Below are 225,757 nucleotides of genomic sequence, written 5' to 3'. Positions count from 1 at the left end.
TGCCCATCAGGAAAATTATTTCCTTTCACACATCCATATACATTTACTGTATACATTTAAGCCTAACTGCAGTCTACCTTAAAGCTACAGCAAGATATTTTGACATGGAGACAACATTTAGTATTTGATATCCATGGAGATCTGGATGGATCGCAAAGGAGCACACCGGAGATATAGCCTGGGTCAGCGATGTCCCCTGGTATGGGACTGATGCCAAGTGCCACCAGGAGAAGAGAGTCCTAAAACTTTTCCCACTGCTCTGGCAGAGCAGAGGTGAAAGAGTATTTCACGTTGAAATCTGACACTTGTCGTGCAGAATACCTAGGAATTACAGAGAGATGGTTTAATCTATCTGCCATAATACATCCTTCCTCTGTGCCCATACAATTTTAGGTATACATATAAATGCATGGAAATTTATATGCATATTTTACATGCTTCTCACTGTCTGGCTGAGAATTTCAAAACCAGTAGCTGATCCTCCTTAGAAATCACAGCACGAAGGTCCTCATGAGGAAATTAACCACATGAGCAGCTGAGATGAATGGCAAAGAGTTGGTGTGACATGGCTTAACTTGGTTTCTGCACCTTGGCATACCCACTGGCATGCTGACCAGAGCAGGAGACTTCTCAACTCAACCGGTTTCTTCTTGTTTCTGCTGACCATCCTCAGTGACAGGGTGTCACGCTGACTTGCTGTATCCTCACATCTCCTGGCTTGTGAGTAACTGCACCTTCTCACAGACTTAAAGTTGGCGCACTGTTTGCAAAAGCTTTTGGGTTACTCCAAATGTTTTTATTTCCTCTAAATGTAATTTTCAAAATCTGCAGGACAAATATGTGGCAATTCGAGGTGGAAATTCTCTTGCATAAATAAGTTTGAGAGTATACCTTGTGAGCAAAATGCATAATGCAAATTGCTGTCTGGGAATGTTTTATATGATTTGAAACCTTTGCTTCAAAAACCCAAAAATTATCTCTGTTGCAAACTTAATTTCTCCTTCTGAGCCTCAGAAAAGAAGTTATTTGGTAACGTATCCAGGAAACAATTCTTACATTCATTTCTGCTCTACAATCCAGTCATTGTTATAGAAAATAAGACTGTACAGGAAAATGTTACTTCAGAAAAGCAGAGACCTTACAGACTTAGCCCCACACAAGCAGGCAGCAGATTAATGAAGTCTGGAGGTAGGAAAAAAATTGTTGTAATTTCACTTTGGACTTGCAAGCATCTCATAGTAAAAAGTACGCTTGCCATCAGATACTACCTCAACAAAAAAAACTCCCCAGCCTAAACTGGACATCACCCACACTTGTCAAATACTGCAATTTTCCTTCTTGTTGGATAGTCTTTGGGTTTGGGTTCTTGGGCTGTTGGACCACAACATGTGTCTTCAGGAGGGATGTATTTTCCCACAGGCACAACTATACAAGGATTAACATCTCTGATAACAGGCATTGCCATTTGTTCTCCCATTTTCCTTACTGGGTCATCTCTTTTCTTGTTGCTGATGTGTGCATGCCTGCGGAACAGTATTTAATAACAAATGTTGGTTGGGGTGAGATGTGGAGATCGTTTGGGGGCATTAAGGCACAGAGACCACATAGCTTGCCAGCACACTAACTCAATGTTCTCCTTCCAAAACAGAAAGTCTCTCATTAGGGCCAAAGTCTTGCAATATTCAAAACGGAGCCCACATCCACCTTTTGGATGTGCAAGACATGGTGTCTGTTTGCTTGCCTGTATCATTAATTTCATCTGACAGAAATACCTCATTAAGGGTTGAAAGTCATTGCAATGTAAAGCACTGAGAATTACAGTATTCTGAGGATTTATTTTAAACCCAAATATTTTCCTGTGTATGTGTATGCAAGTCATTACTTACTTCTCTGAGTTTACTCAGCTGTTCAGATAGATGAGGAGACTGTCTGGGTAAGACTTTTTAGGAGTTTTGTTATTGAGTATCTGGGATTGGTCACATAAGTGTAATGTTTTCTGTGAGAGAGCTGATTTACAAGGAAAACAACACAGAAAAAGCAGGGATAAAGTTTCTGGCAGCTTTCTCCGGAGGAAGCCATTCCCCAATGTATATATCACAGTAGGAGCTCCATGGCTAAAAATACTCCAGCTTGCCTTGTCCATGGAGATGTTTGCCCCCTTGTCTTCAGGGACAAAACTGCCTGTGTGCTTTTGATGAGTGATTGATGAGTAATTATCTTTCCAGGAGCATTGACTGGCTGCTTGTTCACTGACAGGCTATATCAGTACACGGGGTTGTCCCACAGGATCATATTTCATCAAGCGCCATGACTTAAGCTTGTGTAGTTTATTACTCAGTTTGCTTCTCGCTGAGCTGGGTTACGGCCAGCTGGATGCCTGTGAGATGTCCTCACTGTGCTCCCCTGCTGTTGTGGCCACAGGTCAGCATCAGGCAGTGGGGGGCTGCAAAGTCCCACAACCAGCTGAGACCATCCCAAATTTGCAATTTTCTGAATAAGAAGTGATTAGAAAGCAGGGACACCAACTAAAATGCAGGGACACCCGAGCATAAAAACGGATTATGATAAAAGAAGATACTGAAGTACACTGGAAGTAGAGAATCTCAAAGTATACTTGTTAATACTTATTAAGCATTGATTTAAATATGCCTCTACCGATAGCAAAAATACCTTTGCACAACATCGTTATTCAGCCCGTGTAGCTCATTGAGTGGTGCTAGTGTGCCTACTGATAAGAGCATAGCCTTGTGCTCTGGAAGTGAAACTTGTTTGCCAGCTGAACTGTCTGGAGGTGTTTGGGAGGTTGTGATTTTATTTCTTGCAATATAAGTTTAGCTACGACAAAACTGCTGAAAGAAGCGTGTTATGTGAAAACACATTGCTATGTTGAAAATAAGAAGCATCTTCTTTATTAAGTCAAGTATCCTACCTTTCCTAGTTCTCCTTGGCTCTGTATCAAAGCTGTAGGAGGCAGAATTACTTAACATCCATTTTAGATGACCCACAGAATAAGATAATGAGTTGTGTCATCTCCCTACCAGCTGCAGAGTGATTAAAAAACAAAAGAAAAAACTGCACAAATGTGTGTGCAAATGGTACACACAATTATATAAATTTAGTAAATAGGAATAGTGCAATGAAGTGCTTGAAGTATGCGTTGCATAGCTAGGAATATGAAAAAGAACCCTAATTGCAGAAATTTTCTTTTTTTTAGAAATTGATCATAATGGTGTCTTTTTAGCATTTATGCTCCAAAAACTTTTTTCTTCTATAGTATCTTACAATCACTAGACCATGTTACTTAAAACATATTTATAAGAAGATCCTTGTGCAAACACCTATTACATGTAGCCTGCTCCATGGTGCTAAAGCTACTGCAGGTCAGCAATTAGCTTGAGAAGTTGCCAGTAGAAAATGGCAAAGAATATATTTTAGGTTCATCTTCTTGCTCAGGCCATGTATTTATACACCACCTATTGTACACCTGCAGCTCTTGAAGTTGTGCTTGAAGAAGGAGGAAATTTCAATTTTTAGTTCATATTTCTATGCTTTTTTAGAGCTTCTTGTTCCCTGAAGTTAATGAGCACTTTGCATCCCCTTCTGAGGTGATGTGGGAAAGTTAAAGAACATTGCAACCAAACGGTGGTCATGGGAATGGTGTCCAGTTCAGCTCTGGGCCCCTCACCACAAGAAGGATGTTGAGGCTCTGGAGTGTGTCCAGAGAAGAGCAACGAAGCTGGTGAGGGGGCTGGAGAACAAGTCTTACGAGGAGCGGCTAAGAGAGCTGGGGTTGTTTAGCCTGGAGAAGAGGAGGCTGAGGGGAGACCTTATTGCTCTCTACAACTACCTGAAAGGAGGTTGTGGAGAGGAGGGAGCTGGGCTCTTCTCCCAAGTGACTGAGGACAGGACAAGGGGGAATGGCCTCAAGCTCTGCCAGGGGAGGTTCACGCTGGATATCAGAAAAAAATTCTTCATGGAAAGAGTCATTGGGCACTGGCAGAGGCTGCCCAGGGAGGTGGTTGAGTCGCCTTCCCTGGAGGTGTTTAAGGAACGGTTTGATGAAGTGCTTAGGGACATGGTTTAAGGGAGTGTTAGGAATGGTTGGACTCGATGATCCAGTGGGTCCTTTCCAACCTGGTGATTCTATGATTCAATATGAACTTGGACTAATCAGAAGGTTACCTGATAATGATGTCTGAAAGAAAGGTCCCTCAGTAATCATTATAACAAATTGCAGTATATAACTGTGACCAGGGAGTTAAAAGAAAAAGAACATATCCTGGAGAGAAATCCGATTTTATAACTGGGTTGTACTCTGAAAACATGTAACTGCAGAAGACGGCAGGGAAATAGGCTGGAGATGGACGTGAGCAATGATCTAGGGGAAAAATGATGTGGAAAGGGCAATGTTCTTCCCCATGGATAAATAACAGGCTGGACGCACAGTGCAGCCACCTGAGGACTGCCCAGCCAGGGGAGCTGGATGCACTGCTCTCAATGACAATAACGCAGTATATTTTTAATAACCCCTTCAATGACAGTGGTGTGGTCTTCAACTGCATTGCAGGGATGGTAGGGAAAATGGAATTACCTCGTATTCTACACTGCTGATACGTACAGAAATAAACCAATGCTCAAAGATTATATCCACATAAGTTCTTCATGACTAATGTTGTTACAATGAATACCAGAGGAATTACTAATGAATACCCACTTACTGTAAGGTGTCACCAAATATATACTTAACTTGCAATGCTACTGGGAGCACATAGATAATTTTTGTGTTTGTTATTATATAAAAATTTAGCTTTGAGGGCTCAATGGTCTAAGTGTAATTATGTAATGGCATAAATTAAACTGTATGAAAGATCTATAATTATGGGCTGGCTGTTCTATCTAATACTATTAGTTGGTGTTACAAACCCAACATTTTACTTCTATTTGTTTTAGTTTTGAGAGGTTTCACTTGCTGTGTTTGTGACCCAAAGCAAATGAAAGTTTTGCAACAGCATCTAACAGTCAGAAAATGCCTATAACAAAAAAAGTTCTGTTTCACTCTTCCTTTTGTAAATAATATGACATTAAGACCTAATTGATTTATTTCTCCCATTATATGTACCACAGTACTTTTTAATTATTTGTCTCAAATGTCCCAGTAGGAATATTTACTTTGCTTTAAAAACACCCAAAAATATGCTGTCCTCCTAATTTACTGTCTCAACATTTATGATGATGGATGTTGCATTATTTTGTGGTTTGCAGAGGGCTAGGCAGGAATGTAAAAAATATATGACTCTGTAATTTTCGGTCTCAGTTGAATACTGTCTTCTTGTAAGACATGTAAAAATGTGTGGGTTTTTTTTCTTTTTTTTTGTTTACAGGGAGACACTGAAATTTTTAGCAACCCATCAAAGTGCTTATTCTCAATGTCTTGTCTGAAGTAAAGAAAACCCCATATTTAATGGGATATTGTCATATTTAGAAGAATTTTAGCACAAGAAACCTTCCTGCCCTACACTCAAAAACTTTGTCTGATATAAGGATCCTGGTGTGGAATCGTCACTTCTCAGAATAAGTACTGATATTAATAAGAAAGCTCGAAATGAGGTTTCTTCCAGCTTGGAAAAATAAGGATCTATTCAGTTGGTGTGAAAAATAAGGAGATATTCAGGTCCTCAGGGAGCAGATATAGGATGTTCAGAACAGAAGCCTAAATTACTCTGGTTTGTCCCCGCTGTGCACTGCAACGGAGAGAGGGGCTCATCCCGTACTGCAGTAGGTTTGAGTAAGAAAACAGCAGCACCAGAATGAAAAGTAGAGCTTTAGGGCTGTGCAGGCATACGGAAGAAAAGTTTGTTTTGTTTGTTTATTTTAATTTTTTATTATTTACTATTATAAGTATTCGGCCATGTGTTATTACAACCGAAGAAAGTTTAAGTGGCGTGGCTTTTTCTGGAGAAAGTCTGGAAGAGGAAAATGTCAGTGGCTAATTTAGTGCGGAGCGGAGCTGGGAGCTAAGGCTGTTGAGGGCAGGGTGCTGCGGGCTCGAGGGGTGCCTGTGGAAAGGGAGGGTGCCCCAAGGTGGAGAGGGTGCCCCAAAGGGGTCTCAGCCGCTGGTGGTGGATGTACTTGTGGAGAGCTCTGTGTTTGCATGACCGAGGGCTTATGCTACAGGAAAAGAATGTAACTAGGGACCATGTGAGGTTTGGTTTTTTTGTGTTTTAACTGCTGAAGAATTTAGGGGGTTGCTGTTGTTGTTACGGTCCTGTATGGTTGGAGTGGTGGGTTTCTTTCTTTGCTCTTGCTTGAACTCCTCTTGGCTTTTTCACCCTTGGCCCTGTTACAGCAGCCCGCAACAGTCTCTCTGTAGTTTCCCTATAAAGTAGTATATAGAGCTTAATCAGCATGAAAGCAGAGCTTACTCCCCTGCTTTATTAGAGGTGAAGGGCTCTTCTCCCAAACATTGTTGCAGTGCAGTGGCAGGGTGAACTGGACAGAGCAGATAGAAGGAGAGGAGTACGATGAGCACGTATGACTCGCCATCAGCCCGACTGTCTCCCTTCCGTGTAGAAATGAAAATGATTGTCCAAACATGGCTTAATGGAATGGGCTTGCTCCTTCTGATTATGTTTTATCCCAGAGACAGATTAAAAATACTGCATCTCATTTATTGACTATACAAATAACTTGAGGATGGCTGTTTTTCTTATATTTGAATATAATGTTAAAATGCTGCATCATTCAAACAAGGTAGGGGTTGGTTTAGTTTCTCCCCTATCAGGAAAAAAGGTATCTAGAAATATTTCAGTTTGGGGGTTCTGTGATCATAATAAAATTGGTCCAGAATTATGTCCTATCAATGAGCTGTAGCAGTTCGCAGTTCACAATTCTTGACAGCTACAAAGGATGGTGTTTACTTCAAACAGCTCACAGGCACATCTCAGAAGGAAATAGCCTACACTCAACAAATCCCCAACTTCATAAAAATGTCCCTTGCATGTGTGAAATGAGGGAGAAACTGAGGTAAACTCTTGGAGTCAGGAGAAGACCATCCCTGTAATTAAGCTGAGCTCTGTTGAATCTTGCAGGGCATCATCTGGGCACTGGGAGTCCATTGACTCAAACAGGCAGGTCATGGTGTTGTGGTGAGGTCTGGCTGGTTTGCCCTCCGCCTGCTGCTCTCATTGGTGAATTCAAAGCTTTGGGGAAGAAATGTCTGATGAATTCAATGTGATAGTACCTTTAAGACAGGAAGAGAAAAAGGTCATAACCAAAGGAGGGAGCTGTGAAATGGAAAGGTAGGAATACATTCATTGATTACAGAAAGGTAAGATTGCTGACCTTGTGTTGGATTTCATGGACTTAACTTGGTTCCTGCTCAGGACATTTCACAATACGGAGGTTGGAAACTTGTCCTCGCAGACTAGGAAAATCTATAGAACGCAACTGCTCTCGAGTATGTGCAGTAAACAATATTTACAGCCAGTATTTTATTTCAGCGTGCAGAGCTGATGGATGCTATTCTTGGGAGCATGCTATTTTATGTCTGAATGTTGTGACAGAGGTCTATAGTAAAACTCTGTGGCTAAAGGTCATGCTGTATTGTGCTCTATCTACAGCTGTTAATTATAGAGGACTGTAATCTGCCACTGCAGTCACAATTCAGCTAGATCTTGATTTTGCAGAGAGTTAATGAAGTGAGGGAGGACTGGAGACACAGAGTCTCAGCAGCTGGCTGGGGGACACACAGATTTCAAAGGGAAAAGCTTTTTTGTTTTGTTTTGTTTGTTCTAAGAGGCAAAAACTTCAGCCTGGAGGCCCCAAAACTGTAGATCCCTGTAGCTAAGCCCAGACAAGTCTTCATGGTTTTGGCATATGGGAATAAAAGAACTTGCATAGCTGGGTAATACTCAATGCTGTGATTATAGTGAGGTTTCCTGGATATCCAAAAGATCACGACTAATCTAGGAAGATGCCAGAGCAGTATTACAGAGGTGCTTGCTCCCCACAAGAACCTCTTCTCTTGAAATTGTTGAACTATCTGAGGTGGTTTGTCCTCTCTTCCTTCAAGTCAGGCTGTGATGTGGGGCTGCAATTCCTGCTCTGGCAAAGATAGCTGGCAAAAATAAATTTCTTCCCCCCCCCTCCCCTTCTCTTTTATACTCCATGCCCTATAGCATACCATAATCCACCTCACAAGTGCCGTAGAGTTTGTTACAGTGCCTTCCATCTAGTGTCATGAAAGCACACAGTATCGTAGTCTGGACGTTTTAGACTTAATATGTGTTCTTTCCACTCCTCTTTTTTTAAATGTTGCTTCCATCAGTAACTAATTCCTTTTCAAAACTCCTTTAACCGAGGGGAAACTAATGGAAATTGATGTTTCCCCCAGAGCATCCTCCTCCTTTCTTGTGTCTATACTAACCCATGTGTTATGCGTGTTTCCAGGTGGGCTATTCCACACCGTTCTCTTCCATATTGCTCTTTTCTGAATTGACCTTTTCAGTTCTATGTGAAATAAAGCTCCTGCATGAATTAGTAATTTGGTAACCAGAGTCCATGCCGACTTGCCTGTATTGTCCTACAGTCAAATATTAACTGCTAAAACTCACGAGTGCTCTTTGCATCAAATTATTTTCACATCTCAAAGCACAGAGATGCTACAGCAGCGCTCTTCAGTTCGTAGGCAGTGGCTGAGGCTTAAAGCTAAGTGTAAAGCAAAGTACCAGCCTATGCCCCGCTCTGACTATAGTAACACAGAAGAAATAGCAATGTTAGGCTTCCCTTTCCCAAGGAGATATTAAAAATGAGAGCAAAAAGGCTACTTAGCTGTTGATATACTGTTGCGGGATAGCGCTCAACTCATATGGAGCAGAGTGCATGCTTTGGAAGGAAAAGCTGCTTCTGGTTGAAGTAAAGAAAGCTAAACACATAGAGCAGGGAAGATAAGGAAGACAAAAAAATGGAGAGTGGAGGAAAGCATAAAGAGGCTGTAGCAAAAGACACAAAGGTAAACAAAACCCCAGAGGCAGCGAGGCACCTCCATCCCCCTTTCCTCCGCCCCAGGTCCTCTTCCCCTGACAGTGCGAAAGAACAAAGCTGGGAAGGATGGATGGAGAGTCATTGCCCGCAGGAATAACCTGGAGAATCCGGATTGTGGTCCCCTTTGAAGCAGCCACGCAACCTGGATGCAATTTTCATTTCCTGCAGGGAAGCTCAGCCTTGTTCTTCTGAAGTGGATAAACCAAGCCTCGTAAAACTAATTGTGGGAGGTGGTTTGACATGAGAAATTAGAAGTTAAGGTTTGGCCTCTCTTATGCGCAATAGCAGTGAAGTAGGGGCACTTCAGCTTAATTTCCCTCTTCTTTGAGGGTTTTCTTCTTCCAGAAGAGTTTTGAAACTACTGTGAAATTGCACTGTTGTTCTCCAGAGCCAGAGAAAACTAATTCAGTAGCATTCCTACGTGCATGTCGTTAATAAAATATTTGGGGCTCTTTTGTGACAAACAAACAATTTATCAACTTCAAGCCCATAAAATAAGTGTGGTAAAATGCAAGTGCCCTTTTCTGGTGAAGTTTGGGGGGAGGAGGAGGAACTCTGATAATACCTACTTCATTCGAGCTAGTGAATGACTGAGATAAAATTGGCTCCACACTCTCCATTAGCCAAGACTGTTACTCAAAATAAAAATACTATCATTTAAGTGAGAAGCCATGTAGGATTAACAAAACTCTGTTTGAAAGTCTTTAGTTCCCTTTGACTTATTTTTTTTAGCAGGGAAAATACCTTCCAAGAATAAAAACGTCTACATGGATTTTATTGTGGCCTTTCACAAACATCTGTTTGAATTTCAATATTTTTAGCCAATGTGCTGCATGGAGCATCCATGTCCTTAATGAAATAGTTGATAGAGTTCATTAGTTTATATTTTAAGGGCTGAAATTTTGCTGACTATAGCTGTTAAAATGTAATTCATAATGCGTGAGTAGGGAGAATTTAGCATTTGGTTATTTAAAGCAACATACACAATAATCCCTGACTGCTCACCAAGACAGGGGTTTCCTTGGAAGGAGTATGATGAAGGAAATGTGTGCGCCTGAAGGAAGACTTGAGGGGTAAATGTATATAGAGTTCAAAAAATCCAGAGCAACTGGAGCTGAGCCCATGGGTCTAGTTTGGGGCAGAGGGGTACGACCTGAAAATGTACTTTTTAACCGTAAAGAAAAGCAGCCAATTAGAGGCCTTCATGGCTATGCTTCACCTTTCCAGCTCTTTTCCATGTTTATTTGTGCTGAGATGACCTGATATTACCACTGTTATCCCGGGGATGTGTCTGTAGCCGGGGTGGTTCAGAGATGCTCTCCACAGCACGAAGCTGGTACAGTGCGGGGCTGTGGCCTGGGAAGCACAGCCAGCTCTGGTACCGCACCATTTCGCATCCACAGAGTTTCTGCTAATTCAGCCTCTGAGCTGGGGAAACGCAAATAACTACCAGCCTCTGCTCTGCAACAGACCCAAATCTGTGGTTCCAAAATCAAATGTTTAAAGTTGGATTTCATGGCTCTTGCTCTTTCTGGTGTACAGACACACATTAGGTCAGTTTTGGCAGCTTTTTCATGCACAAGGAACATGGGTCAATCTGCTCAAGTAAGTACCAACATCCAAACAGTGAGACTTGGGAAGGTCAAGTTGGATGAGTCTTGGAGCCTTTGATCCAGTGGAAGGTATCCCTTCCTGTGGTAGGGAGCTTGGAACTGGATGATCTTTAACGTCTCTTCTGATCCAAACCATTCTATAATTTTATGAATATTAATAAATTAAAATTAAAACTACACAATAAAATTCTGTGAGGATTTACAGGATTAGGATCTTTCTTTCTACTGCTCTGCAGCTTTCTGTGCAACATGTGGGCACTCTATGTATTTTGGTGGTGTGCTACATTAAGGAATAGATAATCTGTATTTTGTTATTCTCCCAGACAGTTAGTAAGAGTAATTTGAATGAAGAAGATTTTAAAAATGCATCTGGCAACTCTGTGGGTGTGTTCCGTTTGTTTTTGTTTTGGTTTTTTTTTCTTCTTTAAAAAACCCACACAATATAAAATAAGTCGGAGGCACCAGAAACAACTCCAAAATAATTATGAAACCAATAAATATTCCCCAGGCTCTAACGTATGCAGATGACTTTCCAGAGGAAGCAGCCAGGGCTCTGTGTGTTCAACAGAAATGGGGGAACCTTGGCAGCCGGGGGGGGACCCCAGAGCCCTGCAATGCTTACAGGGAAGGGGGCACCCTGCAGAGGGGCTCATTTGTTCCGTGGTAAAGGAGCATGGTGAGCACAAACCAGCACTGACAGGCTGCTCCTTTATTACCACGGTCAACAGCATTTTGCTTGCCAAGAGAGAAAAAAAAAAAAAAAAAAAAAGCAACGCAACCCTCTTTTAAATGTAAAAAAAAAAAAAAATAAAAAAAAAGGAAAAAAGAAGGGAAAAAAAAGAAGGGGAAAAAAAGAAGGGAAAAAAAAGAAGGGAAAAAAAAGAAGGGAAAAAAAAGAAGGGGAAAAAAAGAAGGGGAAAAAAAGAAGGTGAAAAAAGAAGGGGAAAAGAAAAAAGAAGGGGAAAAGAAAAAAGAAGGGGAAAAGAAAAAAGAAGGGGAAAAGGAAGGGAAAAAAGATGGAAAAAAGAAAGGAAAAAAGAAGGGAAAAAAAGAAGGGAAAAAAGATGGAAAAAGAAAGGAAAAAAGAAGGGGGAAAAAAAGAAGGGGAAAAAAGAAGGGAAAAAAAGAAGGGGAAAAAAGAAGGGGAAAAGAAAAAAGAAGGGGAAAAGAAAAAAGAAGGGGAAAAGGAAGGGAAAAAAGATGGAAAAAAGAAAGGAAAAAAGAAGAGGAAAAAAAAACAACCCAGAAAACAACTCCTTTTTTTTTTTTTTCCCTAAGTAAGCCGAGCCCAACTCATCAGCAGCTCAGGCAGGAGCAGGAGGGGTTTTGGAGTTAACTGCATGCAGGAAATCTCTCACATCCTGAGTCCCAGCTCGCTCCTCTCTGTAGCGGTATACGATGGTGCTGCTCTGCAGCCGCAGCTGATGAAAGTTTGTCTCCCTCAGTCTGGGCTGAGATGTCAAAGCGTCTCGAGGCAGAGCCGCGGCGCTCCCCTCCTCCGCACCCCCCAGCGCAGATTCCCATGCTGCTGCTCAGCTTCAGCTGGCTCCTGTTAGCATCACCCACAGCCCAAGGTAAGCGAACGCTACGCACAGCTCTGTTTTCCCTCAAATGCTTTTCCCCCCTTACGCTCCGTTTCAAGGGGAGAAGCAGCACACAAATGACTTTCCCAAAGCCGCCGCTGCCCTCCCGCCCTTCCCGCGGGGAGGCTGCCGGGGGGACCCCGGCTCGGGGCGTGCGGAGACGCGGAAATACCGCTCTTCTGCGCAGCCTTTTCCAGGTAAACACGTCTTGGCAACCCTTGGGAACCCGCAGCTCTGCCGGCATCCCCGAGCCGGGGGGGGTTTCCCGGGAGGAAGGAGGGGAGCAGCTCTGCCCCCGGGGCCCCCTCGCCGGCAGCCACCCGGGCGGGGGCTGAGCTCGGGGCGGGGGGTCAATTCCCGGAGACACTCTTGTGTCCCGCTGGGAAGAACGGTGTGAAAAAAACCCAAAAAATAAAAACCACGCCGAATGCTGATGGTAAAAGAGTCCTCCTCGAGGAGTAAAAGTTTACTCGCCCGCTACGTTCATTCAAAGTCAGCACAAAGTGAGGGAGCGGTGCCTCCAGTTTTACAGCTGCTTTGCAGTGCCGCGATATCCGCGATACGGATGGGGAAACGGTCTTGAAAAAGTGGCTCTGCTCTTTGTCCGGCAAACCAGGGGCATTTTCGGGAATGGCTGGGGGGGCCCAGCCCTGTCCTTTGCGTTAAGCTGACAATGCATATTTTACACGGGAGAGGAAGGGGGATTCTCTGGTATAAATACGTGTCACAGCGCTGAGGAGCGCGCGCGTCATTATGTGTTACTGCAAACTCTTGTCTTGGATAGCTTTCTTTTTTTTTTTTTTATTCCCTTGTAACTTTAAACTCTGTAAATGTTTCCTTGCCTCCAAATTTATGCACAGTGACTTTCACTGGGACTTTGACTCTGGACTTGCTAAGAGGAAGACGGAGATAAGCTTTATCCCATGTTAGCCAGGGTGTTGAAACCCTGGGGTGGGCAGAGCGAGTTGTTGCATTTAATTGAGCACCCAGAATTTCTGTTAATAGATCAACAGGGGCTGAACCTTTGCTTTACCTTTGTAAGGGGGTCTTAATTTCTCTTGGTCAACATTTCTGTTTATCCCCAACATTTCTGTTTATCCCCAACATTTCTGTTTATCCCCAACATGCATCCCCAAAGGCTGCAGAAACTCTCAGTAGATGGGGAGATATAGGTCTCCTGTTCCCCTGTGACTGCTCCCTTTGCATGGATTGAGAGTGGATTTGTTTGCATTGAGCATGGGAGACACTGTGGCTGCCCAGACCCCTCTGTGTTTTGGAGGTGCCTTAGGACACAGCGTAACCTTGACTATGCATCCAGGAAAGTTTAAAAGTAAGATGCTTTGGGCACTCGCATATGCCAGAAATGAAGAGATGAGCATAGTTCAAAGTAGTTGTACCTACAATAAAATTAGGTGGCAAACTGTAGGTGACAAATCTAGCATACAGATGGAGAATAGAGTGGTAAGTGGAGGTGGAAATCCTATTACCTGTGTTTTGGGATCCCCTAAAAGCCAAACTGAAGCTTTAAGGTTATGTTTGCACTGATGAATTAAGCTCTGTGTAAAGTTCACATCAGCTGCTCATCTTTATGGTGCCCATCTTTAGATCTCTAAGCTTGAGCAGCAGTGGTTCTTGCTGAACTTTGCAGCTCAGCTGGGGTTTAGGTTTGCGTTGCTATGTTTTTTCTACTTGTCTTCTTCCCATAACATGTCTATAACTTGCTTTTTTGCATCAGCACCAGTGTGCTCAATAAGCATCCTCTCCTTTAATTCCTCTTTTTTGACTTGTGGAAGTAGAGAACAGCTTTAGCTTTGCCAGAGCTTGTGCTGCTTTCTTGGTCGCAGAGGTGCTGAAAGTTACAGCTGCGTGGTTCTACACACAGCAAAGCTGCCCAGAGATGAAACGTCCTCTTGGCTCTGCTGGCACACATCTCCACTGGGCGTTTTGAAGCTTTGCATCTTCTACCTCAGCTGGTTTTACTGCTGTGCCTGCTCTCTGGGCCCGGTGTTAGCGATTTGAGGTGCTGCCAGGACATTGTAATTATGCATAAATATATGCTTAGTGAGAGAAGTTTAAGTTATGATATGCCTTGAAAACCAGTTTTGAAATGTGATAAGAGGCATGCATAATGTGGGACTGCCCTAGTAACAACTCTAATATTAAACGGAAATGATCAGGTTGTGAGCTAGACAACTTAAAAGTAGCCTTGCCGCTTGCTTTTAGCATGTTTCCTTTCCAGTTTTTATGGTTTTAAGGTTATCTTTTCGAGTCTTCAGTACTGCTAGCTATTAGTTATTACAGTTATTAGCTAAAGGACTTCATGAACAAAGAGGAAAACTTACTGAGGTACGAGCCTCAACAAAGCAAAAGTAACTTTGCTATACTGATAGAGGATATGTAGCAGGATAAGGCCTAATCTTGTAGATCAATGCCTTAAAATTTCTGTTTCTATAAGCTTTCTGCATAGTCAAGGCCTTTCTGTATCTTCGGAGCAGACAATGAAAGTGATGGTGTGTAAACTCCAAATCAGTGTCTGTTGGCGGCAACTCTTTAATCTGTTCTAGATCTTAGGGATTAGCTGGAAGAGCAGCAGAAAAATGAAAATCCGAAAACTTCAGTCCAAAGTTCTTTACCTTCAATTAAAATAACTTTTCTGTCAGATTTCATTTTTGTTACTGATTGCTACTGCATTGGCTGTAATGGAAATAAATCATAGAAGAACAAATCTTTCCTTGTCTCTCGCTTTAAACCTCATCTCTCCAAACACTGTGTTTTAGAGCTCGCTTTCAAATACTGTCTGCTTTCAAAGTGTTCCAACGTTTGTGGCAGATATTTACGGTCTCTGTATAATCACCTTCTTGTCTGACAATTATCCCTATCAGGTCCCCTGCAGGTAGCCTGGCATGAGCTGTCACTGTCCATGGGGCTCCACAGATCCATGCCAAAATACACCAGCTGAGGATATTATGCCCGCTCTTCAAATCATGTTCACATCATTAACTCCTCTGCTCTCTGGGGAGCTGCTGGGTTGTTCACTGGTGTTTTGTCAGGCGTCTCATCTCTTGCTTTCCTTGACGTTTTTGGAAAGGTCTCCATCCAGCAGCAAAGAGCATCCTTGAACTAAAGACTGATGGGGTGCGTTGTGGGCTGCTTTTCACGCTGCTCACAGAGCAGAGGCTGCCTCAGTGGCACTTTTCTAACATGCGAGTGGCTGCGGTGGATCAGGGCTGTGTTTATCTGTTACTTACACTCAGGTTGTCAGCTGCCACCGATGCTATTGATCATGAAATTCTGTTCTAAAAAGGCTGAATTCATGTAAAGGCTTATTTGGTCCTCCACCAGCCTTGTTCAGACCTTACATATCTTATTCCTGACAGATTTATCACTAGCAGTTCCTATGCTTCTAACATATCTCACGTTGCCAGTGCAAATTGTCTAAGGAGTCCAGCTGGGCTTTGTTTTATCAGTATTCGTGTGCATCCTTTTGGGCAGTACCGTTTGTGCTCCAAGGCTGTGGTGTTGCATTCGAATGGCAAGCAGCAAGCTCTGTTTGCCAGGCAGGCAGCAGGATCCGGGCAGCGCGGGGTGGCAGAGCAGCCCACACGTGCATGTCCAGTGTGGTTTTACAGCCCAGCTTCTATTTGGGGTGCTGCCAAGTCTCCTGTTCTAGCATGACTTCCAGAGACTGCATCTTTGAGGGCTGATGGGCTGAGGTTTGTGTTGACAAACCTTTGCTGTGAGAGTTGTAAACCAGTAAGTGACATTTCTAGGGTGTTTGCAGTTAGATCTGAAATACTGTTACGTTTATACAGCCGGTCTGTGCTACACCAGCAGGCTTTCCCCAGCCCTGCATCTCGCGCAGCATCCAGTCCTGCTCAGGATACCCCAAGTGCCTCCACAGCTTAGGTAGCCGTTCATTCTTGATAAAACAGTGCAGTCTGAAAGGACAGTCCTATTGTTTCTTACTAACACAAAGCAAAGTGCTTCAATTGCGTTAAATTTGTGTCTTTCTAATGGAAGGATCATATTAACTGAGAAAAAGCATCATTTTTTAGGAGACCCCTGCTCCTGGATGTTGACCATTCTCTTTTTAGTGTCACATAAGAGCTTGAGACTACGTTGATATTGAGTGTTGATGTTGGCATTGGGGTTTCAGAAAGTGACTCGATGAACCAAATCATCTAATCAGAAATGCTGACTCCGCTGTTAAATCATTTCAATTTGTATCATTATTTTTTACACCCCGTAGAAATGTGGTTGCTGCTTGCCATGACTTGGACCTAGAATATGAAATATTTGGTTAGCTTGGGGGTGGAGGGCTGTACATTCACGAGGTTAACATGACAAAATGGTTGATTATATGGACACATTCTTTCTTGTCCAAAATGTATGATCTAATAAGGCACGAAGTGAAGGGTTTCATGGCCTGTTAACCATGCTGGATAATACACAGCAAGGGATAAAAAGCTGGATGCAGAATTTGGCACAAAAGAATCTTTAACTAGTTTATTTTGAGATCTCTATTAGGAGGAATTGGACTGGTTCCTTTAAATTTAGTTTAATAGTATATATTGTGCATCAAGTGAAAAGCCTTCTGACAATGCTGAAGGTTTGCTGTTTTCATGCTTCTGTTTAATATTTTCTCATTCTGAAAACAGTGGGTTAAGCAAGAGCAATAAACCATATATGTGACTGCTTAACTGTCAAAGAATATATTAAATTACGAACATCACTGAATCCAAGTGTTTGTGGGAATTTGTTTCAGTATAGGCATGTAAACAAAAAATCTGGGTTTTGTCATAATACTGCATTAGACAAGGTGAACATATGGGCCTGATGATGTGTAGAACTGAGCATCACCAATATTTTTATTCAGCAGCACTATCTGTACAGCAGTGATAGTGTGCTGAAGATCCTCTTCCTCATATCTTTTATCTAGATTATTTAAGTCTATATTGCTTTCCTTTTCTGCCAGAGCACGCTGTGGTCATAGAGCTATAACTGAGAATAAAAAGTGGCCTCTGCAGCCTATAGGGAAGGATACAACATCTCACCTCTGATCTGTGTTCCTTTCTGAATCGGAGGTCATAAAACTATCCAGGTTAAAAACTGCTCTTGCATTTTGACACAGATTTTAAAGCGTGAGGTAAGCGTTCCAAGTGAAATAGTATTTATGTATTTATCTGTTGTCTCTTATGTGAGGCAAATACACCCCACTGAAGAGACATGGAGTAAACGCTTGTGGCTGAGGGGAAAGTGCAGGGTCGTTGCAGAAGAAATCTTCACACATTAGAAAGAAGCTTGTCTATTTATTTTGTGTCATGTATTTTCCTTGTTTGTGGGTCTGATCATCAGTTGGGGTAAAATGTCTCGCCTCCATGGGTCTGGCTCATTTGTACAACCTGGTGTTTGTGTTCTGTGTTATTCATTTAAAATATGCTTGATAGGATCAGAGGATGTGTAGGTTAGATGAGCAAAGATGCACTAGTGATCCGGGAATATATCCTGAGTGTTCTTCCTGCCTGGAGGAAACAACGAACATGAATATTCATTACACCTGTTACTCATCTCCTAATGAAGTCTGTGGAAGTCAGGAGTTAAGGATTAATCCAGTGCTTACGGTGGCACTTGTTGTAAGGTTGCCCACATAAACCTGAGCAGGTGAGATGGCTTCAAGAATATTATGTAACTCTAAGTTTTATGTTCATTCATGTTTCAAGAAACGAGAAGATTGACATCAGTGACAGCTTGCATTAGTACAGCGGTTCATTTCTCTTTTTCTGCTGTTGTGTAATGTGAGTAGCAGGTATTCCCCATCCAAACAAAAACACATGATGGATATTAACTCCCCAGCCCGGTAGCTCATTTGCTAGGCTTGGGAAAGAGCTACAAATCATTTCTCATGCATGTTTACCTAAATTAATACTGAAATTTGCTTCAGCTGGATTTGCTTTGTTTTCAGTGTGATTTCCCAGAGAACATCTGAATATATGATCTGTGTGCATGTGACGAGCACAACTCAAACTCCCACTCAGTAATTCCTTTCACTGATGATTGTATACAGGAAAGAACATCCCTCAATGCAGCTCACTGGGGAAAGCTAGTAAATCATTGCGGAAAAGGACTGTACTGTGCTTTTAAAAGATGGAGAGGAAATGGTATTTTGGGGGGTAGTTTTGAATTCCATTCAGTGGAAAGTAGCTTTTCTTGAGGGTTTGGAGGGGAGGAGCTGGAGAGGAACTCTGGGCCTGGGTTTTCATGTAATTATGTGGACTCATAGCTGAAAAGTAGATATATTCAACTTTCTTCATTGACATTGGAACTCTGTGGATTAGTGGTGTCTGTTCTTGTAAAGCACAGGTTACTTTTTCTTGAGTGTTTTTGTTAGGTGCTGCCTTGCTGATGTCGAAGGGTGCAAGGCTGAGTTTGTAATCAACATGAGAATCTCTGGGACTGAGAGCCGTTGGGGAAGGAGGAGCAGTTTGGGGAAGGAGGAGCAGTTTAGGAAGAATCAGATAGGTCTCACTAGTGACTATGCTGGAAAGATGCTGGTTTGATGCTGAGTTAAGGTAGGACATCCTTCACTATGGCATCCTGGAAATACCTGTGAGGAAAGGCAGTGTGTAGCCCTCGATATTTTCCATCTGTTCTGCTTGTTCTCATGAGAAAGTATGATTGGGACAATTTATGTAGTGCACATCAGGACTTGGAAAAGAAGCACGCTTCAGATGGGATTTGCAGCAAGAGGACAGAAGTTCTCCTAACCCATTATGTCACTTACTTTTCAAAGCTGCTTTGGGTTTGAAGCTTGCATTTACAGCTTGCCCTTTTCTGTGAACTCCAGGCTCTGAGCTCTTCCATAAGGGAAATCTCTTGATATATAACCATCACCCAATGTGCCAAAATGCCCTCTGATTCAATGCTTCACTGCTTTATTTCTCTCATATTTTAAAATGTTCCCTTCCAGGAAAAAAAGAAAAGACAACCTTGTCTTTGGACTGGTCCTGAATAGTAATTCCTCAATCAAACATAAGATGACAAATGAGTCTGGACAGCTGTTTCCCAAATATAGTATATGTATAAATTCTATACACGGTGATAAAGCTTGGTTTTCACTATTGGAAATGTTCTGCAGTCTCCCTGCCCCCTCCTGCAGTCAATGGGAAATGTTATTCTCAAAACTCCGCTTGTCACATTTTGTTCTTGAGAACAGGGAGGATATTGAGATATACTGGCTTCTTTCCTTGAGTGCATTTCAATATGTATTTTGTATAATGAGAGCCCAAATCCTTCTTGCATTACTTATGCTTTAATCACACTGTGCTCTCCCATGATTGTTTTAATCGCATTTGCATCAGCGGGAGTAACTCTGTATGATGAGCAATATTTCATCTGCAAACAGAAGAGACAGATATGGGTGCACGACGAGGAAGGAACTGCCTGTCCTGGATTTGTTACAGCACAGCTCTCTAGTAAAGAATGGTGTAGCATCCTGATTTGAGAAATAGATATTCAAGAATTAGAATGAACAAAAGCTATTTTTACAGTTTTCTTGAGGACCTGTCAAGTGTGATAGTTCCTTTTTAATTTTCCAGTAAATGGCTTTTTGGCATGTGTTAACTCCCAAGAAGCGCAGTGCTGCCTAGTACAGCAGACATCATTTTGTACTTTAGCCATGACATTACCGTATATGAGAACTGAAAAGTTATATAGATATTACACCAATATATAAACCATGTGTGTTAGAAAGACAAGTTCAGTTTTGAAATATTCGACTTAGCTATGCTTTTCACTTTCAATCTGTGCCAAACATGTGCTTGAATGACTGATGGAGTCATATGGTTCCCTGAATAAAGCACTTTATTGTGCGCAGACTTAGAGCCTTCCAACAGTTGTATTACAGAAGCTTGAAGATTAAGATGATCCAACTGCTTAGGGGGTATGTTCCACAATGAACATTTTATTTTTATTTCCCCCCCCCTCATCTTTCGCCTTAAAATATGTCATTAGTTTGTTCAGCTGGTCACACAGTGACACTGCCTGCAGAGCCCTTGGTGGAGAAGAGCAGCAAGTTACCTTCAAATTTAAGCTTTCACTCTCACATCTATATTAAAATGTTGAACACATGACTTTTTCCATGGAGTTTATGGGATTTTGTGGGGGAAGGGTAGAAGGGCTGTTTCCTGTCGCAGATTATTTCATCAGCAGAATTAGATTTAGGAAGGGAATAACTCATGGAAGAACAAGTGATGACAGGAAATAGGTCTTAGAATTATAAAACTGAAATAGTAAAAAGCATGTTTTTAATGCTGTTTAGTTAAAGGGGGTCAGTGTGTCTGAGCTCCCATTTCTCTTACAAACAGTCTGTGATTATGAAGCTGCTTAGTGTGAAAGATCAAGTGGACACACTGCAGAGTCAGACACAGATCAGTCCAAAGATGAAAGACCTATCAAGATGGAGAGAGGATATTTTTCCATCAGAAGCAGAAACAACAGAAAATTAAATACAGAAATGCATGGAGTTGTCTTTCTGCTGCCTGTCCACAGGCTCATCAAAGACTTTTGCTGACTTTTGATGTTTTAAGTTTCGTACACAAGTAGTAATTTTGCAATGTGAAGGAAACGACTAAATTAAAACTTGAGAAGATCCATGGAATTAGTTGCTTTCCAAAAGTTACTTGTGCTTAAAAGCCTGAGATCTTGGGTTTGGGAATGGGGGAGGAGGGAGAAAACAAGTAAAACTTTGTGTTTAGTTAGGTGGCTTGCCTTTTTTTTATAATTATTTTCCAGGCAGGCCATGAAGAGACTAATTTTAGTAGGTTTTTGTGGAGAGAATCCATGTACTGCTTGGATGTGCAAGGGTTAGTTTGAAAAATAATTTATGATTTTGAACTAATAAAAACTTTACCACAAGAGATAACATTTTTATTTTATGCACAGTCAAATCTTGCCCAGACTTTTGTGCTTCCACGCAGATGAGGACAGAGCCTGGTGTGTTATGTACTGTCTGTTTTAAAGCTGTGTAAGTGCTGTTAGTGGGATAAGGGGAAGTACCTTATCGGTGTGGTGGAATTTCTGATTTTTGTCCTTTCTTTTGAGAAAGTGTCTGTGTTTTCAGCTGGTTGTTTGTTAGTGTAAAATTTAAGACAGATGAATGGTTGACTTCAAGGCAAACTATTCATTATTTGACCCTATGCAAATTACTGGGCTTTCATTCTTTAACTGTTATGCACTGGAAACCTTGTACTGGTTTGCTTTTGCTACATTTTTGTATTTATTATCAGATTAATTATAATTTGCGTTTTTTGCCGTAATAATAAGTGACAATTTATTGTCTTTCCTGTCTCAGACAGGATGCGTACCATTCTCAAAGGTGGCTTCAGGAAAATCTGTGCCTAGATCATGTTTATCTTGGGTAATGTTTTGGCTTTTGCTGGAAGATGATGTGAAATAGAGGACTGGAAGCACGTATCCCCACTCCTTGGCCAGATAGTTGGACAGTGGACGTTTTATTTCTAGCATTATACAGTTCTTGTAATTCAGTCTTTCCACTTCCTCGATCACGCTGGCAGCCTTTCCAATCTACCAGCTCCAGGCTGAATTAATCTTTTGTGAATGCAGGTGAGGAGAAATGCCCACAGTATTTAAGATGTTCTTGTGTTGGTAACTAACTTCAGTATCTTAATATTCAGCAGACATCACCCTTTTGATGCATAATTCCCGGACTGTCTTTGCTTTGTGTGGCATCAGTATTATGCTATATAGCATGTATGGGTCTTGTGGCATTTGCCTCTGAAGGTTACTGCTTAGAGCAGACATCTTACTCGTCCCTGAGAGTACAGCCCTCCATTCTGTACTACGTGGTTTCAACCCTCTGCTCCAGCCTGCATGTTGCTGGATTCTCTGTAATATTCCTGTCCTTCTCTGTGCAGATGGACTTGGAGCACTGGATTTCAAGAAGACACTTGTGTACATTGAGTGAAGGTTGCTGATAGAAATACTAAGACTAATCCTAATACATTTTCTTACTGAACTTTGGTAGAAACCTTCCTTTACCTTGTTGTTTCGCCATGCGCTGGGTGGGTAATCTCTGCTCCTTACCCAGTTTCACTCCTATCTTCAGTTTCCTAAGTGCACCCCCGTCTTGAAGAGCAAATGCTTGGTCCTCCTCTCTCAGTGTAATTTTGGATTAAAAAGTTCTGTTTTGATTCTGGAGGCGATAAAAGTATAATCTCAAATCAGACACGAGATAGGTGTGTCTGTTGGGGGGGGATAAAGCTCTTTCCCAGCTGATGGGACTCCCTGCTGGCAGCGGTGGCTCTGTTGGGCTTCCTGCACAGCTCGCTGGAGCTGGTGGCACAGAGGACGCCTGGGGGTCCTGGGCTATAGGGGAAGTCGCAGTAGGGTCTGTGGAGGTGCCTCAGTACCCTGCCACAAAACGGACTGCCAGTGCTCAAGTGAGTGCTGGAGGCAACCATGTATACTCAGCCCTTTCTCCATAGCCAGAAATAATCCATCTGAATCATAGACCCCACTGGCAATGAACTGAGGAAGCTGGAGAAAACAAGGAGGGAAATGGATAAAGTATACCCTTTGTGTCTTCCACAGCATTGTCAAGGCATTGCCGAACAGTGCCAGTAGCTGTTTTCAGTTTGTGGAAAGATTACTCTGTTCCATTAGTCTTTTCTATCTTAAAATTATTCTGGTGCATTGGTGGTTTTTTTTTCAAAGGAAAATGTAGGTAGGCTGCAACTTAAAATTCTGAGCCCGTTTGCAATATGAAAGGCAACACAAGAGTAATATAATTTAATTTAATTTAGCCTTTTTTGATTACCTCAGCCCCAGCTTCTGTTATTTTCATAACTCAGCAGTGATTGAAGTGAGTGACATGAAGGGTGTCTGGGCACAGGGCTGTGGGGAGAGGGCTGTGGTCTGGGCTGGAGCTGGGCATGCTGCAGCATTGCTGGGGCTGATGGTCTCTGGCTACGCTGCGATGGGGTGCTGGGGCTGGAAAAGAATCACATTACTTTGAGTGGGACGAGACGTGCAGATGGGACTCCCAGAGCATGCACATCCACAACGAGAAGTTAACACAGTGTTATACATCGGCTTTGTTGTAAATCTGTATGTTAAAAGACTGATGCTATTTATGAACCACCCCAGGTCTGACTCGTTCTCTCCTGTGCCACGCCAGGAGGGAGGGGAGCAAAACCAGCATCAGCAGGACAGCAGGGGCTTGCAGTTGAGGGGGAGGAGAATTTTATCTTCTTATTTCCACTTCAACCCATTTTTTCCAGACCCACTAGGTACTGAGAGCATTCACCCTTTTGTTTATCATAAGGACAGATAAATTGCACCGCCTGACTAAAAGCTTATTAATTTTAAGTAAACGCAAATCTCATGGGTCTGGGCTTCTTCAGGAGGCAGTGGCCATTAAACAAAGATGTCACGTCGCATGCTTGGAATTTGTTTTGCACAGAGCTTGGAGGAACCGAAATACAAAGCAAAAAGATGAAAACTATTCTTAACTTCTTTGCCAGCAAGTCCTTGTATGATATTGCGCAAAGAAGAAACGTTGTAGGAGTACATGGCAGATGAGAAGTATTTAAGCCGCACAAAAGTCACTGACGGTTAACATCTCGTCATCTCCCTATTTGTACGAAGTATCTTTTATATTAAGGACAAAAAAGAGAAGGAAGGGCACTATATCAGCTTGTGTGCTGCTTGTGGATCAAAAGCATTACCTTCAGTGCAGGCTGAAAATAGAAAACAGATAGACAGGACTGTGAAGTTTTTCATGTGAAAAAGTGGGAGACGAACTTGCGTCGGGAAGAACTGGACAGAATTTCACTGAAATGGAAAATAAGTAGGTGAGTAAGTAGGTGCACGTGACACAAAAGATAGGAAACCTGGGTCTAATAAAAGTTTCTGGTAATACAGATGGCCTGATTTTCTTCCCCTCTCATGACACATTACAGAAATTTAAATTCTCTGATTTCAATTATTGCGCTATTTATATTGCTGTAATACCAAGAGTCCCTGTAGAGAAAAGGCCTCATTATTAATGTAATGCAAACAACTGTAATGGTTCTGGCTTCAAAGAAATCCTAATGAAAATGGGTAAAGGAGATGAAGAGTGGCAGAGGGGAAATACCAGCATGTCTGCGTGCATGAGAAACCGCAGCACTGGGAGCTCAGGGAATGAGATGAAGTTGATGGAAACCCTTTGTTAGCACAGATCTCCAGTCCTGTCCCATCGTGCTCCTCTCCTGGTGCTCCCCAGATGCTCTTTGGGAAGGCTGTGCTCATGCTTGGAGATGGGTGGCCTGAAACCTACAGTGGGGTTGTGTCTTGTTCAGCCAATGTGCAAGAGCCTGGGCAAAGTCTCCTTCACTGAAATAAATTCTTTGGTGTCTGCAACTTTGAGGCAAGGGCTGTGTGTGCCAAAGGCTCTCCGAGGGTGCCAGCAGACATCCCACCTGTATAGCTACTCAGAAGCCCACACTACTGCTCAGACTCAGGGCTGCTCTGGGGCTGCACATCTGTTTGTCCCATTTTTCCCCAAGTTTCCTGCATGCTTCACCTTCAATTTCTATGCTTATGATTTTTTTGGCCTGACTCTCTTCTTATGGCTTTTGTGGGGTTTTTTTGTTTTTTTTTTCTCCTGACTTCAAGTCTTCCTCTACCCATATCTTTCCTGTCTGCATCCCATTGTTCCGTCGGGCTTGGTGGCCCTTTAGGTGCTGTCATCATTCCCATTTCAGACGGATATGTGGGGGTTGCTCTTTGTTGGCTACCATCCCTTCTTTTCTGCAATGTGTCATTTGAAGCTTTGCAATCAGGGTGCAGGATCCTATTTAAAGGATTTATCTTTTAATCTTCCCTCTACTTTTATATTTAAAGACCGATCTAGAGTTTACCTATCAGTTATACAGGTTTATTTTGTAGTCTTTCAGAAATACACCTTATGTAAATATAAGGACCTTAAGTCAGAAAATCACAGTTATTTGATTTACAAAAGAAATTGTAATGTGCATATATCACACTGAGGACAGTTGGGAGTTCAGCAACTGCGTGACGTTCAACATGTGCCCAAGTGCTCTTCAGAATGAGGCCCCGTGATTGGGCTGCAGTTCTTTCTCTGCCTTTTGCAGGAAGCTGAGATTTTTATCACACCCAATAATTTAAATAAAAACATTCAGATAAGCAGCAAAATATTTGGCTGAAGGAAAGCAACTAGACAGAAACTGATCTTGTGTTTTATAAATGCTGTGGCTTCAGAAGAGTTTGCAAACCCTAAAGCTTGTCTGCTTTGTTTCCCCCAAATAAATGATCTTTTCCAATAAAGATATAACTGCTGCCTAAAAACCTGTCTTGATGTCTGTCTCCAGACTATCAATGCTTCTGCACAATATGCATTTTCAGTGTTCAGATAAATAAGCATGTGTGTAAGATTAAATTTGCTCATTTTAACCTTACTGTGTTACACAGCACCAGCATCTCTTTGTCATGATAGAATAGAAATGGTGAAATTGAGCCGCAGTTTGTGAAGGTATTGTCCCTTTTCCCCCTGATATTTTTATAGTGGTTGCACTTTCTGGACCATGCCATATAATGAGGGAACTACACAGTTGGGCACAAATGCTGATCCCTCCTCCTCTCCTTTTTCTTCTGTTTCAGGTAATGTTGTAATGTTAATCCTTTGCAGAATTAGTTAGAAAGGTAACTTGCATATGTAGAGTACCAGAAAGACTTTGATGCTTCCCGATCTCTAGCTGCAGTTCCATGGTATGAGTGTGCGGAAGCAATGCAGAAAGTACATCCGAGGGGTGAAGTGTGCACATAGTTTCTTAAGATTTAGATTTCATGAAACTTTTAGAGTGCAAATCCTACAAAATTATAGTAGGGCCTTACTTGTTCAATTTCTGTAGTTGAGACTGCTCTAGTGAGCCAAGAAAAAAGAACCCCAAAACAATTTATCTGAGTTATGCTTCATAAATTTCTGTTCTGCACAGGGAGCTTCATACCTGATAATCAGAATAAAGAGCTATGAGGTTCTGTCTAGATCCTCCTAGGCAGATGAGATGGTATCTCATCTGTGCAGGGTTTAGAGCATCCCTTCCAAAGGCTGACGCTCCTAGACCCTTGCCACTTGGGCTTAGGCTGCACTGAGGGTGTGGTGGGAACCTTTCGTCTACAGGGACACCCATATAACTAACAACTTTCCTCTCCACAATATGCTTTATCTTTTTATCTCGGTCTTTTTTTGGGGTATTTTAGATAAAGCATATTTTTAAAAGCATGCTGGAAAATACTCTTCCTCGTACTTTAGCTTAACACTAATGACTGCATAGATGTTTTTAAGTTAATTTTAACAGTGAATAAATGGAGTTCATTCCACCCAAAACATAGCTCTTGATCCTCAGAGTGTGTTGGGTGACAAGAAAGGGCAGGGCAGGTTGCTGGGATGGCAATACTGAGCACTGGGCTGTGTGGGCAGGTCTGACCCTACAGCTCTTCTCTCACTCTTGTAAAATGGTTAAGCCCCGAGCTGTTGGCTGAGTTGCTAAAAAGTTTCTCCATCACCTTCCCTCTGGACCTCCTGGTACAAAGGCCATGGGGGGAAGGAGAACAACAGGTAACTCTGACTGTTCTGCATCTTAATGGAGGATGGAAGCGTTTCTAGAAGACCTATAAAAACTCGGGTCTGATCCTTGTGCAGTCCAAGTGCACCAAAGGGCTCAGTGTGATGGTAGGTCAAGAGTGTGGCAAACCCTGCCAGCATCTGGACTGTCCCATGGCACTAGAAGCCTTCCCAGTCTTCTCTTTAAGTTTATTCTCAGTGCTGTTTCCAGCTCTTATACTATGATACGGGTTTTTAGGACTCTCTGTGACAGGCACAATGCTGTTAGTATGTTTAGTGAGAGGAAAAATGCTTGCTAAATGTTGCATGCAAATGGCTTTTTGACACTGTAGTATGAATTGAAAATGGACTGTGTAGGAATAGTGCATTAGTTCAGAGTGAATTTATATTCTCTTCCAGACTTTTTTTTTTTTTCCCACAAATGAGAATGTGCATCCTTGATGTTATGGGATTCACAGTACTTCATGACCTCCGTGCATGTTCATATAGATATGCTGCATCTGCTAAGTAAATATTCAGTCTTCTGTTGCTCACAGTTGAGAGTTGTTGAAACGGGCTACAACTGTACATTTCCACGTTTAGCAGAGTAAGATGGTGCATCGCAAAGCATTTGGGGGATAGTAAAATACAGAGGATTAGACCTGGTAAATCTGCTGTATACGGTAAACCCGGAGCTTTCAGGAACCCCAAACTGGGTTGCTACATCTAGACTGTGACTCTTACTTGCAAAGCATGAGGATCATGACCCCATCGCAGAAATGGGAAGGGTGTAAGGGCAATTTGGGATCACTGTGTGCCTTTAGGGAGCCTGTGTCATGCAGTGGCAGGGTTTGTTCACCCCAGGGCATCCAGGGCTCCAGTTACAGACCCATGGCCACTGTCCCCACTCCTACCACCACTGATTTGAATCTGATCCAGTGTGACTATCTGGGAAGAGGGATGGGGAGTGGAAAGATCAAGGCTAATTTCTTACTTTAATTATGGAAAAACAGTCTTGATAAAATCTCTTACAAATCTCTGCAGCTTGCTTACCATCTTAATGTTGGCACCCAAAAGACTGCATTCCCCCTTGCTAACATCTTCAACAGAAAAAAAAAATGCAAACTCTTGTATGACTGCTAGTGTAACGCTTTAAATTGTGGTTCCAAGACCTCTCCAAATTCTATTTAAGTCTTGCATCCCAACTCTTTATCTTTGTATCCTGGTATCTCTACTCCTGTGCAGTATTTGTCTTCTGCTGCTACAGAAATGCACCGTCTAATCAGCTGTGGAAATCACCTCAGCGCTTCTGTCCCAGAACCCCAGCTCTCTTGGAAATTGGTGTAGGCTTTCACACCGACAGTATGACCCCACAGTGTTTTAATGTTTAATTATTTTCCTGAATTAGTTCCTTTTGCAGTATGCTGCCAGGTCCCTTAAATGACAAGGTTCATGTAGTCAGATGCCGTTTCCAACTAACGTGAAGTGCTTCTCCCTGTCCCTAGGCAAGAATGTGGACAGCAAGCTGGAGTCCTCCAGACAGCAGATGCCAAAGGACCAGTCAAAAGATTATGAGATAACAGTTCCCTTCCTTTTGAATGGAGAACAGTGGAGACCAGTAGATGACATTTATTCGAAGGTTAGTCTTCATTTTGCCTACCATTTTATCGTAAGATGTATAACAATTGGGAAGCTGTAGAGGAAAGTAAACGCACTTTTTCCATTATATCTAAGTGTTATTTTTGTATTTTTGTAGAGAGTCTGCTGTCTAAAACTCATTTTATGAAAATTGAAAAAGGTCTTTGGTTGAAATTAATACTTTTTCATTGTAAAGTGTCATTCTTATTTCTGATGGTGGAAAGAGAAGCTTAAAGCAAAAGTGTATTTTTAAAGAGGTGAACATCCACTGCTTGAGATTGTATCACACAACAGCAAAACAGCTAAAACTGAGGGGCAAATACAAACCCCCCGCATTTGTTTCATTAAATACAGTCTTTAAGGAAAGATGTAAATAATGTTTCTTCCTTGACTGCAGCCTGAGGCATTACCTGGAGCCCATCATGGGATGTGGCCCCATTGCCATCCTATATATTGCTTTGGGAATCTGGGATGAGGCTGCCTACACACTCTGCTTTCCCTCAGCCTAACGAGGGGATAATCTGTCAGTGGCTCTGACTGAGCAGAGATTGGTTCCCCACTCTTGACAGGCCCTGATAAGCTTTCCTCCTTTTTTTCCCCTCAGGCACTCGCTGATAATATGGGTGGCTGTTTTTAGGAGAAAGGGGTTGTTTTCTGTCTCCTTGTTCTCCTGCTTGAAGTATGAAGGCAGGTTGCTGGTTTTTATTTTCACCAAAGATGCCATGGGAATCTCTTACCCAGCCTTTTAAACTCAAGTCCAGTTTTGTTCAGGCTTATTTTTTATATTGTTCTTTTAACTGCCAGAATGAGGAGAAAAAAAGTTAATTTATTTTTTTTTTTTAAAAAAAAAAGGAAGGAGAGAAAAAAGGCAAAAAAGTCACACAAACAATGCAAACAGCCCAGACAGCCCATAAACACCTTCCTTTAGTGCATTGTGAGAGTGTTTCATGGTGAAATCCTACTTGACTACTGCCACCTTTTGTAGGACATGATTTTTAATCACGGTTGTTCTTAACAGAAGTAGGTGTGAAAAGAGATTTCAGAACAAGGGCTCTGACTTTTCAAAAAAATCTTGTCTGAATTAAAACTTTGCTTCCTTTTTCTTTCTCCTTTCCTAAATGGGAAAGAAGGGCCAGTCCTAGTTTTGAATATCTGCAGTGATGAAAGGGATATCAGTGTGGGTGTATAATGGCTTATCGTTGAGAGATAGCACAGATGGCTTGGTCCTAGATGTATGTGCAACTCTATTTTTAGACTATTTAATTAGAAACAGGCATTCTCCTTGTAGAGTTCTTTTAGCTGCTCGCTGCAGCTTTCTGAAAGAGTTAAAACAGAGTATCTGTATGTGACTAATGATAATGTGATTTATATCATTAATTTGTTTCCCAGAATTGCTTTCTGTTTAATATGAACATTAGAAAAGATTTGTGGTTTGGTAGAAAGATCCACGTGCTGCATCAGCACTTTTTTTTCTTTGAATACTTCTTTTCCATGGAAACTGTTATAGATTAAATACACTAAAGTGCAGATCTGGCTGTGGGAAGAACAACAGCACTGAACTGGTAGAGGAGAAGAGTAATAAATAGGTTATCCCATAAATATTGATCAATAGCACGAAAGTTAAGTACTGTTTCATTTGCTGGTTAAATAGGACCTATTGTCCTTCAACTAACTTCAAACTGTTCCTCTGCTTTATTTTAATTTTATGTGAAGTAAAAAAAAAAAAGTATGAAATACTTGTAACCAAGGGAATGGCACTGCAATAGAATATGTAGTGAAATAAATAATGTAGTGGTTATAAAAATGCCAAAGTATTAACGTTATTTGTGTATAGATAATTGCCTTGCAATGATAGCCCCATTCTCCAATCCTTTGATTGTAAATACTCCAGCTTAACAATTAGTCCCTGAGAAACCATGCTAGTCATTTAGTGCAGAGTACTTGTCTTTCCCATCTTGAAGATAAAATTGTCCTTTTATTTACCCCAAGAGTAACTGCAATATCTGTTGGAATATCTCATTCAGAATCTGTCAGGAGTTATTACTGAGCTAATGACTTTCTCGTTGAGGACCATCTATATAGTACACTGTGCAGAGCAGAAGCAAAAAAGCTGAAGCTAGTCACACTAACTAATCACACAAGCACACAGACCTGCTCACAGCAGGAATAAAATTATGTTCGTCGAGAAGAAAAACAAGACAGTTGCTTACCTATAACCTGGTTCTACTTTAGTACAATTAAGGTGTACTTTTTAGGTACTTACTAAGAATGACAGTTCAAATTAAAGGTAGGAAAAATCCAGTTTTAAAATCAGTCATGTAATCAAATTATATTTAAAGAACTTGGGTTTCCCTGACTATAAATGTAGGTTTTGTTTCTCGACAGAGCCTATCATTTCCTGGGCAGATCAATTTTCTCCCTGCTTCTCCAAGTTGAAGTTGTAACAGACCAAGACCAGGTTCTCATTGTGGTAGTATTACTTCAGAAATGCTGTTGCTTCTTTTTTGTTTAAAAAGATGCATATGCTGATGCAAACACTTGATATAGTGAAGCAGATTTCAAAATTAAAATACATATACTTAAGAGAAGTTACTATAGAAATGCACGTCTGTTTTTGCAGCTGTATGATGCTGTTCATCTAGTTAGTGGTTGTTAACATTTCTCCTGGCATCTCTAATAGAATCAGACAGTTATTGTTAAGGTTGGAAAAGACGTCTAAGATCATCAAGCCCAGCCATCAACACAATAGCAACATACCTACTAAACTATGTCCCAAAGCTCTGCATCTACATGTTTTTTCAGCACCTCCAGGAGTGCTGACTCCACCCCTTCTGTGGGCAGCTGCTTCCTATGCTTCACCACTCCTTCAGTAAAGACATTTTTCCTTAGATCCAAACCTCCCCTGGTGCAACTTGAGGCCATTTCCTCTCATCCTACCACTTTTAGCTGGGAAAAGAGACCAGCACCCACCTTGCTCCAACCTACTTTCAGGTATTTGTAGAGAGTAATAAGGTTGCCCCTCAGCCTTCTCCAGGCTAAACAATCCCAGCTCCCTCAGCCGCTCCTCATAAAAAACTGAATTCAGAAAACTTAGATCATTTTCAGTTGGAATATTTTAATGTTGCCCAGTTAAATTCTTTTATTAACTGGATATAATATTCCATTCCTAATCCTGAACATGCTGCTAAAATTAGTGGCTACTATTTTGAGTATCCAGCTGTTGCTAGTCAGGACTACTGATGGATAACCTTATTTGTGGGTGTGTGACAACAAATTCAGGACCCTGAAGTGTTGTGCAATGTTGCTCTGTGCTTTCAAACAATAGCTGTCCATATTCGGTGCAGATGTGATTTCTGTCTTTGTTGAAATTTTGTGTGCATTTTAGTATGTGTTGATAGGTCATTATACGTTATAGCTTCAGTTCTCCTTCCACTTGTCTTTTTCATTTGTTCATCACACTGCTTTCTATGTGATTTTTTTTTTTTCCCCAGTGATTGATTTAAGCCCAAGAATGTTGGGTTCTATTTTTCTTAAATTTTTCTAAGGTTTGAATAAAATAGTTTCATTTTTATATTATTCAAGTTAAGGAAAAAGTCTCTTTCCCTGCATGTTTCCAACTGAATATTTTTCTTCAGACTTGGCTTGAGACTTGCAAATCAAGCCAGGCTTGATGAGAGTTGGGCAAGTGATGTTTTAGTACACAGAACACTTTAGGGAAGGTTTTTTAGAAGACCATCTGTTTGGCTTCAGCTTTTATCCTCACACCGTGTTAGGGACACACGTTGGTTAATGTGTGCCAGATCCCTGCGTCACAGGATCTGTAGGTCAAGGTAATATTGGTTGTGTTAGACCAGAGCCTGAAGCGTGTGCCTTCTCTTGGAGAGACAAGCACTAGGCAGGAAGCATTTCATATGGGCATTAAGGGTTTCTTGGCACCATTTCTATGCTTGAAAGGTCATAAGTGTGGGGAAACGCTGCCTGCCAGAGACCGTCCAGGGTAGACGTGAAATAGTTGTAGTGCTGGGGGGGAACCTACTGTTGGCATTGCCCTGAGCTGACATTCATTCTCCCAGAGTGACATGCTCATTAATGAATTTGGCTTTGTATCTGGGGTTTAGTCCAGATCTTAAAATGCATTAAGTTTCTGGGAAATTGAAAGCATTTTGTGCATATATGATACAGTCAATTAAGCGAGTAAACGCAGAGTCCTCAGGTTGTGGCATCTGTCACTCAGGTGTGGGTTTTTTTTCCTCTTGTCTCGGCTGTACGAGATCTATAATGCCATTGCTGGCACCTGCAAGGACTCAAATAATCATGAGGCTGATCAAATGCTTTAAAAGACTTAATCCTCATGAGTTTTCTAAAAGCATACAAACAAGTTGGGTACAACTCTTCTTCCTGGGCGATGCTTTGCATCTTTTGATGCTCGTGCACATACTTCTGTAATACTGAACTCTGTATCCATCTGAGTCCAACATTAGGCTGCTTGATACATAGGTGTATGCTCCAGTCAGGCTACAATTGTCATTAGTAAAGACAAATTTTAATGTAGCTGAACACAGGCAGGTATTGGAGGCAGCGTGGAGCTAAGCATGGTTTCTGCAGAGATATATGTGAAGCTGGAAAGCCCTGACATGCTTAGGTTCCTTTGAATTTGCAAGTTGATAGTCAAGGTTCCATTCAAATTATGCAGAGAATTTAGTTTTTAATATTAAAATTGGATGACGTATAGAGGACTATGACCAAATTTTGCTGTGTGGCTTCTTAAAAATAATTAACGATGAGAAAGTAGATGTGCACAATATACGTGCCAAAGGATTAGACTTTTTATCTACTTGAATCATCACAAGTCTCAATATATAAAAAGTATATTGGAAAAACAACCTTTCTCCCACCTTGCAGAGAGTTAGACCTCTTGTCCGATGGTGGAAGCTGGAAGGCTTTCCACACACCAGAAGATTCAGATATGTTGCTGTTGGAGTTAGACACAACCAAAGGAAAAGAAAGATGCTCATGGTGGGTAGGGAGGACAGGAAGACCTGCAGAGAGTTTGCTGTTGAAGAATAGCTGTGATTCCAACACTGATGACATTTAAATGCAAATAAATTAGAAATCAGTTTCCCCTTGGGGAGGATGGATTCAGAGAACATTAAAACTGCTTTGCTAAGTTTAAGCTTTCAAGGCCAGATTCTGAGCTAATGTGTAATCAATTTCATTCCTTTGGCTGGGCTGTTATAAATCAGGTTTGCATAGTATTTTTCCCTTTCCCTTTCCTGGTGTTATGCTATACTTTGAATATAAACTCTAGCAATAAAATGCAAAGATAAAGATGAAGGCCAGCTATAAATATATACTTAGATTACATTTCTTCTCATTTTTAAGTGTAAGCTTTTCACAGCTCAAAAGATTCACGGAAGAAGATTATATTTTTTTTACTGCTTAGCATGCTTTGCATCTCATTGAGCTTGCAAAGAAGTGGCTTTTGCATTTCTCCTTGCCTCATTCATGAAGAATTGTGTTATGGATTGTGTTCATAAACAAACATCAGAATCTTGATTATCTGTATGTCAGTCTGGACACTGATTACTTAAATCTCAATGTGAAATTCTCCACTATCTGTAAAAGCGTTGCGCTCTGGCAGTCTTTAGTCATCTTTACAATTCTCTACGTTTGTCAGATGTATCAGATGTCACACTGATTCTTTTCACCTTTTTGCTTTTTTTTTTCATGCTTTTACTATAAGGACCTAATTCAGCACTTAGTGAAATAGAGATTTTTGCCATTGAAACAAAAAATCATTGGAAGGAACAAGAAGTAACTTTGTTTAAAAGTCACAGGAATAATACTGGAGATTCAAGAACATATTTGAATCTGCCAGGCAGGAATAAACCTTAACCATGTGATCCTATCTTTATGCTCTTGCATTTCTATACTTCTCTTGTAAACTGGCAGAACAGGCATAGGCTATCATAGTCCAGTCTATCATCCGGAGTTGTGGTGTGCACACCAGCTTCAGTATTGCTATGAAGTTATCATTTCACCCATTAGAAAGACCCGAATTTAATAAGATCTCTGTGCTGGATCATGTTTGCCCTCTTTGCTGCACCTCTTGGTGTTCTCCCATGACTCTTAACATAGAGTTTGATGCATGGAGTATAGCTGAAAGGCCTGCTATGTCAGATAATTAATTTAGTGCTCAGTGTTTTCAAGAGCAAACCCATTCAAGTTTATTTCATAGCTGGCATAGCCTTCGTGCAAGTGATAATTGTTTATATTCCCTTCAACAGAGCCTCCTGCTGTTCTTTTTTATTTGAAATAATTACCGAAGTTTAGTCTTCCAGACAATTGTATTAAGGGGAATCATACAGTGCTGCTTAAAAAAGTCTTTGAAGACTGAGAGGACAGCTTTCATAGCTCTCTTATATAGCTGTTTTACATATCTTAAGAGAGAGTGGCATAAAACAGAATTTATAGTCCTCTCCATATTTTTATGACTTGTGAGTATCGAATATAAGAGGCAGAGCTGTGCATGCTGCTAAGGCTGTGTCATCAGCTGGGAATGCAGCTTGGCACAGACAGCCTCAGCGATGTGAGAAACTGCACTAATCCCTGATAAAATTCTCTGGGAGATCTGTTCCTTGAGCCTTTAATTGATAACCTAGTAGTCATTAATTTAATAGCCTAGTAAACAATCTGTTGTATTTTTTTTTTTTACTTTTTATTATACCTATACCCCTGCCTTGTAGGGCAGCTGTCAGGGTTAATTAGTCGAAATATGCTCTATTATTTAATAACTCTTCTGCATTTGTTAAATTCAGAAGTAGCATAATTTCCACATGGAAGCTATTAGGACAAGAGACTGTGTATGTCACCTCCTCTGGTACTTGGCTGAATTTCTGTGTCTATGCTAGTAGGGCTGGATTGCTTCACTGGGTGAGCAAAAGCAGCTTAAAGCCATCCCTCTCACCTTATCTTGTGCGTGAGCTGATCCTCACGGAGGAAAACATGTTTGCTGCTTCTCAGCCAGCCCCACAACCATGTTCAACCCATTGATCAATCCGATAATTTAATTTATGATATTTTTTAGAAATGTCAGTAGGTGTATCCTGATTCTGGAGACTTGTTGGATCTTACATAGCTGCTACAGGCTTCAGAAATTCCTGGAGTTTGGACCACCAATAAAATCTTAGTGTTGGTAATTGAGTAGGGGAAATTCTTTTCTCTGTCTGCTCTGAATCAGTGCCCTAGTTTCAACTAGATATACTAGTATTCATTTCCTGCCTGAAACGCTTTGGGCATACTGGGAAGTGTTAAGCAATTGGGATTCATCCCAGAAAACGGTCCATTTCATTTTTAGCTTAAGTGATACAGTGTGTTAAGTTTGTAAAGTTTTGTGGGATAGTTCATGCACAATATAAATAGCAGATATTATTGAGAGAGATTGCTATTTCAATAAACAGAAAATGTAGAGTTTTATAGTAACCATCCACCAGACAGCCCTCCCCCTCCTCTTAGCGTCTTGGAGCCCTCAACAGGGAGAAAGTCCCTTTCATGAGCTTGTATCATGCTGAGTGTTGGGAGGAATTTTGTCATACTTGGCCAGTAAAGATTGCCAGTGATATAATAGTCTTGGGTGAGCTCTGTCTCCCCGTACCACCCGGCCTCCCACTGCCAGCAAACATCTACAATGGGACTCTGCAGAAGTGCTTTGTTGCGTTTGCTGCCTGTGGGCCACAAGCTATGAGGTAGTGTCTCAGATTCGAGCTTGAGGAATCCATTCATATGTTCCTCTGTAAGGTGATGGGCCTGAAGCAATGTTCTTTAACATGAGTTTTTCAGACTGGTACTTTAAAAAAAAAAAAAGAAATAATCAAACAAACAGATCATACTTTCCGTAGTAAAATGGAAAAAACTCTTTTGATCTCAAAGATTCAGTTAATGGTAGAAACCCTTTAACGTGGTACTAAATCGAAAACTAAGTTCTTGCAATTATGTGGCATTTTGCTGGGTTTGTAAAGTGCTTGTACTGAGGCATTTTCATATTGAATTAATTTAGCTTATACTTGGCTATTTCATGTCTCTTGCAACAGATCTTGCGAGCGTGAGGTATGAATTTCAGTGTTGGATTAAAATAATACTCTGCTTTCCAGCTATGAACATGTGATCATTTTTTTACGGGCAAAAGGAGAATCTCCCTTGTTCTTAATTCTTACTATGATTGCCTTGAGCCAAACTGAACTCAGTGCAATTCCTGCAGCACGCAGGGGCTGTCGTTTGAGGGCTTGCAGGTAACAGCAGAACAACTAAAGTCCTCTGAGCAGGGGAGGACCGTGGAAAGTAAGAGCTACTGACTTGTGCTTTGATGAAGACCCTTTTCTCAGGAAGCCATAATAAATTGAGTTGTTTTCAGTGTATATTTTCAAGATGAAGAGATAAATTTAGCAGGTCGATCCATTGAGGGCTGCTGTTAACAGACCTGATGCCTTTGTTGTTCAATTACAATTCAGTTTCAATATGTTTCACTCAAAACCCAGCAGATTTACCACTTCTGTAGGAATATTTCTCATTTCTCAGAATTGTAATGAGAAATCGTAGAGATTATACACAGTTTAAGCGTGATGAGAAAAATAATTAGGTTTGTTAATAAGCCTTTTTAGAATTCAGTAATAATATCTTGATAATATAAGAATTTCAAAATGCTGCTATTTTTCTAGAAATAAAATGTCTGCCAAAAAAAATCTGCCAATTGTTTCTGAAAAGCTTGTGCAGATGAAGTAAAAATGATCTGTATCGTTTTGGTATTGTAGCAGGAAATTTGTGTTCAGTTTCTGTCTTAAGGAAATTGTGCATCCCTTTTGTGCACTGTCTTTCCTCAAGGACACAGTTTTAAAGTATAATCGAGCTTTCGAAGCTTAATTTAACAAAACAGTTGCAATTTATGACGTTGTAGACACTGTGGAGTGATGAAGCTTAGTGAGATTGCAGACAAAATGCATTTGGTGTTAATTTGTGCGATGCATTTGTACGATGTGTGTGTGTGATGAGGGTGTTGCCAGAGTCTGCAGACTTTTTACTGGACTTGATCTCATCCCCGTCCTGCAAGGATGTGATGTGGGTGTGATGTTTCTGGTAAGTGTAATGATAAATCTGCTAGTGATACGACTTGCACTGAAGTCCATGTTTGCTGACCTTGAGACAGCAGTTAGACACACACAGTCGCTTTGACAGGGCCACTGAATCTACGAGAGGTCCCGTCACATCTCTTTGCTCCTCAGCAAATCAGAATGCATTAAGGTCTATTTAGATCTCCTGCACTGACTTTGTCATTGCCTTTTCATCCTCTGCCCCAAGTCCCAGGACGCTAATAATGTTGTTTCCTCTGAAGTTTGACTCATTCTCAGGAAACGAAGTGCTCTCAGGTCCTGCCCTCATTCCTTTGCCCTTACTGTGTCTCCTGCCTTAGGACCAACTTTATTTTGCTTCTTCTGAATGAACTTGTTCCCTCTTCCTCTTCTGGCCATCGCTCTCCACCAGGAGCTACTGGGTGGCTTCTTGGCAGGGTTCATCTCCTTTTTTGCTTCTCTCTCCACTGACCTCATCCTTTGAGGAGCGTTTCAGCTCCTGCACAAAAGCGGTCTTTTGAGGGGCTGAACCCACCAAAATCTTCCCAGGTAGTCATCACTGTCTTGCCTGATTTGCCACCTTCTGCGATGGCAGCATTTTGCATTGAGCGTTTAAAGTGAAGCCCATAGATTGTTTTAATATTCAGAAGAACTGTATTTGTTACCTGAGGCTACTTAAACAGACACAGGAGCAAACTTCTTTAGCCCAAGCAGCTGCCTAGCTAGGGGAGGATCAGATCATCACTGAAATGCCTAATTTTGACACGCTGGTGGATGCTATTTTCCGGCACACTTCATTTGTGTGAGTGTTGGAGATGGCAGGCTCCTTTGGGCACCAAGATTGGATGAAATCCTACACTGGTGTCTCTCAGATGACATTATTTACTTTAGTTTCACCCATTCCATCATCTTTCCCTAGATGTTTTCACAGTAAGTACGTCTTGTACTGAAGAAGAAATGCTGCTGAAGGAGGTCTGCTTCAACTCCTGGCAAGTGGCAACGAGACAGAGTTTTTCGATGTGTTAATCTAAACAGCCATTGTATCCCTGCCCCAAAAAGGACCGTTTCCTTGGCAGATACTGAATCTGCCTTTTTCAAAGGAGAGGGGAGTTTCTGGAAATGAATCTGTTATGGGAAAACCCAATAAGAGGAACTATGTAATTTTGTCCTCAAAGAAACTTCTAGTATATTACTATTTTAATATTGCACACTCCCTTCTGCCTACGCTGACACGGTCAGGGAGGATTTTCAGCAGCACAAGGAAAAGTGGGATCCTTAAATCGAGTATCTCCACCATAAACTGCTTCTCTCTTGGTTTCAACAGACAGAAACATTGTTTAAACCAGACTTTTTTTGGCATTTACTGGCATTACTAAGAAAGAGTTGGCAAGGAAAGCTGGCAGAAGGAGATGAGTTGGATAAGCTTTAAAGATTTTTTTTTTTTCTATAAAATGAATATCCAGAAGCTGTGTAAATGTATTTTTTTTCAGGTTAAAAACTGTACAGAAAGACCACATATACATATTTCTGACTGGAGTAGCACCTAAGCTGGCTGTGCCCTCCAAATTCTTTTCCCTCAATTAAAAAGATGGGGAAAAAACCCAAAACAAAACAACACCTCAGGAAATCCATAGAATGTTTATTCAGGAACAGACCAGCCTGTTACAGTCATTAGCTTGCAAAGGTATTTCTGTTATAGTGAGAGGGCATAGTGAATTTTAACCTTTTATTTCCAAGAGATGCCGTGTTTGTTAGTAAAGTGGCTTTTGAGATACATTGAGGCATGTAAATTACTGTGAATAAGTGATTGGTGCATGTAAGAACACAAAAACAAACCCCAAAAGTATACCCTGCAGATAAAAAATTAAAATCAATTTAAATTCCCGTATTTAAACATAATGTATTATGTTTCATACTTTATTGAGTTTCTATTTATTACTTCAGCGTTTCTGGTTGTAAAAAGCTTCATCTGTAACAAAATGATATTACAAAATATTAACCTTTTTTCATTGCAAGTCTAGCCCAGGTTTGCTTCCTACCATGGTATGTTGATTATAAAGGAAAAAAAAGGGAATAGGGCTGGACTGGTTTAAAATGTGATGTGTGGGAACCCTCCAGACCAAAGTGCTTTCTTCCCAGGATCCCCACATGAGGGAGAGAGGAAAGGAAACTGCTACTCTATGGAAAGCAAGCCTCAAGAGCCTGGGAACACAGCAAGTCACGGAGGGCAAATTTAAGATATGGATGGAAACAGTTCTTTGGGTTTTGTTTGGGTTTTTGGTGGTTTTTTTTTTTCCAAGATGGAAGCCTAAATTGTTTGCTGTGTACAGTCTAACAGCTCCCCTTTTATTACCTTTCCCTTTTCCGTCTCTAAAATAGGAATAAAGTTTAATCCAAGCCTTGGGACATCAATTTGAATTTGGTAATGGCCTTTGCAGATTAAAAATGTTATTTGCATCTGTATTACTGCTGTACAACTTTTAGGGAAGAAGAATTTGGTGTTCTAGAGGAAAGAGGGATGTCTTGCATGTGTGGATAAATCACACGTGTTGTCAGAACAAGGGAACAAATATTTTCAAGATTTTAGTTCTCAAAGAATTAAAGAGGAGGAGTGTACAGGGATTTTCACTGTTACAATCTTGGAGGCAATTGAAAAGCAGCTTGTAAGTACTATAAAGAACATAAATAGAGATTTTTATAGTGTATGGTGATCCATATAAATCAGTCCAAGTTTAGTATGATCACCTTTCTTTGAAGGAGATTAATATTGATGTGAAAACACTTTATTTTAAGGAACATTTTGAGAAATAATATTTTCGTGTATTATGTACTTTTCTTTCATGTTTACATTTTTACTACTCTCAAATATGCAATTTAATCATCAAGTATATATTTATTTTTAAAATTGTAATAATTAGTTTAAACACACTTCCATACATCTTCCGTTAACTAACTTAAAAAGAAACCTCTGTGTAGAATTGAAATCAACTCTAATTTTAACCTTCACAGAATTAGTATTTAGCAGTTTCTTCAAATCTCTGTTTGAAATGAAGAGAATGACAGCTAGGTTTGAGCTGTGTCTTTAAAAGGAATTCCTGAGGCCTCCCCACTGCATTACTGATATTTTTTTTTTGGTATATCAATATACCTATATAGACATAGTAGGTATATTGATATCTATATTGCTATCTATATCTTCTACGTCTATACGTACATACAGATACTCTGTTTCCAATATTCCCTCAGGATACAGCTATTAAATCACAATTTGAATTTATTTCAAGAATATATGAGTAAAAAATGGTTGAATACGGTTACAGCAAGATTGTTTGTTGAAATCAAATCATAAAATGAAGTAGTTGAGAGGGAAGATATATACCATTGAGTGAAATTCCTGTCAACGTTTCTGCTTTGCTAGGACATGTTATTAGGAAGGAATTACATTTAGAAGCAGAGAGCTTATCGGTGTGTCCTTGTAACATTCTTGCCAATGTCATGAATTTCATACATGTAGATAGAGTTGTTCTAATTTTAGGACTTGACAGTGGAAAAAGCCCTACACATATGGTAGAAGAAATAAAACCAGTCATTGAAAGTGTGGCTAGTAGCTGTGTCATCATTAAAGAGCTTAAAAATTGCAGCAGGATCAGCTGCTACAGACGCTTTGGATGATATATATGAAATATGTCTTGTGAGACTCCCCCGTTATTGTGTGTTAGAGCTGAACAGTATTTTCTATAGTTCTAATTACAAAAGGAGATTTTTTTTTTTTCACAGAAATATAAAAAGATTATTCACAGCCTTCATTACCGAACAATTTAGATGAAGAGTCCAGTCTCTGCTTGGAGTTGTTAACAGCAATGTTGGGGTTTTTTCCCCAGCAAAATCTTTCTTTCTTAGTGAGAGATGAGTCAATGTATCGCTGGTGAAATACAAAGCTGTGTCTCACCGAGGTATATTACTTAAGCTGAATGTGAATTCTTATACTAGCCATCACAATCAAACCAAATCAGCAGCCACTATGCCATTTTACCTGATTACGTTCTATATTTTTATATTATATGTGTACATTTCTTGTCATAGCACTGAGAGGTTCGAAAGTTCCTCAAGGGCAATAGTGACATTATTACTCTAATGACCTGATGTTTTGATGTGCTGTCTGGCACCTGGCAGTCTACTATGTGCTAGTAAGAAATTTATTCAGTATAAAATAAATTCATATGGCAATTTGTTGCTGTCTTTACCTATCCTACAAAATCATTCCTCTGCATCTTTCAAAATGGGCAAATTTGCTTCTTCAATTTTAGGGAGCTGTATCTTGTCTGTCGTTGCAATGTTACCGTCACAGCCTTGATATAAGGAAAGGAAATAACTTGTCCTATGTACTTAGCCTAAGGTAAAGTTTGTACGTGCACTGTATTCTTATCTGCGAATTTTTATTTGCGAACTAAAATTTGATTAAGCTGTTTTGGAGGAGCGATTGACATACTTTTTTTATCAAATGTATAATGAAATTTATGTTTTTTTAAAACAGATCTTCTTATTTCCATAAAAGCAAATAACTGCTGTCTGAGGGAATAAGTTGGCATCCCTCAGCTAAGGTGGGTCAGAGTCATTTGCTCCCTCAGAGGATGTGTACACATGTGGTGTGTTTGCTCTTCCTAATTCTTTGTCTAAATGTAACCAATTTATTCAGTCCTCAGATGTTATTTTCTTGTTCACCTTGATGAGTTGTCCATCCGAGTTCCTCTCTGAAACTCTTCAGTCTTCTGGTGAGCAAGACTTCTTGTTTAAGCTTTGTGATATGGCTCTAAAATGCTCCTTCCTCATCATCTCAGGGAATCAGCACAGCAGGGGGAGCTCCCGCAGACCCCTTCTCTATTTATACACTGATAAGCCTGGATGAAAATTTCCGAAAAAGCTATGTATTTTTGAACCTGCCAAAATACTCTGACTTGCTCCTGTGCTTCAAAGTTCTGCTCTTAAACCAGATATGTTTGCTGGCACTTTGCAATACAACACCGTAGTATCCGTATCTGGCAAACACTTGCTATTTATAGAGACACTAATGAACCTTTCCAGAAGCCCTCCTCTTTGCATTCTGCTAACTTGAATAACTCTGGAGTACAAAAACCAGAAGTCATATTTTTAACAGGCAAAGTTTCATACAGTCATGTTGTTTAATTTCATTTAAATATGCAACACGGTACACGCGTTAAGGTGGTTTCTTTAAAGGGGCTATAAAGGAGTGATAATTCAGTAGTTTAGGTGCACACCTCAATGAAAGGTTGTACTTCGTGCTTTCTGGTAAGAAAATAGTAAAAAAAAAAAGAAGAGTGTAGAATGGCTCAAGAGAAACGGTGGGGTGTAGACCTGTTCATTAATGATCTAGTGGTTGGATTACCACTAGAGTAATTATCATCTACTCTTGACTGTTGGTGGGATGCTATGGATCAGACCACTGAGGCACTGAATCTCACAGGAAATCACAGCCCTGGAGACTGTACATGTTTCATGCTAGATCCCCATTGAATAATTACTGAGAAGAACAGTCATTAAAATAGATGAGAGAGAGATGTCACCAGGGGAGAACACAGGAAGGAGTGCAGGGAATGGCTGGAGGTCTGAAACCATTGCGAGAACCAAAGAACTGGGGCTATCAGCCTTGAGAGGAAGAGGCTGGGCAGAGACGTGATAAATCTTCCATATGTAAAAGGCTGCAGGAAAGAAAGTGGGAGTAATTAGTTTCTCTGTCGCAGTTAGATATGTTCCCTGTCTAGCAGGAATAAGAAGAATGGCCTCACAAGGCAGCAAGTAAGAGCTCAGTAATGAAGATAATGAGAAAAGGATGTATTTACATGCATATAGCGAGGAAGAGAAGCTTTGAAGTCTCTCTGAGTGCACTTTATTTTTAGAAAAGCCAGAGAAACAGAGAGAGGTATAGCTGATCCTGACATGGGGCAGGAACCTCTGAGGTCCCATAGGCCATGTTTTCTATGATTTGGTGTAAAGCAGAGACTATCCTTTTTCCTCTATCAAAACCTGCTTTACAAACTTTTGCCATCTCTGCATTTCAAAGAATAAGATCTGGATTTTTTCTGAGTTTTAAAATGCCTGCATTTTTTGCCTAGGATGAAGATTTTGTTGACGCAGAACTTTTTTTTTATATTCTAATTATTAGGTTTTCACAACTTAGAACCAGACTTTAAATAATACATAGGCAACTAAAGCATTAACTGTAATCCTGTCTCGTCTGGGAGAAGAGAAAATGTCCTAGCAGAAGTTGAGCCTTTTTTGTTATCTTAAAATTAATTGTTAATTCAAGAGTGAGCACTGAAATGACACAGACGGATCACGATGCCAGGGAGGTTGGTATATATATAACCTGAAGAGGTTTGGTTTAGGGAGGAAGTAGTTACGGCTCTGGAAGAAGTTCTTAAATTCTGTGTTGTACTGCAAAGTTCCCATGTAATCACAGACAAATCAATTAGCTTCTCCCTGATGTAGTTGCTCATCTACAAGCTGGAGATGGTGGCACATCTGTCTCACAGGTGCTCGGTTGCAGCCGAGATAGAGGTTTTTTGTGAATATGCAGGATAATTTTAGAAAGCAGTAGTAGACAGCCTGAGGAAATGCTTCCTTTGAGGAATTTTGGAAGTTCAAGAAAGAGATGTATAAGCCATTCTGTTCAGACAGGAAAATAGGATGTCCATATGAAACGTTGACTGGTTTTAGTAGTAGCACCTTGTTTATCGGCTCTTTCCAAAGTACATGCTATCAAATGTGTGGTTGGACTTGATGATCTCAAAGGTCTTTTCCATCCAAGTGATTTTTTCAGTGAAACCATTGTAAATAAAACTTGCATGGGGAGACTGACTTTTTGAAATCTGGTGAATTCTCTTCGGTATATCTTTCTGGAGTTTAGGAAAAACTTGTTACACAGAAATAATCTAGCTTCACCAGAGGTTCACCATTCTTCAGTGGTTTTCTAGGAGTATAACGCAAAAAAAAATGTTTGGTAGCAGCAACGGACTTGTATCTGTGTCATCTGTTACTCTGAGAAGCATCAAAGCTTCAAAAGATTTTAATGAAGGGGGAAGGGAGAAGAGGATTTAACTGCAGTGCATCATAAGTAGACCAAATCCTGAGATGACAATTTCAACTGTTCACAATGAGCATGAAGTAATTCAAAACACATTCTGGGACGTTTTGGTTGTAAAGTCCTTCTAGATCACATGCGCTGTGTTGCAGAGCTGTCTTATTTTTAATTAGCAGTGAACAGAGACATGGTGATGGGTTTGGAAGGGCTTTTTTTTCGAAGGAACATCTGAATGAAAACATGTTCAGTCCAGAGCTGGTTGTGAGTCTTTTATCCTTTCAGTATCTTTTCTGCAATTTTGTGTCAGTAGCTATGAAGGAAGTAGACAGGATGCAGAGCGTGGCTTGTTACGGGCAGATAATGCTGTGGTTGGCCTATTGTTAGAAATTTTCAGGTGTTCAACAGATTTTTTCACTCAATGCTCCTCATATCTCTTTTGTGGTTACTGACTTCTCTCTTCCCAGTGCTAAGCTGGAAAATTCAATTTTTCTGTTTTCACTTTATCATTCCTTTTTTTTTTTTCCTACAAAGAGTAGTTGGTTTGTAGTTTTAGATCTAAAAGGAAGGCTCTTCTGTGTCTAGAAGTGAGAATTTTCCCTCGGAAGACAATAAATCTCCAAAGCTGATGGAAACTTAACAACATATAGCACACAATCCATTTATTGCAAATACCTAAATACTTGGTGTATCATAGCCTATCCCTGGGGAAACATTTCTATTTAAATTCCCCTGTGGATTTAAATCGGGGGGAGGAGTATCTCTGAATTTCAAATAAGAGACATTGAATTTGAGATTATCACCAACATTTAAATCAGTGTGTTGTCAATGCTTTACTGGTTTAGCTCTGGCAAAACCACATGCAATAGACGTCTCTCTGATAATCTTATTATTCTCCTTTACCTGTGCTAATACGCTGTCTTCTGATATTGAGGAAAGCAAGCAAAAGTAAAGCAGGATTAGTACAAATAGCGGAGTGACAAGAACCGGGAGAAACATTGTAAGTTAATGCTTGAATGATGTTAGCGTAAAGGTAACTGCAGGCTGTCCAGAAAGGCAGATCAGCAGTCTTCTCTCATGATGGGATCTTCTAAGTAGCCTGGGTTTTGCACAGGCAGTTCTTGGAAAGAGGTCTACTTACATAAAGAACAATTAAATCGGAGTTTGCAGCATATAACTCTACTTGCTTCTCGCCTTTTAACTGCTGGAGTGATTGCTGCTTTCTTGCATTATTTCAAAGCTACTGTCGAGGCTATTTTCTCACAGTCCCTATGGGTATTTGACTCCAGCATCCACTGGCTGAACTGAAAAATATTCTTCCCTGTTCTGTTTTGCTGCATTGGTCCATGAGGCTGAGGCTGGGTAATTGAAACATTTTATGAGCCTTCTGTAGACTTCTCATTTTTCTGTTTTCTAACTCTGTGCAGTCAGTTCAGCACAGAAACAGGAATATTTTTGTTCATTTACAATGTGTGGTGGAGCAGCTGAAGGTGACAGCGGACTTTTCTTTATACTTTTATCACATGTTGCAAATGCCTTTGAGATGTTTCTTTCTTTGTTATCTCAAAATACTGTGCTATATTGATTTTTTTTTTTCTCTAAGGGGCTGAAAGTTTCAGCACTAACCCTGAAGCCAACTGAAATAATTGATTATCTGTTTTTACCTCCTCTTCAGTTATTTACCTCATGCCCTTCAATGGAGAAAGAGTGTGCTATTTCTAGATGATTTAGTGTAAAGTAGATCTTTGCTGAGCTTTAATATCAATTTATATAACGTCGATATAGGGGCTATTTTTTAGACCCACAAATTTATCTAATATGTCGTGAGAGAACTTATTCTAGAAATATAATCTTATACTTTATTTTTATTGAACCTATGGGTAATAAGAAAAAAACAGGTTTTCTGTAAGCAATTAGTTAGCAATTGAAAATACTTAAGTAAATTCTCTACAGGAGGAACTGGATGCATGTTGTCCTGTAATCTAGTTAGATATCTTTTAAAAAATATTTTATAATTAATAGATTTAACATTTCATTTACAGTTTTTTTCCGTATATATCTTAATGGTAATGACCTTTTCATCTGTGTTTTGTCTCTACCTTCTTTGTGGCAAGGAATATGCTGGTCATTAATATTTTAAATCTCTGGGTATCATTCAGAATACAACATATGTTTTTGTTCTAGGGCTGCTTTTTTAGATAAGTTTTCTGAGCTTTCCACGCTACTTAGTGTCATTTATTTTCTACAAAAATGTAAATATATCAATGGGGGTATCTGTAAGTAAAGTGTCTTTCTAATTAGGTAGAAAAATGTGAGACACTGCCCACAGGTTTGCAATATCATTTGCTTTACCAGGAAGTCTTCAGATCCTTCTTTCTCTTAGGGCACATTCCTGGATATAAAAATGATTCATGTGTCTTGGAAGTACAGCTTTGGAAAGTTTGTGAAGTTACCTTGAGTAGCCCAAGACTGGGGTGAAATCACCCCCTCCATTAGTTAAAGAAATATTAATATTTTAGCTGTCTTTGTATAACTCATTCATCATCTTCAAAAGATCATCAGAGACTAATTACAGTTTGAAGGAGTGGAAATTAGATACCAGCTCCTCACTTCTGGTTTGCATTCCAGCATTTGTGATGAAAAAGGGAACTTGAATCCAGAAGCACATCTGCAATTGTAATAACAAATTAGTGAAGAAGATTTAATCTGAGCCACATAATATGTAAAGCTGTTTAGAGAGAATGAAGTCTGAGGTCAGAGATCTTGGCATAGACCTGGTGCAGTGGAGCAATGTGATTGGAGAGGGGTGGGAGGGATCGAAAGGGAAGAATAGCAAGTGAATTAAGCCAAATAATTAAGTGATTTAAGCATTAATCTAGCCAACCTTCTGAGTTCATTCAGAGAAGCAAAACATATATCATTGCTTCTCTGGAGGTTGTTGCATTGTCAATGATTCTGTTTAGCCAAGACATTTAGGTCTAATCTTTACTTGTGTTATTACTTAAATTTCTCATTGTCTGAAAGGGATTGTATCTTTTTGCCTTGCAGTAAGCTTCATTTAGTTGCAATTGCTCTGGCTTCAAAATGTTGAAATCAAATGAATTAATGAAAATAGAAAATCAGAACTCTTTCCTAATTAAGAACTGAGCTTTTCAAGGAATATGAAAGGATCTAATTTAGAGAAAGATGTTTGGAGAGCATGAAATGTGGCTTGAAGGGGATACATGTGCATTTAATATAACTTACTAGGACAAGCTGGATTTGTACTGATGGAAGACAAAAACATCTGAAAACCTGTTTCAGTGATAGGGTAATTTATGGGCTTTCTTGATGCGTGTTATGAGTTGACTTTCAGTTTAGTGAAATGAGTTGCCATCTCAGTTTGTTTCATGGTGGACACAGTTACTGCTGTATTTTGCATTGTTTCTTTCCGTCTTAGTTAGCTGAACCATGGAAATACGGAGGCTGGCTGTGAGTTTTGGTTTTGGTCTTCCATGGCTTTGTAACCCTTCTGTATAAATACAGAGGATCCTCCATCTAGGGACTGTTGCAGTTGCAGGAGGCTCTGAGGATGCAGGTGACATTAAAGGGACTTAATGAGCGAGCAGTTGACTCGGGTAATGTCTATAATGGGCACAGTTCCAAATGCACTTCATTTGCTATTGACCCTGAAACGCGTTACTCTTGATCTGCCACTTCCCCAGCATACACAAATGCATTGTGCATACAGTCCCCATCCAAAATACATGGATCTTCTCTGCTTGCACCCTCTTCAGCATGCCAGACGATTTCCACTGTAGAGAACATTTTCAGATATGATCTAGAGGACGTGTCATTTCTTATCATTGGGACTTAGAAGTAATTATCATCATAATTCTTATCCTTGGCAGTACAGAACAGTCTGTGGATTCCCCACAGTTGTATGCTGAAATAATTACATGCGTAGAAGGAGAGAAGAGATGTTTCTAAAGAGGGTCAGGTTTGCAGTTCAGCTCTGGCTCTGTTAAAAGACAGCTGAAATGTGGGTGGTAAAATGTAGAGCTATGGAAATACTCACAGAAAGTGGGGCAGAACAAAGGGAGTAAGGTGTATAAAATACGATGACAGTGGGTAAGTAGTTGACGTACAGTCTTTGATACAGTCCATGATTTACCTTAGGTTTTTGAGTACCTTGGAAGCATATGATGTTGTAATCAAAATTTTAGTGGAAGAAGGTCACAGTCCCAGGCGTCCTTACAAAGAGGAGGAGTTTTCCTTTTAAAGCTGTGCGTAGTTTTAAATTCAAATGGGATCTACTAAATCTACATAGCGTAGTCCTCAAAGAAATTCACATACATTTTAAATTGGTGAATATGAACAGCTGTTCACTCCCGTTATAATTACCCAAATTGCAAAGGACTGTCTGCAACGAGTTCTGTTTAATAACTAAGGCTACCCAGACCCACTGCAATTGCTTCCTAGCTGCCAGCTCTATTAAGTTTTGTTTTGTAACACTTTACTACAGAACAGACGTGTTTGCTTTCTTTGCACAGCCTTCCACAAAGCATTGTTTAAGCACTACATAATGTATTCCAATGAGGTACTTTTTGCTCCCATCTGTTTGATAGCAAAATGAACAGTGGTGATTCCTACATACAGTGTAAATACTGTACAATGACGATGGGATTGCGTTGAGCAAATACCAGGTTATTTCATTCCTGTGCCAAGTTATAGTTCGTTTTTGAGTCAGGGAAATATTTCTGATGTTAGGCTTGATCTTTTCAGGTGTTAAACAATGCTGTAGCAGAATGACCCATCTGTGCCCAGAGGTGATGGTAAAAGGCTGCCATGAGCAGACCTGACAGAGCAGTGGGTACTGGGAGGAGGAGAAGCTGCCATGACTTTCTCAGCCCTCCAGCACTCTGTGGTATCTAGTTGCTTTTTCTGAACCAAAGGCCATAAAGATACTACCCCAAAGAGATACCTTTGAGTATTTCTGTTTTAACCTTTTGGGCAACGCAGTAAGGAAAAACAATTCTTTTAACTGGGCTATTTAACAAGTCTCTCTTTACTATTGAAAGCACTTTTATACTTGCAGATCTTTCAAAAACCCTAAAATCTGCATTGGTGAAATCAATCTCCTGCCTGACCTCTTCAGCAAGGTCGCAGTGTGTCAAAGAACAGGCAGGGCATGGTCTTTCCAGCTTTAGGGAACTGGTTGTGATAGCAAACAACACACCCCTCCATCAAACTCTGATGAAAAAGCATTACTGCTCTTGACCTGTTTCCAAGCTGGGGACCTACCAGTTGTACTGATGTTCTCAGTTGAAAGTCCTGTGCTCCATGAAGTTGGGTCAGTACCATCCTTCAAAGAGATGGCAGGCAGCACCCAAAGCGAGGTTCTGTTTAGGATACATCACAATAAAAGAAACCTGGCTAAAAATGTACATTTTTTTTTTATGATTTTTATTACCTTTCCTTAATACAAAATTGAGTTCACAGTTTGGTGCAGTCATTTCTATTCAGTCAAAACCATATGTTGTTTCATTTTCCTTTCTTCCTTCCTTTGCGATTCGTGAATATAACGAATCACCCACTCCCAGATGCGGAACAGACTCCTTGCAGGTCATCAGGCACGCAGAGAAGTGTAATAAATACACATAGAAAGTTAGTTTATGTTGGTTTGCATCCATCCTGCTACAAAGATACAGGAAAGGCTTCAATACCTCGCATTGGCTGGTTTCTGTTACAGCATGCATCTTTCTCCCAAACCACATCCTGAAACAGAGGATAGTGGAGCTCACTCCCAATCGGCTTTTTCAAAGTGTTGGCAACACCAGTCCTCTTTTTCATAATTCAGTAGTATTTGTTGTCCAAAATTGGTTTTGTGAATCTTTGGAAGATTTTTGTTTCAAAATTTGGCCTGAAAAGGGAGTATTGATTTTGACCTATTTTTAACCAATATAGTTCAGCAGATAATTGGATAGCTGCATTAAAGTCTGCCTTATTTTCTCTGCCTAGGTTTAATTAAAAAGGAAGAAAGAACACATTTGACTTTTTTTAATGTATAAAAGTTGCGAGTTTTCTGTTAATCCCTGTTTAGCTGGCCAAATGCTTATAAATATATTTTAATGCAATTTCCGTGCCTGATAATTAAAATATGGTGTAAATGTTGAATTCAGCTTTCGTGCCTGACTCTTTACAGACACCAAATAAATTCATAACAACTCAGCCTCAGAAGATGCAGTTTACTTTAAAACATCAAACTGGTTATTTTGGATTTGCTCCTGAAACATTTGATCTATAACGTTATGACATTTTGCACGTATTTTAGCTAGGTTATTCTTTAATTTAAAAAAAAAATAAATCAGAAATACCTCACAAAAAGAATGTAGCTAAATTTTAATCATGTTTTTCCTTTCCCCAGGTAGTCATTATCCTTGTATGCCTGCATGGAAGCCAGGAAACTGTGTGCTAGAGCTGTGTATTTTTATTGATTTTGGTCTGGCACAATTAACTTCTCAGTTTCCTCTTTCTTCAGCGTTATTTTCTTGAATTTTTAACTCTGGATAAGGATCTTGGGACACCAACAGCGAGCAAGGAACCATTAACTTGAAAAGCCCCCTATAGAAGTTTGTAGGAGCTTCAGCAGATGTTGCCAAATAACTTGATGGCCAGAAGCTGGGTCTGCCAGTGTTATAGAGGCAGTGTGCCTAAACAGTTATTTTTTTTTTACGTTTTAATTGAAAATCTTTTTAGCTTATGAAGAGAAGCCTGCTGGATTTGGGTCTATCCCTGGGTTGTCCTGTTGCTCCTATTTTATGCATGTCACGTGTTCTTCGTGGTAGGGCTTTCTATTCTTGTAAGGAACGTGAGGAAGGGACAGCAAGCTGCTGCCTTTGCCCTGTCCCTCTTTTTTGACCTTAGGTGCAGCAGTTTCTGCTGTGTCTTGTGGTAGGCAGGAGGTTAGAGATAGCTGACTGACAGTGTAGAAAGCCGGAAAAGAGGGTGGAAAAGCCTGACTACAGGCAACAGGTTGATTTGCTACACAAGGAGGCAAGAAAAAGGGGTGGGAGAAACTTACATTAGAAATTATGCCTTCCAGGTGGAAGAATCTGTTTGTACAGTCAGCAAAAAAGAGAAGAGTAAGATCATTCCGTTTTCACAGAATAACTTTTAAATAAATTTGAGAACAAATTTGGAAGTTCTTTGGTTTCCTAAATTATTAGAGTGGCTCAGCCAGTTTTTTAAGGGGCAGTGATTCTTTGCTATGCTATAAAAAACCCCAAGCAACTGCAAAACACTCTGTTCTCTTTGTTGCTACTCATTATATATAGCCACAGGGATATATGTTTGTCATTTGACAGCAGGGAAAGCACAGCCTAATTCATTGCCCTTAGGAACTTGCCAAACAATATTAATTAAATGTTTGGTTTTGGAGCTGTTTGCAAGAAACATACCTTCCTATGTTCGCTTCTAAAGTAAATCCAAAAGGAAAGGAAGAAAAATTGATTTAAAAGCGGTGCATGAAATTTGTAGTATTCATTGATGATTGTAATTATCCTAAATGTACATCCTTTATAGAAAGTTTGCATTTGTTGGAATGAATTCCAGTCATCATTGTAAGATTCCCTAGGTGGCTCGCTTTCTTATAGATTTTCCAGGTTTTTCCTCTTTGTGTGTTACAGATAGTAGAGGGATAATTCCAGCCCAAAAATCTGATTCCTATAAACATACCTTTTAGCTTGTGAAGGCACCAACACAGAACATCAATATGTAACAAATAAGGGGAGGAAAAAAGGTGTTTTCATATAAATAGGAGAAAATGGTATAGAATTTCTCTCTACTGGAAATAATGTACTTTTCCCTCAGTTATGTAGTCTCTAATTCCTTATGTTAGCTATTCATGTATAAGAAAAAGCATCTCGATTTTTGTGGAATGTTACTATCTGATATATCTCAAAAGCCCTTAATTTCCAGAGCTATGCTTAGCAGATAGCATAAACTTATAACCCTCACTATTTTGCATTGGAATTTATGTTTTCAGGAGCACAGAGGAGAAAGTAAGGAGGGTCGTAATTTTAGAGGTAGTGCTTTTTTTGCATTTGAAGACTTTGGATTAAAAAAATACCCCAATATCGCCTGATAGATTACTTTGCCATCATTGACTCTGTTTTGATGTGTGTTAGTGCTGGGTGGAAAACAGGTAACCAAAAAACAAACTTTTTTTGTTGGCTGTCTTTGGCCAGTTGTGAGTAGGTAGTTTCTGCATGAGTAAGAATCATAGAATGATTTAGGTTGGAAGCAACATTTAAATGTCTCCAAGTCCAGTACCCCTGCAATGAGCAGGGACATCTTCCACTAGATCTGGTTGCTCAGAGCCCCATCTATCCTGACTTTGAATGTTTCCAGGAATGGGGCATCTACCACCTCTCTGGGCAACCTGTGCCGGTGTTTCACCACCCTCATCGTAAAAAAACTTCCTTATATCTAGTCTGAATCTGCCCTCTTTTAGTTTAAAATCATTACCTGATTATCACAACAGGACCTATTAAAATCCCTGTCCCCATCTTTATTATAAGCTCCATTTTATTGTACAAAGCTGTGTATTTATTTCCATTCTAAATGTACGCTGAAGTTTCAGAAACATATTTTGTTTTCTCCACAACATGGAGATGTCTCTTCCCTAATTCCGCTCATTGTTTTCACAAACAAGACACTGATTTGCTCCTACGTCCAACTGCGTTGTATAACACTATGTTAAGCTACCATCCATGGCCACATAAATGTCAGAGCTCGGCTGGCTTTGCCATAGTTGGTCAAGATAAACGACACTAGCTTCTTGCATCTCTATGTTCCTTATGCGTCCTATGGGAAAATTGTACTTTGTTGCTGTGGTCTGGTACAGTGATGACAAGCTCTGTGCAAGGCTGGAACAGCTTGTGTTTGTCACTGATGATGTGTTTTCTCTTACTTCAAACTTAAAGCCCAGGAAAGTAATTATTAAATGTAGCAGTCTATGAGGTTTTGCTGCATTTTTGGTTTTGCTCCATATTTAATGTCGGAAGCCTTGTTGCATGCAACTAATTGCAATCCATAGTTCGCCTTATGATTATTCTTTTTTTCCTCACCATCTTGCCAATTTGACCCATTTTAGACTAAGGAGTGTCCCAGTGTCAGGACAGTTCATGCAAACTGTGGCCTGGCGTGTGACAGGCACTTTGTGGGTGTAGGTCAACTCGGCTGCACATGCAAAGTCAGCCCTGTTGTTGTAAGGTTGGATTTGGTGAGGTTAATAGCAGTTCTGGAGAAACAGGAAACCATTTTGTTGGCTTAAACAAACCTGCCTATTTCAGTCTACCGTTTGGGATATAATTTTAAAGTTTGAAACCCAAGAAGCATAATCATCATTTTTTGTACTATTTTTTGTGCTGACCTCTATTCTCAACTACTGGATTTGGACACTCAGTACAACTGAAAATGCATTTATCTTTCTGAAAGTATTAATGATACTGTTTTGAGTTTATTTACTCTTTCCTCTGTCTATAGATATTTCCTTTTACTTCTATTATCTAGCGGCTAGAATACTTTTGATTTAGAGTTGTATGTGCTAGTCTAACTTATGTTTCTTAATCCAGTAAAATCCTTTATCTTTTATAGAGAGGAAAATACATTAATTAGGACTGTCCACTTCATCAGTTTCCACTCTCTTCCATGTAATAAGACTCAAAGTTTTCTATCCCCATCTGAATAGGCAGTATCAAGGGGAAAAGCTCATACCACCACAGTACGATAACAGTGGATGCCAACTTCACAGCCCATAGGACGAGGTGATCCACCAGTGATTAAGTTTTTTACTGGATTACTGTGCAGAAAAGTATACTCAGTGACAACTATTTTGTATCCAAATTCCAGAACTCGTGTCCCGCCATAGTGAACAAACCTAGTCCAAATGACAGCTACTAGTGTTTCAGGAATAAAAGCTGATCTATAGTTTTTTTTTGAGGCTGTCGTATATCATTTAAGAAAGTAGTTTCTGCAAGTATAAGTTCAAAATCTGCTACTGAGAATATGTCTTGGTATTCATGGTGATGTGATAAAACATGAGGAACTGAAGGGAAAAAAAAGTGTTATTGCTATTTTTGAGCCACAGTTCTTGTAATGCCTTGATGCCTTCACGAGAAACACCCATTTGCTCACTTTTTTGTTTAGACAGCGTGCCTTCAAATCAGTTTACATGCTAAGTGGACAGGAGGATGAAAACTATTGCCACATCCATTTTGCAGAGGCAAGCTGAAGGAAAGAGGTAGAAAAGGTAATGGAAGCACAAAAATAGATGAAGTGTAACAGGATGTGTTTAACTTGAGGGTTTTGCTGTTTGTTTCCCACAAGGAAACGCAATTGTCCCAGCCGAAACACAAGTCCATGGTTGAGCTGGGCTCCTGACTGCATCTCCAGGTTCACAGGGGAAGCCTTTAATCCCCAAACCATCCTTTCTTCTCTTTCTATGTAAACATATAGAGATCAGTGTAGTTTAATAGAGGGCATAAACTTTAATAATACTTAAAAACATGTACTAGTTGAACGAGTTTTACTCTTGTGTATTGAATTTTCATTCCATTGTAAGAAAACAGGAGAACCTGTCTGACTCAGAAACAGGCTGCTGTCTCACAAGCTTCCAGTTGTTCAAGTAGCGCTTTATTAATTTTTGTTATCTCCTTTATCAGAGAGAATTCTTGCTTAGCCTTACCTTATTGTTTCACTGATTTCCTTCAGAATATTGTTTTGCTAATGCCAATTCAAACCAACATCCCTAAGCAAGCAAGCAAGCCCAGAGCAAATTACTGGGGGAATACTTTTCCTTTCCTGCTAATACAATTTGATGTAGATTTTGAAAGTAAATGCTCCAAATAAGAGGGGTATGTTTCACAAAGTACTGCTTCAATCATCCTGAAGTTGGTTCTGCCTCTTAGGATATCAGGGAACAGTTTGTGTGCATTAATGGAATATCATATTCTGCAAAAAAGGTTGCAGAAAAGAAAGCAGCAAATTGTAGTTTAAGAGTAAAAGCACTAGACACAAGTCTGTAGAGAAAAGGAGGTAGAAACGCACAAAATTATTTACTATGTTTTAAATAATGCTATTCTCCTAAGGTTCACCTTACTTTCATGTTTGATAATTTTAAATTATCCCATTAATCAATGTGGGAAGAGGTTGTGGTATCAGCATGGAAATTACTTTATGTGGTTCTTAAGAAAGGCTTATAACAAGTGGTTCTTTCTGAAATATTCTGAGGAGAAAAGTATGTGCCCTCACAACTGTTTTTTCAATTATTCTAAACAGAAAATGCAAACAAGCCATCTTATATCTGTATTTATGCTAATTCCCATTTCACCTTGCGACTCAGTTTTGAAAATATGGATTGTAAGGGGATTGATTGTGTTATGGTGCTTCATGAGGTTCGAAATGATCTTTTAAAGTCTTGTAGCAGAATGGTGCAAATGCTTTAGGGGAGACTCCACTACCACTGCAAAAAAAGTAAAGTATAACATCTGAGTTCATTTCACAAGTGTACACATATAGAAAAAGGGGACACCCCACCCAAAACCTAAAACATCATTTCTGAATTATGTTTATTTTTCTTTCACATTAAGTATGTATAATTTTAAGTGCTTATATATTTCCAGTCACCATACCACCTGAGCAGTGTGTAATTTTTACAGTATTTATGCTTATGACTGCCAGTCAGAATAAGAAAAAGTATAGTTTCATCACTTCCCTTATGGCAAACAAGGAAATGAGCCATTTGTTTGAAAGAAAAATCTATGGTAAAGCAAAAATCCGAACCTGGGTTTCATGCAAAGCCATCCAGCATCCTAACTGGGGACATCACTGTGCTTAATAAGAAGAAGTTTCAGCTTTAGGAATTCTCTGAGAGATGTTTTTGTCTTGTGACAATCTGTTTTATTCCACAGCTGCTTTTTTAACTTTATAACTTACTAACATCAATTGACTGTCAAATAAGTACCATTGTGAACTCATGAATAAACATAGCTATTATTTACATATTAACAGAGAGCCTTTAGCTGAAAAGAATGCATTTGTGCTACTGCAATATCTTAATTATTTACTGTGTTATTTTGTAATTAATTGTATTTTACTCTCTCAAAACTCTATAGTATGTGTATCTTACAGAGTTTGGAACCAATGCACTAAATTGAAGGTAGTAATCAACGCTGCTTCTAAATATTCATGCCAGTAAATGACTCCCATGTGTTTGCTGAATGCCAAGGATAGTCTGAAGCGTTTATTTAGCATTCTAGTGGGATCTAGTTTCTGCAAAGTTCGCATGGATGCAGAATTTCAATATTGTTGATATTTTGCATGGGGAGAGGGAAAACATGTTTGAATTTGCACGAACGGTGGGACAGGACACAGAAGGAAGCAATGGTATCTTAGTCACAATCTGTGCTTAAAAGTGTCTCAGGACACCGGGGAGTTGTCAGCTATTTTTTATTATAACAAAATGACAGTTTTGTTTAGTCTACAACACCCTCCTCATAATTTTACTTTTTTTTTAATAAACATTTACAATTTTCCAAATAACTGAAAAATCATTGCATTTCATGGGCGGGGTGCTCTGTCACGCAGCTGGGGGTTCCACCAGGGCCAACACGCTAACAAATACAAATTCAGACACATTTCTCAATAAATCAATCAAATGCTATAACCCTACAATTATCCTGCTTCAGGACTGCAATTGGCTGACATAAATCTTCAGAAAAGCATATTGAGTGTACAGAGGAACAACTGATTTATTGAGCTACTGTCGGAATTTCATAACAAGGAAATACTGTCTTGCAATCCAGTAAGTTTGTTTAATGAAATGTAAGTTAAGTGTAAACAGTCTTCAAATATATGTCAGTTCTGTCTTTTGGGTTAAGAGTAAGTAGCATATCGTAAACTGTGCTTTCTTGTTTGAAGCACAATTTCAAGAGCCTGTATTGGGGTACTTTTCGGCAAACAAGCGTTTGAGACTCCAGACCCTCCTGCCTCTGAGGGCAAACGGATCGCCGGAGTTTTCTCATGCTCTTTCACAGTTTCTAAAAAAATAATGTATTTACCTTCAGATGCTTGAGATTAAAAAGGACTTGTTTTATAATCAAGGGAATGGCAATATGAAGATTGCACGCAGTCCTTATGGTGCTGAAAATGCAATCCAGATGTCCTAATCCCTGCTCCATGTTGGAGTGCAACCGGGATTTCCGTGTTCTCTGCTGTTGATGTCTTGTTTAGAGAATTCTCTTAAATACTTGTATACATACAAATACTTTTTCTGTTTTTCTTGCAGAGGTACCTGATAGAATTGTTGACCATAATTTTAATGGCTCCAACACCAATTCTTCTTTTTAAGCTAAAACTTAACTGTGCCCTAAGAAAAGTAAAAAAAAATAAATTATTTAGTTGTTTATAAACAAAAAAAATGGTTCATAATGCCTGTACTTAGTTTCATGTACGTGATGGTCTTAAATCACATATGCAGTTCTATGTGTGAATATCTAGCATGCTCAGCCTTCAGGAAGAAAGCATTTCTGTGGGAGCCACACTGCTGACTGTGATCACTGCACTGCAAGTCTGCTGTTAATGCAGGAGATACTAGCTTTGCACATGGATGTCTTAAACTGAAAATGGACAAGCAGAGCCCAAACCTGATTGCCTGTGCCTCACTTTAAACGATAATACAGCAAGATTAAGCGTTAATAAGAGATTGTATTAGTGTTTGTTGTAGTTATGCTATTGTACAAAGAGGAATCTGTATCAGAAGCCTCTGGAACTGATGTGTACTGCGTCGCTATGCTAATCTTCCCAGACAAGATGCTCTCTGATGTGCAGAGTTGCAAGTGGTGCAATTGCTTAGGGGAGCACCATGGTGTCTATAAGACCTGGGTGTGAAATCCCGCAATGCAGTGCTGCCTTTCCATGTTTGTTTGCGCTTAGCTGCAGCGAAAGGGCTGTGACCACAAACACTTCTCTTTGTAGCTGTTTGCTTCTCCCACGCAGGACCTGATCTTGCAACAACAGATGTTGCAAGGCCAGACCAGATGTGGACTTCAGCAGCCTAGTGTAGTGGGATGTGTCCCAACCCATCACAGGAGGGTTTGGACTGAATGATCTTTAAGGTCCCTTCCAACCCAAACTCTTCTATGATTCTGTGTGTGTCCAGCATCCTGTCAGACCAGGGTGCAAGATGATGGGCTCCGGGTTTAGACTCAGTCAACTTTCTTTTCGTTTTTCAGAATCACCCAGCGCTGCTGCAGTTTGTGATACAGGCTGAAAGTAAACGTCTAGTCATCGACCTGGAGAGGAATGAGTAAGTACCCTTGTTGCATGTCCACTTTGTACTGGAGGTTCTCGGAGAAGGATTATAATTTTGAAATTGATGGTTTAGGTGTAACGTGGGCTCAAGTTTGCTACTGGTCCCTTATGAAACAAGCCCCTAGCCAGAGAGGTTTGTTCCAGCTTGAATTGTGTGTGTTTGCGCTCTGCCTATAGAGCAAGAATCTCTTTGATCGTCTGTATTTACGTGGGACTGAAAGTGGATATGTTGCCTCTCAGTGTTTTCCTGTTGATTTGAGTTTTATTCTCCTTTCCTGTGGTAAGTCCTTTTATTAGCAGTAACATGGAAAATCCTACGGTCCTTAGAACCCTTTTTTTTTTTTTTTTTTGGAGGACTTATCCCTCCCGGTGCTGCCAGTGACCATGTTTGCTTCTGTGCAGTGGCCATCAGCGTCAGCTCAAGGAAGGCGAGATAAGCATTTAGGCTTCATTCCAACTGGACTTGTAAATGGGAGCTCTCTGGGTTTGCTTTCAAGGGGCTTACGATGGAATGTTCGTGTTGTTCACACAGCCCATGACGAAAGCTGAGCTTGAGCCCTTATTTGTGGGCTGTAAATATTGTGTCTTCCTCCATGTGGTCTTGATAACTCCTGTTCATGTCCATAAGCTTTCAGAGGAGGATACCAGGATACCTCTCTGTAGAGGTGGTCCCATGGACAGAATCCCTGCAGAGTTTTTACAAAGAGGTACAGAACCACAGAGAAATAAGGTAATTTCTCTGGAAGTCCATGACATCTGGAATCAAAGTCATGAAAGTCGTAGTCAACCTTCTCAACTGTTGAATCACTCCTCCTCTAATGGCAGCTCAATAATATGTTGTGGGAATCCAGATAAGGACAAATACGTGCTGCTTGTCAAAGGAAAACCAAAGATCACTTTCAGCCTTGGGAAAGGTTTTTAGAAACATTAGGAAGGATCTGTATGTTCTGTAGGTTTCCTCGCTGTGAAATAAAAGGGATAAAGACACTTTTTTACTATAAATAGAGAGACCGTAGATGTAAGTGGCGCTGCTTTTTGCGTTAAGAGGAAGGAATGTGCATGTGAAAGCAAGTGTCCAAGGGTATAGGCTGCCTTGGGCTGGTGATGGACAACTTCAATGTAATATGATGAGGCAACTCTTTAGTCCTCTGTAGTAAAACTACATAAAGCATATTTTATTTCTAGTTATTTGGACGAACCCTTACATTACCCAGCTGTAATAAAATACAGTTCACTTTGTTATTCAACATCAGGCCCAGACCTTGAGCTTTCTTTGTGTTATTTTTAATGCTGCTTAGTTGTTCATTTCCTATCCTTGAAGGTTATGTAGATCCCCAAGCAGAGTTTGCTCTGTTTCAGTAATTAAAGGAGGATTTAATTCCTTTAGTAAACAGGGATTTAACTTTATATTCTCTTAATCTTCGTCAAAGGGTGTGCCTTCCTTCAGGAATGGGAAATATGCAGCAATTGAGGAAACTATTTACGTTCCATGTCAGCGATTAAAAGAACATAAAACTGCTAATACAGGCTTGCTGAACATGCCGAACTCTCTTGTACCTGTGGTAAAGTCAGATATAGAAAATTGTAAGATACAATCTCCATCTTTTTTTAAAAACAATAGAGGAAAGTATAGTAAATTAACCCTTAATAGCGTCTGTTTCACTAACCAAAGCTGGAGATGTTGAGCTCTGCATCTTAAGAAATATAGTATTTATAAATAATTATTTTCTAATTTACCCGTCTCTATGGTGGAGTGTCCACCAGAAGATTTACGTTGTAGAAGGATTGTATATGATGTTAACAACATGACGTTCCTCATCTTAGCAGGAGCTTCTAGATAATATTGTAAAATGCTACAATTAGCCTTGCATATGTTTGGGATTTGTAGCATAAGGCAGCTTATAGATCCCAAACCACAGAAAATGTTGGTCATAGTTTTGCAAAATCATTTCTCCCTTTTTTTTTCCTGGTATTACTGATTTTGATTTTAAGAAGAAACAGTGGTATGAGTATTGCAAGTCAATGCAGAATTTGCTTTGGTGGGTGGATGTGGAGGTCTATTTGTTACCTGTTTCAGTAAATAACAGTGCTCCAATCCGCATGCCTGGCCCATGATCCCCTGGGCACGCAATCTCAAGGCCTTTGTGCTTGTCTGTGGAAATCAGCGGTTCCATTTTTTCTGTCTGTAACGATGGCATTGGGCATGTTGTCAGTGTCACGGAGAGGCAAGTGGCAGCAGAGGTGAGGCTTTGGGCTACAAAGGCTGCTGCTTCTTCTTCCAGAGGGTCCCGCAGGTTCATGAAGTGAAATATAATGTCCAGGCGAGAAGTGAGAGAATGCGTTTCTGCAGAGCAGAGGATGAGGAATAACAGCTGGTGGCAGCAGGCCAGATTGGACGTAAGATAGGTTCTGGGTTCCAGAGGTGTGAGGTCATCGCATACCTGGAGAAGGGAGCAATGTTTCCATGCTGCAACTCCTGTCCCTGAGTCTCCAAGGCTGCAGAGAGGACCAGTAGATGTGCATACAGACTCTATCTCTTCCATCTTCCTCATGTTGGCATGAAACATGCGGCTCAAAGACCTTTAAAGCATTGATGTTGAGCATTGGAACAGCCATTAAATCAGCGTGCTTTAGGTAGCAGCAGAGGACTAAATATAAACATCATTTCTTAATAAGTGACAACACATATAAAACTCTGATGTATGTGTTGTTATTTTAATGTAGTTACATGTAAAGCATGTCCTTCCTTGGAGAATGATGGGGGTGGACATGGATGGGACCCCTAAATTACATAATTTCTGCATTGGGTCATGCAAAAAAAAACCCCAAACCTGGATGTGATTTTCCATGGTTAGTAGAAACAGCTGCTATGAGTAGTCTTGACATTAAATTCCATTTATTGAAAACCTTAGAGATTTTCCAAACCTTGAGTTGTATTTCAAAACATGATTCAGATGTATTAGGCAACCTCAAGTGGGGACTGATGTGTTAAACCATCTGTTATCTATGGAAATATTTAATGTCAATTTGGTGTTTTCTGATATTCAGACTCAGTGAGATACGTTCATATGTATTGGGCAAGATGTTGTAAGTTAATTCTGGAAGAGTTAACTGGTACCTAACTTCACAGCTTAGGGTTTAAAATCTTCTCTGTGGTTTCCAGTGGTTAAGTTTACTTTTGTACATATTCATTAAATACTTTAGTGATTAATTTTCAGTCGTTGCACATTTATAATTACAGACCAAAAATTATTTGCTATGAATTCAATTTGTCAATCGTAGAAAACCTGCTCGCGAGCTTATGCTGCAAGTGTATTTCTTACTATGATTTAGTTGCAAAATATGATTTTACTCTTGAGAACCTTAAGCTTTGTAGTACCTTAAATGTTTTAGAAGCACTTGTCATGTGGAAAGATTTCCAGAATCAGCAAATCATCGATCAGCTGCAAAATAAACTACCCTTCAGAGCAACTGACTGTACTGGTGTGCATTACATCAATAATACTGATGCACTTCTGTTAAGCAAAGGAAAGTAATTTATGCACATCTAAATTCCCTTAAAGTTGATTGCAGCATGTGAGTCTTAGACGAAAGTAGGCTTAGTATTGTGTAAATGAAACAAAAGCCCTCTAAGATTAAATCTGAGTTGGAGAGTGGAACGGTATGTGACTACTGGCTGTTTTTCTGCAACTGGAAACATTTTACACTCTGTCAGAAATAGGTCTGTATACACAGCAAAGTACTCAAGTGTTCTTATAACTTTAGTATATGAGTAATCCAGGTAAAGTCAGTGGAATTACTTATTTTCAAAATTAATTTCATGCTTAAATGATTTGCTGACAAAGGTCATAATTATGAATGTCAAGGAAATATAACTTTGAACAGATGTTAGAGAGATTTTTCAGTGCTAACTCCTGTATATAGTTGAGCCTATGGCAGATAAAGATGAAAAGCTGAGATAGGTGAAGAGCATGCGAAGGCAAGTGTGGAGGTAGGATGGCTTTGCCCTAAGGACACCAACACTGGCAGCATTTCGGACATGTCCTGGACAGTTTCTTTCTGGTGGGAATTTGTTGACCAGCTTTGCAGGGGGAGCAGTGAGAGTATGATCAGTGCCGTTGTGGCTGACGGGCCATTGGCAGTGTCCAGGGGAACGTGGAAACGGGAAGACAAATCTGCAGTGTTTTGGACAGGCAGAGTTCACTATTTATTTCCCCACAACTTTATGCTCCCTTTTTGTCAGGTCTATAACAGCCTCTAACAAAGCAATTTAAAAGAGGGAATACAAGATGTAAGATTCCTGCGTTTTATCCCCTTGCTAAAAATTCTTCCCTTTTATCAGGAGGTGAAATAGTGCCCTGGCCTTGGTAGAAGTCTCCATCTTATCCTTTAAATTCCAGAGATCTCCAGAAGTTTAGAGCATTTCTGACTATCTCTCTTGCATGTTTACCGCTTCTACATGGAGACATGGTACTAGGGATCTGTTGGGATCTAATGGTCTGGTATTGGAGGTCATTCTGAAAGCTTAGCTTCAGGGCAGAGGAGGTTCTAGTAACTACTCCCTCAGTCAAAAAAGCAGGCAATAGGCAAAATCTTCATGTGTAGTGCTAATGCAACCTGTTCCAATGAGGTTTTAGTATTCTTTTTTTGGTCAAAAGAAAAGTAGTAGCTCTCTCTTCTATCTGACCTTTGTGAATAGAAGTGCTGATTGGTGTGCAAGTGACATTTGAGCTGGATTAGTTTTGCAGGGAAACAACCCATTTCTACTGCCAAAGAAAATAGCTGACAAAATTTGTTAATGAATTTACATGCTTTTATGCAATCAAGGGCTTGAAATACAGATAAAGGAAACAAATCTAAACAAACAAATACCAAACAGAGAAACAAGACCTCTCAGAATATACTTTCTATTATAATTCTGTGCTGGCACGTCACCCAAAAACCTGTGACCCATGACTGTTTTATCTGCAAATGTTGGAGCTGGCAGCTGTACGGGAGCATTTCAGCGTGAAGTGACAATTGGGGTTTCACTTTAAATGAAATAAAAGTATTACTTTAATGCAAGTAACATTTCTTTCTCTTCTGTAATGGCAACAATCTACACCACAGTGAAATGTGAAGGTTCAGCTACAGTAACGATGGTATAAATATGTGGCTCTAAGGGTACAGGTATTTACTATAGCGTTGTGGTATAAGGCTGGTATATTTAGTGTGAGCATTGAGATACAAAGATTTTTCTTCCTGTAATTGAGTGAATATTAGCATAGGAGGGTATTAGCAATGGCAGTGAAAGTTGTATGGTTGGGGTTACCTTTGGATGCGTTATTTTGATGCTGTGCATTGAAGTGAAAGGATTCAGCTCCATTAGGAGAGAAACTGCTGCTTTCTGGATCTGTTTTTCCTCTCCTGATATAAATATACCAAAATAAAAGTGAGAGAAGATACTTATACACTGATATAATATACTGGAAATGGAGAGGATAAAAAGATTGGAATTTCTGTTCTGGAGACCTTCTTATGGTCAAATGTCATAATCTCTAGCACAGCCAAGCTTCTTCTCTTCCCATACACCATAAAGCAGTGGGACAATAGCACTGTGCCAAGTCCCCTGGAGGGAAGAGAGGACTGTGTCCTATTCACAGCCCACACTCCAGGTCCAGGGAAGTATGTGGGGTCAGGAGAGTCAGTGCTGCTCTGTCCTTGCCCTACAGCCTTGGAATGTGTGATGAACTGGGAGAATGATTCCCTTTCTCAGATGGGAGAACTGAGATACGGAGAAGCTTGACATTTCTGTATGTACCGCAGAACTACAAACCTTGTTCACATAGCATGCAAAAAAATTAGTCTGATGGGTAGGGCAGGTGCTGTTTTCTCTGCTGTAAATGTTTTCCTGAGAATGGTAGTTGCTAGTGCTGCATCGGTTGACAGCTTTGAACCAAGTTAACACAAGGTTTTGCTTGTTCAGTGTCTGTCAGTGGAGCAGCCCAAGAGCTGTACCTTCCAATTAAATATATAACAATAATGGAGAGGGAAATATACTTGCTGGTGCAATTTAATAAAGAAGTGCCTGCTTTAGATTTCGCTCCCCAGACACATTGCAGCAGTAGAATATTATATTTTCAGACCAGTGTTTTAATCTCCCTTTGTATTGCAGAATGTGAGGTTTTCAGCATTTCATTTTGACATCTCTGGGTAGAGAGAGCAGGGAGGAGAGCTGGCTATCAGAGGACAATAGGAATGCATACTCCCTCCCTCCTGTGGGCAGGCTGGAGTCAGCTTGATCGCAATGATAACGAACACACAGGCAAAATGTAATCATCTGGGACTGCAAAATAAATAATTAGGGGTGAAACAGGAGATAAAAATGGCTTTCTGGAAACCTTGTAATCTCCTACTGATAGTCATCTGCCAGCCCACGTGGCGCAGAAGCTTACATGCCTGAGGAGCAGTGGCCTCACAGCCAACACCATGTCATTTTGCAGGTTGGCAGACAAAGTACGGGTGCATCCAGCTGGACCCATTCTTTGCTCGCAAAGCTCCTCGGTGTTCCTCACATGGTTCTGCTATCTGCTCCTTAGGCAGGTTTCACATTGCTTTTGTTTATTGGTTGGTTGTTTCACTTGTTTCTAACAAGATTTAGGCAGTGTTTCAAAAACAGCGAAGGGGAAGCACCGAATTCTGCTTTGCATCATCAAGTGCCCAGGATATTTGGTCTTTTTTTCACAACACATATAAAGATACTGGTCCAAAACTGAGAGGATTCTCCTGCTTTGCAGAAACATTTGTGGGTTTTGCTTTTTGGCTTCTGAAACAGAGAGGATTGTAAATGAGATTTTGAGTTAAAACTGAGGCTAAACCTGCTTTTAATGAATTTTCTATTGCATGTTTTCACTTTGATGCTCAGTCCCAGGGGTCCGACGTCTTTGAATAAGGGTAGATATGTGACAGTACATCCAGCGTCTCTTTTTGCATCTAGTGGCATTTCTCTGGCACACGCTTGAGTCCTAGGATCTCAACTTCTCCTGGAGGCTTTGCAGAGAGAAGAACAGTGTTGCCTTCATAAAATTCTACGGGGAAAGATGCCAGCACTTTAATTTGCTTGTTGTATTCACTGTTTCATGTATTTATTTTTAGGGGTTAGTAAATTCAGAGTACACTGAAGTACAGTTCCTCAGATGAATTCTTCGTTATTTTGTGTTGCATGTGGAAACAAAGTATTCACAGGGAACAATTCATTTCTGCTCATAATCCCTATCTTGGAGCCTGATTCACATCCCTGCCAAGCCCTAGGCTGGGCACAGCACGTGTCTCCTGAAGCAGGCACTGACTTCCCAGCTTTTGACTGATCTGCCCCAAAACTGGCCATGTACCTTCTTCAGAACTTGCTGGTAGTCTGCAGGGGATCGTTCCTGGAAGCATTAACAATCGTTCTCGTTGTTCATGTGTGTGGTTGCAGGGATCTCCTCCCAAAGCACGCTCTGCACAATTGTCATTGATTCCTTATTGTGGAATGCTGAGTAATGGACTCAGGTTCCATAATGGAGATTTGTGTCTATGAATGTCCGAAGTTATGTAAAACATAAATTAATCTTCAGCATCTGAGTGAAGATCCACTCAGTCTGTCCCCTCTGATCCGCCAGAGCACAAACTGCATGTCTATGAGGAAGAGGTACACTTTATTGTTTCCCTAAACACGCAGATTTTAATATGATAGACTCTCTCTATGTCAGATTGCTGCTGCTGTTGGCACCTCATTGTATCATAGTCCATTCAGGTAATTATCCCTTCCCTGAGTGTTCATTCCTAGGATTTTCGCTGGGTGGTGGATGTATCAGAAAGGAGATAACAGCAGGAGAAGGATGTCTCGTGTCCTGGCAATGTGTCTGTATCAGTGCAAACTGGCAAAAAATGCAAGTATTTGAGGTTCTTTTTAGCCTTCTCTTTTGTTGTGATATTTAAGACTCATATCCTCAAGCTTTTCTGCTCTGTCTTGAATTTAAAAAATCCCCACCAAACCAAAACCCTAATAATATTTTCACAGTCATGTAAAATCCTAAGCTTTGGCAGTATTGCCATGCTGTAGTCATGGCGTTTTAGGTACATGAACATCCAAGAAGACTTTTCCTCTCCAACATCTTCCACCCCAAGTGATCTATGTTTTGAGGTCCTAGGACATGGTTTTACATCCCTGTAGCCATAAAGCAATAGCTGTTAATGAAGAACTTAATGTAGGAATATTTTTGAGTGGCTAAACAGAAATTAACAATCCTGTTCTCGTAAAGATTTCATACCTTAGTTTCCTTTAAGAATCTCAGTCAGGAATTGCGTGCAGGAGCTTCCAAATACATTTTTGTCTAATCTGTCTCTTCTTTTTTCCTTCTTTTTTTCTTTTTTTCTTTTTTTTTTTCCTTTTACTTCTTTCTTTTTCCCCTCCTTTTTTTTTGGTCATCTTTCTTGCCCTTTTTCAAATCCCCTGCATGTATATGAATTTCCATAGAAAAAAATAGGGCAGCCTTCATCATTTCATGCTTTTCTGTTCTGGCAGAAGCGCAGAGAAGGCCAGCGTGCACAGACCCCTCTCTAAAAATACTTGTGTTTTCTTGTCTCACAAAATATAGGGGAAAAGGAGGGTCAGTGGGAAAAAGAAATAAATGCCCCACATTGACAGGAGAAAGGGTATGATGGCTGGATGATTCTTTGGCCATGATCTGATCACTGTTGTTTCTTTTACAATTTTTGAGAGAGGTTTATGTGACTCAGGCAGAAGGCATGTCTGCAGACCTGCTAGCTGCAACAGCTGCTTCTCTGCATCTACTTAGGGCAGGTTTTCCTCTCTAAGAAAAAAAAGCAAAATAAAAGAGAAATAAAAATAAGAAGGAAAAAAAAAATTAAGAAAGAAGAAGCTGAAGAGCCAGGCACAAGGTACTTAAAGACAAGAATCTTCTGTGTAGGGCTGGATTCAGAGAAGCAGATACTTTCCTGGATGCTAAATTTGAGACTCTTTCCAGAAAATATCAGTTCCTGTCCAAGTGACAGAGCAGTTTCTCGGGGCTGCAGAGGATGGCAGAAAGCACTGCCGAAGAAATAAATACCCACTTGCAAAGAATGGTGGGGCAGGATAACGTGGCCAAGGGGTGCTCGCACTGCATCCAGTTCTGGTAGCCCCACGCCAAGTCAGCTCACCTCCCCACCACCGGCTACCAGGATATAGGGCTCGTGGTTTTTATTTATTTCATTTCTTTTGAGCAGAGCCTTGAGAATTAATTTGTTCACATTTTGAAGATGAAAAGCAGCATATGAGTGCTAAGTATTGCAATATCGGCCAAGAGCAATGATTCAAAAAGCAGAGTCTATATGAAGAATCTGAGTGTGGAGGAAATACATATATGAAAACATAAGCTTGGCAATAAGGCATCTTTTTTTCCCCCCTCTTTGATGTCTGACCTCAGTAATCCAGACACATTCCTTCAAGAAATTGGTCCAATTTATTTCTGTGCTTTTATCTTACTACCTGCTACTTGTTCATTTGAAGTAGCTATGAAAAAAATGGAGTACCTGGCTGTGTGTAGAAGTATGCTTTTTGTATGAATAAGGTAATCTGAGTACACTGTAATACTCCCTCTAAATGGGGCTGTTCTTGGCAATTTATGCTTTCCGAGTCCTCTCAGCATGAGAGCAGAGCTTGCCTGTTCCTTCATCTGACCCACATATTTGCACTTTCTCAGTGTTGTGTAGTCCAGCAAAAGCACAGTCCTCTTCCTATCTGATTCTCTTTTCCCCCTAAGGAAAAAAACAGTTATGTTCAGTTACACCTAGTTATGATTCAGTTTTAATGCAGTTGCTATCATGGTACAAATTTTAGCTGACTAGCACTCTAGTGTCGGTGCTTTACTAGTGCTTATGTGTGAAAAGATCATATCTTATTACAGTAAGTTCTTCTGTAAAAAGAATAAGAGGAAGTGTGTATCTTCTGTGCTCCGATCAAAATAAGTAAACTTTTGGATTCATAAAAGTTGCATATGAAATTTAGAAATAAAGCAAGCCTCTTAGTCAAACTTAATCAGAAATACATGTATGCAGCCCGCTCTGACTTCAGGGGATGGTCCCCCATTTACATGAGAAAAGGATTTGATAGATATGAGTGTTATTTTTGTTCTGGATATTAGAAAAAGGGGAAAAAAATTGCCTGAATGGGAATTAAGAAATGAAATTAGAGATATTTTTACAACTTACCCTTTTATATCTCTGAAAACCATGGAAATAATAGTTTTCTTTATGTTATGTGTAACATCTCAAACGTAGCCTAGAGTTTTGGTCTGCTTTCCTCTGTGACTTGTAGAGAGGTGGTTTACAGACATGTTCTGCTTTTCCCCTTAACTTAGGTCCTTGCTTGGCACTTTGTGCTTTCATCTGTTCTCCTTCCAAGTGATAGAAATAAAGCAAACTCCACATTCTCCCCACCATCCCCCAAAATCATTTGTTCTTGTTATAATTTAATACTAAGTCACTAAATGCCTTATCAGTTTTGAAACAGCAGTCTGGATAATTCCAAGCAGATGTCTCTCTTTCTTTAATCACAGCATCAGTTATTTCTTGGTCAGTCTTGATTAGCTGATTCTTACATAATGAGAAAGTATAGTTAATGGCCACTTATATGTGGGTTGAACATGCTGAAAAGAACAGCTTAGCCCCTTGAGAACAAGAGGCTGATGAGCCAGTAAAATCAAGCTAAATGGAATGAGTCTTCATTATGAGTCATTAGAAAAGATGACGCTTTGGCTAAGACATGAAATATCTTTGATGAAGACCAGTTGTAAAAGCACAACTTAATGCTTAATAAATGTATTGGGGTGACTCATAAATTCAACGTACACATTTGTTTCTTTGCCATACGTGTCAAGTCCGGTGCAACACAATTTCCTGTATTAGATGTGTCCCCTGGCTGGATATGGGCTTTAAAAAAGACACTCATACAATCACTGGATGAAAGATGACTGTGCAGTAACTTGGCAGAGGAGTCAAAATGAAAAAAAAGAGTGTTCAGACCTACTGCGTTTTGGCTGGAAAATGTGCATATTTCCCGTTATGCACTGCCTGGTGCCAGTGAGGTGTATCATAATTTGATTAGATTAGAAACTGATCTAATTGGAGATTGGATTGGATTGGATTGGTGGAAGCTACAATAGTTTAACTTGTTCCGCAGACACATTGTATAGCTTACATAGTTTCAGTTGGACAAATAAAAATCTAGTTTATGAAATGGTAGGGATTTTGAATGGTATACAAGAAAAGGGAAATAGTATATATCTCTTATCCTTGCATAAACAGCAACCTGCCCCCTTCCAAATACAAGTAAGACAATGTCATGTTATTAGCTGGGTAATACTGTTGAGGTGGCATAAAAAATGGCAATGATTACAACGTAAACTCCTCTGAAACAGAAATATTTAAGGAGGAGAGGAGGGAATGAGATAGGAAGTTTTTTTTTTGATTTTGTTAAAGAAGTGAGCGGCTATCAGTGGCTTTTGGAAATAAAACAATCTAAAGCAAGTAGCTATTGTTTTCACTTCTGCTTGCATTTGGGTTGAAGAGTAGTACAACCTTTGTTCACAGAGGAGTTGCATCATCTTTAAATGTCTTCATCACTTTTTTTTTGTGGCAAACGAATGACTTTCTAAAACACTGTAGGGATAACGCTCAAATAGGGCATGCGGTTGACTTTCATTGACCTCGAAGGTGCAGTGATTTGGTATAATGATCTTAAGATGTTTTAAATAGTAGCACTTATTTGATCTTTTTAAAAAGTGTTGTTATTTTCAGAAAAAAATATGGATTTTAATACAAATTTAGAGGAGTATCCATCAAAATTGCAAGTGAAAGTTCCTTGAGAGGAGTCATAGACGCCTGAATGTAAAGCCAGGTTTATCTTGACAAAGTCTGCGTGAGCTGTTCTGCAAGAAACAAGCATTTCCCCTTAGCTTAGCAATTCCTGGAAGAAAAATACTCGCCATTGTCTGGGCAGCATCAGAGGGACTGCTTTATTTTGTGTTTTCCAGGGGGTGAATTAATTTGTTTCATTTCCACACCTTTTAATAATTTAATTCAGATCAATGGCACAGTCCCAAAGACTTTCTGTCCTTCTTCCTGCAGCAAGACTGACATTATTACATACCAAAATCCTCGTAATGGTAGGAAGAGGTATACTTGCATCTTCAGTTTTCTGCTGGTGCTTGTGCTGCCAGCGCAGTACCTTCTCCTTCCCCCACGGCTGGACGTCCCCCCACCAGTGAGCTGCAAGGTGTTCGGTCCAGCAGTGAGTCGCTGGAAGCAGGAGGGCCAGCAGCAAATACATATTTTTAATAAGTAATGAATTCACTTAGTAGGAAAGAGCAGGGTAGAGAATGAATTGTTTAACAGATTAATGTGAATGTCGTTTATATTTTATAAACCTCTTAAGTCCCTGGTGTGCTGAGCCAGGTTTTGTTTATGTACATGGAAACATGAAATCTTTTCCAGTCCCTGTGCAAATAACACAGAATTGGACTTCATTACATTGGCTAATTTAACAAGTCCTGGGAGGCTTTTTGTTACTCGGTAATAAGAGGAGAAGCCACTAACTCCAGAACTGCTGCACCAGCACAATCTATTTGAATGAAATAATCTTCCTTGCTTTCTAAGCTCTTCGTGAAGTGTTTGCCTGCAAGGCCTGAGTTCACAATGAACCAAGATTTGAGGTGAGACCCAAATTTCCTCTGGGGCTACCTGAACTGCTGAGGGGCAGGCAAGAGCCCTGGTGGCAAGTTCCAGCCCCAGTTCCTGCTGCAACGTACTCTGTTTAATAATAGTTTCCCCAGCAAATAGTTGGAAGCATCCAATTTTGGTGAAGTTAAGAGCTTTAATGAAGGGTTTGAAGATCTTTTCTTTGTAATGAAAAGCATTACAATTCTAAAACGGGGAACGTATTTATCTCTCATAACTTGAGGATAATCATGGGGTGCTGAGAAGCGAGGCATTTTAAACTGCTGGTATTGTTTCTGCTATGCCCGTTAAATAGAACTAATGCAAGCATTGCATAAATATTTCAGTAGCTTTTTACAGTATTTCTTTAGAAAATGTTTAAAGAGCCATCTAATGTCAGACATAGATACTTCCTATGTAAACTCTTGTTATGATCTTTTAATGGCTTTATTAACATTATTTAATTGACTATTGATAAATTTAGCAGCCCTTTAAGCATCCTATTTTACTGAAGTTTTACACTCACGTATTGATAAGTTGCAAAATGTCAGAGCACTGACTAATTGCATCTTTGCTTAGTTCTATTTGAAGTAGCTCAACATGAAAGATGAAATGTAGGTACAGGAGACCTCTTTTTTTAATGAACTTTATGTACTTTATGTGCATAATTTGTACCACTTCGTTTAGGTTCATTTTGATTCCCAGTATGCCCGGTTAGTATGAGTATGATCACACTTTTGGAGCTAGAGGGGTCTAAATATATTACACTGAAATGTTCTATCTTTTATCTCTTCTTTTATGAATAATTTACTTGTTGGTACAGCTTCAGAAGTGAATCCTGTCCTGCAAAAGCGTATATATTTTACTGGAAAAAAAAATATTACAGCGATATTAGCTTTTTCCTTGGAAACTGTCCTTACATTATTAGAAATCTGCAAAGAGGTGGATATCTTCTCTTGTGTTGCTTAATAGCCAGCTGCTTTTCTTTTATACTTCCACGAGAAGCACTGGCATTACCATACATATTTAATCATAACATGGTTGCTTTTCTCATCTCAAATGTCCTTTGCTTCCTTATACACATTTTTCACAAAGTTCAAACAGGGTGAAAATCACTTCAAGAGCAGAGGGACTGTGGAAGATCATAAAGTGTGTTGAAACCACATCTCTAGGGCTTTTGCCATTGCTGGATATTTGCATAGGCTTTCTGCATTGGGGTGGATTTCATAGATTTTCTGAATATTTACTCATTTATTGTTAAGACAATTAGATATGTAGCAGTTTTATTAAGTTAGGTTTTCATACTTGTATTCATTCACAACATCAGCCGAATATATAGTGTAATATCCCCTGTGCTTGAGCAGTTTTACCAAGTAGGTTTTGAATGTCAATATCTGAGAGGTAAAAGAGAGCCTATTTTCAGTTCAGCAGGATAACATTCTGCTTTTTGGCAGTAGAACAGAAAGGAGAAAATCCCTGTTTTTCTGGCTTTCCCATAATCCACTCATTAAAGGAAAGGTGTGGATTTTCTGTACAGTTGACTATTGGGAGAGTATTCCACCTGCAGCACTACTTGTTTTGCAAGAGACTCAGGTTCTGAGAACTGATCTCACCTCTATGGATTTGCCATGTTTCCTGAAAACCATGCAAGGGTGGGTATGTCTATGAAAATTCAGCAGATGTTAACTGAAATCCCCAAGAGCTACAGATCACATAAAAGTGCAAAATTTTGCATTACACTCTATTTTTTGAGAAATCAGTGTGTTTTGGTGATTGCAATCTACAACCTGAGCCTTTCCTTACCTTAAAAATGATACTAATCCTAATCTTCAGCCAGGTCAATTTTCTGCTCCTCACTTTATCTAAAAGGATCACCTAAAAGACTGTTGGTGCCTGTGAGAGTTGCCTTGAGTGGTACTCTGACACTGCTGTGGGACTGTAAAACACAGTGTAGTGCTCGTGCATTATTAGAAACGTTGGAGTAGGAATGCGAGAGAACTTGTGCATAGTCAGAGTCAGAGCATCAGTTTTTAGGTGAATGTGTGAGACAGGAATGTGGGATATAGGCAGTCTCGTTAGCTGTACTAAACATTCCACCAAAATGAAACCATTGCCACTGGGACTGAGGCTCTTGACTGGTTGTAATTTTTCATGAAGACTATCCTTGACTCATATGTAAAATGTTGTCTTAACAGTGTGATGATACAGAGCAAACTTGTCCTGGTGGTGAAAGAGACAATCTGAAATTTAGCTTTTGGGTAATAAATTATTTGGGTATTTTTACTTACTGGAGTGTAAAGCACCTAGGGAGTAACTGAACAGAAATGTGTCTTCATTTGGATATAAATCAATAATGTACTTTAGACATGGGCTGTGTCATAATCCTGTTAACTCTTCTGGAGCTCTGCATTGTTAGCAGAAATATATTTGACATAAGTTAAACAAATGAGAATATCAGACACAGGGCAGAAACTAATTTAATGACACTCCTGTTTCTTGTTGAACAGTTTTGGTGATGCGAAGGTAGAGGAACAGTGTGGTGGATCAGAGGCAAAAGCAGATGAGGGAGGAACTGGGTGTAGATAGAGAGCAAAATTGGTACAGGCAAGTTTTTTGTGGAAGGAGTAGGACTTTTACCATCACTGATGGTTTAGGGGAGAAGAGAAGAAATGGAGACCCCTTTGGTAAAGATTTAGCACTGAGATGTAAAGAGCCCAGTAGGAAAAGAACCCTTGATAATATTGACATGATGTACAAGAGAGCTAAAGGTAGTAGAGAAGTTGTAATTAATAATCTGGAAAGTCTAATAGACAGCGCTGAGGCTATGAGAGTAGGGAATCTGTGGGGATCCAGTCACACTGAATATGGATGGGTATGCTGATGCCATGAGATCACAGAATTAACTTGCATACCTTTCACACGGGCATGAAATCATGCAGTGAGGTGGTTCCTGAGAGGACATGAAAGGAGGCTGTGATCGCAAGCTGTTTTACTTAACACAGCATCTATACCATCCTGGGCAACACTTCTAGCTGTTCACAGCAGGCTAAGGAGCACTAGAGAGGCAGATGTGTGGTTTGTGTAGGTGATGGCAGAGAAGAGAGGGTCAGGTAAGCTATATAGCATAGGAGTCTTTTAGGGAGAATGTTTCTTGCACAGCAAGGTTGCACAGAAACTGCTGTTAATGAAAATGAATTGCTGTGGTGAGCTCTGGAAGTCAGAAGATCACATATGCACCCAGCTGGACTGCTAAAACTTGTTTTGGTTTTCACTCCCAGAAGGATTCTAAGTACAGAATTTATTGGCAAGGGATTATTGCAATCCAGAGATAAGGAAAAATTAAGATAATACCTCAGTCCAGCTGAAGGAAGAATGTCAAGTACGTGATTGACAGTGCAATCACTGATAGGACTAATATATGCAAATTCCTTTAACACTGGAAGTTGCACACTGGGTACAAGGTAGAGTTCCCAGCTACTATTGGAAGAGGTTGTTGGGAAACTGTCTTTCCCCTTAGGAAATTATGTCAGGAATGAGGTATAAGGAAACCAGCACAACATGATAATTTCTGTCTAAAAATTGTACAGGAAGAATAAGTTAGGTCCAGGGGACACGTGACTCGTTTAAGGTCATCTTAATTTGTAAAGCTGTAATAGCGTCAACCATCAGCAATTCCTGTGTGTTGTCTATATAATTATTTTCAGTTATTATTCAAATGTTTTTAAAGAGAGAAAATGTAGAGAGGATGACAGACAACAGGTAACAATGGAAGAGAGCAAACGTCACAGAATAGTTTCTTTGTTTTACACTTATGCTAAGGAGAAAACTACTAGAAAATATGCCATAGCAGAGAAGTAAAATGAAACCTAGTAACTTAACGGGAATGAAAATGTGTTGATTCTATAATAATATGTAATAATAATTTTTTATTTTCTCTGGGATCTTGAAGAGACAGTTTTATTGATTCCAAAGTTGTCTGACTGATTTTGATTGTTGAAACTTGTGAAGAAGGGGAGGAAACTCATGCTTTCTATACGAAAATAGAAAACCTTATATTTAGAAGGGATGGAAGCATACGATTCAGAGGCACAGGATTTCCTCTAAAGCATAGACAGGCATCTTTGAATCCAATAGCAAATGAAAAAGACTTGGCAATGATGTTGAATTGAGGTCCAGTGAGGGAAAAAAAGGGAGCCTTCAGATTTATGAAGAAGTTTAAGATGTGACTTAAAGTATAAGTACTAGAATTGCCCAGTTTGGAGCTTGGGTACGCTCATATTTTGTACCAGCTGCATGCGTTCCATTCAGAGGAGAATGAGAACTCCACTCAGACACGCTTAGAGAAGAGCTAATGTGCTATTCAGATCTTTTAACGAAAGTCAATTTTAATTTATTTCTGTGTATTGCTAATGTCATTGTATGAATCATTGCAAAAGATATGGAGATGAGAATTAAAAAAAGGTTAAATTGGAAAGGCCTAGTATTTTTCATACCCTGTCAGTTATGACATTTAATCTTAATTGTGTCTGAATTTGACTGATTTTCCAATTGACTGAATTTAGCAAGACTTATGAAGTTGCTAGGACACAGGTCCTTCATGTGTTACACCTATCATCAACATGAAAGAAAGACTTTATTTAAATAGTGATTCTTATGTTTACACTCACAAGTATCTTTTGAGTAGCAGTGTCCTTAATGCTGAAGGACCATTACAGCCTTATTGTGAAATAAAGGCATCAAGTGGTGGTTAAGAAATGTTTCCTGTTTTAATCTCTCCATGGATAAATAGGAAAGAGCAGCAGGCTCTACCCTTGTTCTTGTTTCCTGTGATTCCTTAGTCATGGTTTGTTTATCATTTTCATCTTCTCAGTAGTGCATTCGATTTGCTCTGTTTCTATTGTGTTGCATGGAAAGACATCCTAGTACCATTCATTTTTGCCAATGATTTATTTCCTCCTTTTGAAATTTAATCATTAATTTTTAAGAACAGTGACAGATACTCTGCTGCTTCCGCGTTCCCTTGCAGGGCATCATAGGATCATAGAATGGGTTGGGTTTATGAAGAACTTTACAGATCATCTAGTTCCAGGCTTCCATCTCTGAATTTCTTTATTATTGTCATGACATAGAGGAATTCACTGTGCGTGTTCATATAGACACTTAACCACACATGTAGTAATTCCATACTATATTACAGGTACTAATTACACGTGGTGGCTTCCAAGGTCAACTTCTGTAACATTTTTATGGATAGATTTGAGACTGTAATCTTTCAGTGGGCCTGAATGAATGGAATGCCTGTATCAGCAACAGTGCATCCGTTTCTGATTCTCTTACCTCTGAAAGGCTACAGCAAAATTTCAGTAATGATGTAGAATAAGACCTGTGAGATCCTTGTTTTGTTTGATTCACGTTCTTAAAGCTCACAGAAGCTCTGCTGGGAGGTTGAATGTAGAATTTCTCCCCATAGCCGTACTAAACGAACCTCTATACTATTAATTGGTTTGAACTATTTATATCTGTGACCCAGCTGCTACAGTGTGTCATAGCTCTGGACGCATTTCAAGAACACATACCTTGTCTTTGGTGACAGGGGTTTTTGAATGCTCAAGACACATCGAGTGGAAATGGACTCGTTAAGACTCATCTGGTGGTTTGGAGTCTTACAAATTATGGCCATGCTTGGGTTCCAGTAAGTTCACACCATAGTCTGGCCACATGATTTAGCTCAGTCACAGTTTAATATCGCTACATAGTTAGTAAATATGCAGGATGGCAGCATGGCTATAGGATTGGAACTGGGAAATCCTTGGGCCTCCTGTTTTTCTATTCTGGAGACAGGCATTTTGTAAAAACTCTATAGAACCTTTTTTTTTCTCCTGAGAAAATAATGGAATCGTTTGGGTTGGAAGGGACCTTAAAGATCATCTAGTTCCAAGCCCCCTGCCATGGGCAGGGACACATCCCACTAGATATCCTTAAAAGGAGAACATTTAGCCATTCCATCAGGAAGGCTAGATAGGGTCGTTAGTACAATGAAAATGGGATAGCTGGATGAAACCTACAAGTTAACAAAATAATCAGAGTACAATGTATGTGGCTCCAAAATAATCATGAATTTGAACTGAATGTTGCACACATTTTTACATAGGATATAAGAAGGCCATTTAGAGCACGTGAAAACATATAATTTCCCAACTTCATAGAGAATTTTATTTCAGAACTTCTAAAATTTTTGTTTGATCTCAGCTCTTTTTGTTGGAACTTAATATTTCAGCATGGTAACGCAGAAATATGTGTTGAGAACAGTTAGAATGTCATTCATCTTCAGAGTTCATGAAAAACTGAAAGAAGTTTGAAATTTATGATATTAGAAGACAGTGACTATTTTACTGGGGCCATTTAGGACTGTCATTTGCATGAAATTAAAGATAGTCTCTTATAAATTTATGTATGAAGTTCTGACAATCCACATCATTTTACAGACAAAGATTTAGAATGTGATACTGGAGTAATATTTGGTAGATATATTGCTAGATCAAAGTCTGTTGATATTAATAGGAAATCTCAGTTTTCTTTATCTTTTACAAGGGTCTTTTTTTCTTCTTTTTTGTCCTGGAGCAATCTCCAGTAATCAGTGGTTCATCAGGATTTTAGCATGCCCTATGTAGGGAAAGACAGAACACTTTTAGCACTTTATGTTGCTTGATGTGTTTAAAACATTTCTCCAAATGGGCACTTTTGAGGTGACAATTCAGTGCAGGAAATAGCCAATATGAAAGCTTGACGTGCCAAAAAGAACAGATAGACGTTTAACAATGGAAAGAAAAGTTCTTGTATATTGAGGGTGGAGTAGCATCTAGGACCATAATACAAATTCACATGCCATAAAAGAATGTAAGCAGTAATGTTGCATGCCAGAAAAAAAAGAAATGGATGATGTTCTACTAATAAAATATGCTCATGCTATCACCTTTGGCTCGCATTACTGACTTAGCTTGAGTTTTGTATTAATTATTGAAAATTGTGTTTTATGTACTCCCTAGAAGAGTGCTTTATTACTAAAAATGCAGCTGACATCTTGCAGCTGCCAGCACCTTTTTTTTTTTTTTTTTTTTTTTAACAAATTCCATATTCTTACTTGTTCTGTGTTTTAATGTATGCATCAGCTTGCCAGAATGACACTGTATTGAAGTATTAGGCAGCATGTCAGGGGCAGGCAAAGTAAGTAGCATAAGTTAGGCAAAGTTGAAAAATAAGAGCAAAGAAGCCGATAGAGTAGATCCGTCATTGACATAAAATCAATGGCCCTACACCTATTTATCTGAGTTGTGTTGATTTACAGTAGCTGGTGATCTTGTACAACAGGTAGGAGAAAGAACACATTACAGTAGATGTAATGACCAAGCATTCATCATTAGGTTAATGATTAATTGACCTAGTGCTCATCTTTGGTTAATAAATTTGTAATCATGATCTCCAGAGCTGTCCATAATATTATTCATAGTCTGTAGCCATGATAGGCAGTGCTCTCCTGCTGAGACCTGACAGCATGGTTTCTTTCCTCGAATGCCTATAACTAATAACCTGGTCACATCTGAAGACCTTTGCACCATGGCGTGGAAAGTAGAATGTGCTTTAGACATCGAGGTTCACTCCTATAGCAGTTAAACACACAATAAATCATAGGATGTTTACACAACATAACTAGCTCTATAGTAACAGAATGTAACTTTAATGAATGATTTCCAGGACATCTGGGTGGATAGAGATAATGATATGCAACTGTAATGTATTTGGATGCAACTGTAACTTATCTGGGTTCAACTGTACTGAATTTATTATTAATATCATATCTAGATGGTGATCTGCAGAAATATTGTTTGAGTATAATACTTTTTATTTTAAGAATGTCTATTTTGGTAGTCCGTAACAGAACATTTCCTCTAGAATGTGGAGGCAGATAAGCAAGTATAAATGTCTCCAGATAATTTACCTGTCTGGGTATTTTCAGCTAGCAAATCTGTTGCTGATGGAGGGATCTAAGACAATGGCAATACCTTTGCTCTCTCCCTACTGTCATCCTGTGTCACAGTGGACTTTTACAGCTTCTGGGTCTGTTTTTGGTTTTTTTTTTCTGAAGGTTTTTATTTTATTATGAGATTCTGGGAACTTCTCAATCTGAGATGAGTGGAGCGGATGTTATAGACACCCTTCCAAAGAGAGCATTTATTACCAGGTGATTCCTTCTAGTCCTACGTTCCTGTGATTCTTTTCCAAACTCTTATGTCATGTGATTTTATCGAGCAACAACATAATTTATTCATTTGTAGATGGAAATGTATAGATCAGGAACACAGGATATTGTGTGAACTTTTGTGGCTGGTTAAATTTGAATTAAGCCTAAACGTTTAAATGGTAGACTCCCTGAAAGCAAAACTGCAATCAATTTTTAATACATACTGAGGGGGTCTTTTATACTGAGTGGAAAATATTACTTTATCGGTTACAAATTATCTATAGATGGTGCTTATAAAATAGTCAATATTAACATTTTGGGGTTTATCAGCATGTCTTGAACTTAACTTTTCACAATATAATTTAAAGTCTCAACTTGTATTGCAAAAAAAATATATGGAAGATTTGATTGATATGGATCAATGCTAATGATGTTAACACAGGAAGATAAGTCAGAATAAATATTACATTATTTTTGTGTTTGAGCTTGTGTCTGTGCTAGTCTTGTGTAGTGCAGTGACTGATTTCTTCAGGGGAAAAATATCTTTGAACACAGTGTTGGATCAGTTCCCTGCAATCTGTCGAAGTCAAGCTTTCAATATAATTTGCAAGCATGTTTCTGTGAAGAAAATATTTGACCTAGTAGATCATCATATTTCACTGTCACAATTATCATTCCCTTGATAATTAGCCATGTTTATCCAATTTCAGATGGTCTGTTGTGCTATTGCTCGCTATTGCTATGTGTCTGCCAATCTAAAGCGGTTTGGAACCCAGTATTTTAATTTGTTCCTTTAGCCGAAAAGTTTGTGTGACATAGCTGTAGCTGAACTCTCAAGCATATGAAAAGGCATAGCGTTCAAAAGGCTTGGAAGAAGACCCAGCTGTTTAGCAACCAGTCCGAATCATCAACTGTGAATCCTTTCGCTTAACTACAGAGGAAATAATACCGGATTAAGAAATGAAGCATTGAGAGTCTGGGCTGAGAGGTATGCAGGATCGACTGACACAAATTGTAGGCAAAGGCAAACTCAGACTGTAAATACAGCTAAGAAAACCTCCAAGTCTGAACAGTACTGCTGTGTTATAACCTGATTTGGTCAGAGAAATAAGAATTGACCCTTTCAGGGACTGACACTGAATTGTTGACACTTGTATGTGTCCTCCAGCAGCTTGTATGTCTACATGAGACTTAATACATGGCAGTCTAAAATATCTTAATCTAAAACTCTGTTAAAGTTGGGCTCTTTTTTTAAAGGCAACTTGTTGTAACGAGATAGTCTGAGGGACCGGGACGACAGCAAATATGCATGTGCCACTGATTTGCAAGTGTCACAGTTCAACACTCATGCTGTAAAGGACTTTTCAGCAGATGATGCAAAACCCCAGCTAGGGCAGTAAAACAGACTTCCCTGGTTTGCTCGTGGAGATTCAGAATTATTTCTCTTTCTCTGGGGATCACAAGGAATCAGTGACAGAATATAAAGGCTGTGCATGAGATTTTCCAGTACTGACCTACTTCTTCTCTCATTAAAATCACTTTGAATTTTACCATTGACTTTTCAGGCAGACTCGGGCCAGTATTGTGTGCTAATGAAATTGCTTTCCAAAAACCTTCTCCAGTAGTTGTGTCCAACCGTTCCAAGCCATAGGTCACAATATGATTTCAAAACTACTGAGGAGCCAGTCAGAATTGTGAAACATAGTTCTTGGCCCTGAGTGGCTCAAATTTGCATCTCGTAGGCTGTGGCAGGAAGGAGAAACCACACAGAGGGCGCGTTTCAGAAGAATCTGCTTGTGCATTTGCCTCTGTGGTCTCCCTCTTTGGGTCTGGTGGAGAGAAATCGTCACGTGGAGGAACCTGGCAGGAATACGAAGGTGGCTGCTGTGCTGCAATTAAACTTACAAGCTGCGTAAGGGTTGCATGAGACAGGCAGTCACAAAGTGTTCATTGCTTTATGATTTCTGTTGTGTGAGGATACAGTTAGGAGGACTTTCGCACCCTGCCTTAATTCTTTTCTAATTTGCACCATACCTCAGTGTTTCATGCTATCTCGACGCTTGACAGCCAAGAAAGCTCTGCCAGAAGTGCATAGTCATAACATACTCCAAAAGGATTTTCTTTGGGGGTTTAATACGTATTCTAAAGTATGAGCTTTACCTGGGTCAGGTTTTTCCTCAAGAACCTAGAGGAAATGCTGAATAAGCATAACAGGCTAAATGGATGGAGGATGAATTTTCCTAACATTAAGGGCAGAAAGAGCCAGGGATTTGGTTTTTGGTCTAATTGAACTCCAGGATATATAGTCGAGACTAAAAGAAAAACAGAATTTTAAACTCTGTGCTTTAAAGTTAATGATTAGTTACACTGTCTGGACCGCTACACAGGAAATAAAAACTTTGGGATTTTTCAGTTTTTTATTTTTGCCGGTTTTGTTTTTTTTTCATGTACAGTTTAGCAGTCAGAGATCTGTAAAAGGGAAACTGGTGCATACAGATAATTTGAGGGGATAAAATAGTTTTTTCAAAGGGGAAAATAAAAAAATCTGTCCAAAAATTTTTGTGATGAGCCTGTGAAAGCCTGCGAAAGCAGCAACAGTGTGCCCTCCAGTGACAGGAGCTGCTACAGCAGCAAGAATGTCAGTCTCTTCAAGCTCTCTGAGGACTCCTCTACGTGGGGAAGCTTGGAAAGTGAAGATACATTAATCAAAAATATGAAGTTAATAAAGGCTAAGTGAAAATACCTACATTCCACTCTCACCACCCTCCCTTCAGCACATGCTTTCACTCAGACGTGAAGTGCCCTTGATTTGATGTAATCTTCATACCTTTGGACATTCATAGAATTGGTTTTGGCTTGTAGACTAAAATATACCAGAAAAAGTATGGAGTTTCCACATACATAAGTAGCTGTCTGTTGTAATAATTTTATATACTTTGATGGATAGACTTGTAGGAACAAGGAGCTTTGTCCTGTGTGATACACAAGACCTTGATTTTGCAACTGGATTCCAGAAGGAAACCCACTGGTTTGGGGTGTTTGGTGGACTGCCCTTCATTGCACTGGGATTACTCCAAGGACTGATCCCTGAATGAAAAACAGACTGAGTTGCAAGAAAGGAGAGAGAACCTGGCATTCCCACTGTCTTTGGGGCAAAACGCTTGTGCTGGGGGAAAACACTAGCAAATGCAGGGATTCGAGCCAAGATACACAGTGTTTGCCAGTTAGTCTAGCACTTCCAACCTGGTGTTTCTTGGCGAGGCACAAATGTTTCTTGCACTATACACTGCTGATTTGTTTTTTCTTTTCTGCATTGAAGCATTGTTGTCAACTTGACTGATTTTACAGATTTTCATTATAATCGTGTCTTCATTTAGATTTTCAGTAGTTGTGTGCCCTAAGGGCATCCCTAAGAGGAAGGCGACAAAACGTAAATAGAGGTGTATCGGTGTGAAAATGTAATGACTTCAAAACTGAATCTTGTTCTTCTGCACGGAGGGGACATAACTACTGAGATGACAGGTCAGAACTGGCAATTTTTTCTGAACCAGCTTTTATTATTTGAAGTGTGGGAATTGATGCAAGGCTCCCTCACCTTCCCTTTATCTGTTTCTCATGCACTCACAACTGTATGCAGAGAAAGAAGCAAATCAAAGCACAAATGGGAAACCAAGAAAGGAGAACCAAACCCAGAAAGCATAACAAAAGGCAGTGTTTTTAAGTGTTGTTTTGTTGGTCTGGATGATGTGAGCAGAGATTGATGGGGCTGCTTGACTGAAAGCTCTCTAGGATCCTATTTTTAGTTTGTTTAGCACCAGGGATAAAATTATTTCCCATGTAGCCCAGGTTCCTTGACTTGGTTTTCAAAGTAATAATTTGTAATAGTATACTAATGTAAGCAAATTTCTACAGAGCAGAAAAATGTCAGTATTTTGCTCTCTTCTAGTCAACAATTCCGTGCCCTGGTCCAAGTCTGCAGCTTGTGCAAACCCTGAATATTTGAATAATGTTGATTTCAGTAGTACTTTTCACACACTCATAGTTATGCATGCAAGTATCTAGTTGGAGAAAGCAAGCCTAGTATAAAGATAATTCATGTGCACTCTTCCACAACCAATTTTGTTGATGTCATTTGACTTGCAAACTCAGAGAAGATTAGCTTGTGCGTATCTGGATGCTTAATACACCTTGTATTATTTAATTCCTAATCTGATTTCTTAATTTCTGCAGAAAGAATCATATAGGCAGATCTTTAGTCTGTGCTGTCCCATAGTCTTCACCACATTTTGAGTTGCTGTCAATGTGTATGGATAAGGGCGTGAAGTAGAGGTATTTGCATACACCTATAATAGAAACGGATCTAATATCTTAAAACTTTCTTGGCACTGGTGAACACATTTTGTTGAGGAAAATTAATTCCATTGCAGCGGCACTTTGAAAGCAAAAATATTAATTTCTGTATTTGCTTTAAATGGATCGAGCCACAGTACAGTTTTGACCTTTTATTTAAAAAAAAATATGCAGCTCTGTTTAAATGAATACTAAAAGAAAAACATAAAACTATGAATAAAAAATGTACGAGACATGACAGGGCTAGTAATCCCCTATTAGAATCACTGCTCTGGTTGTTACTGTTGTGGATCAAATTTACAGCTGTCTGAAGGTGTTACATTTAGAGCAGTCTCATTTGAAAGTCATTATCAAACTTTGAATACACTTTAGGGGGTTTGCCTTTATTTTTTTTTTTTAACCTTATTTACAATCAGCATGTTGAAACAGTTCTTATTTCTTTTTTTCTTGTTTACTTTATGTTATTAGGGCTGCAGACTTTAAAAAGCAAATTTATTCATTGCAGGGGAGGACCATGCATAATATAGAATTCATGCTATTTATCAAAGCCTGAAAAATAATTATGGAGTTTGTGCATGAAGGAATAGAATTTACACATGTTAGTAGGATGATATTGTTGTTCATCCACTAGAAAAAATTTGTTTGCCTGAGGCCAAAAAAGTGTAGTATTTTGCAAGGCTTGCTTATCAGAAGCCTCCTGACTTTGTATGAATTCTTATGTGGATTGAGCTGCCAGCCATGGTCTCCTTTGAAAGAAATCAAAATAAAAATAAAATAGCCTTCAGTAACTTTTTTTCAATGGTTTTGAGGTATTCAGTCTCATTCTGACCTTTCAAATAATAGAGATATTTTCAAAGTAGCTTTGTCCTAGTGCAGGTGCAGTTTAGACAATTTGGGACTGTGCTGAGCTGCTATTTTAGGTACGATGACTATCCTGAAGAGAGATTACTCTGTCTTTGAATAGGTGAAATATTTAAATGCATATTATACTTCACTGAGTTTTCAGTGGAGATTCTTGTTACGCAGGTTTAACTACAGTTTAAATTTTATTGTCTCTACGAAAGTTGTAGTTTAGAAACAAGTCATTTTTACTCAGTTGCAGTTCAGCCCTATTTTATTTATATTTGTACGTACTTCAGAAACCTATGGTATTTTTAATTACTTACTTTCTTCATAAATCATAGAGCAGAAGTCTTCAGACTGTATTCCTCTTCTCCCCCCAAAACCCCAAGCATTCCCAAACAATAAAGACAACAGCACAACCTCAACCCATGATTAGCCCAAAAGGGGTGTTACAGACATTGATTTTCCTTTGTAAATTAGAATTTCAGTAGTGTTCATTCAGTAGGAAAAAGCAAAAAGCCATGACAGAATCCCGTATCTGAAAACCCTCTCACCTGAAAAACCTCACCAGAGCCATTTATGTCTGAGTTAAATATCTGTAGACTTTGGTCATGGTGGATATCATTCCAAGCTTATCCCTAAAGGCATGAAAATAAATTACCAAAACCTCTTCCCTCAAATATCGTCACTATCAAGGGACCTTAAAACTTCAATCAAATTGTTTACGTTACTTTGAGACAAAATAGATAGACACAGTCTTCTAGTTGCACAACAACTAAACTGAAATGAATGCAAAATTATATTTTATGACTTATGTAACCTCCAGCTGTTTCACTGAGAAATATATGCTATTTATGCAATAGCAATTTGGAGTGCCATAAAAATAATTACTTTTAAAATCTATACTGCACATATGCAGATGGTTAACAAACTCTGGCTCATTCACCAGATGAAAACGATATTGGGAAAAATCTATGCTCTGGAGATAGTGCCATTCCATTATAAATGTGCAAAGTATGCAAAACATTACATCTATATTGTTTTCCAGAACAGACTGTATTTTAATGCCAGATGTTTTATTCTTTGCATATCTTGTTATAACTTAACAATTACTGGTCTTTTGAGTTTGTCCGGACTAGGAAGGGAAACATTTATTTTACATGTGCTAAGTAAACGCTCGTAGAGCACAGACAGAAGAGATTCTAGCTGCTTAATCTGTCTACCACCTCTCTCCTGGTTATTCATATTACCTAAACAACTCATTTTGTTTTGTCCATGCTTGGGTTTAAAGTGTGGTATTAGTAACACTGAAAATGCAGCTTTTGTGCCAGTCAGGGCAGCCTGGCTCCATTGGAATTAATGGGAGTTTCTGTTGCCTGGAAGGGAATGGCTAAGGTACCAATTAGCTAAGTGAGCCACTTCTGCCACAAACCAGTCTCTTTGACTTGTCTTGTAGATTTTGTCTGGATGAATTGGTGATTGGAATGACCACTTGAAAATTTTCATTCTGTTATAGATCCAAACCTAAATTTTACTGAACTGAAATTTGCAACATTTTAAATTAAATATCTAGATGCATTTTTAGAGAAGATTAGTAGCTACGTGTTCCACAAAACTACTGAAACTTTCCCTTTATATGAGAACATTGCCAAAAGGAGCAATACATTTCACTCTGCCTGTGAATAGCATCAGACATTTACAGCTATCCCAACAGTCACATTTTTCAGTGAAATCGAGATTTAAAAAGCCATTTGTTCAGTTAAGACTGAATGATAAACAGTAAATTTCCCAGTTTTCTTTTCAGAAGACAGCTTTTCCCAGAATTTATAAAGCACAAGTATATTCTGTAGTATACAGAGGGATTTTTATCGTGAATTAAATCTATTTCGGTTGTCATCATTTATCCTTATTACTGAGTTAGTTTAGCAGTAATTTCTGAGGGCAGCCATAATAACTGTCACAGATATTGTAGGAGAGTCATCAACACTCTGCATGTTAATAAAATTTTAGAGTTTTGTTAGTTTTCCAAGTGTTCCTGTTAAGCACCAAATGCTATTGCCAGTGTTTTGCCCACACTATTTCATAATTGAAGGGACTCTTTCTTTAAATAAGTATCTGCTGCAAATGTAGGAGTCTTCTAAACTGCGATACATATTCTGCGTAAGTGTGCATTAGGAAAAGAATCTAAAAGATAGTTTAACGAGCATGTGACAATAAATTAAGAAAATACATTTTGATATGTGAGAAAAATTGGTTTCCACAAAAATACTCATCTCCTCCTAGTCACAGCTGTGACTTTTGAATATGTAATAAGCTCTGCAAGGATAGCTAAGCTAAGAACTTGGCAGTAATTGTGTATATTCATAAATATACATGAAATATGAAAAAATAGTTTACAGAATTGAAAGTGAACATTGGGAAGGGTAAGCATACATACCTTTAGATAAAAATTGCGTTTCATTGACGGCATGCAAAGCCTTTGCTTTTAACTTATAACTGTTAAGAGTGTCATTAGGTTTTCTCGTATATGCTACATTACCTGTAACTGAATAGCATATTAACAACGGAGTGGTTGTTTAAAGGAAGAGAAAGAACTGTCTACCTAGGCACTTTAATATCTACTCTCTAAAAGAAACAACTCATTTAACATTCATCTTGGCTTTTTCTTTTGACTCACTTTACCTCAACAAACCAGATGGCAAATGTCTCACTGAAAGAGCCATTGGAAACACTGTCTGCATCTGCCCAACCTCATGTTTTTCTTGCCAGTAAAGGGGAGATGATGGTAAACTTAGGGCCTTCTATTAAACACTTGTAGCTACGTTGTCTACTCATTTTGCATTCTGACACTTCATTGGGCCAACTTGCTGACAGATTTTACTTACTGTGATGTATAGCGGGGAATGAAATGTATTTATTAACATCATATTTCATGTGGCATCTTCCAACAATGAGCAGATGTGCCTTTGACCAGCATTTGATGTTTTCCTGTAAATTTTTCATTTATTTATGTAGAGATCTGTTCATTTCCAAGGTGATTGTCTGTGATTTGAAGGCAGAGGTATCTTGAAAATAGATGGTTAATATATATATAGATCACCAGCAGCTTTGCATAAGACAGATACTAGCTTGATTTACCAGTTCAAAACATTTAAACTTCCATATTTAAGGTAGCCAGAAAGAATATAAGATATTTCTTAGGTGGTTTTTGTTGCTTATATAGTCATCGAGATCTTTCGTAAAAAGCATTGCACATTGCCTTTTTTTTCCCCCTGCGCCCTGTCAGCTAGGCAGAGTCAAGAAACAGGAAGAATGGAGCATATGGAAATTGTTTTCATATTTCTGCCTATGAAATCTATTTGGCATTAATATTGTCACATTAGGAATTTGATTGCTGGCTGATGAAATGAAAAGCGAGGTCATAAATCATATTGTCACTAAGTTCATGTAGGAGGAGTAGATGTATTTTAAAAAACACATTAAGACAAAACTCACAATAGCTTCACAAAGAAGAGAATTCACAAAGAAACTATTGAGTTGAATTGTGTTTAGTATGATCTAGCAGGTGCATCTTAATTTGTATTGCACGTACAGAAATTTTGTTTGTCTTTTTTATGTAACTTGCTTCTTGGTGAATTTTGCAGTGGAGAGGGATGTACTGCGACATGGTTCAGTGGTTCTAAAATATTTCAAATAGCAGATAAGAAATACATTGTCAAAATAAGCGCACTTGAAAAAATCACAAGTGAACTTAAAGCAACAGTGGTGATTTCATGGACCCCTTCCTGAAAGTACCATCACTATTTTCAGTAAAGGGAGTGGGGGGGAGGGAGAAATGGGAAATCAGATGTTTTTGATGTTTTTAGATTACACTTGAGATAAAAAAATAGATGTTATCAGCTCAGAGAATCAGGGTAGATTTTGCTCGCATAAATTGTAGCTGTTCTACATACTTAACCTTGAAAGATTTCTGCCAGAGAAATGCTGTTTTGTTAAAGAAGTATCAAGTCTCCTGATCTGTAATGTCTCATTATAGTGAAATACCTTGCATTCCTGGCCAGCTAGCGGGCACTCTGCTGATCTGCTACTTGACCATTTGAAAAGCAATGCCCAACTTGTTTATCCTAACCAAAATAAAGATGTTTATGGAAATTTCACATTAATTCTGAGCAAACATCCTTATTGGAAATGTATACATGGACTAAGTGACTGAGTTTTCAGGCCGTAGTATAATTTAAATAAATACATACGTTTTAAAAGAACTATCAACTTTTCCTGCTGCGTATTTTAACTTGTATCACAGTGACTTGATGGATGTTTAGTAATTACAGGCAACAATAGCAGGTGAGAAAGATTCCATTAAATTCAAAGAGGAAGGAAGCCTCTGAGTAGGAGCAGTCATCATATTTATTGCCAGCAATGCTCCTCATGTTTACATTCTCTGCATAGGAAATTAGTGAATTTCTGAAAGTCTAATACGACGCAGAAGTTGAAATCTCACTATCATGACATTTATTTTAAAACATTGATACTTAATAGCGTCATAAGTGCCTTAGTATTGCCCAAACCACTTAATATGCTGCTATCTGTCCCCTCTGTGGCTACAGTGAAATGGGCCAGAGCATCCTATACCCACAATTCCTAATTCAAGCTGCGTTGCTCTTGGAGATGCATTCCCAGCAGCCTTTTTCTCCTTGAAATATTTTTGCATCTCATCTCTTCATTCGCGGTTGCAGGAGTTAGACTAATAACATTTCCTTCTGCCTCCGTGGTGGATATTTACAAGCAGATGCTTACAGAACATGAGGTCCAACTGTTATTTCCTCTGTTCTGACCTTTTACTTATTCCGGACCACTGGATACTGTTCAGTTATGCCTGTGCTGGAGTGGCTGGCAGAGTAGCTACCTGGGGCATGCTTTTTGCTTGGCAGCACAGCGCAGATCTCCCTTGGCTGCTGCAGAGCTCTCTGACACGCCTGGTGAAATAACTCAGACCTTCCAGAGAGGCTCAGTCCAGAGAGAAGAATCTTCCTTCAATACTTCTCTCTTATTTTTTTCTCTTAATGAAGCCCTGAGAAATCTGAAGCTGCCTCTGCCTCTTTGCTGTATTCTTAAAGTACTGTAAATATCCTTTGAACCACTCACCAAATTGCCTCCGTTTTCTGCTACCTGGGATCACTTTCCCCAATTCTCTCAATTTGAGGTCATTCTTTCTCTTGGCCATTTTTTCTCATGCCCAGAGACTTGGACGGCTGATTTTGTTACCTATGGCCCTGTCTTCTTCTACAGTCACCACTTTCCAAGAAAAAGCTCCCCTCTCCTTTCTCACTACTCTGTGGGTATATGCTGCCTTCTTACTTAAGAAAATCAAACCCATCACTGATGTGGAGATGTTTTTAATGGATCAATGTCTTTCTTTGCGTTTTGCTTCACTAATAGACATTTTCCTTGAAGTGGCCCAATTAACAGCGTAGTCCTTTCTTATCACATGAATTTCCCTCCAAGTTTGAGTAAGCTGTATATTTTGTGTTTACTTCAAAGTTGTTGATCACAGTGCAGAATAACACAGTGCCTGCTATGTCTATGGAATCACACCAGGAATTGAATAAGAGCGTCCTTCACTGACACTCATTTTTGAGCTTTCCTGCTCCATTAATTCCTGTTTCATTTAGCATGTCTCGTATATGGATCTTTAGTCAGTACACTGTGCAGTACTAGGTCAAATGCTTTACAACAGTTTAGACTGTGTAATCAACTTTATAAAAACAAACATGTAATGATATAAATGAATGAAATAAAGTTTGCTTGACACGACCTATTTTTCTCCAACAGCACTGACAAAGATACAGCTACCAAACTTCCTTTTGCTTATAATTATTTTATAGGTCTCAGCCTTTTTTAAATGCTAGTTCAGTGGATTTTGTCTTGAATCCAGGTTAAACTCTTACATTCTTGGTAGGGAGACCAGCTTATTGTGAAAACCCTGCAGATGTAGTCTTATACTACTGCTCCGTAAAAATGAGGTAGGTGAGCTGGAGTCACTCTTGGTTCGGTGTCTTCTGCAGCCATCTAATAATGGGGAAAATAAAGGAAGGGCAATTAGAAGCATGAAATATGCCTTGATATAAAATTAAAGCACATAGAAACCTCTGTGATGCTGCTTTAAGAAATGTTCTTAAATTAATGGGATATTAAGTATCCTGGATTTAATATAACCTCATCTAAATTTCTCTTGCTTATTATATAAGACTTAACATATTTTCTTGTTTGAACTGAAATAAAATTGTATTATTATCATTATTATTTACCTGTAACTTTTAGCCTATTGAACAGTGCTTCATTGGCTCAGTTTAGGATTATAAATTGTACTCAGCAGTTGGTCAAACTCTGAGCCTTTTGTTATCTGGGACAGAACCTCCATCACGTATTCCCTTTTAAAATCTCAGTTTCCTAATATGCGAAGCAAATGGATGCTATTCAGGTAGACACAATAGTGAATATGTGAGTGGAAGACAAGCTTGAATACGGCTGAGGTGAGTAAAAAGCTGAAGTTATGAGATGGAGAGTACAATGGAAGCTGAAGAGATCTCTTTGGTAAGATGCAGCCAAGATGATCAGATTGCAGAGTCTGTAAGTGCAACAACAGGCAAAGTCACTTTCTATAGAATCACTGCAAAAAATTAGAACTGGAGAAATAACCATTAAACAATGCCAGAATCCAGGTCTGGCTGCTTTATGTTGCCTTTGTAATGCACTTGTCTGCACCTTTCAAAGCAGCTGAAAGCCTTGTCTGCCTGGAGAAGAGGGTATGATTTTAAACATGTAATGAGTATGTGCCTTGAAACGCTAAGATAGGGAAGGTGAGTTATAATTTTAATGTATTTTATCTGGTAATGCTGAGTTCCTCTCTAGGTTCTCCATCAACCAACTAACTGATGTTAAAACTAACAGTTTCAGAATTATGTCTTTGATAAATAAATGACTTTGCAAGATCTCTTTTTTTTAATATTTTGTTAAGTATACTTTTATAGTTGGAAGAAGTGATAGTTGTCACTTATCTGCAACTTATCACATGAATCTGAGCTTTGTCTTTTGATGAAAGGGTGATGGATAAGAGTGTGAATGTGATAACTGATTTGAAACTTATTGTGACTGAGAACAAAATAGAGGCCATTTGCTGCTAGATCTTCACCTGTGCTCACGTTTTTTCCACATTGTTTCTTAGTGGCTAAATAACTTTTCAAAAGGTAATAAATACTAAGTATTGTGACAGAATATCATAGCAGTTTAGGCTATTTCTGACAGCTACAATATGAATACCTGACAGCAGAACACCACAACATATGTTGCTTGAAAACACATCTAACAAGGTTACGGAAGAGTTTTGCTGGAAAGGTAGAGGTAGAGGTATTGATGCAGTTCTAAAATGAATTAATGGTGAAGAAAGATGAATTTTTATGCAGACACTAGTAAATATATTTCTAGTTCATTACTTAAATAATTTGTAGTTAAGGTAGATTATTATTTAGTAGTCTTTGCTTTCCCATTTCCCCTCTTCTGGATCTTCTGTCTCACCTGATGATAGAACTCTGTTCTCTTTTTGAATTGTTAAGAGCTGAACATGTAATAGACGTAAACCCTTTCTCTGCTGATGACGTGATAATGTATTTTGTGTTGATCAATAATAGCAGTCAGGCTACCCACATGGCTACTGTTTTCCATCCTCAGAATAGCTTGTGATGTTTTGTAGTTGACTCTAATTTGCCTGTGGCTGTAGCCAAGATACATATGTAAATAACAGCATCCCTTCCCTCCTATGGTTGGAGCACTCTGCCATCATACCCATGATGCTACTGTCTGCACCAAACCTTTGCTTCTCTTTAACCATCCTTGTGCTGTGCCAGTTTCCTCATCTGAGCATGGAAGTTCCTCACTTCCATGTTTGTTCCCTATATTTTTAGTTTTATATTCATTTTTCCTGTCCTGAAGTAATGTGTTTGTATTATGCTTAGTTTTTAATCAGAATTTTATTTCTCGTTTAGATCTTGCATTAGAAGGCTGATATAGGTAGATATGAAGCTCTTCACATATCTAGGGTATAACCCTAGAACTATATATGTTTTCTAGCAGCAGGCTCTGTAGGGCTGTGTGATATAAGCAGAGAAGATCTGCAGGTAGCACTATGTAGTCTGCAGTACTGAGATGGGAGAGCATAAGTGCATTTCATAGGTGAGGAAACTAAGGAATCAGACAAATGAACACAGTTCCTGAAGTGCTGCGATAGAGGAGTTAGGAGTAGACCTAAGGAGCTGTTGCTGCTTGTTTTTCTCCTTTGTCTTCATGACTTGACTACTGTCAAATATTATTTCAGATGTTTCTCTTTTGGTTGACCTTTAATCGTGAGATGTTGTTTGTTTCCCCTTCCCTTTTTTCTCATGGTATGAAGAAAGCGTCGGTGTCTGTGTTTCAGGGTAGGTGGATAGCTATTCTAGTAAGCGATAGAAGGATTACGTCTATCCTAGAACTTCCCAGTATTACCAGACCTCAGCAGGGACTGACAGTAATGCCAAGAGGCATATTCTTCAATTTCCTTAGCAGTCTTCCTGTAAAACAGCAAAACTCGTTCACCTTCACACTGTGAGATATGACCACAGCACAATTCCTTAAATGAAAGTCTGCCAGTACCTCTTCATACTTTAACACTTTGGCTTATTTCATTTTATAATGATGGATCAATACCTTTACAAAAGCCTTTACCTAGGATGTACGTCCTCCCTGGTCTATAGCAATTAAACTAATGGCCTTTCTTGCCACTTTCATTCTTTTTCTTTTCTCATGCTTATGTTGGAAATCCTATTCTGTTATCAGTTGATGGTTTAAATCCATTTATAGTGACTCAGCACTTTACAGACCCACACAAAAGTTTAATACTGTGTCATAGTATTATTGAAGCCTGAGATATTACCAGTACAGTACAAAATGGTGAAAAATAATCAACTAGCTGCAGCTGCATGTTTAGTAAGTCACGGTGATTGGTTTGAACTGATTATCAACATTTTAGAGGCCACATGGAAAAAGTACTTATATTCTGAATTGTGTAACCACTGACAGGTCAGAGTACTGTTTCGACAACCTGTATAGGATAACGATCCTCCCTTGTACTGTACCATAATTTCTATTGCTATTCTGCACTGATTGGCTTAAGATACTGGTAAGCCCGAATGTTACAGGGATCACTGCTGCTGCAGTAGCACCAGTAGCCTCTGCTGTTAGCCTGGAAAAGACAGGCAAGTCAGGAGCTGTAGTAGCAATCCACCAGTTTCTGTGGTTCAATCTCCAGATGCTTTTAAATTGCTATAAATAACTTGAGAAGATTGTAAATTGTGCTTTATCTCTAAGGCTTCTACAGTCTTCTGATTTTTCAGAGGCATATTCCTCGTCCTTTCCGCTTTAAATATATTGAAATTTCTCCAACAAATTTTATTGGATTTCATTCTGCCTGGAGTACAGAAGTTGCTAATACTGGAACTGTAAATACCATGTGGTTTCAAAAAGTCTCTTTTCTGTAGTTACCCCTTCTTTCATTTTAATGACTTTTTTATAGTGTTTTCCAAACTTGTATGGGAGTTAATCAGATATGAGGCAGAAAACTTCTGATACTTATGGATGACCATGAATAATACTTTGAGAGATGCAGAGGCTGGCCTTGTCGCACGTGCTGCACAGATTCTGCAGCAGCATAAAGACCACTGAAGCCAAACTGCTGGTCACCCATCAACTTGGCTTTCAATGGCTCAGGGCTGGCTTGGTTTTTAGGAGGCAGGAGTCAAGGATTTCTTAGCCACTTAAGCCAGATGCCTAAGGAGAGCTGTAGAAAGAGAAGAGCGAAGTAGCAATAATAGAGAAGCCAGATTATGATTCTTTTTTAAACTTTCTTTTTATGAAGACACTTTTTTTCTTGCCTTTACCTGCTACATGACTTTGCCAACTTGTCCGTGTTTCCGTTATGATAGGATAGGGCAGGACTTGCCATGCTCATTTCTTTTGATGTTTGATTTGCTTCCATGCTCACAGGAGCCAGCATTTTCCTGTCTGTTCCTGGATATAAGAGCCTCTGCAGTCCAAATCGTGATCTCAAGTTCCATAGGTACACTGAGCATTAGTACTCCGCTGTTGCTTTTTGTGTCTTACAGATGATTTCTCTGTTAAATGGGCCACAGGTAAGATGAAGTTCATTCTGTCTGGATGTTTTCAAAGGAGATGAAATCCAATTCATTTTTTGCCTTCCTGTTTGCTGCATGTTGGCTTTCTAGATATAGAAACGTCTTGGCAGAAAGTGCCCTGAGCAAACTTTGGCTTATATGCTGTACAAGTCCCAGTTAAGACCTACACACTTGAGTGCTGCTTCTATTCTGAAGGGCTTGGTTGCTTAACGTTTGCTTTTATCAAACAGTTTCCCAAAAAAATCCTTTAAAAGCTTCAGTCGTGTGCTTAAAGACTTCTCTGAACAGAGCTGGAAATTAGCATGTGTTTTTACTTAAATGGGTGCTGAAATCTCAGCTGGAACCTAGCCATAATTCTGCAGTTTCCTACTTAGTTTTGGTAGGCTTTACCCATTGGGAAGAGGAGGAGATATTTTTCAAAACAGGAAAATGAAATTGTACCCCCCCGCACATACAATTGGCAGGCGAATAAAGGGTAGCGAGAAAACTTGAAAATACTCTTCACTGCAATTTAAATTGACTAGACTTCATTTTCTTGGCAGGAGTTCACTGTTGGGATACTTGATGCATGTCTACCTCTCAACAGACACAATTTAGCTCTCCTGTGCATTATCTGATACGTTTCTGGATGTCTGTCTCAGATTGAATGCTGTCTGCTGGCTTAGTCCTTTCTTCTTTTGCTTACAGATAAACTATATTTCCTGTAATGATTTGAGCAAAATACTGACCCTGGTGAAGACAGCTTGGGTTTTGACTTCACCAGACAGGTTTTTATCTTGTATGTCAGAAAGCAGCTGTGTGACCTGTAGCATCACCTACACCAATCAAGTGTGAAATCAGCTGCGCTGAGCAGTTAGTACATTAGAATGATGAAATAATTTCTCTGTGGAAATAAAATATTCATGCTGTGGCACACCTGCTTTTTTAACATAGAGACATACGGCAAGAAAGAGGATTTGTCAGCCTTTCTTCTTCACTGGTCCCCGCAGCTGACACCTTACAATAAATACATGGTAGGTTCAAGGCTCTGCTACAGCAAGAGCTGTGTCTTCATGAAAGAATAGAATTCCTAAACACTAATATTTGCACAGAAGAAAAAGAGAGCTAAACAGTCCACCAGGAACTGCATCAGTGAATGCAGGTTGACCTGTAATGTGTTCATTATATGTGGCATCTTTTTCTGAATTTATAGCTCTTTAAATGCCAGTTTCCCTTCTTCCCCCATCTCGGATGGGTATTTTTAATAGACATTTTTAATTCTTTACTGCTGGAAAGGTATTTTTTTTTCTTGAGGATTTCTCTGTAAACCATTATCACATCTGTGATTCCAGAGGCAGGTAATTTTTAGGAAGTAGCAAAGCTTAAAAAGAACATTACTTATTCCTAATTTTGCTGGTAGGGAAAAGCCCATGGGTAGTTGTTTGGTGTGGACTCCAGTCCTTCTGTTACCTTGGCATTGATGCTATAAGCAAAAGGTTTTCCTCCTTTAGCTGAGAAGTTTTCCATATCAACTCAGCACATAAGTGCTGTGATTTAGCAATTTTACATGAATTTGCCTTTTATGTTAATCTTTGACAACTTGAATTTCGTACTTCATGGAAAAGAAACACTGATAGAAAATAAATTAGTTCTACTGTTGCACTGACTGCAGTTGAAAAAAATAGACTCGTGGCTTTGAGAGGCCAGAAGAGAAATATTCTGGGAAGTAATTTAAACTGATATTGTTGGGAGGGTAATATTGCTTGACATATCTGTTATGACAGCTGAAGATATGCTGACGCACAAAACAGAAAAGGGAAAGACAGTTGTTAGGCCAACGACAAGATGAAACCATACTACTTATGACAGCTGTTGGCAGCACGGTATCACTGTCCTCAAGCTTCCTACTGATCCGGAGCATTAGAAACTTCGAGATTGTGTTCGTTTTGTGTTTCTAGAGATCTTGTTAGGGGTAACGCTCTCTGACAGCAGCCAACTTTTATTTGACAATGGGGATTCTTCAAATACAAATGAGCACACAAAACATCAATATTTTCTTGCTAATCCTTTCATGGGGGGGCTGGTCATTGCTTTCATACTAGAATCATTTGTGTATCGAAAAGTTATCTGACTTTCTTGCTTCTAGACTGTCAAAGCAAAAAAAATATATGAAGACATATAAACAAAAATAAGCTCAGTGAGATGTGGAGGGATATTTTGAGAAGCAGGGAAAGGTTTGCCTTCTGTTTGTTGAGGTGTCGAGTCACAAGTCAAGACGATGTACGGTATTATCAAGCCATCCTTTGAAAAGCTTTCAAGTAAACAATACCTCTAAGCCTGTAGACAGCAGCAAACTCTCCATTGGTGAACCCTTACTGAAAACTGATGCTCCTGTGTCCTCTCCCTTCCCAGACATACTCCTGGGCATTTTTCTGCCTCCTAGGATTTCCAGGTATTTTTGTTGAGGTTCTGCTACCTTTACAGTTTTTAACCATCAGGAATCTGAGACAAGCCAAATAGTCTCTGGTCAGGTCTTATTAAAATTTAAAATGCCTTTTTGGCAACACTCTCTGTATCTTGGCAGATTTGGATCTCTGTAGCTGCAGTTACTTTCCTGTTTCAGTGACACTGTACTTTGAGCCTCTCATCCATCAGAAAGGATAGGAAAAATTTCCTCTTAGGAGAGCAAATGCCTGGAATTCCAGTGTTCTGATAGGTTTTGTAGTCTTTCATAAGCTGCAGTTACTGTGTTGCATTGAGTTCAAAACTCAACTTTATTTATAGTTTGCTGCCTGATTTTAATTGAAGGACCCAGATTCTTCCACATTCTATTTTTTGTTGTCATTTCTCTTTTAGCTAATAGGAATCACCATAGCTCAGTAGAAGATAATGAGGTTCTGCTGTTTTGCACTAATGTTTATGTTATACTGATGCCTGTGCACTCTGTCCAAAATATGCTTATGAAACCAAGTATGTACTTTTATCGGTTGATGCACTCTTTAAGAGTAAATATTTCTATCAGCTCAAAGTAAAGAAATGAACTGCTGTACTGGGGACCATCTTGCAAGGAAAACTTTCTTGTCACTCTTGCTACTGAAAAAAGCCTGTCTCTTGGGCTGCAGACCAAAAATCATCTCTCTTAGAGTGTTATGATGTGGGGAAACAGCATGTCTCAAAAGGTCATGTGAATTGCAAACCACTGCACTTTCCAAAGTACAGCTGAGATATTTGTCCTTTCTAGAATGTGACAAATTGGAGCAGATCAAGGGGAAATACAGGACCAAGCAGATTGGCCTTAAAACGGCAGAATCAAGTAGAGGTATTTAATTAATGGCATTTAGAAGTGTTAGGGTTATGGTAACAGTGAGTATCATAAAAACTTCTACTCTACCTAACAGCTGTGGTAGGGTACGTGTGTTTTACTACTGAAATGAAGGGCCTGACTCCTTTGTAGAAAATTAGGCCAAAATGTGACAGCAATGAAGGTTCCGTGAAAATTACGTTAAGGAAAACCAACTACTTTCTGTAAAAAGATCCTTAGGAGATGGGGAAGAAACACATTCAAAGCAATAGAAGGATGACCCAAAGCATTACTGACACCTGAAAAATGTCTGCAAATATGAAGGAAAATTTCTAGATTCTTCTTTAGTAGTTGTTGCTTTGAATTTCTAGGGGTTTATATATGGTTTTTGTTTGTTCTTTTTGCCACATTGGTCAGCTGTCTAAAATGTTGGACTAACATCCTTGGGATTGATTACCTTTGCATGCAGAATGTGTAAGCCAGTTTTACTGCAGTCATCTATGCTCTGCCTTGTTCATCTCCCTCAGTGATACACTGCCTCCTGTCTCCTAATACTGAGAGAACAGTTGGGAATTTGTACTATATCTCTTTCCTCCTCAGACTGATAACAACATAGACAGTTGGCAGAATGGAGAGGGAAAGGGGATTGTGGCTAGATTGGCTGTGTTGTACTATGATATCACTGTCTAATCTCAGACTAGCTCATTTTTTGCAATCTACACATCAGCCATCAGTTGCAAAAACCTTTCCATTATTTTGGACATGTATCTAATTAAAACCAGAAGTCTAGAGGGGAGAAGCTCAGTATCCCATTACACTTTTCCCAAATTGTTGAATTCCCTGGTGGTTGGTTTTTTTTTTTTTTTTCTAGCTCTGATCTTGTCTTCTCTTCCCTCCCCTATCTGAGCTAGGTTACAGCTTTTTTGTTCAGTATTATCTAAATCTCCCTGACAACCTGCATTCTCTTCTGTAATACGTGCTTTCTCTTTAACCTTTGTGAACGACACTGCCATAGTCTTGTTTTTGGCTTTGGGTTACACTAGCATCTCCCATACACCTCAGTGGGTTTTATGTTGTTTAAGCAGCTAGCCTGGTACTGATAAAATCTTACCTTCTGCTTTTTGCTGTGGAAGTGTTGGAGCTAATTTCTTCACTGGAATACAATGTAGCATCTCTCATCAAATCAAACAGCTTCATGATTCCTGTGTCATTTTTGACCTGATGGCAGAGCTCAGCTCAAATAAAAAAAACAGCCTTTATTTCATGTCGGAGAGTCAACAGTAAATATTGTATTTGTTTTGGGGGCATAAATAAGTTTAAAGAGTAAAAATTCAGTAGTGTGCAATGAAGCAAACTGACTTTTGTTTGTGTTTGCAGCGCAGTGGACAATTAAACATTGATTACCTTGAGCCTCTTGTGGTGTCTCAATGGTTTTCCTTGGAGAACTCTTTGGGGAGGGGCTTACTGTAGAAGTTTTGACAGTCTGTTGTTAAAAGCAGTCTCTAGCCTTAACTGATACTATCCAACACTGAAACATGAAGGAATATGTCCTGGCTTGAATGCAACTCAGATAAAATAAAGACAATTCCAAGTGGTTTGGCAATAAAAAGGAGATGAAGCAAATAAATTTTATCTTTTCATGTTATGAATTAAGTTTTCTTTTGATAGTCCAGATGTGAAAGTTGCAAAATTTTCCTTTTGGATATTGACTGGCATTGATATATGTCTCCACGTTCTCTATATTTCTGCAGTTTGCAATGTGCTGTCTTGAGCAGAGGGCTTTTTACTGCTAGCACAGCCTAATCTAAGGTACTGCCTTCTCCTCTTGTTGTCAGGAGGGACCATATTTAATGGATAGGATAAGATAGTCTCATCTTTTCCATGCCACAGTCTAGTCTCAAGCCTGTTGGCAAAACTTTTACCCTTATGAATTCCTTGGTGATGAGTGCTGTTTCTTTGACTGATATGCATAGGCAGGGGAATATTTCTACATCACTGCCCAAAGTTTCTAAAATATACTTAAATAATTTACCTAAAATCTGAATCTGCATGTGAAATATTCTCATGAGTCAAGGGTTTATTCACTGTGAATTCATCCTGTGAGTAGTAGGAAACCTAAACTCTCTTGGATAAAATAGCCTTTATAAAATATAGATCCATTTCCTAATATTTATGTCAGATTCTCTTAGTTATATTTTTTTTTACTCTTTCTTACCTCACCTTGAAACCAACCAATCCATCCAACAATATGGATGTTGATACTAAATCATTAAGAGTTTTTTCTGTGCCCTTATCATTCAGTAGTCTCTCTTTGATTTACCAGAATGTGGATTATAATAGAGACATTAAAAAGCCACGTATCTGTAATTGCCTTTTAATGCCATTGGTATTTATGAGTGATTTTAGTTTCAAAGTAACCTGGGAAGTCATGTAAAGACATAAAGCGTTTGGTGATAAAGGTGTGCCAAAGAAAATTCATCATATATGGTGTTATTTAATTGAAGTACTATTAAGGATCCTAGAATGAATCAGGCTTCTAGGTGCAATGTATTATACTTAACGCAAGTCAAGCTTGGTGTTGTACTAATTATTTCAAACAAACAGTAAAAAAGAAAATCATATGTATATTTTACATGAGCATTATCAACAGTTATTGTAGCAGTTGGAGGTATGACAGACATGAATAGCAGAATATTCTCCATGAATAGCAGAAAATATTTCGGTTGATGTTAGTTCAGTGCTGTGTGGAGATGCGTGCCCTACGTTCGTACAGCAATCTGGCTGGTTATATGTGAGTGACGTAGTTCCCGATGCAGAGGAAGTGAAGTTAGCTCAGAAGTCTCCTAATGGGTTTTACATCATTAAGCAACTTTCAATATATCACGTAAATCTTAGCTCAGGAAGGATGACTCTCCTGTATCCTGTTGAACAGTTACTCAAAAGATTTGTTTCTTCACTGTGGACATCTAAATTAGTAACACCTACACAAACTAAGGCAATATGTGGCCAAGATTTCTCCACTCATTTCTGCGGTAATAGCATACATGTGCTTTATTTAAGTGTGAATAATTCTGTGCATTGTAAGATGATGGGGCATCAGATACATTTATTTCATTTAGGTACCAGATAAAGATAAGTATGAAAAATATTTTGTGTGTCCAATTTGAACAAGTGCCTTAGAGAAAACTGACTTTGAGTGGATGGTTACCCAGTGTCTGAAACTGCATCTGAAAAACCCATTCACTTTTAAGACTATTTTATGCCTGTGCAAATGCATATAGTGCTCCAAAGTGTATATATAGGAGGGGGGGAGTGTGTACACATATCATTTCTGCATGTTTGCCTCATGTCTGTATATATGAATAGTTTGTGTATAATCCTGTGGTGCTTTATCTTCTGGCAGAAATTCTACATTAATTCCTAAAACCCTGAGCAACAATAGAATTACTTTGCAGTGTTAGGGGGGAAAACATTACAATAAGAATGAAGCATACCTTTAATTATCTGTAGTCATTCAGATGAAATCTATAATGAGCTTGATAAATGCTGATGCTCTAGGTATCAATTTTTCAAATGAGTGCAGAACCAAAAATATCTGGAAAGGCATTGTTAGCTTAGACTACACAATATTTTTTAGTCATGGTTAGTAGGAATAATTAAAATGACTTATGCAAGATAAGTGTCATATCTCTGTCAGCAACTAAATGTTAAATGTTATTATAAACTAATTACTTCCTCGAATTGAAAGGAAATTATAGTTTTGTGTCTTAACTGCTAAAAGTCAGTGCCTGATCCTTCTCTCTCCCAGGTTCTCCACCAGCCATATCTTCAGTGCAATGAGGTGCCCTCAATGTGAGTGAGAAGCAAGTTTGGACCCTTGGGACAGAAAGAAGTCAGAATCTGGTTCTGACATTAGTCAATTCCTAAATAAGTAGAAGTGGAAGCAGCTGATGCACTGGGTTTTTTCTATGTGTTTCTGGCTCTAGGCTTGCTGCTGGAGTGAGGAGGAGGGATCATCACGCCCAAGTTCCACTCTCTGTCCTTCTTTCTCCCCACTATCTGCTGCAGCTCTTCTACACTCATAGTCTCCAGTAAGCCGGCTTACCTGGCTATAACCACAGGCATTTATTGTTGAATTAATGTGTTTAATTGGTTCATAAAGGATTGTGGCACATGGCAGAGGCGAGGAGTTGGATACAGTGGAAGTGTGCAGCAGAGAGAGAAATGAAAAAAGAAAACACTAAAAAGCTGCTTTTACCCTTACCCCGGTGTCCTGGTTTAGCTGGCAACTTTTCCTTTCCTGTCTGAAAAACGTGAACATGGGTTCTGACCTTACAAACGGGGATGATGATCTGTATTTTCTCCATTAGAGGTCCCACTGAAGTCATATCTTCTGAAGTTGGTCACTTGGTGCTCTGACAACTACCAGCCTCATATACAGTGTTTTGATACCCACAAATTTGAGGTTTGTGTAAGAAAATGACCGATGCTGGGGGGTGTGTGTGAGGGAGTTGTCATACTCACTAAGAAAAATGTATCTCCTTTTTAACAGTTTGATAATAAACATAGGCATGTGAGAGGCGATGAGAGGAGGGCTATGGAGGAATAATATGGGTAGAAGGAATAGAAAGATGATGAAGAGTGGCTAAGATAAAATGCAGGAAATGTAGGATGGTAAATAATGGGTAAGAAAGAAGAAAGGATGGAGAAATATTTTAACTCAATGCTTTCTCTCAGATGCCTCCACCCTATAAGCCTGCTCATTGCTTGGTGCATCAGGCCTATGTTTTCACTCTGCAAACAGTCAAATCACCTCATCCTAATTTCAAGCCATATGTTGAAGGTGAATTAATTGGAAATGAGCTGTCATCCTCTGAGAGTATTGCATAATGTTGCCTGAAAAATCACTCCAGGCTTTCCCGAGTCACCTGAAGTGCCGTCTGCTGACAGCTGATACCGTGTTTGCGATGTTCCTCCCTGCTGCGGGGGCTGAGGCAGTCGGTACAGGGCAGGAGCCACTGTCTTCAAGCCTGAACAGTAGAGGATGTGCTCCTTTCAGAAGTGGTTTACGAGGCATTCGTGCAAGGAATGATGCTGCTAGCAGAGCCAGAGAGTGATTGTGTTTTTATTGGATCAGAGTAGTGTTAACAGGAGTCCATGATCTCATGGACCTTTGATAAGAATAATGCTTACGCACTTGAAAGCCACGTGAGCATTCACAGTCCCAAAAGCATACAGGTTACTGAGGTGGTGGGTATCTTACGGGCTGCTTTTCTGTCCCAGTGAGATTGTGCTAAGCACCAAAATCAAAGTCTTGTCCATCGACTGCCACAGGAGCAGACTGCCGAGCACACCAAGCTGTAATTGCTGCCATTAGCCTTAATACGTTGCCTGAAATCTGCAGCTGCAGTCTTGTTGTGTTACTACATTAATTGATCTTCATGGAAGTCATTGCTCTAGTTGGAAAGGAAGAGTGTCAAGGGAGAACGATAAGACCCTTGCGAGCTCTTGCTTGATCTCTGTCTCCACTCCACATTTGTCCCTGGCTCATGAAGGATTTGGAAGCAGAGGGGGAGCAGTATTTCGGGGAAATGTAGTATGCTTATTTTCTTTATGATTTATTTCCCTAATATTGGTCTTTGTTGGAGACAGAATATGGGACTGGTTTTAAATGACCGTGCATTCTCAGATTTGTAGGCTTGAGATTTAAACACAGATTTTGCACAAAAATATTCTGACATAGCTCTGCACTTTTCATCTAGAATTTTAAAAGGTTAATGAGAGATACAATGAGGCGTAGGGCAAAATGAAAGTGGCTCTTTAGAAGTCAATAGTGTTCTGCAAGTGAGTGATGAGTACAGCCTGCTTAGAGCAAATGGCTCCGTCTTATTGCAAGGAAAAAATTGTGGCTTTAGTAAAATAAAAGTGCTGTTTTATGTTTCAACAAACTGGCAGAAATGGCAAGTCAATTTCATTTAAATTAAAAATGCAAATGCAAACCTACAGGCACACACTGAAAAGAAAGAATAAGGTTCAGAGAGGATGTGATTGTTGGTTAGAGTCTAAGAATAAACCTTAGTGACTTTTTGTTAATCTAAGAGGCTGGTTTTCTAAAATATTGCAGATGCTTGCATGTAATCTTTTGTTATCCCACAGCACTATTTGCATGTTATTAGTTGTTATATTTTAGTAACTTCTGTTTTTTTAATTGGAATTGCTTATATTTCTATGTTTATAAATTTTCCAAGTTAGGACTAGTTTTCGTGGAAATTTTAAACTGAATTCTCTTCTAATCTGAAAATGCTCAGTTGAAAGTATAGTCAGACAGTTTGCCCAATGATGCCTGTTCAGCAGCATGATTTTACTCAGCTACAAATGACATATTTAATTGAATGAAACATTTCAAATAGAATTTGACAGCTTTCCAGCCCACTATCCCCAGATTTACTACTTAATGAAAATCCACCATACTACAAGTGTTACAGGGACTATAAAGAATTTATTTTATGAAAGGCAATACTGTGATGTTAGAAAATAAAGCCTTAAAATATTATGTCTGCCAGTTGTGAAATATGTACTTCTTAGCTTCTGAAATATCTCAATGTTTTCTAGTGAGTCTTTTGAGCCATGTTTTTATGGTACTGTCTGTGTTGCCTGCATCTGTAACTGTAATTCTACGTTCTTCATGCAAGATCAGAATGTTAAAAAAGCCGTTGGATTATCTTGTACAAGTTTTAGTGGAAGCATTTCAATAGAAACCACAGTGTCACATGAGGAACAGATCCATGGATAGGGAGCTAGAAGTTTCAGAGCCATGTTAGTCTTTAGTATAGTCAAAGCCAATTCAGAATACTGAGTTGTATAAATTTGCCTGGGTTCAGCCTGCAGAGTAGCAGTGCACATTATTTTTGATCTTTACCATAGATACTTCAGAGATGCAGTAGTTCAGTGGTCACTTCCAGCATAATGCATTAACTTTTGGCATGTTGCTTCAGGGTTTCACAGCCACTTCCATTATTTTATGTTAAAAAGTACTTAATGTATCTCACAGATTAAAGTATCTCTAAATTAGTCAGCCTATATAGTTTGCCTAAATGCACAGAATTGTCAACCAATAAGTGCTGTCAACTCTCTGTAGGTGACGACAGTTTGTGGGCAATATTATTCTTGAACCTTTACTGACCACGTTTGCTTTTCATGGCATACTCCCCAGCTCAGCCAATACTATGATTTTTATTTTTCTGGTACACGAGGAGGCTGGAGGAGGTAATATAAAATATTCTTCACACCCTTGTTCTAGGACAATTGTGTGAGAGAGATGCTGAAAGCTGTCAAATGGCACTCTGGTATATTACAGTTGGCCAGTAAAAAACAAAGGTAGTACAACTTTAAAGTTAACATGGGCAGGATGCTCGGAAAACAGTTCTAACTTTGGTTTTTGGTGTGTGTGAGATGAGCAGTTTTACTCAAAGCTCACCAAAGTAGATGATGCAATTTCTTCTTCTGCCAGAGAACAACTTCTGCTGATAAGTCTTGCTGTGTCTCCAAGCTCTCTTGCGAAGACAGAGCAAACCTTGCTGGTACGCCTCTCATTTCTCCACACGTGCTGTGTGGATTGCTGCTTCCTTTAATGACCACTTGAGGTGCAGGGTACCTAACACTGTCCCATTCCCTGAGGGTTTTCGGCCAACGGAAAGAACTTGGTTTTGCCCATCTGCTTTGTTGGGAAACATCTTGTTTATCTTCTTCCAAAGGAGAACATGCTTTCACCGCAATACTGGTTAGCAGTATTCTCTTCATTAACTTTTTGAATTAGAATGATAAAATAAATGCTACAGTTTGTCAAGTAAATGTTTGCCGTAAAAGTTGCAATGAGTGATGGAAGCAGAGTGCCCGTGAGAGCCTGGAACAGCATGGGAGGCCGCTGATGTGCTTCATTTCATTTCAGTCTTTTTCTATTGAAGTTTGCGGAGGTGACGTTGAAGGTTTATTTTTCAAGCAGTCAAGAAGGAGAGAACTCTCAATCACTCAGTGATTGCTGGCTAGGGAGGTGGGTTTCTCCCTTGGTTGCTCAGATTTGTTTGCTTAGATTTTTCTTTTCAGCAACCACATGTCATGAAGAGTTCTGAAGACAAGATACTTGTAGGCTTTAAAAGCTCTGCTTGTCCATCGTGTCTCGCTGTTCTTGGCACACCGGAGAGCAACTGTCGGTGAGAGCACCTGTGTTTCAACATACTGTTCAGGGATAACTCAGAGTGTATCTCTTGCTTTTGATGTTGTGGCATATGTTTATGAAAATTTGCCCACTTGTGACAGATACTGTTCAACTTGTGCAAGGGGATCGGAGTGGGATTTTAAGACAGAGTCCAGTAGATACAGGATTATATGAATTTCTGCATCAAAAGAACTGTGTGAAAGTATAAAGACATTTTTCAAATGTAGCATATGATCTACTCAAATTGTCTCTGTACAGACCATGTGAAACAGGACAAGGCTACTAGCATAGAGTTAATATTGCAACTTTGGATGCTTGTTTGATTTCCTAGCCATTATAGTTTTATTTTGCTCTTTTCCTCAGAATTGTTCTGCTAATTAAGCTCTGTGAATTTCAGTCTCTCAGGTTCTTCATTTATGACATCGCAGTCTCTCTATGGCAGCACGCTGGAGTGTAACAGATAGGATATTATGAAGTGGAGACATTCAGTGGGAAAATGTCCAAAAGCATTTCAAATCACTTAAGATAATTAAACAAGGGGAAAGAATGTGGCATGTTTAAAGAATATGTGGTGATTTTGTGAATAGGATGATGTTAAGTGCCTATGCATGGGAAACTCATTACCCATGCTTCACTCATTCATTATACTGTAATAAAGAAGGCTTGAAAAACGCTTCAGCTTTGTGTATATCAGGAGGTACTTGCACTGAGACCACCACTGCAGAAGCAGCAGGCTTGACAGACTTGTTTATTCCTCTGGATATACCTGTGAAGAAATGCAGCAATTGAAGAAATAATAACTAATTCCAGTATAAAGGTCAAAATGACCTGAATAGAAATACTTAAGAATTAATGGAGTAGGTGTCGATAGGCAGAGATTTAGATAACATTTTTTATAACTGCCTATATGCCAGCCTGTTTCACTCTGCTCACCTCCCCATTTTGTAGACAAGGTTTAAAATGCATAATTGAAGCGCTTTTAATAAGATTTTTTTTAACAGAGTGAAGCAGTGCTTGGATGGGGAAGAAAACGTGTACTTTATCTTGGAAGGACAAGAAAGAGTAACAAGTATCAGCAAAGGTCAGGTGTCTGTCTGAGCTGCAGGCAGCGTATCTGAGGAGAAGGGAAGCACCGCAGTCGGATTTGAATCAGCTCTGCACTACCAGTAGCTTATTATGATCAATGCTCTCACAGAGTAGGTAGAGCAGATGGCTGTCATCATTTCAGAAGTCACAGAAGTATTTAATGTTCTTTCTAAAACACCAGTTCTTAAAGAAATGTTACTATACTAAGATGTTAATCAAAACCAAAGGTAAGTAGAAAAGCAAACTTAAGAGTACAAAAAGCGTACGTTCCTTTCCAAAGCTCAGTGGGTTCACAACACCTTCTCTGTATCATTAAAAACAACTGTGTGAAGCCTCCTAACCAAAGAGTGCTTTGCTGTGATGTTGGACCACAGAACAGATATGTCTGTGCATGGCCATGTTTTAGACAAGATTTAAGGGGAAGATTACTGGCTGCGTTTCCAAACCTTTCCTCAGGATAAGGAGTTGCAGAAACAAAAATCAGATCATACTTTTCAGTACTATGAGACTTGCAGTGTGTATGCAGAGAACCCAAAATCCATTCCTAGACATGTCAGACCTCAGAATCAAATAGCTGACAAAGCTTTAGCTCAGATTCAAGGCTGCTTTACACATCCATGAGATTCAAAAGAAAACACAGGGTTGAGTTTAGAAAATGCTTATGGTATTTCTATTTCAGGCTTGTGATTTTAGCTAGTTTTTAGCTAGTTCTTGCTTCACTTTACACCATCCCTTCTCAGACACTGGCGCTAGCAACCAGGCAGTGATAACAGGGATTTGTTATTGTAAAAACTTTGGTCTCTTCTGCTGGCCTTAATTCCTTGCTGAAGCGAAGGTTGAGTTCTATGTCATGCCACAGCAAAGCGTGGTCCTTCTGAGTTGTGTAACAGTGCACCACACTCCACCCAGGACTCTGAAGAAATATGTACCAAACCATCCAGACATCATACTGTTTGCCTTTAAAGCAGTGGTGTTGAATCTTGGTTGCTGAGCGTCACTGCAGTCTCTTAAAGCAGCTTTGAAAGACTTATAGATCCTTTTTAATGGATAACAATGTCTTTTCCCTTATTTCTGTCTTGCAGAGGGATGACCTGGAACAGGGTCATGACCAAAGGCGTTTCATTCTAAAAGACAGAATGGAAAGGAAACCTATGTGCTGTGAGGAAGAGATTTGCTCTTTAGGCCGTTGTTTACTGGTTTCTTCTGCATCACCAAGGGAAACCCTGGTGTCTGCTCCTACTATGATAATGCTTTGTTTTTTCTCTGAGTAGCACTAGCATGAAAAGTACACAGCTCTTATCATTTTTTAATAGCCTAATGTGCTGTACTTGGTGTGTGGACGGTTAAGGGAGAATTTGATAGTAATCTGCACCTATCTGAATGTAACAAGAAAGAATAGCAATTGGTTCGGCTAATGAGAGAAGTGTAACTAGGGAAAAACTGGGAAAGGCTGCGTATCAGGAAATGCATCGTGACAGTAACATCTGTTGGAATGCAAAGTAATCTCTGTTTGAAAGTGGTGGGATCAGCATTGCTTCTGACATTTAAGGCTCGATGAGACAGAACCTAGTTTGATCTACATCATACTTGGCTACCAGGGAGGCTGTGTATATGATCCACTTGATTTCTTTATCTCTAACTTCTGCGACTCTGTCTTTCTGACTCTCCCTGGGTGATGAAATATCATTATAACCTTTTGAAATAATATATTGGTGCCTGGAGAGCAGAGATTGACTTTATCGTTTGCAAGTGAGAGGCAATGTGTTAAATTACTGTGTCTCCTGTTAAATGGATTGAGTAAAAAGTTCGATGTGTTTAAAACAGGACATTTTCCCCCTCCCACAAGCTGCCTAAGACTCCACATTGCGGGAGACTGGGAAGCTGAGAATTAGAAGTTCATACTCTTTATCATAGTCCCTGAGGTTCACAGTAGTGGAAGCTAATTGACATCTGAAAATGTTTCAGCAAATCTAACAGGTAAGATTTCTGCCTATTTGCATGGGATGAGGAAGCCTGTGCAGTGCCTGTCATAGATCAGGAGGGATAAAACTTGTCCTTCTGGACCATTAAGCTTTCTACTTGTTAATCTGGCTCTGGGAAATGTGAGAAAGTCCATGGTGCTAGCAAACGCAGTGGCTAAGTACCTAAGTAATTCAGCTCAAGAAACGCGCTTTTACATCTCCAGAGAATAAATGAGAAAGCTGTGGTGTAGGTTCAACTGATTTTTTTTCACTCACATCCAGCAGTTGATGCATTTGTTTCTGCCTCCTCATGCAGTACAAAAAAAGTGATAATAATCTGGTACTGGTGAGTATTGTAGCTGACAACGTTTGAAACTCCAGACATGGTGATGAATTGCACTATGATATATTAATGTTATTTTGATCTCTGCTCTTCCACAATTACATTGATCCAATTAGGTTAAGTAGCTTGCCATCCAAATTAATTTACTTTTGTCTATTAATCTCCTTTACTGTGGATCAAAACTAGAAATATAAATCAATTATTATACTGCACGTCTCGGGGGGGCAGGGAAGTAATTAAATTACCTGATGGATATGTATGTTGAATTCATTGTTGGTATGTTAAACATTATTGCCATAATTGGAAAGTGAAGTGGTGCACACTCAGTTGTGGAATTTGAGTGCTTGTTACATTTAGTTTTCATAACCTTTCTAGAAATGCCTTTACATGACTTGCTGTCCCTGGATACTCGTGCTGTGTACTTACTCAGCTACACAGCTTTTAAGATATTAGACATTTTAAAAGTGGGGATAACAGCTTCTTTCTCTGCCAGAAATTGTTGGACTCCCTGGTGAGATGTCTTGTAGAGGTCCCCAGCCTCTACAGTGTGAAGAAAGCCTTCCCTCTGGCTTGCTCTCAAACTCACACTAGCACCATACATGACAGGAAAACAGATGTCTCAGCAATGATGTCTTAGTTACCAAACCGAGAGAGTGTTAATGCGAACTCCTGAAAAATATTCTCTGTTTCTTAAAAACGTCCTTCAGTGATTTAAAATCTTACTTCGGCTTCCACATTAGGGCATACTTTTTATTTTATTAGGTTAGTCCAATATTGGGACTCCATCATCTTGGTGCTCTTGCCGTTCTTTTGCTATTCACATTGGGAATTTTTATGTTCAGACATTGTTTTCATCAAGGTAGATAGCAAATTTTTGTCCTGATGAAACATGCCTGATTGACTGGGAGACTGATGACAGCTACACCAGGGATTTGTTTACCTGCTATATTCCTCATTTTAGTAAGTAGAACTGTCCATGGAAGATTCAAATGAAAACGAAATGTTGATGTAAAGGAATGAGATCCAGTGGTGGTTTGAAACTGAACAGAGTCAAGCTGGATACAAAGTGCAGTGTTTTACATTGAGGTTAATTAACTGCTAGAAACCTATCAGGCTTGCGATAGCTTATTCACTATGAGAGATCTAGATGAGGGCTCTATTCAATGAGAAAATGCATCTGTTTCGATCACGGTCCTTGTACCGGAAGATTAATTCAAGTCAACTGACCTATGTAACATGACAGGTCAGATTGCTGATCACAGCGCTCTCTTCTGGTATTAAATTCCATGAATCTATGAAATATTTTCTAAATCTGTGCCTGAGGGTAGAATGAACAGGAGCAGAAAGGTCACCTTTATCATTACTGCTGTCAAACACTTCGGAAATAGCAGAGCAAAAAGCAAGTATACTGCTCAATCACTTTGCCCTTATGCTACATCTGTTACCCTATCCCTTGCCTCTATTTTGTCCCATTAAATAAAAATCATTCTGGTATCCTATATGAAATCACATTTCCAAAAGGTACGTAGTAGAACTCTGTTGGCTTCAACAGTGATGGGATCTTACCTTTTGCCTTTACAAAGATAACGAATGCCTGCTAAGCGGAGAACTTAGCGGTGCTGTTATATAAATAATGATGATAATTAAGGAAGCAGCTGTTCTTTGTGATAATGAGACAGTAGGAAACATAGACACAACACAATGTGTTTCAGGTAGGCAGATGCTGTTTCCCCTGTTCCATGAGTTTACTACAAAAAGAAGTTTTCGTAGTTGTCACACACATGCCCCTCTCTGGAGATTTCTGGAAAATGATAATTGCAAGTCAAAATTTTTTATATCATTGCCAAAGGCAGGAAAGGAAGTGTGGAGAGAATGAGAACAAAGTGCCTCATCACAGACATGGCCTTTCACATCTCCTAATACATCATTTCAAGTCATTAGATTTCCATTTGTTAATGGAAACAACATCAACTTTTCAGATTATCAGAATAAATCCAGTACTCTAACTTCAGTAACGTTGAGTGTCAATGGAAGAAGTTAGTTTCATTTACTGAGAGCTAAACCAGTCTTTGTGTGGTCACTTGTTGATGAATACATCACATCATATAGTAAAATAAGTAGCAGAGGGAAAATGTTTTGGCTTTCCACAAACCACCATTCCTTAACAATACTCCAAATGTATAGATTTCAGATATAATGTGAAATGTGTTGAAAATCACAACAAATATTAAATACTGAGATGGGCTGACATGCAGTCCGCGTGTGGAAGTGAAAGCAGTCTGGAAACTTGTCCTATTTTCACAGTTAACGAAGCAAGTCTTCGTGTGCTGCAGCTTCAGTATTTGCAGTTCTATTTTTCCTTATTTCACACACAGCCCCGGTAGTCATTGTATCATTAATACTTGGCTTTGATCACTGTCTCAAACTGAACCACTAAAGGACAAAGTCAAGGTGATAGGGACTTAATATTACGTCTGTTCTGTTTTTTGCAGGGGCCTGTTAGCCAGCGGCTTCACAGAAACACATTATTTGAAAGACGGCACTGATGTGGTTCTCACGCGCAATTACACGGTAAGGTTGGCGTTTTGTGGGTAGATACTACTTCATCGTTAAAACCCAAAGTGCTCGCTGCCAGGGTCTGAGCCATGGGATGAAACGATGTATGATAGTTTTTATTGTTGCCTTCAGTATCTTTTTGACTGCTGTGATCTTACACATGTTTTTTTAAGAGAGAGACTTTAAAGGCAAGCTGTGGGGTTTTAACCAAGTGACTTTTAAAATCTGGATGATTTATTCGACCTCTTGGAAATACGCCTATTATAGTTTTATAATAAATGTAGCCATTGTTGATCAGTTATGGAGGAAAGTGATGGCTCAGTTAGGAAGAAAGCCTTAGGTATCTGATTTCCATAGTGCAGAAGCTCAGAGGGCTTGAATGTCTTTCCATATCGGGGAAACTGGGATTTGGGAGTTCATTGTCTGGTTTTATTTTTTAAACCAGACTGTAAGATTGTTATGGATGTACTTTATACATATATGTGTGTGCTTGTGTGTATACTTATGTATATATGTTTATATATATAAAAATAAGGCCAATATAATCCTTGTTAAAATCAGTAGTTAAAAACTGGTTTTATCCAGAAAAAGATTAAGGCAGTAATATTTTTGTTCTCTGACAATATCAATAACCTGAATAAGAACAATGCAGCAAGCTATTTTAATTACAAAGTTTATCTTTTATCTGCCTAAGTCCTATAAAAGATTTGATATGTCACGTTACTTATTTATTGACACTGTCAGAAGAGGCTTCGTGCTTTGTTTTCCCATACATAATGGGCTTTGTGAAAGGCTTTATTTCTATACATAACATCTTTCTTACTTCTGAAAAAGCATCTTCCTTACTTCTGAAAAAGCATCTTCCTTATATCCTCAGACTTCCCAAGTAAACCAATCATTTTGAAATTGCTTTCAGTGTTTTCTTTTTTGCTAGATGCTCATATCTTCTTCAAAATCAGCTTAATAGAAAATAGTCATTTGTTTTAGAAATAGGAATGCTGTGTAGACTTCTCTAGGAAGTTAAAGGAAAGAAATGAAGCACACAACTCTCTCACAGATTAACCTACATTAACATTAATATGTGTGCAGGTAATGAGAGCTAGTTTTTCCCGTACTAAAAAAAAAATATCTGTTTTCTTAATGGTAGTAAGTCAGAGTGCATATTATTGCCTAAAGTATTTTTTCAGAGATCAGTAAATTCATTATTTATTAAATGCTGCAATATGGTTTTAAAAAGATAAGTCTCTGTGATTTTTTTTTTTTTTAATATCTCTTCTTCACTGAAGACATCAATATAGTCTGTGGTTGAAACCAAATCCAACTTCCTATCGAAAAGTTGCTTAGCCAAATTCAGTTTGAAGGTCCGACCAAGTCAGGTTTGTGAAGCTGTCTTTTGGGGTTTCTCTAGCACACGAGTCAGTCTCCATGTCATTTTTCTAATTTATAGCATTTGAAAAATTTGTAGTTGTCAAAAGCTGGTATTTGTTATATCATCTCGAGTAAGGGTAGAGTACTGTTGTAAGTAAGACAAGTCAGCCATGGTAATTATTTGGTTTTAGGGGTCATCCATTTTATATACTAGTTTACAGGAATAAAAAGAGTTGATAGGATCAAAAAAAATCCTGCAGTTCAGTGAAGCTACTGAGCTAGAAATCAATTTTCTACCAGTCCAATTGCAGGCTACGGTCTGATAAGTTTGCATTTTTGGTGTTGAACTTTGGCATCATATAGCATGTGAATCTCGGAGAAGTTGTGAAATGGGCCACAACAAGGAGCTCAAAGTTAATAAAATAACGAGTTGTGTGTGGAGATGGAAAGAAATCAGGAGCTTTGCCCTAATTCACTCTTTGATAAAGACTGCTAGACTGCAACAGCAGCCTGTGGGGGACGAGATATCAACTTGCCCTTCCCATTTCACTGAAGACTGTGCTTAACACTAGTGGTGCTAAAGCCCAAAGACTGGCTTCTTAAGAGCCCTGGACTGCACCTCTTCTTTATGCTTACTTTAAGTGATTAGAATAAACCTACTTTATTTTTGATTTTCGACTGTGTCAGGGTCACTGTATGAGAGTCAGTGCTGAGGTGGGGGGATTTGTTTTTTCCTTCTGTCATATCAACTGGATGTGTGTAAATGATAAGATTAAAATAAAGTGGCATAGTACACTCAGACTGAAAACTTTGATGTCCATAGCAATTTTAACTGAAGCAATCATCCCCCAAAAATCCAGTCTATGGCTTCCTCCCTTCTGTTGTGGCTTTGTTCTTGCTAATGTGTTACTCACTTTTTATGAGTACTGCTGATAAAAATACCCAAGAGTAAAACACTATTATCATGTTTTTGTCATTTCTTTGAATGAGAAAAGCTATTGAGATTTCTATTTAGAAAGTCAGATGTTGCTGTACTGTGTTTAGTTGCCCATGTTGGAAAAACAAACACTCAAAAATACTTTTCATGGTATAAACTTATTTGCAGAAAATTCATATTTGCATTATTCCAAGTTACCCATCATTTTCATGGCTATTGCTTTCTTTAACAAAATCAAGGTGGTCTCTAGGAGTCTGCTCTGTGAGGCTTTGTAAGTAAAAACCATGCCCCAAAACTGAAAAGGTCAATTAATGCAGTTAGATGGATGTGAATGAACAAAGTAATAAAAAGGCACAGTGAGATGACTGTCAGATCGAAGCATGAGTGATAACTTGCCTTTGCACTAATAAGATAGGAACCTTTTACAACAGTATTTTCAGTTTCCAGGTGGCATTCAAAGGAGCCATGAGAAAAGAAATGCTGGACATGACACAATCATTGCCTTCCAGCCAGTCATATAATTAAGAATGTGATATATAACCTTTGTCAACAATAAAATTAACCTTGATTCCAGACAGATAGGTGTATGTGCTGAAAAAGTGTCTCTGTTGCGGGTGCCTTTTGCAAGTGGTGGATTATTAAGGAAATACAATAACCTAGATATAAAATGGAAGTGGATTGTTGCCTCTCAAAATAGAAGACCCTCTTCTTATTCGGGGTTGTTCTTAATAACATACAGCCATTCAGTTAGGTAATTCAATAAAAAGTTTTCTTTCTAACATGTTTCCCTTCCCCTTCATCTACTCTGTGATTTTTTTCAAACCGTAGCGTTGGGATTGGCTTTTTTTATACTTCTCTTTATACATAGCTATCTCCTGTAGGCACACAACCTCTGAAAGGAGATTGTAACAAGATGGGTGCTGGTGTCTTCTCCCAAGTAACAAGTGATAGGACAAGAGGAAATGGTCTCAGGTGGTGCCAGGGGAGGTTTAGATTGGAAAATACTCTTTTCTGAGAGAATGATGAAGCATTGTAACAGGCTGCACAGGGAAGTGGTGGAGTCTCTTTCCCTAGAGGTGTTCAAAAAGCGCGTAGATGTGGCAGTTTGGGGCATGGTTTAGTAGGCATTGTGATATTGGGCTGATGGTTGGACTTGATGATCATAGAATCATAGAATAGTTGGGGGTTGGAAAGGACCTTAAAGATCATCTAGTTCCAGTCCCTCTGCCATGGGCAGGGACATCCCACTAGATCAGGGACCTGGGAGGTGAGCTGGAATGGTTCTACAGTCTTCCCATTACCAGAATTTTAGCTTCTTGAGCAAAGCAGGTTTACAGATCGCACTGCTGGTCCAGCGAATCGTTCTCCCCTTACAACACATAAATCAGATCTCCCACATTCAAAAGTGGGACATGGAGATCTTAGAGTTCTTTTCCTACCTTAATAAGTCTATGCTTCTATATAGATGTAAATTAAATAAAAGTATGTGCTATAGAAAGTAGTAAAATGTGTCACCTGATTTATTCCTCCTGATTAATTTTATAAAATGTTCATATTGTAGCATTGTAGATAAATGTGGGTGGTGATACAGTTTAAACACTAGTGACTTTGTTTAAAAAAAACACAACACAAAACAAAGTTACACAAAAACTCACTTGCACGCTTTGGGGTTTAAAAGACACCCAAGATTTCACTTTAGGAACCATTTGTACTGTTAAGTTTGGTGAATATTTAGTGGAGCAGAAAAGGTGCTGTTAGTGTGGTTCTGAGTGCTGTAGCCTCAAACTGATAATCGCTTCTAAAAAGATGGAAAACCATGAGAAAACTAAAGAGCAAAGAGCATTTATGGCTATTGAAATATTTTCTCTTTTTTGCAATCAGGGTCACTGCTATTACCATGGCAACGTACGAGGTTACCCCGACTCCTCAGTCAGTCTCAGTACTTGCTCTGGACTCAGGTAAGCCAATATTTCAGTAATACTTGAGCTCCTTAAGATACCATCCTAGAACCCATTGAGGTTTTGGTTTGCCTTTCAATCAATGTACCGATAAACTGTTTTTCAAATGTTAGTACAATCTCTGTAAAAGAATTTTCTCTCTAATTGTTCTGAAGAGAAAAAAGAAATAGAAAAAGCAGTCTGGGGGGTTTTCCATGACATCCATTCTCTCTTCCCCCATCCTTGTCTATACCCTTTTGCAGCAGCGCAGTGCTTGGCACACTTTTGGGCTGGCAGTGCCCAGTAGCCCTTTAGTACTCCTTGTCCTCAAAGCTGTTTCACCAGTGATGACAGGACTGCTTTGCAGCTGCAAACTCATGTGCCATCCGTCAACCTCATCATTAAATGAGTGCATTATAAATGTGGCTGTGGAATTCAATAAATTGCATTCATGGCAGGTATGATACTCAGCATTTGGATTTTAGCTATTCATTAACGGAAGAGTAGCAGATTCACATTGCTGAAATCCAAATCTCTTCCTAGTTTGAGAAAGGAATGGGCTGACATAATTTTAAACACACAATGGACACAGTTCAGGAAACAATTATCTTCCTTACTTGGACAATCAGAGACGGGTATTTACTCACAGAGCTGTTCCAAATCACAGTAATTAACTGTAAATTGGCTCTAGTGTTCTCCCTGGAAAACCCAGTTTTTCTGTCAGTTTTCCAGCTGTCTCAACCTTTTCTGGGTTTATTTAATTTATCTGCAAACAGCACGAGTAGCTGGAGTCCTTTTCTCTTGATTTTGCATTTTTTGCCGTAGTGGTATTATCAAAGCTTTTATAATAGAGGTCTGGGACAGACAGCAGCAGAGAGAGAGAACAGTTTGTTACCAGAAGACCCCTCCCAGTATGAGGGATGTAGTAGAGGGGATTTCTGTGGCTCATTCCCAGTCAGAGATGCTTTTTATCGGTGCTTTGGTATGTATCTGGCATCTTCCTCGAGTTTACTCTAACTAACCCCTTGCATGGACCGTGGCAATCTGTCTTCACCAGCCATTCTCACTGGGCTGTAAAAATACAGTGCAATGTTCTCAGTGATTTGCTTTAAAGGGATTGCATCACCGCAAGGTCCATAGGGAGAGTTTGTACTTTGTAGGAACAGGGTCTGCTCCCATGTCATGTTCCAGGGCTAGCTAAGAAATTTAAGAACTGTTAAGAGAAATTACTTTTCTCAACATTATAAGCATTTTCTTTCTTCTCCAATATGCTTTTTTTTTTTTTACAGTTGTTGAGCTCATAGAATTGTTTCCCAGTCTTAGGTAATCAGGTATGTCAAGCCAACATATGCTGGCAGTGACATTTTTCTCTCATCTGGCACTATCGCAGATAAATCCCTGAAGTGCAAGCTGAAAGTATGATGCTCCTTCCCCAAAGGAAAAGTGTAGAAGCAACTTTTTCAATACAAACTTTATTAAGTTTCCCTGCCAATGCATGTTTTGCTCTAGTAAGAGAACAACTGAGAACAGATCTCAGGATCCGTGTCCATTTAGCTGCTGCATTCGCTGCTAAGGTTGGTTAATAGAGTGTCCATGGGTGAGAACAGTTTGTGATAAGGGTGCCTGTTGACTTACTCCACAAAACTCATTTCACAGCCTGATAGCCAATAGTAATAACCTCAAGTCATTACCTGTGCTTGATCTGAGCTAGCCATGTCTTTTTGAAAGGCTTCATAATGCACTTGAACATAAAGCAGCTCCTTGAACTGTCCAGGCATTCTCATTAAAACTGTCCAGGAGTGAAAGGCCAAGTAGCAAGAGATCCCAAGTTCCTTGGTCCTTGCATCTTCCAGAATCGGGCCCATAGGTCACTGTATTCCTCTGCCACCAAACCATTATTGCAGCAATGTGTCCCTTGAGAATTTGGGTGGAAAAATCTAGTTGAAGATATCCCTGCTTATTGCAGGGGAGTTGAACTAGATGGCGTTTAAAGGTCCCCTCAACCCAAATCGTTCTATGATTCTGTGATCTGCTGCATGTGATCCAGTCTGAAATTATATGACGAGAAGAAATAGGAGAGTTCAGAACTGTTTCATGGCTTACTTTGCCAGCAAATTTACTAGTATGACAGCTTGAAAGAATGGTTATGGATAGCATAGTGTAGGATAGGATGGGATGATGTACTTGCCCACCAACTTGATGGAATAGGGGCTCTTGTTTTTCCACGGCATGATGTATACTGCAAACTGCAGGGGTAGAGACATAAGCTGTTGTGTAGCCATTGAGCTCCACATGATGATGGTCCCTGGAGCAGAGGTTTCACTTGCAGCAGGCAGTGGAAGGAAAGACTGGTGTAGCTCTCCGGGTATGCTCCTGGCTTTGTGACAGTTTCTGAATTGGACAAATCTCTCTGTCTCAGTTTCTCCATCTGTGAAATTCATTTAATGATTCTTACTTACCCCCCACAGTGGTCGCATGGGACTAAAGTTTAAATGCCTGAAAAAACATCTGATAAAAGGTAGTGCAAGCTTTTAGCTTACCGAAATCTCAGAGCGTGAATATTCTCCCACTCCTACTAGACAGACACCTTGGCCTTGTTCCAGGTGTGGATAGGTAGGAACCGTGTCTTTTCCCCCAGATTAGGAGAGTTTATCAAAAGACATAAAACTAGTTATAAAGAATAGGTTCCACATTTTAGCATGCTCTGAAGCCTGAGTGCTCAGCAGTAGTCAAAGAAGCAAAAAGGATCATAGGAATTAGTGAGACAGAAAAAGAGGGTAGAACAAAAGCCCTCATTACCACTTTTAAAATCTATAATGCACTCACATCTTGAATTCTGCATGCTATTCTTGTTTCCTCCTCCCCAGCCCAGAAAAGGAAGCATTATATCCAGAAAAGGTACAGAGAAGGGCAAAAATTATGATCAAAGGCACGGAACAGCTTTTATCCAAGAAAAGAAAATAGACTAGGACTTGCCACTTCTAAAAGCAGATGACGGGGAAAGAGGGAATGATGAAACGAGATTGAAAGTCATGCTGAAGAGGGGACAATTGCTGAATATTTTTCATAACCCCCAAATTAGGAGACATCAAATGAAACGTTAGAAGAAAGGAAAATACTTTTTTGTTCACCACACAATGAAGCTGTGGAGCTCACTGTCGCAGGTGTGTGTGTCAATGTGAAAAGTATCAGTGGATCCAAAAAAGATGAGACGATTTGAGGAAGGGGACTGTGAGAGCCTCTCTGGGGCTGTCAAACGCAGCAGTGTTCCTGATGCTTATGCTGTCAGAGCTGAGGGTACCAACTGGGGTGTGCTTGTTATATTCTTATATCTCACCTGTAAGTGTCTGCTGTTCGCCAGAGCCAAAGACAAGGTGCTGGGACTGAACACAACCGTTAAGTTGGGTCTTACGGTACAGCCATATGGTTAAGCATTTGAGATATGTAATTAGCTTGTAAATATGACATGATTAATCTGTGATGAGCTATAGAAAAAACAAAATGTGAAATCTGCAAACTAAGACAGGTTTGACTAGTGTACGTTTTTCAGGTCGATAATGGGGATGTGATAAAGATAAATGAGAAGTGGGCTCTGCTTTCTTATGCACAGACACTCACGTATTCCAGCTATGATACATCTTCTCAGACATAACAGTTGAGTACCTCGCTTCACATAGGATTACAATGGCATAAGTAGTTGGATTGACACTGACATTGTCTAAAATACAGGCTAGAGGAGGATCTAATCATGCTGCGATCTGTACCCTGCTGGCTCCTCCAGAGGAGGAAAAGCTGAATGGCAAAGAGGAGACAGTAAATGCTGAATGCGCAAAATGGGAACAATGGATAATCAGGACTTCCAGTGTTTCCATCTGGATAAGAAAGCCAATTAGACTGTCAAAGCTTGTGGGAAGGGGAAGGTATGACAAAGTCGTTTCCTTCCTGTCCTTAGGAAATACCCTTCTGTTTATCTAGCTTGGAGGCTCTTCAAGTTTTTAGCAAATAATTTTGGCCTGTAGCCACCACACACATCTTCTATGATAAATTTGTATAGACTTGAATGATTTTTCTGCTATTGCTTTGTCTTCAAGCACAGAACCTTGCAAACATACACAAAAACACAGCCTGAAGAAAAGCACAATCTCCATGGTCCAGGGGCTGGCAGAGGATGCTGGCAGAGAACTGTGCAGCTACAAAGGCATCTGCAGTGACCTCTTGGGTGGGTGGAGTCTGAGAGGTTCTCTCAGAAATGGCTCGGTATATAAAACTTACAAATCTCCCTGGAAGCTCTTGAAAATCCTAAGAATCCCTCGGAGTTACCCAGCTGCTGGATAATAAGCTCATTCACGCATATGAAAAGTAGTCAGTCACTTTTCAACCGAATCAGCGACTAAAAGATGCTGTGCCCCCGGTGGTGGGGGTAAGCCCCCAGAACTGAACAGACAGTCATTTTTAATGGGATTACATAGTTCTGCTACACAAGGCCTCCGATACTAGAGCCATCCATTTTTCAAATGGTCTGGCTGAACTCGCTGCATCCCAGACTCAACCAGCTGAACAGGGAATTTAAATATGACACTCCAGACATGAGCTATTTAAAAAAGGAATGGAAGTGGGAAACCAATGAGAAAAAAATTAAAATTCCTCAGGACTCCTCAAGCATGATTTCCCCACAGAAGGGGAGCTTGCATCCAAAAAAAAGAAGTTAGGAGAAAATCCCAGTTGAGAAAAGCAGTGGTTTGGACGTGTGCTTTTTCTCCGTACTTTCTGAAGAGCCTTTAGTTCATATAAACATCTTGCATGGTTTGTGACCATGAAATTACTAGAGGATTTTGAGCTTAACCTTAGAAAGCATTCAGCTTCTGGGGTTTCATACCTTCTTTATTTCAGCTATTCAGGTGGTAAACAGCTCCTGGACCATGATCACCGCTGTGCTCTGAGATGAACATTGTCTCCATTTTCTGACAACTGTTTGCACACTACCCTTGAGTGCACAGTAATCTCCCAGGTATCACCGCTGCTGCCAGGACAAATGTGAGAGATGTTCTGTACCTGGCTGAGCTTTCTCCATCAAGACAGCACCTAATTTAAAAAAAATGAAAGAAAAAGAAACAACTAAACCGACAAATATTTCTGTATATCTAGTGACTTGTAAAAGCATCCTATGAGCCTTAATGTGAGGTACAAGTTTGAGTCGAGCCTTCTTTCACTGTTCCACTTTGCTGCACAGTACTGTGAGATGTGCTCACTAAGTTGACACTGATGCCAATATCTCTTTCCTTCTTCATTTTTCTCTGCTTTCCTCGTACTGTCTCGTCACCCTCCCAGTTGTGCTCAAATGTGACACTTTCCCTGATAAAACAAATACTGTTTCTTGCAACCGAAATCCTGGACATGAAATTACATTATCACTTTCAATTCAGGTAACTCCCTGCTTAAATTCCAGGTATCAAAGTTGCAAACCAATATGCATTCACTCTGGACAAAGCTGCCTTGCACTGAGAAAGGATTAAGTGCTACAGTAGTCTCTGGGTATGACCACGTTTTAGACACTGTGCTATAAAATATATTTTGAGGTTAATGAAATACATTCGCTGGAATAAAACATATTTGACTAATGAGGTGTTGGTGTGAGAACACCTCTACCCCTATGGCAATATGTAAAACCAATAATGCTACTGCTTTGACCTCCCTTTGAGACGTTACCCTTGGTTTATATGGGTCGGATATGTTATTTTAATGGAATCATGCTGTGCGGTATAGTAGGATAACGGTATAACTTGGATTATGTCTGACGCCCTTCAGCAACAGGTAATTATTGTGTGTGGTTACTAAAATATACCAATTTTACAGGTGGGAACTGATGCAGAAAGGGATGCATTACCAGCCCAGGGGCAATGGTAGAGACTGGAGTACTTCTGCCTCTGGAGTCCAACTCCCATTCTCTGTATTTCACAGTCCTTTAAAGTTAAATCACAAACCATTTGAAAGATATTTAAAGATCACCTTCCCCATTAGAAAAGCAGTCCAGAGATCATCTTATTAATTTATCCCAATAGTATTAATCTGCAACTAATTAAAACAGACTAAAAATGCAGTTGTGATTCACTACTGCATTTTAGTTCGTCTTTTGTTTGTTTGCCTGCTTATGTGCCTGGGAATTTGCTATACAAAGTCTTGAGAATGTAGAATAGATAAGGAAAATAAATAAAAATGCCCTGTCACTTTAGGTATCACCTTCTGATATCATGTATGTTGAGAAATACTGCAGTGAGTAATTGGAGTACCTCCATCACGAGTGTCATGAGAACAACACCCCAGGGCATGAGGCTCCAATTCTGTTATTTATTCACCTGAAAATCCCATCAAAATCAGTGGTACAGCTGTGGTATTGGTCCCTTTGCTTTTGAAGCTGTAGCATTAGCTATGAAATGAAGGTCGTGTAGGTTTTAGGGGGCACGTGAGTACTGCGCAGTCTTTCACTGTGTCTGTGGGCAGAGAGAGAATTAATGTGAATTTCTGATGAATAAACATGACAGCCCTTTATAGTCATATTAATTTCTTACAAACTGAAAGCATCTGCATTTCTCTTTCAGTGGTAATAGAGCTTTTTACTATTATTGTTTAGAAATGAATATAACTTTGAGCTTCATTAAAACCAAATGTTTAATTGCATTCATGGGTATCAGATTTATTGATTTACTTAACTTTCCCTGTATAGTACAGCAGAATAATGTATCACAGTTTCATATAATGCTGTCCTAGCCAAGTTTCACTTCAGCATCGCAATTTCTCAGACAAGTATACATTGATGGTTTTTGTTGGCAGGGCCTTTTCTTCTGCTGACAAGTTGGAAAAGAAAAATCTCATTTATATTTTGAGATTTCCTAAAGCCTGCTGATTTATGAAATATGACTGGCCTTGCATTAGGTTTTGTTTAGGTTTTTGTTTTTAAGAGAAAAAAAATCCTGTACCTAATCAACAATTTAAATAGTGGAATTATTCCATCAAATTGCATTTCCTTAATTGAGAGATTCCTAGCAAGTTAAATATCAATTAGTAATAAATTAATTGTGTAGGTTATTTCTTTTTCTTTGAGATTGAAGGAGTTCTCCCATTATGGGCTATGTCATGGACACATTCCCCATCTGTCCATATGACATATAATGACATATAGTAGGCAAATACCAATGAGTCATTGATATTTAGAGCTGATTAGCAATGTGGATGTGGTTTATTTGGTACTGACCTCTGTACATCAGCAGGGCTGAAGCTTGGTTAAGAGGTAGAGTAAAATATTAACATAGGCTCAAGATGTGGAGACTGTGAACTGGTGTCTGGACATGCTGTATGGTATAGATTTTTTTCCCCTTCTCTCTCTCTGCTATCAGTAATGAAAAGGAGAGCGTGATAATTTTAGGCAGATGTTGAATTGTCTGTTGTCTTTCCTGCCCAGTTCATTTACAAGATTGTACTGACTTCCCAACACCAATATCAGTTGGGACTCAGATAAAAACAGATGCTATGAATTAGCTACCTGAAGACCAAAAAATATATACTTTATGTTGCATTCTTCCAAAACATTTATAAGCTTGGGAATTCTGGTAGTCTTTTCCCTGATAGAGGTAATGGTAGCAATTCTACAGGTTTCAGTAGAAGCTGGACTTAAAACAAGTACTCACAGAGTTGCTGAAATCCATTTGGGGTTCCTTGTCTAATATTTGGTCTGAAATCTCTTTAATATACTTTCTATTTGCTGCTATTATTATTTAACATTGTATTATTTAACATTAATGCCTCCTGAAATATGGAGAGTTTGCACCATCTTGTTCTTTGGGAAACACAGGCTGGTTCAGGAGTGTGGGAGAACCATGTTCAAGAAGAAGACACAGAAGTGGTATAGGAGTAACAGGCGTTTTTGGAACAGCTAACAAAAGTGGAAGGAAAAAGTAGTTATGGATTTATTTTATTTGCAGATTCTTAGTACTGTATGACTGGTAGGCATCGTTCACCTAATGCTGCTACGCCAATAAAAGAAAGAAACCATAGCTTTTGACTAGTTAGATTTTTAAGGTGCTGTGCTTGGCACGGATCAGTGGGGGGAAAATACAATCATGGGAAAAGAAAATAAGTAAAAAAACAGATAGCTGGCCAAGGTAATTCCTATTTGATATTCATTATCTTATTACAGAGGGTCACAAGCCAGGTGCTGGTATCCTGTAGGCAGCACTCAAAGGATAAATGTGCTTTAAATGAAATGTATATTTTCCTTTATGCCGAACCAGCAGATTTTTTACCATGGGTTTGCTTCATATACAAAGATAGAACTCTTATTAAAGGTTCATACTGTAATTTGGGATGGGAGTCTCAGTGGCAAGTGGAACAAGCTGCCCTGGGTCTGGTGTGCTTTTGCAGAAAACAAAATTAATCACTCTGTTATCTGATCATTCCTCCATATCCTCTGCAGCTAAAGAAAACATAGTGTAAATTAATGCTTATTTAATTACCTTAGACAGTAGATGGGTATATAAGGGGTGCATGGGAAACCTGGCGTTAATGTAGTTTGTTTAGCCTATGAACTCTTGCCACCAAGATGCTGGCTTTAATATTACTTAAGTCTATGCTTTTTTAAGCTAATGTTCTAAGCAGGATAAGTTTAACGCTAAAAATAAAACCCTTCATGGTTTTGTGTAAGCTTTTAGTTGTCAGTAAAGGGAGATGGTCAGGCTGGCCCATTTCAAAGAGTGACTAATGGACTTCTGCCACCATTGCTAGTTTCAGCTGCCTCCAAAATTAAATGATTAATTGCACAGGGGAAAGACAACAATCTTTATTTGATTGTGTTGATTACAGAGTTGCTGATTATTGGAGTAAAGGGAATGTGTTGTCCTAGTTTGCTAAATTCTTCAAAGAATAAGGCAGATCTGAAAATAATTTAGAACTGGAGTGTGTAAGGTTACTCAAATCATGATGTGACCTGCTTGGAGGTCTCCCATATGTCACGCGAGCTATAATGTATCCTAGCTGTAGCTGCAAGAGTCCCTATAATTAATCAGTCCTGCTTTTCCAACTATGATCATTCATACACAGCATGCCCATGCAATGGGTAACTAATAAATCTTACCTAATTTGCCAAGGGTACTAAGAAAGCTACAAATTAATTATCAGACTGATTCTTGGGTCAGGTCGGTAAAGCAGGGTCCTGCAAATGCTGTTGCATGGGCTTTTTAGTATCATGGGTTTCCAGTCTTGTTTTTCTCTGGGACTTTTAGCTGTCCTAGTTAACAGTAAAATGGTCGTCTGATGGCTTGGCTGAAATGATGTTAATGATGTTTTGTAGCAAAACTGTGCAGTCAGCTTGGAATGAAAATGTCAGTTAATTGGTTAGGAGGCCAAAGACTTTGGATTTCTTTATCACATCTTATGACGAAGAGAACAGCTAGGTCAGCTTTTTCGTAGTAATTTAACTTTTTATTTTAAAATCAGTCTTTATGTTGTCATTAACCTGCTTCTGGGTCCTTCCTCTTTTTTCTTTTCTCTTTTTTTTTCTTTATCTTTTTTTTCTTTTAGGTTTCTGCAGAAGAATTGTGTAGAGACATGTATCGGTCTCACAGTGGTTGCAGTATCTTACCTTTGTTTCAGTACAGACAGAAATAAAAAGAGCAGACACTTCCTGTACACCAAAAAGACACATTAATGTAATACAGCCATCTTTGGGCTGAAAATGATTGCTGTTTAACAGCATATATAGACAGTACAGTTTAGAAGAAGAATGCTTTGGCCAATTAAAGTTTTACCAGAAATTACAGGTATGTAGATTGCACTCATTGCTGCTGAACGTTTGCCAGAACCTAGGGATTAATTCCTTCATAATTTAAGAACAGAGAAGGAATTAGTAATGCAATGCAGTCACTGTAGAGTCCAATTGATGAATGCTTACAACACTCCATAGGCAAATGCTTATGTTCAATTTAGGAAAGATAAATGGGTTTAAAAGGGTTCCTTTCTTTGGTCACATAGTTACCCAACAAAACCTGTTGTCCAGCTTAATGCAGGAATTATCTAGGACCCTCCTGAGTTGTTTGCAGTATGCGATCAGGATGCAAGTTAAGCGCTTGTGAGTTAGTCACGGAATACTAAATCCCTTTCTCTTACAGTAATTTTTATCTGAGCCCTGTCTGTAAACCTACTTCATGCCTTCTTATGCTGCACCAGTTCTGATGTACAGTAGAGCAGTCTTCTTTCTTACTCTATGGTCCTCCAGTTGCACTTATGATTACTAATTCCAGTGGTATTGCTGTTGATCATCCTACTTTATGCAATTTAGTACAAGAAATCCTATTCTAGCCTGCACAGACCATGGATACCCATACCATACTGCCTGCTTCTGTGCTGAGCTGAAATAGCAGCCTCAAGCCAGCAGCTTGCCTCAGCAAAAGGAATTGGAAAGAGATTCAACCTTTTGTCAACTTTATTTTACTGTAGCAGTTCAAAATATTTGGGCAAGACCCAGAACAAGAACCCAAGCATGGCCTTTATTTATTGAGTTGTCTGGAGTGTATAAGGAGAGTGGTTTTTTGGTAAGGAGGCAGCACATGAAGCCCAGAATTAGCTGAGTCGTATGTTCTTCTACATGCTTGGAGCCAGGTGTTGTATCTCTTCCTAAATCCTTTTTTCCTCTTTGCATACTGTAGCTTAAAGTAGTGCAGTAAGAGTGCTTTCACTGATGGAAAATGTTTGAGATCCTGAGGGAGCAGGTAGTGTTGCTGTAAAAGTTATTATTTTGGCTAGTAACATGAGTTAAACAGGAATCCACTGGTTAATATAGCCGAGCTTCATTCTGATGCCCCACTGTGCAATATTTAATAATCCATTTTGATACTTCAATGCCTCTTTTATCTGGCAGAATCGAAGCTTGCATCAGCATTTAGGTTAAAAGGTATAACGCACACTGCAGGTCATAATGAATGCTTTCACTCTACCTTTTCTTACAAAAGCATTTCGCCATGCTTTTGTTCATTATTGTTTGCTGTGGATCCTCAGAAGCCCACACGTCGTGACTCCACTCAGAAATGGCAATGCATTACTGGGAGAATGGAAAACATAAAACACGGATATAGTTTTGCTCTACAGGACAGCACTTCAGAAGAGGAAAATTTTCTTTGAGCCATTGCTTCTTTTAAAGTATAGTGTGCTGCAATGACAAATATACAGCTTTGATGTTTTCTGCTCCACCTGACCATAACATTGTGAATCAGCGTTTTGCTGTTTCATACTCTATCATTATTAATACCTACTGCAACTTTGCTGTAGACAAACATAAGTTAGCTCTGGAAGACCATGCATTTTATTTTATTTTATTCTGTTACAGGGGAATTATTTTATTTGAAAGCAAAAGCTACATTCTGGAGCCATTAGAAGGTGCTACAAGTGAACACAAAATCTACCGAGCAGAGAATTTCAAAATAGCCCCAGGGTCTTGTGGCCACCAACTGGACATCTCTGCAGTGAGAGCTGATGACAATGACACATCACACCATTCTCAAGCTGGCAGGGTAGGTAGATGATGTACTTTTATATTTATGGTTTTTGTGTGTGTGTTCGGCAGCATTCCCGTATTACTCTGCACCAAAACTCTTTGTTGCAGAGAGTCCCTAGTGAGAAAAACATTAAACCATGTAGTCATCTGCCGTTGACACCATTTATTACTTTTTCTTGATCCTGCATAGATATCTTGCTTTTTCTTTTGTTTCAGTAATGACATTGCACAGAAAAGTGTATGGTTTTGTACTATGGTAATGCATCTTCGTTCATATACGATTATAGCAAAAATTTAAGACCCTATAAGAACAATGAGCAGTGTCTGGAAATGTTCTTGGCCACCCAAGATGGATGAGAACATGATAGTTGTGATAGTTTGCTAATATTAGCTTTTGAACATATTGCATTCTAGTAGGAAAGTATCTTATGCAGACAAAACAAATTCTCACCCTATTATTTTCCATATATATTGTTGTAATCATTTCTATGTAGGAAGAAATGCACTTAATGTGAAATGCATCTAGCTAATGGAAACTGTAGAAAACTAAATGAGCTAAAAATCAGGAGGAGGAAGTGCAGTGATAAGTTCTCTGCATATTGGATGGGGATTGTAGGAAAGAGTGGTTTAGGTGTTCAGAAATTATAAAACAAAACAGATCTGCCTTCAGCATTCGTTAAATGTCGCATATTGGAATTTATACTTACATGTACCTCTAAGCCTATCCATCAAGTTAATTGTTAATGAAAGCAACCAAAATGGCATTCCTAGAGGTTATTTATGTATTGGCATTAAATGATTTTACATTTTAGTAATATTAAATATTACAACTAATGCAATAACCTTTACATATTCTATTTTCTGGGCTAAGTGTATTTCTGAGAATGTGTGTAGGTTCAAAACATTGAAAAAGTGCCTTTCAAAATTTTATTTAGATTGCCCCGAAATCTTTGAGCCTTTTGACTGAAATGCACTGAGGTAATCATTGTAACACCAGGCAACTGAAATAAAACATGTGCATACAACTAACTGATTTACTATTACCCTCATGATTCTCATCTTTTGCTGATAGCTTCAACCGCGTGCCAGAATTCACCTTAAATATCTGAAAAATATTTTTGCTGCGGTTCAGTGGACACAGTTATAAAAACTGTCGCATCAAATGGATAGGTATAATATATATAATGAGTAAGTTGGATACACTTCTACTATATGAATTTTGAAAATTGTCAAATGTAATGTGTGGAGTGAGATTTCACATTGCACTGTTGTCGTCAGCTAAGTAGACTGTCAGGACATACTGAATAAAGATGACCTGCAAAATATGGAGATATAAGGCTGCTTGAAACTACACTGAATGACAGAAGAAAGCAGAAACAGTTTCAGGTTTAGGAAGAATGAAAATATTGGGGGTTTGGCTGGTTTCAGCAGAATTTTTGGGTTTTTTTTTGGTTTTTTTTCCCCCCCTGACCTTTCAGTCAACTACTTACACTAAACGTTTATTGAGGAGAGCTGAAATGTGAGATCAATATATCACAAAGTTAGACTAGCCTTTGAGTTAGATTTAAATGCAGATTTTGAGTTAGATTTAAATCCAGACTCAGCTTCCCGGATCCAAGCACAAGATTTAGTAGAGCAAGTCAGATAATGTAGCAGATGTATGCAAACCGGTGTTTTACTGTGTTGGACCCAAGTCTCTATGACTACTTCTGTCATCCAGTGTAGTTTTGAGCAGCCTTATATCTCCATATTTTGCAGGTCATCTTTATTCAGTATGTCCTGACAGTCTGCTTCGCTGACGACAACAATGTAATGTGAAATCTCACTCCACACATTACATTTGACAATTTTCAAAATACTCATAGCTCAGGGGACACTCAAATTGTGGCAGGGAGAGTGTTTTCCTGTTAAGCTCCATTAAGACATGATCCTACAGAAAGCAAGCCTGATGCGTAAGACAGCCCTACCATATGGGTTTTGCTCTGAAGCCACACAAAATAACCATTTTTATGCTGCTGGTGGATTACAAATCAGGCAGATGAGCCGTTTGGGGCAAGTGGATCACAGAGAAAGAGAAATGCTACAGCCGTGCATTTATAGCAGGCTCCAGCAGTTTGGGACAGCAGTGGAAGCATCAGGTGTGGTAGAAGCAGACGAGAAAGACAGCAGTGAGTGGAACAAAGCGTATTGTCTTGCATCATGTATATCTATCATGGCTTTATTATTGACACTTCATTTTAATTCTGAAGGATTAACTCAGGCAGTGGATTGTGCATTGATGCAGCTGGCTGCAGAAAGCAAACTGAAAGAAGTCATAATTAGGTACATTTTATAAATTAATATTGTCTGCAAAGAATGCACATAGCCTTTGGGCAAATCACAGGAATGGATTCGTAAGGCAAGTCAGTCACCAGAGGCTTACATGATTATATCCTGCTAGCCAATTTTTCTCAGGCTAACTTCTCCAGTCCAAACAGTTTTACTCTTAGTAAAATGTAAATGGTTTCAACTGACTGATGTAACAGAGATCTTATATCTTTGTACCTGGATTTTCGTGTCTCATCTTTTCATTTGGAAGAGTAGAGGCACCTTGGGTGTACATCTCTGATTGGGACCACATAATAAATGTTAGGTTTCTGTTAGAGTTCTAGTGTCTAAGAGATCGATTCCATCACAAACAAAACCTACATGACCATTTGCCATACGTGGCACTCTCGTATCTGGTGTAATTTGCAGCGAGACAAATCAAGCTCTGCCAGAGCACCATGGATTCAGCTGAAGTCTACTGAGATATTGCAAGCCCTTTGTGTTTTATCTACTGCTGTTCCAGGAGCAGCAGGAGGGGACAGGCCAATTCCTTGGTGTCTTGGTTCCCAGCCAGCATATCACGAGGCACTGTTGATAACCTGTGTGGCAGAGGAGATATGGGCACACACACAAATTCCATGTGCGCACCGTGTCCCCGTGGAGGTGACACTTGCACAATGTGACAGAGAAGCCCAGCAGCAGTAGAAGCTGTGAAAAATATCTAGCTGAGCTCATTTGCCAGACCTCCTAAAAATGTAATCCTGTGAAGTGTTTGTGTCATTGATGTTTAGTTCATTAATGATAGCTTTTACAGCTTTCTCTGTTCATAAATACTGCCCAATTGAAACTTAACTGTTTTCCGGTTATTTTACTTTGAAGGCTGTGTAGCACTATTAAAGATGAATTTGAAACTCAGAGTTACTGAAGGTTATGTCTGGTACTTTCCTCTAAACACAGTGCTTCTTGTGAAACATTCAAAATCATTTATCTGCTGATAATACAGAGGAAAACTTTGGTAATGTGAAGAAAAGTTTGTGAAATTTGGCTGGAAGGTGGTGTCTAGCACTGACTTAGCTTACGGGATCACAGAGTTGGCCTTGGAACAGTTTGCTTTGGAAAGCTTTAGTCATGTTTTAGGTTACAGAGCATTAGTTTAGTTCAAGACATCGTGGTCATTAGTAGGTCATACATCTACTTAAGCTCCCTAAGTTCTGGCATGAAGATCAGATATACTGCTGAGACCTCTTTTCCCTAACTATCTTATTCCAGAATCAAGGGAGGAATGATAGAAGAGATGCTCAGCTGCTGTAAATCATGGAACTTTTACAGGCATTAATAGGTCACTTAAATTTAGGGTAGCAGAGGAGCTGTGCTGTGATAAGCTCTGTTACAAAATCATTTCATTTTCTTCAGTGATCTCTTTGCAGCTAAGCGTTATGATTCTTTTAGACTTGCATTTAGAACTGCAAGTAGCACGACAGGCTGTTTTGTATGAATATACAGATACAAAATTAAATGTATGCCTTCCAATTTTAGAGCATTAGTTTACTTCCCCAGACACTGACAGTTCACTCTGGGTTTTTTCTGCAGTTTTTATTCTTGGATTTTTCTTCCTGCATAATTTATGCCTTGACAACTTGATCTCTTCTCTGCTTCACTCAATGTCCCTTAATCTCTCTTTTTTTTTTTTTTGTTTTTTAAATACTCAGTCTCTCTGTTGCATGAAATGTTTGCTAAAAGTCATCTCATCATTGCTTTAAATGTGCTTTGGAAATAGTGAAGGTCTTTCTGCTACAGATGGTATTCTTCTGTGAGGAAAGATAATTTAAACATTTCAACTGCAGAAAGCTGAAAGGCTGAAAGGGACTTAGCAACACTTCCCTGCTTGCTGTGATCAAACCCGAGGGGGTATGGGGGGGAAATGGTTTGTAAGTACCATGTAGATTATTTATGTTGTGGTAGATAAAAGGAAAACTTCCATGAGGAGAGAAATACAACAAAAAATTGTATGTAGTGAAATCTGAGATATTGTGTATCTTGTCTTGAAAGCACTTTGTTGGACTGAGGGAAAGCCAATTCCAAGGGTCACTTATTGCAAAAATCAATTACTCTTTGCATCTTTTTTGGCAGTTCAAGAGGGAAACTCTGAAGACAAAGAAGTATGTGGAACTTGTTATTGTTGCAGATAATCGTGAGGTAAGAAATTTAAACCTAAAATGTTATGGAAAGCACAGTTGGGAGCCAGGTAGCTCAGGTCAGCTTCCATGGTAATGCAAGTAATCTTGGTAGTGATCTCTCTGTCTTCCATGGTAATGCAAGATAGAATGTTTATTCAAAAATAAATCTTCTCTCCTAAAGCTATGCAGTGGAAGGCATTACTAAGATAGGGCAACACTGATAGTCAATTGTAAAAGTTTCTTGCAATACTTCACAAGGAATTTGACTTTCAAATAATTAGGATATCTGGCAGTAACTCAAGAAAAGGCAAATATGGATTCGCTTCCCAGGATCTCCTTGAGCTAGTTAAGCCTTCTTTGCCATTGACTCTGCCCTCAGTGGGACTGTTACTGTTTGGAAGACACTGTAGGATCCTGCACTTCATTTTGAAGCAGTACTTTACTATCACATTGCATTAAGCCCAACTGCTTTCGTGATGGGTTTGCAAAGAGAGTTGCAAAGTGAGCAACCAGGACTGACTGTAGAAATGTTCCAGAGAGTTGAATGGAAGCCAGAGACCTAAGTCTTCATTTGAATTATTTTGCTTCTTACATTTTTTAGCTTCTTGAACACTCCCAGTCAGAGAATAGCAGTCACTCTGCTGCATGAAACAGCAGACAGAAGAGCCTTTTTTTCCTCACAAAATATCAGTCCCAGGAAGATCCCTACGTAAGACTTAGGGATTTTAAAACCTTCTTGTGAGAACCATGAGCCTATCACATAGCCTGTGCTTATTCTGGGCCAGATCCTGGTCTCGTGAAGCCAACAGGAGTCTGCTGATGGCTGCTGGTTGCACTGTGTAATGCCCAAACATCACCAACAATGCTGGCAACTCAGCCAGGTTGGCTTTTGGGAGGCAACACTGTGATATTAGGCAGCCTGATCTAGTGGGATGTCCCTGCCCATGGCAGGGGGTTTCGAACTAGATGATCTTTAAGGTCCCTTCCAACCCAAACTATTCTATGATTCTATGATTTTGTGATTCTATGATATTTGTGCTGCTGATACATTGATTCTCTTCATTCCAAGTTTCAGAGACAAGGCAAGGATGTGGAAAAAATTAAACAGAGGCTGATAGAAATTGCAAACTATGTTGATAAGGTAAGAACGTGAGCATAATTTCACTTTTTCCTAACTTGCTACACTTTCTGAAGGATGTTGATGAGAAATCTGTTTCAGCTGCTAGTGCGTTAAGAACGCCCACATCCTCAGATCAGCAGTTTTCACAGCCTTTGCCACATCTCCTTATCTATCCACCTTTTCAAGGAGCTAACCCTGTTGCTTTCCTAATACTCCAGTATTTCAGAGCAATTTTTCTCTCCAGTGTGTAAAACCCAAAAAGTAAACTTAAGCCTTTCATATGTGCTTCAACGTACTGAGCTGTGCTCAGCAATGCTTTTGAACCGTATGGGATGCATATGTCTGTGGGAGCACTGTTCCTAAGGAGATGCATCATCTAGTTCTAGGATTTTATTAACCTGGGAAGAGGGTGAAGATAATCATAAATGGAACAGCCCATAGAAAAACACTTATTTTGGGGGTGATCCAGTTTTAATGCCAACAAAGGACCTGTGAATATGCGGCCATTAAGATATATAGCCCAAGGAGTAAGACAGAATTACAAATATGCAGTGCTTAAGGAAGCAGAAGCTGATGGTTGAATAAGAGCAGTAAGAGAGATATACACTTGATTTTTTTGTATTTGAAGCAATTTCTTGACAATAAACAGTAAATGCTAAGAATCCTCTACAGGAGTTTTGAGCAAATGAAAGTTTATTTTTGTTGTGCTGTATGACCAGAAAATCTTAGGAGTCCAGTAGTGAAATTATAACTGAGGGAGACTTAATTTAGCTGAGAACTTCTCAAGTGATACTTCAAAGGCAGTAACTCAAGGAGAAGCATTCGTGATTAAAAACAAGCTGCTGAAGACACCTCCACCTCTTATATAATTTTCTCACTGACATATTACTGGAGGACAGGTGTTTATATGTTAACTGCTCAAAATTAATCTTGCATGTTATAATATAGTTACGTTTTGCGCTTAATTTTATCCTCAGCAAATGCCAATAGTATCTGAATTACTGTAATGCATATAAACAAGACAAAGATCTAGTATATTCTTTTCTGATACTGACAGCCAAATCCGCACTTGATTGATTCTTGAATCCTTCTTCACATTAGTCTCACGTTAGAATTCTTATCTCAGCTCCACTGCTAACGTTGCTTCAGCTACCCTCTTGTAGCGACTGTGGCGTTTACTAATGGGATAATAGAGTACGTAACCCACACTGCTAAAATCACTCGGGTTTATCTGCTATGAGCAACACTCGACAACTCTAGCTAATTTTCAGCTGCTATTTTCAACCACAACCACAGTACAGCACAGCTGCCTCTTGAATTGCATTTGTACTAGTGACGGAGGGCAGCCTGAAGAGAGGCATCTGCCATAGTAACAAGTTTTTTTCAGAAGTGAAGGACATGTGAAGGTAGTTGAGACATAGAGAAGTAGCACATCTCTGGGTGTCTTTGAATTCCTTATGTTTGATTAGCCAGGTCAGAACTGGTTTCTGTAAGTAATGGAAATATTTTGTCTGAGTCAGTCCTATCAGGTGTTCATTTTTGCCCTGGAGAAGAGACTATTTAACCCTCTGTAAGAAAGGTTCATATGCACACTATGCTTCTGTTGAAATATTCTAGTCCAATGTGGTCTAAAATGGGTTTGAGAGATAAGTTTCTATTTTTATATTTTTTATGTTTCTATATTTATATTTTAGTTCTATAGGCCACTAAATATTCGAGTAGCCCTGGTCGGAGTGGAAGTATGGAATGACATGGATAAGTGCTCTATATCTCAAGACCCTTTCACTAGCCTCCATGAGTTTCTGGACTGGAGAAAGCTTAAATTACTACCTCGTAAACCCCATGACAATGCACAGCTGATAAGGTAGACTTAAAACTATGTTTAATGTTGGCTGGGATTTCAGTGATTTAAAAAATAGCTGTACTGAATTCTTCCCCAATTGCTAAGCTGTTGGGAGGAGCATCTGTGCTCCTGAGAGTTTGTCTTTCCCCTCTGTAGACATCAAACATACAGGCACTTTGCAGCATCCTTCAGCAGATGCTTCAGATTCATTTCCTTCCATGACTCTGCGATAGTTCTGTTACTTGTACGCCTTTCCTGTGTACAACTCATATAGAAGTGTGGGTGTGTAATAAGCTGGTAAATACTTAGGGTATGAATTTACAAGCAGTTTAAGCAGTCTAAATTTTTCCTGAAGAAGGCAGTCCTATTCTCACCCCAAAAGCAGAGCTAAGGTGTCACTATGTGAAGCCTGTTTGGTAGTACAAAGACCTCAGTAAACTTTAAAATGCAGCTTAAATGGGGCAATTCCTTTGCATTTGTGACTCAGAAATTAAATTGCACACATCTTTTACCCTGCTGCTGTTTCCTGGATTAAAATAATTGAGTAAACATGTTCAAAGTAGAAGCACTCTTTAAAAAAAACATAAGCAAAACACATCTCTTTTGAACCAGGTATCATTTTAATCTGTGAACCATTCTTTATATATACAGATGAACATACCTAGTGTCTTAGTAATTAAAAGGAGCTCTTTACTCATTACATAGATATTCTTACGTTAGCTGTGTAAGAGTAGAGTGGGCCCTTCCAAACTGTCCCTCAGGAGATATTTGATTACTCTCTATGTATAATAACACTTTGTTTGGAGTGATTACATTATAGGCCTTGTATTCTAACAAGTAGCACATAAACTTCTACTGCATTAATATAACCTTTCTTTGAGCTACAGACATTATTTTTACATTTACATTTCTATTCCTAACTTCAGTCAGGGAACAAAGAAAGGAAAGAAGTATCCTGTTACCGCAGTAAACCCAAAGGGTGGTGATCAAATGGCTATTTCTCGTAACAGAGATGCTGTCATTGTCAGTTTGGCAAGTTGGCATGACTAATCTGTGCTTTTCATTGTTTTAAACCTGCAAATGTCTGGAGCTGACATATTTGAAATGGGATCTTTGTTTGAGATTGGCAGAAATGCCAGACTGAAAATAATAGGGTGGTAACTTGGCACTGAATGGTGATTATGTGATTCTTCTCCTTTCCCTCCCTCCTGCAGTGGGGTGTACTTCCAAGGGACTACCATTGGCATGGCGCCCATAATGAGCATGTGCACTGCAGAGCAGTCTGGAGGGGTTGTCATGGTAAGTGGTGGAAGCACAGGACTTGAAACTGGCCCAACGGATGCAACACAATCTCAAGTTTTGTAGTTCTTTATTCTGTACCAGAACATCAGCCCCTTTTGTTTCATTTTCAGTCTCAATGTTATCTGTATCTGCAGGCACGTTGCTTGTAAATGGTGGTTTCTATAGGTAAAAAAAAAAATATTGCATTAAAATATATCATGACCTCTTTGTGAGAATCTTCAACTTCTAATTATCATTTAATCAGACGTTGAGGTGCTGTGAAGATGTATTTGTTAGGCACTTGGGTATAGTAGCGTTACAGGCAACAACACTCCATCATAAGTATTCTATTATATTGATTTTATTCTGTATTTACAGAGTTTCCTGTGTAAGACCTTATTTTCCTTTTTGCAACACAGTGGGTTTATTACATTGCCAGAGAAGAACAAACAATGGCAACATTTATTTTACCCAAGCCTCTCTCAAAGAGTATTGCTGGTAACATTGTTGTTAGATGCCAGGCATGATGAACATACAAGTAAACATCTTAGTCTATTTCTGGATTATTTTTTGTAATTTTGAACAGTGTTTTGTGATAAGGTAAGGAAGGAAGTTTTGCAGTAACAATGCTTTGTAATAGAAATTCTTTAAATAAAATTAGTTAAATTAGACTCACAGAACTTGCAGGCCACTAACAAGCTCAGCTACTGACTTCAGAGCTCAACTCCAGAGGAGAGATCCAAGGAGCCCTAAAAACATCTTAGTCTCTGAGTTCAGCCTGCACGTGCTGAAAACTTTTGTGTTTTCTACAGCTTTGTCAAGAATTCCAGCATCTCAGGTGATGTGGTGGTTCTATCCAGCTCTGCTGGACACCTCAGCTGCAGTTACCTACATAAATGAGGTGGGAGGTCAGGGATGCACAATCCTCAGAGTCTGCATAGTCTCAAAGCTCCGAAGTTCTTCAGAGCTTCATGGGGCTAACCTGGAGCCCAGGACATTAAGGCTTTTGTGACAAAACCGTCCACGTAGCAAGATAATCCCAGACATACAGTCCCTTGAAGCTCCCGTGTTTCCTTCTTTCTTAACTAGTGTCCAGGCTGAGGTTGGTCTATAATGCAGGGCCACTTTGTGGTCTCTTGGACAAGTAGGCAAGAAGCCAAGCTGAGGTGATGTATGCATTCATGGAAGATGATGTATAGACAGTCCAGACTGAGAGAATTTATGAGGTGTGCAGGGAAGCTGAGATGTAGGAGAGCTGGAAAGAATGATCAAACCACATAATTTGGAGAAAGTCATGTCAAAATTGTAGAAAAGACAAAGGTAGCTTTAGAAGCTGAGTCTCTTACTGGTGTTTGTTACAGCTTTTCACTGGGTATGTGGGATAGATACAAAAGGAAAAGCAGGAAGAGAGGAAGAAAAAGCTGTAGGAATCTCCCACTACACACTTCCAAATCTTGGCAAAGGCAGATATGAAGCAGACAGCCTCATTTTATTTACTTCACCCTCAGGCCAGTAATCACTGCTTTGGCTTTATCTGCAGTCAGAGATGTCCTTAATGATGGCTTTTTCATCCTTGTATTTTTTTAGCATAATCTTTAAAATATGCTATAGTGTATTTTACTGCAAAGTCAGTCCTCTTCATTTTCACTCTGGAAAATGTCATTTTAAACAGAAACAACAGTAAATATTTCATTCCAATAACAAGAAAACAAGAATCAGCATTTCTTTAAGTGCTTTCAGGGCTCTGATAGAGGAGAGACTGATTTATGTGTCCAAGAGAAACCCTGTGACTGTTTATGAATTGTGGGCCAGGCTGCAGCTTCAGTTGTGCGAAGGAGTGTGATGTTTCCCAGAGACTTTCACCTCAGTGAATTGAAACTTTTGAGGTGCAAATTAACTCGAGGCTTGCACAGCATGACTAGAAATGTCTTCCAGTTCTTAAAGCAAATCCTCAAAAAGGAGACAAATCCAAAACAAGGAAGCGCTCACCCCCAAAACCCAAACAGGCAGCTGCCCAAGCTTCCTCTTGAGTTAACAAAGGCTGATTCAGGTCTATACAAACGAGTCTTCGTATATTCCTGTTACGTACACAAGAAGAAGGCTCTAAATTTGGAAGACGTGCAAGTGAACGAGTGAATAACTGTTAACCTTAGAGGCTACAGTGCTCAAACATCTCAACAGTGGGCAACTGAACATTTCGCCATCCTTTTAATTCAGCCATCCTCTTAACTATCCCAAACAATATCGAAAAGCTCCCACATTCTCAAAGGTGATCTGACAGACACTGGACAATGGAGAGATTGTATGACAAATAGATTTGAATACAAATACTGGAGTCAACCTTGTATGATTTGATTTTCCTGACTGTTTTTACAGTTACTTAGCTATACTATACGATCTAAATTCCTCCCTCGTGCCTTCCTGAGACCCTGCCCCTCTCTGGTTTGAGGTAGGGCTGGATTTTCGCAGTGGTAGGTGATACCTTGTCTTCTACTAATTTTAAGAGAAACTCAAAGTGTAGAGTTTGAGAAAATCCGAGTTTGAGAAGGTTTTGGTGTATCAAGAGCATTATAATTTTACTTTACTCTGATGGTTCAATGTGTTGTAGAAGATCAAAGAAAAGTGACATTAAAGCAAGTCATGGATGCATTATTCAGTCTTCATTCTGTTTCGAAAGATTGCCCACTAAGTTCATGGTTTGAAAAGTAAAATGTTGCTGTGTTGCTGTAATGTAATATACTTACTCGTCAAATTTCAATTGACTTTAGTTGGGAGTTAGGCAAAATGACCAGTGTGGAACTTAAGCACTTTCTTACATTTCAGTGAATTGCTTAAATAAAATAAAAGTGTGTTTTAAGAAACTTATTACTACAACTGCATGAATCTTCGTGGGGAGCACCAGGATTGGGGCATTTTCTAGCTGAATGTTGACAGTGTTTTATAATTTGTTCTGAAACTCAGTGGGATGAAGCAGAGTTCAGTTGAAAGCAGCTATGTGTTTTGTGCAAGTTTACAATGTCTTAACAGTAGATAGTTGCTTATTCAGTGATTGTGAAACTGTTTGGTAATTACTTTTACTGCTCAAGTTAACTTTAAAAGACCCCAATGGAATAAATCAAAGTCACATTGCTATTCATTTCTTTAGGCCTTGTGATACTTTAATGGTCTCAGTATCAAATAGGACGTGTCATTGTTTGTTTTGATAATCTTACTTTATGTTGTCTTCAAGTAACCTCTTTTGCTGAGACATCACATTCCTTCTTTTAAAAACCCTCTCTAGAAACTAATAAAATTTCATTCCAAGTGGATCTGAGCAAGTAATGAAAACTGCATGAGCTGCAATATTTGTTTGCCTATTCAAGACCGAAATTACATTTCAGATCATTTATTGCTCTAGTTCTGGAGTGGACTGTGTGAGTTCTCATTTTTATTTTTAATTACCAATTTAGAGGAGTTCAGATAAATACAAGCTCTATTCAGTAGGTGGAAGAGATACTAGCGAAATAAAGAAAAACTGAGTTCAGTTTGTTGTCTGTCTATATAGCTTAAAGCTTAGAGGATATTTGTCTGGACCACATAGCCCTAATTTCAAGACATCATACTAATGTGTTGCTGGTCAGCTGTATGGAATTATTTTATTATTTTCTTAATCTTCAGTCCCAGATTGCTTTCCACTTGAGTGATAGGTGGTGTTCTTTTCACGACATCAGGCTCGATCACATTGAATTCTCTCACTATTTCATAAACTTACTATAAGTATAAATAAATCGACCTGTACGTAACTGGTATGTAGGTAAGACAACTCCATATGTAGCCATTGTGCAGGGGTATAGATTTTCTTCTTCTTACAGATTATTTTTCTGCATAGGTATACATTCTTGTTTCTTTTACTATGACAGGTTGTACAGCTTCTTTCAGTAAGTAGGCATCTTGGAATATAACTGCACACTAAGTGACTGTTTAGTTAGTCACAAGATTTTTTATTCTTTTGAGTTTATTCCAGTTGCAGAAGGAGTAGTTTCTTGTTTTCAAAATGACTGTACTCTCTTTTTTATTTTGTTTTCTGTTTGAGAAATTATTTTCTAAAAAGATTTGCACAGGCAGATCAACGAAGAAACTCTTTAATCTGCCCCAAATAATGTATTAACAGTTTCATTACTATACAGTTAATGGTTTAGACAGTTTTACCTTTCACTTCTTTTTCAGTCAGAAGGTTGGCTTAGAAGATACTAAAGGAGTTACTTAAACTGAATATATATATGCTTTTAGAGCAGACAGCTGTACGTAGTGATTCCAATTATTGACTGATAAATAGTGAATCATGCATTTATATTACATGTTTATGGCTTTAGGGAAAGCTTTCATATGAGTACACTGAATTTTTTTTCCCTCAAGGAAAATGATCTATGTGAAATGGTCTTTTACTTGTGGGTAAGCCTACACATCAGTATGATAAGTAGTTTCTAATCAGATCATGCAGTGAATTTCTCAGAGATAACTGCCCCAAAAGTCAGCGTTTCAACAAGGATTAACGTTAATATTTCAATTTGGACACTTGCAACATTTAGAATATTCGTAGATTTTAACAAGAGGCCATAGAATATTTTGATTTGCCTTTTCCTTTCATTTTAAAAAGATTTTCAAAGGTACTTGTTTTTTCTTACAAGGCTTGTGAAATCTTGGACTTCCTGATATTAAAGAAACAGCCTGAAGAATATTTAACGGACCAAGAGAAATCTCTTGTTGCAGGGAAACGTCCCTGCCCATTGCAGGGGGGTTGAAACTTGGTCTTGAAAGATGGTCTTTAAGGTCCCTTCCAACCCACTACATCTGGGTGACTGTTTTCTGCCACTGCTGTGTCTTCGGAGTTTGGGGCATTTATTGAGCAGGGGAATTTTAAGCCCTAAATAAAGACATGTTCAGATGTTCAAAGCTGCCCAAGAGATTCAAATATCTAAAGTGCTGGGGAAACAGGATGGCTGGAACAGATAGGCTGCCCTGAAATGTCCAGTCTGCGCTTGGTATATGGGAATGAATTTAAAACTGTGTTCTTTTAACAACAGTTAGGGTAGGTTTATAAAACATTTCAAATAACAAGCAATAGCGCCTTAGATGGGCAATTTGTATTTTCAATTGGTTTTGTATGTTTATCTGACTAATTCTGTTGCTTTTTTTAAGGATCACTCAGAAAACCCTCTAGGTGCAGCAGTCACCCTGGCTCACGAACTGGGCCACAATTTTGGAATGAATCATGATACGTTGGAGAGGGGCTGTAACTGCAAAGCATCTACCGATAAGGGGGGTTGCATCATGAACCCCTCTACTGGGTAAGTGCAAAGGTAGAGTAAACACTGGTAACTTACAGTTGAAGTGGGAAACTTGTAGTTTTGGTTTGGTTTGGTTTTTTGTCTCAGAAGTGTTCAAGGGGAAAAAAAGACAAACCTTTTCAACACCTGTCAAATCTTCTCACAGTTATCCCCCTCAAGCTGAAACAATTGAACTTGTTATCAGAGCATGACATGTACCATTGTATTGTTCTATTTCCCTGTTACAAGTGTGAAAGACAAAATTGCCACAAGCAACTGGTTAATTTAAAGAAAAGAAAACAAAACAAAATGAATTGCAAGTGTTGAATCAAAATTTCACCTCTCATCCTACCAACCGAGTATCATAGTCATAATAGGAAATGAGAAGCATTCCAAGACCAAAAGGAAGATGAATGCATAGGAAATAAAGCAATGCAGAAGGAATATTACGAGACTCTCTGTAAAGCCTTTGTCTTGTGCAGAGAAGGTTTATAGTTTTGCACAAAGTTTTGCATTTCACTGCTTTTATAAGTATGCAGCAAGCGTGTGACCAAATAAAATCTGTAAGGTCGGTGGGGTTAGGGCTGTTCAGTGGCTTAAGGAAGATCTTCCAAGTAAAGATATATGGGAAATACAGCCACTGAACCCATGATCATCTCTCTGAGTCAGTGCTGGACGATGCTGATGATAAAGGCACTATGTCAAAAGGGAAGGCCAGTGTTTTTGTAGACAGAAAAAATACAGGCATCATGACCATGGTAACTAGTTACAACTTACTTATCTATATTTTAAAGTTACTGTCAGAAACTGAATGAAGCAATCAATGAGTTCACCATATTCAGACAAGAACTGACAGAATTAAATTGGAGTAAGAGAGTAGATTTACCAAAGCTTTCTGATGGTAAGTGATGTGGTGGACTGAAGCGCCTGCAGAAATGTTAGTGGCTGTGACTGGGAGCTGGTAAGAACCAGTCAGACAAATATCTGTCAACAGTGTCTCGTAGGTACAGCTGGATTTGCCTTGGGACAAGAGGATGATCTAGATGATCTTCTGATGTCTCTTCCAGCTCCAGCATTCCCTGTGTTTGCTTAAACTTCATCTATTTCTTAAAAGTATCTTCTGGGAATTGTGATCAGCTTAGCTTCTGCTTTCTGTGAAACTGCATGTTTCTGGGAAAGGAGAGCGATCTGGGAGAGGCCAGGGAGTGTTGGGCAGGATTACTCCCTGCTGGTCAGCCTAACAGCAGCTTTGGCCTTTCTTCAAAGGCATGCTGTCACCGTCCTTCAAGGCAGAGAAAAGGATTCTGGTGAGAGGCCAAGCACAGCAAGTTAAGAGACAAACAAAAGAGACTTGAGTGTGTAGAGGAGAACAAGAGTGATTTCTACAGTTTGGGAACGAAAAATAGCTGAGCTCTTCTAAAACAATAGGTAGTAAATATTTGTATGGAACTGCATTCTGCAGCACATCGGGGCTCTTAAGCGCACTGTGAAAACAAAGTGAAATTGGAAACAGGGCTCTGAGGTGAGGTGATGCTGTGGCTGGCAAGCGGTGGGCATACAATTCTGAGTTCTGGGCTCTGGAGCTCTTGAAAGATGCATGTAAGCTTTAGTTATCCTAGCTGAGCTACTGGTTGACTACTCAGTTACTCCTCTTTTGGGAATTAATGCAGGAAATTCTCTTAGGACGGAAATTTCTATACGCTTTCTGAACTCATCCTGTGAAGGTATCTCTAACCTGAGATTAGATAGCATTTCCCTTGTTCTGCCTTCTGTATCAGACTCTTTTGGGTGTATCTGAAGCTGTCCTCTGTGCCGGATGTGCCACTCCAGACACTTGGCTCTGGGTTGGCTCAGAACATGGACAGATCAGGGTTAAACCAGCTCACTGTCTTCCTCAGATATGAGTCCAAGCAGCTCAGCTCACATTATGCTGGCGTTTCTGTAGTATCTTACAGTTTATAAGCTGTCCTTCCTTCAGCAATGCCGTGCCCAACTCCAGAGCCCCACAGGTTTGGCAGTTTGGGGAGGGGACCATCAGGGACACTTCAACTTTTAAACGCTCTCTTGCAATTTTTACCGAACTTTACATACAACTTGTGCCTGAGGAAGAGTCGTGGCATTCAGAACTGAGTAGGCCGTTTTGTTTGCAGTGATTATTGATTTATAAATGAAAATTTTAGCATCAAGTTTATAGCCTTAGGCTTTACCTTCAAACTGTGCTGTCAATCTGTAATAATTATTCCAGGAGAATATTTTATGCCTTAAGCCAAACTACATTTTACCAATTTAAAATTAACATTTAATATTCACCCGACATCAGACTAACAGTCGTATTCCTCCGAGTAACTTTACTCAAGGAACACCAAAGAGTTTTCAGCTCTGAAAATACGTGTCTGTTAGGCCAAATGAATATTTCCTAACTGAAATACATTCTTAAAACAGCAAAAACATCAAAACAAAGAGCATCCCAGGAAAGCCATATACATTTAGTGAGAGAGCCTGCTCTCTCAGTATACGCATTGGCACTCACTCTGTGGGCTTCTAATTTCTGTTGATTTAAAGTATATTTAATAAATGCAAGGAAAAAAGTCTTTGGGCTGAAGTTAGTGTAAAAAGTACAATCCCCTGAGAAGTCCTTATCTGATATCTAAAAGGGATAGGAACTATCTAGGTTGTAACAGGAAGGCCTCTGTAAACTTAACTGAGGAGTCATTCGTGTGGTTGTGCAGCAAAAGGGAATGTTTTAAGGCTTTTCAATTAAAAGTGATTTAATTAATCATTGCCATTTCTTTCGGTTCTTATGTTTCTGTCTTTGAAGAAGTCTTAGAAATTATCCTTGGTGAAAAAAAAAATCTCCAGGGATCAGTGTGGAATTTAAATTCTGTTGGATCTATCCTTTAATGAGCTTCCTATAGCTTTTACTCTTCAAAGATACCAGCAAGATGTGTACTATTTGTGTGTGAGCTACAGGTGGCTTAAAGACCCACTGCTTTTGCAAAATATATTTTGTATAACGTGGGATCAGAGTACGGTTAATAGTTGGACTCAATGATTTTAAGGGTCATTTCCAAACTAAATGATTCCATGATTCTATATAAAACCAAAAATTTGTGGCGCTCCAGGCCTTTTAGAGCTTCAAATATCTGCTATGGAACTATATGAATACACTGCAGAAGTCTGGGATTTTGCTATTAAAGTAGCGTCAGCAAGGAAATGTTTAATACTAACAAATTGTTCCCTTTTTTATTCTGATGTTTTAATGATATTCCTACAGTTCTTTTAACCATAGATTGTTCCAAGTGAAAAGGAAAGATATGAGGAGTCTAAAGGAGACTTGTAAATCTTTTTACTGAGATCGCAGTATCTAAAAACTAAGGGACTTGGTCAGCAAAGCCATTTCAGTATTCCCTTTCTTTTCCAAGTATCACCCTAAAGTTTCCACTCTTGGGAATGAAAGTATTCTTCCTGACAGCTAGATAAATACAGAGGAGTTCTGACAAAACCCAAGGCTTCAGTGTAGATTTATACCACTGCAACTGAAAGCAGAATTTAGCAGAAACTGCAAAGCAGAATTTAGCAGAAACTGCAAAGCAAAATTATGCCAGTTAGGAGTGCTGCCTTATTTAATAAATTTGGAAATTCAAAGTTTTATGTGCTCCTTTATCAAAGTTGAGCACAGGTATCTCCAGAGTGTTTGAAATCGTTTAAGCTCCCCCAAAGCAGTTGAAAGTGTAAGAGTTCATATATGCTTGAAATTTCTTGCCAGACTTAAGGGGAGCAAAACTATCATAGATAGCCTTCTCCCCTCCTGTGAGCCCAGGGGTTTATACTCCTTCTCACCCACATCTCTGTCCTTGCTAGAAGTGTGGTCTCCTACTTTATATATAGGTGACTTGCACAACTAACTCGTCATCAGTGAAGCTGAGCATAACATAAGCATGTTCTTCCTTCCTTCCTACAGAAGGTACTTCTTGATGCCTTTCCATTCCCTGTCACACCTATACACCCCCTCAGTTTCAGTGTTCATGAAAGACCAGGTTTTACCAGTCTCCTTCAGATGCTGATCCTACTGTAGTCTCCATTGCTTTGTGGAGTGCTATGACTTGCTATAATGAAAGCTTCTTGCCTTGTCATCTTGCAGAAGTGTGTTTCTTTAACCAGGATCGTTTGTTGTTGCTGAATCATCCCAGTCACAGCTAATTGAAGTGCCAGGCAGGTTCCTAGGATAGAGATATTTGTTTCATCTCTCTTTGCACCTCCGTAGACAGAAGCGGGTTTTCACCATGCTGATAGAAAAGAGGGTGATGGAGAAAGGGCTGCTTTGCAGTCTCCCCTCCAGTCTCCTTTGCATCTGGCTATGGCAGCCACAGAGATTTTTCTCCAGGTCCATACCATGTTTCTTTTGCTATCCATGTATTATGAGATGAAATGCCTCATATTGACCTGAAAGGGTGCAATGTTTAACCACAGGCTGAAAGCTGTCTTTACAGCTATAAATCATGGGGGAGTTTTACACACACAAGGACATGCCTTCAGATAGCCTTAAACTCCAGAATCAAGCATCATCAATTTGTGCCCAGTCTTCTAAACCCTATTGCACACCAGCCACAGCCTGGCAGCAGCTCAGCTCGGTCTACTTTGACTCTTATTTCTGCCTTGGTTGTAAATTGCTTCTCTTCAAAGACCATGATGAAGAAGAAATAAATAAATGCAAGATAACTGAAAATAGCAAATCCTTAGGAGAAGAAAAATACTATATAGGCTATCGTTTCAAGGCACGAAACGAGTGGTATGTATGTAAGAAGTGCAAAACCTGTTGTGTGAGAGAGAGCATGGCAACTGGTATTTGTTCGACAGACTTTTGAGTGAAAGAATATATCTTCAGAAACTTTTATTTTAATCTAGGCCCATAGTAGACTTGGTTTTTATTCTCTTCTAAGAGTTGCTTTGTTCCAGGGCATAGTGATAAGGACAGAAAGATATTTGGTGCCGTGCAGTAAACAGGGAAGCAGCTTCTCTATGATAATTTCTCTGCACAACAGCTCCTCTTTGTCGTGTCTCTTTTAGAGTGATGTTCTTTGGAAAAGTCAAAGAATGAATTTAATCCCTCGATGCCTGCCTTTTTTTTTTTTCCCTGCTCTTATCTTGGATCTTATGTTACCCTTTCCATTTTCACAGATAGAATTTAAAGTCAGGGTATCTTTCTGATTCGATTAGGTTTTAAATTCAATTTAGACAGATAAATATGACTGCATATGTTACAGGGAAGCGCAGCTGGGACTGCGACACTGTGACTTCATGCTGGTGGAAATGTCCGTGTTTTGCTTGTGCTGCAGGGTAGCCTGGGGCTCTGCTCCAGCCACGGGACTAGGTTTTGTGTAGTGATCATAAGTGAAGAAAAAGGAGAAATGAAATTGAGATCAATTGTGTAACCTCTCAGCTATTGATCAGCATTTTAGAGGATTTTTATGAAACTGTGCCTCTCAGCAGAAAAGAACAGCTAATTGTGAGTAATTGCCTCTCAGTACACAATTTCACTTTAATTAGTGAGTTTGGGGAGGCAGAATTTGGGGGAGGAGAACAATTAGGAACACAGAAAGTACATAGAAGAAATTGCAAAAAGTGTACAGAAAAATACTGGTTCATTTACTGCTGAAATTTGGAGAAGACTTTTTCTTTTAACAAATCCAGAAAACACCCACTGTTGTCAGTACTTTTTTTAAGTAAAATTGAAACCTTTATGGTTAAATTAAAACAGATAGCCAGTGGGAAGATATATGTTGGTGAATGAGAGCAAGAGTAAAATATGATCCGTTAAGAATCAGCTGAAATTAATTAACTTGATCTAGTACAGCTGAGGAGAAACAGAGAAATACTAAAGATGGGAAGGACCATCAGGAGGGCTTCTTTGAGACACTACTGAAAAAGAGCATTGCTACGTACTATATTTTAATTCCTTCTAAGAACAATTATGTATTCTGCACCAGCTACTGAGTATGTTTGTTACAATTAAAGCTAAATAAATTTAACTTGAAACATAGCATTTTTTCCTAAGTAGTAGTACCAGATATCTGTAAGAGGGTAAAAAGTGATACCGAACAAGACTTTAAGTTGCACAGCAGTGACTGTGAATGTGGATATTCATTTGCGCCACTGGTGATGAGTTGGCCTGTGGGTTCATTGTACAAGTGGCCCAGGCAGCCAAAGGGTTAGGTTAGGAAACATTTGTTCTTTATTGCATGTTAAAATCCAGTTCCCAACTGTTTGGAAAGGGTAGTGCTGTATCATCTGGGAGAGGCAGCTTTCCTCCAAATGAGAAACAGTTATGTTTGACGCCTTCCCTTCATACATTAACTGCAGTGGCTGAGGGGAGGTGCATTACACTTCATTTTATGTCATTTATAGCATCCATTTCTGCTAGCAAACAAAATTCAGTTTTATTGGCTAACCTCTATTGACAGCTCTGTATGGTAGCACGTATACTATCAGAGACATCTAAAATAGCTATTTCTTTGCTTTCTTCTCTTCCCCCTATCTGCAATTCCTGCTTGTTTCATATTGTTGAAGGTCTTACTTTGGTTTGTTTCCTTATTTTCTTAGTGTAAGGGTAGGGCTAGTAGAAGTTTTAGCACTTGCGTGTAACTAGTATTTCATGAGTCCAGAAGTCAATATAGTCCCTCTTCCCGAAACTATTATGGCCTAAAAGTGCTTCTGGAAATGCTCTCCAGAGCCACTGAGGTGTCACAGTTTGGCTTAGGTATTTGTTCTCTGTGTTACATTGAAATTAAACAGTCGGTCATGGGCATGTAAGTTATAGAATCTGTATATAAGGTCTCTATAGAAAAGCCATCAGATATTTCTGTATATCACATTACACCCACAGCAAACACCATGAAATATAGATTTGGGCAGAGAAATTGGCCTATGGATCTAAACCCCAACCTGGCTTACTCCTGTGCCGCATTTTCCTTCCACCTCTAGTGACTTGAAAGAGCATTTTGTGATAATCCAGGTGATGAAAATCATCCAGGTTAAAAGCAAAGCTTGTGGGGGCAGAGGAATATGTACAAATGAGGTTTATTTAGTGATTTGTCTGGCAGCTCAGGTACAAAATTATCTCAATGCAATTGGGTTAATTGTGGGCAGCAGGATTGGGTCGGGATGAAGAGATGCTCGGCAGCTTCTTCATCTGCTTTCACCAGCAAGGGCAGATCCAGGGGAACAGCACCCTGTCATTAAAGTATGTTACAAACTGATGTCCTTTGATGGTGCTGAAGGTCTATTCCTCCCTCGTGTATCAGCCATTACCATTAATGAGAATTAGGACTGCACATCAAAAGAAGACTAGTAACAGTAATGCTGATTTTATAATGCTTAAATATATATCTGCATGATAGATGAGTGGCTGATGTCTCCTGGAGAACCGTTTTGCTCAGTAGACTTGTCTCTCAAAGGCTTTTGTGGAGAGACATATTATTTTCTCATCTGCTTTTCTTTGGTTTTTTTCAAGTGCTGTACAAAAGTATGTTTAAATGCATTGCAAACATCTAGTTAAATAAGTCAGGCATAGGTAGAATCTTCTAAGGACGAGTTAGGAGAGTCCTAATCATATGTATAGTTTAGTGTATTAAATATTAGTTTCAATCACAGTTCATCTTTTTGCAAAGTTGACTCATGGAAGGAGGTTATGGGGTCCCCTTGATTTTAATTATTCAGACTGAACTGGAATCTACAGAACTGGGCTATGAAAACATACACCCTCAAGAGATTTCCAGCATGCGACCTTCAGGAGTATGCCCCAAAACCAGCATCTTGGCTTTGGTACCAAATCCACTTGAAGTGAAAACCACTTATTCCAACACTTCACAAGGTTAAAAACAAAACAACCAATCACCCCTGCCCTCCCTCCTGCAAAAAAAAACCAAACCCAAACCAACGAAACAAGAAAAAAACCTTAACTAAAAGTAGGTAAAAGATAGTGCTAGAAATGGGAAAGAAATCAGAAACAATGTGTGGAAAAGGACTCTCTAATTTACTTATTACTCTTTTCTTCTTTCTAGACATCTCACAACATCTTGTAGCTGCAGAGCTCTTAAACATTAGATAATCAAACTATTATTAGTTAGCACAGTATTTTCTGACCCCTTTCAGCTTGTTTCAGCTGTGCAGACCTCATTTTGCGTTTTTCGGCCTGGCAGCTGAGAGACATTAAACTGTGGAGTCAGCAGAACTATCTGGAATTACCTCTGTTACAATTTGAAGAAAATGAAATTATCTTCAAGATGTAAACAGTTTCTAATTAAACTCTGAAGCTGTTTATGTTTCCAAACCAGTCTGAGCTGAGCTCTGCACAAAGACACGACTTCTTCGTTGTCTTTTTCTTTTTTTAATAAAGTTGATATACTGATGTAATAAATTGCTTGTGACAGAGTTAGGTCTGCTGTGCCAGCAGTGCAAAGACCGGTTTTAAAAGAAATTAAGCAACATATCCCTATGACCTACTAATTTAGCACATTGCATTCTGGTCCTTCCTTCAGTAGGAAATGGCCATGAGATTACAGAATAGATTTATGTCAGTCTTTCACTTAACTCCAAGTAGCACTGTGTATGCAGTGCATTTGGCATCCCTTCTTGTTAATAATTTCCGTACATTGCAGATATACATAGTTGTTGAAATAAATAAGATCTGCATTGAGGAATTACTGGTGTTGGTTGAAATACATTGCACGTTTCCCAGTCCTTTACAGGAATGGGTCACTGTCAACAATTTGCTCAATGAGCTGTGGGGCAGGTCTTTAAAATAAATGAAACTCTTTATTTATTTTAATTTACTCTTTCAAATTTCAATAGCTGTGCTGTTAGAAGTGAAAATATTTGGGCTTTCTGGTGTATTCTAGAGGAGAACTTCTACAGATTTACAGCACGCATTTTCTGTAAGCGAAAATGACAAGGAGAGAGGTTACTTCTCAAATGAAAACACATTTTACTTCTGTGGGATTATTTATAGCAGATACTTAAGGACAAATGGGGTTTTCTACTATACAGGGTGTCCAGAATGGGTACAGTGTTACTGGCTTGCATGCTGGTTTGTGAGAGCTCATCTGCATTTTGTCGTCACTGTAATATCTGTAGAAAATATAGCTCTGTAAGGGTCATTTTTCTTTTGCAGTGCTGCTGTTGCCATGGTCCAGGAGAATAAGTCAGATATGGACATTTCCCCTTCTCCTAGCTTTCTGATTCAACAAAAAAACTTTTCAGCCTATCAGGAGAAGTCTGTACTGCAGTGCATGGAGAATTAAGCACACAATGGCCAGTTTTAATTGGTGTTAATGAATTCCAAATTCCCAGACTATAAATGGAAACGTACCTTAAAGGGCATATTCTTAAGGTCACATGAATGCTCCCTTTTGAACATGTGTTGTATGCCCTGAAGCAGTTCAAGGAATTGATGTTGACTTGGAAGGCTGAATCATTGTAATTAAATGATGCCTACAGCTGCATTTGCCACAGTTGTCATGGGAATCGTAGTGTCTTTTGTGCCTGGGATAGATGTGCAAAATGTTTAAAATTCTGAGAGGGAAGATGTCTATTTTAACTCAACAATTGCTTCCTGCAAAGTCATTCTTTTTCTTTTCTAATGTCAAAGCTTATTACAGAGTCCCAGATGCATTTACTGTGGGATTCTTGTGGCAGAAATGCAGGTAGGCTCCATTTCAGCTTTTTGAAATGGAATGGTAGAGCCCCAGTGGTGAGAGGAAGACAAGAAACTACTTATTTTAGTGTAAAGTCACTGAAAATAAAAAGGTGAAATAACTTTCGTGTCGTAGGGAGCCTTTGTGTCTGCTTCTTATATAGCATGGAAATTGCATTCATCTTTGTCATTGATTTTCTCCTGGAAGCCAACCAGCATTGGATGTGAAATCCAGGCTCCCTCAAAGTTGGTAGGAGAGCTCCTATGAACTTCAATCAGACCAGGATTTTATCAGGATACTTATGGATTCCTTTAGATGTATCAGAAGCCTTTCATTCCTGTGAGTGAAAGTTTTAATTTTCTTGCTTAAGGATCCCTAAGTTGCACATTGTGGGTGGATCCATTCTTTTCTCATGGCTTGAAATAATGATTTCATACAGTGTTGCTACCAATTAGTTTATTTTCTTTGGTAAAGCTCTGTGACAAAAGGGAAGCTAGAAAAAGTGAGTAATTGTTATTTATATATTATAATTTATTTATTTTATATGTATTTATTTACTTACTTATTTACTTATTTATGATTTTTTATTTAAAGAATTCCACATCCATTTGTCTAAGGTGGTTTACATGACACATAAACTTCTTGGTCCTTAGGTAGTAGAAGAAAAGCAGAAGGTAGAAATGCTAGGGGAGTGCAGTCTGATTTCTGGCACTGTTATGCCTCACGTGTCTTTCCTTTGGATCTCCTAAAAGAAAACAAAATTAAGTCATGCTGTTTGCAAGTCAGGTACTCCTGTATTGAAGTCCTGATTTATTTAGAGATCAGATAGTACAGATGTTAAGTGAAATTGGTATGAGCCTGTACTCCAGTTATAGTTTCTTTCCAGCTTTTTGCCGGGCATGTCTTTCTGACTGACATTTCCATAGTCTTTGTTCTCTTAGTGCTTCTGCTACTGCTCTTTCCGGTAGGCAGCTTCTTCATGTGCTTTGTCCAGAGGGCTGCTTCCCAAATTTCATCTCCTTGGTCTGGGTTCTTCCTTGGGGGCTTTAGCCCTCCTCAGAGTCTACTTCCTTTAATTCACTGTCATTTGATGTACAGGCTCATCCTTGCCCAAATCCATCAGCGGAGGCCATATATCCACAGTATGGCAGGTCTTTAAATCAAGCTCATCACACTGATCACAACGGTGGCTGGGAGGAGAACTGCCTGTATTTCTTTCACTCTTTAAGGTGTAGTGTATCAAGAGTCGCATTTAAGATAAACATAAGCAGGACAGGATCTTGTACTGGTGAAGGGGGGAAATGTCCATACATAGATACCATGGGTTGATTTTTCTCTATTACAGTCTGAGTTTGATATTCCCTTTTGTTTAGTCTGCTTTGGTTTTTGAAAAAGGATTTTGTTCTTCTTCACCCAAACATGTTCTCTATAAAGTGGTCTTCTCAAAACGGAGTTCCCAAAGTCAGAATTTTTCTCCCAGTCCTGACCGATTTAAAAAACAATTCCAAGGTTTTCAAGGGAGAAAAAAATCAGAATGTAACTGCCTAAAAGAAAAGCTGGCTGTCAAATCATGTTGGGAACTAATGCAGTGTTATCAGGATGTAGCGGTGGTGCCATCGCATTTCAAGCCAGGTCAGACTGTGTCGTTTATCTAACCAGAAATCAGTAAGAAGCTGGTATTCAGTGAGGTATTTTGAGCAACAGGATGGAGCATTTGTCTTTATTTGCTTGTCATGTGCTGAGGATGTTGTGTTTCATGTTGCAAATTTAAACACAGGGATTCTGGTTGTGCTTCTTATCTACAGTTTTCTTCATCGCCGGCAGCTGCTGGCAGGCATGGTGTGCCTGCTGCCCTGCTTTTCTTTAGCATGGGACCAGACCTGACCTGGCCTTTCACCTCTCCCTCTACTGGTTGCTTTTTCCCTTTTACTGTAGTCAGCATTGGATTAACCTCAAATTCTAAGTAGTAGATTGTGAAACCTGAACTCTCAGCTATACAGCAAATTTTTATTAATGAGGTAGTGTTCTAAAAGGAAACAGAGCAAAAGATGAGCCAGAGGCAAAATCAAGCTGATTATAGCTACTTTCCTTGGCTGTCTGGTTTCCAACAGGAAGAGCAGTTGTCTGAGTTCAATTCCCACAGAGCTTTTGCAATGCAGATAACTCCAGTGTACAGTCAGAATACTGTCAGGATTGATAAATTGGTTTAGTATTCCTTCATCCCTAGAATACAGAAAGGAAAGTCACAATATGCCTCTCAACAAGAAAAAACTGTACATTTGTCAAAGTAAGAGTAACTGCTAATAATGTTTTATTTGGCAGTTTTGTGACTGCGGAAATATCAAGACATGACATGTATACTGTATAAAGCCATTAAGTGCTGGTCCTTTGCAGAACTATTTTTCTGAACCATGCAGCCATTTGTTTCATTGCTGCTTTCTGCCCTGAAGTCCCACATTCAGTATTATAAATCTGCCTTTTTGAATATTACAGGTAGTAAAATTTTCACCTTCAGTTTAACGGGAACGGTCAAGTCTCAGCTGAAGCTCTGACTATCCAGTCGAGGTACCTGAAGTGAGATTACTTGAATGCATTCTGGGAATCTGCACTATCCCCAGGGCCAAATTAAAATGAACCTGAAGCATTTGTGTGTGAAGTTTAAACATTTACTTGGAAAGACTTTCTTTTCAATAGCCCTGGAAATTTCATTGTAGCCCAACAAGCCGTTGCCACTAAACATCAGTTAAATTAACCAGGAGGGGTTCCTAGTTCACAGTTATTTATTGAAAGTGTAAAAAGTAGCATGTAGTAAACATGACAAAAGCTATAGGAGAAATCTAGGCTTGTTTTTAGATCACTGACCATGAACTCAGACTGCAAGAGCTTTGATGTCATGTATAACTTCATGGCCCAATTCTGTGCTCTACTTTATTGATGCTCTAGGGATTAAAACTATAAAAGAGGAACAAGAGAGTGAAAAATAGGCTAGAAAAATAAATATGAGCTGTCAGACATCTATTGCCTTTTGAAGCAAACTTCCCATTTCAATACTTTTTATATGTGAAAACACTCTACATTTTTAGCTAAATGCTTCCAACACTGCTGAAAAAGCTTTGCCACTTCAGTTCTGTGACTGGTGTCTTGTACAAAGCTCTATCAAGTGCTGGTGCGAGGGCCTGGACTCTCTGGAGCCCAGCAGTTTGCCCCCTCCTCCCAGTTGTCCTACACGTTTGCAGTTTGCAAAACCATTTTTGGGAGGGAATCTGCAACAATCCTGATGGGTCTCCTTTTATTGTGCTTGTGGGACCTACTTTAAAATGGTATTTGTGCCTTTCTCCCTCAAAAGTACTTAAAAATGACAATATTATTTAAATAATAGATTAAAAAGCCCTTCCATAGTATCGTATTGTATCATTTTAAACAATTGCTATTAATACATGAGCCATATGAAGTAATGTGTAATGACACATATTTATAAATGAAGGAATCTGTAGTATTTGAAGACCTATTTCAATATCAAAGAGAACTGGGTTTTATCTTCTGCTTAATACCTAATTCTGTAACATTCTTTATGCTTACTAATTCATTAACGTACATACTATACATAATAGCTGAAGTGTCAAAAAATGTCATCTAATAGCTATTCAGTTTTATTCTAGCAGGTTTAAATCTCTTCGGAGACCATAAAAAAGTTGTTCTCAAGAGGTGGAGAGCAGTAATAATTTTTAGAAGCTTAAAACCAGGAGGGATGATTTTTAGTGGGAAAGAATTATGTCAATTAGTTTAGGAGCTAGAGGAGGTGGGAAAATAGTCATAGTTCCTTGAAATCAATACCTCATTTGGTCTAGAAATGTTCATGTCACTTGAGCTTCTAGCTTCGAAAGGTCTATTTTTGCTCTCTCTGCCACTGACGTTTTTTCCAAGGTAGAAATCTTTTATACGTGAATTAACAAAAGCAATAAAAGTTAAAAAAAACCCCATCAATTGTAAGGTTCCTTTGTAAGACTGGGATGTGCAACAGAAAACCTGTAGATTTATGTGTAAGTCATTCTGCAGGATCTGAACAACAGGGAACTCAAATTCACACCTTCTGCCTCCAAAAAAAAAGGATCTGACTTACTTTCGTCCTCTCCAGTTGTAAGTGACCCACCGTGCAGCCAAAAATCAAGAATTTTGGAGACTGAGGAAATACTTGTGTTTGTGAATCTCAAATGGTGCTATGGTCAAGACAGACACAAAGAGACACTGTGATGTTCACTTCAGACAAGGTGTTATCACAGAAAGTGTTGGAAATTCAGGTGCTCTACTAGTGAAATTTCTGACTCAGAGGGCTGAGGCTGAGCATCCCTCTTATCTTTAAGCACCTTCATGCTCTTAAGAAGCACTGCTGATGCCTGAGCTATTTCCAGATATAACCTCTCAGGTTTGATTTTTCAAGCATTCTGGACAAAACCAGTTCACAGTTTTCTGCACCTTTTGAAATTAACAGCAATTGTTTTTGTAAGTATGCTCTGGAAAATCAAAATGCCCTTTTAAAATTAATATAATCTCCAATTATCATATTACCTCAGGGAGGAAGGCCTGGTGGTACTTAATAGCACTGTTTGGGGCTGTCGTGCATTTTAATTGAGTGAATAATTGTAAAAGACTTCAGGCTCTTTTGGTAAAAGGTTTTGTATAAACATTGCCATAATGCTGTATAATCAGGTTATGATATGAACCATAATAAATGAACCCTATAAAGAGATATGTAATGTATATATGCATGTGATGAACTTGTGTATATAAATCAGCATTTTGGAGAGAACAAGGCAGTTACTTTATACAGGTCCTAAAGTTCTTGAATAAGGAAAAAATCTAAGATTGGGTAGCAATAATCTTAATAATCAGTGTTTGTTTTCAAGATATTGTGAGATAATCAAAACGGGTTTTTTTAAGGTATTGTGAACCTGCAATTTGTCCTCGTGTGCAATATATGGAAAATTGCCAGACGCACTGATGGTGTAACCACTTTAGCAGTGCTTCTTGAGAAGGAGCAAAATATGTTGTGGTTTATGGAGGAGGTAGATTCAAGCTACTAAATGTTTAGACACCTAAAGGTGTAGATATAGACGTCTAGAAGTTTAGAGGAAGCAAGGGAGTTTCACTTTAGATGGCTTTCCCACGGTGTTGTTGCAATGCAGTGGTAGGGTTTGGGTTGGAGTAAAGGTCTCCTGCAGCCTATGTCAGTGCTCTTCTGAGCATTTTCCTGGTGGAGCAATGGGAAAGACAGCAATGGCAAACGTGGCACACCAGCCTCAGAGATGGAGTTGGTGCTAGGTCCATAGTTCAAATGCTGTGTTACCCTTCATCAATCAGTAGCCACTCTGTTTCTCCTGAATGCTTTGTCTGCCTAATCTAAGACTATAATTTTCTGGGGCAGCGACTCACTCTTTTTCTGTGCCTGTACTCTCTTGTTATTCTGCTCGTTAGGAGGGGAAATGCCTCTGAAATGGAGATGATGGAGATGAACTTATAGTTCGTGCAAAAGAGTCTATGCTAGGCAACGCGATGCTGTTACAAAGGATTCTCTGTTCTTGAAAGGACTTGACACAGTGATGATGCCACTTCACTTAGTTAATGAGAGGATCCGTCTAATACAGGCTAAATGCAAAACTACGTAGAGGAAACTGGCATTTGAATGGCTCGAGTGCTTGAAATATAAATGAATGGGACAAGACCAGACTCTGTTTCTAAAGGAATCAATTACCAGGCATCCTCTTACTACTGTGAAGCTCTCATTTGCAGGAACAGGCAAAGCTTTTTTGCTGGGAACTAGGGTATTCATTGCTTGACATTAAGCACATCTTTTAAGCACCAAGGAGACATCAAGGAATGCTGTGGATTCAAGAGGGGTAGAAGGACTCTGAAATTATTTTCCATGCTATAAACCTACCAAAGAGACTGATGTAGTACTGGGCATGATTTGAGTTCTGTAGAGTTATACCCACAGCCAGAATGGTTTGACTAAATGATCCAGTGTGTACTAAACCTATAGATTCAAACAATGCAGAAAATGTGTGCTATTCAGCATCTTAGAATTAGAATGAGATTGGACTGGGGTGTTATTAAAATTTTCTTTCTCTTCCCAAGTGTTGGAAAATAAGGATCTGTAAAAGAAAATGTCTCGAGTGAAGAATAGTGGAATATACTACCTGTTACCGAATTTTATACCTCTGAAATGTTTTCCAGTGGCCTACATGAGCTCATAGCTGAGTGTTCTCTCAGTAGGAAAAGTGTCTGGGGTGCCACAGAAAGCACAAGTATCCATGCTTAGCATGTTACTGAAATCCTGGAGACAGATCAAGGACTGATGTTATTGTGGACATCCCACTACCTTTTCCCACCTAAAGGTAGTCCTTCCAGGTGAGGTCTGAGGCCTCTTAAGAGGATAGTGCAAGGAAACTTGCTGCATGTGTTCAGAGGATGAGTTGCTTTCACATGACTATTACTTTGTCATTTTTCATAAGCTCCAGATTCACTTAAACATTGTGCTTAATGTTGCTGACATCTGCTAGCTATAGCTTCCCTTCCCGTCTGCCAGGGATTTCATGCTTCTGATGAAACAGCTTAAAAATTGCACAAACAGCCAAAATGTGGCGTAAAATTGCAGTGAGCAAATGCTGTGGCTGTTACATGGGATATTTTATTGTAAAAAAAAAAATATGAAGAATGGTGTGTGTCAAAATATCATGGTATTAAAGATCACTTATGTTTCCAATGAGATAAAGCAATTAATATTGGCTCTTCTCTTGCATAATGTGGTTAGCCTTCAGTTTCTCTGTTTCCACTTGTTGGCTTCATCTCTGGTTTTGTATTGCTCTATTTGGGGCTTACTTGGTAAATAAAAAGTATATTTTCAGAAAAATCTCATCAAATAACATGTGCTGCACTGATGTCAGCTGAGGAAATCAGTGTCAAGAGCAGGAAAAGCCCGAAGATGAATGGATCTCTTAGTTCAAAATAGGAAACAGCTTGAAGTTCCTTTCTGGGGGAAACAGAAACCTCATTCATTAACAATGACATTATTTCACCTCTGCTACAGAGTAAAGATTCTGTTGTCCCAGCAGTGGACAGAAACTCCTCACATTCATGCAAGTGATACTTACCATTCATGGATACAAAGAAATATTCCTTACGTATTGATTAGTTTTGACTGGTGAGCTGTTCTCATGATCTAAGTTTTGTGTGGTTTTTTTCCCAGCTAATCAAGCTAAGAGTACGACACAAGTTTTTGGTGTCCTGTTAAGAACATCTCCAATTATTAGTAGGAACGTTCCCAGTTGCCTTTATTTTCTGTTCCATTACTCTGAGTACCTTCCCTGTGTTCCCTTGGGCCCTGACTCCTACCTCATCCTTTTCTGAAATGTCTTGACTTATCTTAGACTCTGTTATTTTGCCTAAACATTGATATTTTCCAGAAAACAGGGTTTGAAGTGGAGATGCCTATTAACGTTCTGAAGACATATGTCAGTGAAAGGTGAAAATTATTTTCCTCTTCGGAGTTATGTTTATCCTCATTTCCTTTGAGCTGGCTGCAAAAGAGTCTGTAGAAGAGGTAGTTTTAAATTAGCCCAAAAAATATTCTATTCTGTAAAGTACTCGTAACCTTTCTAGAAGATTCTAATTAACTTCCTTATGTTAGCATAAGAAGCCCTATTGCATTTTTAATTGTCAAGCATGTCATCTTATTTAATAAAAGTGATCCCTTCCTCATACCTATAGGCATCGTCTTTCACAAAGCAAGTTTATCATTTCAGAGTAGTCAAAACAGCAGTAAGTTAATCAAAGTCTGAATTTCAGCAGTGTAGAACTTCCACCTACTATCTTGCTTGTCTGTAAAGATTATGCCCCATTGACATGTGAATGATACAAAGCCTTATCAGGTTTGCTCCCTGTGCTGCCGTAATGTTGAATTACTGCTGGACTATAGCACGGCAGTGACGAAGGTACCAGGTCTTGGAAGGGATGATGTTTTACAACTTGAATGCAACCATGCGCACATCCGAGTGCAGAGAGCGCAGAGCAGAACTTAGGACATGACTGTGATGGCCAGATCTAGGTGCCGCTTTGTCTCGTGTCTGTGGATTGAGCTGCAAACATTCATTACTGATGGAATTAAGTCCTTCAACAGAAAAATATGAATTATCTGGTGATATTTGTACTGTAGCAGATACTTTGCTAACATTGTCCATGTGTTTTGCAGAAGAACTCAAAGACTCTATGTGCCTCCAAAGCAGGAGCAAATCCTGTCCTCAGCAATGTGAATTCAAAATACGGGTATTTTCAGTAGTGTCTTCACAGTCATCCTGATTTAAAATAAGAACTATATCTCTTTGAGTTCCCAAGTTCAGCTCTGAGGAATTGGAGGAGCAGGTTCTTATCAAGTAACTTGGTTTTTTCTCTCTCTCTTTTTTTTTTTTTCCTAAAAAAAAGGAGTAAGTTTGGCATGCTGCAGAGTAAAATAAATTAATTTGCCATTTGAGGATCGATTTTCCAAGAAGGATTAGGATGATTTTCAGTACTGTAAATTCAAGAATCCTCCTTGCAAGCCCAGCATTTCCTTTAAGATCATGATCAAAATTTGCTCTATAAGTAAATACACAAAAGAAAGAGAAGGAATTCCAATTATGAACATTTCCAGTCCTTAACAGCAGCTATAAATTTAAGTGAAAATGATGGAATTTCTCTTATTCATAATTAGATAGTATTATAAATTGAGGGTTTGGCTCAATTTTGCAGTGAATTGCTGTAACTCAACCCTGTGTTAAAGGGTTAGAAGTATGAACACAATCATCTTGTTCATGCATGTATGTGCTTTTAAGTTCACCAGCATGGCGGGAGAGAGAAGTTTTCATCTGATAATACTACTTCTTTTTTGTCTCCATGTATTTTTCTTCTAGCTATCCATTTCCCATGGTATTCAGTAGCTGCAGTAGAAAGGACCTGGAAAACAGCCTGGAAAAAGGAGTGGGAATGTGTCTGTTTAACTTGCCTGAAGTCAAAGAGTCCTTTGGTGGACAGAAGTGTGGGAATGGCTATGTGGAAGATGGAGAGGAGTGTGACTGCGGAGAACCTGATGTAAGACACCACCTGAGAATTACTGGTCACCTCCTGTCTGCAGGGGTTTAACAGTAAAGAATTGGTTTGGCACATTTAACCCTTGTAGGCGCAAAACAAAACTTGCCCTTCTCTGTCTCTATTTTATCAGCTTAGACTTCAGAGTCCTCAGAAATACCTGGATTTTCTGCTTGACTCGCATTTGAGTTGCTGAAATTCAGGCAGGGCTTTAGTTAAGAATGTGCTCTATGCACCCCTAGAGAACAAACTCTCGCATGGCTTATCCAAGAGACTAACCTTAACTAACTGCCGTGTTCCTAACAACAGAAATTCCTGTAAGTGCTAGCTAATAAGCTAAACTCAAGATAAATTTGTTAACATTGCTCAAATTCCTCAGGATATCATGCATTAACTGAAGGCTTGTTTCCATATATGAGAAGTCACTCCTATATTTATATTTATATAAATGTGAATAGTTTATAATCATTAATACTGCTTAGGTATCTTTTTCATTGCAGCCACCTTCAGTTCTTAGGTACAAGTCCTTTCCCTCCTCCACTATGAGATTTTTCTTTGCCACTAGTCAATTACCTTACTAACAGAAATAGCCTTTACTGCCTCCATTAAAGTTTGCTACTACTTCAAAGATCATTCCATTTGGTTCAATGAATGTGTCAGGGAACTGCCCAGATCAGGAGGAGATAGGTAAAACTTGGGGGTCAAATAATATTTGAGCTGACATCCTTATCCCTTTGTCTTCCCGCGCTCATTGGCTGTATTGAACTTCTCTCCCATTATCTGAATTAAATACATCATCAGATGAGGGATTTGTTTCCTATGATAAAAATAATTCTTCAGACAAAATAGATCGGGGCAATTAAAACGGTGAGATATTGCTGTATCCTGTCTGTGCAGTGTATTGGATTTACACAAGCCAGAAGGATTTCCTGACAGTTCATTCGTTCTTCAGGGTAACAGGGTTGGAGGAAGCAGGCTTATCTTCTTGTTTAAAGTCAATAGAGTGCAAGCAGCTTGCAAATGTCTTTCTAACCCAGTTATCTTTCCCATTTTCACTTTTGAATGTTAGCAATACCTTTTCAAGTCAAAGCCACTTAACGTCAGCAAACATTGACTTGATTTGCCTCTTCTTTCTATGTTTTTCCTTCTTAATTATATCGGAAAACTGCAGTTTGGGCCCAGTTAAATTACTTTGGAATTCGCTGCTATAATCTCAGTTAGATTAGTTAATAATTCACTGCTCAGTTATTTATACCAGCTGAGTGTTGTCAATAGTATTGCAATATTTTATTTCATGAAAGCTGTAAAGCAACATATGCTAGTTGTATTTTATCAGAGAGCAAAACTAAATATTAGTTTGGATATGTAGATGTGGATGGTTGGTAGGGATAGTTATCCTTCATTCTAAGTAAAATATTAGCCCCATGTTGAGATGTTTGCTCACGAGCATTCCTCAGCAGTAGGACAGAAATGGATTCATAAGGAATTAAGGAATTCATAAGCCACGACTCTTGCACGCCTCCCAGTCTTCAGACAACTCTGGAAACACTAATGCAGAAGAGACTGTTTGATCACCACCATCCACACTATGGTCTTGTCTGCATCAGACTCTGGTCATCTTCTTGAGTATAGTGGATAATGCCCACCACCAGCCTAAGGGGGTAAGACCTGACCAAGGATGATATTACCAGTTAAGCTCCAACTTCATTTTACTACCAAAAACGTCTGACATGCTACAGTGTCTCTGGAAGAAGAGTTAATGCACATTACGCCTGGAAAGATAGAAGAAAATAAAGAAAAGAAAAAAAAAATCCTTGATGCCTGAGAACTGAAAGGTGACAGATGTGGCTAATTTTACAATGTGCTGCAAGGCAGGGTCAGAAAACTACAAATTGGTAAACCAGAAGTCAGACAAATTACTTCCAAGTGTAATTAAGAGCTAATGCCTGAACAGCTGTGACATGCCAGAGATGACTCAACACACACAGGTTTTGTGCCAGGAAGTCTTGTCTTACAAACCTATCACAGTGCTTGGAAGTGGATGGAAGTGGATGGAAAGGGACAGTGCTGTTATTGCAGCCTGTTGGGGGTTCAGAAAGGCTTTAGAACAAAGCCTTTCACCAAAGCCTCTTTAGGAGACTAAGCAGCTGTAAGATGAGAGAATATTGTATAGGCAAAAAATTGGCTTGAAAGATAGGAAATAAAACCCAGGTATAAATCATCCATTTTATGCAGTGGAAAGAGATCTGCTGTGATGTATCTATGAGATGTGTCTCTGGGACTACAAAATTCAGCATATTCATAAACAGCCCAGGAAGAGAAATAGTCTTGAATTTGCTGATGATATTAGTTAGGATGGTAAAGATGACGGCTGGCTGTGAAGAACTGCAGAGGAACCTTCTGAGACAGCTGGACTGGGCATTAAGATGACAAATAAGATTCCGTGCAGAGTGATGCACATTCTAAACATTCACATATAAGATGATGGACTTTGAGCTGACTCTGATCGTAGAGGAACAAGACTTCATATTGCAATAAATAGTCTCATGAAAATGTCATCTCAGTATTCAAGAGTGATCTAAAAAGTAAATAGGCTGTTAGAAATTACTAGGGAAGAAATAGGAAAACAAAACAAAGCACCGGTAGGCCTCTATAAATCTGCAACGTGCTGCGCCTGAAACTGCGTGTGCATTTCTTTCCTGCCCCTTCCTCAGGAAAGATAAAGCAGAATGAAAAAGATTGAAAGAAAAGCAATAAGGTGGTTCAAAGTTTTGGATGGCTCTGGCTGGAGAAGAAGAAAATGGAGGAAAATGCGACAGAAGCTGATAAAGTTGTGGGTGAAATTGAAAGAGTGAATAGGGAGCAATTGCCCATCCCCCCCAACAAGAGTGGGGCAAATTAAGTGAGAAAACATCAGGCTTCAAATAAGCGGAAGGATCTGCACCCCAGACTGTTCCAATTGCTTGTGAGTTCCTTTCCACTGGATGTTACAGGTGATAAAAATGCCTGTGGAGCTGAGGGGAAGGCAAGAGACAAGAAGGGTATCGTGTACACGTTCTTGTCCTTGAGCATTTTCTGTTGACTGCTGCCAGGGGGACACAAGGCTAGAAGGGTTATAGGCTGACCCAAGGTGACTTGTCTTGTGTTCTCAGAAAAGAGGGTGTGAAAACAAGATGTCCTGTCTACAGTATCTAGCATCACATAGGTAATGCCAGAATTGCTGTGGCACTAGTCTGAGATACTCTGATCACCCCAAGAGACCTACACCAAGAAACCCAACTCCCTTCATTGCTGTTCCTAATAATAATAAACTTCAACACAGCAGTAGTTTCCAGTGGCAGCCTCGTATTTTCTGTTTGCTTGCCTGTTTATGTTAAAACCAGTGCTGACAATGTAATAGCCCAGGCACAAAAACTGTTTATCAAGCTTATTCCCTACAATGAGTAAGAAATGAGTGAGCAATTGGAAATTTCAAAGGCTGCAGTAACATCTTTCGAAGGACTATGTCTTTATCCCAACCTGCCTGTGGAATGCCAATTGCTTTCCACAGCTGGCTGGTGTACAGCCAGATGATGGGGTAGAGAAGCTGACTTTGAGAAGTATCTTAATTGAACTGACATTGCTTTCCTCCATTCTGCTCTTCTCAGATTGCTGTTGAGGTGAATTTATAAAATATGCTTCTGTGCAGAGGAACGTTACTTCTTAAATACAGCAGCTGCACAGAAATATTTGCATAGCCTGCTGCCTTCCGGCACGATCAAAAATAAGTGCAGGAAGTTGTTCTGCTGTTTGAGAACAGCACAGTTAGCTTTGTATATTCAGGCAGATCAGGCAGATCTAAGAAAACATTCAAATGCTGAGAATCACTTTACTTTTTATCTGTGAGTGCAGTCTTAGCCCTGTCTTCCAGTTGGAAAGCTTTACTGAAGCCAATAAAGTAACAAGAGGCTGTGAACATCATTCTAACCCACTTATTTTTCCTGTGTTCCCAATATTGTTAGTGATCCCTTGTTAAGTCAAATTGGCTTAACACAGCTGAGGAGCAATTTTATCTGCTGCTATTTTTGTAAGAGAAGTGAAATTCTAGCACAGCTGATGTAACTTGCCGCTTGTGAGCATAATCTTGGAAAAACAAATTCATTATTTTCTGAAGCTTCTTACAAGCTCATAATATTGAAAATAAAGTTTGCAAAATCCCACACATGCCACCATCTAATCCGTAAGCGTGAAAGTGTAATGTATCAGTTGGTGAGAATGCAATTCATACTCATTTTATTACTCAAAGCTCTGTTACTGGCATAACCTGATAAGAGATTACACGGAATGGTGTCATCATCTTTCTTTGTGGCAACCACCAGCCTCCGGGCAATACAGAAGTTTTGTGAGCAGCTATCACAAAGCAGAGAGCTGTAGTGGTGATGCTCAGTGACTGTAATGCAGGTCCTGGATCCTCAAAGGAAGCCAGGGAATCATGTCGCTGTTTTTTATGGGAATAAAATACTGTAGTAATACCACTGTATCAAGATTCGTATCAGTATACTTGAGTTGTTTGCAATATTTGGGGTTAGATTCATAGCCAGAATAAACCAGTCTTCCTCGATGGCTTCTCTGGTTTTACTACAATTATTGTGCATGTTGAATCTAAGGACAGACAAGACTGTTTGGATCAAGTTGTAGAATTTTATGCATAATTCATTATTTCATGCTTAGCTTTTCTTGGCAGAGCTATAGGCGGTCTCTTGATTTACAACTCATTGTGACTAAAAGTTGTCTGCTCTAAATTTATCCTCCATCTAGGAATGTACAAACCGGTGCTGCAACGCAACTACCTGTACTTTGAAACCAGGAGCAGTGTGTGCACATGGACTTTGCTGCGAAGACTGCCAGGTAAACCAAAGGAAACCTTTCTTATCTGTGTGGGGTGGGCAGAATTCCACAATCTTCGCAACTGCAGGGCCGAAAGCAAGAATATAGAACAAGCAAATTGGTATCATTAAGCATTAAGACACTTGCATTTCATGTAAAATTAAAAAAAAAATGTTAAAGTACAACAGTTATTGGAGGAACAGATCGACAGGCTTTTTCGGTGGTATCTGTGCCATGTGTAGCCACTTCATTTGCTCATGTAAAACCTCTTCTTTTGTCATGAACTTTTGTATGCTTTGATTTTTTTTCATGTGGATGTTGTACTCTGGCAAGAAGTCATTAAATGCTGGGCCTTCTTTTTAAGGGAAGATTCGTAAAATATTAATTCTGTCAACAGCATAAATATTTTTAATGGCAGATATCAGCTCTTGTGAACTCCTAACACACTGTAAAAAGCTAACTTGCTGCAGGCATTTACGTTCTTGAATTCTCAGACCATCTCTTGCATATGGGCTCATAAAGCATCCAGCAAGTTTCCATTGTGTCTGTGGTAACCACCTGCCTGAAAGCTCAGTAGCAGCAAGGTGTCAAAACCGCTAACAAATGAATGCTTTTTAGCAAGATCAACCTTCATGTCTTTCTGCTTTTTACCAAAGGGGCTGTGGCGATGTGGTTATAATTCAGTGCTGCTCCCAGAGCACACAGCTCTTTTGTGGTTGTTGTGGATAAGAGAATGTTCAGACTGGTACATTCAGTTGGCATTGCCTACTAGTTGCCTTCAGCTCTGAAAAAAAATGTAGTTATCTAGAGAAAACAGGAAAGGAACAGTTACATAATTAATTTGAAGATGATCTTGATGTCCACGACAGAGTGACATTTCCATGAGGAAATGCACTTCCATCCCAGGAAGCTGTAAGGCAGCTGAATCCAGAGTCAGATGGGCTGGTGGCTTCCTGAGCTATACCATAACACATAACGTTATGTGATCAGCTGGTTGCCCTGGTCACTGCTGTGTTGTTATAACCATGTGGATGAAAATGGTTTTGGTCTGACTTTTGGTCAGTGCTACAGAGCATCCTTTGCAGTACAGCTCAAAATGTTTCTGTGCCTGCCCGTTTAGGCACGATTGCAGGAGGCACGCTGAAAGCTTTGGTTCCTATTTGAAAACACACAAAAGGCTGGGTTTACCTTCTGACCTGAGCCGTGCGAGCCGTGTTTGCAGCTGCAAGTTCAGTTTGGCCCTCCTTCCTGCCAAACCCTTTGCAACATGTGTCAAATAAAAGTATTTAAAGAGCTGTGTAATCATTTCACTGTCCTTTGCGGTCAGTTGGTGCAGAGCCAGTGGAAAAAGCTGTTCATGCGCTGCATGGGTTATATCACTGCATAACTCTTATTGATTGGAATTACAACAGTTCAGGGGGGGTTGTTTGTTTTGCAGTTAAAACCAGCGGGGATTTCTTGCCGAGAATCAAGTAATTCCTGTGACCTGCCCGAGTTTTGCACAGGAGCCAGTCCTCACTGTCCTGCTAATGTATACCTGCACGACGGGCACGCGTGCCACAGGGTGGACGGCTATTGCTACAACGGCATATGCCAGACCCATGAACAGCAGTGTATCACCCTCTGGGGCCAAGGTGAGTCTGAGAAACAGGAGATGTGATTAGGAGATAGACTTAGGGGAAAAAAAAAATAAAATAAGTGCATGATTATAGATGGAGGAACTTTATGCAGTACCAATCTGTATCTATTCTTTTCTGAAATGGAGAACTGAATAATGAGGGAATCGTTTTGTGATTCATTTTATCCTTGATTTGCAGTCATGTTCATTTCTTGCAGCAGGAGGTAGAAAGCAACAGTAACTAGGTTCATTCTGCAACACTGCCGCAAATGGCTAGGTGAACTTAGACAAATCATTTAATACTGACTTTGATACAGCTTTATGTCATCCTACAAAGTGCTGAATACTCTCGGCAAGTTGGATTTGTATGCCTTTTCAGACTGGTATGTAAGCTGTCTTCTGTGCTCTAAACTGCTCATCTGCAAACTTACATATCTATCTATATCCCAAAACAGAGTTCAGTATTTGACATTAATGTAAGATTCTTGTATTATTGAGTGTATTTTATTAATTGGTGTTACCCTGTTAGCCTGTCTCCTGACGGTACTCTAAGTACAGTATGCACCCAGGCAGAAAGAGATTTTATTCTCCTATGGGAATTTACTTACTTTTTGAAAAAAAATGATAGTATGAGTTCTTGGGTCAACCAAAACAGATAATAGGCCAGGAAAGCCATCCACCTTTTTGTAATGTCCTTTGGCCCTTTCACTGAAGTACAAATACTAACTCGGCATTTTGCTCTTGCCTGATGTATCAGTGAGGACGATTCATGTGTCCTTCAGCATCTCACCCCCTTTCTCAAATGGGAAAACTACTATTACCTGTCCTAAAGAGAAGCATTATTTAGAGCTAGATTTAACTATCTATTTTAAACTATTTTTTCCAGCTCCTTTAGTCTCTCAATTTAGTATCTCTCTGCCTTTAAGTGTTCCAAAGCTTATACATCAATATAATGACACTCACATGCTTCCTTCACTCAAAAATCTCATCAGAAGTCTATTGAAGAATTTATCTGTTATCTTCACGGGGACTTGGAAAATTCACAATTTTTGTTTTAAAGAGCGTTTTGACATCTCAAGAAATAATGCCACTCGTGCAGCTAACAGGTTAGCTTTGTCGTGGGGGTATAGGAACATGATAGTGGAGTTCCAGTTCAAAATTAAACTCCCCATCTGAAACAAACTGTGCACCTGAAATACTCCTCTGAATCCCACTCGCATCGTAGAGTTAATATGAGCTCATATAGGCATGTAAAATTATAGCCTCCAGTCTTAGTCATACTGGGATTTTTAATCCCTTGGATACAGAGACATTTTGTGTTGTATAAAGCAAAATCTCCTTATGAATCAGTTTCCCATGCCATGGAAAGTTACTCGGTCAGACTGTTAATTATTTCAGTTGCTGAGAAAAATTCAGCTAAAAGTCAGAGAGCTGGATTGCTGCAGCTCCCTTACCAGGTCTGTTTCCTACGGCAACAAGTCCTCCAAAAGCTCCAGGCTCCTCTCATTCTTTCTTGTCTTCCTTCTTGGGACTATTCAGTGTGGGCACTGCTGTGCATGGAGTCTCCAGTGGTCAATGCTATATGAGTCTGCTTATGAGAAAGATGACTTTGTTAAGAACAGAGCTCAAACAGACTTTAACTGGAATATCCTTATCTGTCTTGGGAGTATGCAGGGATAAAGATTTTGAAAGGGAGGGTGGGACGTTTCCAAACCTGAACTTAAAGGGCTGATTCTGATCACGGTGTTGGACGTATAGATTAGAAATGATGCCAGTAAAGTAAATCTTAAAACAGAGACTGGATTCAAGCTAAAAAGCAAGCAAAAACCTATATTCTACATTTAAGGGCTGGGAATGTGAATATCCAATCACTTTATGACATTTGGTTGGAATATGAACTGGCTGATGCGGGGTGGAATGGGAAGAGGGCTAGGTGGGCTACACAGTCAGAAAAATATCATAGAACAGATAAAAAACTTTTCCTTCCAGCCTTGCTTCTAGCAAAAAGAGATCTGCCATTCTAAGATGTTATCTCTGGACATCATATCGAGAAGATTCATTTGAAACTTCTACCACACTGTTGTAATTGATTAAAATTTTTTTAACAACTGTTTATGTTGAGTAGAGTGAAGGACTATGAATACAATACCACAAAGAGAAAACAGATCGTAATTCATTTAGATTAATTCCTCTTTTCTCCTACCCAGTAGGAGAGAACAATATGCAGAACAAAATACAATAACTTCTCTTAAAATAATATTCAGTATATTGAATTCCTTATCAATATCTTCTTCTGTATGCCTATCTCTATTCATCAGATTGCAGATGTCTGCTATCCCAGTGATAAATGTCAATCTTAATATTTGTAGATCTAGATAAAGAAAAATGATGAGCACTGTCAGATCTTGTTGACATTAGGCTGTGCAATAGGCGTCTGTATTTGGAGAGAAGTACTTGTATTTCCTTGGATTTTTTTGTTACTTTCAACAGGTAAATTCAAATCAAATGGAGGAATAGTTTTTGCTCTTCCCTATCTGTAGTAGCATGGAAAGCTTGGAGTGAAAGAGGGGAGGAGCACTTGGGGACAGTCTGAAAATAACCATAAATTCCACATAAAGACCAAGTTCATTTCAGTCTGCTCTTAGAACACATAGATCTCTCTGTTCTCTTTCACCTTAATTCATGTCATTTTTATCCTTAGGGAGCACCGTGAAATGAATTGCTTGTGACCTTTTTGTTTCATATTCAAAAATACCAAATTGCACTGATCTGACCTATTGATAGTAGCGTGACTGGAAGCTACATCGATAGTAATGTGTTTATGTAATGTCTGGTACTCCATTGGCATTTTCTGGGAGCAACTAGATACACAGATAAAGCTACTTAACAAAGAGAAATTATTGATTACAAAGGAATAGAAAGCTCTTAGCTTTAGATTCATGGCTTTTTCTATTGACAAGAAAATGATTCTTTAGGGAAGGAAAGGAGATATTTGTCTGTGTGTTTTCCTACTTTTCCCCAAGAGGGGAAAAAAAGCAATGATTTGGGGGAGCCAATGGCAGGCATTGAATTAATAATTAGAACATATGTAAATTCGTTGCATAGACATTGCCATTTGTTGAGGCAGGAACAATCTTAGCTTTATTGTCAATATTTATCACAAAGGTCTGTCACTGGTGCAAGAGCTTTTGTTTTTTTTCCCAGGTACAACCCGATCAGCAAAATAGATTGGCTTCCTCGCCTAAGTCAGTGGCCTTACTGTTACTAACTGGGATGGGTTTTTTTTTCACAAAAATACTGATATATCCAAGCACTGTAAAGATCTGAATTCACTAACTTCAAACTATTTTGATCATCACAGTTTTTTGACTAGGCCTTTTCTTTTGGAGGTGTGAAAGGCATTAAGACATTTTCTTGGAGGTTGTGAGCACTACTATACTCCTTAAGCGCAAAAAAAAGTAATAGCTCAATCCCATTCTTGCACAGACTTGACAACAAGGATCACCCAGATGAAAAGAGGCCAAGGGGAACTTGTGGGAATTTTGCTTTGCATCATCAGTGCGGTAAAACCAACTTATTGAGGTATAAAATGCAGGTACAAATCATGTGACAGAGAACTGTATTTTTATGCTTATATTTATTTATACAGTTAGTATACTCTGAGAAATGGAACTCTCATCTTTTACTTAGGATGGGGGTTTCCCCTTGACACCCATACACACTGTACAATATCTTTATTTTCCGCTGTCAGCCTGATAACAAGTGTTTCTCTGTTCTTGGAAATGGCACTATGGTCAGAAATTTCTCTCTTTTCTTTCGGGAGGTGGTGACAATATTTTCTCTTTGCAGCAGGTCTTGCTCTGATCTGAAAAGGCACAGGATTTCTGTATCACTTCCAGAAGCACAGAACATCTTTTTTCTTTTTTTTTTTTTTTTCAGCCATATAGAGAAAGAAGTGGGCTCATCAATATACACATTTGGAGAAAAAAAAAATCTCCAGGCTGACAGCTGCAGTGGTGAGCTTTGACCTTCTGCAGTTTCAAATGGCTGATTTAATCCCTGGAATGAGGCTTGGTGTGGAAAGGCCAACGGGACCTTAATTACAGGGTCACAATACCATAATTATCAATAGCAAAGTGAAATAAACTCTGCTCATCCAGCTCAAAGCACTTAATAACCACTGGAAATCTTTCACAAATCATTTTGCTTTTGCCTGTAGAGGTAGAAAAATAGAGAAAGACAAGACTTTCTGCTTCAGTTTATATGGTGTAATCATGATAAATGGGTTTCCTCCAGAAATGCAACATTACAATTCTCTTCCTTAAGCATCCTCTGAAATCCTCCTTTTAACTTGGTAGCTCCATCTGTTCAGCTTCTTTCACTCTGATATGTTTTCATCTTTAAAAGAGTCCAAATATTGTGAGAAACCAGTCAGGAGAGGGACAGCCATCTGAATCCCAAGAAACAGCATGTTTTGGTTTGATACCAAAGACAGAAACTGAAGCTGGGTTTTGGTTTCCAGGACACAGATGATCATTGGGTACCAGGTGTTTTCATACACAGACTGCTCTGAACCTGGCAGGGGAGCATTTTTTTGTACTCCATGAGATCTGTTTTCTTGTCAAGTATTATTGGTTGGAGTTAAAACTCACTGTCTAAGCCCTGTAAGGATGCTGCAGATGTGCTCTTCTCCCTGCAGGCTGCTTTCCATCATGTGTAGCTCACATGGCTTCTACATTCAAAAAACCCAGCCAAACAAAAAAAAAACTTTCACCAGGTGAAAGAGGAAGAGAAATACCTCGAACTCTCTTAGTATTTCAGTGAGTCGTTTCTCTTTTTAGCGTCATTCTTTTAATAAGTTTTTGTTGGGTCACTTACAGTCAAAGCACAGGATATGAGCATTCATTTTGCTTTTGGCAGCTTTTAGAGCCACACTCCGCTCTGCGGAGAGTGTATCTGTGCTCTGGGCTGCTCCTGATGCATCTCCAAGAAGGTCTCCAGTCATTGCAATGATGGGGCACAAGGCTCCCCACCAAGAAAATCAAGACCCATAGCAATTGCGTATGATCATGGTAGATTGGTAGGGGGCTTGCTTTTTTTGGTGAGGTGGGTCTGAGCAAGTCGGTCTTTGTAGATGTGGGAGAAAAAAGCAGTTTTACTTGACCTCTTGCTTACAGCACATTTTTTTCCTTCCCTTCCCTTCCCTTCTAAAGCTGGCATAGTATATGCACATGTTAATGTTTGTATCAAGCTGAATAGTTAATGTGCCTGCCCTGAATCTACATGCTGAAAATGGATAATTTGCTTTTGCTTTTTTGCACAGTGCCTTGTCTGGATGCTTTTTTTGATTTTTTTATTATTGCTTGTGGTTTAATGAAAAGAAGTGAAAGAATCCTATGTGAGTCTCTTTTAATAGTTCCAGATTTGAGAAATATTCTGAACATAAGCTTGATCATAATCTTCCAAAGAATTTCAGGCTCTTGTCCTGCTCCCCAGGGAATCAGCAGCTCATATTCTGTTCCTTCTATGCCTTTCTTTCTGAGGTTTCCCATTTCAGTATGTGAAAATGTTAGAAGGAAAAGAAGGTGCCATCTTAAGTCTTTGTAATATTTTGTCCTTAATCGCATTAGATTGCTGTTGAACTGCATACAGTATTAGTCAAGCTTCTGATTGTGAAATGCAGATAATTAATTGAGGCTTTAATCTCTGAGTTATTAGTGAAAAGATCCACCCTAACTGGAAGATTTATAATCATATTTGTATTTTATTCTCCACGAATTTGACTTCGTTTTTTAAAAAAACTTCTTCTCTGAAGGCTTTCAAATTCAATCTGCAGAATGGTTTAAATAAATATTTTACCCACAGATAGAAGCACACACATTTGGAAATGGCTCAAAACATCTGAAAAAAAAAAAGTAGTGTTAACTCAGATATTCTGTCTCTGTTAAAGATCAGAGAACACTGTAGAAATGGTATATTCTCAGCCTTGAGGCTATCACATCATTTCTTGCCAGTTCTTTTTGTTTTAGTTTGGCCGATCTATCAAAAGTACAAAAATGTATCTAGCAGCTATCTGTTAAGAATTTTAGCCTATGTATCTCTTTTCGACATCATCTCCTCAAAGCAAAGCTGTCTGTTGGAGTAGTTGAAATGTTGGCAATGACTTGATTGTGCTATTAATTATCTTCATGGAAAAAAACTATGGGGTAGTAATGGGCTCTACCAAAGGGCCTCTTAATCTTACAAAAAGCAGCAATTATTTGCTAGAAGTACAATGAAAGCCACACTTCACATCAGAACAAAGGTATTAAATTCTAATACATGGATTGATTAATCACTGCTACAGTCGAACCAGGGAAGTAGATCCTCCGCCTCTTAGACATTTCAAAATAATACATGTATTTTCCTCTAAAATATATTCAGTTTTTGGTCATAATCTGGGAAAAACTGGACAGGAGTGTTTGTATAAGACATTAGAATAGAAGTTCTAGTAGTGCCTTTTAAGTTCTAAAATGTAGGGATGAGTAATCTGTCTGCACAAGCATTTCCAGTCCCATCAGGGAAGTTTCTTTGCTGTCAGGATATGTCTCCATCATAAAAGGCTATGGTAGATAAGAACCAGATGCCGTCTGTCTTCCCAGATTCCTGATTCTACCACCATGGTAGAAATGACCCTTTCGAGTCTCCGTTTCCTCTCAGCAGTGAATTTGCTGAGGATTAAGGTGGGGATGGGTTCTTTTCCTTTCCCCAGTACATTAGCTTGAGGTAACATTAGTGTATTCTCTTTGCACCCATGTCATGGGTTCGTATTTTTACAGTCATATAGCACTCTAGTTTGAAACTGGATTTTTTTCTAGTTTCGTCTTGTTCTGAATTGCACTTTAAAAGACCTTTCTTGAGCAGTATATTCTTTGGCTTCAACTCTTGGGCTTTCACTAGAATCACATGGATTCCTGTAAAAGATGGGAGTTAACCTACCAGCTGCCCTCTGCTTTTCTTCACCAAACTAGATTTGGCATTTGCTAAAAGCTTTTGTGTCCTAGGAGGATTCACCAGAGGGATATAGTCTAGAGAAATTCCGAAAGACAATGAGTTCTGCATTGTCTATTGCTCAGCATTACCAAGAGAGATAAATAGCAGTGGAAAGCCTCCCATTAGGCTCTTCGATTAGCATGCTGATCCAGGACAACTGTTTGGTTGTGCTTCGTCAATATGCAGATCACATCTTGTCTTCCCCTAAAGCATCAGTGGAGCTCAAAGAAAATTATTAAAAACACCTTGTATGAGATGAAAGTTCTGATTAGGTTTTGTTTCAGGTGCGAAACCTGCTCCTGGGATCTGCTTTGAGAGAGTCAATTCTGCAGGTGATCCTTACGGCAACTGTGGCAAAGACTCCAAGAGCTCCTTTGCTAAATGTGAACCCAGGTAAGGTGTCTCCTACAAACACAGGAGCAGATGCATGGTGGTGGGAGAGGGATTATCATATTTAAAACTAACATTTGATGTTGTTTATTTCCTTCAGAGATGCTAAATGTGGAAAGATTCAGTGTCAAGGAGGAGCAAATCGACCTGTAATTGGTACCAATGCTGTTTCCATAGAAACTAATATTCCACTTCAGGAAGGTGGCAAGATTCTGTGTCGTGGTACCCACGTGTATTTGGGTGATGATATGCCCGATCCTGGTCTTGTGCTGTCAGGAACCAAGTGTGAAGATGGAAAAGTAAGGTTCTGAAATGCTCCCACACAGGAGTATGCAACTGCCCTCATGCTGCCGAGTATTTCATACTAAACTGACAGGGGTTTGCTTTGGGATTTTCTTTTCCATAAAAGAATTGTTTCTCATGCCCATATTGAATCAGATTTTTACTCCCTTCTTCTTTTGGCCACTTCTTTGGAGGAAAGATTTGCAGATGCAATGAAAGTTGCTTAAGTTTATAACTGACTTTTTGAGGACAGGCCCAAGGATCTGTCCGTGTAGGCTAGAGGTTTGCTGCAAAGTACAGCAAAATACATTGCGGGATTGTTAATGAATTTCTGAGTTCAATGTATTCACTGTACCAGCGAGTACGGCATTGCAAAATTGTCATTAACTTCCCTTTAGGTTTCAAAATGTATTACACCTACTACTGATCATGGCTCCTTCCTTGTTTTTTTTTTTTTCTTGCAGGAAAAGCTATTTCTGTATGCACTATTAGAAAAAAATATAAACCCCTTGATGTTCAACGTCCAAAACTGATTCTTGCAATCATGTTTTGCGACTTTTGTTAATTATCCAGTGTCAACGTAGACCAAATTTCACATGGCTGCCTCATTCTATTGATTTTCTTTTGTGAGGAAATGAACAGAGAGAGACAGAGAAATGTGGGAGAGAGCCATGAGTTTTACAGGAGGGAGCAATGGAAAAGAGCCCAAAAACTATTGAAATGAAGAAGGTTTCCATACCCCTAGTGAATTACTTGCAATAAGAAGAAAAAAAAAAGGGCTTTGATAATTTGTGGTAAATTCAAATAAGCCTCTGAATTTCCCAGTGCTTTTGAGTTATGTTGGATTATCACATTGCACTGGGAACAGGTTTAAAATATGTCCCTTGTGAAGCTACAGTTCTGCTACAGGAAAACAACCCTTACAACATTTCAAAGTCAATCTGTTATAAAATGTGTTTTCAAAGAAAATTCAAGGCTGGGAAAGCACCCCATTATGTTTTACTAATGAGTATTTAATCTTTCTAATCTATCTAATCACACACATACACACTATAGAATACACAGGCTAATACTTATGAAATTGTATGTTTTACTTTGAGGACATTAGTGCGTTTGTATTATGGATTAAGAATATGAATTTAAATATTCTTGAGTTTTCTAAGCTGAAGACACACAATTTGAAATGCAGCCATTTTAATGTGATCAGAATTCTGTGAGCTACTGCAGTATGAATATTTGAATTGTGAATACTGCTGTAATCAGACCATATTCTCTACATGTGTGCGTGTTTATGCCAATTCACTCTAATTTCCTTTCCATTTTTCCTTCTCCCCAGGGGATAAGTGCCCTGATTAAGCATCCCTGTCATCTCCTTCAACACTATTCTCTGCTTAATGCTAATTATCGTGACTGACTTTTAGTACTACTGAACTAAATTGCGGTTAAACATGAGCAAAATTGTGCAGTGATTTTTTTTCCTTCTTTTTTCTTCCTGGTCATAGCATAGTAAAAGTTATTCCAGTCCTAGTTTTTTCTTATTTTCAGTTTTCTGTGGGTAACTTCTCATTACTACCATCTTTATCAGTCATTTGATTGTTTGATGATATTATTAGATGGTACTAATCTTCCCTAACCTCAATTTTCAGCGATATTTGCAGAATGAAGTTTACCCATTTGACTAGAAAACAACAAAAAAAAGAATTTTATTACTTTGCATATGCGATTGGTGTACTGCCATTCCCTGTAAGATTATTATTACTCTCTAAATATGCTTGGATTGTATTTGACACTAAAAAATAGTTTAGCTTGGGAAAACTCTTAGAAAGGCTTCAGTTTTGCTGAAAAAATAACGATAAGCTCATGTTTATCAATGACCTTAGCTACATATTCAGGCTGTCCTGGGTCCAAATTCTGTACTGGCACACTTTAATATTGTGCTGTTGATATAAACAGAACTATGCTAATTTACACCACAAGGGGACTTGAACCTTGAGGAGTCACCTGCTGCTGTGAAGACATGTACATGAAAAAATACAATTCAATGCATTCCTAGTCGTGAAAAAATGTAAATTACTGCTTTTTAAATTGGCATAAAAAAAATCTCCAAACCCCAGCGGCTCACCACTAGTTCTACTTCAGCGAAACTGTGTTTATTTACACAGGCTCAGCATATAAACCAAATATGAACTATGTCTGAAATTCAGTATTGGCCAGGATGCCCATCAAGAACAATACTCAACTTCCACGGATTAGGATTTAAAAGCTTACAAAAGAATAAGGAGAAGACACAGAGTTCTGGTGTCTTTATCGTTTTGTCAATGTAATGTTGTCAGTGCAGCACGTGTATTGGGAAATCTTTAACTGCTAAAAGACCCATAGACGGATGACGGATGTACAGAGAGGGATGTGAAGCCTTGTGAGCATCAGCAACTCTGTCCCTATTAAAACTGCTTTTCTCTTATTTCGCAGATCTGCCTTAACCGCCGGTGCCAGAATACAAGTGTTTTTGGTGTGCATAAATGTGCAACAAAGTGCCACGGACGTGGAGTAAGCATTATAGTAACACTTTTTTTACAATCAGTCAGTAAATACTGGACAAGAAATCATTTTACATTATAGCTCTGGGATCTGTGTTTGTAATATATCAGTCAAAGTCACTGCAATACTTTTCTATGATGTATTTCTGTTGCCGATGATGTCCCTTATATGAACTCCAAGAAATGGAATTATTTTTCTTTAACAAAGAAATATTTATCGTGTGGTGATAATCTTGTTCGTAATTAACAGTTTGTGATAAAAAGGAGTTTTGTCATCTTCAAAGCAGTTTTAAGTCTAGCATGCCTTCATGAAGAATTCCAATTAACATTTGAAAAAATACAATTTCTATGTGGATACAGAAAAATTAAAATACGCATTTGAACTGACATTCAAATGCAATAGCGTTTCCAAACGTATTAAAATAAAGTAAAAACATATTGATGAGTTTCATGGTCTGAAAGATAAAAAATTTGATGATATCAGTTAATAAAGTAAAAGTGTTTTGAAACCTAGTTTATTATGAAAATGATAATTATGTCAAGCTATGCCTTATTAACCTTGATTTGCTGGTGATCTGTTTGTTTCTGTGAAAAGCTGTGGCAACCACAATGGAAGAGCCATAGGAAATTCTCTACCCTGTCCTGAGGAGGGATTTTAATCTGATTTAACTTATTTTACCATCTGATATTTGCAAAACTGAGCACTGTTGACAGGGCTGAATGTTATCGTTGTGCTGGAATGAGCTTCAGCTTAGACAAGCGTCTTTATGTCTGTATGATGGGCAACCTCTGGTGATTCCTGCATAACAAAAAATGACCTCGTGGAATTGTAGATGGGAACTCCTGTGGTGCTTTAATTTAAGGAATAATGCTTAACGAATGATATTTTTAGTTATCTTGCTGTCTTTGAAAAGTAATTTTTTTTTTTTAATTATACATGACCATAGCCACTCTAAGCTATGTGACTATTTTAATACTCTGCAGACACAGGCAGTATGGTCTTTCTGAAAGCCTGCCAGCTGACCTTGCCAGAAAAATGCATATTTGCAAATTCCTGTGAAGTAACTGGTGTCTTACTGAGAAACCCGTTGTGGTGGTTGTAGATCAGTGATGTTTAGTGTCAGCACAGAATTTAGGACCATATTGATAATTAGCCCTAAGCTCAAAAACTTTATTTAAAAATCAGTTTGAGCGTGTAACTCTGCCATCTCTGTCCTGTGCAACAGCATATTTTGCTATTTTCATGCATTCTGTCAATACAGCATAGAGCTTTGGCCTCTGTATTAGTCACATAGTCGCTGCTTGGATGGTAGCAAAAGGAAATTAAAGTAGGTGTTTGGGACTGTGGAAACTTCTGAGGAAAAAGCCATGTGTCTCCCAGCTCCTTCTGTTCTGTGGGAACAAGCTGATGTTAATGATGGTCTCCAGTCCTTTGGAGCTCTCTTGTTCTGCAGGGAACGTTTGGTAAATCTAGTCTTGCTAGTTGCTCCTCAGCTCAGTTTAAATAGCGGATTCTATCTTTATAGGCATGGCAGGTGTGATATCAAAGGGAGGGCTTCCTCAGCCCTGATTCGCTTCCCATGTTCTTCCAGCAACTGGTTTATCTTAAAGCTGGGTCATCTGAACAGTGGAAAAATCAGTATGTAGCCTATTGCAAGCTCTTGATGGACAGGAGTGTTCCGGTGGGCTGACAAAGCTTTACAGCCTTAACAGCGTAGAGAGGCTCTTGTTCCTGTGAAGGCAGAAGGAACAGAAATTAGAAAGCAGATAATGTTGCCGCTGGAGGCAAAGAGAGAATAAGAAGAGGTGTGTGATTATCCTTATATTATTGAAGTTGTCAGCTGGTGCAACTCAAAACGATTACCTGCCAAATAAATAATGCTTTTTTAGGACCCCCGTTGCTCCACAGTGTCTTGCATTCAGAGTTGCTCTATGCCATCTCAGTTGTGCCAATAGACACACACCAGTACATCTCTTTCCTTCCCTAAGTTTTATTTCCTTCAGATATGTCAGTGTCTGATTAGGAGGTCTTATCAGCCACCGTTGTTCTCAGCTGGATAGGGCAATCCTTTTCATGTTAGGTCATTTGTCTTGGTTTGCAGGTCTGCAACAATAAAAAGAACTGTCACTGTGAGGCTGACTGGGCTCCCCCCTACTGTGACAAGCCGGGGTTTGGTGGCAGCGTGGACAGTGGACCAATTAGGCAAGCAGGTCAGTAGTAATTCATGCTCTGCTTGTTCTTTCTGTGATAAAGAGTGGAAATAAAAAGTGTCATCTTGTAAGCAAAGAATTTACAAGATGGGGGAATAAGTCAGTAAATCAAATAGCTTAATCCAAATGCATTGGCACCAACTTGAAAACTTAGTGAAGCAAAACCAAGGCTAGCTGAGTGCATCAATTTTCTTGCATAACTAAAGGCACAGCAGGCCTGGTAGGTTCTTTTCTTTACCTTTCCTTGCCTTTCTTTTTCTTTCTTTTTTTTTTCTTTTTTTCCCAGAGATACATGATCAGTTTTAGTACCTCACTGCAATAAGTAGGAAGTGGTATTGATCTACGCCAAGGATGAGGAGCTAACTCCCACACTTGAGCTAATCCTGTTGCCATGGTAGACAAACGTTGCAGTATTCTTAGTTTCACCTTGAGGGATGCCAAGCTCCAGTGTTCTCCACTGAATGCATGGGGATAGAACCACCTTAGGGTACACATAACCTGCTTCTGTAGAGTTGTGTGCCTAACGAGGATTGGACACTGCAATGACTATAAATGCAAAATTGTTGCATAGCCAAAGATAAGAAATATGTTTGATATTGTACTTCTAAGGAGGACCCACTCTGTTGTGGAAAAGAGCAGATTTCTGACTGTATTAGATTAAAACTACATTGTTTAGATAACTTCCACACATTTACCAGAGGTTGTCCTCAACTTATGATAGAAGTAGGAGACGTGCATTTTCTATAGTTCGTGTTTCAGTTTCCTCTTGTTCAGTCTGCAGATCATTGGCTATAGTACCTTACTTCACTTTTGGACAGCCTCAGAAAGAATTATTTCTACATACTGTGAATTACATAGTATTTGACAATCAACACATGCCAATTTTTCTCCAGAGTACTGTAACTTTAGTGACTTCCATAAAGATATTTCTGATTTATGTCTGAGCACGGAACAGCACAAGCAGTGTGCTCCCGTATACATATATAAACTAAAAATCACTGGAAAATGATCTCCATGTTTTCATATGAATAATGCTATTCAAAACCAAAATGGATTGTATTCTGTACATGCCAGATCTTTCAGTGAGTCGTAGTACTGGATTTATGACATCACGGTCGTTTTCATGACAAAGCTTCACATTATGATTTCACTGTTGAAAGATCTTTTTTTTAACTACCTACCAGTCAGTGGAATAGCAAAGAAATGATGCTCAGGCACTGAACAAGTGTGATTACTTCTGTATTAAATGTTTTCTTTTAATATTTGCCCTAAAGCATTATAGTCCTTTTTCAGCTTACCTGAAAGCTAAGTATATAGGGAACTACAAAATATATTGTAATAATATGCTGCATAGACAACACCAACTGGAGAAGACAAATATAGGACATTTTTTATAATTCTTGCATTTTGTGTTTCAGAGGCCAACAATTCAGTGTAACATAAAATGTTTTAACAATAGTTTAATATAGGGTAGTAATTTCACCGTTTTTCTCTAAAGACACTGTTACATTCAGTAACGCTGGGAATAAACAAATATGGAAATTGCTAAAGGACCTGATTTTCTATTGCTGACACTTGGATTTAAATATGAACACTTGATGGGGTGGTTTGGATTACGATCTGAGTAGTTTGCACATCTCTAAATCAAATTACAAAAGGATTAGCTCAGTAAAATACTTTCATCTTAGTCAAACAAAGCACACGGTCTCATTATTATTTAGTAACTGATTTTACCCTGCTGACTTAGGATAAAAGATACACACTGTATTTTTCTTACAAAGAAACCTTAAATATTTAATTGTTATGTAGAGATGTTAATTAATTTAAATAGCATAATCTTGGCTTATTAATTTTATTAATCTTTTATATATGGTGAGGGGTTTATTATTATGCAATGCTATGAAGTAAAAAGCATAGCAGTTGATGCTCCATCAAGCCCCACAGGTGGTTTGCTCGGTCAGTTTGCTGACTGTTTGCTTGTACCCAAGTGAGCTTAGACCAGCAGATGAGAGCCAGCTGGCTGAAAAATCAATCAGGATAAGACTGAGACAGTGATAATAGGTTACCAGAGCAAAGATTAAAGATGTTTTCCCTACGATAGGAGTGTGCATCTTTTAGGTCAGCAGCCCTGAAGCACCACAACATCCTCTTCTCCAGGCAATGATCGTATCACGTATTTATAACAATCAGAGCTCTTCCTAAAAATAAGGCTTTCTTTCAGCTGCAAGTCATCTAGTCAGAGTTCATCTCACTATTGTGCCTCACTTAGGTCCCAGCAAGGTACTTAAAGCAGCTTGAAGCACTCTGAAAATTGGAACAAGTACAGAAGGCTGCAGCTCCTCGCTAAGCAGAGCATCCCTCTGAGAACGCACAATAGTGTTGCTGAAGGCTTTCCTTTGGCTCTATACTTTCCTCCAGATTAGAGTTGACAGCCATCTGGGCTGGACCACAGTAGTCCACGTTTCAGACTGTTTTCCCAGCGTTACAGCGCAATGAAACCCTTAAGATCTGGTTATAATGTAACAAGGGTTACTGCTCACGTCTGAGGGACAGAATATTTAAAAGTTTGCACTTTACCGAACCATGATCTAGGTGTTTCTGTCCCTTTTCTCTCCATCTCAACCTCTGTCTCCCTCTCAGTAGATGCCAGTCAGCATTCCTACAGCCATTACCATAAGAGTGTCTGGATGAGGCCGACAGCCCATATGACTTATGGCCCCATTTGCAGGTGACAACGTAAGCAGGACCCCAACATAGGTGCAGAGAGAGTACATGGAGGTGCTTGGACCCAGATATCTGACTGAAATAAAACAGCATAGTTCAGTTGGAAGGGACCCACAATGTTATATTTTAACCAATTTTCCCCCAATATTAAAGAAATAGCTTTAAAACAGGCCAAATTTCAAGCATTAGGCTAGAAAAAATAAGAGTTTGTTAGTCTTTAATTCATAGTTTAATTCGCTTCACCTGCATTGCAATTAGAAACCTGGACCAGGTGGCAATGTCTTGCTCCATATACACAACAAATTTCAGCAAAGGTGGTTCTTGATAGAAGTCAATGTGTTTTGTTGCAGATAATAAGAGTTTAACGATAGGAGTCTTGATAACCATTCTGTGCCTTATCTTTGCGGGATCAATCATGTATCTGAAACGGAAGACTTTCATGAGATGGCTGTTTACAAGTAAAAAGACGACAATAGAGAAACTAAGGTATGATGATCTTCCCAAATTATACTTTAATAGATATTAGCAGAAAGTAGCTGTAAACATGGCATCTCTCACCTTGATATTCATCATCACAGAACGGCGTGAATATTTTAGAAAGATCCTGCATTAACAAAAACATTCATTAAGTATTAACAGCAGTGATTCCCTGGTTTAGTCTAAGTTTACTGATAGTCAGTAAATAATGTAGGTTTGGGGTTGATTATATACCCCTTCGCTTTTTGTGATAGAAAATTAAGACGCCAGGGAAGCATTGCCTTTATTTTCATTTGCTTGAAATACTTCCATTATATCGCATGGCCTTTTATCTAAACTCAGTCGAGTGAGCGGAAACTTTCATATTTGAGGTCATTACTGTTTAAATGTTAGATTCATTAGAATAGTCTCTTGGGTGTAACAAAGCTGCATTTCCACAGATTGCAGAAGCTAATTTAACAGACTACTGGTTTCCAAAAAATCAATATTTATTTTTATTCTTGCAGGAGTGCTAGACAATTTTTGCTTTCCTTGTTTACTACAAAAAGTCAGAAAGTCCTTACAAAATCTCATTCTAAAATGAGAATACTGTTTAAAAAAAATGTTATGTGGCACAATGTTGTGTTCAATAAATACATATTTGTATTGCAGGTCTGTGAGTCCAGCAAGACCTTCCAGTTCATCTGAGCCTAATCGTGTTCATACCACATCTCTCAGTAAAAATCTCATTGTGAAGCCACAAAATACAAACATACAAAAAGTGAGTCCCTAAGTAGTTTTTTTTTTAAAAAAAAAGAGGAAAAAAAAAACCCATAATTTGTATTTTGGATTTCATTTAAGTAATTCATTATGACACAATTATTACCTGACTGGAAAACGGGAAACATAACTCCCATTTTTAAAAGAGGAAGGAAGAAAGACCTGGGGAACTACAGGCTGGTCAGTCTAACCTCTGTGCCTGGCAAGATCATGGAGCAGATCCTCTTGGAAACTATGCTAAGGCATATGGAAATAAGGAGGTGACTGGTGACAGCCAACATGGCTTCACAAAGGACAAATTGTGCCTGACATATTTGTTGGCCTTCTACAACAGGATTACAGCATTGGTGGATAAGGGAAGAGAAACTGACATCACCTACCTGGACTCATGTGGGCATTTGACACTGTCCCACATGGCATCCTTGTCTCTAAGTTGAAGAGACATGGATTTTATGGTTGGACCACTGGATGAATAAGGACTTTATGGATGGCTTCACTCAAAGAGTTGCCATCAATGTCTCAACATCCAAGTGGAGACCAGTGACAAGTGTCGTTCCGCAGGGTTTGGTATTGTGACTGGCACTGTTCAACTTCTTTGTCAGAGATGTGGACAGTGGGATTGAGTGCACACACTCAGCAAGTTTGCTGACAACACCAAGCTGTGTGATGTGATCGACACGCTGGAAGGAATGGATGACATCCAGAGGGACCTTAACAGGGTTGAGAGGGCAGGCCTGTGTGAGTCTCATGAAGTTCAACAAGGCCAAGTGCAAGCTCCTGAACCTGGGTCAGGGCAATCCCAAGCACAATTACAGGCTGGGCAGAGAATGGGTTCAGAGCAGCCCTTAAAGAGAAAGCCTTAGGAATGCTGGTAGATGAGAAGCTCAACATGAGCCAGTGATGTGTGCTAGCAGCCCAGAAAAAGTCAACCATATCCTGAGCTGCATGAAAAGAATTGTGACCAGCAGGTCAAGGGAGGTGATTCTTCCTCTACTCCACTCTTGTGAAACCCCACCTGGAGTACTGTGATCAGTTCTGTGGGCCCAAATGTAAGAAGGGCATGGACCTATTGAAGCAAGTCCAGAGGAGGGCCACAAAGACAATCAGAGGGCTGGAGCACCTCCCATGTGAGGACAGGCTGAGAGATGGGCTTGTTTAGCCTAGAGAATAGAAGGCTCCAGGCAGACCTTATAGTGACCTTCCAGTACCTAAAGGAGACCTACAAGAAAGCAGAAGAGGGACTTTTTACAAAAGTATGTAGTGATAGAACAAGGGGTGATGGCTTTAAACTGAAGGCAATTTAGATTATAATTTAGTCCCCAGGACAGATCCAGCCGGCTTACACCAGAACGCTACAGCTGAACTGTGAAGGATTAGTGTTTGAATAGGACTCTGGAAGCTGTTAATTTCTTCTCTGGTCACAGAGGTGTTGAGTGTAGATGAAAGCAGAGTAGAAGAGTAGATTTTAAAGTAGCAATGCTTATGTCAGCTCTCGAAGCTTATAACTTTTTGTTGGGGTTGTTTTTATAGAGAGATGGTCCAAGAAGACCACTGCCATATCAGATCATTGACATTAGTAACCCCATGAAGACACACGATTTGACACAATTGAAAACACCACAACGAGTCCTACCACCTCTTCCTCCGCTGCCATGTCACCAAACTGTGCCTGAAAGACCTTTGCCAGCTAACCCTTCGCTGAGGTTCGCTCAGGTAACCATTGATTTTCTTTAAGCTCCTCTCCTATTTAATATTTATTGTGTGAGTCTGTATGTGGTAGAGAGGAATGAAGTGTTTTCTCATCTTTCACACTGACCTTTTTCCACAGTACTTAGTTACTTTCCTTAGTACTTTGTATAAGTTTAAAAATGCGGTGTAGATCTATTGGTTTGTGCCAGCTGAGGCTGTGATCCTGTTTTCAAATTTAGGATCCTGAACTGTCTCTTCATCACTCAAAAGACACACCGGTATAAACAAGCTCCATATGACAGGCAAACAAAAGCTTATCTTTCCGGCTGCCAAACCAGAGGGGAAACTTTATGGTTTGTTAGCAAGGTGCCAAATACAGCGATATAATTTAGGAAGCCAGGTTGCAGATGTCTTATGCAAGAGCAAAAGGTACATTAGCTTGATGTGCTTCTGTTCTGCTGAGGGGTATACGAATTATGTAATTTTTTCCCCAGAGAACAGATCTGAAAAGCAGACTTGTAATTGCCCACAGTTTTTCATGAAGATGTACATTTTATGGCAATGTTTAAATAGAGCTGGTAACACCGGTTTTGGTAGTAAGAAGCGTCTTGGGCATTATTCAGGGTAGACAAAGTTGTCTATGCAGTTGTCTATATTAAATTGTCCTTTTACTTGTCACTGGTTTCTCTCTTTTGGTTGCATTTATAGCATGACTGTGTCTAAGCAAAAGAATCAGGCACCCAGCTATTGTGCTATTCTGAATATGATACAGGATTAAAATAGTTGTGCTATTTATTTTCTTGCTCTACTTAAAATAGTATGCATACTTCACAGGGGTCAAAGTACAAAGATTTTAAGTACAAGTGCTTTTCTGTTTCTTAATCAAGTGGTTCCTCTAAAAAAAAAACTTAAGAATTGTTTCTTGTTATTTTGTAACTCATAAGCTTATGTCTGTCTTCTGCTAATGGGACGTGACAAAGAAAAGGCTATCCAGGTTAAAAGTCACCATTTCTCATTCTGATGATGTATCTGTAGCTGCCCCAGCCCGTCATTGCACATCAAAGCAGCCCAACACACGACTACAATTTATGTTCCCAAGTGCCCTCGACTTCAAATCCCACATAAAGTGCAAGGTAGAATACCAGATCTCTAGTACTGTCATTATCAAAGACTGACAGATCTGAAACTGCCAAAAAACTTTTCAGTTTGGTAGCTCAAATTAATTGTGACGGTTATTCCATCAAGCAAAATATCGCTGTTTTCAATATTCAGTTGCTGCATGAAACGGGACAGACAGGGAATCAATCCCTGGAAGTTTTTGTCCCATCCCTGGAGGTGTTCAAGGCAAGGTTGGATGAGGCCTTAGGCAGCCTGATCCAGTGGGAGGTGTCCCTGCCCATGGCAGGGGGATTGGAACTAGATGACCTCTAAGGTCCCTTCCAACCTGAACTATTGTATGATTCTATGATCAACTTAAGACAATTTAAGGAATAAGCATGAGTGGCTTCTTTCAAAATTACATCTGTAACCTCAATTCAAGATTGTCAGAAATTGCTGCTTTTTACATCCTGGAGACACAGAAAACACTCTATGGGAAGAACATCTTTTCTTCTGAAGTTAACAATTTTACTCCCTCAAAGCATGGAAGAATTAAATTAACTTGAGGATAATTTTGTTCTAGTTTATACAAATACTACTGAATGTTTTGCTTCAACACTCTCTTGGAAGTGCATCCATCAGGTCATCAAGAGGAAGCACTTTAAAAATCATTGCTACGTTCATAATATCATCCAGATGCTTAGTACTGTGCTGAAGAAGAGTATCTTAAACTATTCACTGTTTCTATGGCTTCACAGCTGCCTCCTTCTGCTTCTCCCTTCTGAGAAATATATTTCAGCACAAGCTACTTTCCTGCTGCTTCTGGGCTTCAAGCAGTGGATAGCTAAGGCACGTCATACTAAATAAGATAACTCTTTTCCCCTCTAGTGGCTGTGGAGACAGCAGTGAATGGATTATTATTTTGCTATGAAATTTCTTTTCAGATGTAAGCAAAATAGTCAAAAAAAGCCACCACCACAAAACACTTATCAGACAAACTGTTGCCAAGTTTAGTATTTAACAATCTTTTGACTGATAAACAGCTTTTTCTCCTGTCAGGTGCTCTTGCAAGGCAAACATCCTTTATTTACGGGACAGATTCACAGTCAGTATAAATCAACACAGCACCGCTGAAATCCAGGAGATGGTGCAGGTTTATATGAACCACGGGTTCAGTCCATGAATTCTGATTTGATCACTTCCTCTTGGTTTTATCACTGTTAGCATGCAGTTGCTGCCTCTGATACTGTCACCATCTTATTACCAAAATATATCTCATATTTTACAGGTCATCCTTATTACAGGAAATATAGCTTGGTATTTTTACTTTTCCCACAGCAAAACTGAGCTGGGGTCACCTTCTGCTCATTATGCCACAGTTATTCTTGCTAATACCTCTCCCATGACACCTCAGACTGGCTTCAGGCACAGATGGCTAACACAAATTAAGTTCCCGTCTAAATAGATTGAGGAAGACACCCCTTCTCACAGAGTGCATTTCAGGCAAGAACCTTCTTCCGGTGTCTTATTTAAGAAATATAGCAGCAAAACAAATTAAAGCTTCATGCACCTGATGTCTTTGTAGCTGCTCAGTATGAGAATTATGGTTTTCTTTCCAGTAGAGCTGTAAAAAGAGATCATGACAATATTTAAAGCTATAGTTCCCCAAATACAAACAGAGATTGAATGCATTAAATGCAGAGTTATTGATATAAACTGGACAAAGAATCGATCTATAAACTCTTTGTAGTTAAGAGCTGAAGCTCTGTAGAGGAAAAATTAATGGGCTGGGAAAGAATGAAGAGCGAGATGAATCAGGGAAGAGCAGCCATGGTGTTATTATGAGCTGTGCTAGGGACCTGCCAGGACACCAAAGGCTACAACAAGTTTCCACACATTAACATACAAATCTGTATCAGAGGGGATTTATTTCTTCAAGTATTTTTTCCTCTTCTTCTAAGGATGTATGTTTTCCTGATGGCATTGCCCAGTGCTGGCTTCTTCCTATGGAATGCTTCTCCATTTTGCTTCATCTCAGCCATTACACATACTCCACCTTTATTTTTATCTGAATTCCCTTTTATTTTGAATCTTTTTTCACCCTTTCCTACCAGCTTGCCATATTATATTTTCTATCATGACACTTTGCTGCTTCGTCTTTAAGGATATTAACTCAAGGATGATATTTTTACAAGGTCTTGGTTAAAAAAAAAAAAAAAGAAATTGGAAGAAACTAGATCTGTTGGGCTTGTCTAACAACCGGAGTTATATTTATAGTATGATTGCTGTTTCTACATACTTCCTCACACGGATGCCTCTTCTGGAATAAGAGGGCCTAAGGAATTGGTTTGGCTTAGGCATCAAACATTATCTTAATGCTTAACTAGGAAAAAGATGCTCAACCTTGAGAAGATGCTCACTCCCCAGCTGAAGAACTGTTCTAGATCAGCATATCTGGATTAGCCAGTTGAGCCAGCTTCCCCTGCAAAAAGTGGGGGAAAAGCAATTGATAAGGTTCAACTAGTACTTAGCTGCTCTGAGCTTCTCAGAAAGTCGATCTTCTACTGTCAGGTGTTGAATGTGGTAATTAGACATAGGACACTGCTAATACAAAAAAATAAACAAGGACAGTTCTCCTTTCTTTTTGTTCATTCTTCCTTACCAGAACTCAAGCCCTTTCAAACCTTTGTTTCTTTAGACTGCTGAGCCTGGATCAGTTCCTCTTCTCAATTATTGTACATAAGTATTCTGCCAATTGAAGAGTAAATACAAATCATGCAATAACAATTAGGGACTGATCAAGCAAACAGCTGAATACTCATGTGATCAGACTAATTCATGTGATTAATCATGTAAAAGTACTTGAGGGAAAAGGGCACTTCTGTGAAGGCAGTCAAGGGAATAAAGGCTTTATAATGTTCAAAGATGCATTTGTTGTTTGCTGTCTTTATAATGCTGATGGTTTTGTGTTTGTTGCAATTTCTTTTTAAATGCTGTCACAGTCAGTGTGATGATGCATATACTTTGCCATACAATAAACATGATGAATTCTTAAAAAATTACTCAAGAAGCAGTTTAAATTTATATTTCACTGCAGAGCTAAATCAGTTATTTAGAAAATGTCAGTTTCTGCTGTGATCTAACTTGTTCCAAAGTGGTATATTTTAGTTCCAAACATACACGTTAAGATTTCATTGTATAAGACATTCAGTGCACAAAGTAAACTTTGGTTAAGAATTCCTGAAAGTAAGATTTGTTTTGTTAATATTTTAAAGGTCCTAGTTCTGTATGAGGGGAAACAATCATGTTTTGAAGAACTTCATAATATGTGTTCAATTAAACTCGGGGACTTTCAACAGGATAGCCCAATGAAATAAAGCTACATAAAGCACACTGCTTATTTTATTTTTTGCCAGGCCTGATTATTTCAAGAATATTTGCAATTATTTCTTCCCCCCCCAAAGAGAGGACTCGTAGACAAGCTTCTTATAGCAAAATGTGTTTGTCTTGTTTTATAGTGGAATTTCTTCTGAATCACAGTCAAAACTAATTTTTATACTGAATAGGAGATTTGGATACAGCAATAAGTTAAAATCAGAACTATTTCTTTTTCATATGCTATTTCTCATTCACTCAAGAGTTAGTACATGTTAGGTCAAGAGTGAAAACGAAGAGGTATGTTATATACACCTTTAAAATGTATTTTGTGGTAAATTGGAAATGACTATATACAGCATTCACTTAAGCTCTGGTATTTTCTTCTTTATCAAAAGGTCTGCTGATAGGCAACCTACATTTCCTTCTTGAAAGAGCAAACATTTGCAATGAAAAGAAAACGAAGGGACACTCAAAACTAATAATGAAAAGGCATACCTTAATCTCGAGCAATTCATGCCTTGTTTTGATTACGTCTTTCAGGGGATGTTTTTCTTAGATTATGCTTATAAGTCCTTCTTTTTGGTCAGCTAACTATTCGTTATGGCAAACTAAAGGTAAAGAGTAAAATTACTTAGAAAAGGGATGACTATGCTGTTCAAATAGTAGAAGGATCCGAAGTGAGGTTTGGGGTATGTCGGAGAGCCTTTGTGTGCCCTGAGCAAGCCACTTAATCTATCCCAGTTCTTCATAATGAAGACCACAAATAGACATGTTACCATGTTTGCAGTGTTTCAGAGACCACACAGAAGAGACATTAGCTCATGCCTGACAGCAGATGACTTCTGTTCTTTATTAATGAATCATTTAATTCCACAGAATGAAAGCACAGCAGCATCTCTGGAAAAAGAAAAAAAATCCCACAGATGCTACCAATTAATTCAAACTGGACTCAAGCAGTTTGTTCTTGTGGACATCTGAATTTGCATTGTAAAATCATTTCTAGTATTTCTATCTTTCTATGTAACTACTTTTACAATGTTATGTATTCAGCCTATGTTATTTTCATTTACCACCAATTAATCATTAAGTCCAGTAGAGATGCACTCAGTATTTTTGGAGAAAAGATTCAAAAGAAGCAAAATCATTAAAATATAGTAATAAACCTTTCTTTTAAAATGTAGTTGCCTGTTTAGAAAAACATTACTCATTTAAGTATATCTGGTCACAACCACTCCAAACTTGTGTTCAATTTATCTCAGTTGTTGCTATATTGTTTTATGTCAGTTCCAAAGACTAATATGACCGTTTATTTTCTAATAGGAAAACCACAAACCAAACCCTCCTCAGAAGCCTCTACCAGCAGATCCTCTGAACAAAGCACGCTATAACAGTGCATCCGCACCAGCACCTGGACACACAAAAGCTCTGCCTCACGTTAGTCCTGTCAGGTTAGTTCTGATCAAAATAGCTTGATTTATTGTACAACAGGTCTACAACAGGTCTAAAATGTCTTTGAGCAGATCCTCTGTGCTTGGAGTAACTATGCTGTGCTGTAATTATTGCTGAAAGCTATGCAACACCCATTTTCTCTTTGCATATGTAACCATGCAATATCATACCGATCCTCACTGGGAGTATAGCAGCACAATTGCACTGACTGCCTCAGAAGTATGAGAGTTTATACAACACATAAAGGTTTGACTGTAAGCATCTGACTGTGTATTTACAAAAACTGTCCAATAAATATAATTCCTTGCAAAAGAAAAGAGTTAATAAGCACCAATTTCAAGAGAAACAAAGCTCAGGGGAAAAAAAAAAAATCCTACTCAGACCACCTACAGAAACAGGCTGAGAATGGAATGCTGTTAACATCAACCACCAATAAAAGCAATTTTCCGTTCACACATTTCACAATGGAACATCAATTTATATCATCTGAAAATAATACCCAAGACATTCAGAAAGCACACAGATTGTAGACTTCAAAACAAAGGATGTTGGGAAAAAAATTAAGCTGGAAGTGAAATAACTATGCCCACAGTTAACGGGCATTGTCTATGATATTTTCTTACCCGGTCTTCTACAAATAAAAGTGAGCTGCAGGGGAAATAAAGGTGGTATTTTAAGCTAGAGGAATTACAGTAGTGAGGCGCTTAACATTGCTCAGAAAAAATGAAAATAGAATCAAGTTGGTTTCCTAATACTTCAAGCAAAGACTCCAAGAGTGAACTTTGGTTAAGCTCCTGGTTGTCCATTCTGTTTAGTTATTCTGAAAATACTAATATTTCATGCTGACTGCTACAACTTTTTGAAAGCAACTGCTATTCTCCAAGGTTAAGTAGCATTTTTTAACAGGTGCAAAATTGGTGAGCACCCAAAGAAGTAAAAAGTTGAAAGAGCAACACCTGAAACAATGAGCAAGCGTATTCCACTGGCCAGGCAGCAATTAAAACATGAGCTGAAAAAAGGAGTCTACTGGTACCATTTACACTTCTTGAATAGTAAGGTCTGAGCTCCTCCCAGGATGAGGGTCCCATGCTACGTGTCTGAAGTTAACTTGAATAACTCTAAGGTTTTACCGCTCATCTTCACGCTTCAAGCATGCTGTCAGTGAGAGCTAACAAAAGTTTAAATCTGCTATTTTCTTTCTTTCCAACAGACCTGTTCCTAGGCATCCAGCACAGGTATCCAGGTCCAACAACTTTGCTGATGTGAAATGACTAGAAAATCTGACACCTTTATTTGAAAAAGTGAAGACAGAAGTTTGCACTATCTTTAAACTCCAGCTGGAGTTCATTTTTTATGACAATACTTAGAATTTTTAATGTTTAAAATAGCATTATTTTTAAGGATTCTGAGCTACTGCCTTTGGTGCTGTGCTGTGCTATGGTGCTCTGTATACTTGCTCAGGTACTCGTAAATTATTAATTTATGTTGAATATTTATTACAGTGCAGTGCACTGTAGTAGATATTTTTATCATAGCTGAGTTTTCCTAAAAGGGAAGCCTTTTTTGTAATATTTCATTGAACTTGAATAATTCCTCTCTATTGGTCCTACGTAGAGTTTTTAGTTTTGACCTATTCTTTAAGGAGTGCTGATACTCATGGATAAATCAAATGTATAAACAACTCAATCTCAAGGGTTCATAAGAAACTTCTGAATAAATATGTCAGGGTAAAAAAGAATAATCTTTTCTGGAACATGGTGAAATGCCTGATATCCGCACACAGATGTGTAACATATGCATTTAACCAAATGCATACCAAATACTCAGTGTTAGCAGTTGTACTGTAATTTCAATTTTCATGTTACTGTTTGAAATCATAGAGAAATCTGTGCTGAAAGAGGATGTATTCACTTTGAACAAGTTCTCTTACTGAAGAAGTACTGTATATCATAAAACTGTATGGTTTTTTAACCTTGTTTTCCTCAAATGCAATATGGTTAGTGCATATTAATGCAGATATCAGGCCTCCCAGTGTCATTACCTTTTTGATGCTTTGGTAATTAAATTCAACTCTGCTATGTAAGGTGGTACCATCTCACTATGTTGCATAGCTGTCCTGTTTAGACTGACAATGAATTACCTGCAGGGGGTGGGGGGAAGCCAAGCAATACACAGAATTACATTTTAAGAATCAAGTATTATACTTATTTCTTTTGCCTCATTGCTCTGCTTATCAACTGTATTTTGCATATTTACTACTGTTTTGTATTTAACTTCTAAAATAGCATTCTGGGTTTCTTAATTTTTAAATCAAGATGTGTATTTTAATACATAGACTTTGGTTATCCTAAGACATGGGCAATAAAAAATCATCTCTCTACTATGTGGTAGCACTACATCTGATCTCTTCTGTACCTTCTCAGTAGCACTGCTGAATACAGTTGTTTCACCTATGCTGTAATAAAAACAGTTTTCAAATATCCATTGAAATAGAGGGAGAAGGAAATATGACCTTATATAGGTTAGTTTCCTCATTGCTTGTAGTTTTTGTTTCTTTAAGCAAAAATAAAAGCATTGATAGAAACTTGGATCTCATTTCCGTAAGCGTAATTATATTTAATTAATTTCCCACTATTCCCCATTGCAGCAATGTACACTTATGTTTATTGATAAACTAAATAAATCAAAATAAAACATAGTTTAATTTATTGCTTAATAGCAAAGTAAATGCTTCACAAAAGCATCTCAAATCTTTAAGCAACTCTCACAGCAATAGCGCTTTATGTGTGGAGAATCACTACAGCGATATGATAGTAACTTATTTGAGGCTCAGCAGTGCAGCTGAGATCAAAATGATGCCTTTTATGTATTTTAAATATTTTTTATTTAAAACACTAATTTCTTTCTGACAACAGTGGCTTTATATCTTAAATGGGGCGGGGAGGTGAGGGAGCATCTCAATCTGAGCAGCCACATGATCTCAGTTTTCTTGTTTGAATACTCCCAGTTTTAGAATGACAAGCCATCACTCTGAGTCAAAATGTTGCTGATGGGCATTGAAAATCATAAGATGAAGCTAAGTAGTGAAAGAAGGTGAAATTAAATAACTAAAAAGTTTGTATTATCTGCATCAGAAGTTTTAATAACTGAATTTAATGACACCAACTTAGGTAATACTTAGCATGTGTGTAAACGTAAAGCTATAAAGGAGCCTATAGGTTTAAAGTACTCTCACCTTTGCGGTCTTACAAGTACAGAAATAGAAATATCCATGAAAGGCACCCAGTCCTATCTGTGGAATTGCAAGCAGGCGTCTCACCAACACTGAGTCCAGAACAGCCCACAGAACATCTGTTCTGGAACCTGAGCACACCGAAGCTGGAAAGCTCCCCAGGTGATGCTGAAAACCTGTTGGAGATATAGGCGAGTGCCTCCTCCCCCGTAGAGAACAACATACACGCGCTTTTTCCTCTGTGGAGGAAGACAGCAGAAGAATGATAATAAGGACGCTGCTATGTGTCCCTGGATCAAGCACACTAGAGGTTTAAGATTGAAATTCCTGGATGGCCTTACTGACTTGTATCCCTCAAAGAGTCCAATACCTGGCCGTTAGCATATTCCTGAGCTGATGAACAGCACAAGCATTAACACACACTGCCTGGTAGCACATCTCCTGTTGATAGGGGAAGGCGAAGTCCAGACATTCATTGTGGATGAGGTTTGAGATCATACCTGTGGCTTCTGCAGCGGAGCAGCAGGAGTCCAGAGGCGATGGGGCATCATTAATGTAATAACTGTTACTGTTTCAAACAATTCATCAAGGGAGAGAGAGGTCACGCAATCTGGGAAAAATATATTTAAATAAGGTGTGAACTAAGCGGATTATGAAGCAGAAAAGTCATGTCAAATTTATTAACTATTAATAGTTTTCTAAAACAAGCAGCTGAAAGACATGTGTCTGTTGACTTGGAATGTAATCTTATAGTTAAGAATGCATGATCACATGTATATATTGCCTATGAGGGTTACTATCTTATATTAGACATGGCTAAAGCTAGAGATTTCTAGCTGTTTGGGAAAAAAAAACCATAATTCCCTGTCTGAAACAAGGGCAAGCAAACAATATCCTGTGAAAAAATGACTACCATTACTTGAAACCAGCAAAAGGTAATTACTGGCTGATTTTTTCAGAGCAAAACAGACTAGCAGATATGCAGATATATTTATACATATTCATATGCAAGACACTGCAGGCAGAAAAGGATCTGTATCTTTCCTTGGCAGGGGAGGAGAACCCAACAAACAACAAAAAATGAAGCTATCAAATATTTCTTTTGTTTTGATGTATCTTTTTTCCCCAGGATGTGAGTAGTAGCTGGCCATATGATTTTTTTCATACTAAATCAGTGTCTTTATAATCAGACATCATGCAGAGGTCTATAAAATTTCATTTTGAAAACATATAACCAGTTGAACAGTTATATTCTTAAGGATGGTGTAAGCAAACAAATTACTACTGGATACACTAGGGTGTGAAATTCAACGTTTGCTACTCTGTGGTAGCCGTTCAGTGTACGGACCTGTAGTACCTGGTTACAAAGAAGTGCTATCAGCATAGGCTTTAAGTCCTGTCATCATATACACACGCTGTACTCAGAAACTTTAACTTTTAACTCACCTTTAAAAATTAAGATGCATCATCCTTCATATCCTCACTTTTTTTATAGCGTTCAATTTATCTTCGTGGGAGAGCACAGATGATGCTGATGTCTACTTTTCCTTTCTGTCTTCTTCCATACACGTATTTCATCCTCCTTCCTACTCATCTTGAAACACGAATCGAGACAAACCCCCTTCCAGAAGCAAGGCAAGAACATAGTGTGCTCTCTCTAAAGCTCTGCACGGCAATGTTGCTGTTATGCTGATCAATAGAACAGTAAGTACAAAAAACCATCAAAGAAAATGAATAAATAAGCAGTAAACAAAAAGAGAACTGTATATTTAACCTTTTTCTCCCCATCAAATCTCTTGGGTTTAGTATTCCTAGATGCTTTTTCATAGCTATTAATTATCAGAGAGCAAAATTATCTTTAATTTTGTGGAATATTTAAAAAGCCTTTTCAAAGGCTCAAAAAAACCCTTTTTTCTTCGTTTCAATTTTTTTTTCTTCTGATCATTTGAATATACAATCCTAATTCCCCTTTATGTTAGCAATGTGTACATACTACTTTTACATTATTTAGGGGTGAATGACCCTGTGGGGAAAAAAATGCCTGATTATGCAGTATATTAGATAATGCTTTATTTGGAGGGAAGTGTAGTATTTATTTTTTAAAAAGCAACTTTATTTTTGCATTCTTCAACACTTGACTTTGTAATCTTAATGTAACTTGCTATAAAGACATCTAAGACTACTTTTTAAACCTCATAGCACAGGCATCATGCCTTATGGCATGCCTGACTTTACCTGACCATTTCATTTTGTAATAAGCAGCAGTAATGGGTTTCTAGAAGCAGTGGTGGGTAAGAGACAAAGGACACATTTGATTATCAGTGTCACAGATGCTTGCTGCCTACAAATGGACAACAGAAATCCTCTGTCACCGTCAAACTGACTTCCTTCTTACCTCCATCACCTGGTCCAAGCTTCTTTGCCTACCATTCCCAGTTCACAGGCATCAGGTTTCCAACCTCAGCCGCATCCTCCTGTGACCTCTGTAATTTGCTGTGGCAAATTAGTTTTAGGTTGTTGCTTTTAAAATGCTGAGTTAACAGAGTTTTTCCTTGCAGATAATATCCTAAAGTAGAAAGAGTGCTAGTAATATTTTCTGATTTTAAAATTACCTTAAAAAACGGGATGTAATAAAGTATATTCTAGAAACACGGTCTTTCTTCCTTCTTCCAAAGTCATCAATGAATACGAAGCAGATGGTAGAAGTCATATTACACGGGGATACTACTGTATTCCCCAGTAAATTAAAATGTTTCTGCAACAATTTTAGAATCTTTCTTCTTTTAAAGTGTCCAAGAAACTTATGGAATTGTTTTTTAAATTGCTTTTTAATTTGCATTTTCAATAGCATTTTTCTACTAATATATTTGTTGTTCTGGCAAGTCGACAACGTAGCTTAAAACAATGATGCATTGAGGACTGGTAGCGTAAGTGTATTTGGGGAAAACGTAACATACAAGAAGTAAAGAGAAAGCCACATGGCATTTTTCATTATCATGAGATATAAAAAAAGATTGACTGGACTTTATATAAAAAAAAACCCTATATTTTTCTTGGAGCAAACTCTGCATTTTGAGTTGCAGTTATCCATGTAAGTTTGCAGAGTTCTTCCTCAAGTGCAGGGCAGTGTGGCCATTTCAACGCAAAGCAGGTACCTGAGAGCATTATGGTGTTTCATTTTAGAAATTGAAAGGAATTACAATACATTAAAAAGAATGTTTTAAATCCTACTCTATGTATATTTCATGCTGTAGTGTGCAGACAATCAAATACTGGCTGTGGTTAGGATGAGTTAACATCTCTAATTTCTACACCTTGTTCTCAAAGTGTACAGCATCCTATGACCTTCTAAGCAGTCCTCCCACTGAGAATATTTACTCCTATCTGTATTTAAACACGAATATTCCTCGCTAGTCTACAGGAATTAACCATCGAATCTCTCTTTCTATGCAACCGCCATGGCCTCCTATTAAACACTTACTGAGATAAAAATACAATTTCCTATAAATCTTCATGGAATGACTCTTTCAGAACATGACACAATAATACCCTACATGCAATAATGCAATAATTTAAAGTAAATTGAGGCATTGTTTAATACCAGGCTAAGATAAATGCAAAAATAAAGGTTTAAACCTTCATTACTCCACAGAGTACCATTTTCTGAGTAGAATTAAAAAAATGGCATTTTTTTACCTTCACATTAGTGCCACTATCTCAAAGGTCTAAAAAGTCCTGAGGCCATTTATATCAGATTATTTTACTATTAAAGTTCTAAATTACTTTTTAATTGTGAATGTCAAGAGTTTAAGAATATTTTTTTACAAAGATACATCAGATTAGTTGTAGACTAATGCACTTGTCTGAAAGAACATCAAATTCTTTGGTATATATTCTTCACTTAAAGATCTGAAGCTGAATTTGCTGCACAAGCATTGTGCTCATGATTTCAAATAAAGAAGCATCTTCTAGGAAAATTTAAAGGTTAGTATTAACAAGGTTGGGTAAGAAATGCTAATTTTTTGTTTACTAAAGGGCCAATCATGAAAATAAAAAAAGGTCTTAAAGAGAGGGAAGCAGTAGAGAAGAAAAAAAGTAATTCAGCATTTAATTTCCAGCAGCTTAAAGACTGTTTGCAATATCCTCAGGGGAATGCCAAAAAGTATATTTGCTTGTTTGAATCTAACTCTGCAGGCGAGAGGAGTTTGGTTTTGTTAAAGAAAACGGTGACTAAATCCTACACATACATGCTGAAGAGAAGGCTGAGCTCCACAATTTAATGAGTACCAAGGACCTCTAAAAATGAATACTAGAACTGAAACAAGCAAGTTGCATCACTTAACTGAGGTCCAGTATTCATATTTTCATATCGGAGGAAAAAAAAAATCTATCCTCTATCATTTATCTGAGCGACCCATTTCTGAGCTGAAAGATAGGGAGTGAGCAGTTTTTCTCTTAGTTTTTCCTTCTTATCCTTTAACAAACCAACCAATCTCCAAAACACATTTAAAAAAAAAAAGGGAGAAGGAAATGCATTTAAAAAATGCAGAGCCAGGAAATCAATATTTAGAATTTATTCATACCTGCCTGTGGAAACGTCCGGTCTTCGAAAAGTCCTTTATAAAAGTGACAGACAAAGCCATAGCATTTTCCTTTTAAAAATAAAAGAGAGAAATCTATGTTTACTCATTGTCTCATTATTAACAGCAGTTTCTCCTCCACTTTTCAGCAACAACAGAACCAGTTCTCCTTGTTTATTTAACGCGGATACCCATAAGTTTTAAGTAGAGAACTTTAGAGGAGTTGCACCGTTACCTGCCACGTGCCGACGTGTATCCATACTATGCAGCTCCAATTGTGACCACAGACTTGAAGGAGAACCATAATTAATACTTCGCAGAATCATCAACGTTGGAAAGAAGATTCTTAAACATACCTGAGAAAACAACCTGATGAGTTGGCTGTTGCAGCTGCAGGTCTGGGTACTCCCTCCTGGAGCACATACTGAAATAATAAACCTAAATCTTGTTTGAAAGGTGTAATCTACATCCTACACCAATCTAATCCAGGATGTCGATGGCCAGCATTAAAGAATGGGCTAAGGCTTCAGCTGACGATAACGTACCAAATCATTTTAATACTCCTCTTGCTACTTAGAGCCCACGCAAGGATTCAACACAGAGTCATTAGATTGTTACAGAAACCATTAATTTGATTTTGGCAGTAAGTAAAGCCCAGCAACTTGGAAACTGCATCAAACAGATGGTCTGAAAGAATTCTTAGGTTATGCCCAAGTAGTCTACATGACTTACATATTTATATAAAAACATAGTTCAGAAACAGCTGCAAAAATTTATCGAACTCTTCCTTGTTTATCACTAACATAATTTTGCAGTGTGTTAGGGAAGTATCAAAAATATATTAACTCGATTAATAGATTCACTTCTCGATTCTATTCCCTAAAAATGTACTTTGTATAGATTTTGGACTATTCCTTCCTTTGCAATTGTTTTCAATCTATTATCTTAAATTAGTAACCTAAATTAAAGAGAACTAACAGCTTTGAAGACAGAAAAATCCTCCAGATTTACTAAAGCATAGACAATACACAAAATTCCAATATTCTCCAGCATTCAGTAAGACATGGCAAACTAGACAACAATGGCTTGAATGTCATTCTTGTATTTAACTTTCCAAAGCTTGCAGTTTCACTTTTGAGCATGGGTTTCCTTACCCATCACCTGAGGGAGCACACGTACCACAACCCACAGGTGAGCTCAAAGATCCTTCTGTCTTGGCAATCCCCACGGAGCGCATAGGTGAGCCTTAGCAGCCCTGCGATAAACACATTCACACTTGCATTTTGCTATTTAGTTCTTTTCAAGAAAGCCTGTATAGTCTGGTTCTTCACCATCCAGCATAGTCTTTCACTACATATTCCCTCTTTCTCATCTGTGGGTCTTTTTCTCTCATTCATTCATTCGTTCTTTTTCTTGTACCCTCTTTGTGCTCAGTTGTATTTTTGACAGATTTACATCTCCCCTTGCCAATTTTATCTAAAACCTCTAGATGAATGAGATTCTTTTCCCCCTCTTATTTCAGCCAAGCCTTTCTTTTGAACATTCCTTTTGTTTTTCCAAGGCCTGCAGATTCAAGTAATTCCCGTGGTGGCACTGTGCCTGGCTCCGATGGGCTCACTTGGTATTTCTGGAAGCAAGGAGAGCCCCAGCTGCCTAGAACCACACTGTGGGTACAGTTGACTAGCTGTGCCAGGCCAGATATTCAGCCAAATTACAGATTTTACTACTTCAGTAATTCCTAGCTTCCAATTTACAACTCAGCTTACAAATCCAGAGTACAGGAGCACAAATTTTGCTGGGGTACAATTCTCTTGGCAGACTTTTTTTCAGCCATTCAAGCCGATACCAAACCTAAAGGTGATTACTAAGGAAGATCTTATACAAGCCTCTCTGAGGAATCTGTTCTCTTTTTTCCCCTCTTTTTCCTCCTCTTGTCTATAGTTTCTGCCATGAAGCTCAGATGTACTCTAATAATGTCCAGAAGCACCATAAAAAGTAACAGGAAAGATAGTTAAATGGATTGATTGGAATAGATGGATTAGATTTTCAATATACTAACATGTCAGATTTCTCTCTTCGTACCACCTTGACTTTTCTACACTATTGAAACACCCTGAGACCTTGTTTCTCCATCCTGTGAACCTGTTCCTGAACACCGTCTCGGCGCTGACTGTTTACATGCCCCTCATCTGGAACATACTGACGTTTCTAAAGGCTCCAACCAAAATATTTTTTTCCTATGAGAGGTCTGATTGCTACTGGAACTTTAACCTTACACATTTTCAACACTTCAACCAATGATTATTATTCCCTCTGTCCTAAGAACTTTATTATTGCAAAGCCAGTATTTTTCCCAGCTCCCAGTTCTAACTACAGATATTTTAAATTGGGTTTTTTATGTGGATAATGTCTCCTTGAGGGCTCAGTTGGTGCTAGCAAAAACTTATCCAAGCAAACATATTCACCATCTAATTCCTTTAGACTGAGTACAGCTATAAGCTCTCCACACCAAAAATTAAGGACCCACTTTTCCATAGAAGTCAAAAAGTATCCAGGTTTGAAATCAAAAGCCATAACATTCTCTAATCTGTGTGACAGTGTAGTCGCTGGAGTCTTGGAATACTTAAAGTGCAAATACAACGTTGGTTCAGAAATTCTACTAATGGTCAATAGAGCTCATCTGATCAGATACCAAACAATTTCGATGACTTTCCTATAGAATGTACCTATTCCAAGCACTGAGGATACAGAAACTCAACAATAAAATCATTATGGTTGCAAGGAAGTTCTAGAGAAAGTGTTGAATTTGGTAGTTTTCCATTTGATATTCATCTCCAATATCAGCTCAAAGTCAATCACAGTACAACAAGAAAATGAGCAAAAACTTACAGAAGAAAGGTTATTTCCCAGTGCAATACGGTTCTTGGAGAGGCACTATCCTACATCTTGCCCTTCCTCTTCAAAGTCTCTTGTCTTTTGAGGAACAAAAAACATTACTGCTCTTTATACTCTGGAAACAGCCTGAAAAACAGTTGAGACAAATGCCTTTAGCTACTGCTAAACAGAAAGTTTTCCAAACTTCACCTCTCAAGACATGTTCACCCACAGCAGAATGTGTCCAGGGGCAATGCCTCCTATAGAACTGCAGTTCCCAGTAAATAACTTTTCCTTCTGTTTTGTCTACAAGTATCAAACCATAAGAATCAATAGCATTTAGTACTGTATAGCATTACAAATACATTAAGTAATAAAAGGTATATAATTAAAAGCACCTTAGCCATAAAATTACTAGTGTAATGAATACCCAGTAGCAGGAAAGCTGTTAAAACAGAAACTCTGGTAAGCTACTAATGGCTGAGACCGTAATGCCTGATAAATAATGCCGTGCTCTCCTCCATCCCGCTTTCCAGAGCTGGGACATTAGTACGTGAACCAAATCTCCATTTCACATCCTTCTGCCTTCCTTATGCAGTATTTCTGCTGCCAGAACTGAGGAACCATATGCTTAGATTAATGTTGGGAGCAGTGTGATGCAAGCTGAGGGATGGAGAATCTCAGCACAACTCACAGCTCCCAAACAAAACTGCTCTGAGAGGAAAGCAAGTTTCTAAGGGGAGAAAAAAAAAAAACCAACCCAGCCTCACCCTCAATTCTATATAAGGAATACAAGATTAAACTCTATCTCACAGTATACAAGTTTTGAGCAACACCTGTAGCATTACGCATATAATCCTGACTATCTTTAAGAAAAGTATTAGGCAAAACTTTAGATTATACCACTCATATCGTCTTCTCTTGCTCCTTACTCTGTCTGTACTACTGCAGGGGTCTCTATCAATATGATTATTTTCTTAATCTAAGCTTGTTTTACAGGTCATAAATTTAATTTCTCAGTGCTTTAGGCTCTCCACTATTCTCAATTAGAATAACATTATATCCATCAATTCTTATCTCTGAATCTTCAGCTTTTCATTTAGCCTCCCAGCAGTCTCCATCAGAGCTTTTCAACACCTTTATCTACTGCAACCATGTTGATTAAATTATACCATCCATTTGCTAATGTTTACTGAGTCATTACTAAATATGTCCAATGTTGTTTGCTAATGCACATTTGTGTCTCTTTATGATGTGAAACCAAACACAGGCAACCCTGCCTATCTCCTGCACAAAAAAACCCGTATTTTTATTAAAACTTAATAGGCAAGGAACTTTCCTTATTATATTCTGTATCAACTACTAATGAGAAAATTTCCCTAGTAGGGAACTATTATTTTCCCATTAGTTAAATATAGCTAAAGAAAAGATATCTAAGTACAAAACTACTACAACAAAAGCATGGTTGTCCTGAAGTCTTAGACGTTATTCCGCTTATTGCTATCGTGTTAGCAGGGTTTTATCCACTCTCATTTTTCAGTCATTTTCACAGTTCTTCAGTCTTCTGAACCCAGACCGTTGTCATCATTCTTTCAGGCAAATAAGTTTCTATTAAGCAGCAACACTCTTTTGCCCAAAGGATTCAGAAACGTATCAGTGCAGGACTAACATGGGTATAAAAGATTAACCTCTTCACATTTGGGACAATATTGTCTTCTCTGAAAAATTTATAGATAAAATACCTACATTACGGCCATCATCAATCATCCATTCAATAACACGATGATGACCTCTGCCTGCAGCCCAGTGCAAAGCCATACAGCCTTCCAGATCTCTGGTGATCTCAGGTACTTAATCATATCCAGGTGACCAGCACAAGTAGCAGGCACCAAGCTGCAATGTTAAAAATAGAGAATAAAAGGAAATCAACCCGCTGCAAACCCAGGATATCATTTATCACTGTTCAAAAAGAACTTAAGTGTATTCACTACTATGTAAATCTCTGATAAATAAGAGTAAAATTGTACCAATGGTAGCCTAACTCTAATGAACTGAAGACATTTGGCCTTGTAAAAACAAGGAATAACACCATAATTGTATTTTTTAAAATTGATGTGCTCCTAAGAGCTTTCTGAATCCTCTTGAAGGGTCGCCTCACTTCAGAGGAGGGTTAAGAGGACAGATTAGAGCCCAGAAACAAGCGCTGAGAAACTTACCTTAGAATCTCAACTCTCCTCCTGCCTTAATTATCTATTAGTTAAGGCCATTAGAAAGGGGATGTCACTGCAACATCTACGTTTTATGCCAAACCTCATTCTTCTTCCTACTGGATTCTGAATTCTTACTCTGGTGCAAGAGTGTGACCTTTATATTTCCAGATATCAGCTGGAAGCTACCAAGTCCTATAGGACCTGGAGTTATACCTCTAGTCCAAAAGAGACAAACTGGCTCTGAAAATAGGTTTCATTCTACTTTGGTAAATGCTTTAAACATCCTTTTCATACTAATAAGGTAAAGATATTTTAGATGTCTATATTTTCCAGAGATTTGTTACTGCATTTCCATACTACCTATTGTTGGAGGTCAGTGGCACTCACCACTAAAATAAAATCAGCAGATAGGTCTCTCTGATAGTTCTTCACACACTGTCAAGGGTGAGGGCCTGAAGCAGCTTTCAGCAGCTGTTTAACGTCTCCATCAACTCTCTAGTTAAGCATTATCTCCAGCACAAACGGTAAGATCTTGAACTCTGCACCTTTTCTTCAGTGAATATCTATCTAGAACTGCCTTAATCATAGGATCATAAAAACTGGTAGGGATCTCAGGAGGTTTTCAGTTTGACTCTTGCTCGAAGCAGGCTCAGCTCTGAAGTCAGAACATGTTGCTTAAGGATTTATGTAGTTTGGTCTTGAAAACTTCTAGGGATGGAGATGAGGCACAACCTCTCTGGGTTACCTGTTCCACTGTTTCACATTCCTCATGGTGAAGAGCTTTTTCTCACATCCATTAGCAACCTTTTTTCCTTGAGTTCATGTCTCTTGTCAAGTCGTTGGTGGACTTTAGACATTTATGGGATTAGAGAAACTGAAGGCATCACTGAAGTTGAAAACATTAGACTAAAACATTTGTCTCATGCTTTCACTCTTATTCTTTCTCTTTTTTTGTTGAATACCATGCTTCAGGTGCATCATTAACTGTATGAGCCACACCAGTGTTTCTTGGATGATCCACTTCATTTAGGTTAATACCATTCTGGTTCTCAAAATCTTAACCATGATAGGAAATGAAAATAGATACAACAAGGAAAGGAAAGAGGAAAGGAAAGGAAAGGAAAGGAAAGGAAAGGAAAGGAAAGGAAAGGAAAGGAAAGGAAAGGAAAGGAAAGGAAAGGAAAGGAAAGGAAAGGAAAGGAAAGGAAAGGAAAGGAAAGGAAAGGAAAGGAAAGGAAAGGAAAGGAAAGGAAAGGAAAGGAAAGGAAAGGAAAGGACCATATTTTATTGTTCCAGGTGAAGAAACACCTCATCATAAATTATTCTTCTACTTATTTTCTTAAACGATTGAAATACCAGAAGATTGCATTCATTTTCAGATGACATCCTCTGCTATGACTCCTCCTGTCCCTCAGCGTGGCTCCACAGCACCTCTCATGTGATACTATACATTTATCTATAGTGGATATATACATATACATGTATCTTAGAACTTATGACTGCAGGATAGCTATCTCTTCAGTTCTGTGTATTACAGTCTGAGCCAATAATGATTGGTGCTTAATTATGCACTTTTATCCCTCTGAAGTTACAATTAACAAAACTGTAGGACTTTCTTGACTAATGAGTCTTTAATGCAGTGTTTAGACAAAAAACATTTCTGTGTCAATCATGTCAAAACCAAGTTCCAGTTACCAGTAATTTATGTTTTGTTTTTTTTTTTTTTCATTTCTAAATGAGAAATCATTTCTATTTATCATAGAGCTTTTCCAAGTCCTAAGATGTATTTATCCCACTACTAAACAGACTAACTGCCATGGAAATGAACATGCAAAATGTCAGCTGCACTATGGTTAAAGTCACATTAAAAGGCGTGGTGTCTTATATACAGCTATGGATAATGCGATTCAAACCACAATACTATACTGGCTTACCCAGTCATTGATATGATAATTCTACACCACATCAGTAGAGTGGTGAGGCCCTGGCCCAGGTTGCCCAGGGAAGGTGTGGCTGCCCCATCCCTGGAGGTGTTCCAGGCCAGGTTGGATGGGCCTTGGGCAGCCTGAGCCAGTGGGAGGTGTCCCTGCCCATGGCAGGGGGGTGAAACTGGATGGGCTTTAAGGTCCCTTCCAACACGAACTATTCTATGGTCTGTGATTTACCAAACACAGTAAAACTGTAAATAAAGCAAATTAAGCTAAAAGAGAATGCAAATATGATAGCTGTCCGTCACCCTCGGTCGGCTGTAGAGTGACGGTCCAGCTGACACTGCAGTGAGATGGATTCGTGGAAAGAATTGCATGTGAGGTCTGTGGGACAGAGTTGAAAGCAAGTCGCTTAAAGAAGTCAGCTGAGTGAGTAAATGCAATTCACAATTCAGAAAATTCGTCTAAAAACATTATATCAGCAAGGAGAAGTAGTTGCCTTGTTATACAATACACTGCATCCATTGAATGCAGAGCTGCACAGTGGAAACTTTAAATACTTCCTAAGTTCAAAAAGTTTTCCAACCCTGGCTCCTTGGTTGCAAATACATATTTTGACAGAGATGAAAACTTGACAGAATTTATTTCAAGCAAAGACAGTAAATCATAACGTACACCTCTTCAATGAGTGCAGAATAAATCTCTCAAACTCTGAGACAATATATGTAAGAAAATATACATGAGTGTGAGGCCACCAGTTCTTGAAGCACTTCAAGCAATCCAAGAACGATGGACAGGTTGTGAAAGAAGCTAAGCAACAGCATTCCCTCCTGCATAATTTATCAAATATCCATGCACAACAGTATAGCTGCGTGTGGGGCATAAAACTGCCCAGTAAACCCAGCATTGTTGACCGAAATAATGGGAAAATCAGCAGAAGGTAGTTGACAGACACATGGATGCTCCAAGGGAAAGACCTACGTTGTGGCGGTCCTACCAGTTAAGTAAATATGACAACACTGTAAGAACATGCTCAAGGGTTTCTTACTGAAGAGCACCAAGCTACGGTTAGAAGAAATAATTCCTGTGGATGACTAGAGCCCAGGGAAGAAAAAGCCAAGACAGTTAACAGAAACCATCGCAAGGAATTCAGGTTTTAAGCATAGGCTTCCTGGAGGCTAACAACAATTTTATCAGCCTCCCTGCAATCACCAGTTCTGTGATTGCCAACCATCAGGGCTGAATAGGTGCCAAACAATGCAGCAATCAGCACACAAGGATTTTTATGGATTTACAGCTTAACTGAGAAACATCTGCTGAATCCCAAAAGAAATCTTTGTGTTGAGTTTCTGTAATTTCTGGACTATCCTAGCTGATGCCCTTTAACACAGGATAGAGGTGGTGTTTGGTAACAGACAAGAAACTGAAGATGTAATTATCCACCTACAGAACACGAGACCTAAAATGACATTATTTGGATGGTGTCATCTAGTCTACAGAAAATTCCTTATATTCTCTAAATAAAGAGCAATGCTCAATGCAGACAAGGTTAATTCAGTGCTACCTTTCTCTTTCTTTGGCTTTACGTTTTTAAACAGTGCTTCTTCACATCCAGCACACTGAACTCTCCTGCCTGATCTACTTAACTGCAGCTTTGTAATCCTTCAGTAAAAGGGACTTAAAAACTGACCTACAACAAAGAAAAGCTGGCATTTGACTATATATTGGATTTTCAGTGAAAATAGCATCATACTACTTTCACAATACCAGGGAAGATAATCAGCAGGACATACATCACAGCGTACACTGATGTGGAGTGATTCTTTGCTTTTGGATATGGAGGAATAGGTTTTCCTCAAGCAACTCCCTCACAAAATGTATATGAAGTGGAGAGGTCAGACATAGAAAAAGATGCCTGCTGAGTATCTGGCAGTGAGGAATTCTGCTAAAGTTTAGCTTGGGATGGCCATTATTGAATAAAGGTATTAATTCTGTTCGATTTCTTTCTTCACAAATCCAAGAATATATAAATGCATTAATGAAGATAAAAAAATCACTGCTGGTTAGAGCCAAGAACATAGAGATATTCGCTTCAGTAATACATGAAGAATACATACAGCAAAATTTTCTCTCTTTAGATCCCATCTAGAAGATGACCTCTGACCCACAACATTCAGTGCTCAGAACAGAAGTAAAAGGGAATTATCAAAGCTCCCCAGTTTCCTGAACAACACAGACGCAAAGGCATAGATGCACAATTGTGCCAGACACACCTACAGGGCTGTGTATTCTTATCCCTCAGCTGCTCAATACCAATTCTCTGGCTGGAAATCATCATCCCCTCCAGAGAGTCTGCAATCAAACTCTAACCCACTTCACACCAAGTTCAACCAGCTCCAACCTTATTCACTGGATAGTAAACTAAGCAGCTCACCTTAAGCAGATGAGGACCTGCATCCAACACATGGGCTAAGGGAGTGGTAACCTCCAGCCAGGGGTCTGAACGAGCATTTGATTGTTTTCACCTTTAACATCTTTAGGAAAATCTGGAAAATACAAAACAAATATTAACAAGATGTTTTTTAACTCTGCTCTATACTAGATTGTAAATCACAATCTTCAGAAATGAAAAAGCAATTACATAAAAAAAACCTTCTATATTTTAATATAGATATTGATGCGATTCTAGATTTATACAATGTTTATGTCATACAGTCCGTATGTATCGTATAAAAAAATCTATTCAGACTGTACATGTCTTTTCCACTTCCATCCCTCTGTCTTACTTCAGTAAGAATGCTTGCAGAGTATTTTTTAGACAAAATTTGCAACTATAACAGCTAAATCTGATATAAAAGAAGATACACTGATAATTGAATTTGGAAAGTACAATAGCATCTCATTTATGGTATTTCACATTATAATGGGAATTATAATGTAAATTACATTTACAGAACTTTGTATAATACCCTTATTAAAACATTTGAATAACATCATAATGCTATTTAATCTTCTAAATCTCTTGCTTTAGACCAGAACATTTTCTTGCCCTCCTTGAAGAATGTAAAAAATTGCCTTTACATTGTTTACTGTAACAGCCAGTGGAATTGCTCTCCATTCTTTGGTTCTCCCATAGAAAGTAAAGCACAAAGCGTTTTTTTCCAAAAAAAAATGTTGGGGACATTCATTTTAGCGTATAATATGAAGCTGATACTGGTAGATGATTAATCTTCACATTTCATAATACAGTGTTCTGATATCTTTTAGTTTCCAGCTTACTTACTCCAACAATAGAACCCATATCACAATTTTCAGTTAGCTATATCTTGTGTAATGTATTATTCAAAGTTGTGATAAGATCTGATATCATTAATATTACTAAATATTCTGGATATGGCTTTCATTGGACACTTTTCAGAGTCTAACTTAAAAATACCTCTAAAGGAAAGAAAATAAAATCAAATGAAATGTTTGTATCCTTTTCCTCACCAATTAATTTTAACTTCTTTTTGTTAAAACAAAACCAGAGCTTATGCTTGGATTTTGCAATTTCATCGTTCTTTGTGTTTATTTGCTAGGTAACCCAAAGCAAATATTTTTCAAGTAAATTCGTAGCACTGGAATAGTCCCTAATTCATGTAGAGGGGCCCCTATCAGACATTCTGTGTACGGAGAGAGAAAGCAAAGATGTTGAAGGCTCAAAGAAACAGGTTGCATAACCAAAATATGAAGGACAAATCCAGAGGCAAGGACAGACCAAAAGATAAGAACGTAACAACTGAGCACAGCGGCAGTGCTTAGCTAGAAAAACGACTTGCAAAGAGGAGGGAAAGAAAAGAAGATACAGAAGGTAACAAAACAGGAGAGAAAAATTGTGAAAGAACAGGAAGGAAAGAAAAAAACGTTCAAACCAAGTCAAGTTTATGAAGTCTTTTATTTCATCACGTTTTACTTGCCTGGAAAATTTTGCAACTCTGCTGTAAACCTGCAAATGAACAGTCAGAAAATGGGAGTAGGACAAAATTCCAACATAAAAGAGGCTTGTGGATAATAAATACAACTAAATGAACACCCATGGAGAAGAGATAACAAGAAATGACGGTTGCCCTCAGCTACCGAACAGAAGGTGCAGAGAAAGTGGAGAGACTCTTCTCCTAGGGGCACAACAGAAGGACAGGTGGGACCACACTCACCTTGGATGACTGAAAACTCTGACTTGATATAAAGAAACAATTTATTTTACTATGAAGCGGTAAAATACTGGAACCGGAGCACAGAGAAGGTGTGGGATTCCCATTCTTGGAAAGCTTCAAAACTCAACTGAACAAGGCCCTGAACAACCTGCTGTAGCAAGATCTGACCTGAGCAGAAGGCTGGACTGGATCACCTCTGTGGGCCCCTTCCAGACCACAGGACTCTGTGGTTTACATGAGAACCCTTTTTCAGAGTGGGGAAATCTTCACAGTTTAGTATAATTTTTAACAAGAAGCCAGTCTTTTAGTTAGGGAGATTAAATATGTTTTTCCTTTGGTTTCACACAAGAGATCTGACATTTCACAGGAAATGTGATTACTGGATGAAAAGAATGAATCTCTGACGGTGAAGGTCACATGTTTGTCTTTTGAAATTAATTCTTCACCTATTGTCCGAGCTGTTCAGTTGCAAATATGCAGGCAGTCATATCACATGGTGATAACACCTTCATTTAGAGAATTTAAGGCTGCACCGAAAGCAGTGAATAAGTGATGAGTCCATCGGTGAAGACATTCACCAATTAACAAGCAGTGGCTGTTTGTCTTCTTTTCTTAGGGTACAATTGATTAAAACTGCATGCTTCATTTAAGCAGAATTCTCTTGTACTTACCAAAGAGAGAGATAAATGTTTTTCAAATCGAGTAGTTTCTTTTCTGATTTGTTGAACATCTTTCCAGACAAACACAAATTAGAAACCTATTCTGTTTTGTTGTGTATAATACGCAGACACTATTTAAAAACTTAAAATATTCTAAATGTTAATCATTAATATACTGTAACAAGAAAACAGTTGGTGCAAGAAGTTACTTCAAGCTTAAACTTCCTCCACTATCTAGTCAGATACACACACAAACTCACATATGTATGTTATAAGCATACGTGGTCTTGTTGGTCTTCTTTAGCCTAGAGAAGAGAAGGCCCCGGGAGACCTTAGAGCAGCTTTCCAGTACTGGAAGGAGACTTAGAGGTGAGATGGGAAGGGACTCTTTGTCAGGGAGTGCAGGGATAAGACATGGGGTAGCAGTTTTAAGCAGAAAGAGGGGAGATTTAGATTATGTATTAGGAAGAAATATTTTACGGTGAGGGTGGTGAGGCACTGGGAACAGCTTGCTCAGAGAAGCCATAGATGCTCCACATCTGGAATTCAAGGTCAGGCTGGATGAGGATCTGAGCAACATGATCCAGTGGAAAGTGTCCCTCCCCATGACAGGGGAGTTGGAACTAGATAATCTTTAAGGTCCCTTCCAACACAAACTGGTTTATGATTCTATATATACACAGACCGACATGTTAGCATTAAGACTTTCTGGATGTCAGATCAAACTGAGGACTGCTATGAACCAACACTGTCTGATTGCAATGCAATCAATCTGCAATAAAACTACTTAAAGAGACTTCTGCTTTGTGCAATTATGACATAGAAAATCTTGAAGGCAGTTGGAAAGTACCTAAACAGGGAACAAAACCTGATGATGACATCTCAGCTCTTCAGTGTAGAAGGCAAAGGCAGAGAAAGATGCATTGGCTGGAGAGGGAAACTAATGAAGTATACACCAGAAACAAGGTGTACGTTTTTAACAGGAGTAATTAATCTTTGGAACAATTTAACTACTGCTTCCGTGGATTCTCCACAGTTATTCCGATTCAGCCAGGGGCAAGAATATGAAAATAAAACCCCATTGCTTCAGTTATGCCATGGATTAGGTCCTGCCTGTAATGATGTGGGCAACTTGTACAGTAATACTTTTCAACTCTAAAAATTATTTTAAGCAAGCTCTCATTCTTTGAAAAACTAAAGGCTTGTTGCAAATGCATAAAGAATTGTCTCAGCTTTGGAAGATCTGCTTTGAAACAAATGAATTAAGCTTACTTTACTGCATCTAAGTCTTCCAAATACTCCATACAACAACTCTTAAACACTATAAGTTTTAAACATCCACAGCATCTATAAAAATATATATATGCTTACATTTTAATATAGCTCTCCTTCACCATGGAAAAAAACATCTGCAATGCCAAGTTGGAGATATAAAGAAAAAGGCTCATGGCACAAAAATAATTCTTGCTGTTATTTCAGGTGTCACCTAAAAATATGCAGAACTATAACTTCTGAAAACCAGACATGATTCAAGCCTAAGAATTCCTATTAGAAAAAAAAGTATTTATTATTTTCATCATTAGTGATTTTTATATTATTTTTATGGTAGCCAAGCTTCTGGCAGTTACAGAAGTCACTCTTGATTCTGTCTGCTTAAGAACATCCTCTCTTTAGTTGGTCTCATCCCACAGAAAACCTCCAAAAGAAATTTTTAACAATTTCAGAAGTACAACAGGTTCAAAGCAAGGTATTCACTGACCAGTGTCATGGACACCTGATGAGAACTGTACCTTATATTCTCAATAAAATTTTAGGTAAGTAACAGGAAAGAGCATGCATGTCTACACTTTCATTCATAGGGATGCTTCTGGTATCATAATTAGGTTCTTCCAAAATCCAGAAAGCATGAGATAGGCTATACAAAATGTACACAGCTGCTTTTCTACCGCCTCACCTCAAACAACCAATACCTGGCTAAGAAATAAGGTTTTAAAAATTAATTAAAGAAAAATAAAAAAAGAAAGAAGGAAATCAAGTAATGTTTTATTCTTCATTTTTAAAATTATTTTAGACAGTACTTTAAAGAAGACTATAACTCTATTTTAACCTACAGAATAAATTTAGGCCATGCTAGTTAATCTTATTATTAAAGTAAAATTATGTGATTTCCCTAATGTCTGCCCAGAAAACACGTTTTTTTAATCATTCCTTTTTTTTTTTTTTTAATCTGTCTAAGGAGTCTTTGAATTATTCACTTCATTATAATTAAAAATCTGTACAGCCTTCTAGTAGGGAACACAGAGATAACTGGACTATAAGGAAAACTCCTTTAGGGTTAGTGACCTTTAATCAATAGCTGTAGGACATTCTTGGCTCAGAGCCACCTACAACATGCTGTGTTGGGTATCCTCTAAAAAGAAACGAAGTTTCGTATGGTCCTTCAAATATTCCAAACAATTTCCAAACACTTCAGCACATAGCAAAAGATCAGAGATGTTTCTACAATGTTTTCAAAACATGTACATTATCCCTCAAAATAAGATGTCCTGAAGTTCTGCATCACTGCTCCCATCCAGATGCATCTGTCAAATCTAGGCACCAAGATGTAATCTATACTGGAACACAATGATTTTTTTCAGTATAAGTTAAGCCATAAATTAAGAACAGAATACAAATGGTATAAACATTGTTTTTCCAATTAGAGCAGAGCTGTTTCGATTTTGCGTATGTCCCAGACTAAAGAGATTTAAAATTGTCCCACACAGGAAAACCCTAATTCATAAGTAACTTTAACCACGCCTGCACATTAGCTATTCTCACATGAAAAATGGCATTTAGAGACAATAAAGGACATTTGCACATACAAACCACTCATCTGCACATTCAGCAATACCTAAATAATATGCATCTTTGGAAAACACCAAAGGGGAATAACATGTCTTCATTGACAGGTCATGTAAAATTTGAATACTAAAATACTTCTAAAATGTGGAAGGGAAGATATCAGAAAAAGAGCAGGTTTTATCACAATCCAAAGTGAAGCATTAAGCAGATATTTACAATTCTGAAGTCCAGTATACTATACCTCCTATCTCAAAAAAATACTCCTTCAGAAGAGCTGCATTTATTAGAATTTATTTTAACATTTAGATGTTTTTCAGTGCTGGGTATAGGGTATTTAAGGACTAGAAAGAAGCCAACTGGACAAATCATAAAAAAATGTTAGGACTAATACAGTCTGATTCTGCCACCTAGTGACAAACTTTCCTATGTAAATTTTCAAAGGACATTACTATGTAGAAACCACATTCGTCTGTAGGAAAAAGACCAAAACACGCAGCCTTTTTAACCAAAGCAGCAAACTCTGAATTTCACTACCACCACCACCACTTCATATTTAGTTAAAAGGAAAGGGAAACAGAGAATATCTATACTCGTTTGTGACAGTACCTAAAAGGTGAATATGTTAACTAAGCGTATGGAAAGTAATGGTTTGTTACTTCACTAAGTGACTTCATAATTGTCAAGAGATTATTTGGGGGACGCCCAGCACATAAGCAGGATTAAAAAAAGCAAACCAAAGCAGCCCAGTGAAGTCAATAGCACACGCTACCTCTCCATGGACCAACTCAGGCAATATAGGAAACCACACCACAACTTCTTCTGAAGAAGAAAGACATGGCAGAATCCCAGGTATGCAATAGCTCTGAAATTATTCAGCAGTTACAATGTCCTGTTCTGAAAAAAATCCACATGCTACAGAGCAGAAAAATATTCCTTGGCAAACAAGAAAACAAGATCCCATAAAAATGGCAAAAGAGTAGAAGATGCATGAGTAGAACGATAACATGAGTAAAACCTTTGATTTTACAAATGATGATGGTGTCTGGTAGCCAAGCTGGCAAGAAAGTAGTTCCCATCCAGTAGGTGAAAGAGTCAAACTCTAAACACAGACACACCCCTGAGGATCTGGGGCACAGGGTGATATCAACCCTTGCAGTTGACTCTTAAAAAGGTCATTTTCACATAAATTTCGGTTCAAAAAGGAAAAAAATAAAAAGCAAGTTCTACAAGTGCCAGTATCATAAATATTATCTGAACTCCACACAAATATTGCAAAGTTTCCTTAAGAAGTTTTCCATTTACAGAGGCTGTGAATGAAGTGACATGAAAAAATTGTACATTGCCCCTCAGTTATGTTTTAAAACATGGCAAAATATACTTAGTGGTTTGAAACAACTCTGAGGAAGCCAAAAGTGTTTTTTGCAAGCTATACTACACTGTACCAGAACAGTAATAATACTGTATTTTTTTTAAAGCCAATGAGTGACATAAGCCCTGCTGCATTTAACAAAAGTACTTATTATTTATTCTCCTTCTGGTTCAAACTATTTAAGACTGGGTAGGATAAATGTCTAGCTCTTGTAAGGCAAAAATACCTTACAATGGTATTCTCAACATGTTGTCAGTTAATTTGGGTTGTAAAACTTATACCAGTTTTGTACAATACGGTGAGCACCAAAAGTGCTGGGCTTGGGTAGAAAGTAACTAGGTCAAGCAACATCCATACAGCATAAATAACTGATTTAATGTTTGCCACCTGAGTGGTATGAATGCTTCAAGTGAGTTTTTACATCCTGTCTAAGACACTCCTTTTCAGGGCACTTTTCCTTTCAGCGTAAGGTCTGAATTATTACAGTGTCTAAACTTGCTCTTGTTAGAAGGACCTGAGCTATTGCGGTAGATGCCTGCTTTTTTTTTTTTGATAAAATGGTTTAATTTCCCTAAAGAATAGTTGTATCTCATTGCAAAGCTATGAAGCAACATTCAATTTGAAGGGAAGTCCTCTAAGCTTCCTCTACCATTACACTTGCACACATTGTCAAATACAATTTCCGTAATTTCCAGATGCATGTAAAGGAGAATGGTCAATTGGCAAAGACAAGCCTTACAAGTTACTATCAACCTTCAGAAATCCTGAAAACTAGAAAAGGAGCAACCTTGTGCTAGAAGGTTTGAGGTCCTTACACAGCTAAGTTCTTTGGCCAAAGAAGCCTTTCGAAAGAGCTGGAGATCACATAATTCAGACATTGTTTTATAGTTACGTTTCTGCTGCCAAGCTGTCTAGATAACTGGGTCCTACTCAAATGAACTTTAAAATCCAAACATTTCCTGAATGATTCTTCAAATCCCATCTTACCTCTATTTATTTTTCAGAGCATAGAGAAAGAGTACAAACAAATGATTTATCCGAAGTCTGTATTCCCTCACTCACTCCCACATATGTTTTTTTCTGCAACCTGGAATAGCAAAGTTTACTTGAAAAACAAGACTGTTTTTCTTCAAAGTTAACCTAAAACATTTACAGCTCTGTATGTGTAGAGGACTATATGCTGATATGCTATCACCATATACACACTTCTACCTATTTCACTTCAGAATTTGCTCTCATTTAAGTATCTTTTTCTCTAAATGAAAAGAAACTACTATCTTCCTTGGTAATAGTTAACAGCAGATTTCACTAAATCTCTGTCCACTGGATACATTTTAGCAAAAGCAAATGCCATCCTGTAACTCGTGCTATGCATAAGACTATTTTAATCACTAATCAAGAATTTTCATGTTGTTAAAAATACTATATCTCTAAGGAGTTAGAAAAAATCTTGCCATTTTGATCAAGGATATTGCATCTTCCATAGGCAATGAAAGTCTCAGAGTGTTCTGTATGTTAAACCCACTGAATAATAATAAGTGCTGGAAAGAAGTCAATTTTAGTTCATTTTGGACACTATCTCTTCAGCAGCTTCTGCGAGCACAATTCAGATTTTGGCCCTAGGCACGGATCAAAGCGAGCTGGATGCAATGACATTGCTCCTGCTCTGAAGATCGAAAATCATATATTAAGGTGGGGAGAAGAGATGAAGAATGAGCGTGTGGTTTGGTATTTTACCTCAATTTATTACTTAATGCGGCCCCTGAATTCTCCAGCTATAAAACCAAAGCTTACCTGCATGCAGATTTCAATGAGTATGATTTTACTGCTTTAACTACTATTTCTGAAAAGCTTTTCCCTAGTAACAGTTAACTTAAATCACATTTGTCTCACTTTACTCTCATTTCATCAAACATGCTTTGCTCTCCATTAAGCAGCAAAGTATTTACAACAGGGTGCTTAGTATTAGATAAATTTTACCTACAAGAGAAGGCAACAAAAACCCCCATCCTCTGTATTGCCTTACTGGAGCCAGCACTGGGACATATTGCCCTGCTTCTATAAGATTGTTCTTAATGATTTATTCAATAAAGGCCATGACCGAAAGTTACTGAAAAGAAAGAATGAAGAAATAATGAGTATATGAATATGCAACAGTTAATTCGAAGTTCATGAAAACATGTGTAGTTCCTAAAAATATTTCTATATTTTTATATATATATATATATATGTACACTGTTTGGCCCAGCCAATTACATTCTGATATGTCAAACTAAATACTATCTTTACACACCTATAAAAGTCAAAAATACTATATTTGCCTCCCACTTCAGAGGCTATAGAAAAATTGTAATTGAAATATTTATTATTATAACAGATACCAGATGTCATTACCACGACCATATAGCCCTTCCTAACATCCTGCAAAAAGGTTCTAGTGCTGCAGTTTGTTTTAGCGCTATCAAAGGAAAAGGTCAAAGTTATCATATGGAAACTTTCAAAATTAAGATGAAATAAAAGGTGAAATTTTCTCATGAGAAAGAACTTAGTTACTGAGAATGAACACAAAAAGAAAATAAAGTGGATATTTTTCTTAATCAAAACATTAAATTACATTTGCTTTCTTCTACAGAAGTAAACAGAAGTTCAAGATCAAGAGATACTCATTATCCAACATTTAATTCTTGCTTGCATCTCAAAACTGCCACAAAGTTTGACCCCATGCAAACGATCACTCTATTTTGAGAAAGCAAGGGACATTTCCATAATGCTTTTAAACACATCTCACGTACATTAACATCTTCTGGAAGAAAATTTGGCTTGATTTATATAAATGGCAAAATTCCCATTAAATTAGAAGGCTAAACATTTAGTTCTGCATCTGTAATGAAGCAGGCTTTCATACTAAATATTATCTGCATATAGAACAAGAAGGACCCGATATGGCAGAGTATAGCCATGCAAATTCACATTGATTTACCTAATATTTGGCTTGAATAATGACTGTAGGCTAAAAGCCAAGTGATGAAGACTGGATCCATTTACATCTGCCGAAAAACTCCTACTGAGCTGATTTAGGCAGGAATATTGGAATGCCGTGGGCAAAATCAGTGCGAGATGGTGGCCAAAGCAATGACATGAGATTTTCAGGTATTAAGTCAATGATCACGGCATTACAACAGCTCTAGAATGAAAACCAACAGTGTCAGTGACCAAACGCAGCTGAGAGGTGCTGAGTCAGGGCAGTGTCACATGAAAATGATCTCCCAAAGTCAACCCAAAACTTTTATTTCAGAGCATGTTGATCCTTGCCAGATCCCAGTGACAGTAACTGAGTGAGCAGAGGAAAACAACTGTGTCAACCAGTGCAAACAGTGCTGGAAAAAAAACCCAAACATTCAACCCCAGCACGCAAAGTCAATCCTTTATAAAGGCACAGTTCTTATCCTTTTGCCTTTTTTTTCTTTTTATTTGCAGAACTGCAGTGTTTTGTTTTGCAGGAGTGCAGTTCATTTGTTCATCACAAGACACTTGTAGTACACAACATTTTCGCATCTCAGGCTTCATTAAATAATTTCTTAAGTTCCTTAGAAGTCAGTAAGGATAAAGAAGTATTAATAAATGAAAATTTCAGGAACATGAAATCTATCAATAAAACACCTACATACAAAAAAAGTGGCCACAAAATACTTTTTATATTGCGAAAGAGACTAGATTAACTTCATGTATACTTTTTCCATTCTGCATGATTGAAAGCATTAGAAATCCATACTCATAGAGAAAGGAGTAGATCTCTGTGTAGAGAAAGGCAGACACCTGTTTCTTTAAAAAGACTTGGGGGAGGTGTGTGTAATATATTTTATCAGGCAAATATAAGAATTAAGCACATGAATCAAATCTTAAAAGGGTAGTTGAAATATCTTAGAATACAGAAAATTAACTCTAGTCTAAAGAGATTTCTCATTCTATCACCCGAGTAGCAATGACCACTCTAAAAGTTTCATTCCAGCTGCCAAAAGCTGTAAAGAAAACAGAAGACATGATTTCACAAAGCAACTGCTCAGCCTCACTCAGCTGACACAGAAGGTCTGCTCATCTTTGCAGCAACCTCTTCTACAGTTGGAAAAATCTTCTGATTTTCAGACAGGTAATTTCAATAACCATGTAACTCTTTCTCAAACTCTTCGGGTTAAATCATGGCTCGTTTTCTTCAACTGCAAAAGCCTGCTGACTGCCAGGTGACTAAGTTTGCCTTCCACTTGACCCCTTGTCTGCTGCCCATAGATCTATCACCACCACTATTTACCAGTATCTGTAAATGCTTCACTTTGTTTCATTTTCCATTACATTGCACACCTTTCTCTTTCATTGTTCAACATCCCTTCCATATGTTCCGTTTTACTTCCCCAAAATCCATAAATTCTTATTCCAGGCCATGACAATTTTTCTGCCTTCTCATTCAAAGCAAAACACATCACTAACACTTTTACATAGTTCCCAATTATTTTTCATCAGTTTATAAAGCAAAAGCACTCTCTGACCAACAGCCTGATGTTTTTCTATTCCCCACATTGCTACAGCCCTAGTTTTTATTGCCGCCCCATCAGACGTTTTGGCCCCTACCCAAACTTCTTGTCTGTAGTTCCTGTCATCTGGAACAAACTGTATTAATACCGTCTAGCTAACTCTTCATCTCATGTAAATCCAAGTTCACAATATGCTTTATTTTCTTCCCTGGGAATTATCTCTATTTCTCTCTTGTCCTCCTCCTCCTGCTGTTCCAGCTCTGGAAAGCATTAAGTCTACAGTACCCATGGATATCGTACTAATGACTTACAAAGAAAATGCTGGTCTTGCTTTTTCTAAACAACATAAAGAGAATAGAAAACAGATTAAGATATCCTATTGCATTAGAAAAAAATATGAGTAAATTAGAATAAAATCCTAGGCTTCCTTAAGACGTCTTGTTTAAATAACGCTGGAACCATTCTCTAAAACAGCTCAGCAAAAAAGTACTTGCAAAGATATGTAGAGCTACAAGTTTGCTTTCACATCATCTTTTAAATGAAGAGTAAACAAACAGATCTGATGCCTGGATGACAGTTTTGTGGATAACACAGCTACTCTGCAGATAATGAGATCGCCAATGGTTTTCTTAAGCAAATGATGGTGATAAAAATTGTTATATACAAGACAAACTTGATTTGCTCTTGCTTCCTTTTTAATTATGGAAGTTGGAGGCATTTAGCTTGTGTCCCACATCAAGCCAGTCTATTCTGCAAACCGCTCTTGGAAATGACCTGAGGACACAGGGTTCTGGCAGCAAGTCCCCGGCTTCTTTCCTTACCACCTTCTTCTCTTCCCAACGCCCATCGCAGAAATGAATATGCTCACCAGACTCAGCAAAATCCCGGGAGCTTTAGGTTTGCTTGGCGAGTGTGACAATTGCAGTACCAATGGGAACCTCGTGCCTGTCACTCCATGTGGGCAAAATGCCAGGTCTTTCCAGAAGTACTGTAAAGGCTTAAATGGTATATAAATTAATCTCACATATCCTTATCTTTTACAGAAAAGGATACCAGCTATCACTAATGAAATTTATTAAAATTGCTCCTGCTTCTGATTTGGGATGGGTGGGATATAGAAACATGAATTAGACACTGAAATTATATAGCTAGATTACCTTTTCTCATTTGAAAAAGAGAAGTTACTTAAAACTTCGTGTCAGTTTATGACAAACTATATTAAGTCCTGGACTCACTGTAACCATTGGTAGAAATAATATTCAAATAGTTTACACTTGTTAACTACTACTGAGTTGAGTAAAGTAACTGCATAATACCCAGAGCCTGCTAGAATGATAAAACATCTTCTGACCATTAATGACTACTAAAGCCTCCATGTGAAAAGGGAATATTTTCTTGATTTGAATCTTGTAGAATTATACTAATCTAAAACCATCCTCTGTAGTCACTAGCTATTAAGCCACACTTGCTTTTCTTAACAAATCTGATTGGAATTCTAACTATTGTATTTTTGTTATTATTTTCAATGTTATTAAATATGTAAAACAATTACATTGTGATTTTAAAGGCAATTGAATTTTCAATCCACAATTAGCAAACAAGAAAAAAAAAAAGGCAAGAAGTGACTTACACGCTTTTACTTCACTGTCACATAAATGTGAAAATGACAAATCTCAACACCAATAAAGTTTATTGCTTACACATGCACAATTTCAGCTCTACCTCCGTAACATTCTCATTCACTACTGGGCAACTGGAGAGTTAAAACTAGATTTTTTTTTTATTTATTGACTCAAAACACTATGTTCTAAACCAATCTGTCAGTGGCTGTCAGTGCTTTGAAGAGCAGTAATTTAAAACTAATAATAATTTAGCAGCCAACCGAACCTTAAGTGGAAATTAAAACACAATAGAAATGTGACTTGACTGTCCTCCCACGGTCTCTCTCACATGATGAGAATTCTCTATTTTAGTTTTACAGTTTGCTCAATAAACAGTAATATAGTTACCGTATAACCAAGGTTAAATGTTGCTGTCAGTTGGCCAACAGAGAGGATAACAGAGTCTTCAAATGAGAGGGGGGTTTTCCATACTTGTTCGCTGCCCGTTGCCCAGGCATGAAGGTTTCATACTCATAGGAGTATAAAATCAACAACAACAAAAAATTCCTGCACAGACTATTAGAGTGTCACTCACAGGAGCCCATAAACCATGGTGGTATTTTCACCTCCAGGTTCTACTAGTGCTTGGCACTGCCACCCCCTGCAGACAGCTCCAGCATACAGGTCGCAATTCAGCTTTTATTATAGACAAAGAGACTCCTGTTCTCTGTCCTACTTATCACAGATTTAACATGGGCCAAAATGTAGCTACCACCCAACCCTTCTCCTTACGATACCTGCCTTCGCATGCTGGCTGCCCCATGGGAATGCCAGCACCGGAAAAACAGAGGTGGCTTAGCAAGGTAATCCAGTCCCAGGGAATAAACTACACTAAAACCACAAAGATATCTACTTTTGGAGGCCATCTGTCTTCTGACCTGCATTGGCTCTACACAACCCTCAAATGGTCTTGCTTAGAAAAACAGTGAGTTCAAACAGACGACAGTTCCTACTCTAAAGTGCAGGGTTGCAATTAGGTATCGTACCAGGCACATTAACAGAAATATGTTATCAGCATATATTTTTCTTGTTTTCCGTATTAAAAAGGTAAAACTAGCAAAGCCTTCAGGACAAATATAATTCAAGGTTGGGAAAAGCCCTTCCACTTTCAGCTGCAAAGACGCAGTTCCACATCCCAGCGGACATACACAGGAGTGCTGGAGGGATTTGGCATCAAAAGATGTTGTGCTGGAAAACAGGATGGAAAGAGGAACTATTCTTGACAGCATCTGCTGGTTCTCATCTAACAAGAATAAACTATAATTTTGCTTTTTAAAATGTGATCTATTTCATATTCATGTCTCATAGGCTTCATTTGCTTCATTATAAAATAAATTCAATCTGAAGCCCTCTATTTAAACAACATTCTTGCAGGAAAAAAAAGAAGGGACACCCTTTAATTCCCATTGCTATTGCAAATTATTCCTGGCAAAACGGGGAAAGAAAAAGGGAACAGAGAAGAAAAGTCATCATAATACCATTGATATTACAAATCCAAACACTGTGTGAATTACATGCCAAAAATCTCCCTCCTCTGAAAATTTTAATAGCAAATCTGCAAAGAGTACCTATATATTAGCAAGGCTTTATTAAAGATACCAAATATGTTATGTGGTATTTACTGCTTTCCTACAGCACATTATCATAAGCACTTGCACAACAATGTATAATTTAAATTAATAGCTAAGTTCTCATTGGTATCTCTGAAAGGAGATTATAACCTAATTTACTAAAAGCACTCAACTGCAGCAAGTGTTTCTGTTATTTATTAGAATTAATTAAATCCTTCTGTATTATCTTAAAAAGTATATCTTGTAAATCCTTAAGGACCTAATGCAACGGCAGCAATCAGAAGAGACAATCGAGAAGCCTTATTTAAGAAATGGAAGCAAGGCTCCAAAGGGAAGAAGAGATCTTGCTAAACAGCAAAGCCAAAGCGAGGTACAACTGCAGCAGGACTACGGGAGACATTCAATAGTCTGCTCAAAAGCAGGGGGAGTGACAGGGACCAGGACAGAAGAGATAGCATGAGGTCAAAATCAAGGACTAAAAGATGCAAGATCAGAAACCGGTACTCTGGAAAAAAATAGCAGAGCTATAGCAGTGAGACATATTGAGTAGCGAAGAGCTACTGCTTGGATGTCTTAATTTGCAAAAGCAGTGCTCAATCACGGTCCTAACCCAGTGTTTGGCTGTGTTCATTAGGCTCTTCAACTGCCAGAGAAGCTGGCTGCAGAGAGCTGTTGGGTTGATGCTCCCAAGGAAAGGCTCAAAGTACTCCATCAGGCAGCTGGCTGAAAATCAGGATAAAGATTTCATACGGCCCGTTTTAGCAAAGATAAATAACGTAAATAAGTTAACAACCTGTTCTGTTAAAACATCCATTATTGTGGAAGGAATATTAGTTTCATAATATTTGTGTTTCGAATAAGTAAACATTCTTCTTGATTTGGTAACTTATTTAAACTAGCTTTCTCCTATTATAGGAACCAAAAAAGAGAAACAAGGAGATTGCTGCTGTATGACCATTCAAATTCATTCAAAGAGCCAGAAAATATTGCTGCCCAATTCTTACGTTCTGAAGAAAACAAGCCTGTACTGCAGCTGAAGAAAGCAGAGAGCACATCCTGCTACTGCTGCTAAGAAAGTGAAAAACAAGATTAATGCAGCATAATAGCAATTCACCTGTTTGCTTCCTGTCATTTTAAGCTGAATTTCACAAAAAAATAACATCTGTAGGATTGCACTCAGTCCTCTCATGACATTTATGCCTTATTGAGTGATTTCAACCACTTCTGAGAGAGGCAGAGATCTCAGTGGTAGCAAGTCTGTAACAATAAGTAGGAAGGATGCAACAGAAAATCAGACAAAACATTAAACATCAAGGGATCCTCCAAGGTCCTAGCATAAGTGACTTCTAAGTTCAGCTAAATTTGACATAATTCAGTTTCATCTTCATAGAAATCATATGTCATCCTATCATCTCCACAGATATCAGGTACGCCTTCACTGATGGTAAATCCAAAGCATATTTTGAGGTAAAGTAATGCCAGAGAGTAGACAGATAAATCATCGGGTCCTTTTGCCTTTCAGAGGTGCTGCTGCAGAAGAACACATTTGGGTTTGGCCCTGAAACTGGGCAGTTTGTCAGTCTTCACTGCCAACCACTCGACATGCTGACAATCAGCCTGTTTTGTGAGCAGCATATAATTAGACTTATCTCATTTAGATTGAGATATTCAGACTGCTGAACAAAAGATTTTCTCCTACTTCTCTTTGTGGGATTGCTTTGCTGCCGTCATCAGAGAATATATTAAACAGCCAATACAGTCCAAAGCTGTGAAAAAAAGAAAAAACTGTAAGAAGAGGCAATAACTTACATTGTATTAAAATAAAAATATTATTTCTGCACAGAAAAAGCTTCATATAGAAAAAGCACAGAGCACTGTGCCTATACTGTGTTCATCAAGACATTATCAGTATCATTGTTCAACAGGAGACTTGCCTCTGGAACTAAAATAAACAATGCTATTCAATATTTGTGTTACAGTACAGATCAGTCAAGATTAGGAGACTGTTTTGAGTTACTTTATGAACTAGAGTTACTTTATGTCAGTAATTCGTTCTTTCCCCATCTTTCA

General features: G+C 38.8%; 1 protein-coding gene and 1 long non-coding RNA gene across 2 annotated transcripts; one reads left to right on the top strand and one right to left on the bottom strand.

Moving 5' to 3' along the window:
- Positions 1-11,960: 11,960 nt before the first annotated feature.
- On the top strand, positions 11,961-194,682 carry ADAM12 (ADAM metallopeptidase domain 12). The gene is made up of 23 exons (XM_054070962.1): positions 11,961-12,229; positions 28,367-28,500; positions 58,994-59,067; positions 112,843-112,921; positions 117,093-117,169; positions 128,520-128,703; positions 133,125-133,190; positions 134,241-134,312; positions 135,986-136,155; positions 137,349-137,433; positions 142,594-142,742; positions 161,356-161,533; positions 166,328-166,417; positions 167,835-168,030; positions 175,331-175,439; positions 175,537-175,735; positions 178,188-178,265; positions 180,358-180,466; positions 183,541-183,676; positions 184,319-184,427; positions 185,957-186,139; positions 191,912-192,039; positions 193,251-194,682. The coding sequence occupies exons 1-23, from the start codon at positions 12,112-12,114 to the stop codon at positions 193,309-193,311; spliced, it is 2,784 nt and encodes a 927-aa protein (XP_053926937.1). The 5' UTR covers positions 11,961-12,111; the 3' UTR covers positions 193,312-194,682.
- On the bottom strand, positions 183,505-196,964 carry LOC128852659 (uncharacterized). The gene is made up of 3 exons (XR_008450628.1): positions 196,719-196,964; positions 195,773-195,882; positions 183,505-183,611 (listed from the first exon to the last, which is right to left on the bottom strand). It is a non-coding gene; the product is annotated as an uncharacterized LOC128852659 (long non-coding RNA).
- Positions 196,965-225,757: the final 28,793 nt, after the last annotated feature.

This window comes from Cuculus canorus, chromosome 7 (assembly GCF_017976375.1).
Source record: "Cuculus canorus isolate bCucCan1 chromosome 7, bCucCan1.pri, whole genome shotgun sequence".
Lineage (NCBI taxonomy): Eukaryota > Metazoa > Chordata > Aves > Cuculiformes > Cuculidae > Cuculus > Cuculus canorus.
This window is presented reverse-complemented; position numbering and strand designations above follow the sequence as displayed.

Bases quoted from the DNA above. Each gene is read 5' to 3' on its own strand.
- ADAM12 (XM_054070962.1), top strand. From the start codon at position 12,112: ATGTCAAAGCGTCTCGAGGCAGAGCCGCGGCGCTCCCCTCCTCCGCAC. The intron at 175,440-175,536 runs GTAAGGTGTCTC...TATTTCCTTCAG, and splicing joins TTTGCTAAATGTGAACCCAG to AGATGCTAAATGTGGAAAGA. The intron at 183,677-184,318 runs GTATGATGATCT...TTTGTATTGCAG, and splicing joins ACGACAATAGAGAAACTAAG to GTCTGTGAGTCCAGCAAGAC.